The sequence below is a fragment of the Grampus griseus genome, assembly GCF_964374135.1.
Source record: "Grampus griseus genome assembly, chromosome: 5".
Lineage (NCBI taxonomy): Eukaryota > Metazoa > Chordata > Mammalia > Artiodactyla > Delphinidae > Grampus > Grampus griseus.
This window is the reverse complement of record NC_138998.1, coordinates 73,699,488-73,987,845: the sequence shown is the minus strand read 5'-3', so window position 1 is coordinate 73,987,845 and position 288,358 is coordinate 73,699,488. Positions and strand designations below refer to the sequence as shown.

Genomic DNA, 288,358 nt, shown 5'->3' with positions numbered 1-288,358 from the left:
GAGTATGGATGAGGCCACGTTGCGGCTTTAAATGGTTCTGACCAAAGCGGTCTGCGCAAAGACCAGAAGCAGGTAAGGAACTAGCCTGTAGCCATGGAGGAAACGTATTCTCAACACAGGCAACAGCCAGTGCAAAGGCTGTAAGAGATTCTTCTGTGGAAGACCAGCCATTCCCTACCATTGTGAAGGATAGACGTCAGAAGTAGGTCTGACCTGTAGCTGGAAGAAGTTTAGTTAGACCAAAGAATAGCATTTACTTTGTAAATAACCTTTACTCATAAGAACTGAACATGAAAAAAATTGCTTTATTGTCAGTTCAGTTTATTTGACAATTGATTGTGTACTGCCTTGAGATGCATGTAGCATAAATCTTTTATGTACCTTTTCAGAATGTCTTTTAATGTGTCATTATCTCTCCAAGTGTTTTTCATCAGCTCTTCAAGGGAGGAGATGCCAGGTCCACTGGCAGCACCTAGTCTAATCCTCTTCCCTAGAGGCTGGAAAGCCCAGGACACACTTCAATGTCAGCAGGTAGCTTAGCACAGAAATACCACCCAGAGGCAGAGAACTGGACTTCATCTCCAGAAGGCCCTTCTAGCCCCAAATTCCCACTCTAACTTTCCTGTGGTTTTTCTTCTACCACCTTCTTCCAAGTGGTAACTCGGACCATGCTAAAGATACATTTAAATGCTTTTATTTGGCGTTGCCAGTTCCTTCCTGTGGCCTGAAACACATAATTGTGTGTATCAGAGAGAGGGAGCTGGTTGGAAGTGCTGGGCATGCTGATAAGGAAGCCTGTGTTCCCCATCGCCCTGAGGCTCTAGGCCCGGGGATTCGGTGGCTTCTCTGTGCTGTATGGACAAGAATTTCAGAGGAATTGCTTCCTGGGTTCAGAACGGCTACTACCGTTGGGCTGGGGCCCCTCTTTGACATCCTAGAGCTTGACCCCTTCTGCCACTCGGGTCAAAAATGCAGTTGTATGGCTCCAGGCTAAACTCTTTCAAACTTAGATAATACAAATCAGACTCCATTAAGCTGCGTACACCTACCCTGCCCCTGTGCACAGCCATACGTGTTTTATGTCCAGCTCTTTACTGTCTGGACAGGAAGAAAGAAGTGTTTGGGTTTGACGCCTCAGGGACTCCAGAGAGCCAGTCTGAGTCGTTTAACCAGGCAGCGGGCGACAGTGAAAGAGCAGAGTCTTTGGACTCTTGTACCACTGGGTTCAAATCCCAGCTCTGCTTCTCACATTGTCATCTTGGGCGATACTGCCTCAGTATTTCCATCTACATAAACCAGGGCTTATAGTACTTACCTTCTCATAAGCTTGAGGAAAGCCAGATGAAGCAACTGGCACAAAAGCAAATGTTCTAAGAGGAAGAAATCATTAACAAGAAAGAAACCAAGAAAGTAAATGTCCTCGTAGTGATTAAATCCCACATCGGGTGGGGATGGGGATGTGGCCACACTGAAAGGGGTGATTAGGGAATCTTTCTGGCCTGGACGGGGGATTTTTGCAGGCCAGTTACCATGGACGCCTACCTGAATGATTGTAGCTTCTGTATCTCAAACACTTCACTTGATGACAGTGTCTCTGAGGCCCAAAGGTTGCTTATCAGACAGATGTCTTTCTCTTCTTGTTAAGCAAAGAACAGAGCTGACACGAAGGAGGAAAAGCCTCCTGCTGATCCCTTGGCTTCGAAGCTTTCATAACTCAGTTTTGCCCAAGTGACTGTTATTCCTTCTGCCTTGTGTCTGTACAACTATTCAGTTGTAGGTGAGGGAGGAGGAAGCATAAGGAATAGGAAGACAGATGCTGGGTTGTGAGCATTGTTCTTCTGGCTGTTGCTGCCATCTGGGAAAGCCTTCTCAGCCCCGCTGCCCTCAGCTCCTGAGCAGCGGGGGCCTCTCATCCAGAGGGCACCAGCCAGCACCTCCCCCAGGGTGCCCAGCGTGGGTTTGGGTGGTCTTGTCATAGAGACGCCAAAGTAACTTTCCTGTGAACTTCAGTGTGAAGATTTCTTGCTTCACAGTGAAGAGGAACCCTCACTGTTCTTAATCTCCTGCTCAGGTTTGTCCTGAATGAACTGGTACAGACAGAGAAAGACTATGTGAAGGATCTGGGGATTGTGGTAGAGGTGAGTACATGGCTCAGGGCGGGTCTGTGGTCACCCAGCCAGTGGCATATTGGACCCTACCTGGGCCCTGTGGTGTTCTGTTTTGTTTTGTTTATTTTTTAATTTATTTATTTTTATTTACTTTTTGGCTGCATTGGGTCTTCGTTGCTGCGCGCGGGCTTTCTCTAGTTGCGGCGAGCGGGGGCTGCTCTTCGTTGCGGTGCGCGGGCTTCTCATTGCGGTGGCTTCTCTTGTTGTAGAGCACAGGCTCTAGGCGCGCGGGCTTCAGTAGTTGTGGCTTGTGGGCTCGGTAGTTGTGGCTTGTGGGCTCCAGAGCACAGGCTCAGTAGTTGTGGCACACGGGCTTAGTTGCTCCGCGGCATGTGGGATCTTCCTGGACCAGGGATCGAACCCATGTCCCCTGCATTGACAGGAGGATTCTTAACCACCGTGCCACCAGGGAAGTCCTGGCCCCATGGTGATTTAACTTGACAGTATGTATTTTACTCTCCCTGGGTATTTGTAGAGATGAAACTAAAAATGGTAGTAGATCAAATAGAATATGTAGGTAAGTTTTTTTCTTTTCCCCTTGAAATATTATAAGAGATTTAGAGGAGGGTAGGGCCCCAAATGTTGCAGCCTCTTAGTTAGACCTGAATCCATTTCACCTTGTTTTAGGTGACCAAGTTATTGTCTCCAGAGCTTTTCATTGGTATCTAACCAATATATATACTAGTTATAAATAAATAAATATATATATATATATATATATATATATAACCATAAATATAAGAATATACAGACATATTCTTCACAGTTATGAGCCAGCATGGGCACTAAGCAAGTCAAGCAGGTCACTCTTAGTGAAACCTTGGGGCTTCCATGTTTCCCTAGTTTGCTACCAAGAGGACAAAGAAAAAACCACCAATAAGGCGAGATTGGCAGGTCCACAGTTAAAAGTCAACTTGATAGTAAATAGAACAGCTCTCTCCATAGGGGTTTACTTTAGGGGGATTTAGACACTTGGAGGAAAAAGTCTAAGAAACTAAATGGATAATTTAGATGCCCTAGAGCCCTGCTGTTAATCATCTTAAACGACAGGATGTGAAGTCTAAAAAGTGAATGCCTGATATCTGAATCACCTGCTGGTTCCTTACATTGGGTCTGTAAGCCCCCATCCTATGCAGTCTGCTGATTTAGGGGTTCGTATTTACCTGTCCTGAACCTTGGATACACAGACTAACCTGGCAGATAGAAGACTTGAATTCTAACTTGGGGAAAGTTATCCTCTGTTCCAAGGTGGGATGGGGGCAGCTAGAGTTGTAGCAGCCTCCATAAGCAGTCCAGCCTGGAAGTGGAAGGCTTGGGAATCTGCAGACTGAGGTCCAGGGAAGTCAGACATCAGTGGTGTGACTTAGACAAATCCCATAATTCCCCATGCACTGGCTTTCTCATCTTTCGATGGGGATAAGTGCTGGTACAACCTCAGAACCTGATTTTAAAACTGCGATAAGATTATATATGATAGCACTTTACAGAATCGAAAGTATTCACCTATTAAGACTTATTTCTAGGTCAAACACATCTAGTTTTAAGCCTTTAAAGACGTAATTAATTGGATTGGGAGATGGGAGAAGAACAGGCAACTGTTTCTTCTTTGTCCTGCTTTCTTAGGGGGGCTGGAGACAAAGAAAGGGACCCAGAACTTCACAGAAGTTTTGTCTGTCCCTCTGCACAAGGGTGAAGTCCTGGTTGAGTGCGGAGAAACCACAGAAGCCCTTGGCCGCCTCCTCACACGCACTGGGGGCTTCCACGGGGCTGCAGGGTGGGGCTTGGCCCAGAAAGCCTCCTCGTGAAAACGCTTTACTCACCGTTGCCTCCGCCCCGCAGGGCTTCATGAAGAGGATAGAAGAAAAGGGTGTCCCTGAGGACATGCGAGGAAAGGATAAAATCGTGTTTGGAAATATTCACCAGATTTATGATTGGCATAAGGAGTAAGTGCTACGTTGCCCTGAGGCTCAGGGGGTCTTGGAATCCAGGACTCTCCTGTCCTCCCCCTGTGTCTGACCTTAGGGGTGGGGTTTGGGGAGAGTCTTGTGTCATTCATCTCACCACTGAGAAATGATACAGTTCTGAAGAATGTGCCTTCCTTCTCTTCTCTCCATCCTTTTATAGTGTTTTCCTGGGTGAACTGGAAAAATGTATCCAGGAGCAAGACAGACTGGCACAGCTCTTTATTAAATATGTGAGTGTTGCCCTGCGGCCCCTCCGCTCCCCCTCCCACCATGCGCATTTGCATGCATTTTACTGTCCCTTCCCTCCTCTGCTCTCCCTCCTCATCCCTCTCTGAGCTGTTGGGGTCTTTTCTCTCTTTCCTGGCAGTTTGGAAGATGGGCTCTTGCCCACTGTGTTTTTCTCCTCTGTCCTTGATATTTAGCCTCTTTGGTGCGGCCCCAGAACATGGGCCACATCTTTGTCCTTTGTCTCTCCGCCCCTAGACCGGCTTAGCACTCTGAGATGGAGCGCGAGGCACAGCTGCCTGAGCGCCTTTCCCTCTGCCTTTGCAGGAGCGGAAGCTGCACATCTACGTGTGGTACTGCCAGAATAAGCCGCGCTCCGAGTACATTGTCGCCGAGTACGACGCCTACTTTGAGGTAAGCTGCTCGGGCCTGGCTGAACCACAGTGTGGGCAAGACGCTCAGGCCGGGACCACCCCATTCACAAACACCGGCCGTCATCCGTCCGTGCGTGGCCCCCTCACGGCACTGTCCATCCCTCAGGACAGGGAGGGCTGCCTCAACAGAGCCGTTAGCTTCTTGGCTAAGTTCTCGTTAGCTCCTCTCCTCTTCTAGAGCCCCCGTCGGCAGAACGACTCTGTAACGCAGAGCCCGCTGCAGAAGCTCCGGTCCCCCTTCCGTGACCCCGGAGCCCACTGCGCCCACGCTCTTCCTCACCGGGCCCTGGAGGCTGCTTGCTGAGGACCCTCAACAAGGGGCTCACAGCACCTTGTACGTAGCCTCTGTCCCGTTCCCCGAGGCCCGGCAAGCACCTAAAGTGTGTGTGCTGCCGCACCCTGGAGGCGTTTATTGTGCTGGAGGAGAGGCAACACCATCACCTGGAAAGAGCCCTTGCCTGAGTGTTTGCAGATCTGAGTTGAGGGCCCAGCCCGTAGGCTTGTGGTGTCCCAGGGGAAGCCCTTCATTTCTGACTTGGCCGTGGAGTGGGAGAGAGAACAGAACGCCCCTGCCAGCTTGTCCCTGGGACTGGGTGTGACAGAGCTTGATAGGTAAGAAGGTGATGGTGAGATGTGCTTTGTCGTTAATAACAAAATGAGCTATTGTGTAGGCAATTCTACCCGTTGCGTGGTTTGAAGATTCTAAACCTTTATTGGCAAACATGAAGACCTGCCATCCTTGCCTTTGAACCCCTGTCCAGAGCACCCCAATCCTTTGGTTCCTTTTCCCCTGATGTAGCTCCCTTGTGTTCCAGGAGGTGAAACAGGAGATAAATGAAAGGCTGACACTTAGCGACTTCCTTATCAAGCCCATTCAGAGAATCACAAAGTATCAGCTGCTCCTCAAGGTAAGAGGGCTGTGAGCCCCGCCCAGGGCCAGAGCAGGGTCTTCATCAGGCTCTGAGTTAGGGAGCAGGTCAGCTCGAGGTTCTGTCTCCACCACACTAGTTGGGGGCATGTGTGGGTTTTTACCTTTTACCGGCTGGTTATTTGTGTCAGCTTTGCCCCTGCATAAATTGCATGCCTGTTGTTCCTTCCTTAAGGTTGGTGGTTATTTGATTTTCTTTTTTCCAAATCACTTTCTTACGTTGTTGCCATCACTGACTGGCTTGGTACCTTTAAAAACTAAAAAATAATAAGAGCATAAAATCAGAGTAGAACACACAGAGAAAGAAAAGGAAGGGCAAAGCCCTAGGAACCCTAGATGAGTAAAACCTAAAATTTGATCATTTTTTTACTTTTTAAAATCATGTAGTTTGACTTGTCTTACAGAAATATGAAGCAAATGAGAGATTTGACAGTCCTTTGTCCCTTTCCTCCTTGTCATCATTCCCCTTTTGTCCCTATTCACACACTTTCTCTCCCCTTCACCCCTGCCGCCCTTTTCCCATAGCTCTGAATCTTTGAATATTCCGGGGGTTTTCTCTGTGTGATTACATCCACCATGACTCCCAGCTTCATATCTCAGCGACTACAAAGCGTTGCCATCTCTGTGGGGAAGGAAAGTCTCCTGGGTGTCATCTTGGTTTTTACGATGCTACGTTTTTTATAGGGCCTTCTTTTCCTAACTGGTTTCACTCTCCCTGCTTCCCCCACTTGCTAGGACTTCCTGAGATACAGCGAGAAGGCTGGTTTGGAGTGTTCTGATATCGAGGTGAGTTTTCTGCTTGTAATGCTGGTGGCTCTTATGGGACAGTTATTGGATGTCTACCCCTAAAGGGGAAAGATTGGCCCTGGAGGATGGGGAGTCCAGGCTGGCTCCTCTCAGACAGCAAAGAGCCCCTTGCAAACAGCTGCCCGGCAGGAGGTGTAGTGGCGAGTATTAAGGAGCACGTTGAACGTTTTTTGAGAATCCGGTCCAGGGCCAGACCAGAGCTTAGCCCTGCTCGTGTTCTCCTCGTAGCTCCCAGTGACATGTGGTGCGAAAGGGTGGTATTTTAACCCTCTAACATCCTGCAGAGATTGGGTGTTTCATCGTGCAGCTTTATCCATGAATCCAGGTACTGTTTGAGGCTGACATAGAAATTATTCCATTTTCACTCCCTCCCCCGTCCCCGAGGATTACTCCCTAAGTGAAGTCCTTAGAGACAATGTCACCATGGGGATTATTTTAAGCCAGGGAGGTTACAGACCATTCTGGCAGGTTATTTTAGGTTAAAACCTCTAGTATTTCACAAGCGAGGCTAAGCTGTTGCTTCGGCAGCCGGGGAGCAACAAAGAGAAAAAAGAAAATGCAAGAAGGAAAGCAAATGGATAAACGGAAGTGGGAAGGTTCGGAAAAGGATGGGCTGGTAGCATCCTCCCCCTGTGTGCTCACTGATTCACGTGGAGCCCCTGCACGGATGACCAACAGCCCCCAGCTTAGAACAGGAAAGCCCTCCCTCCTCTGAAGTGGACAGCAGGGACCAGTGTCCTTTCCTAGGATCAGGGAGCCCCCAGGAGGCCCCTGGCTTCCAGCATGGAACCGCCGAGCCCCCTTCCCCACTGCTGCTCCCCGCCCTGACTGCTGTTGTTCTTTCCCACAGAAAGCAGTGGAGTTAATGTGCCTTGTTCCAAAACGCTGCAACGACATGATGAATCTGGGGCGCCTGCAGGGCTTTGAGGTGAGCCCTTAAGAAGGCTTCTTGGGCTTCCCTGGTGGCGCAGTGGTTGAGAGTCCGCCTGCCGATGCAGGGGACACGGGTTCATGCCCCGGTCGGGGAAGATCCCACGTGCCGTGGAGCAGCTGGGCCCGTGAGCCATGGCCACTGAGCCTGCGCGTCCAGAGCCTGTGCTCCGCAACGGGAGAGGCCGCAGCAGTGAGAGGCCCGCGTACTGCAAAGAAAAAAAAAAGAAGGCTTAGCCCTCTCCCTTCAGGGCAGCAGGAGCCCAGGCTTCCCTTTGAAGTCCTGTGCGCGTGTTCTCTGCCTCTCTCACTCACCGCGTTTGCCCTTGTGCCCAGGCCCCTCCAGATCACAGGCCTGGAAGATGCACCTGTTTAGGACCTCCAGTGATAGGGCAGCCAGAGGAAGTCGACCAAGCTGCAGTCAGTATTGCAAGGGGCTTGGAAAGACCCCAGATTCTTTATAGCTATGGACGTGCCGATGACCCCTTCCCTTTTCTTGCTTGCTTGAGAAATGCCGGGAATGTGAGGGAGAACAGGACTACGTGATGAGAGTAGAACCAGAGGGAAAATGGAACACTTTTTTTCGGAGAGGGTGGTTCTAGTAAACGGGTCTACACAGTGGCTGGCTTTTTAGCTAAATGAATGTTTAAAGCTCTAAAACATCACAGTGCACATTTCTGTTCTTTGACAAGAAGAATCAAGTCTTGGGAGAAACAGCTAGACGCACCCAGGGTTTGGATTTCAACAAATATGCTAGTGTGCTAGGGCTGCCCTAACAAAGTACCACAGACTGGGTGGCTTGAACAACAGAAATGTTATCATCTCACATTTCCAGAAGTTAGAAGTCCAAGATCAAAGTGTAGGCAAGGGTGGTTCCTTCTGAGTGCTGTGAGGAAAGGGTCTGTCCAGGCCTCCCTCCTTGGCTTATGGATGGCCGTCTTCATGTTCACATGGCATTCTTCCTGTATTTTCACATCGCCTTCCTTCTGTACATATCTCTGTGTTCAAATTTTCCCTTTTTATAAAGACACCGATCATGTTTGATTAAGGCTCACCATAATGACCTCTCTTTAACTTGATTCCCTTTGTAAAGGCTCTGTCTTTTGATAAGGTTGCATTCTGAGGTGCTGAGGGTTAAGACTTCAACATCCAAATTGGAGAGGGGATTCAATTCAACCCATAACAGTGAACCTTAGAAGAGCAAATTGACTTTCCTGGTTTAAACTTAATAAGTGGCTGTTATTAATTTATATCCACACTTCTAACTAAACATAATCTGTTTTAAATATTAATACGATAAAACTGGAACTGATGCAGTTATTGACTGGTGCTTAGTTGTTGAGCCCCTTAGAGAAAGATGTGGATCTTCTAATCCTGTTTCCCAGTAATCCTGCAAGATTTCATTATTCATTTTTTTCCTCTGGCTAAACTAGAATAAAATGGACATAAGGCAGACTGGTATACGAGTAAAGTTAGGAAATGCTATATTCAGGTTTGGGTTAGTGAGTTGGATTCATGATGGTCTTGAGCCAAATTCTTCTGTCCTTTTGGCCCTTGCCACCCATCCTGGTGTCCCTGTCTGATTCCCATTGATTTGTTGTGACCAGGAACGATGTGGAGGGTCCTTTCTGCTGTTCATTTTTTCACAGGTTCTTGTTCTCCACAGTAGGCATGAGGCATTGGAGAAGCAGGATCATGCAGCAGAAATTCACCCCGAGTTCTCATACAGTGTTTCTTTAGCCATGCTAGATGACGCTGTACCTGTTCCCTTGGAATTATGCCAGATCTGAGCCTGTTCTGAACAGAAGTAATTCCTTTTGCTCTTCATCCTTGATGTCCCTGTGTTTTTCTGAGCAGGAGTCTGACTTGGCTTTCTCTTGGTCTCTGGAGGAACTGGCCACTGACAGGAGGAGCAGCATCTGATGTACCTTCTGACCCAAGTCAGACTTCACAGGAACTGTGTTGTGCATGGTCGTGTGTCCACAGAAGGCCACACACAGGAGGGTGGAATTATTTTCTCTTTTAAATCAAGCACCACCATCTCCTTTTTTCATCAAGCCCTAGAGAATATGCTTTGCATTCATTCCTTCAGCTAATTGGGAAGGACCATGAACGTACTTCCATTCCTTCTGAAGTCCGTGGCTTTGGGTCAGGGAGAAGTTAGCCCCTTCCCTTAGATTCTCTCCCTTTTAAATCCTCTAGCTTTCCCTTTGGCATTGACAGGGCTATAACTCATGGGTCAGGCTCTTATGTAATATTAATAGAGCTTTTAGGGCTGGTCACTGGCTTAATATTAACTTTGGACCAGGGTAGACATAAGCCTGTTTGGCTGCTGACCTGGACAGTAAGGAACCACATCCAAGCAGAGGGCAGGCGTTTCTCAGGAACATGAAAGGAAAATGACCTGTGTGTTGGGTAATGTTTGGAACAAGGCGTCACATACAGAAAATAGCCCACATTTGCGCTAAAGGGCAAAAGTTGTCACCTGAAAGTACAGTTCAGAGGAGGCCCTCTGGCCACTATCTCAGATGCCAGTGTCTTCTTGTTGCAGAACAGTAGAAAAAGCAATAGCATCCGTGAAGACTTGTCGGGTTAGGCCATATTCCCTTTGAAGATGTGACAGTGTTTCTGAAAATCTGGTTAGAACTGGCGAACCAGATAGGCTCCACCTCCTACCCTGAGTGTCAAGTGATCTGGCAACTGGAGGCATTGAAATATAGACACCTGTCAATAGTATCTCAACTGTGCCTGCTGATCTGGAGCCGGAGACTAAGACCTCAGAATTTCCCCATCCTGAAATAATAGAAGAGAGGAGCCTGACTCATCTGATTTCTTTTTGTGGTCCGGCCTCCATCACTTCCCTTGGCCCCAGGTTGGTTCTAGGTTCATGGCTAGCACCCCAGGTCCTGGCTGCAAGGGCCGGGCAGGCACACCTCTCAGAGCTCCGAGGACAGAAAGGCCACTTCCAGCTCCAGCATCATCTACTTTCTGTTCTCCTTTTAATAAAAAAACAAGAGGGGCCAGCATCATTCCCAAACATCTTTTTAGCTAATAATTTTACCTTCCTTCTGGTGTTTTCCTGGAGCTGCTTCTTAGTGGTTCCGTAGCCTCCTTTCCCTTCCCTCCAGGGCCCTGTGTGAACGGGAAGGTGGCCACAGTCTGCCCTCGATGTCTGGGTGGGCCCTGATTCAGTCTCTTACTAGAGCCTGAGGCTTTTGCTGTCAGGTCTGTTGTCCATGTCCCCACAGAGGGAGGTTCTGTGACCTAGAGGGTTGTGGTCATCTCCCTGTCTCTCACTTACTTCACCGCAGTCCTTCTTTCCGTCAGGGCACCCTGACCGCTCAGGGCAAGCTGCTGCAGCAGGATACGTTCTACGTGATTGAGCTGGATGCCGGCATGCAGTCGCGGACCAAGGAGAGGCGCGTGTTCCTCTTTGAGCAAATTGTCATCTTCAGTGAACTGCTCAGGAAGGGATCCCTCACCCCAGGCTACATGTTCAAAAGGAGCATCAAGGTGAGGATGCAGGTGGGGATGAGAAGGGGCAAAGAAGAGTCACACTGGGGGAGCCACTTCCCTAAGACAGAGACACTGGCAAGAGTAAGGATCCAGAACGTTGAAGGTCTTTCGGCCTAGTAACCTTCGGGATTGAAGGTTGATTATCTGTGAGAAAAAGTGACAGGCTCGGTGCCAGTCTCTAACATGATCCTGCAGGTTCTCCAAGATCATGTCGTTCACTCAAAGACAGAAACCAAAGTATTTAAGCTGTTAGATTCAGGGCACAATTTTGGAAACATTTCCTGAAATAAAAACTTTGAGGAACTGTAATATGTTGTTGATTTTTTAAAACTGCTTAGTATGGAAAGGATCACCTTGGTTTCTTCCAGATGAATTACTTGGTCCTGGAGGAGAACGTGGACAGTGACCCCTGCAAGTTTGCACTCATGAACAGGGAGACTTCAGAGAGGGTCATCCTGCAAGCCGCCAACGCTGATATCCAGCAGGCCTGGGTGCAGGACATCAACCAAGTCTTAGAAACACAGCGAGACTTCTTAAATGGTGAGTGCCGGGTCTGGCTTCTTGCCGGGCCATTTTCAGGGGACCCCACACCTCTGAACCTCCTGGTGACTTATGAGCCCCGATCACATTTATATGCATTCCAACTTTGTAGTTTTCAGAAACACTTCGTGTAGAATTTTTCTGAACCCGAATGCACAAGTGGGCAGATGGGGCATGATAAAGAAGGCCATCTTTCCAAAAGAAGAAATAATCTCTTGCAACCTTGACATAGAGGATGTGCCTTGTGCCACCATTACCAGCTGGTAGTAATTGGGGCAAAAGTCTGAAATGGGCACATCCTCTTTGTCTCAGGGGCCAACTATCAATGACGTGTATTTTTCCGTTTAGTAGCTAAACGAGGCTGGTAATCTCAGAGGTTCTCCAGTGCTATCTAGAGATAACTGGCAGTTTGGCAGATCAGCTCAAATCCCCTCTCTGCTCCCAACAGAGGTGATTGCTAACTCTAAATTTCAGTAATACCTTGAAACTTCCCAAAACAAACTATCAATTACACAGAGAATGAAGCTCTCTGTGGACCTGAAGGAGTACTGTATGGCCATATGTGCTCCCATGTTTACACATACATGTCCACCCTTGGGTGTGTCACCTTTTCTAGTCTAGAATCTGGTCTCTTTTCAAATGACGCAAATAGGACACTTGCTGGGTGTTATCACGGAACTCAGTGCTGTGGGGATGGACCTTGCGCAAGTCACGATGTTTCTCTGGGCCTCAGTGGGCTCTTTTTGTGAAAGACCTATTCTGCAGCACTGAAGCAGGAAAACATGGCCCACCTCCCAGAGAGAGCATCATTCTCTGCGTAATTGACAGTTTGTTCTGGGAAGTTTCAAGGTATTACTGAAATTTAGAGTTAGCAATCACCTCTGTTGGGAGCAAAGGGGAATTTGAGTTGGTCTGCCAAACCCCAGGGTATCTCCAGATAACACTAGAGAGCCTTGTAAGATTACCAGGTATCAACTGTACTCCATGGTAAGGGATTTAACACAGTTGTGTTTCTTTTAAAACAAGTCAAAAGAGATTATGGAGCAGAATGCCTTGCCTTTTTAAGCTAGAACACGAGACTTCAAAGCAGTTACACACTTACACGGAGAGTATTTGGGGGCCGTGCCCCAGGTCCCCCGACTGTAGAACAGTTTGGTGAAAAAAACTAAACTAAGTGATCTCTAGGGTTCTTTCTCATTCTAAAGAGTCTAAAATTAAACACCAGCCCAGTCCTGAGGGATAGTAATGAAAGCTGTATATAGTTCACAGTTTTTGAGTATACAACATTGAATTAATGCTTCTATGGATAAAATAATTTTAAGCAAAAACATGTGCATGTATAAAATACATTCATTAAATTGACTCTATTGGGAATTTCTGATAGATTCTAAGCTGGAATGAGGTTTTTAAGTTCATCAATTCAGAACAAAAAAAAAATAAGGTAGGACGATAAGTTGAAACCGGAAATGATTGAGTAACAATAATGGCTCCCATATATGGAGTCCTTTCTCTGTGCGAGGCACGATGCAAAGCATTTCACATGTGTTACCACACTTAATCCTCACATCAGTGTGGAAAGCTAAGTAATATCATCCTGTATTTTTCAGGTGAGGAAAAGGAGGCTCAGGGAGGTTAAGAAACCGGTCCAAAGTCACAAAAACAGTAGGTGCTAAAACAAGAACTGGAACCCAGAACTGTATAACTTGTATAACTTAAAATTAGGCTCTAACTCCAAAACTGCAGTATAGTTGCTAGTGGTAGGGCACACATTTGTCTATGAGTTCCCCAGCAAACAAAGCAAAAACACAGGACCAGGTATAAGACACCGTATCCCTCAGCCAGATGCAAACCCTACCTGAAGATGCACAGCTTTCCTGGTCCTAAGACCTAAGTTATGCAGACGGAGGCCCTCGAAGAGCACAGACTTTCTTGCAGCTTAGTTAAGAAGACATACTATTTTCAAGCACTTTAGCGCAGTTATTGCGTGCAATCAACACCCCACTTCCACGAGATGGGTAATGATTCATCGGATCAGTTTGCTACGGCCTGCTTCACAGCTGTCTGCTATCTGCTTCAAACTTGGAGCAGTACTTCTTCGAGCATAGTCAGTTATCCAGACTTGTACACGGTTCCAAGAGACCTTTTGCCTAATTATAGTGGATTATGGAGTTATTAATGAGCTGTATTCTCTATACCTAAATATTTAATGCTCTCCAGGAGAAAGGCTGAGGCCTGGCAGCAGCCTATTCAGCACTTTGACACACTCAGAAGACCAGGATGTGACAATGGACTGGGGCCAGGCTTTTGCTTGTAGACACACATGCAGGCACCTCAGAGCCAACCTTTCCCTCCTGAGACTTCAAATAGAAAGGAAGTGTGGACTATATGTTGAGTCCTATTAAAGTATATACCTATTACTAGGGAAATGTCCTTATAATGGAAAGTTCTCTGGGCCCCAGCTGTTAACCCAATTAAATATTTGTTACAGTGAACACTGACAGAAACAGCATAATCGGGCCTGCCTTGAAGTCACTGTTACAGAATTTGACCTGTATGGCTTTTGCCTGGCTGTACCTCTTTAGTACTAAGACCTTGGAACTTTATCATCTTAAACTCAGGAAAACAAAGCTTACCTCTTTCCTTTCAAAGCAGAGTTCCACTGACCACCACTTCTCCCAGCCTCCAAACCCAAGTTACCCTGGCTCCTTGCCATCTTTTCCCATCTAGGCTGTGTCAACCTCAGCTCCCTCTGGAGCGCTTGCCACACCGCACCCCTTCCGCGTTCCCATGGCTCTGCTCAGGTCCGGCCTCTCCCCTTCACTATCTCACGGCTCTTAATCAGCCTGGCCAGTCCCTTCCCTCACCCGCTGCAAGGTTAACATTCTTCAGGTGTACTCTGGTGCACCTGCACTGAAAACATGAACGTTTCCTGAATTCAGTCACTTTTCATGAACTTCAGAATTAAATCCAGACTCATTCACCTGCTTTCCAGATCTTTCACATCCTGGCACCTCCAACTTCCCTTACCTGTCTCATCTCCTTCCTCCACAGAGACCCATGGCTCTGTGCTCCAGGGAATCTGACTCCATCCTGTTGCCCAGACCCACTTCCCATTTGCTTCCACCCTGCAGAGCCTGCATGTCAGGGCCTGATGGCTGGCAGTTTCTGAAGCTCTTTACTACCACCCTACCCATCCCTGTGTCCACCCGCGCACACACGTACTACAGAGCCCTCTCTCCCTCCTTTTGCACCATTTCGGTTTTGCACTTTCATCATTTAGACAAAACTAAGAATAGTTCTCGGTAGATGATACATTCTTTAAAAACAGGGTAGTATCTTCGTCACGTATCCTCACTCTGCCTCACACAAAGCCTGACCTCTTAAGCCTCCAAAGCTTATGGGATTTCCAAAGCTGAGAGTAATGGTCTGCTTTTCCCTGCAGCCCTACAGTCGCCCATTGAATATCAGCGGAAAGAAAGGAACACAGCTGTGATGAGGTCCCAGCCTGCTAGGGTTCCCCAAGCCAGCCCCAGGCCTTACTCCTCCATCCCCGTGGGCTCCGAGAAGCCCCCAAAGGGCTCCAGCTGTAACCCGCCTCTGCCACCCCTGAAGATATCTACCTCCAATGGCAGTTCGGGGTTTGACTACCACCAGGCTGGGGACAAGTTTGAGGCCAGCAAGGTAAGTGACAGCCCACACCTGCCAGCCGCACCACTCTGAGGGTACAGCCTCTGGGCTTACTTTATAAGTAGCATCTTTTTATGCTGCTCACTTTAGCAGGAAGGGCCCACTAAATACAGCCTAATCTCAATGATTTCTCTTTCTTCCCCTGCAAATTGAGTGAGTTAAACCAGCTCCCTACCTCTCCACTACCCTCCTCCCCCGCCGTCCAGATACTCTGTGTTAAAGGGCTGTCGTCATCTGCAGAAACACCATACAAATATGGTAATGTTGGAGTGGCAATTATGATTTGTAGCAAATAGAGGAGTTGTGGTGTGGATCATCTAAAAGTCGCAGCTCTAGGGTTTGACATCTTGAAGACATTGCCCTTTCTAACGATGAGCTGCTGAAGCGAGCTCACGCCCATTGGCTGAAGCAGCAAGAGGATGTTGCCCATCAGTGTGTGAATGGGGGAAGCTAGCCTTGGATTAGACTATCCGAGATAGTCCACAATTCAAACATCGCCATGAGGAGAGTCATCAGTGTAACTGCAGATCCAGTCTACACGGCTCTTTTGACCCCACCAGGTAGTAGGAATGACAATGAATGGCAAAAGTGCTAGATCCCGAGTCAGGCGATCTGGTTTCTGTTCCAAATTATGCAGCTCAGAACTTTGCGACTTGCCCTAGAACCTCAGCAGTTTACTTAATCTCATCAGGCCTGTTTCCTCTAGAGCTCAATGGGTCTGTGAATGGGAACATCTGCATTTTTTACCTACATGTTCCCACCTTACAGTTTTATTTTTCTTACCCATATTATTAGATGATGTTGATTTTTTTTTTTTTTTTTTTTTTTTTTTTTGCCACGCCACACAACTTGCAGAATCTTAGATCCCTGACCAGGGATTGAACCCAGGCCATGGCAGTGAAACCGCCAAGTCCTAACCACTGGACCGCCAGGGAACTCCTCATTTTTATTTTTTAATTAACTATTAATGTCTAAGTTCAGTTCTGTGTAAGAGTAACTATACTGACCTATTTTATCACATCAGCTGGAAATTATTTTTTCCATCTTAAAAATCCCCTGCCCTTGTGAATAATTTGAAGTCCCATTAACTCACTGAAGAATTTCTGGCTCTCACCATGCTCTGTGAGGCAGCCAGGCATCTGTGGAAGTTACAAGTCTGTCTAGAAGCAGCTTCCCTGGTGCAGAGTCATGTGCAAAGGTCATGGAGGCAGGACCCTTCATATTAATGAATACAGGGGGACTGGAGTTCTCTTCCCACAGGAGTCGGGTCAGGGTAGGTCATGGCCTTGCCTTTGAATTGGGCAAATGTCTCATTGTTACTCCTGTCTCAAGGAGGGTCAGAATGTAGAGTAAGACCAATGCTTTTTCAAAAGGAAGAAAAACATGTATCAAAGAGTCTGTGTTCTTTTCTTTGGGGGATGGTGACCACTGACCTGACCTTTGCCCTGACCTCACTCTGCCCAGGTGCTTACGTATCCCTGTGTCTGTGCCACACGCTTCCTTCCAGCTGGAGGATGCTAGTGAGAAGATGCATGCTAAGGAGGGACTCCCAGGTGGAAGGCGTGTTTATACCTTTACCTAAGGCTGGGCAGTATCTCCACCTTTTCACCCTCACTTATAATATTAATGAGACATTTTCATTATAAATTTTTCATTATAAATAAAATACATTTTCAGAGCCCGTTTATGAATATAATTCCATTTCTCAAGATAATCTTCTGCCTGCCATTTACCCTGCTAGCGGGAGGGCTGACTTTCAACCACACATTAGGATGCAGAGCAAGCCCATGTGAACCAGCCTTGCTGTGTCTGTGTCCCTCTTGCCCTTGTCTCCTGGCAGAGCGACCTGGGAGGCTGCAATGGGGTCTCATCCATGGCCGTGATCAAAGATTACTATGCACTGAAGGAGAACGAAATCTGTGTGAGCCAAGGTGAGGTGGTCCAGGTCCTTGCCATCAACCAGCAGAACATGTGCCTGGTGTACCAGCCCGCCAGCGACCACTCCCCCGCCGCCGAGGGCTGGGTCCCGGGCAACATCCTGGCACCCCTCACCAAAGCCACAGCAGCCGCAGAAAATAGTGACGGGAGCATCAAGTAAGTGCCTCGTTGGCTTCCCCGGGAGAGGAGTATGTGGATTAAAAAAAAATTCAAAACAAAGAACACAAAAATGCAAACACACGGTAGGGAATTACTGCTGCTTATTCTCGACAGTGCCACCAGCACCAAGGTTTGAGCGCTGGAACCACACGCAGCAGGGGGCAACCGGGCTGGAGTGTTCCGATTTTTTTTTTTTTTTTTTTTTTTTGGTGGTGGTGGTAACAGTGATGGTGTTTCTTTCCTTTTCATTTGTAATTTTCTGTTTGTTTGTTTTTTTCTTTTCTCCCCCCTCCTTGTTAAGAAAAGAACCCTACTGAAACCCTAGGGGACAAGAGGCATGCCTCCTGTTGCTCCATTTGACCCACCACAGGATTCACTGGACTGGACTTCTATTTATATTGTATTAAATTACTGATATATATATATATTTTTTTTTTGATTGACACCAAAAAATTACCTTAGCACAAATGCCAGACCTGTATAGGTCAGAGGCCTGCTGCTTCTCCCAGGAGAGAGGGAACTTTTTGGTTGTCTATGGCAATTCCTCTGTACAGATTGTAACTTTTTTTTTTTTTTTGACTTTCCCCCTCCCCTGTCACTTTAATATATGTTCATGGTCATTTGTGAGATATTTCTTTTCCTTATTTTGGTTGCGAAGACCCTTCCAAACACATTCCTGTATAAAGTATTTTGCACTATTTAAAGAAACCCATATGGATGAGGTCAGGCTGTGCAATATAATGGAGAGTCACAATGTTCATCATTGTACCTGTAATGTAACTAATAATTTTAAATGTACTATTTTAAATATGTAAAATAAATTTTCACTGCGAGCATGTTTTAATGAGGTTAAAGACTAGTTGACCCTTTTTCCTCAGTGCACTATTCTGGGACTTCGAAATGTACAAACGATTCTTCTTCTTTTTTCTTTAAGAGTTGGTTGAATGCATTGGCAGTTCTTTCCTACACAAGAAGTGCCTTTGTGGCCAGAGGTCCAACCCTAGCCTTCCCTTCTAAGCAGCCCATGTGTGTTCTCTCTAACCTCTGAGGTGAGGGATGATGCAGATGGGATGCTGTCCAACTGGGCGACCCTGAGGTGCTGACGTAAACCAGAGGCTAGTGTAGAAGGCGGTGGGCTGGCTTGCGGCCTCCACCGCTCTCCACGCCGTGTGGTCACCGGCGGCCGGGTGGAGGAGCTCCCGTGAGATATCTAAGCAGCAGCAGCAACAGAGCTGCGCCTCCTTGGAGCTTTCTCTAGCTCAGCGACAGAGACTGCTGACCCCACCCTGGCCTCTCTAGGTAACCGCAGACCCAGCTGGAAATCAGCGGTGGCCCCTAAATGGCAACAGGCCTGATTCATTTTATCCTAAAGACACTTGGTTTCAGTACCTTTTATGAAGCCTTGGATATAAAGGCCCTCAAAGCATTGAGGTTCTTATTAATCAATGACTTACAGAGCTAGCTAACTCGTAATGAGTTGGATCTAATTATCCAGGCACTCAGCACTTCTCCCTTGCATCTTTTGGTCACTTTTTCATACCTTCCATGGGAGGACTGGTAGGAAGGGTGTCAGGCTGGGCAAAGGAGAACAGGTTCAAATACCAATTGGTCATTCGGTTCCTTGTCAGTGTGGCTCTTGCACAAGGGTTGGTGGGAGTGGAGCAGAGCAATGGACTAAAAGTGGTTGTCACTATTTATCAGTGAAGGACACTCACCGTACCCTCCCCAGGGCTGCTATGACCACAAGGGTCAGAGTTGGTTGTGATGCCTATGGGATAAATGTCACTGAAACCCTGTTTCCACATCAGTCCCCAGGCTTGTGGCCAAGAGATGGAAGCTCCCCAAACCATGATGACGCATTCTTCTGGGAAGAAGAATACGAAATTGAGCGTGTCCTGACACTTGCACTACTCTGAGTCTCCTTCTCAGTGTTACTTGTAGCATTTCTAGTTTCTCACCAATCATACTGAATGACCCAGAGGGTTGTGATAAACATAGGAATGCAGTCCCATGCTCACGTGCACACGCGCTGTGCCGGCCGCCCTAGGAGTCTTTTCAGCAGGGACCTCCCTGACTCAAGAGGTTCTCAGAATAAGCCAGGGACATGGCTTTGGGGGTAAAGATAAGGGGTGAAAGTCTGCAGTTAAGAGTGATATTATCCGAGGTTCATTTCGGTGACCGTTCTCGCTCAGAAACAACAGTTGGAGTGAGAGCTGGTATGCGGGGACTCCCAGGGAGCCTGCCTCTTCAGGAGGCACAAGAGAAGGTCTGGCCAAGAGATTCTTTTCTGCCATCTGAATGAGACGCTTTTCAAAAAAAATTTGAGGACATGACTATTATCGCTCTTTCCTACTCGGAAAGTTGATTGCTAAACCTCCATGCTAGTGATAAATATCTTGAGAACACTTTCCCCAGGTCATCCTGAAATCTGTGACGTTTATGGAGTTTTGTGGAGGAGTTGCTATGCGTTTTGGAGCATCTCCCTTCCTCCTAAATCTCATAGGCCTCTCTCTCTCCCCTCTCTCCCTTAATGATGCTCTTTTCATTGAGCCCTGTCTGCGTAGGCCTAAATTGGATAAGGAGACACTGAAGGGAAGCCAGCGTCACTTACTCCAGACATGACAGAACTTCATCCAAACTCTGTGACCACACCTGAAACGGATGCTGCCTGCCCAGGGTCCCTGATGCTCTTTGAGATTTGGCTTTTGGTGTCTTTGAGTCCTAACATATGTGGAACTCAAGAGCTCTGCTCTGAGCCTCTCTTTCAGGTCTGTGAAGAAATATCTCCCAACCCTCTTGTGAGAAGGAAGAAGTTAAGATAGTGTGAAGGGACATTGCCACCCTCACCTCCCTGAGAGCACGCGTTGGGTCTTCCCCCAACAGGAACACTCTAGGAGCTCTTAGTGGTTGTCAGACAGAGCCTTGTATTCACAAACACTGAGTGATGTGGAGAACATAGACCAAGAAACCCTTCATCCTAAGTCATCCAGATAAATGAGTGGTGCCCACGAGTTTTATAAAGTCAAACGCCCTAGAACCTCCTATCTGTACTACGGTGTTTGGGGGTGGCCACAGCCTAGACACAAAAAATGAGATGAGAACCTCAAAAGCATCCTTTTGGGTCTTTATATCTGATCCTGGGAAAGTACCAATAGCTTATACACTATAGAATGTACTTCCCTTATCTTTCCTATTTTATTGCCCCCTCCCCACAGTCTTCTCCCATCCATCATACCCATACTCAGGAAGGGAATTCCTGAGTCCTATAAGGCCTCATCAGTATATGAAAACTTCCCTCGGTAGAGTTTAATCACTTAGTACCCAGACTTGCCTCAAATGCTACAACCAACCTTGTACATCTATTGGGAGGGGTCACAGTTCATCCTCACTCATTTCCTGTTGGAGGTGAGATCTGCTGCCAGCCACCACAGGAGCTGGTGTGCAGGTTTGGGGCCTCTGAAGCAGGGGCTTGACTGGAGCGCCTCACCTACTGACTCACCCAAGGGTGGCAAGCCCACCCACCGCTTCACTCTGCCCTGACCTGCCATTTTGATTGGTGCATTTTTTGGTACAACAGGAAGTCATGTTCATGGCATACTCTACGCATGAGAAAGCGGGCGGAAGTGGAGAACACGGGTAAAAGTGAAGCCACAGGGCCTCGTAAACCCAAGGATATTCTGGGCAACAAAGTCTCTGTTAAAGTGAGTAAGGTGTTCCGGAGCTGTGTCCGACCTCTCATCTACTCCCACCCTGCAGCATTCTCACGAGGCAACTTGGGTGGATGGGGACCAGAGGGGAAGTAGTTTAGTAGGATTTTGCATGCGAGATCAATTTATTTTTTATTTTTTATTTCTCCTGGCAACTTCGATTCAAATAAGTAAGTATCTCTTTTTTTTTCTTTTATACCTTCCTCCTCATACTGTGCCGAAGTTTTATAGCAAAATTATCTGCAGTATTATTTATTCTCTTAGAAATGCAAGATGCTTGACTCATATTAAAGTACTCAAAGCCACCCATTCAGTGTCCTAGGTTTGAAAATACATTCAGGGTAAAGAGATTAGACATGCTTTCCAAACCTCCAACCCTTTGAAGTCTGAGGTTTGGAACTTAAGGGCTACTGTGTCCTTGGTGAAGTTTCATTTCTTTTCCCCAGAATTCAGATGCCATCACCTTCAGGCCTATGCATGGGCAGAGAAGGGAGGCACATTGATGAAGCCCACGTTATTGCTTTGTAGCAATCCAATTGTTATAGTGAACTCGCTGAGTCTAAGCTTTGACAGACCCCTGTCCGCCATCTTGAAACGATGTGATCTGTTTTCTTTACATTGGGCGCTCAGAAAAGACATGGCTCTGGACAATGGAAATTAAACCGCTGATGTTGAATATTGTCATACTTGGTGATTATCTACCTGAGTCTTCCTGAGCAAAATAAGAACAATGCAAACCCATTCTAATGTCCTTCTTGGGGAAAAGAAATTGTACTCTCTCCCTCACCTTCATCTGGGAAGTCCGGCCCCACAGGAGACAACAGTTTAAATTCGACAGCACTCATGCTTCATTTGGTTGCTTCCATCGTTATTTCCCGTGAGATGAGCGGCTTACACGATCCCAACCTCCTCTCCCTGAAAAGAGCATGCTGCCGCCCTAGGTGATCCGCACCCCACCTTAGCAGCACCTGGTTTTTCTCTGCCCGATTTCCCATGGTCCATGCTTCTTTCAAGTTCTCCCCACCCTCTAGCCAAAGCTGCCTGTGTTCTAACTGTGTTCTCTTTCTTCCCCCTCCCTCATGCTGCCCATCAAGGAGACGAACAGTTCCGAGGAGTCAGAGTGTGATGACCTTGACCCTAATACTAGCATGGAGGTAGAAGCAGCTATTGTTGTCCTCTTTCCTGCAATGATTGTCTTTTTTCGATGTGTTCTGTAACAGTGGCCTTGCTAAAAGTGACCAGCCAGTCCAGGATACATGGGCATCTCTCGGTGTCCCGTCCAACTTACAGAAAACAAAACAAACCTTAATTCAGTTGGATTCTGATAGGTAACTTTTCCTAGGTGCATTTTTTAAAACTTCTGGTTCTCTTGAATGCTTGCTTAGTATTTTCTTCTTTGGCAGATTTGGCTTTGTGTAGAAAATAGCCAACTTCGTAACTGGAAACTTAGAAAACATTTTTTTCATGGAAAATAGCATTATAAAGAGTGGTTGGTTCCCAGCTAAAGATAAGAACTCATTTGTTTTAGTTTCTCCTTCCTCCCTTTCCCCTCTTTTTTTCTTTCCCCTGTATGTTCTTTTTCTTCTGGGACTTACTCCTCCCTGAAGCCTCCAGTAAAATCATGGAGTAGGTATGGTTTGGGGGGAAGACCTGGCCCCTAGCCAATAGCAAATGAGGAGTGACCGCAGCAACTCCAGAACCCCCCCTTCTCCAGCCCCCAGGGCTCCCGGGCAGTGGCTGTTCCTGCCACGGAGGAAAAGAGCCCTGGGGATCACCTCCCTCCTGTAGACCTAGCAGAGGCCTCTCTAGAGACAAGAAGGCTGAAATCTTGCCCAGGGGCCTTTCTCATACTCCAGGGTTACAAAGATGTGGAAGTGAAACCAGTACCTCCACCAACAAGAACCTCCAGTCAACTTCCAGGTCCTCCTAGGCCAGGAACTCTTTGGGGTAATAGAAATAGGACTCTCACATGGCTTGCCAGTGAGTGACAAGCATCATAAATTTACAACACCTAGAGAATTGGAGCAAACTTGGCTTTCCCTGCCATTTTGCCCTTCCGAGTAAACTGAAATGCTTTTCTCCAAATCTGTACCCACATCCCCGACAATTGATAAAAGTTTAGAGATTTCTTCTGCGCACAAAATACAGAATATTTTCTGAAAACCTTTTCCTTTTTATAGCCCTACGCTTTTCACTTAACTAGATGCACCTTTATTATTCTAATTTGACCTAATCCCAAAGAAAGCCACCACCATATTATGACAACCACCACAAAACCCAGGGAAGACCATGTGGCTCCAGGAGGCGTGAGTCAGCGGTGGAAGGCACCTGTTGAGTTGAACCAGGCCAGAGACCATTGGTTGAAAGTGGGAGTTCTGCCAGGATAAAATAGTCCCCATGGTTGTGGGTGTTGCCATGGAGCGAAATCTGGCAGGTGTGGGCCAGTGCAGGGCTCCCCTGCGGGAGGAGGTGGATATGGCGCTCATAGCCTAAATGTATCTTAGAGAATGGGGAAGGCGGGGGAAACTTCTGGCTCTGCTTTCCTTGCATTTCGTAGGATAGGCACCAGCTCCTGGGAAGCCCACATCTGTCGGCCTGCAGATGCCTCATGGCACCTATATCTCCAGACCTCAGTATTGCTGGCATGTAGTGAAAATGTCATCTGCAAATATATGGAGGGAGAGGGAAAGCCAGGTATCTGTGTTCCACAAGGCAATTGGGGATGTTTTTCAGCTCTGGTGGACTAGGGGGAGAAGAATGACTTTCCCACTCTGCTCTTCAAAGGAAGAATTGGGCACAGGGAGATGTGGGACCAGATGAGCAACATACGCTGAGAAGGTTAACTGATGTACTCGGTTGCTCCATGCAACATTTAGATAAGCAAAAGCTCGCATGCGCACGTGTCTTAGCCCTGCTTTGTGAATTGCACACGTTTCTAGGGTTCTTATTGAACGAGGGCTTGCAGCCCTTTGCACGAGCTGTGTGAGATGGGTCCCAGGGAGGTGCTGTTGGTGCGTAAGGAAAGGTGTTAGGATGTCAGTGCTGAACAGAAGACAGCCGAAAACTGTGTCGATGCATGTCTGAAAAGTTTTCAAATATAATAAGTTGAGGCAGAACTGGAACTCTTGAGGGGGCATGTGGTTGGAAGCTGCAGATATTCTGGTTAACCCGAGGTTTCTGTCGTAGGTGTGCCTGCAGCCCTTGTGTGTTCCATGTGGATCCTTGCAGAGCTCAGCAAGCTCTTCTGAACTCTGTTGCCATGTTGAAATTAACTGAGTACATAAGCAGGTGCTGAGGGGAAGCAGGCATCTTGGCACTGCTAGTATTTTCAGACACAGATACCAAATAAGATATAGAAAGTCAGCCTATTCAATATGAACTGAGAATTTGCTCAAGGGGTAAGTAGGTAGCTCTTTATTGCAATGTCCATTGTAGAAGAAAATGGTCGGGGGTGCCTACTGAAAAGAGCTAAACCTTAGAGACCTGGTTTGAGAAATAGGTGGGCTGGCCACCTCATAAAGGACTCTTGCTGCTAAACTGATAGCTTTGGGCATCATCACCAGGCCTAGCTTGGCCCCCAACCTCACTCTTGTCTTTTGAACCTGATGACTGCAATAGGTGTTGTCTCATTGGGAGCATGTCCCTGTGCCCTGCTGAGCTGAACTGCAACTCCTGTGGCCTGTGCTAAGATCCCCTGGCCCTGGTCCCCCAGCTGACACCCCTGCCACATACCCTGTGCGCTGCTCAATGTTAGAGCTCCGAATGCTAAGTCCTGCCCTGCTGACTGCCCACCCTTGACCTGACGCCAGCACGTTGATTCCAAGCCTAGCCATGTGTAGGCTCTTATCTCCTGCCTCTGCATGAAGATCACTTCCAAAGCATTCTGACTCTCAGTTGGTGGGTTGAAGGGTTCCTTTAAGGAGCAGTTTCCTTACACACCAGCTGCTTGCTCCCCTCAGGGCCGGCATATGTCCCAACATACTGTTTTAGGGAGATATATAGGCACATCCTTGAAAGCTAATTAAGAGGAAAATAAAGCACCTTGAACCCTAGGAATCTGATTTACAAAGCTTTCCGAGAATACCCAGTTATATAAAGGGAGGCAATTCTGCTCTAATGTGTACATCCTTTTTCTTCCCCTGTAGAGACATGCTCGTGAATGTTCTCAAGTACAGACCCACCTCCCACTCCCAGCACCACAAGCCACACCACCAGCTACTGCAGGACTGGCTCTGGGTCTCTGCGATCCCCTCGTGGCCACAACCCCCTTCCCTCCTGCTGATCCGTGGGCACACCTCAGAGGGGACCATTGTAAAAATGACATGGATCTGTGCACAGTTCAGCCTTCTTGTTTACCCTGCACTGATTACACTTCGGGGGTGGCAGTGGAGGGGGATATTCTATATGAGAGAAGTGTCTCTGCGTGGAAGAAGAGTCAAATCAGGCTGGAAATGAAACATTAGTCTTTCTTGGGAACGAGTGAATATTAATTCATTTTTTCCAGTAGCGCTTAGACCGCTGATTGCCTTTTATTGACAAGGTGGGCAGGCGTGATGGTGGGCTGGATGCCATATGCCCACCTGCCAGCTTCTCATCCTGCCCTGCCCAGGCTGGAGCCAGGGCTGGAGGCTCAAGGCTCAGAATCCCCCCCCTTAGCTGACACCCAGCTCTGAGAAGCATGGATTTCTTCTGAGCTATACTGGATTTCTCCCAGGACCCAGGCTAGGAAGGTTTCCACATCCGTGCCACGTCTGAAACATGGTCTGTCGATGGCTGTCGGTGCTTGGGTTTTGGCATCTACCCTCCAACCCCAGCACTGCCACTTGTCCGCAGCAGGCACAGGAGTAGGAAGGCCTGACCCAACCTCCCAGTCCTGGGCCTCGGTCTTCAGCCCAGCTTTTATGTCAAGTCCAATTAATTAAATACATCTTAATTGTTTTGTTAATGCCCAATACCACTTTTAGCAGAGATGGTCAATCCATCAGAGTAAGAGGTTGTCATGATTCCAAAAAGACTGCATCTCTGCCCCAGCCATTTGACGCAGGGCCAGCCTCCCCCACGGCACAGGCTGCGTGCGGTCATGATGCCAGCCCCCAGGTATTTAGCTCCGGGTGGAGGTCGGGGTGCTCGCTGTGTAAGAACCGGCTTGGGATCCTGTGGGAGAGAAGGCACTTGGAAAGGTGAAGCTAATTTGGAAGGAAATTTCCAATTAGGGTAAGACTCAGAGACTCTCAGAGTTGATGGAAACTCGGAAAACTTTAGTTAACCCTATCCCCTTCATTTATTTACTCTTTATGGTGATAAAATATACACGACATAAAATTCACCATTTTTACCTTTTTTAAGTGGCATTAAATACTTTCACAGTGTTGTGCAGCCGTCACCATTATTCATTCCAGAGCTGTTTCATCATCCCAAACTGAAACTGTAGCCAGTAAACAATAACTCCCCTTTACTCTCCATCCCTCCAGCCCCTTCCAAGACTTTGAGAAGAGGAAACTGAGGCACAGGAAGTTGTAACTTCCTGTTCAAAAGTGAGCGGGTGCCCTGAAGGCAGTTTCTGGTTTTCCCTGGCCCTCGTTCCCCCACCCAACACCATGCTGCTCCTCTCTTGGAGCCCCTCCCACCTCCCAGTCCAGGTAGGTTTTAATCTAAAACACAGATTCTGGCAGACAAGAAGACGTGCCTTCCAGGGCCAATTTTCCTCTGTGAATTTGTTATTTAACTTTCCAGCTCAACAGAGAGGAATATCTTTTCTGCCCATCCCAGCCCTCCAAGGCTGAAGTAGGACTTAGATGAAAGTCACGCAAAGGCAGTATCACATGGAAAGAACACTGGAACGGGGGCCAGAAAACCTGGACTGCAGTCTGGGCCCTGTCAGCTATGAGACCTCCGGCCGGTCAGCCTTTCTGAGCCTCGGGGTTCTCTGTGGGAGGTCGCACAGCTCCGAGGGACATGAGCCCTTTGAGCCTTGTGCAGATCTAAGGTGTGATATCCAAAGACTTTGCTCTCCTGAACGTCTGACTCTGACAACAGTGAGACCCCAACAGGAGAGAAAGGAGAAGATTCTGTGCTTTGCCCCTGAAACTTGCTTTGCAGGGGGTGTGGCGGGAATGGCCTGGGTACATTTCCTCCCGAGACCCAGCTGGAGTGTCCACTTCCGGTTCTGGGCAGGGCTTGAGTGGCCAGAGCTGAACTTTTCTTTCCCTCCCCAAATCCACAATTCCCCAGGCCCAGCTTCCACGTCTTCAAAGAGCTAGGCTGCTGCTCCCACCTCAGCTGCCTTGGCGCCGTGTCCCAGATTCGGAGCTTCAAAATAACTAACCTAGCCAGACAGATTGAAGGAAACGTTTACACCCCAAGTCGGGTGACTGACCTCCTGGCATCACCAGCGTTTCTACCGGTGCCTGTTTCTGCATTTTATAAAAAGGACTTTTTAACGAAAAGAACTCTTTGGAGAAAAAGTGAAGCGTCACACGCCTCTCGTTTTATTTTTACAAAATATTTTCTTTGTAATAGACCTGAAAGGTTGGGCCCGGAGACTGACGCTGCTTTGCCTAGCTCTGTTCTAACTCCACATGCAGATTGATTTATATTCTGCCACTGGGAGAAGGGCACTAAGCGGACTGGAGCTGGCGTTTCTCCCTCCCGGGAGGTTAATGACAAGATCTTCTACAGCATTAGTCACGTCTGTCATACTTTCTGTTCCTTCCAGCCGCCTGGTGAAGATGCGGTTTTCTTACGCTCCTAGAAGAAGCAGGTTCAGAAAGGTCATGGTCGTACAACCAGGAAAAAGGGCAGGTCTTGACTGTGGTGCTTTGAGATGCCAAACGTGGCAGGTGATAGGAAGTCTGCTCCCCAAGGGAGGCTCAGGTACTTTCCTTAAGGAGGGTCAGGTTCAGGCCCTCCTCTGTTGCATATTTGCTTGTTAGAGGAGAATTTCTTCCTCAACAACTTTTTTAATCCCTTGACAGCTGGGCTAATTATTTGGCCTCACCACACCCCTCTCCCAATGACTCAGGAGTCCAGACATAAAAGCCAAGAAAGAGGTCCAATTTCAAGGGCCGGAAATGTCTGAATTGGTTTCTCAGACCAGCACAGTCACTCAGCACACCCTCACCCTCGTCTGCAGGCCTAGCCCATTTCATTGAGGTCATACACCAAGGAGATTACAAGGTGCCACTGACCCAGGAGAAGTCGCTCTCAGAGCCAGCTATCAGCGGGGCAGAGGTCACCACCTCCGTTGCCCACACCCTGCGCTGTCGAGGTCCACCTACTGGCTCACTCAGCGTGTTTTTCTAATCAACTCAATATAACAAAACCCAGTTGACACAAGGCATCGCAGTGAGTACTATGGAGGGCCAAAGAATTATGTAAGATCTGGTCCCTCCCACTGCTTACTGCCGTCACATGAGGGAGGCAGCTCTGATTAAACGCCTGCATTATACAGCAGACTTCGAAACTTGCTCTGATGGAGGCATGGAGCCATTCATGTACTCGTTCAGTGAATATCTAGACACCCACTCAGGCCCTGGGCTAGTAGCAGTGGCTACTGTTTATCAGCCTTTCCTATATATCTGGCTCCGTGCTGAGTCCTTTCCTCCCAACGGCACCCTGACGTAGGTACTATTATCATTATTTTTGTTTTACAGGTGAGAGAGCACAGAGAGGTTAGTAACTTCCCCAAGGTTATGTATTCACCACCTGTCTCCCAGAATGCCTGTGAGCGTGGTCATTGGCTTCCCACGATGGCAGGGTGTGGGTTGGAGGGACTGATAGGATGGAAACAGTCTTGGAAAAAGGTGAAGGGCCAGAAAAGGGCTTGAGCAAAGGCCCAGAGGTATGAGAGTGCCTGGCACATTTTGAGAAGAGACTACGGTCTGGGTAGCCGGGGTTTAGGTGTGTGGGAAGAGTGGTGGGAGATAAAGCCTGGCAGGTGAGTTGAAACCAGACTCTGAAGGCCTCGGGGGACTTGCTAGGAAGCCTGGACTTAATCCAGTGGCCAGTGAGGAGCAGTGGAAGGTTGTCAGGCAGAGTCAGGGTGATTCATTCTGGACTTCAGGAAGATCGCTGGCCCCTGACTGAGAACAGTGGGGACAGGCAGGCCTGTTGGAGGGCTGTTGCCATCCATCTAATGAAAGGTGGTAAATACCTGATCCTGATGGGCGGGACAGGGGGAGGAATGAGCGCCTGTGAAAGGCAAAGGAGGAGCAGTGGGGGAAGCAGAAATGACAGCGGCTGAGTGCAGCTGGGGACGTCAGAGAAGGAGCATTGGGCATGAGAATTCCCACAAATCAAGCTTCCACTCTCCCGTGGCCTCGGAACACACTGTAACCTGTTGTGGGTCCACAGACTCTGGGAGGGTGTTTCACTCAATAAAAGAAGCTTAGGGGATAGGGGTATGATCAAGGTCAAATCGTTGAGGGAGGAGACTCAGAACATTCATCTATAAAGACTTTGAATATTCAAAGTCAAGATCTTGGCTTCCAAGTTGCAAACATGACTTATAGAAGGGAAGTGATAACACCGCCGCTTCACCATCCCACCCTGCAACCCCAGTCCCGTCCTGACAGACTTCTCTGTGGCTGACAGCCCCGGGAGACCCATGCATGCACAGCAGTAAACCCCCTTTCTGTTCCTTTCCCCTCTACTGTTTTGTGGGACAGGCGATAGATTTTTTTTCATTATTCTATTAAAGTCATATTTTTACCCTTTTTATTTTTGAGAACACAATAAATGTTCTTTAAGCAAAACACCGAGGAGAAATAGGAGAGGGGTTTGGACTAGACGTCCCTGTGAAACAATGTGCTCCACATATGGACATTCATAGCTCTACGCAGCAATTAGTGCTCATACGTTCTTCCCAGGAACACATGGAACTTTTTATGAAATTTGACCACGTACTACGCATAAAGCAAATCCCATCAAAAATCAAGGAATCAGTGTTGTATAGACCAAATTCTCCAACCACATGCAATTAAGTTAGAAATCAGCAAGAAGATAATTTTTTTAAACCTCATACATTTGTAAATTTGAAAACAATGCTATTACAATGGGGTCAAAGAAAAAAATGGTTGAAGAAAACTACTTAGAGCTAAATGATAATGAAAATACTTGGGAGGTACAGAACTAGTTCAAAGAGAGAATTCTATTGCTGTTCAGGATTGTGTTGCATTTATGTATTTTTTTTTACTGCAATTTATTTTATGTCTTCTTAAGAGATGAGCAGAGGTAGGAATATTTTCTAAATTTTTAGAGAAATGTATTCTAAAAAATTAGAAAATCCTGTCTGGTTTGGCCAGATTGGAAACATGAAGGGTTAAACCTCCAAACCAGAGATCATACCTCAATTTTTAGAAAGTGTTTTTCCGGTATCTGTTCATTTTATTGCCAAACCTCATCATCTAAAATCCCTCTCCTTCCTCCTCTGAACACAGATTCATATGAAACAAGCATAAAGAGAATAGAAAGAAGAGGCAGAAGACAGAAATGTTGTTTTAGTCAAGGTAGCTCTGAGTTGAGTTCAGGACATTTGGTTTGAGTTTCGTTTGACCATTTTTATTCCCTCAGCACTCTCGATATGTAGTTTTTGTTTTTGTTTTTTGTTTTTGGTTTTTTTGTGCGGTACGCGGGTCTCTCACTGTTGTGGCCTCTCCCGTTGCGGAGCACAGGCTCCGGACGCGCAGGCTCAGCGGCCATGGCTCACGGGCCCAGCCGCTCCGCGGCATGTGGGATATTCCTGGACCGGGGCACGAACCCGCGTCCCCTGCATCGGTAGACGGACTCTCAACCACTGCACTGCCAGGGAAGCCCTCGATATGTAGTTTTGAACTGTGTTTTGTGACAGCTGATGAGGGATTTAGAAAAAAAACAGGTATTTTTCTTCTGGAGTCAGTTGACACCTGCTTTTCTAGGCAGATGGGATTTCACCCTCACTCTCAGGTCTTGAAGTCAGAATCTTGGATACTGACTGGCAAGAAAAATAGACTCCAGATTTCCTCAGAGCTCAGCGCGTTATTCATTGCTGGTTGATTTCGCCTGTGATTCTCTCCTGTTACCTCACTGCCCTGTCGTTTTGAAGAAAAATCAAGAAAACGGATGGAATTCTCTCCGGAAGGAAGAAATTGGGTTGCTGATGGACCGCGTCATGGTGGTTCTAGGAGGACGCACTACCGCCTGCCGCCCTCTGCTGTTCAAATGAAACCAGGCTTCCCAGCAGTTCTTTCCCACCGGCCTGTACCAGCCTCCTTCTCCTCCTGCGCTTGGGTCTCCCAGAGAGACAGTGTGCATTTTATGTAAATGTCTTCTTCCCTCCACGGCCACTTCCATTTTAGATTCCAGATCTCTCCTTCTGCCCAGCCACCACTTTACGTGGCCCCCAGACTGTTTCTAATGAAGGCAAATGTTAGCATTTAGGAAATAGCTGCATCTTATGATTAACCCTTCGGGTCCCAGACTGACGCCTCAGGTCCCTGCCCACACCACCGGTGATCATAAGACAAGGTGGTCAGGAGACCTAAATTCTAGTCTACTCATTGAGTGGCCGCAGTTAACTTGATTTAACAAATTTTACTTGATCTTTTGCTGTGTGCAAGGTGCTATGTTAAGCAACATAACAAACAGTACGTAAAACAGTACATGAACAGGTTACTATCTTTGAACGGTTCACAAGTCTGGTGGGGCAATTAACATGCAGGGAAGATGTGTGGATAGATGGCAGCGCGTGATCAGAGCCATAGGGAGCAGCCTCTGGAAGAGCAGAGAGGAGAGGAAGGTCACTGTTGGCTAAATCTCAGACCCTGACTGACCAATGAGATTCCAGAACAAGTCAAGTTCCAGACTAATGGAAATCCGAAAACACTCCAAGTTCACAGCAAGGCATTTTCTCAACTCTCCTCCCCCAACTTAGGACCCCACCATTTCACATTTTCATTGCTTTAACAAATATCAACAGAGCACTTATGTGCTAGGTATTACGCTAGGCTCTGAGGCAATGACAATGAAATGAAACGTGGCCCTTGCCTGCATGGGCCTTGTAGTCCATAGGGAGCCGCAGGCAAATACAAGATACAGTGTGAGAAGGTTGGCATGACTCTTCTCCAGTCCATACTCTGATTTGCTTCAAAACAGAAAGAGAAATAAACGAGGGAGGAATCTCCTATGGGCAGAATCCAGAGTCACAGTTAAGAAAACATGGGTATGGACTTTTTCCAGGCTCTTGGTCCTTGCTGGAGGAGTTTGCAGAGGAGGACTGGGTAGAGATGAGATGTACAGCAAGGATGGGGATTAAAGGTCAGCAGGCAGGCCTTTGACATCGATGACAAAGTCTCGCGATGCTTTTCCCCAGACCTTGCCTCTGCACTGAGCACTGAGGTGGGAAGAGCTCTGGGGGCCAGTCCCCTGTCACTGTCTCTGTAAGGCTGCACTTACTTCCCTGTCTCCTCTGGAAATGGGAATAAGTAACAGGTGCTCGGCACCTCTTCCCAGCGCTTTGGAGGGGCAAATGAAGGAGTTTGTGAGTAGTTTATGCCAGCCATGCAAGGTTAAGCAAATCAGTGATGGTATTACCATTGTCAGCAACACCTAGGCCAGCCAAGAGGCAGCGGCATGAAGACGGGTGCCTTCCACAAGCCGCCTCCAGAGAGAAGCTGCAGTTAAGCCGTATCAGCAGCCTTTCTCTCCAAAGTCCGCACTAAGTTCTACACGGAAGCTAGGAAGATTTTCTTTTTAAACGGTGCCTGTGGTTAACAATATGCTTAACACGGTTGGGGTTGTGACAAGAAAGAGGAATAAGGTAAATTCTCTAAGCAGCCGTTTGGGATGTTTATAGAAGTACTGCCACAGTGCAGGTTTACGAAACCCCACTTAACTTTTTATAACGTAGGAAACTGCCATTTGTCTCTTCCATTTGTCATCTTTCTCCTCCCTGTGTCTCCTGGCATGGACTCGATGTCCTGCTCCCTTGTGGATTCCCATCAAGATGGGAAATACCGGCCGTCGAACAAAGCTGGCAGCATTCCCAAATCTTTTTTACCCTGGAGTCCTTATGATTGAGTGGGGGTAGGACGAGAGAGAGGGCAGTGCTCCGTGTTTGCTGGAGGCTGGCTATCGCCATCAGCCAGGCTCCCTCCTGGACACTGTGAGCCATTTAATTCCATCTTGCCCACTAGACCATTGGCCCAGGGAGGGCAGGCCACCACCACCTAACCAAGGGTCAGCTCAGTAAATCTTCATGAAATAGATAGAGCCCTTCAGTCAAACAACTTTCCAGGTGGGCATTATTGTCCCCAGTTTACAGATAAAACCGAGGCCTCAGGTGCTTGGGAATGTTGTTCAAGGCCAGGGAGTGTGTCGGCTTAGGGTCTGGTACTATGTCCTCTGTCTGCTGGAGAGTTTACAGTCCCTCCTGCAACCCACACTCTTAAGACCCTCCTCTCTTAGAGGCCATTGATTTTATTGTTTTGATTTTTTTTAATCATTTTCCAAAACGTTTGCATGCCATTGTGTTTGAAAATAGACTCTATTCAAATAGTATTATACCCAGGAGTAATTATGTTATAGATCTTTTGGCCCTACTTCCAGATTCTGTGTATGAATCAGTCCTAAATTCATTGGAGAACTGAAATGTGGACATAGGTCAAATACTCATTCAACCAACACGTATTAAATGTCCATTACGTGGCAGACCGGGGGCTAGAGGCGTGAGGTACAAAGATGAATAACAAATGGCTCCTGTCTTTGAAGAACTTACGGTCTAATAGCTCTAAGTGAACCATTTTTTCCTTAAAAAAAAAATATTACAAAAGTGAAACATACTGACTGCAGAATATTTGGAAAGCCCAGGTAAGAAGAAAAAGAAAAAAGGAATCACCAATGTGCAGATGTTTTATAAATCCTGAGGTCAGGGCCTATGGCTTAGCATCTCTGTATCCACAAAATCTTACACCAGCCTCAAGAAGCAACGTTTTTTGCATGGGTGGGTGGACGGCCACCCTTCATCTCATCACCCCAAGAAGACCACTATTAACGTTTAGGAAATATTCCTAGTTTCCTTTTCTTTGACTGTGAAATGACTGGCTCGATGTCATTCTCCCACCTCACCTAAGTCAGGTGGACCAGTTTATGGCCTCCTTAGCACCCCCTACAAGTGATGCTGGACTGCCCACCATGTGCACTGGTAGTTTAGTTAATTTTTCAACTAGAGCAACTCTTCACACTTCTCTGCCTACCATGGCCCAGGGCCTCTTCACATAGAGGCGGTTTCTAAGGTGTGGGAGAAGCAGTCGCTTTTACCAAATGCCCCATGCACCCTCCACACCCACCCCCAGAAAAGACTCGGGGGCTGGAAGTTGGTTTATCTGAGATCAGTCCCCTTGGATGGAGGGGAACTTTCAGCAGCTTTCCTCAACAGGCTGCATGTTGATTGACCTGAGGCAGCTTTTAAAACTGCTGGTCCCAACCCCACTTCACACCCATTAAGACAGAATTTCTAAGCATGAGGCCCAGGCACTGGGGGTTTTGTGTGTTTTTAAAGCCACCTGGGTCAAGGATTGAAAACCGTTGATTTAAAAGCAGGCCGGGCAGTAGTGTGAGTGGCCTTTGGAGACTAGTATAGGGCACCGTGATGGTCAGAGTCTTGAGACACTCAGCCCCGGGACTTGGCGTTGCAAGAGTTTTCTGCAGCCTGCTTCGTGAAAAACCTGGGTGGTAGATGCAGGCAATCGGTGTGCAGAGGGGAACTCAGAGGAGGAAATATCTTTTTCCAAAGGGCTCGTGTGGGTGCCTGTGTCAGGTAAAACCACACAGAAGCCAAGCTCACCTATGACTTGGGTAAATTGGGGAGATAAGTGTGACTGCCCCAACAGACGATTTGCAAGACACAGGAGCCTCCTAGCTTCATTATGAAGGAAAGAAGAATTTTGCAAGATGAACTGTTAGAGATAAGCCCCTGCAACGATAGGCCTCTTAGCAGAAGGGAGATGATTAGACTTAGATAATTTATTTAAATAGTCACTGAATACTTGTTATTTGTCAAGCATTGTGTGACATACAATATTTCATTTAATCTTCATGATAACGCTTTGTACTAGGTATTATTTATCACCATGTTACGGTGAAGGAAAGTGATGATAGTAAGTTTTTAAAAACGAAGATAAAATCACATTAAGCAAAAGAGGTAAGCGCCAGCCTCTCCTACTGGGAAGCCCAGGTTTTGTTCCCCCCACCCAGCTTTATGACCCAGACTGTAGGATTACAGGTAATACAAAAGATAGGAGAAAAACCAAGGTGACATCTTCTCAAGAAGGGGTAATGGCCAGTCGACTGGAAGGTCTTCCCTTCTGTAAGATCCATGGTGTCACAAAGCAGACATTGTAGTGTGCAGAGGGCTCCAACACGGCCTTTGCCAACCAGCCACGTGACCAGATAGGTCCCTAGGGCAGCCCAAGTCTCTGTTTCCTCAACCGTGCAGCCAAAAGGGCTGTGCAGTGCTTTGCAAGTTGCCCTGTGGAGGCCTGGGCTACAGGAGCAGTTCAGTGGGGCAGGATGGACAGCTGGGACTTCCCTCTTCCCCCTTCAACCAGACAAGCTCTGCATTTAGCTGCTGGAAGGAAACCACTGGGCTGGTTAATGTCCATGACTCTTCCAGTTTAATAGATGTCAGTCGCTCTGTTTTTGAAAATTCCTGATGCTGGGAAAAATCAGTGCCATCACGATGCTTGAGTGCATATTGAGGTGGGGGAGAATGGCACAGGGCAGGGAGGAAAAGCAGGTGAGGTGACGGAGGATAACAAGGCCAGCTGTGGCCAGCCCAGCTCTATAGTCACAGTAAACCTGCCTGGGGCCCGGGCTGCCCAGAGGGAATGTGAACAGTCAGAGCAGATGGGAAAGTAAACCAGGTGCCCTTGTTGTTACTGCAGTAGTGAAGCAGTCACAAGCCACAGGAGCTGGGCTCCACGCTTCTCGCCCCAAACTGTACTTTCCTTTTACTCACTAGGATAGAAGTCTCCCGTTCTCTTTTAGTAGTTTAGGATTTAAGCAATTTTCTGTTTCTTTGTGTTTTTCAGATCTTAAATCCAAATTTCATCCAAGAAGGTGAGTTAAAAAGTGACAGATTTGAGTACGTGGCGATTGGCTAAATAAATTACGGCAAATCCAGCACTGAGGTAGCACCTTTAAACAATGGTGATATAGTTCTCTACTTACGGACAAGGAAAATGTTTAGGATACACTGTTAGGGTGAAAAAGACCACACCTTGTAATGTGTATAATGGGATCCACTTTTTGTAAGAAAATATGTGTTTATATAAAGTCTAAAATGATATATGCCAGACTGTTCACAGTAACCCCTGTGTGATGTCACCATGGAGCTTTTTCTTCTGTTTTTTAATCTATATTTCCTAATTTAATCTAAAATAAACATTTATTACTTTTTTTTTTATTACTTTAAAAATACTTTTTCACGGGTGACTATACAGAGTTAAGCTGAAGGTTATTTGAATCGTTATACAACATGGGTGGGGAATGAGAGGGTTGTGTTATAAAATAGCTGTTTTATTCTGTCTGTTCTGAACGATGCAAATTTATATCAATGTTGATTTGACCACAGTGGCGCCAGAATTCCTCGTGCCCTTAGTGGATGTGACCTGCTTGCTTGGGGACACAGTGACACTGCAGTGCAAAGTCTGTGGGCGGCCAAAGCCCACCATCACCTGGAAGGGTCCAGACCAGAACATCCTTGACACTGACAACAGCTCAGCTACGTACACGGTCTCCTCCTGGTAAGCTAACGTTCCCCACGTCAGCAACCCCAGCACCTGGGTGCAGTACCCGGAGGCTAAGTTCGGCATGTAGCTCCTGTTCTGGTTACTTGGTCTCAAGAGAAGAGCTGCCCTGGAGCCTATTCTAGCCCAGAAACTTTGTGCCCCTCGGAATCCTGTGAAACAGTGGTATACTCAATTCCTTCATTAACTAAAGAACAATTTTCTTAGAAGAAACAAAAATGACTTACTCCAAAGTGTGCAATAGAAAACAGAAAATCCAGCCACAAGCATGCTTCTCACAAAGACTATTTAACAAATTTGGTTGGCGGCCTCCCAATTATTCTGTTAATATTTACTGCGGCTAATTAAGAACTTTCTTGCACAGTACTGCTTACAGAGGAAAGCCATAGCAAGCCCTAGATGCTTAAGAAACATTTATGGAAGAAACAGCTAGGATCAAGACACTGCATCCTTTAACTTAATGTTTTTGCATGTGAAATGGGGTTCCCAGCAGAGACTCCCTGGCCAGGTCCTGAAGTATCAGTGGACCCAGAGAGCTTAGCTTGAGAGTCAGTGCATGGTGAGGCTCATGGAGATCACCAGGTTTTGTGGCGACCAGTGGGGAGGGAGTAGGGCTGACTGTGACCTCTGCATTTAACCCTTTCAGAGCAGTTCTTCCCCTTGATGTCCTGGACCCCAGGCTGGGACTACTGGGAAAGTTATTTAGTAGAGGAATTTGCCTTTGCTTAAGTCACTTAATTATCTTGAGGGTCCCACATGTAGAATGTGAAATACTTGAACATTTCATTCTCTTTCCATTTTCTTGTACCACTTGTTATTGATTGTGGACTGAAAATGTTTTGGGACCAAGTTGCTAGGTGGCAATGACACTAGTAATATTGGGGACCAGTATTTGCATAGGACTTTATATATTTCAAACCACGTTCTGATTCTTATCCCATTTTACTCCTCTACTAAGCCTCATTTACAACCAACTTGAGAGATGGGCATGGCAAGAATTTTCTTCCTCTGTATGGCATTGGGGAGATGGAGAGGCAAGGTTCTCACCCAAGTGTATAAGAAGGTAACAGAACAGGGACTAGACCTTGGTCCTAAGGACTCAGCTCAGCACCCCTTATACTTTTATAGTCACTTGTCTCATTACTGGAGTCTGAAGAGCATCCTTTTCGTGTCCCTAGTGATTCCGGGGAAATCACCCTCAAAATCTGCAATCTGATGCCCCAAGACAGCGGTATTTATACCTGCGTAGCAGCAAATGACCACGGCACCACGTCAACGTCTGCTACCGTTAAAGTGCAAGGTACAGTCTCTTGGATAGTCAAACCTTTTTTGTGCTTTCTTTTTAATATTCATTTTCTAATTCTGGTAAAATACACATAACATAAAATTTGCCATCTTAACCAATTTCAGGGGTACAGTTCAGTAGTGTCAAGTACATTCACACTGTTGTGTAATCCATCTCTGGAACTCTTTTCATCTTGCAAAGCTGAAACTCTGCACCCGTTAAACAACGACTCCCCATTCCTCCCCACCCCCGGCTCCTGGCAGCCACCATTCTACTTTCTGTCTCTATGAATTTGTGTTAGTCAGACATTTTAACTGGACATTACAAGGGATCCCTGAGACCTGGGAAAGAAGAGGTACATTGTGAAAGTTCCGAAGCAAAGTTCCAGCAAATGGGAACAGAATGAATCTTTGATAAGAGCTGGCCGGGCCCTACCGTACACCTCCTAAAGCCTAGTTCTCTGACCAAGCTTTCTCTCCAGGGTGCAGCATTTAGTCCGAGGAAGAACTTCTGACAGCAAGGTACATCTCCCAGCTCTCTCTCGGGCCTAGGGAAAGGTGTGCCACTCGGTGGAGAAGGTCGTAGGAAACATTTGAGACACAGGTTAGGTGTGTCAGCCTTGGTGTAAAATGCCAAGTTCTGCAGAAATAGCATTTGACCCTAATTTCTGTCTCTGTAGGTGTTCCAGCGGCCCCTAACCGCCCCATTGCCCAGGAGAGAAGCTGCACCTCTGTGATTCTCCGCTGGCTGCCGCCATCCAGCACGGGAAACTGCACTATTTCTGGTTACACTGTGGAGTACAGAGAGGAAGGTGCTCCGTCTCCCCCTGCTCTTCTTTTTCTATCTTCTCTTTCTCTTAAGGAGGGCCTTCAGAGTCATAAAACTATTTGCCTCTAAGCCTTTCATCAGCTATTCCTTCCAACTATTGTCTTCCAACTCAGCACAAAGGCCTCAGTGCCGGGCTACAGCCACCTTTGATCTCAAACACCGAGCAGGGTTTTTTGCCAGAATAATGACTCATGGCAGGTTGCAAAGCACCTTCACGTGCACTTCTCTGCTTAACCAGCCCGATCACTCAGACAGGGACCATCGGGCCTATTTTACAGATGATGAGGCTAAAGCTTAAAGAAAGTTAAGAAACACAAGGCTGGGGTTCATAAGAGGCAGAGCTGGCGCGAGAACCCAGGTCTCTAGTTTGCTAATCTGTGATCTTTTTCCCAGAGAAGTAACTAGGGTGGCAAAAGCAGAGGTCTACCCCACCTCCGCCCGCCAACTTTACCCCCAGACAAACTTTAGAGACCACTATAGATATATATATATATGATGACTTTTCAAATTGTTCAGTTTTTAAATTTGTTACATTTACGTGCTAAGCGTGCATACATTTCCTTAGCAGTTAGAAACCACTATTATCCAGAAGAATTAGTTGAAATGAGAAGCTGCCAGGTAGCTCTAATTGTTAAAACAAAACACCTCTCTGAGCCGTGTGATGAGCCACACACCTGAATTGAAAGCAACTGCTGGCACCTGGAACCAGAATCCTCCGTTTTACTCTCTGTTACTCCTCTTATTTTAACCCTTCTTTCTTCTCTTAAACAGGCCCTCTGCAGTTATAAAGCTGTTTATGTTTGCCTCTTTCTTTAGCTGTTCACTGTGTCTCTCAAAGCAGCACAAAGGTATCGATAGATGCTGAGCTGAGAGACGTATCTCTCCAAGCCTGTATTTCCCTTAGCATTATTCAGGTCATAGTTTGTAAGATGAACTAAGTTCTCTTGGGAAAGTTATTTAATCATTCTGAGCCTTGGTTTCTTTATCTGTAAAGTGAGATTAATCCTCCCAACCTCATAGGATTTCTGAGGATTTAAGTGAGAAGGTTAAAAGAGAGAATTATGGGAAGACTCCTTCCGCAGTATTTTACATGTACCTACTGCTCCATACATGTTCCTTTCTGTTTCAATTTCCAAACGCATATTTTCTCTCACTTTGTTATTAATTCACAATATACTTTTCTGGCCTTGTTAAAAATGTGCCGTGTGTGCTTCTGTAAATTCTGCATGCTCTATGTCTTTTCACTCTCCCATGTGCCCATTTGAAAATGAACAGACTCTACAGGCCAGCTGCTTGTACCGCTCTCATGATGTGTTCAGTCTTTTAGGAAATTGAACCCAAACCTGCCACAGTTAGCCCACAGGCTCTCAAGGCCGGAGGCAGTGACCACAACTGTCCCTTGAATGGAATGTGTCACTTTTCCTTTCTTTGTTCGCTAAAGGTCTTTGAAACAATGTGCCTCTGGCCTTTCCTCTTTCCTTCTCCTCGGAAACTGTGCCCTAGGTTCCCAGGCCTGGCAGCAGTCGGTAGCGTCGACCTTGGACACTTACCTTGTCATTGAGGACCTCAGTCCTGGGAGTCCTTATCAGTTCAGAGTCAGTGCCAGTAACCCCTGGGGGATCAGCCTTCCCAGCGAGCCCTCAGAGTTCGTGCGACTTCCAGAATACGGTGAGTCCCAGCCATGCCCAGTACCCCAGGCGACAGAGACAAGACACCTGGCCGACTGTCACATACTCACTGGCACTGGCTGCCCACTGGCATGTCACTGCCCACTGGCAGTGTCAATAGGCCACGGAGCTAGAGGTGACCTGGATTTGCTTGTCGGCTTCTGCCAAGTGGCATTTCAGAGGCCTCACGAAGGGTGTTTCCGTAAAGTACAGGGCTCAAGTTAGAGCTGCCACCCATGTCTACCCTGGGCCTGCCAGGTTCCTGGGCACCTGTGTGCGTCTCCAGGGACCAAGAGGGGCAGGCAGGGGCCATGAGTCACATAGATGCTACCAACCCTCTTCTGAGATGGGAACACTGAGCCACCTCTTCCCTGGGAGCCCCTGCCGGCCTACGTGTACCTCAGCCCCACCCACCAATTTAAAACGGGGCGAGGAAAGCAACCTGCCTGAAGGATTTGAGGCAAAATGAGTACTCAATAGTTTCTCCACCCCCAACCCTCCCACAATGTCTTGTTTCAACATGGATATGTTTTTACCTGGATGTGTTGAACAACTAAGATATGCATTTAACTAGCTGCACATGAGTATTTTACAAACGTGGTTCTTATTTTGCCCCCCTATTCATTAGCTCATCAAGCCACCTTGGTCCCTGGGACATTTTGTAAGAGGAAATTTGTTAACCTAAAGAAAGCTCCAAATAGCAAGGTTTGGGGCAGGGCAGGGCAGTGGGCTGCGTACATTGGGGCAGGGAGAGGAGGTCACTGTAGTTAAAAGACAGTGAACCTGTGTCTTGGGGTTAAGGGCATCCTGGAGTCTCAAGAGGAGCTGTGGACCCTCTAGGGCCCCGGGCTGCAGCCCCGCCCCCGTGGTTAGCTCCGGAAATGCTCCCCAGGCCTCTCCCCACTGCCAGCCGGGTTCAGCTCTGCTCCCAGGGGCCTGTGACTCACTGGGAAACCTTGGCCCCAGTTCTCTATTTCCTGAGAACTCAATATGGGTTAGCCATGTCCAGGCTCAGCCCGGCTGTGCTCTGGGCAGCCTGAGGTGACCGGGGTCAAAAGAGACGTGCTGCAGGCTTGACTACTCTTCTCCCAGGCCACTGCCTAAATCCCGCCCAGGGATGACCGCTGCTTTTTGTGAGCCTTGCTCCCCAGCAGTCAACACAGATAGATATTTGTGTGCGTGCTTTTTGTGTGTGTGTGTGTGTGTGTGTGTGTGTGTGTGTGTGTGTGTGTGTGTGTGTGTGTGTGTAAATCATTGCCAGGGAATTAATGCATCATACAAGGTAATACCACCGAAGATTTGGGGTTAGGCTAAATCACTCAATACACCAGATAAGCTCATTCATGCTGAGAACAAAGGAGTGAGAAAGCAGTTTTTAGAATGTTTGGAGCACTTTCGTTTCCTTTTCCCCTTGGCCGTATAACTCTTCCCCTTTCCTCTCTGCTGCAACCTCCCTGCAGGCCTGATTCTCACTGGCTTTTCTAGGCCTTTCAAAGTGTTTTTCTTTCTCCCTTTTAATTTTTTCTAGCAGATTTCTATTTGACAACATCTGGAAGTTACATCTCTGATTGTTCGGAGTTTTCCCTTCGTTTATGGAGATGGTACAGGGAGTCTGACTCTGTCATGTCAGTTTCCCCTTGGATAATATTTTTTTAAGATAACATTTCAGAGAATTGTGGCATTTTCCCACTGAGTTAGGTTCCATATTTAGTCATGAGAATTGCTTTGGGGGTGATGCTGGAGCTTTTCTGTTAACCTTTTCGTTATTCTTATATGGCTTTCTCAATATTATAAATGGATTCTTTCTCTTCCAAAGATGCGGCGGCTGATGGTACCACCATTTCTTGGAAGGAAAATTTTGATTCAGCTTATACGGAGCTGAATGAAATTGGAAGGTAATAATCCAGCTTTCTGTTCCTTTATTCATGAACACTTAAAAACATCACATGATAATAACGACTTCTTGTTTTGTGTTTCTTTCACTAAGGGCATTTTCTCTATACTAAGAAAAAACTAGAGTATTTATGTGTATTTTCTATGGTTCTTTTTCTAACTGCTTACATTAAAGTTCTCAGCCTTTCTACTTTTCTAATATAAGAATTTAAGGCTCAGTCATTTCTTCAAAGTACAATTTTAGCTAAATCCTGAGTTCTGGTATGTGGCATTTTCATTATTCAGTTCTAGGTATTTTTCCTTCAACTATGATTCTTTTCTTTGACCCAACTGTAGAACTGTTTTAAAATTCCCAAATGTATGAGATTTTAAAAAATTGTCTTCTTGCTACTGATTTCTAATTTAATTGCTTTGTGGTTGGAGAATTTGGTCTACATGATACTGATTCCTTGATTTTTGTTGGGACTTGCTTTGTGAGTACTATATGGTCAATTTTCATAAGAAGTTCCATGTGTTCTTCAGAAGAATACATAAGCACTAATTGTTGGATACAGGTCTCTCTCTCTCTCTTTTGGTTAGAAAAATGTGTCCTCAAAAATGAAAAAGGATAGAAATGTGACTTTTAACAGAATAGTGAAAAATAATGTATCACCTGTCTCACAAAATCGTTGATGGGAAGGTTTTACATGCCTGTGATGTATTGGTCTCCAGGAGGTCTAGGTGAGAGAATGTGGGTAGATCTTACAAGTCACCCACCCTCCTGTGATGTGTAAATAAAAGAGCACTCGGCCATTAGCGTCCTCTCCATCTCTGATTGACGGCTCTCAATGAACGGTAAAATTTCCTACGTGGTTGTGACAGAGGTTGTGGAGAGAGCAAAAATGTTCGTTATTCCCATTTCTTAGGCAGGAGTAACAATGTAATTCACTGCCTTTTGTTACAGCTCCTTTCATCAAAAACCAGCTTTAGCTCTACTTTCCAATCTTCTTTGTGTAGCCAAACAGAAAAGATAAAGCCAGTGGAAATTGACATGGTGATGATGATGAAGCTTTTTGAGTAATATAGTATTCTGGATACCATGCAGATAGTATACAAAAGTTATTTAAGCTAATCCTTACAACACCATGAGGTAGTGTTTGAGTAGATTTCCAGTAAAGGAAACTCAGGTTCAGGAGGTCAAGTAACTTTCTCAAAATCCCACAACTAGTACGTGTAGAACCAGGATTCAAACCCTGGGCTACCTGCCTTTAAGCCTGTGCTTGTTTTACTAATATATGTTGTTTCTCATCATAGCAATTTTTTTCAAAAATAAGTTCTAGTAGTTGAAATCTAGTTTTCTCCATGATATTAAAGTTTGTGAAGCTACATATGACCCCAATAATAAGCAAATCAAATCCCCATCTGGTTCTAAATGAAATTGGTTGCACCACCTGGATGTACCGGTTAATTCCTCCCCAAGGCCTGTATTTGCTGTTGATAGCCATAGGCTAAGGCATGTTTTACATAGAAGAGATGGACGTTTTGATATTTCTTAAGGGGAAATCAATTTTCTGATCTGTTCCAAGCAATTGATTTTTTTTAAAATTTCATCTCCAATAACCTGAAGCTTTCCCTCTCTCCCAAGTAGTATCGTCTTCATCTTTTTAGAAGATCCTTTAAAATGCTATATATTAACAGAATGGAAATAAAACATATAGATACTTACATGAGATACATAAAAGATATCTGTGCCAGGGCCATGTAAGTGAGTCAGCTTTCTCCATCACACCTAAACCTAAAATTCTAGATCTATATGACTATCTTGTTAAAAATAGCTCTCCAGTAATTAAGTATTACAAAAAACAAAAAAGAAATAGCTTCACTCCTATAGCCCATCCATAGAAGCAAAGAGCACCTGAGCATGGCATACTTAACCAGAAATAAACTATATAGGCACCATTGCAGCTTAAAGACGCCAAAGACTTATCCCTTGGGAATGCTACCTGGTTACCTGTACAGGATCCCAAAAGGTAGCGGTACCAGGCCTCCAGGTAAGGATGGCAGGTTGAACACAGGCATCCGTTTTCATTCCCTCCTGAGACTTCACTGAATCTACAGTAAAGGATTTTTTTTAAGCAGGCACGTAAAGATGAGGACCTTGGAAGAAGAGATAGCAAGTATTAGAAGCAGAAAAGGAGGTGAAAGTGGCAAATGACTGAGAGACCTGAGAAACTCAGTCCAAGTCAGTTATGGGGTCAAGTGAGAGCCAGTGTAAGTTTTGCAGCAGAATTCCCTGAAGGCTCAGGTGCTGGAAGCATCCAGTACCTCTGGAAATATGTGTAATGAAGATGCTAAAATTGGAAGGGTTGTCTGAACCTTGTGTGAGAAGAAATTGTGGCTCCAGACCTCCTCCCCAGCTTCAGGTAGCTGTGTGATTGTCCTTCCCAATCAAGGAAAAGACTGAAGATTTATCCCCTGGAAAGGGTGAAACAGAGTGCCTCTGTTCTCAGGGACACCAGCCCCACTGAGGGCAATGGAACCATACTCCAAACAGGGCCACTGTGAGAATAGATAAATGCTAGATTCTGAGAACCCCTGCTGTCCTACCCACCAGACCTCCAGAGGTAGACAGCCAGGGCCTCACCTTCCAGACAGAAAGTAGGAGGGTCTTTCTCTGGAGAATCTGACCAGCTCAAGAGGAAGGACTTAAAGATACTGACTCTGGAGTTTCCCCTGACAAAACAGTCCATTCAGATCACCCTACAGTGAAGGTCGAGTTGACAGGCTCCACCCACACACGCAGAGCTTCCAAACAGCTTTTTAGTCTCCAGCTTTTAAAATGAGCCAACTTCTGATGCTGGCCAAGATGGAGTAAGCCCATTGTAGCCTTTCTCTCCCACTGGCTACAACCAGAATCCACGGATGAAATACAGATAGCAGCTACCTGAGCATTCTGAGAAGTAAGTAACAGAGATTGGGGAGGGAAGTTAACACCTGAAAAAAGACAAGGACAGTGGCACTGAGTTTTCTGGGTTATTATGTTCTGAGGGGTTTTTTGTGTTTTGTTTTTCTCCTGATCTCTTAGCTTTAACCCAAGGGTGGGCTAAATCAGTGAACTGTGCAGCAGGCACAGAGAGCAAAATCTCCAAGAGAAATCCATCTTTATGGCCAAAAGACAGGAAGAGAGCAGGGAGATTCCTATTTTTTCCCCTTTCTTCTTTCTCTTTTTTTTTTTTTTTTTTTTTTTTGTGCGGTACGCGGGCCTCTCACTGCTGTGGCCTCTCTCATTGCGGAGCACAGGCTCCGGACACGCAGGCTCAGCGGCCATGGCTCACGGGCCCAGCCGCTCCGCGGCATGTGGGATCTTCCCGGACCGGGGCACAAACCCGTGTCCCCTGCATCGGCAGGCGGACTCTCAAACACTGCGCCACCGGGGAAGCCCCTCTCTTACTCTTTTACCCACAAGGGCATTCACGTGGAAGTGTATGAGGATGCCAGAGGCTAAAACTCTTGACAGAATCCCATATTTCTGGCCAGCGGAACTACAGAAAGTGTCCATTTGAGCTAAAGAATGTGGGAGAAATCTCAGTGAGGAGAGAGCTAAATATTTTTATAAGAATCATATGCAAAGGATTAGGAATAATAATGCTTTGAACATTAACAGTTAACATCATCAATCACTAGAAGTTAGAAGGCAATAGAATAATTCCTTCAAATTTTGTTTCAACCTAGAATTATACCCAGAGAAACTAACAATCAAATATAAATGTAGAATAAGCATGTTTTAGATATGCAAATCTCAAACAACTTATTTCCCATGCACTCTTTTTCAGAAAAGATTGAAGAATGCATTTTACCACAAAAAGGAAAAACAGTCATGGTTTACTAGAGGTTTAACTGTGACCAACACTGACATAGTTGCAATAATGGAAACACTGAATATTGATTACAATATAATTCTCTTGGGGGGACAGGGGATGGGAAAAGTGGTTATGTGATGGGGACAAAGGAAGGAAAGAGACCAAAATCTCATCTTCTATAGTGGGATGTCAACAGATAATAACTAAAACTGAAAAGTCAAGAAATAGCCATACAAAATATACTATATTTAGAGTCATAGAAGTAAATACCTAAATAATCAGCAAAATACACTGAAGTGATACATTAAACTACCTCTAGAGGAAGAAAAATGGGGACGGGTGGAGGATGAGGCACTATTGTTTTTAATAAGAAACTTTGTTAAAGCTAATTGACTTTTCAAACCATGGGGATGCATAACTTTGATACACACAAAATATATTTTAAAAATTAAGGTAGCAGTACCTTGACATAACCACTAATTCAGGAGATCTCTCCTCAGCAATCGTTTTCCTGTATCCAAAGTCCTCTGGAAGGAGGTGACCTGTAATAAACAAACAAGAGAGGGCGCTGTTAAAACGCAGAATGGTAGTTTATTAATGGATGATGTAAAACAGAGCTGCCAGTTTGACCAAATACTTGTTCACTAGGCCAAGAATGATGTCTGACATGTAATAGGCGTTTGATTAATATTTGTCTAATACTTGCTTTATTAATTAGGGCTTTCTCTTCTTTGGGGAAAATCTATAGTAAAAAAAAAATTATTATCAGGAAGTTGCTTGGTGAACACAGAGCCAGGTCAAGGAGTCTGTTGGTGTCTGATGCATTCGTTTCTGCTAGAGGAGTGGACTGCCCTTTGGACTGCTCATTCCTCTGCTCTTGGGTTAGGGCACCTCATGAACAGGCTTTGGATGATGCTGCCTTATCACCTCTTTGACCCTCCCTCTCTCTGCTTCCATTGCTGACCAGTTTCTCCATCTATCTCACTCTCTTACTACTTTCCATAGGCCTGCAGGTGAGTCTGGGAACCATTCTGTCTATTTCAGCTACAGTTAATTTTGTTAGATATAAAAATGGCATGGTGGTTATATATTTTCAAATGTCCTTGTCAACTACAGATGCAAACCAAGTATTTATGCAAGAAATAACATGCACTTAAAACACTCCAGATGGGGCTTCCCTGGTGACGCAGTGGTTGAGAGTCCGCCTGCCGATGCAGGGGACACGGGTTCGTGCCCCGGTCCGGGAAGATCCCACGTGCCGCGGAGCGGCTGGGCCCGTGAGCCATGGCTGCTGGGCCTGCGCGTCCGGAGCCTGTGCTCCACAACGGGAGAGGCCACAGCAGTGAGAGGCCCGCGTACCGCAAAAAAAAAAAAAAAAAAAAAAAAAAAACTCCAGAAAAAAAGGGCAGGAGGTGGGAAAAGAATAGATGAAAGGTTGGCAAAGCGTTGATAATTGTTGAAGCTGGCTGCTGGGTACACAGAAGATCTGTTCTACTATTCTCTCTACTTTTGTGTATATTGGAAATTTTCTGTAACAGAAGGATCATAAATATAAAATAAAATGAAAAAATTGCCTCTTTAGAAAATGTTTTGAAATTACCGTAAAGCAGAATTCCTCCTTCTTTAACATTGTCACTGTTATATGTTATAGAAATATATTCTGTTCAGAAAAGAAAACTGAACCTGTGGTTGATGTTCAAAATGACAGAAAAATATAATGACTAAAAATATTGTTTAGTTTTTTGCATCTCAAAGAACCCTAAAATGCTAAGAAAGGAAAGATGGCTTTTCTGAATGATAACATTATCATTAAAAGTACAGAAAAGTCGATTCCTAATAAAATGTTACTGTCTAATCACTTTGGATAAAACTTCTCATATCCTTCAATAAAATGATACCTAGTTGATTGAGGAATCTTGGCAAAACACTTTCTTCCTTTTGTTTTCCAGAGGCCGGTTCTCCATAGTAAAGAAGTGCATTCACAAAGCTACTCGCAAAGATGTCGCTGTGAAATTTGTTAGCAAAAAAATGAAGAAAAAAGAGCAGGCTGCCCACGAGGCTGCCCTACTTCAGCACCTGCAGCATCCCCAATACATCACTCTCCATGACACCTATGAGTCCCCCACTTCCTACATCCTGATTTTGGAACTGTAAGTATAGGCGTCATCTCTCGAAGGTGGTCCCAAGCTATTGGGGTTATTTCTTGCCCACAATTAATGGAAATGGCAGTTACATTTCATACTATGTCTTCTAGTTTACAGAGTGTTTTATGTAACATGCACTCTCCCCTCCACTGTATAAAAACGTTATTCCCATTTTATAGATCAGAAAGTCAAGGATAAGGAAGATCATTAAAAGTAGCTCCTTAGGGCTTCCCTGGTGGCGCAGTGGTAGAAAGTCCACCTGCTGATGCAGGGGACACGGGTTCGTGCCCCGGTCCGGGAAGATCCCACATGCCGTGGAGCGGCTGGGCCCGTGAGCCATGGCCGCTGAGCCTGTGCGTCCGGAGCCTGTGCTCCGCAATGGGAGAGGCCACAATAGTGAGAGGCCCACGTACGGCAAAAAAAAAAAAGTACCTCCTTAAAACTATGAAATGGAGAAGCTGGGACTTGAACCCACATCTCTCTCACTCCAGTTTTCATCTTCTTTCTCTTATGGACTCTTGGGCTGGGCAGGAGTTTAGGAAAAGCTTATGGACAATGGGCTTATTGACAGGGGTGGAGTTGAATTAAAGAGAGGGGTTTGTGCATCTATCTACTGCCATAGCATCCCCAATCTGCCACCCAAGAAATTCCTTTAAGGGCAGAATCTTACCCTCAAAACCTTCCACTCGGGCTTCCCTGGTGGCGCAGTGGTTGAGAGTCCCCCTGCCAATGCAGGGGACGCGGGTTCGTGCCTTGGTCCGGGAGGATCCCACGTGCCGCGGAGCGGCTAGGCCCGTGAGCCATGGCCGCTGAGCCTGCGCGTCCGGAGCCTGTGCTCCACAGCAGGAGAGGCCACGGCAGTGAGAGGCCCGCGTACCAAAAAAAAAAAAAAAAAAAAAAAAAAAAAAAAAAAACTTCCACTCATTCCAGATTTTCTAGGGACTCAGGCAGCCATATACTTGGGGCTACGTACTGGGCCCTGGAATAGACCAATAAGGTCACATCCTTCCCACTTCTTCCCCAGGCTAAGAACAGAGATCGTGCTCTGTGGTTTAGGGAGATCTTACAGAGGCTAAAGAGAACAATCTTTTCAGAAGTATGGAGCCCTTGTAGAAATGTTGTCTGATTGGTGCTGATGAGGCCCTGCGCCTGGAGAGGAGATAGACATTTACACCGAAGACCAGTGCTGTGTCTGGCTCCACATGAACCTACGTTCCGTAGAGAAGCACCTCTGTTTACACCTTTCAACTGTCATTTTAGTCTTGCTCTTGTGTGCTTGTTAGTCTAGGTGTGTGGGGGGGGGGGCGGAGGGAGGGGTTCGAAGCAGTAACTTTCTGTAAATTTATTTATGATGAAAAAAAGAAAGCCAAAATGCAAACATCTTAGGCTACATTTTTTAACTGGTTGAAAAGAAACAAGAGGAGAAAAACCATCACTGTTAGTAATTGTAATCCTTTTGTGATACTTAACTTTCTATAGCTGTGTAGTAGCTGGTAAGTTGTCACTTTGTTTTTCTTTTTTTTCGATTGATAAAAATAAGTTTAATTTATATGCACATTACCACTTATTCTGACCTCATGCTTTACTATTTAGTCCAGTTCTTTTTTTTTTTAATTTTTATTGGAGTATAGTGAAGATTGTCACTTTGGATTTCATAAATACATTTACAAACAGCCTTTCAGAGCCTAACCTGTTTGTTAAGAGCTTCCTAACTCAAAAGGTACATTCTGTTGACAGTGAACTATGTTTGTTTACAAGTGACAACATGTTGTACTTGAGTTCCAATAAAAAGTATTGTCACTTGTGTATCAACCAAGGTGGTACAGCAGACCCAGAACCTTTGCCTCTTCAAACTTGTCAATTACCATTCTGAGGGAAGGTGTTGACTACCAGGCTGCCACAGAGTTATGGAAAGAAGCTGTTCTTGGCATGGAGAACCTGGGCTCTGATTCCAGCTCTGTGATTTGGGGCAGTGTACTTAGTTTCCTGGGCCTCAGGGTCCTTATCTGTGAATTCTGAAGATGTTTCCACTTCTCAGAGATGTTACAGGGATTAACTGAGATGAATATTGCATTTACTATGTGCCACCCGCTGTGTAGACCTGGGCCTGGGTGGCAGGAACAAAGATGAAATGTTATATTTCTTTTTTTTTTTCCCTTTTTTTTGCGGTACGCGAGCTTCTCACTGTTGTGGCCTCTCCCGTTGCGGAGCACAGGCTCCGGACACGCAGGCTCAGCGGCCACGGCTCACGGGCCCAGCCGCTCCGCGGCGTGTGGGATCTTCCCAGACCGGGGCACGAACCTGTGTCTCCTGCATCGGCAGGTGGACTCTCAACCACTGCGCCACCAGGGAAGCCCTAAATGTTATATTTCTTGCCCTTGAGGAGTTAGAAGTCTAATGAGAAAGTCCATAGGTAAATGAATGATTTCAGCATAGCCTAGTAAATGCATATTTTGGAGAGAGTTGTGTGAGAACATAGAGAGGGGCTTGACTGGACTTGAGGTTCAGGGAAGATTTGTGGAGAGGCAGTACCTGAGCTAAACCCTGGTTATGCCATGACTGTGGGTACCCCTTTGGTGGCCATCTAAATTGCTGGTAGAGCTTTTCTCTACCAGGCAACTGAGGTTCTGATTCCCTAGTCTAGGGAGGGACCTGGGCATCTGCATTATCTAAGCGCTCTAAGGATGAACTTGGTGGCTGAGACTTTCTGGTCTCAGAGTAGAGCTACTGTTAACTTCTCCCTAAAACGCTCTAAGAAGTTCAGGGGGCTGCATCTAACAAGCCCAGTCCTACTCCACTCCATGCTCACCACCCCTATCCCACCCTGGCAGGGTCAGAGGAAGGCAAAGGAGGCCTTCATGGGACCTAGCCTTTAATCCGGTCAAGGAAAGTGGGAGAAGAGAACAAGTTTGTGGGAAGGAATAAGCTAGAGAGGAGAATGGAAACTTGGCAGGGGGATGTCAGCTGTGTTCAAAAGCAGTTTCTGACTCTGGCTCAGGCTCCTCTGCCTGGGCCTTTCCTGGGGATGGGCCTCAATGGCCCAATGCATATTAGAGACCAGCTGCCTGACATCTGGTCACTCCCTCCTAAAGAGGGCCCAGAGCACCTGAAAATAGTTGCCATTTATTGCACACTTACTATTGCTACCAATTATGCTTAAATGCCTCATTGTCTCACTTGATCCTTGGACAATCCTCATAATGAAATAGCTATTATTATTGTTGTTGTTGTTACTCTAAAGATGAAGAAACCAAAACACAGATAGTTTAAATGACTTGCTCCAAGCCGCCAACCTGTTAGTGGCAGAACCAGGATTTGAATCCAGGTCTGGCTGGCCCCTTGTACCAGGCTTTCAGATATAGTTTTTAAGGTTGGAAAGTTGCCCAAGAGGGATGGGATTCAAAAGGGGGGTCAAGAATGCCAAGATCAGGGCTTCCCTGGTGGCGCAGTGGTTGAGAGTCCACCTGCCGATGCAGGGGACACGGGTTCGTGCCCCAATCCAGGAAGATCCCACATGCTGCGGAGCGGCTGGGCCCGTGAGCCATGGACGCTGAGCCTGCGCGTCTGGAGCCTGTGCTCCGCAACGGGACAGGCCACAACAGTGAGAGGCCCGCGTACCGCAAAAAAAAAAAAAAAAAAAAAAAAGAATGTCAAGATCAAACTTTGCCTAGTTTCTATTTTTCCCCAACTAAAAATTGACAAGTAAAAGCTATTTGCAAGACATATATGAGGTTCCTTGAAGCCACCAGATTCCAGTTATTCAGACAATTGCAAGATCTCTCTCTCCCTCCTTTCTCTATTTTGCAATCTAATCTCTCTTAAAGGGGTGTCAGACCTTTTTCCTTGTGAGCAGTTTCAAAAGTTAATGAAACATAATGTGTCTTAAGGTTATACAGATTTCTTCCCTGAAACATGCATGTATCTATCTATCTATCTATCTTTTTAATATAAGTTCTGAACATTGTACTAACTTTGGGCTCTAACTAAAATATGCATGTGTTGCAACATTGATCTTCATTTATAATAGGGAGTAGGAGAAATGTTAGCAAACTTACAGATTTTTGTGTGTGTTATTTTTCTGTTTTCTTTATAAACATATTTCCTTTGCCTTTTCCTCCCTATTTTCAGGATGGATGACGGCCGACTCTTAGACTACCTTATGAATCATGATGAGCTGATGGAAGAAAAAGTAGCTTTCTACATACGAGACATCATGGAAGCCCTGCAGTACCTTCACAACTGCAGGGTTGCACATTTGGACATAAAGGTAATAAGAAGTAGCAACCCTAGCAGGGAAATGGTTAAGTCTAACCTGCCATCATTACCCTTGAGGGAGGTAAATTCTCATTTTATTTACTTACACTAGAATCCCTGTGAATATTAAACACGAAATGGGTTGTCACAATTTAAGTGTGTTATTCGTGAATTAGTGAGAACACCCCAGAGTCCCATGACACCTGGGGTTAGAGAAGGGAGGGAGGCTTTAACCACCTTGTCTAACTTTATAGACGGAATCCACTAAATGTCACCATCTTTTTGAAAAAGAAGCCCCTGTTCTCCAAAATAAATAATTTATCCTTTTCTTGATGTAGTGCGGAAGTAAGGGCTAGTTAAGAAGACATGATTTCCAATGTCAAACAACTTCCCTAAAGTACCATTTAACCTCAGGGTTTAGTTCAGTTTGAACATAGGGAATGTCCCATATACTACAGGCTTTATCAAAGAATGGCAGAACCGTGTCTGAATGGATGGAGTCCTACTGGTAGTCAAAACAGAGAGCTGAACTTGCCTTCTCTCATCCCCACCTCCTTGGATCTCCGCAGCCCGAAAACCTGCTCATTGACCTTCGGATTCCAGTGCCTCGCGTGAAGCTCATTGACTTAGAGGATGCTGTCCAGATCTCAGGTCACTTCCACATCCACCACCTGCTTGGGAACCCTGAGTTTGCTGCCCCAGAGGTGATCCAAGGCATCCCTGTGTCCCTGGGCACTGATATCTGGAGCATCGGGGTTTTGACATATGTCATGCTGAGCGGGGTCTCCCCTTTCTTGGATGAGAGCAAGGAGGAGACATGTATCAATGTATGCAGGGTGGATTTCAGCTTCCCCCATGAGTACTTCTGTGGCGTGAGCAATGCTGCCAGAGATTTCATCAATGTGATCCTACAGGAAGACTTTCGGAGGCGGCCCACGGCAGCCACCTGCCTGCAGCACCCATGGCTGCAGCCCCACAATGGCAGCTACTCCAAAATCCCCCTGGACACCTCCCGCCTGGCGTGCTTCATAGAGCGCCGCAAGCACCAGAACGACGTTCGGCCTATTCCCAACGTCAAGAGCTACATTGTCAACAGGGTAAACCAAGGGACGTAGCCGTCTCCCAGCCCTCGAGGTTTCACATGGAAGTGCAGTGTGAACCAAAGCAAGACTGAATGTGTCTGTAAATAATTCTGTTCATGATTTCACTCCACGCGGTTTTCTGGATGGAGAGATGTACCTCTTAAACCTCCTCAGTGGTTTTTCAGGGTCTGAGCAGCAGTCAAATCACCCTAAATCCAGGGACTTTTCAGAAGGTCATCCAGAAGGGATACAGATGCAAATAGTCACGGAAAGTATTCAAAAGAGAGGCAAAGATAAGAAGAATAGCAGCTGTTATGAAATTTTAATTGCGTGTTCCAAAATGAGTGGCTAACTGGGCAAAACTTCGGCTCACTGAAGTGAGTATAAAACGTTTCCGCCTTGGCTGAAATTTTAAGCAAAAAGTTCTATTTAACAGAGATGTCATGTATGTCAACTATACTGGATTAGATTACTTAGATATAGTTTCTTAATAGGATACATGTACACATACAGTAAAATATATCACATTCAGCTTTCAGAGTTTTATAATATAGAGAGATATATGAAATCAATCATAAGTAACTTTGAGTACTCCAGGTAAGACAGTGACTTATTTACTGAAGCATTACATTGTTTTGACTAAGCACAATTAGATGACAGGTTTTTTAGAGCATTTTATAAATCTTGTATAGAACTCTTTTACCAGAACCTGTGCATTAAGAGAAAGCAATGTTACCCTTTCGCAATCTGTGAATGAGAAGATTTTTCTCTCCGTCACAGGTATTTGACTAACCTAGGTTCTGTTTATGAAATGCTATCCCCAGATTCACTGGCAGCTCAGAGTTCATCTGGCAGGAAAGCCTGCCAGGAAATAAGTCCAAATACAGTAAGAGGTGTGGGGCTATTTTTTAATGTCTACACTTGATTTCAAATAGGTAACAAATAAACAGGTTCATACAGAAGTGCAAATAGAAACCTTTCCTACAGTTCCTGTGAACAGCATAACAATGCTTTCTGATGTTTTCTGCCGCTGCAGAATGCAGTCCTCCGAAAGCTGGCCTGCTTTATTTCTAACCCCTTATGGAAGTGAAGGGGTGCTTACCAAAAGGAGGCAGCCATATAGGCCTTTGAAAGGCCTGGTCCCAAGTCCTTTCTGAAGCCATGGACTAAAATCTGATACATCACCCTAGCAGAGCATTGAATTTTAACTGTGATTGCAATATCTATCACCTCTCAGCCACCAATATTTCCCTGGGCTAAAAGGACTAATTGCACTTTGAGGCCAACACTGCTTTCTGGTGTATATTCTCTGTACAAGATTATTATGAACTGCCCTTTTTTCCACTGGTGGGAAAAAAAAATTAAACCTGGGCATTTCATGGCTTTTTCTTCCTTTCTTTTGTTTTTTTTGTTTTTTTTTTTGTTTTTTTAGTTTTGGGGAAAGAGTTTTTGTTTTTGTATTTGTACGTGATCCACCCTTTGTTTCCGAGAATGTGTTTCCAAAATTGCTGTTATGCAAATGATATTTTAAAAATATAACTTAACTGTTTGTCCAAATCAGGTTTAATGGCATCGCTTCTCTCCTGTAGTAGGATTGAGAAAATTAAAATCATGCAGCACAGAAGTGCAAGCAGAAAAGTTTATGAAGGATAAATAGAACTACAAACCAATCTTAATGAAGAGGAATGGTGGAAACTAAGCCTGAACGTTAATATATAAAAACACTTATTCCCACAGTGGAAATGTAGAATTAAAAATACTCATCATTCTTTTCCATTGGTAACAAAGTCAATTTCCTCATCCACCCTCCACCTCATCCCATCCAAGATTATAGATTAATAAATTAGTAGAAAGTACAAGCAATAAGACTAGATAGCACTTATGTATTTTCAGGATTAACCAAATATGTGGAAACTGACTCCGACTGTATTCGTTTCCTAGTTTTCATATGGCCCTGGGTCATCAAGGCTCCCTTCCTCAGAGCTCTCTCTTGACTAACCCTTTATATTCTTCATTCAAACCCATAGGTATATACAAATACTATATGATACAATATTTTGAAATTTAAAACATATTTACTAAAAACTCTTTCAGTAAATATGTCTTCATTATAAGATACAACATAAAAGAAGAAAGCCTGGTCCCTAGGGCACATCATGGGATAGATTACAGGCACTGAGGATTCCAGATATCTGTACAATATGGCTTGGCGAGTTCTGTTCCATCCACTGTGGATGAGGAATAAAGAGCTCCCTGCTGAGTCATTGTGAATTTTTATGACCATGTAGGAGACAAGCTTGAGTTTCTGCTTGAGGAGGACAATGGTGTCCAGACTGCACAGGAGAGCGTTAATGAAGTCGTGTTGTCAGGAGGGCAGTTGACAGAGTATTAGGCAGAGCCAAAGCTTTTATAACAGGTTTTACATCAGAGTTGGGATGGTCCAGATGGGAGGTTGTTTGGAATCTCCCCCAAGTACACATGTTGGGGAAGTGAAGAGACAGGAGAGGAGGGACAGAGAAATGAAAAGTAGTATGACTTTGTTAACTGGACCCAAAGTACAATCATTAGAGTAGAATGGATTTAATAGAGGCCCCAAAAGAAAGGGTGTATATTTTATATAGTCTGATAACTGAAGAAAACTAACAAGGAGTCATCCTATCTGCAAAGCTCCTGGTCCTTCGCAACAGGGATAAGATGATAGCATTCCTGGTTCAAGAATTCTCCATAGCAAGCTGGAAATAACAAGGAATCCCAGAAGATGGGGTTGGGAAATACACTTTAGGTTGCTCTGTGGGCAACTGTGGTGAGGGATGAAGGATTAGGAACCACTTTCTTGTACCTATTTTGACAGAGATATTTATTAATAGGATATATGAACACATACAGTATTTGTGGTAGAGAAGAGGGGAGAGACAAGGAAATAGTCCCCTTCTACTATAATTATGGTAGTTCTTGCAATCAAAACTTAACTAGGAATTAGTAAGAGTGAACTTCCAGTTGAAATGGGAAAAATAAATGTTGGTTAAGGTCACAAGTTTCTTGCTTGGCTTATATTCATTGCATAGGGTTTTGGGGGGGTTTTGTTTTGTAAGGGTGGGATGCAGAAAGAAGGAAACGATCAGGGACAACCCACAATAATTTTTCTAAGGTATAATAATTTACTTCATCTTTTATATTTGTTTCAAATTAAATAGATTTATATCCGCTTACAGCTGAATGTAGGAAAATTTTTAAAAAAAAAATCATAACGTTGGAGGTGTCCTTCAGGTCTCCGACAGCCATAAACACTCTTGGGGGAGTAGAGGAAGCAGAGGAAAAGCTGGCTGCACCGCTTTGTGGTTCACAAGTCTTTATAAATAGTAGTGCCTTTCAGAGGGGAGGTTGGGAGATAAAGAAGTTCATTGTATTTAGATTGACTGATACTGCAGCATTTTTTCTTTATTTTAAAATATCTTCTAAATGAAACCGTCTGAACATAGGGTGAGCCCAGGAATTCTTGAGTTTCAACCTCAGCTATTCCTGATTCGTCCTTTCTTACAGAAAGTCTTTGTTTTTTCTGCCCCAAATGTCCCCATTGTTAAAATGGGAGTTGGGGGGATGGAGGGAGGAATTAATCTCATAAGAATGTTGGGAAAATACCTTAGTTGGGATATCTAGAAAATACTTTGATTTTTTTAAAGTGCTACACACTGCCAGTGCTAAGAATTTTATCGACAGTAACTTTGAACATTCCAGGATTTCAATATTCATGTCTTTAGATACCATTTGAAAACCCATGAGATTAAATTCTATAAATTAATTTTAATTGGAAGTACTAGGTGCTCTTTGTCTGAATGTTATTTGGTCTTAGCCTGTAATTTCAATCATTTAAAAGCTTGTGTACAGAAAAAGGTCAGGAGAGCTGATGAAGTGTTTGTCAATAAACTGTTTTCTCCAGTATGTCTTATGGCAGAAGCAAAGAGTTAGATGCCCTCCAAAGCAACCGTGACACTCTTCTCAAGCTTTACGTTCTAGAAAAATTGACAGAGAAGAGCCCAAACAGGCACTTTCCTCACTGGGAGGGCAGAAGTGAGAATAAAACATTTTCTGATATCACAACTCATTTCTTCAGATTCTCACAGGTATCTATAATGAGGCAAATTAAACGTACAGGTGTAGAAATGAATTGGACTCTTAGTTTTCAGAGGGAAAACCTTGGATTTTTTTTTAAAGATAATTAGGTGTTTCAGGAGTAGCATATTTGCTTTTCCATAGTCTCCATGATTTAGTGCCTGTGAGTTAGTCGTTACTTTTTTTTTTTTTTTTTTTGCGGTACGCGGGCTCTCACTGCTGTGGCCTCTCCCGTTGTGGAGCACAGGCTCCGGATGCGCAGGCTCAGCGGCCATGGCTCACGGGCCCAGCCGCTCCGCAGCATGTGGGATCTTCCCGGACCGGGGCACAAACCCGGGTCCCCTGCATCGGCAGGCGGACTCTCAACCACTGTGCCACCAGGGAAGCCCAGTCATTACTTTTTTCTTGCCCTGTGGAAGAGCATGGAAATTTAGATTTGTGAGAATATGAGGGAGCAAATATGTCATAAACTAGATGGTGGTTATTTCTGTGTATTAACTAAAACCTTGTCCCATGAATTTGATAGAAGAGGAAATATTTCAAACATAAGGTGTCTCTGTAGTAGGGCAAAAGTGCAAACTCACCACTTCCTTGTTCAGTTTTGAGGAATGTGGGCCTTATTTATTTCTCTCCTGTGTAGCATCTCTGTGGAGTCTGGGTTAGGCAAACATAGTATGTGGGCTCTCAGTATATTTATTTACATTACAGTTTTTCTTAACTTTAAAATCTAGGGATCATTTGGAAATGAATGATTAAACCCAGGTTGGAGTTAGGAAGGATAAGGTTTACCAGTTCTCCACTAAGAAAAGGGGAGCTACCACATTAATATCCATTTTCTAAAAACTATAAGGCTCTTAGTTGTTTCATTAATTCTAGAGGATTAAAAATGACGGAAATTTGTCCATAGCATTAGACGTCTTTCATAGAGAATATTGTGCATGTGAGAAATCTATACAAAAATAGTAGAACACAGAAATATCACAGGCCATATTTTCTATGAAAGACATTTCTTCCTCATTTTCAGTACATGTAGAAGTTAGAGGAGAGGAAAAAACAATTACTCCGAGACAAATTTTCATCTTTAAGGGACATTTATGGAAAGACTGAAATTAATACTCATGGGCTATTGTGTTTCCTGTCAGCCTATTTACTGGGAGATTCTAAAATGTCGTCAGATTTACTTTTTATTCAAATGATCAAGATTAACTGTTTATTCAGGTAAATGTTATTTCAGATAGTGAGGATGGCTGAGAAAATGGAGGGTGGTAGAAAGGAGTGCAAATGACAATTCTCAGAGTCCCAATCCTGAGGTTTAATTTAAGCAAGCGAATTTGCTAGCCCAGGAATAGCTAGTATAATAGTTCCATCAATGCCTGATTTCCATCAAGAAATGAAGCCACATCCTGGAGTGTTATGGAGACTGTTACTGTGATGTCAAAGACTGTGGTTATGAATTTGAAGTTAACAAAACATACATCTTCTCTTACTAACTTAAGCCATATCTGTCATCTCTGTTTGATTTTTTTGACCCTGGTGCTTTTTCTTCTGTTTCTGCCAAACTTTGGCCTACTCTGTGGGGAAGGTGGGCAAAACTAGTAGTTAGGACAAATGTGAAGACTGTGAAAAAACTAAACCTGTTCTTCAGAATGAGATCCTAGTCAGAGAACAGTAGTGATCAAAGTGCAAACTGTTGGAAAGTATGGATATATGTACATCTGTACATGTATATAGTGTATAATATGTATGTATATGTTATTGCTCATATGCAGAAATCTATCCGGTTGAAGACAGCCCAGGTGTGTCAATTTTTCTAGTAGAAAACCATCTAGGGCCATTCAAAACCATTAGGGCTGATAGGTAGAGTGACATTCTACTCACTGGGGAATTAGTTGCTGTCTTTTGAAGTCTACAAAGCCAAATGAACAAAGCTTGAAACATAGTGGGATCATCATATAGGTTATTCCTTTTACCTGGAGTCAGAAGGATCTTTATATTTGAATATTTAACAGTTGGTTTGCAAACTTCACTGGCACCTCTTGGTTTTGAGTGACCCCTCCCCACCAAGGCTTTTGAGAGTTTGGGGTGGGCATCTCTGGCCATTCAGATAAAGGGCCTTATCTGTAAGTGGACAGGTTTCCCCATAGGGACCATTATGCATATACATATACATATAAGTACGTACTTCCATCAGGCTTGTAACAATTGATTTAAAATCACTCCACAGTATTGATAAATAGCTCTATATTTTCAAGGTGCAGAAGAATTCCACAGCCTTAATTATTTCGGTGTCTTGCTGGTCTGCCTTAAGTGTATCTTCTGGGTTTTTGGTTGTCTCATTATTTTTAAATTTTTCTGCAGTTGTTCATTTTGTATGCACACAACGTCGTTTTGTAAAGGTAGGTTGTAAATATTTTATTTGTAAGTCAAAATCACTCATGTGTGATGTAAAGTGATGACCTGCTGTCTTGTTATTATTACTACGGTAAATGTTATAAGTTATGGATGAAACTTCAAAATGTACATCTCAAGTTATGCATTCCTATAAATATACTACACTAAAGATATTATTTCTGGTGGTCTTTTGTTTTCTAATTAAAACTTCTGGTAGAAAGGAGTAATTTTTTTGCTCTTCCTCCAAATATATGAAAGCCTTTGACAAGGTGAAAATATTGCGTTATTATTACATAACACGTTTTACCCAGCATTTGGAAAGAAAGCAACAATTTTGTTGCCTGGAGAAGTATTCAAAGGCATGTCTCTATCCAAAAGTGCCAAATAAGCCTCCCTGTGTGTTGTTAACTTCATTCTGATGTTTTATTTGGCAACTTTGTTAGAAAATTGGCAGGCCATTTGGGATGGATCTCACAAGTTTACACAACATATTGTGGGCTCCAGGAATCTGGACTAGACTCTGCAGACATATCAGGCTTTGAAAGAGTCTGTGTGCGCCACCCAAGTGCAAATGAAAGTGATTCATAGTACACTGTCAATTAGCTAGAGTGTGTGAAAACTAATAAAGGAAAATCTCATTTAAAGTGGAGTGAGGAAGCCCTGAAGGAGGAGCTTTCATGCACACACCAGCACATACCACCCTATGCAGCTTATTTTACATCCCTGGGCAGGAAGATGCTTACTTAACTTCCCTAGCATGACGGCGGAAGATGTTCTCCTTGCACACCAACAACGCAGCCAATAAGAAACTGTCACGACCCTGAACTCTTGATTTCCTCCAATGGACTTTCCTTCAGAGCAGCCCCTCCCAACTTCCCCTGTTTCTCTGTAAAGTAACATTCCTCGCCTTTGTTCTCCAGACTTGCCTATGTTTTGCCATAGTTTCCGTGCCTCAAACGCAATTCCTCTGCCATTCCCAAGTAAAACTCATTTTGTTGGTAAACTAACAGGCCATTTTATTCTTAAGGCTGACAAGTATTTGGGATTGAAGTATTTTGATTAGATTATTTTGCACATAAGAAGAAAAATGTTTTAACAGTGGGTTTCTATTTCATCAAGATTTTACTGCATTTATTTGAAATGAGAACTGTCAAAAACATGGACTTCTTCACACTGGCTGGTCATCTTGCCTTCAGAGAAAACAGACAAACATAAAAGAACATAGAAACATAGGAATGACTTGAGAATCAATTTTATGAGTAACAATCGTGAGTCTATGGTTTTAAAGGTAATTATCCTTAAAGTATTGCCTTCTACCCACAATGGGAATTTCCTCTACTTTAAGGAATTTATTTGTGCATAAAAAATACGCTTAGATTTTCAGATTAGCTGGCATGATTATCCTCCTGGATAACCTTGATACCAAGGTATCAATTCATCTTCTTCTGCTCTCTTCCCTCTCTTCTTCATCTGCTATACACGTATTATGTGCCAAACACTTGTGCTACTCTAAATGGTACTAAACCCACGTCCTCCTCCAGACGCAGAGGGCCGACAGAAGAGGTAATGAACAATTACCTGCTAAGAGCTTTATAGTCCCATGCGGAAATTGCTATGACACTGACATTTGCCAAATGCCATGAAGTTAATAAAAGAATTGAGCAAAGGTCCCCGTCTTCCAGAACTTACACTCTATTTGGAGAAAGGGGAGGGGAGGGGACAGTGGTGTTTAATAACGGGCAAATAAAGATATGCTCGCCCAAGAAGGAGAATTAAGAGGACACTGCGCTATAATAAGTAGGCAGGATTCATACAAATTCTCCTGAGAGGCTTGATTTTATGACCCTGGAGCCAATCTAACTATTGGGGCTTCCGAGTCCAGCGATTTCACTCACAGGCAGCGTCGGGGTAAAGTTCGCTACTACTGCCCGGAACCGGACCTGAAACCCTGGGCTCTCGCTACCTGGCACCCGGAGCTGAGCGGAGTGAGCTCGTCCAGCCGCCGGAAAAGGGGCCGGAAGAGGCGGGATTTCTCAGGTGACGTCACCGGGCGCCGCGGGTAAGCGGCTGTTTGGAGTTCGGAGTGAACTGGGAGAGGGGGACGATGGCGGCCGATGATGCAGCTTTGGAGTCATTGGTAACGGGTCTGTACGACGTGCAGGCTTTCAAGTTTGGGAACTTCGTGCTGAAGAGCGGGCTCTCTTCCCCCGTGTACATCGACCTACGGGGCATCGTGTCTCGACCTCGTATTCTGAGTCAGGTACCTGCCCAGGAAAGGAAAGAAGAGGGTTGGGTGGCGGGGATGGGGAGCAGGAGAGGGGGGGGAATGACAGAAGTTGGGCTGTGGGTGACAGCAAAAGAGCCAAGCAGGCGGGTCGACCGTGCTATCGGCCTGGTGGAGTCTGTTTGCGAAGCCCAGAGACCAGGAACTGTTAGGCTTTTGAGGACCTAGAGGGCAGCCTGCACTGTGACTCGCTTGCTTTGACACGTGCTCTGCCAGAGAGTCGGGGAAACCCAGTTTGGGGCCTTTTCTTGCACAGAAGTACTTGAAAGAGTTCCGCGTATTTAACCTCGTGACAATGGGACGGCGGGGGGAGGGGAGGAAAAGGTGTGTTGGGGGAGAATTTAGTAGCTGCTTAAATACTTGGAAGGGCTCTTGCTAGGAAAGGGGGATTCGATTTTGCACTGTGTGGCCAGGAGCAAGAATTAAGGCCAGAGGGTGGACATTTCATGGAGGCAGTTTTTTGGTGAATAAAAGGGAAAAACTTTGTACAGATTAGAGTTTTCTAGCACAAGGCTTCTTAAACTCTGAGTAGATATGAATCACCTGGAATTTTGTTACAATGCATACTCTGACTGAGTAGATCTGAGGCGGGGTGGGAGGTTATGCATTTCTCACAAGCTGCCAGCAAAAGCTGCAGACCACAGTGTAAGTAGAAGGGTCTAAATGTGCTAATAGAGTTTCTACTAGCCGCATATGAATATTGAGCATTATGAATTTTTAAATTTATAGTCACATGCGACTAGTGGCTACCTTATTGGACCGTGCAGATATAGAACCTTTCAGTTATCACAGAAGTTCTATCTAGAAGACTTATGTAAGTTTTCTCCACCACTAAGGGTTTATGTTTGCCCTTTGTGAACCCCAGTCTGATGTTATTATGAAAAGGACTGAAGCACTAGTTGATGTGGGTTAGACTATTCTCACCATCCAGAATCTTGCTATGGTGCATCTCATCAGTGCTGAGAAAGTGAATGACTAGGGATCTTCTTTTGAAAAGTTGGTTTATTTTTGAAGAAGTCATCAGTTAACAGTTGACTAAAAATTATTTTTTTGATACTAGATATTGGGGTGTGTGTGTATGTGTCTGTGCTTTTTGGTAGTTAACTCAGAAGGAGTTCAAAATATTGAGAGAGCTAGATATAACAGAACTCCTTTCATGTCTACTTATTTATGCAAATAGGGTTTCTTATTATTTGCACCCCCAAAAACCAAAAGAACTTACACTGAATTCTGACTTCCTAGTAGTAAGTAATAGTCAACTACAGTAGATACATAAATTAATTGCCAGGATCAGGTACCATTCATCTTACTAAGAAATGCATTTCCAGGGCTTCCCTGGTGGCGCAGTGGTTGAGAGTCCACCTGCCGATGCAGGGGACACGGGTTCGTGCCCCGGTCCGGGAAGATCCCACATGCCGCAGAGCGGCTGGGCCCGTGAGCCATGGCCGCTGAGCCTGCGCGTCCGGAGCCTGTGCTCCGCAACGGGAGAGGCCACAACAAGTGAGAGGCCCGCGTACCGCAAAAAAAAAAAAAGAAACGCATTTCCAAAATAATCTGTTTTTATGCTTCTATCAAAATTTGCAGATTATGTTTTAATTAATTTTATGCTCATAACAATTGTAATGATAACAGAATTTTTAACACTTAGAGAGTTATGGTCACAGGAAATTTTTAAAATTTACAATTTAGGGCTTCCCTGGTGGCGCAGTGGTTGAGAGTCCGCCTGCCGATGCGGGGGACACGGGTTCGTGCCCCGGTCTGGGAAGATCCCACATGCGGCGGAGCGGCTAGGCCCGTGAGCCATGGCCACTGAGCCTGCGCGTCCGGAACCTGTGCTCCGCAACGGGAGAGGCCACAACAGTGAGAGGCCCGCCTACCGCAAAAAAAAATAAAAATAAAAATAAATAAATTTACAATTTAAAATTTCAGTTTATATACATTTTTGTTGTGGAGAAGTATCATAGAATGAGTAGTAGAAGTTTTTCAAACACAGATATATATTGCATTAGAATAAAATTTTGTGGAGACAATGGAATGAAAATATGAGTTCAAAAAAATGTAAAATTTTCCAAGTTCATAATTCAGCATTTTCATTTTTTTTTTTAAGCAGATGTTGAGTATCAAATCAGTATAGCATTTGGATCCCATTGTATTCACTTAAAGGAGTGGTGTAACAGTTCTAGGATAATATGTTAATTTTTTCAGTACTCTAGAAGTTACATTTTTTACAGCTTAAAAGTATTCATAAATTTTTCAAATCTTTAGAAATACAGGAACAAAAAATTCTGAACACCTCTGATCTAGTTCACTAAGTAACTGCTTTTCTTCTTAAAATAAGATGGTGTTGGGTGGGAGTATGCATTCTGGCATTAAAATGTGATGATTTATGTAGAAAAGGATATTATCAACTAGTGCTTCACACAGTAGGCTCTGTATTTATGAGACCTTTATTTTTTTTAAAAGTCACCTTTTTTTTTTAATTAATTTATTTTTGGCTGCGTTGGGTCTTCGTGTTGGGTCTTCATTGCCGCGCACAGGCTTTCTCTAGTTGCGGCGAGGGGGGGCTACTCTTTGTTGCGGTGCATGGGCTTCTCGTGGCAGTGGCTTCTCTTTGTTGCGGAGCACAGCCTCTAGGTGCACGGGCTTCAGTAGTTGTGGCATGTGGGCTCAGTAGTTGTGGCTCATGGGCTCTAGAGTGCAGCATCAGTAGTTGTGGCGCGTGGGCTTAGTTGCTCCACGGACTTGGGATCTTCCTGGACCAGGGCTCGAACCCATGTCCCCTGCATTGGCAGGCAGATTCTTAACCACTGCACCACCTGGGAAGTCCTATGAAAACTTTAAGAAAACACTTTGGTGTATATTCTTCCATTGATTTTTTTATTAAGATATAATTGACATATAAAATTATATGAGTTTCAGGTGTACAACGTAGTGACTCTATTTGTATATATTGTGTAATGATTGCCGCAGCAAGTCTGGTTAACATGTCTGTGTTCATAGTTAAAAATTTTTTTTCTTCTGCTGAGAACTTTTAAGATCTCTCAGTAACCTTCAAATATGCAATACAGTATTATTAACTATAGTCACCATGCTGTGTATTACATCTCTATGCCTTACTTATTTTATAACTGTAAGTTTGTACCTTTTGAATCACTTCACCCATTTTGCCTACCCACTACTCTCTACCTCTAGCAACCACTAATCTGTTCTGTGTATCTATGACTTGTCTTTTTGTTTGTTTTTTTAAGATTCCACATATAAATGTGATCATGAAGTAGTTGTCTTTCTCCATCTCACTTATTTCACTTAACATAATGCCCTTCAAGTCCATCTACGTTGAGCAAATTTCAATGTTTTACAGTTATCGTGGCTGAATAATATTCCTTTGTGTGTGTGTGTGTGTGTGTGTACACCACATTTTCTTTATCCACTTGTTCATTCATGGTTGTTTTGCAAATTAGGTTGTTTCCATATCTTGGCTATTGTAAATAATGCTGTAGTGAACATGGGGGTGCAGAAATCTTTTCAAGATAATGTTTTCATTTTCTTCAGATAAATATCCAGATGTGGAATTGCTGGATCACGTGGGAGTTCTGTTTTTAATTTTAATTTTTCGTGGGAGTTCTGTTTTTAATTTTTAATTAAAATTTTTAAATTTTACTATTTTCCACAGTGGCTGCACTAATTAACATTTTCTCCATCAGTGCACAAGGGTTCCATTTTCTTCATATCCTCACCAACACTTATTATTTCCTTTTTTAAAAATTAATTAGTTTATTCTTGGCTGCATCGTGTCTTAGTTGTGGCATGTGGGATCTTCATTGTGGCATGTGGGATCTTTCATTGCAGCGTGTGGGCTTTTCTCTAGTTGTGGCCTGTGGGTTTTCTCCATAGTTGTTGCTCACGGGCTCCAGAGCACGTGGACTCTGTAGTTTGCAGCACACGGGCTCAGTAGTTGTGGCACATGGGCTTAGTTGCCCCACGGTATGTGGGATCTTAGTTCCCTGATCAGGCATTGAATCTGCATCCCCTGCATTGGAAGGCGGATTCTTTACCACTGGACCACCGGGGAAGTCCTTATACTTATTATTTCTTGCTCTTTTGATAATAGCCACTCTGAAAGGTGTGAAGTGATACCACATTGTGGTTTTGATGTGCATTTCCCTGATGATTAGTGATACTGAGCATCTTTTCATATGCCTGTTGGCCATTTGTATCAATATGTCTTCTTTGGAAAAATGTCTGTTCAGATCTTCTGCCCATTTTTTAATCAGATCTTTTTTTAAATTACTGAGCTGTGTGGGTTCTTTATATATTTTGGATACTAACCCCTTTTTGGACATATAATTTGCAAATATCTTCTGCAATTCAGAAGGTTACCTTTTTTTGTTACTAATGGCTTCCTTTGCTGTGTGGAAGCTCTTTAGTGTGATGTGGTCTCATTAGTTTATTTTTGCTTTTGTTGCCATTGCCTTTGAAGTTAGATCCAAAGAAATATCACTAAGAGTGATGTCAAGGAGCTTACTACCTATGTTTTATTCTAGGAGTTTTATGGTTTCAGGTCTTACATTCAAGTCTAATCCATTTTGAGTTAATTTTTGTGTATGGTGTAATATAGTGGTCCAGTTTCATTCTTTTGCATGTGGCTGTCCAGTTTTACAAACACTATTTTATTGAAGAGACCATCCTTTCCCATTGTATATTCTTGACTCCTTTGTCATAAATTAACTGAACATACGTGCTTGGTTTTATTTTTAGGGTTTATTCTCTTTTCTGTTCCATTGATCTATTTGTTTGTTTTTATGCCAATACCATTCTGTTTATAGTTTGAAGTCAGGGCGTGTGATGCCTCCAGCTTTATTTTTCTTTCTCAAGATTGCTTTGGCTATTTGAGATCTTTCATGGTACCAAAGAAATTTTAGGGTTGTTTGTTCTATTTCTGTGAAAAGTGTCTTTGGAATTTTGATAGCGATTGCATTGAATCTGCAGACTGCTTTGGATAGTATGGACATTTTTACAGTATTAATTCTTCCAATATATGATCATGGAATATCTTCATTTATTTGTGTCATCTCAATTTTGTTCATCAGTGTCTTACAGTTTTTAGTGTACAGGTCTTTGACCTCCTTGGTTAAATTTATTCTTAGGTATTTTGTTCTTTTTGAGGCAATTGTGTATGGCATTGTTTTCTTAATTTCTCTTTCTGATGGTTTGTTGTTAGTGTATAAAAGCACAACAGATTTTTTTTTTTTTTTTTTTTTTTTTTTTTTGCGTTACGCGGGCCTCTCACCGTTGTGGCCTCTCCCGTTGCGGATCATAGGCTACGGACGCGCAGGCTCAGCGGCCATGGCTCACGGGCCCAGCCGCTCTGAGGCATGTGGGATCTTCCCGGACCAGAGCACGAACCCGCGTCCCCGCGTCCCCTGCATCGGCAGGCGGACTCTCAACCACTGCGCCACCAGGGAAGCCCCACAACAGATTTTTGTATATTGATTTTGTACCTTGCAACTTTACTGAATTTGTTTATTACTTCAAACAATTTTTTGGTGAACTCTTTATGGTTTTCTAAATGTTAAATCATGTTGTTGCCCACTTAGTTACTTCTTCCTTTCCAGTATGGATGGCTTTTATTTCTTTTTTCTGCCTAATTGCTCTGGCTAGGACTTCCAATAGTATGTTGAGTAAAAATGGCAAGAATGGGCATCTTTATCATGTTTCTGATCTTAACGAAATAGCTTTCAGATTTTCACCATTGAGTATAATGATTAGCTGTGGGCCTGTCATATATGGCTTTTATTATCTTGAGGTACGTTCCATCTCTACCCTTTGTTCAGTCTCTGTCATAAATGGTTGTTGAATTTTGTCAAATGCTTTTTCTGTACCTATTGAGATGATCATATGATTTTTCTCCTTTGTTTTGTTAATGTGGTGTATCACATTGATTTGTGGATGTTGAACCTTCTTTGTATTGCCTGGGATAAATCCCACTTGATCATAGCTTATTGTCCTTGTAATGTATTGTTGAATTTGGTTTGCTAATATTTTGTTGAAGATTTGTGCCTCTAAATTCATCAGCAATACTGGCCTGTACTTTTTTTGTTGTGTCCTTATCTGGTTTTGCTATCAGTGTAATGGTGGCCTTGTAAAATGAGTTTGGGAACATTCCCTCCTCTAATTTTTTGGAAGAGTTTGAGGAGGATAGGTATTAAATCTTTTTTGAATGTTTGGTAAAATTCAACAATGAAGCCATCTGGTCCTGGACTTGTGTTGTGAGTTGTTTTTTCTTGTTGCTGTTTTTGTTTGTTTATTACTGATTCATTCTCCTTACTAGTAATCGGTTTATGCATATTTTCTATTCATGATTCAGTCTTAGAAGATTGTGTGTTTCTAGGAACTTACCTATTTCTTCCAGGTTATTTAATTTGTTGATATATAGTTGTTCATAGTAACCTCTTATGAACCTTTGTATTTCCTTGGTATCTGGTGTATGTTCTCTTTCATTTCTGATTTTATTTATTTGAGCTCTCTCTTTTTTCTTGGTGACTCTAGCTAAATGTTTATCAATTTTATCTTTTCAAAGACTCAGCTCTTAGTTTCATTATTTTTTTAATTGTCTTTTTAATAGTCTCTTTCATTTTTTTTCCACTCCTATCTTTATTATTTCCTTCTTTCTATTAACTTTGGGCTTCATTTGTTCTTTTTCTGCTTTGTTTGGGTATAAAGTTAGGTCATTTATTTGAGATTTTTCTTATTTCTTGAGGTAGGCCTGTGTCATTATAAACTTCCCTTTTATAACTGCTTTTGTGGCATCCGATAGATTTTGGTATGTTTTGTTTTGATTTTCATTTGTCTTAAGGGTTGTTTTTGAAATTTCTCCTTTGATTTCTTCATTGACCCACAGGTTGTTCAATAGCATGTTGTTTAATCTTCACATATTTGAGATTTTTCTTGTTTTCTTTCTGTATTTCCAGTTTCATGCCATTGTGGTCAGAAAGATACTTGATATGATTTCAATAAATTTCTTGAGACTTGTTTTGTGGTCTAGCATATGATCTATCTTGGAGAATGTTCCATATACACTTGAGAAGAATGTGTATTCTGCTTTTGGATGGAATGTTCTCTGTATTTATTAGGTGCATATGGTCTAGAGTATTCTTGGTTGGAAGTGTTTTCCTTTGAGCACCTTGAATATGTCATGCCACTTCCTTCTGGCATGCAAAGTTTTTGCTGAGAAGTCTGCTGATAGTCTTATGAAGGGAGATTCTGTTGTATATAACAAGTTGTTTTTCTCTTGCCACTTTTAAGATTCTCTCCTTGTCTTCAACTTTTGACATTTTAATTATGTGTCTTGGTTCAGGTTTCTTCTGGTTCATCTTCTTTGGAACACTCTGGACTTCCTGAATCTTCAGGAAATTTTTAGCCATTCTTTCCTTTTTTTAAAAAATTGTGTTCCTTTTTTTTTAATATTAGAGTATAGTTGATTAACAATATTGTATTAGTTTCAGGTGTGCAGCATAGTGATTCAGTTATACATATACATGTATCTATTCTTTTTCAAATTCTTTTCCCATTTAGGTTATTACAGAATATTGAGCATAGTTCCCTGTGCTATACAATAGGACCTTGTTGGTTATCTATTTTAAATATAGTAGTGTGTATATGTCAATTCCAAACTATCAATTATCCCTCCCTGCCCCCACCACCTTTCCCTTTTGTAACCATAAGTTTGTTTTTTAAGTCTAGGAGTCTATTTCTGTTTTGTAAATAAGTTCATTTGTGTCATTTCATTTTAGATTCCACATATAAGGGATATCATATGATATTTGTCTTTCTCTGTCTAACTTACTTCACTTAGTGTGATAATCTCCAGGTCCATCCATGTTGCTGCAAATGGCATTATTTCATTTTTTTAATGGCTGATTAATATTCCATTGTATTTATATACCACATCTTCTTTATCCAGTCATGTGTTGATGGGCATTTAGGTTGCTTCCATGTCTTGGATATTGTGAACAGCACGGCAATGAACATTGGGGTGCATGTATCCTTTTGAACCATGTTTTTTTCCAGATATCTGCCCAGGAGTGGGATTATTGGATCATATAGTAGCTATATTTTTAGTTTTTTAAGGAACGTCCATACTGTTCTGCATAGTGGCAGTACCAGTTTGTGTTCCCACCAACAGTGTAGGAGGGCTCCCTTTTCTGCAAGCCCTGTCCAGCATTTATTGTTTGTAAACCTTTTGATGATGGCCATTCTGACTGGTGTGGGTGGTACCTCTTTGTGGTTTTGATTTGCATTTCTCTAATAATTAGCAATGTTGAGCATCTTTTCATATGCCTCTTGGCCATCTGTATGTCTGTCTTCTTCGGAGAAATGTCTATTTCTGTCCATTTTTTGATTGAGTTGCTTGTTTATTTGATATTGAGCTGCATGAGCTGTTTGTAAATTTTGGAGATTAATTCACTGCCAGTTGCATCATTTGCAAATATTTTCTCCCATTCTGTGGGTTGTCTTTTTGATTTGTTTATGGTTTCCTTTGCTGTGCAAACGTTTTTAAGTTTAATCAGGTCCCATTTGTTTATTTTTTTTCCATTACTCTAGGAAACGGATTGAAAAAGATATTGCTGCAATTTATTTCAAAGAGTTTCCTGCCTATGTACTCCTCTAAGAGTTTTATGTTATCTGGTCTTACATTTAGGTGTTTAACCATTTTGAGTTTATTTTTGTATATGGTGATAAAGAATGTTCTAATATTCTTTTACATAGCTGTCCAGTTTTCCCAGCACCACTTATTGAAGAGGCTGTGTTTTCTCCATTGTATAGTCTTTCCTCCTTTGTCATAGATTAATTGACCATAGGTGTATGGGTTTATTTCTGGGCTTTCTGTCATGTTCCACTGATTTTATATTTCTGTTTTTGTGCCAGTACCATAGTGTTTTGATGACTGTAGCTTTGTAGTATAATCTGAAGTCAGGGAGCCTGATTCCTCCATCTCTGTTTTTCTTTCTTGAGATTCCTTTGGCTATTTGGGGTCTTTTGTGTCTCCATACAAATTAAAAGTTTTTCTGTTCTAGTTCTGTGAAAAATGCCATTGGTAGTTTGATAGGGGTTGCATTGAATCTGTAGATTGCCTTGGGTAGTATATCATTTTGACAATATTGAGTCTTCCAATCCAAGAACACGATATATCTTTCCATCTGTTTGTGTCATCTCTGATTTCTTTCATCAGTGTCTTATAGTTTTCAGAGTTGAGGTCTTTTGTCTCCTCAGGTAGGTTTATTACCAGGTATTTTATTCTTTTTGATGTGCTGGCAAATGGGATTGTTTCCTTAATTTCTCTTTCTGATCTTCTGTTTTTAGTGTATAGAGATGCAAGAGACTTCTGTGTATTAATTTTGTATCCTGCAACTTTACCAAATTTATTGATGAGCTCTAATAGTTTTCTGGTAGCATCTTTAGGATTTTCTATGTATAGCATCATGTCATCTGCAAACAGTGAGTATTTTGTTGCTTCTTTTCCAATTTGGATTCCTTTTATTTCTTTTTCTTCTCTGATTGCCATGGTTAGGACTTCCAGAACTGTTGAATGAAAGTGGCAAGAGTGGACATCCTTGTCTCGTTCCTGATCTTAGATGCTTTCACCTTTTCACCATTGAATATGATGTTAGCTGTAGGTTTGTCATACATGGCCTCTATTATGTTGAGGTATGTTCCCTCTATGCCCACTTTTTGGAGAGTTTTTATCATAAATGGGTATTCAGTTTTATTAAAAACTTTTTCTGCATCTATTGAGATGATCATGTGATTTTTATTCTTCGATTTGTTGATGTGGTATATCATGCTGATTGACTTATGGATACCGAAAAATCTTTTTATCCCTGGGATAAATCCCACTTGATCATGGCGTATGATCCTTTTAATGTATTGTTGGATTTAGTTTGCTAGTATTTTGTTGAGGAGTTTTGCGTATATGTCCTTCAGTGATATTGGCCTGTAATTTTCTTTTTTTGCAGTATCTTTGTCTGATTTTGGTATCAGGGTGATCGTGGCCTCATAGAATGCACTTGGGAGTGTTCGTTCCTCTGCAATTTTTTGGAAGAGTTTCAGAAGGATAGGTGTTCAGTCTTCTTTAAATTTGATAGAATTCTGTGAAGCCATGTCGTCATGGACTTTTGTTCGTTGGGAGGTTTTTCTGTTTATTTATTTTTAAAAATAAATATTTATTTATGTATGGCTGTGTTGGGTCTTTGTTGCTGTGTGTGGGCTTTCTGTAGTTGCGGCGAGTGGGGGGTACTCTTTGTTGCGGTGCGCGGGCTTCTCATTGCAGTGGCTTCTTTTGTTGCAGAGCACGGGCTCTAGGCATGCGGGCTTCAGTAGTTGTGGCACGCGGGCTCAGTAGTTGTAGCTCCTGGGTCTAGAGTGCAGGCTTAGTAGTTGTGGTGCACAGGTTTAGTTGCTCTGCGGTATGTGGGATCTTCCTGGACCAGGGATCGAACCTGTGTCCCCTGCATTGGCAGGTGGATTCTTAACCACTCTGCCAACAGGCAGTCCCTGCTGGGAGTTTTTTAATCACAGTTTCAATTTCAGTACTTGCAATTTGTCTGTTCATATTTTCTATTTCTTCCTGGTTCAGTCTTCAGAGAGTGTACCTTTTTAAGAATTTGTCCATTTCATCTAGGTTGTCCATTTTATTGGCATATGGTTGCTTGTAGTAGTCTCCTGTGGTCGTTTGTATATCTGTCGTATCCGTTGTAATTTCTTCTTTTTCATTTCTAAGTTTATTGATTTGAGCCCTCTCCCTTTTTCTTGATGAGTCTTTCTAAAGCTTTTTCCATTTTTATCTTTTCAAAGAACGGGATTTTAATTTCATTCATCTTTTCTATTATTTTCTTCATCTTTGTTTCATTTATTTCTGCTCTGATCTTTGTGATTTCTTTACTTCTACTAATTTTGGGTTTTGTTTGTTCATCTTTCTGTAGTTGCTTTACGTGCAAAGTTAGGTCGTTTATTTGAGATGTTCTTTGTTTCCTGAGGTAAGATTGTATTACTATAAATTTCCCTCTTAGAACTCTTTTGCTGTGTCCCATAGATTTTGGATTGTCATGCTTTCGTTTTCACTTGTCTCTAGTTATTTTTTGATTTCCTCTTTGATTTTTTCAGTGATCCATTGGTTATATAGTACCATATTGTTTAGCCTCCACTTGTTTGTGTTTTTTACAGTTTTTTTCCTTGTTGATTTCTAAACTCATAGCATTGTGATCAGAAAAGATGCTTGATATGATTTCAGTTTTCTTAAACTTACTGAGGCTTGCTTTGTGGCCCAGCATGTAATGAATCCTGGAGAATGTCCTCTGTGCACTTGGGAAGAATGTGTAGTCTGCTGCTTTTAGATGGAATGTTCTGTAAGTATCAATTAAGACCATCTGGTCTAATGTGTCATTTAAGACATGTGTTTCCTTATTGATTGTCTGTCTGGATGACCTGTTCATTGATGTTAAGTGGGGTGTTAAAAGTCCTTCGCTATTGTGTGACTGTTGATTTCTCCTCTTATGGATGATAGCATTTGCCTCATATATCGAGGTGCTCTTATGTTGGGTGCATATTTATTTACAATTTTTCTATCTTCTTCAACTGATCCCTTGATCGTTATTCAGTGTGCTTTGTGACAGACTTTATTTTATTTATTTATTTATTTATTTTTAACATCTTTACAGTCTTTATTTTAAAGTCTGTTTTGTCTGACATGAGTATTGCTACTTCAGCTTTCTTTTGATTTCTGTTTGCATGGAATACCTTTTTCCATCCCCTCACTTTCAGTCTGTATGTGTCCCTAGTTTTGAAGTGGGTCTCTTGTAGACAGCGTATATATGAGTCTTGTTTTTGTATCTATTCAACCAGACTGTGTCTTTTGATTGTAGCATTTAATCCATTTACATTTAAGGTAATTGTTGATATGTATGTTCTTATTGCCATTTTGTTAATTGTTTTGGATTTTTTTTTGTTTTTTGCGGTACACGGGCCTCTCACTGTTGTGGCCTCTCCTGCTGCGGAGCACAGGCTCCGGACGCGCAGGCTCAGCAGCCATGGCTCATGGGCCGCTCAACAGCCGCTCCGCGGCATGTTGGATCTTCCCAGACCGGGGTACGAACCTGTGTCCCCTGCATCGGCAGGCGGACTCTCAACCACTGTGCCACCAGGGAAGCCCTGGATTTGTTTTTGTAGATCTTTTTTCTTCCCTTTCTCTTTTGTTCTCTTCTCTTGTGATTTGAAGTTTATCTTTACTGTTGTGTTTAGGTTTCTATTTCTTTTTTGTATGTGTATCTATTGTAGATTTTTGGTTTGCCATTACCGTGAGGTTTTGATATAGCAGTCTATATATATACAAGATTGTTTTAAGTTGCTGGTCTCTTAATTTCAAATGCATTTCCAATATCCTGCATTTGTACTCTCCTCCTCTCACAGTTGCTGGTTTTGATGTCATATTTGTGTGTATGTGATTTCCTACCTTTACTGTGTGTTTGCCTTTACTGGTGAGCTTTTCCATTCGTAATTTTCTTATTTCTAGTTGTGGCCTTTTCTGCCTAGAGAAGTTCCTTTAGCGTACGTTGCAAAGGTCTGATTGTACTGACCTTTGTACTGCAAAGGTCTGATTGTACTGAATTCTCTTAGGTTTTGCTTGTCTGTAAAAATTTTTATTTCTCCATTGAATCTGAATGAGAGCCTTGCTGGGTAGAGTATTCTTGGTTGTATGTTATTCCCTTTTATCACTTTAAATATATCATGCCACTCCCTTCTGGTCTGCAGTTTCTGCTGAGAAATCAGCTGATAACCTTGTGGGGATTCCCTTGTATGTTATTTGTTGCTTTTCCCTCATTGCTTTCAGTATTTTTTCTTTGTTTTTAATTTTTATCTGTTTTATTACCATGTGTATCGTCATGTTCTTCTTTGGGTTTATCCTGCCTGGGACTCTCTGTGCATCCTGGACTTGGGTGACTGTTTCCTTTCCCATATTATGGAGGTTTTCAGCTATTATCTCTTCAAATACTTCCTCAGGACCTTTCTCTCTTCTCCTTCTGGTACCCCTGTAATGCAAATGTTGGTGTGTTTAATGTTGTCCCAGAGGTCTTTTAGACTGTCCTCATTTCTTTTAATTCTGTTTTTTTTTTATTTTCCACAGCCATGATTTCCATCATTCTGTTTTCCAGCTCATTTATCTGTTCTTCTGCCTCTGTTATTCTACTATTGATTCCTTGTAGTGTAGTTTTTATTGCAGTTATTGTATTGTTCATCTCTTTGTTTGTTCTTTAGTTCTTCTAGGTCTTTGTTAAGCGTTTTTGTATAGTCTCCGTCTGTGCCTCCATTCTTTTTCTGAAATCTTGGATCATCTTTACTATCATTACTCTGAATTCTTTTTCAAGTAGATTATCTGTCTCCATTTTACTTGGTTGTTCTTCTGGGGTTTTCTCTTGTTCCTTCATGTGGGACATATTCCTCTACCATATCATTTTGCCTAACTTTCTTTGATTGCGGTTTCTGCATGCTGCAGGGTTGTAGTTCTTCTGCTGTCTGCCCCCTGGTGGATGAGGCTGTCTAAAAGGCTTGTGCAGGCTTCCTGGTGGGAGGGACTGGTTCCTGCCCACTGGTGGGTGGAGCTGGGACTTGTCCCTCTGGGGGGCAGGGCCACGTCGGGGTGTGTTTTGCAGGCAGCTGTTTGCTCAGGAAGACTTTAAGCCGCCTGTCTGCTGATGGGTATGGCTGTGTTCCCACCTTGTTGGTTGTTTGGCCTGAAGCATGCCAGCTCTGGAGCCTACCAGCTGTTGAGTGGGGCCAGGTCTTGGTGAGAGAATGGCACCCTCCAGGAGGACTCATGCCAATGCGTACTCCCCAGAACTACCACCGCCAGTGTCTTTGTCCCCACAGTGAGCCACAGCTGCCTCCCCCACCCCACCTCCGTAGGAGACCCTCCAGTACCATCAAGTAGGTCTGGCCCAGCCTCTTATGAGGTTACTGCTTTATTCCCTGGGTCCTGGTCACATGAGACCTTTTGTGTGCCCTCCAAGAGTGGAGTTTCTATTTCTCCCAGTCCTGTGGAATTCTTGTGATCAAACCTTGCTTGCCTTCAAAGCCAGATTCTCTGGGGGCTCCTCCTCCCATTGCCAGACCTCCAGGCTGGGGAGCCTGGTGTGGGGCTCAGAACTTTCACTCATGTGGGAGAATTTCTGTGGTATAATTATTTTCCAGTTTGTGGGTCACCTACCCAGCGGGTATGGGTTTTGATTTTATTGCGATTGCACCCCTCCTACCTTCTCATTGTGGCTTCTTCTTTGTCTTTGGGTATAGAATATCTTTTTTGGTAGGTTCCAGCATTTTTTTTGTCAATGGTTGTTCAGCAGTTAGTTGTGATTTTGGTGTTTTTGTAAGAAGAGGTGAGCTCAAGTCCTCCTCTGCCATCTTGTCTCTGCACCCCAGTCATTATTTCTTCAAATAAGTTTTCTGCCCCTTTTTTTCCTCTCTTCTTCTGGGACTCTTCTAATCTATAATGTGAATGTTATTCTCAATATTTTTCCCTACGTCCCCTACGCTATTTTTGCTTTTTAAAATGCTGGTGTTTTGTTCTGTTTATTGCTGCTCTGTTAGGGTGAGTTCCACTGCCCTGTCTTCCAGATTACTGATCTTTTCTTCTGCTTCATCTTGTCTGCTGTTGAACCCCTCTAGTTTATTTTTCAGATCAGTTATTGTATTCTTCAGCTCTTTGACTTGTCTTTGGTATGTTTTTATATTTTCTGTCTCTTTGTTGAAGTTCTGTGTTCATCCATTCTTTTTCCTATTTTGGTGAGCATCTTTAAGACCATTACTTTGAGTTCTTTATCAGGTAAATTACTTATTTCTGTTGCATTAAGGTTTTTTATTGGGGTTTTATCTTTTGTTTTCGTTTGGAACATATACCTGTTTTCTCATTTTGCTTGACTCTGTGTTTCTATGTGTTAGGTGTTAGAGTTATCTTTTCTAGTCTTGAAGGGGTGGCCCTGTTTGGGAAATGAACCTTACTGTTCAACCTTGCTCTAGTTCTTAGTTGTTTCTCAAACTGTGTCTTTGATTGTTTCACACCTTTGGGGCCCAGAAATGCAATCCCCCCTAGCAACGAAAGCACACACTCAAGTGGTGTCCCCTGTTTGGGCTACATGTGCCCACTGGCTTTGGTGTGCATCCACACCACTGGTGTGGCTGCAGGATCAGTGGAGGATGGGGGAACAGGCTGCAGCAGAAACATGGGGAAGTGGTGTATTCACCCACTGCCTCTGGTGGGGCTGGGGCTGTGGTGCAGGGAGGGGCAGGCAGTAGCAAGTTAGAAAGAGAGTGTAAAAATGGTGCCTGCCAGTGGCTCCATACCTGGAGAAAGCCCCAACAGAGCCCCTCTGGCAGACACTTTAAGATTAGCAAGTGAACTTACTTCACATATGATCTAGGCTCTTTTCAGGCTACAGTTTTTGTGTTGGGTCCCAGGGTGAGTGAGTCTGCACACAAGCCATTTAAGAGCAGATCTCTATTCCCTACATCCATATGGTTTTCCTGGATCCAAGCCCTGTTGGTCTTCAAAGCCAGGTGTTTTGAGTGCTCATCTCTCCGGTGTAGGTCCCAGGGGTTGGGGTGACTGATGTGGAGCATCAGGGAGAAGTTCCATATTTGTGAGATCCCTCCTGGTTATGGGTTGCTGAAGTAGTGATGGAGTTTTTGGCGAGACTGTGTCTCTAACTCTCCTACCCATCTCCATGTGCCCTTTTATCCTTTGTTGTGCAGTAGCTGTTCACCTATCTCTCAGGTTCTTTTCGGAGGGAATTGTTCTTAATGTAGTTGTAGATTTGTTGTGTCCATGAGAGGAGGTGAGTTCAGGATCTTCTAACTCCACCATCTAGAACCACCTTCCCACTTGTTTATTTTTGGTTTTATTTCTTTGCTTTTGGTGTCAAATCTAAAACATCATTGTTAAGACCATTGTCAAGGAACTTACCACCTGTTTTCTCAAGGAGGTTTATGTTTTTAGGTCTTACATTCAAGTCATTAATCCATTTTGAGTTAATTTTTGTGTATGGTGTACGATGTAGTCTAGTGTTCCCAAAACCATTTTGTTGAAGAGACTGTCCTTTTCCCTTTGTGTATTCTTAGCTCCTTTGATGTAAATTAATTGAACATATATGTGTAGGTTTACTTCTGGGCTCTCTATTCTGTTCTGTTGACCTGTGTGTCTGTATTTATGCCAATACCATAGTGTTTTGACTACTATTACTTTGTAATATAGTTTGAAATCAGGGAATATGATACTTCCAGCTTTGTTTTTCTTTCTCAAGATTGTTTTGGCTATCCAGGGTCTTTTGTGGTTCCATACAAATTTTAGGATTGTTTGTTCCATTTCTGTGAAAAGTGCCATTGTAATTTTTTAGAAACTTCATTGAATCTGTATATTGCTTTTAGTATGGACTTTTTTTTTTTTTTTTTTTTTGCGGTACGCAGGCCTCTCACTGTCGTGGCCTCTCCCGTTGCGGAGCACAGGCTCCGGACGCGCAGGCTCAGCGGCCATGGCTCATGGGCCCAGCCGCTCCGCGGCATGTGGGATCTTCCCAGACCGGGGCACGAACCCGTGTCCCCTGCATCGGCAGGTGGACTCTCAACCACTGTGCCACCAGGGAAGCCCTAGTATGGACATTTTAACAGTTTAATTTTTCTGATCCATGAGCATGGAATATTTTTCCATTTACTTATGTTATCTTAAGTTTGTTTGTTTGTTTTTAAAATCAATGTCTTATGTTTTTAGTGTACAGGCCTTTCACTTCCTTGGTTAAAGGTTTTTCACTTCCTTGGTTAAATTTATTTGTAAGTGTTTTATTCTTTTTTTTTTTTTTTTGGCCGTGCTGTGCGGCATGCGGGATCCTAGTTCTCTGACCAGGGATTGAACCCGTGCCCCCTGCAGTGGAAGTGCGGTGTCTTAACCACTGGACTGCCAGGGAAGTCCCTGTTTTATTCTTTTTAATGCAATTGTTTTCTTAATTTCTCTTGTGAAACTTCTTAATTGAAGACTTCTGTTGGGAAAATAAAACTAGCAGGTGATAGGTTTAGACATGACAAGCATAATGAATTACTAAGGAAAACTGTGAAGCCTAGGGGTCATCCTTAGTCTTCAGGGTGAACATCATAGCCTTTCCTAACACATTCCATGTTGCCCTTGGAGCAGCCCTGAGTCTAGCTAAGTAGGTTAATTCTTCTGTTTTTATATTTATATTGGTAAACTGGGATTTGTGGAGAGGATAACTTAACAAAAAGGCATTTATATTTTTCTGATCAGGTTTAAGACTCTCCCTTGCTGGGTTGTTACTGTCTTTATGTTGTTACATGATTTATACACCACTTAAAATAGTAATAATAATAATTGGGTTATGTGTTGTTTTTTTACAGGTTGCAGAAATTTTATTCCAAACTGCCCAAAATGCAGGGATCAATTTTGATACTGTGTGTGGAGTACCTTATACAGCTTTACCATTGGCCACGGTTATCTGTTCAACCAACCAAATTCCAATGCTTATTAGAAGGAAGGAAACAAAGGATTATGGTAAAGTAAAAATAGTGTAAGCTTTAAGTTGACATGTAGGCTGATACTTTTAGAATTTGTTCTTCTAGGCGCTGATGTTCATAGTCACCTTGAATATTCTTCATAGGGCCTTTAAGTTGTTATGGCCTGTGGAATTTGTTAACTGTTGTTATAAATCACCTCCCTTTCCTTTAGAGTCTAGGGGTGAAATGCTTTGTATTAATTAGGCAATGAAAAAAAGTGCTTTTTTTGTGCACCAAATTTATGAAACCCAACATTTTTACCAGCGCTTCCCTCATCAGAAGAATGTTCTAAGAGCACTTACTTTCCCAATGTATTTATATTTAAATTGCATGAATAAAATTAATCTGTTAAAGCAATGTGAGGGAATTCCCTGGCAGTCCAGTGGTTAGGACTCTGCACTTCCACTGCAGGGGGCCCAGGTTCGATCCCTGGTTGGGGAAATAAGATCCCACAGCTGTCCAGGTAGCCAAAAAAAAAGTAAATGCCACATGAAATTCTAAATGAAGATGTTTTTATGGGTTCATGGCAGTAGGTTATCAGGTGGGTGTTTTAAATGTGGGCTGCGTTAAAACTAAATCAATCTAAAAGTATTGGAACTGACTTCATATTTGATGATCTTAAGTACTAATGATTTTTTCGTGTTGTTTTACGTTGGTGTGATACTGTTTTTATTACTTCTTTTTGAAAAGAGTCCTTTTTACAGACATGTTCTAAAAATTTTATGATGAAATCATATGATGTCTGGGATTTGCGTCTAAAAATTATGGGGGGAGGGTGATGTTGGAGTTACAGTTGAAACAAGATTGCCCATGAGTTGCTAAGTGGTGAGGTGCTGTATTTGTGGAGGTTTGTTATACTATTTTGTCTAGTTTTGTTTGAAATTCTCCATTATAAAAAAATTAGACAAATGTTTTTGCCACTTAGTGGCACAGTGTTTATATGAATCACTGCCATAAGACTACTGTTTCTATTTCCTTATTATGTATCTTCAAAAATATTTCTTAGAATAAGATCATTAATTTAAAAATATACCTATAAGTACTCGCAGTCTTATGTTCTCGCCTAAGATGATTCAGTTAAACTTGCCAGTTCTGCAAGGGAAGGAAAGGAGTTGGGGAAAGGGCAAAGACAGTACCTGTGGAAAGTTCAGAATGTAGGCAAAATGCCCACTATATCTATTCTGATTCAAAATAAGATAAATTTGGTAGTGGAAAATGTAAAAATGAATCTCTAAACCGTGAGTCTGTGTAGTCTACAGCCTGAGTATTTACAGTTTGTAGATTATCTGAAAATAGTCTGCAGTAGGGGTTGGAGTGGGGAAGTGTGTTTAGTCACAGTACATTACATAGCTCATAACGCTGTGGTGATTGACCTCAGTGGTTGTCGAATATTTTCCCTCCTGCATTTATGTGCTCAGAAGGCCAGTTGTTTGGCTGATCTTGAATAAAGAAATTGTTAATGGAAAAAGGAATGATTTCATTGATGATATTGGGCTATTCTTTGTTTCATAACTTTCATTGACCTAGGTGATCTTGCCTTAATAAAACCTGTATTTGAAATTTTGATCATAAACACATTAAATGATGTTTTACACCATTAAATAATTTGCTAGTTTTACTAAAAATGTTCTGTATATGTAACTTTGACAATTTTGAAATACATAGGCACTGAACAAAACAGTAATTGTGGCACATTGAAGATTCATTAGGAATTTTAAAAATAAAGTAGTTCCAAAGTAGATTATCAGAAAATATAATTTAGATTATCCCCCTCTTCATAAATACATGCCAAATTTATACTACAAGATACATCTTGAGTTGGCTGAAATATATAACTTTAAAACAGAGTCAACGTAATTTTTTCTTTTCTAGGTACTAAGCGTCTTGTAGAAGGGGCTATTAATCCAGGAGAAACCTGTTTGATCATTGAAGATGTTGTCACCAGTGGATCTAGTGTTTTGGAAACTGTTGAGGCTCTTCAGAAGGAGGGCTTGAAGGTCACTGATGCCATAGTGCTGCTGGACAGAGAGCAAGGAGGAAAGGACAAGTTGCAGGCGCATGGGATTCGTCTCCACTCAGTGTGTACATTGTCCAAAATGCTGGAGATTCTTGAGCAACAGAAAAAAATTGATGCTGAGATGGTCGAGAGAGTGAAGAGATTTATTCAGGAGAATGTTTTTGTCGCAGCTAATCATAATGGTTCTCTCCCTTCTGTAAAGAAAGGACCCAAAGAACTAAGCTTTGGTGCACGTGCAGAGCTGCCCGGGATCCACCCAGTTGCATCAAAGCTTCTCAGGCTTATGCAAAAGAAGGAGACCAATCTGTGCCTGTCTGCTGATATTTCAGAGTCCAGAGAGCTGTTGCAGCTAGCAGATGCTTTAGGACCCAGAATCTGCATGCTCAAGACTCATGTAGATATTTTGAATGATTTTACTCTGGATGTGATGAAGGAGTTAACCATTCTGGCCAAACGCCATGAGTTTCTAATATTTGAAGACCGGAAATTTGCAGATATAGGAAACACAGTAAAAAAGCAGTATGAAGGTAAGTATTATTCAGGAACCAACAAGAATCACAAATCCAGCTTAAACTGGCTGAAGAACAGAAGGAAATGTATTGGCTCACATGACAAAGTCCAGCCGTAGAAAAGCCTGTCAAGCGTGGTTGGCTCTAGGAGCTCAAGTGATGTCTTTTGGCCTTGCTTTCTCTCCAAGTCTCAGCTCTGCTTTCTTCTCTCTTGACTTCTTTCTCAGGTAGGTACACTCCTCAAACCAGTCGCTCAGACCTGGGGTATAAAATACCTTTATTAGCTCACCTGGGTAATATACCCTGCTCCTGGTGATGTGAGGCTATTTTTTTTAAATTTTTATTGCAGTATAGTTGCTTTACAATGTTGTGTTAGTTTCTGTTGTACAGCAAAGTGAATCAGCTATACGTATACATATATCCGCTCTTTTTTGGATTTCCTTCTCATTTAGGTCACCACAGAGCATTGAGTAGAGTTCACTGAGCTAAACAGTAGGTTCTCATTAGTTATCTGTCATAGTATCGATAGTATATATATGTCAATCCCCATCTCCCAGTTCACCCCCCCGACCCCACAACTTGGTGTCCATATGTTTGTTCTCTACGTCTGTCTCTATTTCTGCTTTGGAAATAAGATCATCTATACCATTTTTCTAGATTCCACATATATACGTTAATATACAACATTTGTTTTTCTTTTTCTGACTTACATGACAGTCTCTATCTAGGTCCATCCACGTCTCTACAAATGACCCAATTTCATTCCTTTTTATGGCTGAGTAATATTCCATTTATATATGTACCACATCTTTATCCATTCCTCTGTTGATGGACATTTAGGTTGCTTCCATGTCCTGGCTGTTGTAAATAGTGCTGCAATGAACGTTGGGGTGCATGTGTCTTTTTGAATTATGTTTTTCTCTGGCTATATGCCCAGTAGTTGGATTGTGGGTCACATGGTAGTTCTAGTTTTAGTTTTTTAAGGAACCTCCATACTGTTCTCCATAGTGGCTGTATTAATTTACATTCCTACCAACAGTACAAGAGGGTTCCCTTTCCTCCACACCCTCTCGAGCATTTATTGTTTGTAGATATTTTAATGATGGCCATTCTGACCTGTGTGAGGTGATACCTCATTGTAGTTTTGATTTGCATTTCTCTAATAATTAGTGATGTTGAGCATCTTCTCCTGTGTTTGTTGGCCATTTGTATGTCTTCTTTGGAGAAATGTCTATTAAGGTCTTCTGCCCGTTTTTTGATTGGGTTCTTTGTTTTTTGATATTGAGCTGCATGAGCTGTTTGTATATTTTGGAGATTAATCCTTTGTCAGTTACTTTGTTTGCAAATATTTTCTCCCATTCTGTGGGTTGTCTTTTTGTTTTGTTTATGGTTTCACTTGCTGTGCAAAAACTTTTGAGTTTAATTAGGTCCCATTTGTTTATTTTTGTTCTTATTTTCATTACTTTAGGAGGGAAGTCAAAAAAGATCTTGCTGCGATTTACGTCAGAGAGTGTTCTGCCTGTGTTTTCCTCTTAGAGTTTTATAGTATCTGGCCTTACATTCAGGTCTTTAATCCATTTTGAGTTTATTTTTCTGTATGGTGTTAGGGAGTGTTCTAATTTCATTCTTTAAAATGTAGCTGTCAGGTTTTTCCAGCACCACGTATTGAAGAGGCTGTCATTTCTCCATTGCATATTCTTGCTTCCTTTGTCATAGATTAGGTGACCATAGGTGTGTGTTTATCTCTGGGCTTTCTATCCTGTTCCACTGGTTTATATTTCTGTTTTTATGCCAGTACCATACTGTCTTGATTACTGTAGCTTTGTATTGTAGACTGAAGTCAGGGAGCCTGATTCCTCCAGCTCTGTTTTTCTTTCTCAAGATTGCTTTAGCTATTCAGGGTCTTCTGTGTTTCCATACAAAATGCAAAATTTTCTGTTCTAGTTCTGTGAAAAATGCCATTGGTAATTTGAGAGGGATTGCATCGAATATGTAGATTGCTTTGGGTAGTATAGTCATTTTCACAATATTGATTCTTCCAATCCAAGAACATGGTATATCTCTCCATCTGTTTTTGTTGTCTTTGATTTCTTTCATTAGTATCTTATAGTTTTTTGTACACAGATCTTTTGACTCCTTAGGTTTATTCCTAGGTATTTTATTCTTTTTGTTGCAATGGTAAATGGGATTGTTTCCTTAATTTCTCTTTCTGATCTTTCGTTGTTAGTGTATAGGAATGCCAGAGATTTCTGTGTATTAATTTTGTATCCTGCGACTTTACTAAATTCATTGATTAGCTCTAGTAGTTTTCTGGTGGCATCTTTAGGATTTTCTATGTATAGTATCATGTCATCTGCAAACATCTGCAAACAGTGAGTGTTTTATTTCTTCTTTTCCAATTTGGATTCCTTTTATTTCTTTTCTCTGATTGCCATAGCTAGGACTTCCAAAACTGTTGAATACTGGCAAGAGTGGACATCCTTGTCTTGTTCCTGATCTTAGAGGAAATGCTTTCAGTTTTTCACCATTGAGAATGGTTTGCTGTGGGTTTGTCGTATATGGCCTTTATTATGTTGAGGTAGGTTCCCTCTATGCCCACTTTCTGGAGAGTTTTTATCATAAATGGGTGTTGAATTTTGTTGAAAGCTTTTTCTGCATCAACTGAGGTGATCATGTGGCTTTTATTCTTCAGTTTGTTAATATGGTGTATCCCATTGATTGATTTGCATATATTGAAGAATCCTTGCATCCCTGGGATAAATCCCACTTGATCATGGTGTATGATCCTTTTAATGTGTTGGATTCGGTTTGCTAGTATTTTGTTAAGGATTTTTGCGTCTGTGTTCATCAGTGATATTGGCCTGTGATTTTCTTTTGTTGTGATATCTTTGTCTGTTTTTGGTATCAGGGTGATGGTGGCCTCGTGCAGTGAGTTTGGGAGTGTTCCTCCCTCTGCAGTTTTTTGGAAGAATTTGAGAAGGATCGGTGTTAGCTCTTCTCTAAATGTTTACTAGAATTCGCATGTGAAGCCATCTGGTCCTGAGCTTTTGTTTGTTGGAAGATTTTTATTCACAGTTTCAATTTCATTATTTGTGATTGGTGTGTTCGTATTTTCTATTTCTTCCTGGTTCAGTCTTGGAAGGTTGTACTTTTCTAAGAATTTGTCCATTCCAGGTTGTCCATTTTATTGCCATATAGTGGCTTGTGGTAGTCTCTTATGATCCTTTGTATTTCTGCAGTGTCAGTTATAACTTCTTTTTCATTTCTAATTTTATTGATTTGAGTCTTCTCTATTTCTTGATGAGTCTGGCTAAAGGTTTATCAATTTTGTTTATCTTCTCAAAGTACCAGCTTTTAGTTTTATTGATCTCTGCTATTGTTTTCTTTGTTTCTATTTATTTCTGCTCTGATCTTTATGATTTCTTTCCTTCTACTAACTTTGCGGGTTTTTTGTTCTTCTTTCTCTAGTTGCTTTATGTATAAGGTTAGGTTGTTTATTTGAGATTTTTCTTGTTTCTTGAGGTAGGATTGTATTGCTGTAAACTTCCCTTTTAGAACTGCTTTTGTTGCATCCCATAGGTTTTGGGTCGTCGTGTTTTCTTTGTCATTTGTTTCTAGGTATTTTTTGATTTCTTCATTGATCTCTTGGTTATTTATAGCATATTGCTTAGCCTCCATGTGTTTGTGTTTTACAGTTTGTTTCCTGTAATTGCTTTCTAATCTCATAGTGTTGTGGTTGGAAAGTTGCTTGATACGATTTCAATTTCTTAAATTTACTGAGGCTTGATTTGTGACCCAAGATGTGATCTGTCCTGGAGAATGTTCCTTGTGCACTTGAGAAGAAAGTATATTCCGCTGCTTTCGGATGGAATGTTCTGTAAATATCGATTAAGTGTATCTGGTCTAACGTGTCATTTAAGGCTTTTGTTTCCTTATTAGTTTTCTGTCTGGATGATCTGTCCATTGGTGTAAGTGGGGTGTTAAATTCCCCCACTATTATTGTGTTACAGTTGATTTCCCCTTTCACGGCTGTGAGCATTTGCCTTATGTATTGAGGTGCTCCTGTGTTGGGTACATAAATATTTACGGTTGTTATGTCTTCATCTTCTAGGGTTGATCCCTTGATCATTGTGAGGCTATTTATGTAAACTTCTTGAACCCCAAGGTATAGTTAGGGGTTATTTCCCTAAAGAAAATGGCTGTGCTTATGCCAGAAGAAGGGGACATGGGTTCTAGGCAGGCAAAAATGACAGATGTTGGCCCTGCAGAACACAATGAGTTCTGAATATTCAAAGAATGAAAGTTGCAGATATAGGAGACAAGGAAAAGGTAGTATAAAGTAAGATTTATTTTTAGCAGAAAAAGATCTGTTGATATGCATCCTTTTTAAAAAATTTTGTCAAATAGCTCAAGGTAGAGCATACATTAGTTTTAAAAAGTGCTTAATTCTTTACCAATTCTTTACCCATTCTTCTATGCAACTTTCTGTTATATTGGGTATATCTCTTTTTTCACTTACCCTTACAACGGACATTTTATGTTATTTAACAGTTATAAGCATCTTTTGAGACAACAATTTTTCTTAAAGTAATACATACATATTCTTAAGCTATTTCCTTAGGAGAGATTTGCTGTAATGACTTTCTTCATGTGCTAAAGGTATTGACTGTTGGGACTTCCCTGGTGGTCCAGTGGTTAAGACTCTGCACTCCTAATGCATGGGGCCCAGGTTCAATCCCTGGTCAGGGAACTAGATCCTGCATGCTGCAACTAAGAGCCCGCATGCCGCAAGTAAGACCTGGCACAGCCAAATCAATAAATAAATACTTTAAAAAAAAAGATTGTTGAAAGAGTTATACAAACTTTCTATAAGTTTGCATATAGTTTTTTTTCAAAAATCTACTTGGGTTACTGTTGTCTGCTTTTAAAATGAATACAATTGTCTATTGAAATTTGAAGAGCTAAAGAGACCTAAGGAACAAGTAGATTTGAGAGATGGTAAAGTTTCTGAGAGATCCCTACAGAATGAAAATTTGTCATCTTCAGAGGAATTTCAATTGATATCTTCCACTCAACAAACAACCTGTCTTCACTGGACCCTTTCCAGTTGCATAAATCTTATTGGTAGTCACAAGCATCAGCCTGCAAGGAAAAACAGTCTTATCAGTTTTGCTAGTAAACTAAGTGTAGAACTTATAAGATTTTTTTCTCCTTGTGATTTCTCAACCAGCTAACCAGGTGGACAGATAAATTTTTCACAAGTAGGTCCACTGATAATCACTAAAATTCTTGAAGTGTTTCGCTATTACATTGACATGTTACTAGGAGATTATTTCCATATTGTAGTTGGTTGGTTGGGTAAAAGTTAAGGGATTTTGTTTGGAAATTGACAGATACCATTTTCCCCTTTTCATAGGTGGTGTCTTTAAAATAGCTTCTTGGGCAGATCTAGTAAACGCTCATGTGGTTCCAGGCTCAGGAGTTGTGAAAGGCCTGGGAGAAGTAGGCCTGCCCCTGCACCGGGCATGCTTACTCATTGCAGAAATGAGCTCTGCTGGCTCCTTGGCCACTGGGAGCTATACTGAAGCAGCGGTAAGTGACAGAGGAGAGAGATTGGGGCAACAGAAGGCCGGGGCTGTGACACTAGATGTTACAGGGGAAGAAAATACCTTAATTTGGGGTCTATGGAATTGCTGTCAAAAACAAAAAAATCACCTGCTGTTTGTGTGACAGTATAGTAATACTAGTTGGCTAGAATATCCTGATGGTTAATTGCATTTTATATCTTGTAGTGTACACCAAAGAAATTTGAACTGTACTCTAAGAGAGAAACATTGAAACACAGATATTGGGTCAAATAAACATATGTCTGTATTTACCTGGTCTTTAAGATAGAGGAGTTTTTTCCCTTTCACCATGAATTGAAATTGAATAGCTTTTTCCCAGATACGCAGTTTCTTGGACTCTCCCGAGTCACACACAGATGCACATTCTCATGACAGCAGCCCACATGAAGCAGCTCACCTTTTCAGTCTTTGATATTGATTGGCATTGTATGGGAGAGCTCTTAACTAGAGTCCAGACACATTGTTTCCTTTAGTAGCTCCCCATTATTAAAAATCCTTAGCACCATACATGGTTGGTGGAGCCCAGCTCCAACCCCCTGCATGCCAGAAAAAAATGAGAGATGGATAATCATCTAGTTATAAAGCTCCTCTTTACATTCTCCTCTGGGCAAGGTTCATAGTTGGATAGTCACCTAGAAAGATGGATGGATTATCTTTGCAGATATTTTAAAGACTATTACTTTTTAAAGTAACAGGAATTTTTAATAAAATTTTAATTTTTACATGGGAATTTATGTTTCATATTTCAAAGCCTGTGGAACTGTGAAGAATTCATATGGCCCTAGGGCCAGGTTTTAACAGCACCCCTGAATTGACCATAAATGTCTATGATTTCCCAACTCTCATAGCAGAGGGTCCATGAGTCCAGTGCTAATATTTGGCATTCTGGATCTGGCTCAAGGACAATACATTGATTTTTGGTTGGTGGTAGTACTTAGTGGCAAGAATGGAACAGTCTGGGCCTCAGGGAAGAGCCAAATTAGAAAGTCAGGCAGACCTTCTAGGGAGGCTCTATGAATGTGAGGTAATGGTAGATAAATTGTGGAGACAAGTTATTGGCAAATGTTAAAGAAGAGGGAAAGCTGTAGAGGTAAGATTTCTTTAGCTAGCTCTTAACAACATAGTGGTTTTTTATGTGGTGGCTGTCCTTGAATATCTATGTAGATAGGCAGTAAGTCAGTGTGGTTTTATACCATTATAAATGTATTCTAGAGTACTACTTGTATCCTTTTTGGAAGTAGGTAGGTCCCCAAGCATTATTACAAATAAGTAACGATGCAGCATCTAGATTTTAGATGCACATAATATAAGATTTTTAGTGTTTTCAGTGTTTGGTTATAGGAGAAGGGGACGGAAGGTGTTATTTCAGGGTGGTCTTAATGGAGCAAGTGTGTAGATTGATATCTAAGATTACCCGTTTTAGATGTAATTAGTTTAATATGAAATGAGGAAATGCATCTATAAAATAAAGTTTCTTACATTCTGTGTGGTTAAGTGCTTTCTTGTAATCTTTTATTACATTCCATTTAGGTGAGAATGGCTGAAGAGCATTCTGAATTTGTGGTTGGTTTTATTTCTGGCTCCCGAGTAAGCATGAAACCAGAATTTCTTCACTTGACTCCAGGAGTTCAGTTAGAAGCAGGAGGTAAGTCTATTCATTGGTAATGGTTTTTCCAAAATGCTTCTTTACCCAAGTCAGCAAGGACAAAATAAAACCTAGATATGCAAAATAGCTTGCAGTCTAATTTTAGGATGAAAATCTAGAAAGCTACTTTTTGTTGAAAAATGCCCAGAAACTGATAATTTTAATTGTTCCCAACTGATGTTCCAAATATGCTGCCAAAAAAGGTGTTCTGTGCTCAAGGAGGAATGCTCTAGGTTAAACAAAATCAGACATTTGTTTAGGACTTTGCAGAGCCTTTGATGTGCTAATGTTTATTGTGGTTCTTCAGTGTGGAGATACCTGGTTCTGTCATGTCATCCAAACTTACCTGAACACGTTAACACTTTTAGCAGTCTGAGAAATGCAGTTGCAGTGGCTAAAAGAAAAAGAGCAAACTTTCTCAATGATAGTCTCTAGTCAGTGAAGGAGTAATCTAGGTTATTAAATGTCCTTTTGGGGGTTCAAAGTTGTTTTGTTTTTTTACTTTTAAAAAAGTAATATAGTAATTGAAATATAGTTGATTTACAATGTGTTCATTTCTGCTGTGCAGAAAAGTGATTAAGTTATACGTATATATACATTTTTTAAGTATTCTTTTCCATTATGGTTTATCACAGAATACTAAATATAGTTCCCTGTGATATACAGTAGGCCCTTGTTGTTTATCCACTCTATATATAATAGCTTGCATCTGCTAACCCCAAACTCCCACTCCATCCCTTTCCCACCCCACCTCCCACTTGGCAACCACAAGTCTGTTCTCTGTGTCAGTGAGTCTGTTTCTGTTTCGTGGATATGTTCATTTGTGTCATATTTTAGATTCCACGTATAAGTGGTATCACAGGGTATTTGTCGTTCTCTTTCTGACTTACTACACGTAGTATGATAATGCCTAGGCCTATCCATGGTGCTGCAGATGGCATTTTGTTCTTTCTTATAGCTGAGTAGTATTCGTGTGTGTGTGTGTGTGTGTGTGTGTGTGTGTGTGTGTATGACTTCTTTATCCATTCATCTGTTGATGGCCATTAAGGTTGTTTCCATGTCTTGGCTATTGTGAACAGTGCCTCTATGAACACAGGGGTGCATGTATCTTTTTGAATTATAGCTTTGTCCAGATAGGAGTGGGATTGCTGGATCATATGGCAACTCTATTTTTAGTTTTCTGAGGAACCTCCTTACTGTTCTCCATAATGGCTGCCCCAATGTACATTCCCACCAACAGTGTAGTTAGGTTCCCTTTTGTCCACACCCTCTCCAGCATTGTTATTTATAGACTTCTTAATGATGGCTATTCTGACATGTGTGAGGTGGTACCTCATTGTAGGTTTGATTTGCATTTCTCTAATAATTAGTGATATTGAACGTCTTTTTATGTGCCTGTTGGCCATATGTATGTCTTCTTTGGAGAAAGGTCTATTTAGGTCTCCTGACCATTTTTTTAAAATTAATTAATTTATTTATTTATGGCTGTGTTGGGTCTTCGTTTCTGCGTGAGGGCCTTCTCCAGCCGTGGCAAGTGGGGGCCACTCTTCATCGCGGTGTGCAGGCCTCTCACTATCGCAGCCTCTCATTGCGGAGCACAGGTTCCAGAAGTGCAGGCTCAGTAATTGTGGCTCACTGGCCCAGTTGCTCCGTGGCATGTGGGATCTTCCCAGACCAGGGCTCAAACCTGTGTCCCCTGCATTGGCAGGCAGATTCTCAACCACTGCCCCACCAGGGAAGCCCCCTCCTGCCCATTTTTTGATTGGGTTGGTTTTTTTTATTGTTGTTGAGTTGCATGAGCTGTTTGTATATTTTCTGAAATCAAGCCCTTATCAGTCACATTGTTTGCAAATATTTTCTCCCATTCTGTAGTTTGTCTTTTCGTTTTGTTTATGGTCTCCTTTGCTGTGCAAAAGCTTGTAAGTTTGATTAGGTCCCATTTGTTTATTTTTGCTTTTATTCTATTGCCTTGGGACTGACCTAAGAAAACATTAGTATGGTTTATGTCAGAGAATGTTTTGCCTATGTTCTTTTCTAGGAGTTTTATGGTGTCATGTCATATATTTAAGTCTTTAAGCCATATTGAGTTTATTTTTGTGCATGGTGTGAGGGTATGTTCTAACTTCATTGATTTACATATGGCTGTCCAGCATTCTCAACACCACTTGCTGCAGAGATTGTCTTTTCTCCATTGTATATTCTCGTCTTCTTTGTCAAGATTGACCATAGGTATGTAGGTTTATTTCTGGGCTCTCTATTTCTGTTCCATTGATACATGTCTGTTTTCATGGCAGTTCCACACTGTTTTGATTACTGTAGCTTTGTAGTATTGTCCGAAGTCTGGGAGGTTTATGCCTCCTGCTTTGTTCTTTTTTCTCAGGATTGCTTTGGCAATTCTGGGTCTTTTTTGGTTCCATATAAGTTTTAGGATTACTTGTTCTAGTTCTGTGAAAAATGTCATGGGTAATTTGATAGGGATCACATTAAATCTGTAGATTGCTTTGGGTAGTATGTCCATTTTAATGATATTCTTCTAATCCAAGAGCCTGGGATATCTTTCCATTTCTTTAAATCATCTTCAATTTCCTTTATTAATTTTTATAGTTCTCAGCATATAAATCTTTCACCTCCTTGGTCAGCTTTATTCCTAAGGTTTTTTTTTTTGTATGATTTTAAAAGGTATTGTTTTTTTACATTCCCTTTCTGATATTGTGTTGTTAGTGTAAAGAAATGCAACCCATTTCTGTATGTTAATCTTGTATCCTGCTACCTTGCTGAATTTATCAGTTCTTTAGGGTTTTCTATATATAGTCTCATGTCATCTGCATAGAATGACAGTTTTACGTCTTCCCTTACAATTTGGATACCTTTTGTTTCTTTTTCTTGTCTGAATTCCAATACTATGTTGAATAGAAGTCATGACAGTAGGCAACCTTGTTCCAGATTTTAGCAGGAAGGATTTCAGCTTTTCACTGTTGAGTATTATATTGGCTGTGGGTTTGTCATAAATAGCTTTTATTATGTTATGTTACCCACCTTGGTAAGAGTTTTTATCATGAATAGATGTTGAATTTTATCAAATGCTTTTTCTGTGTCTATTTAGATGATCATGTGATTTTTGTCTTTTCTTTGTTAGTGTGATGTGTCACATTAATTGATTTGCATTTGTTGAACCATACTTGTGATCCTGGGGTGAATCCAACTTGGTTGTGGTGCATGATCTTTTTTATGTGTTGTTGGATTTGGGTGGCTAATATTTTGCTAATATTTTATTTGGTTTTGCTAGTGGTTTTTTGCATCTGTATTCATCAAAGATATTGGCCTGTAATTTTTTTTTTGGTGGTATATTTGTCTCATTTTGGTATCAGGGTGATGGTGGCTTCATAGAATGTCTTTGAGAGTGTTCCCTCCTTTTCAATCTTTTGGAAGATTTTGAGAAGGATTGGTATAAGTTCTTCTTTATGTGTTTGATAGAATTTGCCTGTGAAGCCACCTGGTCCTGAACTTTTGTTTGTAAGGAGTTTTTTGTTTTTGTTTTTTTTATAGATTCTATTTCACTTCTAGTGATTGGTCTGTTCAGATTATTTATTTCTTCTTGATTCAGTTTTGGTGGGCTGTATGTTTCTAGAAAAACTTGTCCATTTCTTCTAGGTTGGCAAATTTGTTGGCATGTACTTGTTCATAATATTCTCTTACAGTGTTTTGTATTTCTGCAGTATTGTTTATTTCTCCTTTTTTCTTATTTTGTTTATTTAGGTTCTCTCTCTTTTCTTCTTGATGAGCCTGGCCAAAGGTTTGTCAATTTTGTTTACACTGTCAAAGAACAAGCTCTTAGTTTTATTGATTTTATCTAGTTTTTTTAATCTTTATTTTACATTTTTTTGTCTCTGATGTTTATTATTTCCTTCCTTTTGCTGACTTTAGATTGTTTGTTCTTTTTCTAATTCTTTTAGGTGGTAGATTAGGTTGCTTGAGATTTTTCTAGTTTTTTGAGAAAGGCTTGTATCGCTATGAAGTTCCCTCTAACAACTGCTTTTGTGGCATCCCACAGATAATGTACGGTTGTGTTTTCATTGTCATCTGTCTCAAGATATTTTTTAAATTTCCTCTTTGATTTCATCATTGACCCATTGGTTTTTTAGTAGCATGTTGTTTAGACTCCATGTAATTGTTTTCTTTTTCTATGGTTGATTTCTAGTTTCATGCTGTTGTGGTCAGGAAAGATGCCTGAAATAATTTCTATCCTCTTAAATTTGTTGAGGCTTGCTTTGTGCTCTAGTATGTGGTCAATCCTAGAGAATGTTCCATGTGCACTTGAAAAGAATGTGTATTCTGGGTTTTTTGGATGTAAGGTTCTAAGAATATCAATTAAGTCTAACTGTTCTGTTGTATCATTTAGGATCTCTGATGCCTTATTGATTTTCTGTCTAGGAAGATATGTCCATTGATGTGAGTGGGGTGTTAAGGTCTCCTACTATTATGGTATTCCAGTCAGTTTCTCCCTTTATGTATGTTAATATTTGTTTTATGTATTTAGGCACTCCTATATTAGGTACATATATGTTGACGAGAGTAATATCCTCTTCTTGTATTGATCCTTTTATCATTATATAGTGTCCTTCTTTATCTTTTTTTATGGCCTTTGTTTTAAAGTCTGTTTTGTCTGATACAAGTATTGCGACCCCTGCTTATCATTTCCGTTTGCATGAAATCTTTTTCCACCCCTTCACTGTCAATCTGTGTGTCCTTTGCCCTAAAGTGGGTCTCTTATAGGCAGCATATTGTAGGCTTTTGTTTTTTTATCCAGTCTGCCACTCTGTGTCTTTTGAATGGGGCATTTAGTCCATTGATGTTTAAGGTAATTCTTGATAGATGTGTATTTATTGCCATTTTAAATCTTTTTTTCCAGTTAATTCTGTATTTCCTCTTCTTCCCCTTTTCTTTTTGTTTTTCCTTTTGTGGTTTGATTTCCTTTTATTTTATGCTTGTGTTCTCTTCTTTTTGGTTTTTGTGAATCTATTGTGTTTTTGACTTGTGGTTACCCTGCTTTTCAAGTATGTTAACCCCTTTATATAGCTACGTGCTTTAGACTGGTAGTCATATAGGCTCAAATACATTCTAAAAAAAGACGAATCTACATTTTCTTAACTCTCCTCCTCAACATTTTATGATTTTGATGTCCTCTTTTACATCTTCATGTTTATCCTTTTGCTGTTCACTGTGGTCATCATCACTTTCACACACAAAAAATTTATTTTTTTCCTTTTTAATCTATATAGTGGCTTATGTAAGTGATTTTACTTTTTGGTTGTAATTTTCTCTTTGATATAGCTTCTTGTTTTTCTATTTAGAGAAGAAGACCTTTCAATATTTCTTTTATGATAGGGTTAGTATTGCTGTATTTTTAGTTTTTGCTTGTCTAAGAAATTCTCTCTCTCCTTCTGTTCTAAATGATTGAGTGAATATATTTTGCCACTCCCTTCTGGCCTGCAACGTTTCTGTAGAGAAATCAGCTGATAGCCTTATGGGGGTTTCCTTGTAATGAATTGTTTTTCTCTTGCTGCCTTTAGAATCCTCTCTTTAACTTTTGCCATTTTAATTATAATATGTCTTGGTGTAGGTCTGTTTGTTTGGGTTCATCTTGTGTGCTTCCTGTACCTGGATGTGTTTCCTTCTTTAGGTTTGGGAAGTTTTCAGACATAATTTCTTCAAATACATTTTTGATCCCTTTTCCTGCCAGTGAGGAGGCTCCCTGGGGTACAGGAGTCTTTCCTCCTTCACAGCTCCCTCCCGGGGGTACAGGTCCTGTCCAGATTCCTTTCTATTTTTTTTTTTCTTTTGTCCTACCTGGTTATGTGGAGATTCTTTTTGTCCTTTCAGAAGTCTGAGGTCTTCTGCCAGCATTCAGTAGGATTCTGTGAGAACTGTTCCACATATAGATGTATTTTTTGATGTATTTGTGAGAGGAGGTGAGCTTCTCGTTCTTCTTCTCTGCCATCTTGATTGCTCTGCTTTGGTTTTTTTTTTTTTTTTGTAAATTTATTTATTTTTGGCTGTGTTCGGTCTTCGTTTCTGTGTGAGGGCTTTCTCCAGTTGCGGCAAGCGGGGGCTGTTCTTCATCGTGGTGCACGGGCCCACTATCATGGCCTCTCGTTGCGGAGCACAGGCTCCAGACGCACAGGCTCAGTAGTTGTGGCTCACGGGCCCAGTCGCTCTGCGGCATGTGGGATCCTCCCAGACCAGGGCTCGAACCCGTGTCCCCTGCATCAGCAGGCAGACTCTCAACCACTACGCCACCAGGTAAAGCCCTCTGTTTTGGTTTTGAATGGGGAAAAAATGGTGACCTGGAAACATTTTTTCTGAATTGGTTATTGTACAATAAATCTTGCTTAAGATTTCTTAAGCAAGAAAGCATATCACAGGAATGGGAGTTTATTCTATCCCTCTTTCCACCTCTTGCCTTAAGTTTGGAACTGTGAACATCTGGGTCACAGAATGTTTTGTGTATGTTTGGAACTGTGAACATCTGGGTCTCAGCAAAACAACTCTGCTTCATAGAGTATGGAGAATGTGCTGCTGTGGTACGTTTCCATGTCTAGAGTTACCTTTTTACAACTCCATAGTGTATCCTAGTTACACTTGGGCTGGAATATGTTTAATCATTCCCCTGTTGCATTTGGACTTTTTACAAACTAAACATCCTTGTATATATTTTTGCATGTATAGAGTTTTGGAATACTCTCCCACTAGGCTACAAACTCCTTGAGGATGAGAGCTTTTTCTGAAGAATGCATATCCTCTAGCACAGTACCCCTGTGCACCATAAAGGTTCTGTAAATACTTACACAGATGTTGAAGAGATGGATAATGTGCTGTATAGGAGCAGATGTAAGAGTTGGTGTTTCTGTGAGTGGAATGATAACACTGAGAACATAATGACCGAGACTATAGATTTGGTAAACCTTGTTTTTCTTAAAACCCTGAAATACTAGAACTGTTGGATACCTGTCAACCTTGAAGAAGCTAGTTATTTTATATAAATAATATAACCACACTTATAAAGAAAGATACTACCTTTTTGGGGTTTTGATTTTTAAACAAAAAACATTATAGAAGGTTAACCAAAGAAAAGTAGATGTTCCCCTGGGGTTAGGGAGGACTGGGGGTCTCTGTTCCATTTCTCAAGTTTCACATTACAGGTTTTATATACTACAGAGTAGGCCTCAGCAGAATGACTTGCCTATCTAAGGCTTTATGATAGTTGCCTTAGTATTCTACAATTTTTAAACTCTACATTTGTGCTAAACATTATCTGAATCAGGTAGATTTGTATTCCTAGCCCTTCCAGTATCTTTGGACAAGTCACTTCCCTTCCTTAGGTCTCGTTTTCTTGATCTGTAAAATGTGGGTAGTAACACTGTTGAACCTCACAGGGTTGCTGAGAGGCTTAATGAGATAATGTATGTAAAGCAGCTTAGCACAATGTCTTGGGACAGAGTAAGTACTCTTTGCTTGGCAACTGTTTGTTAATGTTCATTGGAAGCCTCCACAATCTTTGACTAGATAAGTACAGTTAGAATCTAGGCTTTTAGGGATTTTTAAAGCATCTTGGATTTGAAAGATAATAATAAGCCATTTATAGGAGGCTTCTGGAACAGCAGAATTTAAAAAGAAGAAGGAAAAAGTGGGGTTCTGGTTCAAGATGGCAAGATCCTGAACTGGCCTCCTCCCACAGACAAACTGAGTCTATAGCTGTGTGTGGAACAATTTCCTTGGAAAGGCTGGCTGAGCACGGACTACACATCAGGCAAACGAGAAGAAAACCACATTGAAGTGGGTAGGAGAGGCTGGGATGCAACCTCACTGCTAACCCCACCCCTGGTATGAAGACCCAGAATCAGGGTGGAACTCAAAACCCAGAGCTTCTCCCTGAGGAGTGAAGGGTTTGAACTATACATCGGGCATCATAACTTTTAAGACCTGTACCTGAAAGATGAGCCCCCCCAAAACATCTAGCTTTGAAAATCAATGGGGCTTATGTCCACAAGACCCACAAGACAGTAGTGATCTGAGTGAAATGGCTCTTAAAAGGCTTGCAAGCTCAGACTCACCTGCCCCAGGGCCCAGCTCAGAGGGAGCCTGTGCTCAGACTTTAATATTAGCAAATGAGCCTTTTTTTACTTAACGAGTTGGCCTGAGGGGTAGGCATATACTGTAACACACATCTCCAAGAGCTTGCTGGAACACCCTCCAGGGACAGAGACTGGGGGGCACGATCTTCACACGCTCCCTCTGCTTTGGCTGGCAGCAGCATCTCTCTTTTTAACTTCTTCCCACAGGTGCCATCTTTACACTCCCCCTCAGCTTTGCTGCAGCCATTGGGCACATCTTCGCACTTTCCCTTTCCTCATCTCCTGGAAGGGAGCTTTTACACGGGGCTGGTGCCCAGGGAACACCCCTTGATTGCTTGGCCCTAAAGGCCAGGGGGAGCTTATGTTGCTGTGTCCAGTGGGACTAACAAGTGAAGAGACAGTTTCTGGCAGGCTACATACCCCAGGGCACTGCACAGACAGCACACTGCAACACACCCCATCTTTCTGTGAAAGAGGCCTGTTTGCTTGTCCAGGAGCTTTGGCCTGAGGCTTCTCTTTTGGCAACCACCTGGGGCCTACAGAGATGTTTTCAGGGAACATAAGCTGATTGATAGACAGACACCATCTTTGCACTCTCCTTCTGCCTCACTACAGCTGTTATCTATCTCCCAGAAAAGAATTTAGGTACTCATCTGCGGGCAGCAGAACTTATGCTTGCAGTCCCACAGGACTGTATGTATTTGCATACTTCAAAAGCTGTTGCCAGGGTTGGAGGCAAGATGGTGGAGTAGAAAGACTTGAGCTTACCTCCTCTCACAAAAACACCAAAACCACAACTAACTGCTGAACAACCCTCCTCTCACAAAAACACCAAAACCACAACTAACTGCTGAACAACCCCTGGCAAAAAAAGACTTGAACCTACCAAAAAAGATGTTCTACACCCAAAGATAAAGAAGCCAAAACAAGACAGCAGGAGGGGCACTTTTACCATATAATCAAATCCCTTACCTGCCGGGTGGGTGACCCACGAACTGGAAAATAATTATATCACAGAGGTTCTCCCACAGGAGTGAGAGTTCTGAGCCCCACATCAGGCTCCCCAGCCTGGGGGGTCTAGCATCAGGAGAAGGAGCCCCCAGAGCATTTGGCTTTGAAGGCCAGTGGGGCTTGCGTGCAGCAGCTCCACAGGACTGGGGGAAACAGAGACTCCACTCTTGGAGGGCACACACAGGGTTTCACATGCACTTGGACCCAGAGGAAAGCAGTGACCCCATAGAAGCCTGGGCCAGACCTACCTGCAGATCTTGGAGGGTCTCCTGGGGAGGTGAGGGTTGGCTGTGGCTCCCTGTAGGGCAGGTACACTGGTGGCAGAGGCCCCAGGAGATACTCATCAGCAGGAGCTTTCCCTGAGGTCACCATTTTGGTGAAGCCTGGCCTGGGACACCTCAGGCCAGACAACAAACAGGGTGGAGACATAGTTCCACCCAAAGCCCTGACCCCACAGCTGCCTGTAAATATAGCCCTTGAGATGGCCCTGCCCACCAGAGACAAGACCCAGCTCCATCCACCAGAGAGCAGGCACCAGTCCCTCCCATGAGGAAACCTGCACTAGCCCCTGGACCAACCTCACCCACCATGGGGAAGACACCAGAAGCAAAAACTACAATCCTGCAGCATGAGGAATGGAGACCACAAACAGAAAATTAGGCAAATGAGATGGCAGAGATGAAGGAACAAGATAAAACCCCAGAAGAACAACTAAGTGAAGCGGAGATTGGCAATCTACCTGAAAAAGAAGTCAAAGTAATGATAGTAAAGATGATCCAAGATCTTGGAGAAAGAATGGAGGCACAGACTGATATAAGAAATGTTTAAGAAAGAGCTAAGGGACTTCCCTGGTGGTCCAGTGGTTAAGATTCCATGCTTCCACTGCAGGGAGCATGGGTTTGATCCCTGGTTGGGAAACTAAGATCCTCACATGCTGCACAGTGCAGCTAAAAAAACTCCTAGAAGCTTCAGAGAACAAACAGATGAACAATACAATAGCTGAAATGAAGAATACACTAGAAGGAATCAATAGCAGAATAAATAGGGCAGTAGGACAAATAAGCGAGCTGGAAAACAGACTGATGGAAATCATTATTGCAGAACTGAATAAAGAAAGAAAAATGATAGCACTATTTACAATAGCCAAGACATGGAAGCAACCTAAATGTCCATCAACAGAGGAGTGGATAAAGAAGATGTGGTACATATATACAATGGAATATTACTCAGCCATAAAAAGGAATGAAATTGGGTCATTTGTCTCTACAAATGTGAATGGACCTAGAGTGTCATACAGAGTGAAGTAAATCAGAAAGAGAAAAACAAATATCAACACGTATATGTGGAATCTAGAAAAATGGTATCCATGACCTCGTTTACAAAGCAGAAATAGAGACACAGACGCAGAGAACAAATGTATGGATACCAAGGAGGAAAGCAGTGGGGTGTGAGGAATTGGGATCAACACATATACACTATTGATACTATGTATAAAATAGACAACTAAAGGGAATGTACTGTATAGCACAGGGAACTCAACTCAATGCACTGTGGTGTCCTAAATGGGAAGGAAATCCAAAAGGGAGGTGATATATGCGTATGTATGGCTGATCCATTTTGCTGTGCAGTAGAAGCTAACAGAACAGTGTAAAGCAACTATACTCCAATAAAAATTAATAAAAAACAAAAAAAGAAAAATGAAATGGGGACAGAGACCTCTGGGACAACATTAAATGCACCAACATTCACATTATAGGGGTCCCAGAAGGAGAAGAGAGAGAGAAAGGGCCTTAGAAAATATTTTAAGAGATAATGGCCAAAAACTTTCCTAACATGGGAAAGGAGACACTCACACAAGTCCAGGAAGCAGAGTCCCATATAGGATAAACCCAAGGAGGAACACACTGAGACACACATTAATCAAATCAACAAAGATTAAAGACAAAGAGATAATATTAAAAACAACAAATAACATACAAGGGAATCCCCACAAGGTTATCAGCTGATTTTTCAGCAGAAATTCTGCAGGCCAGAAGGGAGTGGCATGATATATTTAAAGTGATAAAAGAGAAAAACCTGCAGCCAAGAATACTCTACCCAGCAAGGCTCTTGTTCAGATTTGACAGAGAAATCAAAAGCTTTACAGACAAGCAAAAGCTAAGAGTGTTCAGCACCATCAAAACAGCTTTACAACAATGCTAAAGGAACTTCTCTAGATGGAAAAGAAAAGGCCACAACTAGAAATAAGAAAAATTACGAATGGGAAAGCTCACCAGTAAAGGTAAACATAAAGGTAGGAAATCATCCACACACAAATTTGATATCAAAATCAGCAATTGTGAGAGGAGGAGAGTACAAGTGCAGGACACTGGAAATGCATTTGAAATTAAGAGACCAACAACTTAAAACAATCTTGCATATGTATAGACGGCTATATAAAAACCTCATGGTAATGGCAAACCAAAAATCTACAATAGTAAACACACAAAACCGAAAAGGAATCCAAACACAACACTAAAGATAGTCATCAAATCACAAGAGAACAAAAGAGGAAGGGAAGAAAAAGACTTATAAAAACAAATCCAGAACAATTAACAAAATGGCAATATGAACATACATATCAGTAATTACCTTAAATGTAAATGGATTAAATGCTCCAACCAAAAGACAGACTGGTTGAATGCATACAAAAACAAGACTTGTATATACGCTGTCTACAAGAGACCCACTTTATTTTTTTATTTTTGTGTGCATGTGTGTGTATTGATAATTTATTCTTTTTTATTGCCAAGTGGTATTCCATGGTATGTATGTACCATCATTTGTTTAGAACATCTTACTTGTTTTCAGTTTTTTGCTATTACATGTAAAGTTGTTATGAATAACTGTGCACAGGTTTTTGTGGGGAATAAATTTTCATTTCTGTGTCATAGATGCCCAGGAGTATACTGAGTTGTATGGCAAATGTATATTTGGTTTTTAAAGAAACAGCTAGGGCTTCCCTGGTGGTGCAGTGGTTGAGAGTCCACCTACTGATGAGGGGACATGGGTTCGCGCCCCAGTCCGGGAAGATCCCACATGCCGCGGAGCAGCTAGGCCCGTGAGCCATGGCCGCTGAGCCTGCACATCCGGACCCTGTGCTCTGCAACAGGAGAGGCCACAACAGTGAGAGGCCTGCGTACCACAAAAAAAAAAAAAAGAAAGAAAGAAAAAAGCTAAATTATTTTATAAAGTGCCTGTATCATTTTATATTCCCACCAGCAATGTATGAGTGATTCAGTTTTTCCACAATCTCACCAACACCTGGTATTTTTTTTTTTAACATCTTTATTCAACATCTGGTATTGTTGCTATATTTTTCATTTTAGTTGTTCTAGTAGGTAGGTAGTGATATTTCTTCATGGTCTGCATTTTCCTAATGGTTAGTGATGCCAAACATCTTTTCATGTGCTTATTTGCCATTCGTATATTTACTTTGGTGAGTTGTATGCTCAAATGTTTTTTAATTGAGTTTTTTTTTTTTTTTTTTTTACTGGGGTATAGTTGTTTTACAGTGTTGTGTTAGTTTCTACTCTACAGCAAAGTGAAGTAGAGTTCCCTGTGCTATACAGCAGGTTCTCATTAGTTATCTATTTTATACATATTAGTGTATACATTGAAGAGACCCACTTTAAATATAGGGACACATACAGACTGAAAGTGAGGGGATGGAAGAAGGTATTCCATGCAAATAGAAATCAAAAGAAGACTGGAGTAGCAATACTCATATTAGACAAAATAGACTTTAAAGACTGTTATAAGAGACAAAGAAGGACACTACATAATGATCAAGGGATCAATCCAAGAAGATAGAACAATTGTAAATAAATATGCACCCAACATAAAGGCACCTCAATATATAAGGTTTCATCCATAAAAGAAATTGACAGTAACACAGTAATAGTGGGAGACTTTAACACCCCACCTACATCAATGGACAGATCCTCCAGACAGAAAATCAATAAGGAAACACAGGCTTTAAATGACATATTAGACCAGATGGATTTAATTGATATTTATAGAACATTCCATCTGAAAGCAGCAGAATACACATTCTTCTCAAGTTCACAAGGAACATTCTCCAGGATAGATCACATCCTGGACCACAAAGCAAGCCTCAGTAAGTTTAAGAAAAGTGAAATCATATCAAGCATCTTCTCTGACCACAATGTTATGAGATTAGAAATCAACTACAAGGAAAAAAAAACTAAAAAACACAAGACACGTGGAGGTTAAACATTATGTTACTGAACAACCAATGGATCACTGAAGAAATCAAAAGAGGAAATCAAACAATAGCTAGAGACAAATGAAAATGAAAACACAACGATCCAAAACCTATGGGGTGCAGCAAAAGCAGTTCAAAGAGGGAAGTTTACAGCAATACAATCTTACCTCAGGAAACAGAAATCTCAAACAACCTAACTTGATACCTAAAGCAACTAGAGAAAGAAGAACAAACAAAACCCAAAGTTAGTAGAAGGAAAGAAATCATAAAGATCAGAGCAGAAATAAATGAAATAGAGATGAAGAAAGCAATAGAAAAGATCAATGAAACTAAAAGATGGTTCTTTGAAAAGATAAACAAAATTGATAAACCTTTAGCCAGACTCATCAGGGAATAAAAGGGAGGTCTCAGATCAATAAAATTAGACATGAAAAAGGAGAAGTTACAAAGGACACCACAGAAATACGAAGGATCATAAGAGACTACTACAGGGAACTCTATGGCAATAAAAGGGACAACCTAGAAGAAATGGACAAATTCTTAGAAAAGTACAAGCACCCAAGAGTGAACTAGGAAGAAATAGAAAATATGAACATACCAATCACAGGTACTGAAATTGAAACTGAGTAAAAAACTTCCACCAAACAAAAGTCCATGATCAGATGGCTTCACAGCAGAATTCTATCAAATTTAGAGAAGAGTTATCACCTGCCCTTCTTCAACTCTTCCAAAACATTACAGAGGAAGGAACACTCCCAAGCTCATTCTATGAGGCCACCATCACCCTGATACCAAAATCAGACAAAGATACCACACAAAAAAGAAAATTATTATAAGCCAATATCGCTGATGAACATAGATGCAAACATCCTCAACAAAATACTAGCAAACCGAATCCAACAATACATTAAAAGGATCGTACACCACGATCAAGTGGGGTTTATCCCATTGGATGCAAGGATTTTTCAGTATCCACAAATCAATCAGTGTGATACACCACATCAACAAATTGAAGAATAAAAACCATATCATCTCAATAGATGCAGAAAAAAACTTTTGACAAAATTCAACACCCATTTATGATGAAGACTCTCTGGAACCTGGGCATAGAGGGAATCTACCTCAACATAATACAGGCCATATATGACAAACCCACAGTGATGAAAAGCTGAAAGCATTTCCTCTAAGATCAGGAACAAGACAAGGGTTTCTGCTCTCACCACTGTTATTCAACATAGTTTTGGAAGTCCTAGCCATGGCAATCAGAGAATGAATCTAGGAGCTGACTGAGACCCTCCCCTTTGGGACACTGATAGGTCTTGGCATACCCTCGAGTACTCAGAGCTATTACAAATATAATAGGCTGCTTTGACGATCAAAAGATTTGAGAAACAACCAGGAGCTAGGGTAGGGCTGAATGACAGGTTTCATCTCATACATGAGGCTACTCCTTTAAGACCAGCTGAGATAGTTGTTTCATCTAATGCATAGAAACCAACCCAGAGTCAAGCAAAATGAAGAAACAGAGGCATATGTTCCAAACGAAAGAACAAGATAAAAGCCTGAGGAAAAGACCTTAATGAAATGGAGATAAATAATTTACCCAATAAAGAGCTCAAAGTAATGGTCATAAAGATGCTCCCGAACTCAACTTCGACAGAGATGGAAAATATATGTATTAAATAGTCACAGAGCTGAGGAATACAATAACATAACTGAAAAATACACTAGAGGGCTTCAGACTAGATGAAGCAAAGAAAGGAACTTGAAGAGAAGGCAGTGGAACTTACCCAATCAGGACAGCAAAACCAAAAAAGAATGAAAAAAGTGAAGGTAGCTTAATGGACTTATTGGACACATCTAGTAGACTGACATTCTCATTATAGGAGTCCCAAAAAAAGGGAGAGAAAGGAATATAAAACTTGATGAAATAATGGGTGAAAACTTCCCTACCCTAGGGAAGGAAACAGACATCCAGATGCAGAAAGCCCAGAGTGTTCCAAATGAGATGAACCCAAAGAGACCCTCATCAAGACACATTATAATTAAAACACCAAAAGCTAAATACAAGGAGAGAATCTTAAAAGCAGCAAAAGAAAAACAACTTGTTATGTACAAGGGAACCTCCATGAGACTATCAGCAGATTTTTCAGCAGAAACTTTCCAGGCCAGAAAGTAGTGGCATGATAATATACAGTGCTGAAGGGGAAAAAAAAACTTGCAACAAAGAACTCTACCCAGCAGAGTTATTCAGAATTGAAGGAGAGAATTTTCCAGATTAGCAAATCTAAAGGAGTTAATCATCATTAAACCAGCCTTACAAGAAATGTTAAAGGACTTCTTTAAGCTGAAAAGAAACTGTGCTAATTAGTAACAAGAAAACATAGGAAACAATAAACTTCACTGAAAAAGGTAGTGGATCAACCACTTAAAAGGTTAAGAGACAAAAGTAGTAAAAATAATTATAACTATAATAATTAGTTAAAGGACATACAAGATAAAAAGATGTAAAATGTGACATCAAAAATATAAAACCTTGTGGAGGGAGTTAATATGTAGAGCTTTAGAATGCAATCAAACTTAAGTTGTTATCAACTTAGACTGTTATGGATACAAGTTGTCATATGTAAGCCACATGGTAACCACAAAGCACAATCCTGTAGTAGACACACAGAAGATGAAGAGAAAGGAATCTAAGCATACCATTAAAGAAAGTTATCATAGCACAATGGAAGAAAACAGAAGGAGGAAGAGAGACTCAATAGATGCAGGAAAAGCATTTGACAAAATTCAACATCCATTTATGATAAAGACTCTTAACAAAGTGGCTTTAGAGAGAACTTACCTCAGCCTAATCAGGACCACAGCTAACATCATACGGAAAAAGCTGAAAGCTTTTCCTCTGAGATCAGAAACAAAACAACAATGCCCACTTTTGCCACTTTAATTCAGGTTAGTAGTTGGAGAGCCTAGCCAGAGCAGTTAGTCAGAAAAAGAAACAAAAAACATCCAGATTGGAAAGGAAGTAGCAAAACTGTCACTATTTGTAGATGACATCATATATAGGAAACCCTGCAGACTCAAAAAAACTGTTAGAACTAATACACAAATTCAGTTAAGTTACAGGACACAAAGTCAAAAATCTGTTGCATTTTTATGCACCAGCAAACAATCAGAAAGAGAAATTAAGAAAAAATCCCATTTACAATTGCAACAAAAAGAACAAAATACCTACAAATAAATTTAACCAAGGAGCTGAAAAACATGTACACTAAAAACTATAAGACAAAGACATTTATGAACAAAATTGAAGATAAAGATAAATGGAAAGATATTTCATGCTCATATACTGGAAGAATTAATACTGTAATGATGTCCAAATTACCCAAAGCAATCTACAGATTCAGTGCAATCCCTATTAACATTCCAATGGCACTTTTCACAGAAATAGAACAAAAAATCCTAAAATTTCTTTGGAATCACAAAAGACGCCAAATAGCCAAAGCAGTCTGGAGAAAGAACAACAAAACTGGAGGCATCACACTCCCTGATTTCAAATTATATTACAAAACTATAGTAGTCAAAACAGTATGGTATTTGCATAAAAACAGACACATAGATCAATGGAACAGAATACAGAGCTCCAAAATTAACCCACACATACATGGTCAGTTACTTTTTGACAAAAGAGCCAAGAATATACAATGGGGATAGGACAGTCTCTTCAATAAAATGGTGTTGGGAAAACTGGTTAGCCACATGCAAAAGAATGAAACTGGACCACTATCTTACACCATACACAAAAATTAATCCAAAATAGATTAAAGATGTGAATGTAAGATCTGAAACCATAAAATTACTAGAATAAAACATAGGTGGTAATCTGCTTGACATAGGTCTGGGCAATGATTTTTTAAAATCTGATTCCAAAACAACGAAAGCAAAAATAAACAAGTGGGACTTCATCAAACTAAAAAGCTTCCACACAGCAAAGGAAATCAACAAAATATAAAGGCAACTTACTGAATGAAAGAAGATATTTGCAAATCATGTCTGATAAGGGGTTAGTATACAAATATAAAGAACTCATATAGCTCAATAACAATGACAACAAAAAATCACATTAAAAAATTGGCAAAGGATCTGAATAGACATTTTTCCAAAGAATATGTGCAAATGGCCAACAAGCACATGAAAAGATACTCAACATTGCTAATCATCAGGGAAATGCAAAACAAAACCACAATGAGATACCACCTCACAGCTGTTAGAATGGCTATTATCAAAGCTTTTCCTGTATGATCAAACAAAACAAGGATCCCCACTATCAAAAGACAAGAAATAGCAAGTGTTGGCGAGGATGTGGAGAAAAGGGAACCCTTGTGCACTGTTGGTGAGAATGTAAATTGCTGCAGCTCCTATGGAAAATAGTATAAAGTTTCCTCAAAAAATTAAAAATAGAACTGCCATGTGATCCAGTAATTTCACTTCTGGGTATTTATCCAAAGAAAACAACACTAAGTTGAAGATACATCTGCACCCCCATGTTCGTTGCAGCATTATTTACAATAGCCAAGATATGGAAACGACCTAAGTGCCCACTGATGGATGAGTGGATAGAGAAGATGTTGTGTGTATATACAATGGAATATTACTCAGCTATTTAAAAAAAAATGAAACCTTATCCTTTGTGACAGTATGGATGGATGCCCTTGAGGGTATTACGCTAAGTGAAATAAGTCAGAGAAAGACAAATGCTATATGATCGCACATATGTGTAACCTAAAATCAACAGATTGGATGTTCCCAGAATTGTGGGGTAGGGGTGGATGGAATGGGTAAAGGGAGTCACAGGGTACCAACTTCCAGTTATAGAGTAAGTCCACGAGGATGTAATGTACAGTATGCCAACTTTGTTAATAAAACTATATAGCATATTTGAAAATTGCTGAAAGAGTAGATCTTAAAAGTTCTCATCACAAGAAAAAAAAGTTTTGTGACTGTAAGGTGACAGATGTTAACTAGACTTATTGTGATGATCAGTTTATAATGTATCCAAATCATGATGTACACCTGAAACTAATGTTACATGTCAATTACACCTCAATAAAAATTTTTTAAAAAAAAGAACAAAAAAGCCAGAATTAAGAATTAGGGTTTGGGGGCTTCCCTGGTGGTGCAGTGGTTGAGAGTCCGCCTGCTGATGCAGGGGACACGGGTTCGTGCCCCGGTCCGGGAAGATCGCACATGCCGCGGAGCGGCTGGGCCCGTGAGCCAAGGCTGCTGAGCCTGCACGTCCAGAGCCTGTGCTCTGCAACGGGAGAGGCCACAACAGTGAGAGGCCCGTGTACCGCAAAAAAAAAAAAAAACAGAATTAGGTTTTGTACGTAATCTAAGCACTTGGCGGGGCTGAGGGGAAAGGCTGGCTCACACATGTGGTCAGGTTAGATGCCTTGCGAGGACTTTTCCAACAGCATGTCACAGTGCTTCTACGATGTATATTACAATTGTCTTCAATTGTGAGGCAATTTTTATTGTATTTTATTTGCTACTGAACCTTTTTTGGCAACATAGGAAATTTATTCCTTTGTTTTTTGATGCTGTTAAAGTATAAATGCTCTAGAATTAGACATTGAAAAGGAATTGGTTAGTATCTGTCCCCACTGTGGAGGTCTCTGGCCAATCCAAGGAGTCCCTTCACCTGCTTTTATTCACTTGCTCTGTAGAAGGGGTGTGGTGAACAAGAGCATATTTTTATTTAAAGCGGGTTAGATACTTTTCAGGAAAGTCATGACAGGTTTTCTGATTTCCGTTATTAATTAAACAAACTTTTGTGGTTTTGTAGGTGATAATCTCGGCCAGCAGTACAACAGCCCACAAGAAGTGATTGGCAAACGAGGTTCTGATATCATCATTGTGGGCCGGGGCATAACAACATCAGCTAATCGTCTGGACGCAGCCGAGATGTACAGAAAAGCTGCTTGGGAAGCTTATTTGAGTAGACTTGCTGTTTGAGTGTCTTGGATACATTTTTGTGAAGGCCTTGAAGATACATGGTCTCCTGAGATGCCACTGGCTTGAAGTAATAAACAGCCTTTAATACTGCTTGGATTCTTCCACAGGTCCTGTGTGGAATGACTTCTGGAGTTACCACGGCACACAGGAAATATTCAGTGACTATAATCACTGCACTGTCACTATAATCAGTTCATTTTCAAGCTTTTATTGAGACTGATGTTGGTTGGGCAATCACAGCCCTGTCCTGTTAGAATCCGCCACATTTGAGGAAGTCCCCCATCTCTAGATCAGACTTTTTGATTCTTTGAATTGCCATGAGACAGAAATTTTAGGTCATGAAGAGGCTAAAACCAGTACAGCATTTCTTGTGTCCTTTATTCAGCGTCTAATGTGGTACCCTAATAATATTTAAATATTAGCTGTTCTCCTCCTCTTCTGCTTAAAAGTAATAGTCCAGGTGTCCACATGGTGCTGGCTCCCAGCACTGCCGTTGCTCACTCACCGGAGGGGGCGCGGTGGGAAACAGGAGATGACTGTAGTTGAGCCCCTGAAGCCAGTATCAGGCTTTCATTTCAACATGGAGAGGGCTTCTGACTCAGTTCTTCCCCAGGGCAGCAGTTTAAACCTGTGCTGAACCCCAGGCACTGATTCCTTTTGCCTTATTTCTATTAGAAATGGGCCAGCTTCTCCTTCATTTATTTAAAAAGACAGCAGCATCAAGAGGTCTAAGGTTTCATTTGGAGGTTTGCTTGAGGATCCTACATGATTGTCCCAAATGCCATTGACAGAGAGGGATGTCAGCCTTCACATTTAGAAATGAAGAGAAAGGAGCCCAGCAACAGAGCTGAAGTTTTTGGGTCTCCACTGTGGTGGGGCTGGACACTTCACACGTGTGGCAGTTAGGCAGCCTCTCACTCTGGTCCCCAGTGCACTTTCTCCTAGAAATTCTCAGTTTCTGGACGATCCCTGGGCTCCGATACTGATACAGATTTTCTCCATTTTTATATTTCTTTGGTCTGTTCAGGAAGCATCTTAGAGGGAGGGGAGTGCAGGGTGTGGGCTCAGGTGATCCTTTTGAAATGGCCCGGCTGCACATTCAAGGCCCTGGGGTTCTAGAGCAGGGCCAGGTGGCAGTTGCATTTGAAGGCTCTCAGTTCTGATTCCACCAGCACACTCCTGATCTGTCGTTCTCATCTCGATCATGCCTACAAGCAGTGGCAGGTGTCAGAGGAGACTTGCCATTTCCTCAGGATGACAGCTGTTCCCATCTCTGACTGCCCCACTCTTCAGCTTTCGTGAGCCAGATAGAAGCCTGTTAGGTCAAGTCAGGTGCTTATCTTGGAGTCTACACTTAACAGCTTCTGCTCTGACGTCCAGTTGAGCTTCGCATCCCAGTGCTGCAGCTCCAGAGAAGTTCCCTCTGGGAAAGGCAAATTATCACGGAATAAGGCTGGAAGGAAATGGAAGAAGTGTGGCCTCGGGGCTACTCTGGAGGAGCTGAAAGTTAGGAAGAGGTGGAAAATTTTCTAATAAGAACTTACGGGAATTTCTTGGATATGTTAAAAGTCTTGGTGACCTCAAGGCCGAGAAACCTTTGCAGTAATGTGCTGAGGTCTCAAATGCCCACTTAATGGACTCACATTCAGCATGCGTCAGAATCACCTGGAGTCTCGTTAAATCAGACGTTGGCCCAGCTCCAGCGTCGACTCTGGGTAGTTCTAGGATAGGACATGAAAGTTTGCATTTCTGACAAGTTCTCAGGCAATGCTAATGCTGCTGGTACAGGGACCACACTTAGAGCATCACTACCCTGGTTAGTCACATTTTTCTTCTGCAATGAAATGGTCTTGGGGTCTCTTTCTCCTGCTGAGAACAGGAGAAAAGTCCTGCCATAAGCAGTTGTGTTACTGAAGCTCACTCAGGGCCCCTTCTGGGTGACTTGAAGGGAAATCAGAGGAGCATCAAAGAATCACCTGGGCCCCACCGTCAGAGATTTTGTTTCAGCAGATTTGAGGCGAGGCCTGGAAATCTGCGTTTCAACAGGTTCAGCTTATTTTGATGTTTCTTGAGACTAAGCCCAGTGCAGACAGTCTGCAGTCATAAAACTTTGGAGCACAAATTGATTGAGACAAGACAAAGAAGAACTTGGCTGTCTAGGACCTATGACGGGACTATTCGGCATAGAAGCATTTTAGAGGCATTTAATAGTTTAGCCCTTTCTGAGTCAAGAAATATTTACAGAGCATGAGCTCTGAGCTTACAACACCGGCCCTAGTGAAGAAAATGGGAACAGTCTTCGCAGGGTGCCCAGAACAACATCTGTAAGACTAATGGGACTGGAGAATATCAATGCTGGCCTCTTCCAGTACTGTGGGTGTTTAGTAGAGCATAAGACAGTCAATTTGTAGTGCCGCAGGAACCTAAGAAACCTGGTCCGCTCTCCTTACTTTAAAGCGACAGACGTATAGACCCTGAAAAGTGAAGGGATCAGCTCATGACCAGCTTGTGAGCAACACAGGCCTGGGGCTTCCGACCCAACTCATCCTCACTCACAGTGATGCGGACTGTCTACGGTCTCTGGAAGAGGGCACGGAGGGTGAGGGCGGCCGCCTGAGGACACGCAACACTCAGCCAGCTCTCCTAGCACAGTGCTGCTGGGCCCACGTAGGCAAGGCCCAGAAGCACCGCCACAGGCTTTGCCAGGAGCTCCAAAGAAGAGAGCAGATACGGGGTATTATCTCCTTTGAGGTGGGTGGACACAAGGAGCAAGAGTGGGGAGGCTCAGGCCTAAGGCACGTGCACACTGTGTGTGTGTGTGTGCGCGTGCGTGCGCGTGTGTACACATCAGAGGGCCAACTGGATGTTTCTGCCGCGAGAGGAGCTGAGGTTTCTGACAGCCCATCTTGGTCAGTGCAGTGCTGGCCCATAGATGCAGTCTGTGGCCTCCTACCAACCATGGGTTTGCTGCTACGTGCCAGGGTGGGCAAAAGAAAGAAAATACTTGAGGAAATCCAGCAGCCAGGAGAGGAAAGCAAAGAAAACCACCTGTAACAGGTGTTAGCTCCAAGAGAGCAGGGATTTCACCTTGTGTTCAGTGCAGTATCTCTGCACCTGGAACGGGCCCAGCAAATGTTTCTGAATGAATGCAAGCATAGGTGCCTTCTATGGGGAACTGCCACCAGAAGCAGACCCGCTTCAGAATAACAAAAACAAGATGACAGTTTGTGTGTGTTGGGGGGAGGGGGGACTAAAATGAAAATTTTCATTTTGAATGTGAAAATGTGATGGAAATATTTCAAGATGGTATGATTATATTGAGAACTACATCTGTGGGCAGGAAGATCAAGTGGAAGAAATACCAAAATTCAAAACAAAGGGACAAAGAAATGGAAATAACGAGGGAGCAGATGAGAGGCTTACAGAACGGATTCCTGAATATAAAGAGGAAAAGACGATGGGAGGACAGGAAATATTTACAGAAATAACTGAGGAAATTTTCCCCAGTTTGAAAAAATACTTGAGTCTGCAGAAGCAAAGGGCCCAGTGAGTTCTAGGCAGGTGTTGTGGACAAAGGCATACACCTGGGCACATGCTGTCAAAATTACTGAACTTGAAAGATGGGAAATTTTACAAACATCTAGAGGAATAAAATACTTGGAAAGTGAAAGGAATCCAACTAGTAGCAGATTGTCATCTGTAACACTGGAAGCTTGGAGACAGGTAGTGACATCCACAGGCCCTGAGAAAGGCCTGTCACAGCCAGGAATCCTGAGCCCAGCTATGTGATCCCGTCGGGCTGTAGCAGCCTGGTTGTGAGTGTTCATGGTGCGCCTCAGTGCTCTGACTCATATCGACACCAGTGAGTGACAGGCACTGATCATGTGCCTCTGAAAAGGCTCCTCGAGGGAGGCCAGGAGTGCAGGCAGAGCGGGGCTATCTGGCCAATAAAAATGGGATCTGTCAGTCGCTGAAGCAGTGACTCTATCCCAGAATCTTAGGAAACTGATTTTGGAAGCTCCTTAGAGATCATCTAATCTGATCACCCCATTTCACAGATGAAATTGAGTCCCATTGGGAAATGATTCACGCAAGGTTACAGAAGAGCCAATGACAGGCAGAGTAAGGACTAGAATCCCTGTCGTTACCCTCCAATTTGGTATTTTTGTTATTACACTTTTTATCCCGTTTCTGTAAGGTAGATACATTCAACTTTGTCCCCCTTTCTATCAACACGCAGATACATACTGTACATATAATATTCTCTCACCATTTAATCAAATATTTATTGAACACAGGGAGTGAACATACATCGTCCCAGTCATTACAGAACTTAGTTTCCAAACTAAACTTTCACAAGGACTTCCGTACCATCCTAAGAGACAGCAGCCAGTCTTTCCTTCCCCATCAGTCACAACTTCATTGCTACCAGGATTCAATAGAAAGTACCAAAACAAGTGGCAATTCTGTGAACGTCCCCATCCTTCCTTCCTCCCTGAATCCATACACTTTGCCTTACGACTCAGCAGTTCCTCCCATTTGAGGTGGAGAGTATTTCCACAACCACTGATGTTGGACTCAGCTGTGTAGGTTTCTCTGGCCAATGGAATGCGGGGGGAGGGGTCAGGGTCCCAGTTCCGAGTCTAGACTTGTGTTTCTGCCACCACGAGAAAAGCATGCCCTGATTAGCCCACACGTCCCAGGAGAGTAAGAGCGGAGCAGAGCCCACACCAGCCTTCCGCAGCCTGATGCCCGGGGGCCCCACCTGGCCCGCGAGCCTGTGAGCATGGCAATCAGTGCTCATCACTGGACGCCATGGGATCGGGGTGGGGGCTTGTGCAGCAGTAGCTAACTAATAGTTACAGTGCGCCCCACGTCTAGCCCTGGTCACCGGGAGGACAATAGCTTGACTCCACCAAGACTCTGCCTTCCCCGCCTTCACCTGCGGCTGCTTTCAGAGATCTCTCCAAAAGACACAGCCCCTTGGCTCCTGTGGGAACACTGTGGTTCTGTAGTGAGCCCACCGTCAGCCAGTAGGTAACCATGGATTCTGCAGTTTGCTTCCTCCACCCCTTAGCAGATGGACGTGATACGTGTCATCAGCACCCCGGCTGACTGGCCATGGGCTAAGAGTACCAGTGGGGCAGGGATACCAAAACATGTTTTTTGGAGGAATCTGGTATTTTTTTTAAAAGGGGGGGATGGGAATCAGGACTCCTTAGGGTTCTTTATTTTATAGTTAATGCTGTCTTTATTAAATGCTGTTTTTTGTTTTTTGCAGTATGCGGGCCTCTCACTGTTGTGGCCTCTCCCGTTGCGGAGCACAGGCTCCGGACGCGCAGGCTCAGCGGCCATGGCTCACGGGCCCAGCCGCTCCACGGCATGTGGGATCTTCCCGGACCAGGGCACGAACCCGTGTCCCCTGCATCGGCAGGTGGACTCTCAACCACTGCGCCACCAGGGAAGCCCTAAATGCTGTTTTATTTTGCATTCTAGGACACAGGATGCTATATCTTTTTTTAGATCCTAGGACCTTTAAAGTTTGTAATCTGGCTTTGAATGAATTATCAAGTGATTTTGTTTTTTTTTCCTCTGCAATCTGTTTTCTCCATAGCCCTTCCAAGCCCACACTTGGCCTTTGTGCCTCAGGAGAGGGATGCCACAATGGAAATACAAAGAGAAACAAAACAATTAGAATATTTTTTAACTTTTCAAGTTCAAGGTCTTGGCATTAAGGACTGGTTTGGAAGAATGTTTGCCTCTCTCCTTCCCACCAAGGGAACAGGGGAGGAGTGTTCCTCTGGCCTGGGGAGAGGAACAGAAGGTGGAGGGGTGGACACAGTCAGATCCTGGGGTGGGCTGTGATATGGAATCCCCACCCCAGGCAGGGAGGGTGGGAGGGAGGAAAAAAGAGGCACAGACAGCAGAGGAGCTCCGGGCCTCGCTTTTCTAGGAGGGGCCCGGGAGAGCAGTGATGCCAGAAGACCCACCCCAGCACGGAGCGTGGCAGTGGACTTGGAGGCCACGTGTGGCTGAGGCAGAGCCTGAAGCAGCCTGAGCTTCTGTGGCTCCATATAACATGAGGGAGAAGCCGCATTTCCCTGAAAAGGGCATGGGAGTTAGCTGAGAAACACATCTGGTGGGCCTGAAGGCTCCCCCGCCACCGTGTAGGGACATTTCAGCAGGAAGTGGTCCTGATGAGGACAGTGACGTCTGAGCAGGTGCCGTGTGCACAGGCAGCTCTGTGGGCCTGCCTCCAATGTCATGCTGCTGCACTTAGCCTGCAGCGTGGGGCACAGGGGACCCTGAAACGACTGTGATTAACAAGACACTGTCCCTCTTTACCTAGTAACTGTTTTCTGTCATCACTTGAATAGAGATGGTGATGTTAAAAAAAAATAATAGTGAATTGGTACAGCCACTATGGAGAACAGTATGGAGGTTCCTTAAAAAACTACAAATAGAACTACCATATGACCCAGCAATCCCACTACTGGGCATATACCCTGAGAAAACCATAATTCAAAAAGAGTCACGTACCAAAATGTTCATTGCAGCTCTATTTACAATAGCCCGGAGATGGAAACAACCTAAGTGTCCATCATCGGATGAATGGATAAAGAAGATGTGGCACATATATACAATGGAATATTACTCAGCCATAAAAAGAAACGAAATTGAGCTATTTGTAATGAGGTGGAGAGACTTTGAGTCTGTCATACAGAGTAAAGTAAGTCAGAAAGAGAAAGACAAATACCGTATGCTAACACATATATATGGAATTTAAGAAAAAAAAAATGTCATGAAGCACCTAGGGGTAAGACAGGAATAAAGACACAGACCTACTAGAGAACGGACTTGAGGACATGGGGAGGGGGAAGGGTGAGCTGTGACAAAGCGAGAGAGAGGCATGGACATATATACACTACCAAACGTAAGGTAGATAGCTAGTGGGAAGCAGCCGCATAGCACAGGGAGATCAGCTCGGTGCTTTGTGACCGCCTGGAGGGGTGGGATAGGGAGGGTGGGAGGGAGGGAGACGCAAGAGGGAAGAGATATGGGAACATATGTATATGTATAATTGATTCATTTTGTTATAAAGCAGAAACTAACACACCATTGTAAAGCAATTATACACCAGTAAAGATGTAAAAATAATAATAATAATGTTTTTTGCACACCTGAATGATGGCCTGAAGAGTCTTATTCGCCTCATAGAATTTGCTCAGGGGAAAACGCCCTCACCAGTCTCCGATCTCCTTCCCCCGCTTATGCTCTTCTCTTCCGCCCTCACCCCTGCCACCTTGCTGCCCTCAGACTTCCCCAAACCCCCGTGGTCTACTCTTGGGCTGTAGCATCCCCTCTTCCTCCCTCCTGTTGCCTTCTTCGCCTTTTAAACTCCAGGTCCATGCGATAGGGGACGTCTCCCAACTCAGGTCAAGCCTACAGTCCCTGAGGCTTGAGCAGGAATGAGCCCTCAGGGACAGCTCGACAGGCAGAGAGCAAGGCGGCCCTGGCCTCCCCGTCTCTCCTGGGGCCTCTGCCCAGCTCTCCCCTCCCACCCACGTGGGACCCTCCCATGGGTGCAACCCACAACCCTCAGTTGTGGTGGGTTCTGTTCAGTGTAGGTTTTAAAATATTGTTTTATGGTCACAGGCCACGATGTGAATGCCAACCATCACATACAACCACTCATACAAATATTCCGTTCCCGCAGGGCTGGCAGGACCAGCAGGGAAATGAACCACAAACCAGTGCCCGCACCAACCCATGGTCACCTCATGGAAGAGTCTTTAAAGTGTTGAACTTTTATGCCAGGAATCATGAAATGTGTGTCAGTTGTCATCTTCCGTCGTTTTTCCCCCTCAGTTTTTAAATAGAAAAGTTCCTTGAACTGTACCTGGATTTGCGGTCACCACGCATATACCAGAGACTGCTCATAAGGTGAGGACAAGAGAAAAAGATGCAAGGAAGGAGGAGGGAAAGAGACGTTTTATAATCTCTCCATCTGCATTCAGATGACTCTCTAGTCATACCGCAGAGTTCTGAGATAAGAAACAACAGTCTTGCTTTTCCCAGAGGGTGCAACACAGAGGAAAGAGCGTGGAACTAGAGTAGGGATCCCTGAGCTGGGGTCTCACTTGCCAACCTTCTCTCCAAGGGGGGAACTGATCTCAATTTCCTCCTTATAAGATGGGGAAATACCTTCCCTGAATACCATGTGGGCCTACCGTGAGGGTCAAACGGAGAGAGGCTGCTTTTGTCTCAGGCGTTTGATAGTCTGTGCAGGTAGGACCAATGAAACTGTAATTGGCGAGCCTTCCAGGGGGTTTCTGAAGTCAAACTAAGATGGTAAATGGTAACCAGCTGCCCTAATAGGCCCAGGCCTTGCAAGATGTTCCCTGTTTACACACGTATTAGCATTATTCTGACAAGGGGTCTGTAGCGTTCACTAGAACGCTGAGAGTGTCACCGACACAAAGTGGTTAAGAACTCCTATCCTAGAAGGTCACCACCTCGGCGCGTGACCCTATGGTTACTTACAGTTTAGAGCTGGCCTTTTTGCAAGAATTTGAGGCCACTTAAAATGAAGACACTATGCAGCAGAACATTCGTCAGAAGGATCAGAAAGCGTGTGTGGAGGAGGAGGTAGGGCGAGGATGAGGGTCAGCGGCGGTGGCGGGATTCAGTGGAGAGGATGGGGATCCCAGTAAGAACTGGAGGTAGGTTCCATTTCCTGGCGTTTAGTTCCCAGCCTCCTGACAATCAAGACACCCAAACAGGCCAGATTATACAAGTCCCATGCTACGACAAAAGGAGGCATCGGACGTCCCAGCACTGAACTCCGGAGAAACCAGCTGGATACGAAGACCGTCTATCTCACTGTGATACATCCCAACCCATCCTGGAGGCGGCTGTCGGCCGGGGCCGGCCGGGCAGTGACCATCCCTCGCAAAGCTGCAAGACCGGCAGAAGGAGCCATGCGGGCTGAGAAGAACGAGCTCTCCCTTCCCAGCACCACCACCTGCTCAAACGTCTCTCTCATTCTCCTGCCTCCACTTGCATCCTCTCCCGAGGGTCAGAACGGCACCCCGTCCTGCCTGAGAAGTCTGCAACCCCTCAGCTGGCTGAGGACAGAAGCTGGGGGGAGGGAGAGACCTAGCCAAGCCTCGTCAGCCCCCCACCAGGACGAGAGGGACGGGCGCCACATTCGCAGGCACGCTGACAGCCACAGATGGACAAGCTCCCAAGCGGGTCCCACACGTCTGCAAGGGATGCCTCAGAGGCTCTTACCTCCTCCTGAGTTTCCTCCGTGCTGCTGCCCTCCTCCTCTGCTCCACTGCCCAGTCCCAGCCAGGCGCAAAAGGGCTGCAGAAGCCGAGTCCACCAGGCTACCCTGCTCAGAAGCAACAGGAGCCCCGCACGCCTGCCGAGAGCCCTCCAGTGAGGGAGGAGCTTTTCAGTTAAGAGATGTCACGTGAACAGAGAAAAGGCCCTTCTCTCCTCCCCTCTGATCTTCCCATCTGTTTGCTGTTACCTGAAATTCATCCCAAGAGTTTCATGATAATCAACTCCAGCTTTGATCCTAATTAAGCAAATTAAAAAAACACGTCTTCTGAGAAGAGGCCGCTGTTAGTTACTTTAGTTTGTCTAATTACTAGTCAACCAAGTGGAATGAGAATCCCCAGTTCTCTTTAAAAGAGTGACAGCATAGGGGTTCCCTGGTGACGCAGTGGTTGAGAGTCCGCATGCTGATGCAGGGGACACGGGTTCGTGCCCCGGTCCGGGAAGATCCCATGTGCCGTGGAGCGGCTGGGCCCGTGAGCCGTGGCCGCTGAGCCTGCGTGTCTGGAGCCTGTGCTCCGCAATGGGAGAGGCCACAACAGTGAGAGGCCCACGTACCGGAAAAAAAAAAAAAAGTGACAGCATAATCCTGATTTGGTTAAAATTACACACATATGCACAGAAAAAAAAGACCAAGACGTAGTCCCCAAAAAGGGCAAGAGTCGTTACCTCTGTGTTTTTATTTCTTTATGACCTCTTTATTTTCCATCTTTTCCATGTACTTTTGCATTAGAAAAGTAAACTGTTAAAATCAATAAAAATAAGTACCATTTGGAAATCTGTATTAAATCAACATAGATTGATTTTAAAGGTAAATAGTCCCTCCCCACTCTTCCTTTCCAACAAACAAGCGCATTACTGATCATCTTTCCAAACAGATACGAGTAAAGAATTTTCCAGAGACCACCAGGTGCTCCTTGTAGGGGTCCCTGCGGCCACACAACGAGGAGGTCACTCCCACCTGTGTGCTTCCACAGCCCAGCAACGAAAGAAAATGCCTATCAGCCCTCGGTTTGAGAGAGCTTTGCAACCCACCTGCTCTGTTACCTGTGTTAACGGGGTGGCGGGGGGGGGGGGGCGGTGAGGGCATGGCCAAATCACCAGAGGAAAGAAGTAAGGGAACCACACCCTGGGTCAGAATCTCAGGAGTCAGGTCTCCGAACAGCTGTTCCCAGAGCTTCCAGCAGGGGGCAGCAGGGCACTGTCAGCGACAGCTCCATCAACAGCCATCTGGTGTCACCGAGGAAACAGCCCTAACTTCCACATCCGGGGGAAGCCTGGAGCAACTCATCCTTTCTGTCTGTAGCTCAAGAACGCTGTGCCCTTACAGAGCTGCCTGATGGAAAATGAGACTTTGAGCAAGTAAATGATGTATCACCAGGAAAGCCGCAATCAAACAAAAGAGAAACCCAAAGTTTCTTCCGAAATCATATTTTTCTCAGTTTAGAAAAGTCTCAAAACCGCCATGTGTCTATTTTGTATATTTACCTACATTTGGCTTTATTCCAAAAAGGATTTAAGGCAGCTTCACCAAGTCACAAGGTCTCTGTTTCATCCTAATTACACAGGACAAAGGAAACACAGAATCTGTTCATATTTGCCGCAGGTAATAAATAGTCTGTTTACTGACAGGCATTTGTCTTAGTGCTTGCCAAAATGAAGCAAAGGGAAGTTGGTCCAAGCTGCGAACAGATGAATCTGGGATGAAAGCCCAATAGCCTTGAAGTGATGCCAGCAGCAGCAAAGTGATTAGTGAAAGAGACTTTACAGAAAGGAGCAGGTAGCAGGAGGCCAGCGCTGCACCTGAGCCCTGGCTCTTTGTACCAGCTTGTCATCAGTTAGCCTTGTGACACGTGGGAAAGCCACTGCCCCTCTCTAGCAATCTGTTTCCTCTTCTACAAACGAGGGATTCCTATTCCCAGATAACTTTTGACTCAGATACGAGAACAGAGGGGACTTAAGGGCCCTGCGGGGAAGGACAGCTGAAATGGGTTTTGTGCTTTGGGGCACAGGACTTCGGCTGGGGAGGGCACTGGAAGGAAACTGTTGTCAATAAACATGTGCAAGAAGGGACTGTGTGTGGAAGCCACAGCTTGACCCTTCTTCATCTGCACAATCTATTTCCAGCCTTAGCACCTGGGAACAGGGCAGGGAGGCCAGAGGGGTGGTCTTCACGGTTTCTAGCCTCAACTTTTTCTTTAAGTAAAAGCTCAGAGGCTCCAGAGACACCTGCTTACCTAGGGCCACCCCTGCTAACGCCCTGGGTACCGCACAGAGCCCCGTGTGATGAGCCCTGGTCCGGAGCATTGGACTGGCTTGTGTGGCGTCCCCTGAGTGAGTACTCAGCCATTTCAATCCCCACTGGGGCACCATCCCCTTCAGAAAGGAACGTGCAAGTCGTAAAGAGTGTCAGGCAAAGACAAAATCTTTTGGTTTTAATCTTTACTTTCAATCCCAAAAAAATCTCTTTCCTTTTTGTTACAAAAGTACTAAACACACACAGACAGGGGAAGAAAGTTGACATCTGCAAACTACGTGCCTTCAACAGGCGTCTCAGTAATCCCATCACCAACAGCCATGTGCAAGGCAGAGACACCAGGGAGGTCATTCTCAGGAGTCGGAACTATACCAGAGACGCACGGTCACTTTAGTTCATTTAAAGATGATCAACGGGGGCGAAGCCAGACTGTGTGGGTTCTACTCACTCTGACACTCCCGAGAGCCTTCTCATCCGGCCAGCCTGGAGGCCCAGCCCTCCCGGAAGGGAGACACAGCCTGCATCTCAGCAGTTCATTGGGACAAGCTGGAGGTGCTGAGGGAAGCCTAGAGCGCTGTCGCCGGGCTTGGAGGGGTGGCCAGGGGGTACGGCCGGGCACCTTCCTGTGCGGGCTCCTCGCCCAGGCTCACCGGAAGGTCTCTGCGCTTGGCCGTGCAGGGAACCGTGCTCAAGCCGAGCAGCTGTCCAAAGCGTGTCCGTCTCCGGCGTGACCGCTTGCCCCTCCAGCCCTCTGAGGGGAAGGAGCCATCAGTCCACTGTGCCATTGTAGGATTTGTTGAACTTGTTGAAGGTGAAATCCACGGTGTGCGTGGAGATGGGCTTTCTGTACAGAGGGTTTGAAGCCTAGAGAACACGGGAGGTAAGAGGACGTGTGTTAGTTCATTCGTTCATTCGCACACACACAGGGTTGGAGGCCCTTCTAGGGTCAGTCACCCAGGAAGGCAGTGGGCCCCGCCCGCGGGTGAAAGCAACGGCCTTTTGCTTCAAGACTGGCTCCTCTAAGCCGGCCTGGGACGGTCCCGCCCCTCCCTGAGCTTCTCTCTCCATCTCTGAAACGAGCGGCCGTGTCTGTTAGATGTTCTCTGAAGTCCCTTGCAGGTTTAACACACTCACTGGGGATTCAGGGGGTGCTCCCACTTGCTCAGTCCTTCAGGAACGTGCAGTCTGCTTGGGGAGATAAGACACACATGGACACTGCGATAGACTGTGAGCACGTGGGACCCTCTCCTGGACCGCTGGACACGGCCTCCCTGCTCAGGCTGTGGCGAGCGCCTCCGCCGGTGAGCCTCCCGACCGGGGCCTGCTGCGGGGCTCCGTGCAGGGCGTCCAGAACTGGGCACACGCTGCCTCTCAGGTTTCGCCTCTTCGTGTTTTTTGTTTTGTTCTTTTTAATTTTTTGGCTGCACTGCGCAGCGTGTGGGATCTTAGTTCCCCGACCAGGGATCGAACCCAAGCCCCCTGCAGTGGAAGCGCAGAGTCTTAACCGCTGCACCACCGGGAAAGTCCTCGCTTCTTTGTTCTGAAACCCAAAGACGTTAGTGGGCCTCTGCTTGCCCTCAGCTGGACTGCTAAGCTTGACATTTTTTCTCCTTCCAACTTCCCCTGGCTTACCATTTCGTAGCGGGCCCTGGATCGCTCACTCTGGAACTTCGCAAACTCTCTCCGGTCGTGGATGGTGACAAGCAGCTTCCAGATGGCCAGGAGCGCAAGCCCAATCAGGATGATGCTGCCGACCACGGCCAGGAGGATGGTCATGGCATTGGGGGCAGTTCCACACTCTGGAGGGGACCAGGGCACGATGAGTAAAGCTACCGCCATCACCGTGCCCCCACCCCCCGCCCTTAGGCCCGTCAGCTCTCCCCAGAGGCCTTCCCTGGATTCTCTGAGATCCCCACACTGCTTCTGAGAGACCTGGGTGGCAGGCAGGTTTCTCCAATGCACATAAAGTGGAAGATTCAAAGAGAACTGGTCACTGTTCCAAGGCCACACAGTAAGTCAATGGCAAAGTCTAGGAGAACCTTGGTGGCGGCTCCACTTTCTCCCACACGCTGTGTGTACGGCTGCATCTCCCCAACGCGAAGCACCCACGCCCCAGCCCGGCCCCACCTCCCGTGCAGGACGCTGGACCAGGTCTCAGCTTTCACGTAAATAGTTTCAGGAGTAGACTGGGCGGCAGGAGGTTTCATGAAGCCGCTTCCACAGGGCTGGGCTGGGGGCCAGCCAACACTTGTAAGCCCTTAGTGTGGAGCCTTTGGAGCAAATGTGCTTATTTTCAAAGAACCGCAAAGACAGCGCTTGGAAACAGAGCCTCATTCTTACAGGCGTGCATCCTGGGCTAGGACCACAATCCTTCCCTCTGCCTCTGGCCTAGGGAAGGCACATTATGTGGTCTAGCCCCATTTGGAAAAACAGTTTGCAATGTTTTGAAAGGAACAGAGCAGATCTTTTTCTGCACCACCCATCTCTGCCCCGGCCACCTCCACCAGAGAAGAATGAAAGGGGTCATACTAGAAACCCTCATTACCCCAAGGAAAAGGGCCATTGGTCCCCGGGCCCAGAGCGTGGGGAAGAATTGCCCCTGTTAGATGAGAGCGTGCCGTCCTCAGGGGCCCAGGGAGCGAGGCATGGCACCTGCAGGAATGTCAACCCAGCGCTCCATCTGCCCTTCTAGGACTCCACTCCGGGAAGCGGCAGCCTGGCTAGGGCTGTGTGTACCCAGATGCTTCCTGACGCCCAGCCTTGATGGTCCAGACCTGCCCTGCATGCTCGCACCACCATTAGCCATGTAGGCTAAGTGTGTTCTGAGCTTACTGTCACGCCCGTGTCCCCTCCTTCAAGATGAGACACTCCCCCAGGGCAGGGCACTATCCTCCTATAACTCCCATTCCCCCAAGTCATGCCCCCCCCCAAGCTCCGGCCCCGTGATGGGTCCCCAAGATATACAACCATCTTTCTTCTAAACTCTAGCAGTCAGGTAGAGGCGACCTGAGATCTTGATCTTTATATGGGACTGTATCCCTCCTCTCTCTGGAGTTTGGAAAGGATGGTGAGGAGAGAACGGGTAATGCATCAGAAACCGAGCCCCCAGGGGGAGCAGACGGAAGTGGCCCTCACCCACCTGGCTCCCTGAGGACTGTCAAGTTGGACTTCCCACTGGGGAGCTCTGCGTACGTGAACATCATCACACAATCCTTGGCAGTTTTGTAGAAACAAAGCACAGCCTCCTGGTCATCTTTCACTGGAAGAAAACCAAGCAGAAATGTCCTGAGTGTGTCTCTGAGTGATGCAGAGCGGCTAAGGGACGGGTGAGGAGCCGGGACCCCGCAAAGGAGAAAAGGGGGCGCAGAGAGGCTTAAAGGGAAGGCTGGACCTTAAAAATGAATTTCTCACATCAAGAACGCAGGCCCAGCGCTAAGTTAGGCTGCGCCGGGGACACGAATTCCCTTCCATGCGAGGCAGGCCTCCGCAGGCTCACTGGGGTGAAAGGAGAGGGGGCACTACTGCTGGGGCGGGACTGGGCAACGGAATTGGGTAAAGAAAAGGGCCATCCTGCTGTCCGCGGAGGCCTGAGAGTTCAGGCTTGAGTCTACCTGGCTGAGAGCCGGCTGCAGAGGCCAGGAGGCAGCGGCGCTTGCCTGAGAGGAGAAACCAAAAAGACCCACGCGGCAAGGAGGGTGGGTGGATGAGAGACTGCACCTCCCACCCACGGTGCGCACCGCTGGCCTCGCTCCCCGTAGTGAGAAGCCCCCTTCCTCAAGCTGCCTCAGCACCTGCCATCCCCACGCGGCTGTTACCTGAGGGGAAGGTATCGCCAACCCCACTCCCCCCAGCTCCGCCCCCCCAGGCACTGTCTGCATTCCCAGCCTCCCCTGGGACAGGATTAGACTGATTTCCAGGGTGGAAAGGAAGCGGGAAGGGTGTGAAGCAAGAGAGAGGCGGGTGGTAAGGGAATGACCCACTGGTCCTGAGTGACAACTGTGGGCAATTTTGTGACACGAAATGCTTTCTAGCTCTGCCCGTTGTAACCCTGTTGCTCCACCTAGAACCAGACAATTCTGAGCGGTTATCAGACACGGAGGCCTGGGCTTTTGCTCTCGGCCCCCAGTCCTAAGCCTGGTCTGGGTGAGTGTGAGCGAGCATGGGTATGAGAAAGCCTGGGGGAAGGAAGGAAAAGGATAACTGGTGAACGCGACAGAAACCTTCTCTGTGAAGCAACTGGTTCATGACAAAGGGGCAGAAGGAGAGGCAGCTGTGTGTGAACAGCTGCATTTGCTCCAGAGCGAGTAAGTAGTCAGTGGGCCGGGGGGGGGGCATCGCCATCTTTCTGTGGGTGCCCAGTCAGGGGGCAACGGCCCCAGGTCTGCAGGCAGAACTTGCTGTGAGCCAGACCTCAAGTCACAAGACAGAAGCAGGGCAGGAAAACGGGCATGAGAGGCCGGATTCGGGGAGGCAGGGGCAGGGGCTCCCTGCTGTGGTACAGCCCTGGCACACAGTAGGTGCTCAATGAATATGTGTTGGCGGAATACATGACTCGGCAGCCTCAGGAGCCATGATTCGGCCAGAGCATCACTCAAGATCAGGGAGGCAGGAAAAAGGAGTGGGGAGACCTGTAGGAATGAGGAAGAGCCAGGGTAGCACTCCACCCTGAGTTCATTCGCACAGAATGTGAGCTCTGCCTCGTCTAACGCGGGCAGAGCACCGCGAGAACTGCGCTGGGCTGAGGCCAAACAGAGACTGGCTAGCTGGTCACCAAACATGGTTTCCCAGCTTCCTGGGCACAGCTGCACGACACTTCCCGCCATCCTTGCAGTAAACGTGGCTGGATGACTGAGCTCTGGGTGGGGGGGATGTTGTGTGCACCACTTCCAGGCCCCACCCATGTAAACCTCCCCCATGATCTTTCCCCATTTGCAGATTCAATGGAGAGAATTCTGAGGACCCGGGGGAGGGTGGAAACACAATCTAGAGGGTGCCTGGGCTCCTGAAGGAGCACAGAGAGGCCTTGTCAACCAAGAACATCTTCACTGGACTTCGAGTGAGTGACAAACTGACTTTTATTTTGTTAAGTCATTGAGGTTTGGGGTTTGTTTGTTGTAGCAGCTAACAGTACTTATTCTAACTAATATACCAACTTCTCAGGAAGCCTGGGAGAAGATGTAGGAAGGGACTAGGCTTCAGGGATGGGACAGAAACTTAAGAACAGGAAGGTCTTACACCCTGGAGAGCCCAGAACCTATGACCTAACACAGGTACTCCAAGTCCTCTTGGGGAGCCAGCCAGGACTAGCCAAAGGACACTGAGGTTGCTTCCTAAGTCAAGGTTAAAACTACCCTCCTGTCTGCCAGGCAGCCCTGAAGATCGTCCCCACGAGGGAGAAAGTCTCTACACGTCTGCCAAGATCCAGAAGGGGCCGGCTGCCCGGGGCCGCTCCCCACACTCACCGATGGTGTCCACCCGTGTGATCACCTCATCCTTGCACAGGTTCTGGCAGGTCTGGTTGTCAGCTGAGCTCCCTGAGTGAAGCAGCAAGCACTCAACACAGTCTCTTTGGAAAAGAGGCAAGAAATGTGGGTGTTAGATGCTGGGTAGTAACTCCACACATGTAACTGAGTGCATGTCCCAAGGGTGCAGGGTCCCAGCCCTCCCACAAGCCCCTGAAGGCTTTAACTTCGCCCATGTTCAGATGTTTGGCCTCAAGGAACATTTCTTCTCTGTCCTTCTTGCTGCTATCATGCAGGGAAGCCCAAGGGTTCTTGGAGGAACACATGTGGGTTTAGAAGCATGTCTGGCACACATGTCAAGTTGCAGGTTGGAAACCTTTCCAATTCTGACCCCAGGAGGCAAATCCACCTGCACTCCGGTGCACCCAGTGCCTCACTGAGGAGCCTGCCCCAAACAAGAAGTTTCTGAAGATAAAGAAGTGTTCCTGGCCTCGAAGAGGGGTCCTCACCCTCCCATGGCCCCAATTCCCAGGATCCCCACCAGGAGACCATCACCCAGGCAGGGCTCTCAGCACATTAAACTCTCTGGGTGGGCTTTCAAGACAAAACACCACTGCCTGGGCCCAACCACACCCATGGAATCCGAACCTCTGGGGCTGGACCTGGGCTCTTGGGGATTCTGAGTAAAGGTGAGGGCTGAGAACCACCGTCCTGGAGACTCTCAGGCCCTTGCCCCCTTCCTGCTCCCACACAGAGCCCACCTGGCAGGGGAGCTAAGCTCTAAGGGTCCGTAAAGCTTGTTGTGGAGGGGAGAGAGGGTCTCTGACCTCTATGGGGGACTGGGGGATGGGGGAGCATAGATGAGATGCTGAGAACTCAACTCCAGGGAGAAGTGGGTTGGAACAAAACAGCCAGCTGATGGGGAACGTGCAGGAACTTTCTGAAGTGATGGTGCTCGGTGGCCGGCAAGGATGGTGAGAGACCCCAAAGGAGAGGTTTCCCAGGAAATGGGGTGAGGACTCCAGAGCCAAGTGTGCTGGGGGGGGGGCCACTGCCTCCCTGCCGCTGTGCCCTGGCACCCGAGGGCAGGGGAGCCTCAGCCACATGGGGGGACAGCAGCCCAACCTACCCCACAGGCCTGTGGGGACCAAAGGGGCTGCGTGTCTGGAAATCTCCCTGGCAAAAATATGGAGGGTTGTACCATCACAATGCATTGCCTTTATTAGTATCATTTAAAAGTTCCGTGGGATGGAGAGACCAGTCACTACGTTTCCAGGGCAGAAACTGTGGCCTGAAGGGAGCTGGGAGCGTTTCATTAAGTCGCCCTATTTTACAGGTGAGGGAAGTGAGGAATCAGTGACAGCATGTTCCAGCACCCAGGCACCTGCCTCTCTGTCAAGTTTCTCCCTGAGTCCTTACTCCACTGTCTGAACATCGAGGAGGAATGGGCGAGTGAGTAGACTGTGGAGGGAAAGCAGGGAAGACTTTCTTACCAGGGTCCTAATATGCTTAAGAATCCACCTATCCTCGGATTGGCCACAGAATCCCACTCTCCTGGTAATGACTTCATGGAAACATTCTGAAGTTAAACAAGTAGGTAATGTTTGCACCTCTCCGGAGGCCAGAGCCCCAGCGGGCAGGCAACTGAGACCTGGCTGGGCGCCAGGAAGGCGTGGCTCCAGCGCCAGTCATTCTTGCTGACGCCACTGCCCCTCCTCCACCCGTGGATTAACACACTGCAAAGCAAGGCGGCTGCTTCCGGTCTCCGCTAGGATTCACTGAGCCCTCCATCTGCATGCCCTGTTGTCATGAAACCACAGGGCCGCTGCCAGGGAACATTCCCTAATCATCCACGTGGACAGATGAGTTTAACCTGTGTGCTCCGCATACTGGATTGAATCTTGTGATCTACTGTAGTCACGTATTAAAATGTCTGGCCTTGAAACAAACAAGTTGCTGAGACAGACTTTGCTCAGCGAGACTGTTAATTGCAATCGGCTGAAACTGAATAGGAACTCACCCAAGGTGAAGAGCGTGTTTGGTTAGTTCTAGAAAGTGGAGATTGACTGCTCTGAAACCCCAGAAAAAAAAGGACATAGGCATTCAAAACCTGTTGGCTCTCAGCAAAGCAGCAAGTAGAAAAACAGCCTGAAGTAAGGCACTATCAAAGGTACTTTGTTTAAAAAAAAAAAAAAGTGACAACTAGGCTGTGAAAGAGACTGTGTCAGTGTGGCCCGGAGACAAGGAAGGATGAGTGAGGTTCCCCTACGGCATCTCTTTGCTCTCCTTGCTCCTTTGATATTGCTTAATGGATAACACATCACCAAGTCTACGTCTTCTTGGCAATGAATGCTTTAAACATTTAAAGCGAAGGTGGTCTTCCCAAGAGGTCTTTTAACTGACCTAAGCCAACCCGATATTGCCCTGCTGCTCCGGAAGAAGGAAAGAAACAGGCTTGATCTGCCTTTATTGGTTCCATGTGTATTGTCCTAGCTTGGCACCAACCCCCATCAACCTCATATGCCCAAAGGTCTGGGAGCCCATACTCAAAAGGGTTCTGCTGGTGGGAGAGCTGGGGGTAGGGCACCTCCCTCAGGCATTCAATGTTGATAATGGCCATGATTCCAGGCTCAGATAGCCACAGCTATTTGGGCTCCAGATCCAGGATCCTAACCTCCTCCTTCCCCTGGGATGTTTCTATTTGGATTTCTGTTGTTTCCCTGCTCTCAGCAAGTCTAAGGTAGATCTGTGTTTCTTCTCGCTTACTCTGCCTGGCTTCCCTCTAATTACGCAGAATAAAATCTGGCCCTGTCTATCTTGTCTCTCCATCTGCGGCCAGCTTTCAATTACCCACGCCTGGATTATTTGTGGCAAACATCCAGCCAGGGGTTCTGCCACCCAGAACGTTTCTGAGAGCAGACTGACCGGCAGCCACGCTGCTCAGGGAGCATGAACTCGTCTCATTAGGAGCCCGAGCCAGGGGTTTGGAAGGGAAATCTGCCAAAAAAAAACTGCACAGTTGCGTTTCCCAGCCAAAGAGAAACAACGTCCGTATTATTATTTGTTCCTGATTATCTGTGCCCTCCCTCCTGGCCCCTTAGGACACGGACGCTGATGGCGCAGCTGTTTCTCTAGCAAAATTCAAGAGAAACCGTCACTCTTGCTTTCCCGCTGGCATAACTCCCTGATTTAATTCCGTCTCATTCGCACTCTGGCAGAGTGTGAAGGGCAGAGCCGTGGGGAGGTCAACAGGGGAATGTAACCCCGTGGCTGGGTCAGTGGAGGCCTGGAACCCGCGCCTGGACAATCTGCGTTCAGCAGCAGCGCAGAGACCCACTCCATCATCTGTACAAATGGAGCGGAAAATGCCAGAGCCACTGTAGCTTGTTCCTGGCTTGCCTTATCTAGGTCGGGTGCCCTCCTGTCCAGTTTACCTTCTGATGATGTTTTGTTTAAAGCAGCATTTCCCATATGGGGGGGGGGGGCTGTGAAACATTGTTTGGGAGATGTTAATGGGGCAGAAGGCCAAATTCATTTGGAAGAAAGATGCATGCTGAATGTCCTTTTAAAATACTCAGTGACACACTAAAGGCTCAAGAAGGTGCTATTTTGGTACTAAAATCAGTTTAATTTCATTTAACTCAGTAATCCTATAACTTCTAAACTTGTTTAGGAACAGAGTAACAGTTTTTGTTGCTGTTGTTATGTTTTGATTTCGTTTTTTTTTTTTTTTACAAAATCCCCATGCAACCAGTGTTTCAAAGACCCTATTCCAGTTAATGTTAGTAAGAGTTTCGATCCCCAGCAAGTCTGTGTGGGGAAGATGCAGGAGATGGGGGGTGAGAGGCTGGCCAGCCCTGAGGGCTGACTGGCCGGATGACAGGCCTGGTCTGGGGGAGACGTTGGGGTTGGGTGGGGCGGGGGGGGTGTGGAGGGCTGTGTAGGGGCGGCGCTTTACCTCTTGGTGCTGCAAGCATCCAGGCAGGTTGGGCACTTCTCACACGTCTCCCCAAAGGCCCCTGGCTCCGTGCACTGGCACTGCCCACAGACACAGTGCCCGCGGTCACTGCAGATCTGGCCATCCCTGGCCTGGCACGTACTGATGTCTGTCGAGCAGTTACAGTTGTCCCCGATGTAACCTGCGTGGCATTTGCATTCTCCGCAGTGACAGTCGCCATGGCCTAAAGTACACACACGGCACATCAGCACCTGCCTGCTTACACGGACACACAACCAACCGCCCAGCGCCTGCCGTGTGCCGCACACTGGGGATCCAACAGAATGAGACGCCGACTGTGCCCTCGCAGGCCGTCTGGGCAGACAAAGACGGCCTGGTGCTGACACGGGGTGACAGCAGGGCGCCCGGGCAGTGCGTATGGCCTGGCTGGGCTGAGTGCTGTTCCAAGTCGGTCCAGAACTTGGCCGAGTCGTGCCACAGGCCCAGGACACCAGAGAGCTTCTTCCTGTCTCCCGTGTTACGTGATTAATGGCCCCAGAACCTGTGAATGTGACCTCGTATGGCAAAGGAGACTCTGCAGTGTGATTAAGTGAAGGATTTTAAGATGGGGGAGATTCTCCCGGATCATCCAGGGGGGCCCTAGGTGCCACCACAAGGGTCCATATGGGGCACGGGGAGATCTGACTACAGAAGGAGGTGGCAACGGACAGGAGAAGCAAGATGCTGCGCTGCCACCTTTGAAGATGGAGGAGGAGACCTCGAGGAGGCCGGAATGCAAGGAACGCAGCCCTGCAAGACGGAAAAGGCGAGGGAAGGGTCCTCGCCCAGACCCTCAGGGCGAGGAGTGCGGGCGGCCCTGCTGCCACCTCGACTTCAGCCAGAGGAAGCGATTTCAGACTCTAACCTCCAGAAAAGAGAACACATCTGAGTTGTTTTCAGTCGCTAAATCTGTGGTACCCTAACACAGCCACGAAGGAAACCAACAGAGTTGTTGCCCCTCAGTCTCAGTGAGACGCTGATTCTTGCTCTGGCCTTGGAGCCGCGGGCCAGAGCCGGATGACTCACGAGCAGGTACGGGGACGGCAGCGGCTAACACCGAACTCGCTACGCGCGTGTCAGGCTTTACAGCACGAACTCGATGAATTCTTCCAACCATCCCACGCGCACAAGTGATGAAACTGACACACGGAAGGGGGAAGCAGCTCGCTGACGGCCAGACAGCTAGCGGCTGCAGAGCCGGGACCCAAACCGGGGAGTGGGGCTCCAGGGCCTACGGTCTGAACTCCAGGATCCGTGGCCTCTCAGGAGAAGAGGACAGAGCAGGCCCTAATCAAGATGAGAACCAGCTGAGGGGCTCCCGCTCCCCGCTTGCAGGAGAAACTCTTTCCACAGCCTGCAAGGGAGGAGGAGCTGGGCATCCCCTCCCGGTTCTGCAGGGATCAAGGGCAGGGGAGCTGCTGGGCTCAGAGGACTGAGTAAGTGTGCGCACCAGGCACGCGCGTGTGCATGCTGGACAGCGAAAAGCACGGACAGCGCCAGCCTCCAAGGGGGCCAGGAGCCTGACAGTTAGTGGAGTCTCTATTTTTTGCTAACAGAGGCAGAAAGCAGTGCTACAGATAGCACTTAATTTTTAAAAATCTTCCTTATACTATCACTGCAGCATATTGTCCTTTCTCATGCCATTTTGCTAAGGCTAATATTAATAGCACCAAGAATTTGTATTTGCTGAGAACCCACTGACATACTAGCAGGAGACCAGGCAGGCAGGGGATGGCATCAGACAGGGGCGCCTTGCATTTTATTCCCGCTCCTGAGTCAGTTATCCTTGTAGTTGGACCTCAGCACCTTCTAAGACCACCAATGAGTGCGACCCACAATTCACGTCAGGACCTAACTCCAGAGAGCCTCTTCACCCCACTTCCTTCCTGTCTCCCTCCCCAACCTGTCTGCTTGTTGAGCCTAGAATCTGCAGGAGGCAGGGAGGCCATCTGGAGCCGCCAGACCTCCCCTCCCTCCCGTGCATGCGGGGCAGCCTCTCTGCAGCCCAGGGGATACAGAGCCCCAGCAGATACTTTGCTGGGCGAGAGCACCCTCCCACTTCACAGCCAGCACCGAGGCACATGGCAGCCCTCTGGGAGAGGTGAGGAAAGCCAGACCCCAGCCAGGAGGAGGCTGTGGAGTACAATTTAACTGCCTGGAAGCTGGTGTGTGATGTGCGGGCCACAGGAGAGAGCTGCACCCCTGCTCATGGGTTACACGGTCGGGGGGGGGGGTAGGGGCATGGGAGGGAAAGGGCAGCAGAGAGCACAACTCACCCGAGGGAGGGAGGCCTGCACACCCTTCCTCTGCACCAATCCCCGAACAGCCCTGGCAAGCAGGAAACCACCCCCCACGGGAAGTCTTCCCAAATGAAATGGATCCAATCTGCACAACTCCCTAACTCTCGGCCTCAGGACCACATTGGTCAAGAGGCTGTTTTAAATTAAAATGGTTCACTGTCAGGGTGATTTTCCCCCCAGCATTTTATTATGACAATTCCAAACCTGCAGCCAAGTTGGAAGGACTGTAAGAGAACATCCATCCACTCATCACCCCCGTTCCACCATCAGTACGCAGCCGGCTGCTTCATCACACATCTGTCCATCCCTCCATCCATCCATCCATCCCTATTTTTTTAAATGCATTTCAAAGTGAGTTGCAGTTATCAGTGCACTTGAGGAGTGGTTTGTAATACAGCTCTGGTCTCTCCAGTGGCTTGTACATCATGCCATCCCGTCAAGCAAAAATAGAGGAAGTAAGAGGCACGGCTGGTGCCGTATTTACAAACAGCAAAGACACTACTCAGGCCAGAGAGACTGCTTTGTTTGACACGGTGAGTGTTGTTTCCCTTCCTTCTCTGTTTTTGGCAGCAATACAAAATGAACCAAATAAAAACCTAGCACAACATTCCAAAGTGTCGAAGGTTTGGTGAGGAGGTAGTATATTATTTCGTTTGGGGTGAAGTATGGGTGTGTGTATGTGTTGAAGGGAGAACTTGCTCCCCATGGTGACTGGGCATCTAATGTGAAAAGATCTGCTGCTCACTGAGAAGATGGCAAAGGTGCCAGCTGCTCTGTACTTCCCACCATGACGGTTAACTGGCAAGTAAACCCAGCTGCCTTGGGTACATCTGACATTACAAAGACCTGAGAGCTCCAAAACCCAGCCCACAGTCAAAGCAGTTGAGGGTACCCCTAGATCTGGGGTGCAATTACAGAGTTAGGAGTCAAGGGCAGGAGAGAGTGGGAGCTGGCAACTCACCCAAGGTCACCACGGCTCCATGGAGAGGGACGGGACTCACTGCCAGAGACCTAAGCCGTTCCTGAAAGCCTCCTACAGCATGTGAGAGGCATGGACGTGGCGAGAAAGAAATGCTGTGCAAAGAACCTGTGAGTGAGAGCACGAAGCGCCCCGGCCCACAGGAGGAGGGTGGGCAAGCAGGTGGGAGCCGCTGAGGGCCGGGGGACCTCGGAAAGTCCTTATCCACGTGGCGTTTTGGCCTCAAACATTTGCCAAGTCCAACGCAAGGTCCCAGCAAGTCAAACTAGGAGAGAAGCCACGCTCGGTGAAACGGCTGAAGCCACTGGAGTGCTGTCCTCGGGGACTCCCGTGATGGCCCCAGTTTGTCTGTCAGGTGGTTCACCGCCTCTCAAAGACAATGGAAAGCAGCTATGGCAGAGAGGTGATGCATGCCTCGTCCTCCTTCACTCCCACGCAGACCGTGCCGTCTAAGCAGGGGATTCTCTGCCAGGGAGCCCGGGCTTGGCCTCAGAATCCTCCTCAACACTGTCCTCTAAGGAGGTTCTACCGACTGGTGGGAGCCGGCACACAAGGTACAACCGCTTGCCATGTCGGTTTAAAGTTTCCAAGTCTCCCTGAGGAAGCGTGACCCATATAGAGTGTCATAAACTTCGTAAATCTGGTCACAATTTATCCTAATCCAAAGGTCTCGGACCCTGCACTCGGGCCTCAACCTGCCTTTCCCTCAACCTGCACGTACAGAGATTTCCACATCCTCTGGTCAGCCCTTGGCCTCTCCTAATGCCCTAGTAGGAACATGTTATTAAAATGACAAGGGTCATTCGGTCCCGGCCCCAGGCTCAATAACCCATCAATCACCAGGAGAACTGGAGGGGGAATGGGAACATGATCCTGGCTAACAGCACCCAGAGGGCGGAAGCAAGGACTCTGCAGCAAAACAAAGCTCGTTTATAACGCTTCCCCGGCACCCTGGCAAAGGGTGCTGAACTTCATGACGCCTGTCTAATACCGCGCGGACACAGAAATATTTTCATTACACAGAGACAGGGATACTGAAGGGCATGTGAAAGCACTTTGTAAGCTGTGAATTGCTACATGTGCAAGCTATTATTAGTACCTTTGTTCGAATGACTGATAGCTAAATGGACAGGAAGTTGTCAATGTGTCTATTTATACAGAATTTCAGCTCTACAGAATTCAGCAGCTTTCCATCAGCAAAACGGTGCTTGTGTGGGCCATGGGCCAAGACGCAGCCCCCCCCACCCCACCCCCAGCCGATCAAGTAGAATACTGGCTATTCAGAGGCAGGGACGCCCCTGAAGCAGCCGGGGAAGGAGCTGCCAGAGAGGAGGGAGGGGGCACGTGAGGAAGCCCCAGCGCCAGTGCTCTGTAGAGGTCAAGAAGGGCAAATCCTACAGGGCGGTGGGGCGGCGAGGGCAGGATCCAGTGGCAGAGAGGTGAGGAGGTGGCCACAGCGAGCGCGGCAACTCCCACAAGGAATCGGGCTGTGCAGGGAAAGGAAGAGATGGCGGGGAAAGGGGCTGGGGATTTTGAAGAGGGGATATTCGAGCATCCTTCTGATCAAAGAGAAAGATACAGAAGAGAGAACATTTTGGTGGAAGTGGAGGGATCGAGGGAAGAACAAACCCCAAAGAGATCATAGCAGAAAGAGGTTAGTGGGGTGGGGGGGCGAGAGAGAGAGAAAAAGAGAATGAGAGAGCGAGTAGCTGGGGGGTGAGGACTGTGGCCGGAGGAGCTCAGGCTAACCCCAGTCAGCTGCGTGAAAGGCTGGCGGCTGTGCTGGAACCACGTTCAAGTGTCACCTTGGGCAAGTCCCTAAACCTGACGATCATTTCCTCATCTGTCAATGAGGGCAATGCCTTCCTCGTGGGAGTGTCATCAGAAATACTGGTGTTAATGCAAATCAGGCCCCTACCCACGGCAGCCAGCACAGGACCGGACCGCCCCTGCGCCCCTGCAGCTCAGCAAGGAGCTCGGAGGCCGTCGCACTGGACCGCGGTCACAGGGCCGTGCAGGCGTGACCTGGAGAGAGGGCTGAGAAGTCAGGGATCATGCAGTGGGAGGGCACAACCTCTAAACGGGGGAAAGATCAAGGGGGTAGAAGGCAAGGATCTGCAGGAGCGAGGGGCGGGCTGACAGGGGTGGGAGGCGGCCAGCGCCCCTCGTCCTCAGGAAAAGGAGGTGTGGGCGTTCTTTCATGAGGTGGAGGATGAAGGGGAGCCTGTTTACCATGGAACATGGGTGGTGGCTAACAGCAGGGATACAACGAAACATTTGGAAAATGAGGCAGTAGAGTGTGGTGGTTAACATGTGGCTTCTGAAATCACGAGAGCCCGGGGTTGGCCTCCTGAATCTATTTACCAGCAGTAAATGATGTTTAACCCCGCTGCATCTCGGCTCCTTCACTTTAAAATGGGGCCTTATTAAAGGTGTCCCCACTCGTAGGGTTGTTGTATGAGTTCAATCACATAACCTGTATAAAGCGCTTAGTGTTTGGCATATAATAAGTGCTCAGTTAATGCTAGCTAGCTTCATCATTGTCGCTGTTATAATGGGAGTGTGTGGGGAGTGGAAGCTTGGAGTAGATAATGGGAGAGGGAATCATTTCTGCGAGCTTGAATCAAAGACTTCCAGAATTAGGGAGTTCCCTGGCAGTCCAGGTGTTAGGACTCAGCACCTGCACTGCTGGGGCCTGGGTTCAGTCCCTGGTCAGGGAACTAAGATGCTGCAAGCGGAGCAGCTCAGCCGAATTAAAAAAAACAAAAAACAAGCCTTCCAGGGTTAAAAGCTCCCATAAGGTTACGTAATCCACGCCCAGCCCAAAGCGAGAACACCCAGGGCCTGGTGAAGCTGCTCCTTGGCCCCAGAGCCTTGCACGGAGGCCGACACCCAGCAGCACCGGAGGCCCTGCCGGGGGGCACTCCAGCCCTCAGCAGGAACGGGACAGCTAGATGTCTGAGGCACGGCCCATGTGGCCCTCGGCCCCAAGCTGGACTCCGGCCTGCAAAGGCCCAAGGCAGCCCTAGGGTGACCTCAGAGGACCTGCGTGAGGGCCCTGGGGCTGGAGGAAGGAAGGAGCCCGCCTGGGGTGAGGCAGAAACAAGAAGTGGGTGTCTTCTCCCCATCCTGGCCCTGTCAGGAGCAAGGGTCATGACCACAGAGACGTCAGACCCTCAGGGTACAAATGTCTCTCCACAGCTGGTCCAAAAATAGTTTCCATCCAGCTCAGGAATGCACTGCACTTCCCTTGCTGATCAGCTTCCGCCCCCTCCCTTCGGCCTCCAGGAGGCCTTTCAGGCTGGCAGAGGGCTGAGGAGGGCAGGGCTGCGCTCAGCTCCCCAGCCCCCCAGACAGGAACGGCACCTCCCTTGCTCCTGTCTCTCCCTCTCCCTATCCCACTATCTGCATCCCTCTCTCACACAAGTAGGTACTCTCAGTTTCTGCCTCCCCCAAGCTCTCCCACGGGCACCCCTCCTCCCACAGCCCCAGCATCCTCCTCCCGCAGCCCCAGCACCCCTCCTCCCACAGCTCCAGCATCCTCCTCCTGCAGCCCCAGCACCCCTCCTCCCACAGCCCCAGCATCCTCCTCCCACAGCCCCAGCATCCTCCTCCTCCCACAACCCCAGCATCCTCCTCCTCCCACAGCCCCAGCATCCCTCCTCCCACAGCCCCAGCATCCCTCCTCCCACAGCCCTCTGTCTGCCCATCGTCTTCCCCTCCTCTCTCCCCTCTTCTCAGGACAGGCAGCGGGTAAACAGGAAGTGGTTAAGAGAAAAAAGAAAAGGAATCGCTGTGGGCTGGAAAACCTCTGCTCATTTGGGTGAGTTCCCTGCCTCGGAAGCCAGGTCTTGTCTGCGACGTGGACACCTCTGGGTGACAGCCTGGCCCCGCTCCTGGAACTCTCTAACAGCCGTCTTAAAAAGGGCAGGAAGACCAACCAGAGCTTTCCGTGCCTCCAGCCGCCGGTGTCTGTGTCAGGGGTCCCAAGACGCTGCTGAGCCAGAGGAGGCCCACGGCCCCGCCCTCCTTAGCATCAGGTTGGGGTTGGGAGCTCCTCCCCGAGAGCCTGTGAACGTAGACGTCCTGGGCACTCACACAAGCTCCATGGGGAACCACAGCCAAGGGCGGGCTGACCTGTGGCCAAACGCACACACAACGCTTCCAGAGCGCCCGGCCTCTGTGTTGGGGCTTTGGACTGGGAAGGGGAAATCCCTCCTAAGAGGCGTTCTTTCTGGTACCTGGCTGACGAGCAAGTGAGGGTTACATCACGGGCCGGGTGTTCTCAGTGTCCCCGGGTCTGGTCCCCGTGGGAACGCGCCCCTCCCACTGTCTCAGTGTTCCCTTCCATGCACTGGCTTTGGTGCCAGAAAAAGGAGAGAACAGAGATTCTGGAAATGCACAGGACTTCTACCCAGTTCCCTCATGAGGGATCTTAGCCTGACTCTGGGCACCTCAGCAAAAACTAAATAAACCTCCAGGGTCGAGAGAGAAGTCACTCTCGAAAGGTTGTGTCCTTCTCACCACAGGCTTCCCGAGCCTGTAAACACAGCCTGTTCTTGCCAAGGATGAGTTACTGACGAGAGAACTTGCCAACTAAGGGCTGCTCCTCTCAAAGACAGCACAGCTCTCCTCGCTCATCACCAACCCCGGAAGGCAGCTCTCACAGAGTCTCCTCAGACCAACTCGGTCTCACCCTCGTCACTGCTTGGAAGCCCTCGGCTGGGGACGCGTCTTCTGGACGGGAGCTACCGTGCAGCCTCACCTAGCTACTTGCTGGCTCTGGACGGCAGTCCGCTTTCTTCATCAATAAAAGAGGGACGGTGGTTTGTCTCCCTAATGGGATTGGGGGAATTCGTTGTAAATGTGCAATAAAGAAATGTATGGTTTCAAGAAATTTCTAATTTCACTGAGAAATCAAGTCATTAAAATCTCTTAATAGAGAAACTTGATGGAGCACTTACAACAGGACAGGCATTGTTCTAAGCACTTTACTTGGATTTTCTCATTAGTAGTCCCAATCGCCCTACATGGTGGTACGATTATTACCCTCGTTTTTGCAAATATGGAAAATGAGGCACAGAGCAGCCAAGTAATTTATCCAAAGTCACACAGCAGGCAGGTGTCAGGGCTGAGATTTGAACCACATTTGTTTGTCTCTGGAGCCCATATTCCTAACCACTATGTGTACTGCCTCTCCAGTATAATCTAGGCATGACTAAGTGATAAAAATTAACACAACACGTAGGATAAATGTTCAAGGTGACCCAGGGTGTTTTATAGTTTAAAAATATGCAACAGATCCATCCCCAAGGCTAGCTCTTTTAATCACTGATCATTAAATCACTCTTGGCCTCCATTTTCCTATCTGTAAAGTAAGGGCGGTAACTACGTGAGCTCTACCATTCCTCCACCGCTGACATTTGCTGTTCTCGGTCAGAGCAGGAGAAATCTGGAGAGCCTGGTACAGACTCCGGCTTAAGCTACAGGTTATGGAATAGTAGAGGAGAGAAGGCATTTTGGGTGCAAAAAACAGGATGCATTCAATTGTGAGGATGAATACATAGAGTGCACAGCTTGGAAGGGAAGTATTTGAAAAGGAGAGTTTGACGAGAATGGGTACCCGGGGGGTAGATATGGGCCTGTTTGTATGCGTGTGTGTTTGTAAGTGTGTACGTATATAAAAAGACAGAAGGAAGGGAGGGAAGGAAGGAAGGGAAAAAGGGAGGGAGGATGACTGTGGAGGAAAGAAGACCTTAGGGCTAGATTGAGGAGTTTGAATTTATCCTGGAGTCCCAAACGTCCTGACAATAAACTCCCATCACTAGAGGGAAACTGAGAGCCTCAGCTGGACGCTGCAGCGTTCTCCTGGTTGAGTACTCCTGCTATGGTCTGCCCCTTCCCCAAGTTAGTGTCCACATGGCCTCCTCCATCATTTTCCTAAAATGTAAATGATGTGATGACACTCTTTTGCTTAAAATCCTTCAACAGCTCCTCACCGCCAAAAGCACAGCTTCCACATGTAAACTTTGTGCCCAACATACAAACCTGTTACGAGGCCTACCTCTCACATCTCTTCACTTGCCCCTGCGCCCCCGGGCACCCCAGGTTCTGGTCATTTCAAACCACTCCAAGCCTCTCAAACATGCTGAACTTTAGCATAGTTTTGTTTTGAAACAATTACTTTGGCTGCAGCATGGGGAGCAGATGAACTTGGATGGTGGTAGCACAGATGGGGAGAAGACGAATTTCAAAGAAATATGAGGTGAGTGGACAAGACTTACAATAGGACAGGCATTGTTCTAAGCACTTTACTTGGATTTTCTCATTAGTAGTCCCAATCGCCCTACATGGTGGTACGATTATTACCCTCGTTTTTGCAAATATGGAAAATGAGGCACAGAGCAGCCAAGTAATTTATCCAAAGTCACACAGCAGGCAGGTGTCAGAGCTGGGATTTGAACTACATTTGTTTGGAGCCCATACTCCTAACCACTATGCGTACTGCCTCTCCAGTATAATCCAGGCATGACTCAGTGATAAAAATTAAAACAACACGTAGGATAAATGTTCAAGGTGACCTAGGGTGTATTATAGTTTAAAAATGTGCAACAGATCCATCCCCAAGGCTGGCAGATGGAACGTAGGAGTTGAGGAGAAGGTAGGAAAAAGGATAATTCCTGGGTTTCTGGCTCGTACAGCTGGATGAAAGGTGGAGACAAGGAAAATCAGGAGAGGACGACAGCTGAGAGGAAGATCATGAAATCAGTCTGAGACATCCTGAGACCGAGGTTCATTCAAGACATCCAAGTGGAGCTAAAGGGAGCCTGAGAGCAACACAAGGGTAACTGATGGTGTGGGCACAATGAGAGTCCTGAGAGAGGCTCTGCGGGAGAAGACGTCTAAGCTGTGCCTTGGACAATCTCAGCATTGAATGGACTGCCAGAGGAGAAGGATCCCACAGAAGAGCCTACGGTTTTGACTGACAGTGGGGAGAGAGCTCTTCCAGGTGGGCGTGGCCAACAACATCAGCTGTCACTCAACAGTCAAGTAAGATGAGAGCCGAACAAGCCTAAGATGCAGCAGGACACAGCTATTCAGGACCTGGAAGACCTGTTTTGGTGGAAACATGGGCCTGAATCCAAATTGGACTGTGATGAAGGCTGCCTGGGAGGTGATACACGAAGTCAGTGGGTGTAGACAAATGTTTTGAGGAATATGGCTGTGAATATGAAGGAAAGGGGAGCTTGCAGGGGGGCGGCGGGGAGGGTAAGGGTTTCTCTTTTTCTGTTCTTTTTTTTTTTTTTTTTTTTTTAAGACTGGAGAGTCCTGGCATGTTCTAAACCTGACCAGAAGACTTGGTTAACAGGGAGAGTATAGATATACAATCACTTATCACACGGATATATTTGTTTATGCATTTGCCTCATCTCATTGGCTTGCAAACCCATACAAAATCAAAGACGGTGTTTTATTTTTGTTTGCCTAACGCCTAGCGTGGTGTCGGGCACACGGTAGATGCTAAGAACGTGTTGACTGGTGGAGGCTGTGAATGACATCAGGACAAGCCTGAAGTCCTGGGGAAGATACCCGATGCTGGAAATTAGAAAAGGAATGAAGTATTATTGATGCTTATAAACTTAAACGTGATTCTTGAGATATTTCAAATTCTTAACAAATGCCCAAGGAACCCAGAGACCTGAGGATGACACGAGAAATCAAGACTAGGAATTCTCTTTCCTGTGGCAACCATGGTCATGGTTGAACAGAAGTCACAGGCTTTGCACCCGATCATGTTCTTGCATATTGTTCAGATTTCTCCAGCAAAACGCTCTTCAGAGATGTGAACAATGATGCATCCTCAGTCTCAGGGCTCGTTGCTCCCCGTCCTTGGCTCAGTGTCAATGAACCAGGCCTGACAAGCTCAACTGAAGGTGCTTCCCGATAGGTGATGTCCTGAGAAGCCCCTTACCCTTTGCCTTCATCTGCTGAACTGCATGTTGCATTCTGTATCTGATCAGCAAAATATGACCACTACTAAGCACATGAGGTGATGCTGCTTTAAGCTAAGCTTCCCCAAACCTCAAGAATACTTTGAGATGATAGCTCTGGCTAGAAAGCCAAGACTCCACTGTCAAAGGCAACAGAGCTCTGTCAAAGGATATCTTTGCCTTTCTGGTCTTAGCACCTGGTTTCTCAATGCCCAGCTGCCACGTCCCTCTAATCACTACTGCATTCCACACGAGGGCACCCAGGGAAGGACTTGGTGTCTGGCCCAACTCTATCCATCACAGGGAGATTAAGGCAACGGAGGGAAGACGGAAAATCCTGAGTTCCTTAATGAACTCACCTCTCCAGTTTCAAAGGAGTGTGATGAACCATAGTCCTCATAGGACCCTAAAAATGCTGGCAGGCCCTTCTGGGGAAAGGCCAACAGCATCTGGGGAGACATGAACTCACTCCCCTTTCCCCTGGTCACTGCAACAGGATGAGAGGGTTACTATTTTCAACCTGGAAAACTCTCGGGTTGTTTACCAGTTGCCATATTCCACCCTCGGTTGGCCACTGTTCAGAGCCTGCAGCAGCACTCTCAATGGACACAGCTGGTCTGGAATGTCACATGAGTGGGCCACGCTGAAGCCTGGCTGCCAGGAGCCCAGCCAAGCCAGGAGATGGCAGGAAGCAGCCGCCCAGAGAAGAGCATCCCCTGAGGGTTAGGGTAGGTGAGCTTTTCCTAGGCCAAGGTTTCGGGCCAACCACCAGCGGGGAGCACGGCCAACATGCCAGTCTTCTCAGCCACAGCCTCCACCACACACGGCTGATCAGTAACAGTCACCTCAGTCTCCTGGTAGAGGAGCAACCACCAAATGAGATCATGCATGCCAAGAGCCAAGAGTGTTTTATACATTAGAAGAGGCTAACGAAGGCTCATTTAAGGAAAGTGGGTCCAGCCTAATCAATCCCAACAGCCAGACACCCACTGACTACTGAGAGGAACACTCTGTGCCTTTCATCAAATAATAGTCATGAAGGGACGGGTACTTCGGCTGGTCTCTTGCTCTGCGTGTGTCCTTCGGCCTGGTCTGCTATGTCTGATCTATCCTTATGTAACCCAGAGAAACTCACTTAGCAAAACAGAGACTAAAAGTTTCCTAAAATTTTTGACCAGAATAAAAGAGCACTTATGAGGTAAGACTTGGAAAATGCGGGCTAAATGCTTCAGTGGTGGCAGGAAGGGCTGAGCTGGTATTAAAGAGGTTTGGGAAGGGTCTCGAGCTAATCCAAATGTGTAAAATTCGGTAGTGACGAGGTAACTATTTACCTACAAGGTTCTCCTCGTCTGAATCTATAATCAAGAATCTCAAGGTGCTTTAAGTCCAGGTTCTGGGCCTCAGTTTCCCACAATGTAAACAGTCAGTGCAGGTAACAGACAGTTGACCCACTGTGTGTGACTGGTGGTGGTAGAAAAGGCAGAAGATGCAAATGATCCCACTATTTTGTGCTTGCTCGTGAAGAGCACAAAATACTAACAAATTAGCCTCAGTGTGTTTCCAAGGAAAAACATCTCAATATACTAAAAGAGTGTGTTAAAATAGATTCTATTTATTATGATTATTATCATTATTATTACAATGTTTGCCTAAAGGCCAATGATGTGATGTCAAATAATATACCAACCTGGGAAGTATATTCCTGTAGCTTAAGGACGGTGGGCCATCTGATGAAGACTTTTGGGGGTGATGGTTGTGGGCTGAGGGCAACAGGCAGGGCTCAGGAAGGTGTCCAGGAGAGAGTGAAACCGAGCAGGACCCTGTGTGGTCTTCCAGGGACAGACCTTCCCCCTGCCCTGCGTCCTCCAACTCTTTGTTTGTAGAAAAGCTTTAACCTCCCAAGGCTTCCCAAGTTCCAAAGAGCAAATTTAATCAGAGAAGTGAAAAAATGCAGAAACAAAGGAAAGCGGTCAAGCAAGACAAAATAATAGTTTAGCCATAAAACAAAGTCAAGGACCCTTAGCTCCTCCTCAAGGGCTATAGATGACATCCTGAGCCATATCCTTGAGTTGTTTTGCAGAAACTAAACCCCTCCCCAGGTAGAGGAAGTTGACTGCATGCTGAGCACCAGCACATAGTCCCCACACCATAGACCCCAGACCAGTTGGAGGCAGAAAACTGATAACTGAGATTTCCCAAAATATCACCCTGTTACCTCACCACAAGCCAATGAGAAGAATGCCCATAAGCTGATTAGGCACTCTGCAACCCTCACCCCTAACGCTGCCTTTAGAAACTCTTCCCTGAAAGCCCTTAGGGAGTTAGGGTCTTTTGAGCATGAGACGCCCATTCTCCTTGCTCGGCACCTGCAATAAACACTGTGCTTTCCTTCACCACAACGCAGTGTCAGTAGATTGGCTGTGATGCATGTCACCCCAGTTCCTTTCATTAACAAGAAGATGCAAAACTTCTGGCAGACTGAACTCACTCAGAGCAACTTCCAGACACCAGCGAGCGTTTGGATCTGGGTGGAGTCCTTAGGTCAGCGTTCTGACAGTCAGGAACACTTACCCCAAAGGAAAACAGGGCTCCATCCAATCCCACCCCACCCCACCCAAAGCACTGAGCAGCAGAGTCCTATAACCAGTTATGTCACAGTTTCCAAAATCAAGACCAAACTCTAAGTGACAGCTCAACACCCAAGAAATAGAAACAGAGGAGCCGTATGAATAACCATTTCAGTCACCAGAGGTCTCCCATCATTTTCAATTTAACTAAGAATGGAAAATTTTCTAACGTGTTATTCTACAGTATCAAAAAGTGAATGCCACCCAATTCTATACATGACTAACATCTCATTTTCGGCATTTCTCATGGTTTTCCTAGGATTTTCCTTTTTTTTTTTTTTAAAGTTTCATTATTTCCTTCACAAGCCAAACTCCATGACCTTGGATCAGGCCTGAAGTTCAAAGGCATGAGCAGAGTCCTCATCTCAAGCTCCCCTGTCTGCACACTTCCCTTTCTAAACAGACAGAAAAGGGCGGTGAGGTGAAAGCCAATGCTCAGATTACTCCATTTTTCACAGTCACTGGTAAATTGTTGCTTAAGATGTTTCTGGAATCAGGATCTGAGCAGTGAGCAAGGGCAGTAAGGAAACTCCATTCCCAGAGCTGAGCGCAGCGCATGCAACAAGGCAGGTTCTCAAAATGGCTTGCCAACACGCTTCTTATCTTTCAAGATCTCACACAAGTCTGGATGGTGGAAGTAAGTGGTTCATATGCTCATTCCTCAATCAAAGAAAGTTTCTGAGGAGTGGAAAATTCTAGGGACAGCAAACATTTAGAAATTAATTCAATACTGTGAGCAACTCCAACTCTGTACCCCTGGTACCCAGTACAAAACCTGGCACATGAGGAATGCTCAGTGAGCTCTTGAATGAGATGAATGCAGCACTCTACCTAAAATAAAATGACCTCAGTGACAGACCAGTATCTGCAGCTGCACCAAGGTCAGACACTTACTACACTACAGTTTTTCCAAAGAGCTTTCTCCAACCTCAGGCTGCAAGAGGCTGGATGACTCCAGAGCGGAGCAGCCCAGCTCACCTGGTTCATGCAGCCAGTCTGAAAGGTGCATTGTTTTGTTATGTGACTAAGCCCTAAATTTCAGTACCTTGTTGCCTTTCAAATGAACTTGAGCAATATCTGGATGCAGATGGAATTCTTAGAGAATTCCTGACCACTAGATAGATGCCTATTGAGAACTTCTGAAACCAGCCTCTTCTGATGCCATGAATGTCTCTGATGCTTATCTTTGTGGAAGAAAATCTTCCTCCAGGAAGGGAGGGAGGAGGAGGACAGCTCAAAACACTTACTCCACACCCTGAGTGGGGAGGCAGAGTGCAAGGAGCTTTACAGTTACTGTCCTATTTGATGCTTACAACAACCCTCTGGGGTATTTGACAGATAAGAGAATTTGTCAGAGAGGGTAAGTGAAGAGTCCAAGGTCAGAGGTGGAAAGGGGGAATGCCAGGTTTAGGATCCAGATTTGAACATGCGCTGGTCCTCGAAGGTCCTGGTAAGTGGTCTTTTGTGGAAGTATCTTTACGAATTACGGGTGTACCATTCCTTACAATCATAGTTACTGAAGAATACTGTATCAAATTCTGTTCTCATAGCCACCGTATTCTGAGTACTCCAAAATGGAAGATGGCTCTCTTGGTCTCTGCTGTCATGTGCATAACTAGGATTTCTATATTACCAGATAAAGCACACTGCTATGAGGATATGCTTTAGAGGGAGAGGAGACCTTTCTCTATAATGCATCTTTGTATTTGCAAATAGCATCCGGGTAAACCATCAAGAAACTGACTAGAGACTAATATACATGAAAAGATGTGAAGAATTTTCTAGGCCATCCCACCTGAGGCACACAGTGGTAGCAATGCCACCAAGAGGCCCCCTTCTTCTTAGGAAATTAAATATGTCAAATCTTGGTTCATTCAAAAGGTACTTTTTGAGGCCTTTGTCATGGAGCCACATTCCAGAAGGTCCTATAAGTCATTTATGAAATATGCAAATTGCAATGCAGTGACAGAAGGTAGAGCTGTGACCATAGTCCCAGAGATGGCCACCAGGATACTTATTGTGAGTGTGAAAATTACATTTCTGAAGAAAACATTATGAATAGGGTGAGAGGTATTTTTATAAACATATCTGGATAACTGTTGCCATGGAGGTGTTTCACCTGGCAAGAATCAGCAAGTCCAAAGCTAGGGCTTAATGTCAGAGGCACTTTTACCAGGAGAGGCTTAACATAACCTTGAGATACTTTCTGGAAAACATCAGCCCAGACCAGCAACCTGTGTTTGGATGCTGGCTCTGGCCACTAGGAATGATGCCACTAGTGTCACTCTCCACATTTTTTTTTTACATCTGAGAGAAAACTCTGCAGTGGCCCCTTGACCTCTAATTGCCTGCCACATGTTAAAGGATTCATATAAATTTATATGGACAAACTGGCCAAAAAACCTATTAGATGAAGTAAAATATATGAGACCTTACTTACATATACTTTTGGGATCTCACAGTCACAAGACCAAAAGCATTCTGTTCAAAATTCTATATTCTATTTGATGTAAATTTTCTCAATATATGAAACCCAAGAAGTAGACTATTAGCAAATTATTCCATGTACGCCAGTGCATGCATTTTAAGTACAGAGACTGCTGGAAGCATCAGGGTTGCGACTGATTTCAACAGTTTACCATAACGGAGTAACGCAAATCCCAGGAAATGCACTGTTTGGGTACAGAAACCAGCAAAGAACAACAAAGTTTGAGCAGTAACCTTTAATTACATTGAAAACAATTGAACAGACCATGTCCTTCTTCACATGTTCTATCAGCAGAGGGATTCTGAAGGGTCTACACTTTATGAGACTCAAAAGAACAGAAGCCCTCACAATGGCCCCATAGCTCCCTTTGTACACACAGGAATAGTCTACGGACAGAACCACTCTCTAAGTTATGTTGCCTCTAGAAACCAGACGGAGAAACTGCAGCCCTGGCTGCACACACATTCCCATGACAGTGTGTCACAAAAGTAATAACCAAGTTGTTCAACTGCTTCCAGACCTTAGTCAGATTTGCTTCACTACTAACTTTTACGATGTATAACATATCACAAGCCTGTAATCTCTAGCCCGTCCCCTCTGTCCTGTCTCTTGGTTGGAGGTAAGGACTGGAGCCTCTTACAGACGGAAAGACCAGAGAGAATTGGAGGAGTTTCTCTCCAGGATGTCCCCACTGGTCCTGGCCTGGCTCTGCCTCAGCCCCCGTCTGAAGATGGACCAGAACCACGCAGCTACCGTGGGCCCAGCTGCAGGGGGAAGGGCTGAGAAACACTGAGAGAACGCTGAAGTCAGCTGCTTGTGAGTCTCCGAGTCAGCATCTTCAAGACCAGAGTCGTTGTTGAGAAATAAGACTTCTCCCCCACAAAAACCCTGAATGTAACTGCGATCCAAGAGCTCAAAACCAGCGGGCCAAATTCCGGAGAGGGAGCCCAAAGCTGACCACGGAAACAAGGAACTGGGGGCGGATCCCTCACCCACCCGCTGCTGCCTCCTGAACAAGCTGGAGTGTTTGAGACAAGGAACGAGGAGCTGGGTGCTACATCGACGGGTCAGGAGGATCGGTCCTGCCCGGAGCTGGGCGTCCTTCCTAGATGATCACACACCACCATGACCTTATTCCAGAAACTACTGTCTCCAGGAAGACCTGGATAGCTTCAACTAGTTGTTGCTTTCACAGTGAAGGGGTGGAGGAGGCTAACTGGGGAAAGGCAGCCAAGTGTTCTAATTATTGATGTGTTCAAGTAACTCAACTTCAGGCACTTCTTAGGATGTAATATTATATGAAAAAAAGCTACAAAATTGTACACATACACACACTTAGAAAAAACTTAGAAGGAAAACCTCTTAAAGTATGAATGATGGAATGGTGAACAATTTCTTTCTTTGAGAACATTCTAGACCTAAGAATAATCCTACAGCTAGTTGGAGTTGCTCTCTTTGACTGAGAACACACTTTAGGAAGGGATGCATGTGAACCAGTGAGGGTAAAAAAGTTCTTTGTCTGGTTCACCAGATGGTTCAGATTAATCCTGGTCACCAAGAAGGAGACAGACAGCTCAGACTGACCACACATCCATCAACTCCCCCTGTATTTTTCAAGCTTTCCAACTTCAGGGGAACGAAAGACATCTCAGTTCAGCAATTCCGAGGAGTTAGTGACTCAAAGCACCACACATGTGGGAGCCCCAAGGGCTTTTTAATTTTATTTATTTTTTTATATAGCATTTCTTATTAGTTATCTATTTTATACACATTAATGTATATATGTCAATCTCCCAATTCATCACAGCACCACCACCACCCCTGCCGCTTTCCCCCCTTGGTGTCCATATGTTTGTTCTCTACATCTGTGTCTCTATTTCTGCCAAGGGCATCTTGAACCTCCTGTTTCCACACCTGGGGACACAAGAGAGTCTCTCAACACGACAGGGCTGGATGGAGCGAAGGGAGGAGCGAGCACCCAGCATCTGGCAGGAGCCTGAAATGCAAGCCTAGCTCAGGAGGACTGTGGGTATTCACTCAGCTACAGAATACTCCAGTTTCCAGAATGACCGGTTTTCCTTACTAAGGCCTCTCGCACCTCATGTACCACCCGGCCCACACCTCCAGGCTCTGTGCTGTATTATTTTCGGAGGCACATGACATCTGAGGGAAGGAGGGGAGGCAGCCCCCATGTGCTGGGCCCTGTTTCCTGCCAACCACCGTGCTGGGTCCTTTATCCACGTCTTCTCTTTCAATTCTCAAAGTGATGCAGAAACAAGGGAGGGCTGGGGTGTTTTTAGAGACAGGAAAACCCAAAGTCCAAGACAACCCAGGCAGTCGGGAGGATAAACCATGGGGATGAGATCTGCACAGATCGCCCGACCTAGCAGCCCTGGCTCCCAGGCAACACACACACAAGCAGCCTTCTGGACGAAGACACATCAGAGGATTATTTCTGGTACCTGAGGGGTAAGGAGGGAGCTCCGTGATAATACTTGCTAATATGTTAAAAAAAAAAAAAAAATTCACGGCTGAAAGCCAATTACAGACACAGCCAGGCTTCTTGGAGCATTTATGGTGGCTGCTAAAGGGAATAGGCAGTCCATCCATCCCGCCGTGCCGGAAGTCCTCAGCAAAGCCCCGACTCACGGGGAAGGCGGCCCCGCCTGCACACTGGACAGCAGCTGTGGCTCCCAGGGGTGTGTGGCACTGACTCTTAAAGGAGCCAGTGGTCAGCAAGGCAATGTGCCTTAGACACATTCTTTTACTGCTCACAACAGCTCTGTGCCCAAAGTGACACAAGCAGCATGTGGTGGTGGTGGTGGTGGTGGATTTAGGCTCGGACCTGCCTGATCCTAAGCACTTTTCCTGTGAATCCAGACAGAACCATCCCGTGGAACCACCCAATCTATCAGAAAGAGTGGACCCTGTGGCCTGATCAGCACATCAAATCCTGACTCTTGCCAGCTAGCTGACTCTTCTATGACATTATACGTCCTACATTTTCTGGAGCAATTCCGAGTTTGAGCATGCTGGTTCCGTTGCACCCATGGGTGTGCTCATACTTGTCTTATGATGCATTCTGCCCCCGGAGGCCTCACGGGCCTACGCTCATCTGTGCAACCCTCTGCACTTGTTTCTCCCATGGAGGGATGGTTACCCCTCCCGCAGTGACAGATCATTTATATGTTCTGATTTGCTTCCCATGTTTGTGCTTTATGTTCCCTGTCACACTCTTAAGTTCCTTTTAAATCGACACTTTACCACTGGAAGACCGTTCACAAAGAAGGAATCCTGGAAACAGAATACACAGCAGTAGAAGAAACTACAATCCTGCCTAAAATTGTTCTGCTTACTCGACTGCAGGTGGCATGGTGTTGGACAGAATGACCCTTTAGAAACATGATTTTACAGTATCTTGTCAGAGCGCAACTCCCAGAATGGGAGCTGCCAAACTGTAATTTGACTGGAACCCATGTAAAGTCCTATGCTTAGATTCAAAAACTTAAGCGCCCCAACGTGACACAACAGAAACTTGGCTTGGCTATAGTTCATTCAAACTATTAAAAATCTTCAACTTTTGGTAAAGTTAAAACCAAGTTCAACGGTACAATGTGATTGTTTAACAGAAAAGAAAAAGTGGGTGTTGTTAGGATGTGTTAATGGAAGTGGAACGTTCAGGTCACAGGAAGCAAATGTTTCGCTGAACTCGGGGCTGAGCCCTCGTTACCCAGATGACAAATAACACGCCTGATTCTGAAAGGCACACTTAACAAAATGATAGAGCCTCAGAGAAGGAAGAGACCTGGTGTCTAGCCTGGATAAGAAAAGAGAACAGAGAAACATAAAGAAGTTCTCAGACGTTTGACAGTTTGTCATGCGGAAGTGGGAGCCTAAAATGTGAACCGCTGAGCAGAAGTGACTGAGAAACAATCTTCTGTTTGATATAAAAGGAAACTTTCAAATCATGTCTATGCGAGGCAGAACGATGGCCCTCAAAGATGTGCACGGCCTAATCCCTGGAATTTGTACCAGCGTTACTTTACATGGTAAGAGGGACCCTGCAGATGTGATTAAGTCAAGGATCCTAAGATGGGGAGACTCGTTGGATTATCCCGTGGGTCCAACGTAAATCACAGGGCTCCTCATAAGGAAGAGGCAGGAGCATCAGAGCAAAGCAGAGGTCAGAGTCAGAGACATAGCTCAGGATGCTACACGGCTGGCTTCGAAAACAGAGGACGGTGCTATAAGCCAAGGGATGCAAATGGCGTCTAGAAGCTGGAAAGGGCCAGGGAACAGATTCTCCCTTAGAGCTTCTAGAAGGAATGTAGCCCTGCTGACACCTGGATTTTAGCCAATCCATTTCAGACTTCTGACATCCAGAACTAGAATAGAATACATTTGTGTTGTTTTAAGCCACTAAGTCTGTGGTAATTTCTTAGAGCAGCCATAGGAGATGAATGGGATGTCTAACAAGGGAATAACCTCTTCTGGCCCCAGGGAGCTCCCCGTCCCCAGGGGCAATCAAGAAGAGGCTGATCACCTGTGTCAGGAATGCTGTGTGGTTAAGTCCTGGATGACCCACAGCCGACCCCTCCAACTCTGAGAGTCCACATCACGTAGCAGTGCCACCTCCTGCTTTTGCATTCGACACACTGGTTCCACCCCCAAGGTTTGCCCTCATCTCCTCCCAGGAGGACTGTGGCAGGAAGTATAAAGCATGCTTTGGGGATGTCCAAACGGCACCCAGGCCTGTGCCTGGCTCAGAGCAAAAGTGCTTGCGGGGTGCCTACCTGAGCAGAGGACTCCTTTGTTCCTGGCACAGGAGAAGTTGTCGCACTCGCAGAAGGGCCCGTAGATCTTCCCAAACTCGCTCTCGAAGCAGGCGCACTGGTTGCAGCTGCACTGCCCGCGTCCGCTGCACAGGGGCTTGCCCTCCGCTTCTCGGCACAAGTTCTGGTACCCGCTCTGGCTCTCCCCTTCCTGGCACTCACACCTGGTGCCCAGGTAGCTGGGGTTGCACTCACACAGGCCGCAGACGTAAGTCCCGTTGCCACTGCATCTGGCGCTGTCCGGCTCCAGTCCTGCGCTGCAGCTGCACCTGCAGTCGTAGGTGACCCCCACCTCCAGGCTGTCCCGGAATCCCACGGGCCGCAGGGTGAACGTGGGCTGCGTGTGTTTGCCCGGGCAGCTCCGGGCCTCCACTGACACCTCAAAGGATGCCTGCGCAGGAGAAAGAGAGGGGATGTGGTGGTCATGGTGCATCTGGGCCTCCCGCTGTCTGCACCAGCCTCCTGATCAGCCAGGGGCCTGGCCTGAGCACAGTTCCTCCAAGGTCCTCAGTGAAGAACTGGGGCCAAATCCAGTCCCTCCCCACACTCACGGAGGGCCACTCCAACGGCCCGAGGAGGAAGAGGCCCCGGAGACAGCAAGCCCCTTCGCTTGACCCAGGAAGGGCGTATTCAGGCGTGCCAACATTTGACAGGCATCATGCTTGATTCTTCAACGTTCATCATCTTTTTTACCTCCCAGAGGAAAAGGGCTTCCACAGGAAGGTAGAAAGATTCACTCAAGGTTACAAGGTTCTCTTTCTCCCCTTTTCACTTCTATCCTATGCTCTTCCCGTCTCCATTTTGAAAGTCAACAAAATATTCAACAATATACCAGGCACCTCCCTCTATGCCAGGTTAGACGTGGCTCCCTGAACTCATGGGGCGCTGTGGTCGAGATGCCCTGGCAACTGCCTGCCCTTCTGCAGAGGTGTTTCCTCCCCTGCTGGAGAAGGGAGAGATGACTCTTGTGTCCCTTCCAGCATATCTATCTCCACACAGACACACCTGAGCCTCCCTCTGCCCCAGTTTCTCTCTGCGTGATCCTCACAGCTGTGTCTTTCACAATCAGTCCACGGTCCAGAGGTTGTAAAGAAGCATCATTGCCACACACATGGACAGACTTTTTCTTATTGAACAAAGCATGTAAAGGAGTGTTGCTAACTCCCGAGCTGCTTATGGGTTGCCATGGAAACAGGCAGCAAGGTGGACCTCGCTGGCAGATGGCAATGGAGGAAAGATGCCTGTTAGCAGCCCACATGGCTGGGATGTGAGGAAAGCAAGGACGCTGCTCGCTGTGATTCTCCCAGGGAGTACAGCGTGATTCCACCTTCCCCTCCCCGCCACCATGTGGTGAGAGTCATCCAGCAGGGCCCTCCAAGCAGGGCGCTGTGGAAATCTGCAGACAGGTAGCTGGCACGCCCTGACCAAACACCATCCTGAAGTCCTTCTCCCCCGAACTGACAGAGGCCTGGTCTCACTCCAGAAACTGACCCACCGCCTCTGGCCCAGACGTCTTTTTCAAAAGGCTCCTCAGAACATTCTGAAACTCAGAACAAGTTAGGAACTACTTTTAGCTACTGGTATTGTTAACTCTATTATTTGGGTTGGAATAGAACTTTTTAAAAAAGCCATCAATAACCTGCTTTACTGGGTACTCTTTAGGTAATAAAGTGTATTTCTGGAGAACACTCAAAATATCTTTTTCTAAACGTTCTACAGAGGGCTTCCCTGGTGGCGCAGTGGTTGAGAGTCCGCCTGCTGATGCAGGGGACATGGGTTCGTGCCCCGGTCCGGGAAGATCCCACATGCCGCGGAGCGGCTAGGTCCGTGAGCCATGGCCGCTGAGCCTGAGCGTCCAGTGCCTGTGTTCCGCAACGGGAGAGGCCACAACAGTGAGAGGCCTGCTTACCGCAAAAAAATGAAATAAAAATAAACGTTCTACAGATCCTTGTCACTTTGGGATCTTTACTAATTCTAAAAGGCCTCCCCTCTGTGACATCTAGGGACACCCCCCCGCAGGGTGGGAGCCGGAGCGCGTGAGGCTGAGCAGGAGACCCCGCTTCCTAGGTCCTGGAGAGTCTGCTTGGCAACAAGACACCAGGAGTCGGCATTAGTGAAGCAGTATCACAGCAGACACCATCAGACAGGTGCGCTGAGGACAATGACCAGGAGCCAGGGTCAGAGGACGCAGGGCGAAGCAAGCCAGCTGCAGACAGTGGGACGGGCCCACGCCCCACCTCCACGTCGGGGGTGGGAGGCGGCAAAGGGAGAGACTGGCAAAAGCACGTTCACAACCCGGTTCCAACGCCCTCAGGTACAGCTGGGCTCTCGAGGTAAGGAAGAAAGGTGCGGACCCACCCAGGGCGCTGCAAGCTGCCTAACGGTTACCAGGTGTCGAACACTACATGCACTAGGCCCCGTGCTGGGCATTTCCATGCGCATCTCATTTACATGCCCTAGGAGGAGGCGTCCTCATTTACCAGAAGGAAAACGGGGCTGGTGGGCTCCGGGAGCTTAGTGCTGGTCACACAGCTGGGGAGGGGTGGGGCTGGGCCTGTGCTCTCCTTGGCATGTCACCTCCTAGAAATAGGGAATGAGGCAGATGTCCAGTGTCCAGACCTGGGTAGAGAGAGAGAGGCCCGGCTCACAGAGGGACCACTAGACGGGAACCCACCCAGTAGTGACCAGAAGCTCCTGGTCAACTTTCAACCTTCCTGCCTTGGGCTGGGGATAACCTGAGCCCGCAGATGGAAGGACAGGGAGGCTGCACCTGACCGAGGTGCCACGGGGCATCAAGAATGTGGAGAGAGATGAACATCCCTCCCGCTGAGGCTCGGAGAGACGCCTACTACCTCCCAGGGGAATAACTTTGCTGGACTTGTTAAATGGAAAGCCCGGCCCCCCCACAAAGGCCACTGCGGGTCAGAAGTGGAAAAAATTACAAAGGAACAGCCTGGACCAAGAACCAAAGGCATTTAATTATTGCAAGACTGTGGGGAGTGTCCATCTGTGAGCATAACCTTCCCCCAGGAAAACTTGCCTGCACCAAGGGATCAAGTAACAAGAGAGGGAATTAAATCTCCTGGGCCTCGCAGATGTCTGTGTTTGCTGGAGAGGGAGTGGAAAGGTTGGGGATGCCCCTGAATCAGTGCCGGCAGCTGATCACCCAGGATTCAGAACGATTCACACACTGTCTGCCCAGTCTAAGGCCTGGCTTCTGAGCAGGTCCCCGTGGCCTTCTTCAGCCAAAGCTCTGGTCTAACTGAGGTCCAAGCTGTCGGGCCCCATGCAGCCTAGCGTGCAGCCGGCCACCTGATAACCAGAGAACAGGTCCATTTCAGCCACTACGTCTCAGGTCCTGCTGGGCACAGGAATGCTATAAAAAGCACTTCGGCAACAGCAAGTCAATCTGTTCTGCTACTCCTCCCTTCAGAGTCCACTTCCCTGAGGGCTCAGGAAAGAATCCAGAGAGTCTGTCAGGCAGCTGGAATGAGGCTTCTCTTCCCTGATTACTGTGGACTCTTGAAAGGGAAGGCTCCCCAGTTCCAGGAGACTTTCCGTTTTCCCACTCGGAGATTCCAGAGGAAGGTCGTGGACACAGCAGTCCTCCCTCCCGCCCAGTCTTATTATTTGAACCTCATTGGGATGCTCCTGGTTCCCGCACAGGGCTGCCGGCCTGACCACCCTTTCAAAGGGGCTACCCAGCCCCCACCCAAACCCACGCTCTGCAAATGCCAAGTCCACTAGGAGCTCGCTGAGACAAAGCGTTGGGCATGGGCAAGGGGTGGAGAGCCCCAGGGGAGGGGCCGGAGAGCGGGACGCTGTGGGAAGCCCCCAACGGGGCTCACTGGGTCCTTTGTACCGGGCGTTAGTGCCAGTCGCACAGCCAGCCACTTGCATACTGATTTGTCAAAGCCAGTTCATGAGAAAACTGACTCCCAGTGGCCAGGCCCACTCAGTCAGCCCTGGTTGATGCTGGGAGGAAAATTAGGGGAAAAAAACAGAAATCACTGGATTTGGGACTGCAAGATTTCATGTAAGGAGTATTTCTCTGAGGACACCCTTTGTCCCTCACCCCCTACCACCTCCCCTTGCTTCTTGCCTGGACAGATAGATCTCTTAACCCAGAGGTCACAGGACAGTCACAGAACCATGGCCTCTGATTGGAAGTGACCATGGAGACGGTGCCCGCCCACCTCCTCCACCTCTGCAGGAAGCTCTGGTTACACGGAGGCGAGACCTGCCCGGATGCCCCTTGAACCCAGCTGTCCCAAGGCTCCCCCTCCCCCATGGGCCATGTCCTTATCCACAGGCCAGACCCCGAGATGCACCGGATGGCAGTTACACCCTGTCTGCTTTCCCTAACCCCTCTCCTCCAGTGAGCCCCCGGGCCCTTCTGCTGTGCTATTTACTCCTGCCTACCCTCCTCGCCATTTCTGACTTACCCAGAGCCCTCCCAGCTCATGGCACTAAAGAACGGAAATCATGCCTGCCAAATAATGCCAGACACCTTAGCTTGGCACGTGTCCTACCAGTTGGCCCAATCCCGCCTCTGCAGCCCCAGCTCCTCTCTTCTCAGTTCCCAACCCACTCCCCGCCTCAGCTGCTTCACACCTGCAACGGGGCAATCAATGCTCGTTCACACCTTCTCGGACTCACCACTAATGGGGCCTCCCCACTCTTTTTCTATGTCTGGAAAACTCGGAGCCTCAGCTCAAGCAGCACCCCCTCTGCGATGCGGGGCCCTTCCTCCTTGGGGCTCCCGCAGCACCAGGCCCGGCTTTCATTACTGCCCCCAACCCTATGGGGTTGACTCCTGCACCTACATTTCCTGCACCAGATTTGTCCCCGGGACAAATGTCAAGGGGGAAGTGCCCACATGCTCAGGAGCAAACCTAAGTCCAACTGTCAGCTCTTTGGAGAAAGTTCAGCCTGAGATGAGGGACAGAAGTACATCTCTCCTTCAGCAATAAGGGGGTTGAGGGGAAGCCCCCCAGTTCTCCCTCCAGGCCAGCTCCGTGGGCACGTGCCCGTGCAGTCACACAGAGCCCCATGCTCAGAAGGGCCCGCGCTTAGTTTAATGCTCTGCTGTTGTCATCCTGAAATTCTTTATTTTTTAACAAGGACCCCACATTTCCATTTTGCCCTGGATTCTGCCCCCCACTGCCTCCAGGGCCTCAAAGAGCTCACCTCCGGTGGCCTACAAGAAGCACTGGGTCCGGCTATGACAGGCAAGTGGCCACTGCTCTGTGTCAGTGTGTTTCCACCCACACAGCCCTGGCGGCAGAGCCGGGGGCCATGTGACTGTGGCCTCTTGGGCAGAGAGAGGAAACAAGGAGCCAGCATGGCAGGCCTGCCTTTGGGCCGCTGTCTCAACAGGACCATGGCCCCGGGGACCCCAAGGGAGGCTCTCCCCGGCCCACCCATGTGGAACTGCTGTGGAGGGCGTGGGAGAAGCACCCTTCTTCCTTCCGTTTCAAATGCTCTAGAAGTCATCCAAATACGTCTGAGATTTTCCACTTTTGTGAAAAATGCCACTTAAAATCCTTTCCTGTCTTCTGGACAATGTTCCTATTTTTCCGAAGTATCCTATCCTAGCAAAAAACAAAACCTGTACACTAGAGTGTCCGCACAAAAGTGGTGACGATCCCACCTTTAGCTCCTCTGAAACTTTTACTTTCAAAATGCACGAGGTATAAGGAAAAAAACACGCACTGTGGCATCAGTGGTTGCAGCTCTGACTCCTGGCGCTTGTGTTCACCAGCAGCCAGGGCCCCCCACCTCGGAGACTCAGTCTTTCTCACATAAAATGGGGAAGTAATGTCGCCCTGACAGAGGCTGCAAGCAGCAGAGGAAGCCAGCAGCCAAGCCCTAGCAGAGCATGGAGAGTAAAATAAATTCCCACGAAATGGTAACTCTGTCATTCCCTCCACAGTCAGAGGGCAATGACCAGGGAGAGGACTTGGTCTGGAGAGAGCTGTGAGTCCACTGCCGTCTGTGGGTGATCCCACATCTCGGGACGCCCAGCAGCACTGAGCCCCAGGGGGTGTACACAGAATGCGGTGAGGTGTTCCCTGCTGGAGGCCCCGGCCCTTGCTACGGTGCTCTGCCCTGAGGCGAGCCGTCTGAACGGGGATGATGGAACAGGACCATAGGCATGGGCAGCAAGAGGCCAGGGGGAGGGGGCATGGGTGCTGGCATCAGAGCCAGAAAGTCCTGGCCTTGAACTTGAACTTTGCCACTTACTGGCTGCTACTTACTGGCTACTTACTTGGGCACTTAATTGAATTCTTCGTGCCTCAGTTTTTCTCATCTATCAACATGAATAACTATCTTCCTTACAAGGGACCCAGTGAGGAACATGGAGCTAACCCTTTGTCCAGTTACTTTCCAGTCCTTTCCAATACTAACTGCATTGCCCCCTTGGGTCCATTAGGGACCCAATATTCTTATAATAATTTCCCCTTTTTTCTTATGGCAGCATAAACTGGCTTCAGTTTCTTGCATTCAAAAAGAATTCCAACTTTATGCTATTATTAGCAACAAACACCAGTTCCTTTGATCTTCCTGGTGTCTATATACCTCCATCATGATAGTTCCTTTACACTTGCCCTCTGAAAAAAAAAAAAAAAAAAAACTGAACAAAGAACTCCAGACGCAGTCTGACCCACACAAAAAAGAGTGAAACCATTTTCTCTGGGGTTCCATTAATGCAGCCTCAGTTGGCATTTTTTTTTTAAAGCAACGCTGCTTATTCACACTGAGCCTTTGGGAATTAGAATCTACCAGATCCTTTTCTTAAAAGCTACTATCAAACCAAGTTCCCTCTATCCTATTAATATTCTGAACTTAATGTAAGATATTAATCCTGATGATTTCAACCCAGCTCAATTTTTTAAAATGTTCTTAAATCTTGGTTTTCCTGCTTTATAAGCTAACCTGTTTTCTCCAGCTCTGTGACCTCCCCAACTTTGATAAGTAGTTCTCCCTCGAGTTAATCTCAAGCCGGGAGTAGACAGGAGACAGCTGGAACCTCCATCAAGTCTTCCTCCAGATGACGTTATCAACACTCTTAGAAAGCAGGTTTACTCAGCTACGCATCTGCCTACCTGTGCTATCACCGACCCACGTTACCTGTCTTTGCATAAGGATGTCATTAGAAATTGTCAAGAGACTTCCTGAAACCCAGGCGCCCGGTGTGTGTGCCGTACATCCTCCTCCTCGCCTCTGTTCCACTGAACCTATTTGTCCAAGTAAAAGGTTCCTTGTTTGGGTGTTTCTCACACATCATTCTTTAGCTTTCCTGACACACTGCACCAAACATCCCATCCACAGATCCACAGGGTCCACTTACGTGGAGTTTTTCTGGTTAGTTCTGCCTCCTTCCATTTTTCACAGCTGTCTCTTTAAAGCCGCTGACTATAAGGCTTTTGTGTTTTTTAAAAACATCATCTGGACTGATTAATCATTGCAATTGATCAAAACAACATAAATATATCACAAAATTTGACAAGTATTAACAATGAAATTTTATTGGATGTGCCACTTTAATGAGATGGGGCTTCCCCACCCAAGCAGTTCATGTACGTTGAAAATATTACTCATTGCTAAATAAGGCAGGGGATGGCATCAATTCTACTCCTATTTTTTATTTGTATAGATTAAAGCACTCTCTCCAAAATTCATTCAGGTCGATAGGAAAATGGGAATAGGAGTTTTGTTACAGCAACGTCACCTTATTCTATGAGTACCTTCTTAGCAAAACGCCATAAATAATCATTTTAAATTTTTAATGATTCATCGTTTGAAAACTTGATTAGGCCAATCTTTCAATTTTTTTTTTTTTTAAAGCAAAAAGAAACTTGGAAAAAAACCTGCGTTAGAAAAAGATCTGTTACCTAGTCATTAGAGTCCTTCACTTTCTCAACCTTGATACTGCATTCTGAATGGTCCCTTTGCTGGGGTGAGGTACCACTGTTAAGATTTAGAATGGGTGAGATGTACGCCTGTGGGTTGTAACATGGGCGAAGGGCAGCTGGGAAGGGGAAGGAGGGAGAGAATCAATTACAGAACGTGAGGCAGCTCCAGAAGACCACGCTGCAGTGTAAGCAGTCATGCGGCCACACCTCTGTCTTTTGGAGCCCTTTCCCTAGAATCCGGGGTATGTCTGCTTATCTCCACCTTGGCCATCATTAGTGCTTATGAAAGCCCAGGAGATACGGTCATGTATTTTTAAGGTCCCTATAATTTTTCTGGTTCCAACCAGATTCTTTAGTTACAGAAGAGAACTTTCCCTCAGTCCTCTATTTGCCTTTCTATTTTCTGAGCAATGAAAAATGTGTCAATAAAGCAAGGAATGGATCTCACAGTCTGCTTCGGGCAGCAGGACTCTCTAGAAGTGAGGATGGCTCTCCATCACCACTCTGCCTGCCTCTAAGCCAGTATTTCATCTTTGTTCTCATCATCCATGTATCTTCCTCCTTCCCTCACGTCCTTGGCTTGGTACACAGATACACCTCTTTATACACAATGTTGCTTCTCCACCATTTAGTTATATCCACTTAAACCCAGACAAGGCACCCATGCCCTCCATTGCAACAGAGTTATCCATTCCATCTCATCAAATCAGAAGAGGTGGATGGCTTTCTTCATACTTTACATAAAGGAAAAGTGAAAGTCGGATTACCCAAGGCACAGAGCAAGCTGTAGAAGACTAGAAACGAAGGCAGGGTCTTTTAGCTTTCCACCTACACTCTCCCACTGATTTCATCCCTGTCAAACAAAGATAATGATGGTTTAAGACACCAAAGGCACAATGTCAACTTGAGGAAGCCTTAAGTGACAACGCACTGAAGGCTGTGTGCTGCCTGGAGCTTTTTACTAAGTCCACCTGCATCTTGAAGGCACAGCACAGGGCAGGCTTAAGAAAGTCCTCCAGTATGCAGAGCTGGAAGACAGAATACAAACTCCTAAAGGCCTCTAATAAGTCACGAAAGTTATCAGAAGCCAAAGAATGATGACCAACATTAACAAGTATAAACAAACGGAAGGTGAGAACTTACTGTGTCCCCGATCTTCAGGCCTTCACACTTCCTCTGACCAGGGTAAGATACACCGTCCTGGCAGGTAGCAGTGAAAAAGAGATTGATATCCTCCGGCTGATCCCAGACGGACAGCTCCACTTTAGACCGGATGCTCTGAACAGAGAGAGAAGATGAAGCCAGAACCAATTAGTAAAGGCTGCGGCCAAGATGTTCTCCACACTGGTTCTCTGATGCCCACATGGCTTCCTTTAACTCCGGGATCTCAAGCCAAGGCCAGATCCAGTGGGCTAGGTTCGCTGCCCCTCCCTCATCCCTTTCATCCTCTCCACACCCACACACTATCTTACTAGCCCCGGTGTGAGGTCTCCCTCTGTGAGCTCAGAGAAGTTGCTAATGGCCCACCTGCCATATGATAATCTAATCTGCTTCCAGGGCTCATGCTCTGTTCCTGCTCGTCTCTGCAGAATCACCCCATCCCCACCCTCAGCTTCGGACAGTGCCTCAAATCTTGCCGTACGCGCCCCAGACGCTGGGCCTTTGCACGTGCCTGGGATGATGTTCCTTCGCTCAGCTGCTCTTCTCTCTCCGCCCCCCGCCCTCCGTCAGCTCCCTATCTTCCTTCCCCATCAGCTCAGCAGGCACCTCAGATGAGGTCCAAATTCATGAGCTCTGAACTACATTCTGAGAGAATAAGACCTTATACGTGGATTATGTTCTCAAGACAACGGATGAAGCAAAAATCAAGCCAGAATTACCCGACAGATTAGAAAAAATAAAAGACTAAAAATATCAAGTGTTGGAAATGAGTTGGAGCATCTGGGTGCCTCATACCCTGCTGGTGGGAGCGTGAACTGGTACAAGCCTTGAGAAAAACATTAGGCAGTACCTACTAATGCTTAGGTCAACCTTAGACAAGCAATTTACACTAGGATTATATCCAACAGAGATGTGTACTGACCAGAAAACACGTACGAATGTTCACAGCAATGCTGTCTGTAATAGCTAGAAACTGGAACTACCCAAATGCCTATCAACAGAACAGACTTTTTTTTTTTAATTATGGTGTGTTCATGTAGAATATCACACAGTACAAGAATGAATGAAATGACTACATGTCATGACACTGATGAATCTCATATCACACAGCCCAGAAGAAGCCAGACGCCGAAGGCATACATAGTCTATGATTCTATTTATATGAAACTCAAAGACGGGCACAACTAACGGTTACCCCCAGGGGACAGTAACAGAAAAGGACACAGGGGTTCTGGATGCTCGTAATATTCTGCTTTTTGGCCTGGGTGGTTCTATACTCGGGTGTATTTATTTTATTTATTTATTTTTGCGGTAGGCGGGCCTCTCACTGCTGTGGCCTCTCCCGTTGCGGAGCACAGGCTCCGGATGTGCAGGCTCAGCGGCCACGGCTCACGGGCCCAGCCGCTCCACAGCACGTGGGATCCTCCCGGACCGGGGCACGAACCCGCGTCCCCTGCATCGGCAGGCAGACTCTCAACCACTGAGCCACCAGGGAAGCCCTACTCGGGTGTATTTAATTTGTAAAAAGTCTGTACAACCTTCTGTAGGTCTCCAAGTTTAAAAAATTGACACTGAGAATCTCTAAGGAGGATGTACTTTAGAGACAGAGGCCAAATGAAATAACTGGCTTGTAGTTAGGGCACATCTTACAAAAAGAATTTTTTATACACTAAATACACTCAGAATAGCAGGGTGCACATACTCCGAGAGACACATGGACACCCCCTCCACATCAACTGACAGCCTTTCAGACTCCCACCTCCTTCTCAAGCGCACTCCAGGGAACAGGGCGTTGGATGGAATGGCAGGCAGAAGTGCTTCCTGCTCTCATGGGGTTTCTTTTCTTTCTTTTTCTCTTTTCTGCTGAGCATGTAGTGTCAAACTTGAATTAGGTAAATATGCAGTTTCCCCAACACATTAACAGCTTGTTGAAAACACTCTCTGCAAGAAATAGTCTCTCCCTTTGCAACAAATTGTCTAAGTGCTTCTACAACTCTAAAAATACTCTCTCTTAAATCCACTTCCTCTTGTTAGTGCCAGCCTCCACTGGCAGAGGGCTTGAGAGCGCCACTCAGCACACACAGCTCTCCTGCTGTTCACAAATCTGTTCTCCCCACTGAGCTGTGAATTTCAAGGACCATATCATATTTCTCTCTAAGACTGAACACGAGCTTTTGCTGAATGAATGGATGGATGGATGGATGGATGGATGGATGGATGGATGGATGGATGGATGGATAGATGGATGGATGGATGGATGTTTTGACAGCAGCTATGGTAGACAGCTCAGGCTTATTGGAAGAAACTTAATTTTTGAAAGACAAGGTAAATTAAAAATTATATATATTAAATGCAAATAAATGTGAAGATGAGGCGAAACAGTTTATCATTAAAGGGCTAGGTAGATCGGAGCTATTTAAAAATTACTTGGGATCAGTCTGATGAAATATGAGGGCCCCGTGGCTCACAAACAAGACTTTGGGAGAAAGCATCAGCCATTCCCATCAAGACGTGCTGAAGCCACTACCCGGAAGCATTAATGGGGAACTTGGAGGAGGGAGAGAGCGCACTGGGGAACGGGACTCCTATTCAATGAACCAGTAACTGTAACAGATGCAAACAGAATTCTATATTCTCCTCTGGCCGTGAGACCCCCAAGTTTTGTGTCCAGATCTGAAGTTTGTATTATTCCTGATCCCCATGTTGTCTCGGGTAGGAACTGTGGAGATTATTCAGTTCAAACCTCCCATTTTATGGAAGTGGGAACAGAGGCCAAAGAAAGGGCCTTATCCAGGGCCACTGAGCTGCCGGGGCAGGCAGGCAGGACCAGAACCGGGCCTTCTGGGTCTCCCGGCAGTGCTCTCTGTAGTCACCAGACCGGGCCCTTCTTTACTCGAAAACTGGCTCTGATCTTGGAGAGTGCAGATGGTCAGGTTGTATCCTGGTTGAGTCAGTCTCCCCTCAAAGATTATGAGCTCCTGGAGGGCAGGACTGTGTTCTGTTCACTGTTTTATTCCCACCGTGTGGCATGATGCCTGCCACACGTTAGTCAGTATTTATTTGTTGAACAAATGAATGAAATGGATGGAGTACAGGATATATAGCAGAGGATCAAAGCCACAGCCAGTGCAGTTTTGATGCATGAAAACTTTTGTGTCATAAGATAATTATCTGAAATTCAATTAATTCCTACCAAATTTGCCTCTGAACATGATTCCTTACTCCTCACCCTAGGACAAGAAGACAATGTCAAGAAGTTTAAAGGCTATGAAATACTCAGGCTAGGTCCCATCTGCAACTGCATTAAGTCAGGCCAGCTGTGGAGTGGGTGGGAGCAGACTTCATGGCAACAACAAAAAGAGAAACATGTGCTCAGAGAGGACTCTGATGTCACCCTCCACATGCAGCTCTAGTGGTTTCCAGCTCATTCTTTTCTTTCCCACTCTGAAAAGGGACCCCCCCGCCATGATTTCTCTCTGAGTGCCACCCCCCTTTGTCAAGGTGACATAATGCTGGTGGTGTGTGTGTGTATGTGTGTGTGTGTGTTTGCACGCACCCAGGGCCCTACCTCTGAGCTCTAGAAGGGAACCTCTCACCAGCACCCACTGTACAGCAAAGCTCCACGCTGGTGATCTCTCACAATAAAGAAGTTGGCACAGCAAGAAAAAACGTAGAAATCGAAGCCCAGAGGTGAACGTTTCACACAGTGAAAGCCAAGAACAACAGACTCGATTCTACGAGACGTTACATTAAATGTGCCCTTCCCGTTGTGCTCCCTCCCCAGCCTAGAGTCACACCATGGCCATTTCCACTGTTACCTGTGCTCTGCTGCAATCCTCTCAGGATGTCCCCACGGACCGTGTACCAACTATAAGCGAGGTAGAAGTCAACCCCAAAGCACAGAGGTGGCAAGGTGATGCAGAGAAACACAAATGGTCCCATAAGAGCTGTGCTTGGACTGTGGCCGGGGAGAGGAACAGGTGAAAGGACAACCAGAGCCCCTGCACGGGCCAAAGCGCACGTGTGTATGCACACGCGCGCACACACACACACAGGCTGTGCAGGCCAAAGCGCACATGCACACGTATGTACACACACACAAACACACTGGCCTGTGCAGGCCAAAGTGCACGTGCACACGTACACACACACATGCAGGCCCATGCAGGCCAAAGTGCATGTGTGCACATATGTCCACACACACAGACAGGCCTGTGCAGGCCAAAGTGCATGTGCACACACGTGTGCACTCACTCACACACACACACACACACCTGTGTAGGCCAAAGTGCACGTGCGTACGTACACACACACACACCCAGAGGCCAAAGTGCACAAGCGCGCATACACACACACACACTCACACAGGCCCGTGCAGGCCAAAGTGCACATACACACACACACACTCAGGCCCGTGCAGGCCAAAGTGCACGTGCGCACATACACATATACACACACACATACCACCCGTGCGGGTTCAAATCCAGAAGTATGGGCAGCTGAGGCCCAGCCCGGGCCTTCCCGTTTTGCCAGAAAGGACGGCAGCCGGCAGACGGGGTGCTAATCAACGTCAAGCACCAACACACCCGCAACGCGGCTTCCACCAACCAGACTGTGCTCTGAATACCTTGCTGTTTCTATATTTAATCTATTTCTTTAAATTTCCACTGAAGGAAAGGGCAGAAGTAGGGAGTTACCAAGGGTCCCGACTTTTTAGGGTGATGTACACATTCACTGTCTTGATGTAGTGATGGTTTCACAGGTGTGTACAAGTGTCAAAACTTATCAAAATATACACTTTAAATCTGTAAACTGTATTGTTGGTTAATTATCTCTCAATAAATCTGTTTTCATTTTCCAATGAATCTGCATAGTCGTTGTGGATAGTATTCCAGAAACGCCCATTTTAAAGGTTGAATTTCACACGTTCACTCATAAGTCACATGTCTTGTTTCCTAACGTGTTCTCTTCCAGACACACCAGTTTAACTCAGAGTCCAGCTACGGTACTAGATTCCCAAAGGTCCTCAGGGGGCTCATCCCAGGTTCCAAACGCAGCTCCTGCCTGGAATAGACCCCCTTCTCTACTCTTCTGGTTCCCAAATCCTCAGCCGCAGAAAGGGCTCCCTGCTCCTCTCCTGACCTCAACCCAGGCCCCTGGATTTCCATTAAGAAAACGAATTTATCTACCATGAATCCTGCTCAGGGCCAATGCAACGTGCCTCAGAGGGAGAGCAGCACTGAGCACTTATGAGATCCCTCCCAGGGAACCACCACCACTGTCTCGTGCACCCTGGTCTTCAGGGGACCCACACACGGGTGTGGACGTGCAACCCACTTGGCCGCACAGAACGCTGACTGAGCAGAGCGCCTTTTCCATTTCTGGTGCACACCACCCCGCCAGTTCCACAGAACTGGGTGTCATGATGCCCTCCTATATTAAAGTCTCGAGGAGCAGGGCCCTGGGCCTTTGGCAGGAAACGCTGCCGGGGGAGCCCCAGAGCTCTGTCAGCCACCCAGGGCGTCAGAACTCAGGAGCTGACCTAGGATGGAAATGCTGGGGGGTGGCTCCTCCCCAGAAACCCAGGAGAAATCCGCAGCCCACGCCAAAGCCCAGGATGTGATTGCCCTTCAGCCATTTCTTTCCCAAACGCCCTGGCTTGGCAGGAAGCAAGCACTGGTCACTGCACTGTTGACAGCGGTTCCAGCAGCGGCCCCCTGCTAACCCAGGGGTCTCCAAGCCCCGGGACCCCAGCAGGACAGAGAGAGCAGTCCAGGGTAGGCCTCCGGCTCTCGCACTGACTCCTCTGTTCCCTGTCCAGAGCTTGAGGCCCAAGGCATCATGGTGAAGAGTGGCCCTCGGGACGGGGGTGACATTGGGTAGGCCCAGCCCGCCGCCGACACACACTCTTCTCAGACTCTCAGCATGTTACGCTTCCACTCGCTGTGGGAATCTGAAAACTGCTAAGTGTAGTTAACCTGGAAATCTGGTCTCACTGGGTTCTAAGGTGGCCACTGGATACGATGAGGATTAAAGGTCAGAGATCAGAAAAGAGGACGTTAGTACGTGGGGAATAAGTTAGGAAAGGAGAAGGAAGTCTAGTTTCTCGCAACAGGAAGTTCCCGGAGTGAGGCGGGATCACAGCCTGTGTGAGAGGCAGAGGATCCTTAGCTGCACAGAAAGTGGAGGTGCGGCGGAGGACGGAAAACCAGCCACAAATCCTCACTGCTGCCCACTCACCGCCTTCAGGACACTGAGGCTCCAGGAGACCAGGTGAGGGCTGGGAACCCCCAAGCTCTGGGTCCCCCACGGCGAGGGCATTACCTACAGCTCCTGGTCTAGCCGAGCAGTAACGCAAAATAAGGCTGGGGCTTCCCTGGTGGTGCAGTGGTTGAGAGCCCGCCTGCCGATGCAGGGGACACGGGTTCGTGCCCCAGTCCGGGAAGATCCCACATGCCGCGGAGCGGCTGGGTCCGTGAGCCATGGCCACTGAGCCTGCGTGTCCGGAGCCTGTGCTCCGCAACGGGAGAGGCCACAACAGTGAGAGGCCCGCGTACCGCAAAAAAAAACAAAAACAAAATAAGGCTGCATCAGTAGGGTCACAAATTCAACTGGAAAGGCAGAGCTCCAAATACACATATGAAAATCAGTCATGGGAAAGTAAGATGGTTTTTCTAACACACATGTGATTCCAGAGTGGTTAATCACATTCCCAGGTTAGCCCACATGTCTATTCTACGTAAGTTCAGGACTAACATTATTCCTTAAGCTACATTTCCTCTATGTAGAACTTTGTTTTAACAGGAAGATGCACTCTGAATTCCAATTTGGGAATTACCAGGCCTCATGAGGGGCTGGGTGGGCACTGGAGGCCTTGCAAGGAGGGGACAGCTGAAGGCACATACTTCCCAGCACAAGAAATCATGCTTGTCGTTTTCCCGAGAAAAGGTAGGTCTGAGCCAAATACCTCCTGGGTGTTAGAAATTGAGAAGAAGGAGGGTAGGAAGGAGAAAGGTTTGGGAATCATGGGTGACTGGCTTGGGACGTGGCACTGACTGCTAAACTACATCCTTAAGTGCTGTACTTAGTAGAGCAGAGCCGAGTTAACAGGACGGGTTACAAAAGCACAGGATTTAACAGGCCCACTCAGGTTTCCTCTGAGAGGACCTGATTACAATCAGACCCTAGGCTGCAGGTCTATGTGGAGCTCCAGAAGCCTGGGGGATTTCAGTCCTGCCCACTGGGAGGCGAAGTCAGTGTGTGTGCTTCTCACTTCTCGCCACGGGGAACACAGAGGCCTGAGTCCACCTGAGTCCACACCAGCTCCCTCAGGGGGAGAGGGTGGGGGAAGAAACCAGTGACTTACGTTGTATGCATTGATAATCAGTTGAATTATATTTTTGGAGTTTCCGTGTAATATCTCCACCGTTGTTCCAGGTATCAGGGCTGTAAAATTCTTGGGGGGGGGGGGGAAAGAAAACAGATGAGCCCATTTTGCCCTTCCACACTGTCAAAGAGTGAACGCTGCCCTACTGAGCTAGAACCGTCAGGGCCCCCAGCACTGATTCTGCCACTCTCTCACACCGTAAACTAGAGAAGATGCCACAAGCAGAGGTAAGAAGAAGGCACAAGGGAATGGAGTTGTTGCAGTCGGCTGTGCAATCTCGATTCTTGAAGGTCTGGGTGGAAAGGGCCTGGCAAGACCTGTTCCTGAAGCATAATGTCATGCTTCTTCTCGGAGACCCCTCCTCTCTGGCATGTAATGGACAACTCTCTGGAATTCCATCCTCTAAGGTCAATACATTATGGATGTGCTCGCCCTCTCCCCGCCAGACTACACGGGCATCCCCAGGTTCAGTTCAAGGATGCCCTCGACCTGGCCAGCAGAAGTGAAAGGGGAAGCTTTTCTAAGGGTCTCAAATACAGCCTCTCTCTTCCTAGGAGGGAAATGAACGTGCATGGTGCCTTCCCAAGGAGGTCTGGTATCTCCGGGAGAAGTCTTTGGCAAAGCAGGCAGCCTTGAAGTGGCTGCCTTTCCTCTTTCACTTGTACGAAGGCCTGAGTATGTCACTTACTAAAGTGACAGAAATTGCTAGAAACACCCGCCACCCTCAGCCTGCCTTGGGCTGGATATGCCTCCCGAGCGAGAGGTCCTTGGTTCTGAGCAAGGCTGGCTTAAGCCAAGGTGGGTCTCTTCCCTCCTGGAGCATCCGGTAGCATTCTCAGGACAGTCTGTGCAACTGACCTCTAAAAATGGTATTTGTGAATGGATATGTTCTATCCTGCTATCTTCACTAAGCAACCTCCTTCCCTTGTTTTCATCTTCTAAAATTGATTCAGACTAAAAGAAGATAAAGAACTCAAGAAGGTGTAAGTGGCATTTTATCAATGATTATCTCAGGCAGAAGCAACAGAAACACACCATCAGACAAGGGTTCTTTGGGGGATACTTAAGAGCAGTAAAGAGAGGGGACAGGGGTTGGCTGTTCTGGAGGCGGGGATTAATTTCTCATAACCTCTCAATTCAAAAGATGTCAGAGGTGAGCTGGGCTTCACACTTGGCTCACACGAACACTCCCTGAGCAGTCTGGAGGAGAGTTCTAGGGAAAGGCAACTTGCCTGTGATCGTGGGAAAGAGCACATTCAGGAGGGAAACGTATAATGGTGGCCCATGGGATGACCTGGGAAGAGTCTCTCTTAGACAGGGCAGGCTCACACACATACTGCTCTGTTCACTCAAGACACGTATTGTTTTCTTCAGAAATTCCTGTCCCAAACTAACCCACTGGTCCCCCGTACTCTGCAGGAAGGCATAAAATACTCTATAGACTGTGGGACTGGTGATGCAGCCTGCCTAGATGCCTAGTTTTCTTTCTGTACATTTTCATTTTATATCTTCCTTCCCTATTCCCTGGGTGCTTCCGTTTCATCATCTGAAAAACTATGTCCAAAGTTTTTCTCATTACCAGATTAGAAACCATATGTTTAACTTCCTTGGTATGTACTGCTCTATGAACGCTTAAGAGCTTCCTTAATACTATTATTTTCCAGTAGATCAGATCAGGGCTATATTCCACCCTCCTCTGGATCTCTGCCCACACAGAACAGGGCTGTTAACACCCCTCACCCGGCCTCCACACTTCACCTGACCCCACATTCCAATCTCCCATTCATCTCAGGGTCAGCAGGGCCCCCAGATTCAGGCCATCAGCCTCCCTCACTCCCTCCAGGTGTACCTTGTAGAGCATATAATGGTTCTTCGTCACTGCAAAGATGAGGTTGATGTTGTTTTCTGCCAATTTCTCTCCAAGCAAGGCAAGGGATGGATAGTCCTAGGGCCAAGGCAAAAGGCAAGGTTGTAACACTTCTCCCAGGCTGACACACGAGCACGTGGCTCCAACGTGTGCTCAGTAACTCATCACTTGCCACGATAAGCACCTTCCCCTGGCAGCGCCTTAATAACCACGCCCCATCGGCAGCTCCTTACTGAGAAACTGTGGGGGAGATTCTCCAGGAAAGGACCCTCTGGCACCTACGAAACTAGACTCACTCCTCCTACCCCTCCAACCCAGAATAGAGAAGTGATGAGTGGAGGTTTCCCACACTTGGTCCGTGTTTCCATCCCTTCAGCAGGAATGGGGCAGAGGGGGGAAGTCCCCAAAAGGAGAGCCACCACGTCCGACCACCTACCGTCAACACCTGTTATCTTCCCTCTCTTCCCTAAGACTGATCTTCCTGATCTCCTTGCCCAATTTTTCCTTTTCCTGTGCCCAGTATTGGGCCTGCCAATGTCCCCTACAGGCTCTGCTCAGTCCTCTCATGGCTCAGAACGGGCAGAAGAGGCTGCTGACATTTGGACTAAAAGTTGGGCTATGGCGGGGGAGGGGTGCAGAGCAAGAAGGGAGGGAGGACACCTCGAGGCAGCTCAGCAACGTCCGGAAGGACTTTTAAGGGCTGATGATGGACGCTGGGGTCCTCATCGGTGAGTTCTACAGTTATCAGGTTGTACAGTTATGAGTTCTTTTTCCAGACTCCATTACTCTTGACCACCTCTTAAAACTGGAGAAAACGGACTAGTCCAGCAAGAATTAGAAAGAATTTCTCTCCAGCCAAACACCAGAATGGGTTTGCGAAGGAAGAGGGTGTAGATTTTGCGAGGAAAAAACTGAACAGCAAGTGTGGAAAAATCTTAATTGTTGGCTCTGGTTGATAGTTAGGTCGAGTCCACTTCACTGGCCTAGCATATGTTTGAAATTCTGCCTAAGTTCTGTTTAATCGCATGGTCCCAGTGACAGGCTCCTGGGAATGGAAGGTCCTTGGGGCTTCTCCTCCCGTGTAGGACACCTGCCGCCCCACCCCTGACACTGATGGAACTCAGGGCATCAGGAAACCCATTTCTAGAAGTCAGGAAGTCTCGTCTTCGCTGGTCTTGCCCCATAACTTCTATCCCAGTTTTTGGCTCTGCTGGAACACAGTCCTCTCCCTCGTGCAAAATCACCTCTCCCCTTTGAGATCCATCCTGTCTCGCCAGGTCACCTCTTCCCTCGACTAAACACTCCCCATGTGGGGGCACAAAAGCAGAAAGCTACAGAAATCCCTGAGAAATGGTCTAAGTTAATGACGAGGAGAAGTTCTAGAAGCCCAGTTGGAGAAGACGGAGTAGAGACCCAGTCCCAAGAATGGGGTGGAGAGTCGGTGAGTAGAGGTCCAGAGGAAGGTGGCAAAGGCCGGCGAGGTCTCGGACCATAGGCGGGGTGGCGGGAGCGGTGCTGGGGTCCCCTGTCCTCACCATCTGGTTGGAGGCAGTGTACTCGTTGGCCTCATTCAGGTGGCACTGGCCATCGTGAGGCTGCACCAGGCCCCCCAGCTTTCCGTCCAGCGCGATGTGGGGCACGTCGTCCGTTGTGAACACCAGCAGGTGCAGCGCGTCCTTTCGCCAGCCGATCTTCTCCTGAGGGACAGATGGGTGTTAGGCCTTCCTGGCTGCCACCCAGGACTGCCCTGGGGCATCCTGCCCCTCCCTGCTCGACTCTGTACCTGACAGCCACTCCCCTTGGACGCCTCCCCTTTTAGCCTCCCCTATAGTTCCTTCCACAGAGCAGCCTTTAGTAGCCCCCCAACCTCCCTTCAACACACTCGGCTGGCTGCCCTTGTCTAAGATGACTGGTAAGTGATCACTTCAGTCCCCCAAGTAGACACGAATCACTCACAACAGAGTGTTCTAATGACCGACAGACAGATCTGTCTTTGGAGGATTTGAGAAAACCGGCCATCTTTCTGGTAGAAGTAAACCACTCCAATCACGAACTGAACTAGTCTGGTAGTTAAGGTCAATCAGACTCGCTCTTTTCTCCCTTTACTGCTTCACTGTATGGAATGTATCCACTCTTCAGACAGAGGCACGGCTCAATACGAGCTACCTTGCAAGGGAAGGACTCTATTTTTTCATATTTAGACACTGTGGCCCCGATACTACACAAAAACACTCCCAGTCATTACTAGTAGGAGCAGCTAGACCCTGATACAGGGCAACAAAAACTGGGATAGGGTTGCCTTCATACCAGTAGTGAAAGAGCATCCCAAAATACGTGGGTAGCAGGATGAATACAGGAAGGGTTTAAACACCGCTGGGTTATCTACACATGTACACTTGACACTGAAATAGGAGACTGGATTCACAGACTTTACAAGTTAAAAGCTATCACCTTATGGCAGATAAGGGATTGAGGGTATCATCCTCTCTTTCTTATCGCCACAATGATGGATAAAACAGCCTTCAAGAGGTATGATATTTTCTCATTTGCTCCGAAAGCAGCGTGGAAATAAGTCACAAAGAGTCAGCGTAACACAAGGAAGAAAAGGCAGTTTGAAAAGAAGCCAGGGAGGACTGAAAGCCAGGAGGCCAGCTGTGAGCAAAGAATTCACCTTTGGGGAATCAGTTTCCCAGACTCTCAACGTTCATCCAACAGACAATTACTGACTTCCTACCACATGCAGTCCCCATGGAAGGCACTGGGTCTAAGAAACAGCCTGTTCCAGACCTCAAAAAGCTTGCAGTCAAGTGGAAACACAGCCTTAACGTATCACAATAAGCATGCTTTTTAACATCTTTATTGGAGTATAATTGCTCTACAATGGTGTGTTAGTTTCTGCTTTATAACAAAGGGAATCAGTTATACATATACATATGTCCCCACATCTCTTCCCTCTTGCGTCTCCCTCCCTCCCACCCTCCCTATCCCACCCCTCTAGGTGGTCACAAACCACCGAGCTGATCTCCCTGTGCTATGCGGCTGCTTCTGAGAAAACCATAATTCAAAAAGAGTCATGTACCAAAATGTTCATTGCAGCTCTGTTTACAATAGTCAGGACATGGAAGCAACCTAAGGGTCCATCGACAGATGAATGGATAAAGAAGATGTGGCACATATATACAATGGAATATTACTTAGCCATAAATACACTTTTAACGGAAACCCGGGGAGGAGGAGAGAAGGCTTCCCAGGGCAGAGGAAATGTCAGCTGAGCTGAAGGTGAAGAGGACCCTTCAAGGAAACTGGAAGAAGAAATGACAGAGGAGGCAGAAGTTGGGGTGGGGAGTGGGTTGCTCTAGGTGCTGGTAAAGGCACAATGACCAGGCCGGGCACGTTTTCAGAACCCAGAGGAAGCAACCTAGAAGGTCCCTAACACAGATGCATTCTAAGCTGTGACAAAACTAATCTACGGTATTAGAAGTGGAGATAAGTGTATTCTCTTGGAGGCAGGACTGGGTGTCTTGAGAGGGGGTGTTAATAACTGGAATATATGGAAAGACAATGAAAACTCATCAAACAATTTTGAAAAACAACAACGAAGCTGGGGGATTCATTATCTAAGGCCAAGACTTATTATAAAGCTACAATAATTGAGACTGTGTGGTACTGACAAAAGGATAGACACATAGACCAGTGGAACAGGATAGAAACCAGAAATAGACCCACACATACGGTCAATTCGATAGAAGGTATTGGAATAATTAGACATCCATATGAAAAAAAATGAACCTCAACCCACAGCTCTCACTGTATACAAAAATGAACTCAAAGTGGATCACAGACCTAAAACTATAAAACGTCTGAAGGAAACAAAGAAGAAAAGCTTTGTGACCTTGGTAGAGGCAAAGATTTCTTAGATGATTCACAGGATAAAATTTTGATGAATTAGACTCTGTCAAATTAAAAACATCTGCTCTGGACTTCCCTGGTGGCGCAGTGGTTGAGAATCTGCCTGCCAATGCAGGGGACATGGGTTCGAGCCCGGTCTGGGAGGATCCCACGTGCCGTGGAGCAGCTGGGCCCGTGAGCCACAACTACTGAGCCTGTACGTCTGGAGCCTGTGCTCCGCAACAAGAGAGGCCGTGATAGTGAGAGGCCAGTGCACTGCGATGAAGAGCGGCCCCCGCTTGCCACAACTAGAGAAAGCCCTCGCACAGAAACGAAGACCCAACACAGCCATAAATAAATAAAGTGGAAGCCTGTCTACAACAAACATTAAAATACAAGAAATACAAGCTTTCTTTAAAAAATAAAATAAAAAAATAAAAACATCTGCTCTTTGAAAGATACCACTGAGAAAACGAAATGACAAGACACAGATCGGGAGAAAATGTTTGCAAAAAATAAAAATCTGACAAAGGACTTGTATCCAGAATGTATAAAGAACTCTCATAGGCCAATAACAACACAAACAACTGAATTTTAAAAGCTAGAGACTTGAATAGACATTTTACCAAAGAAGAGATATGGATGGAAATAAGCACATGAAAGGATCGTAAACAACATTAGTCATTAAGAAAGTGCACAGGGCTTCCCTGCTGGCGCAGTGGTTAAGAATCCACCTGCCAATGCAGGAGACACGGGTTCAAGCCCTGGTTCGGGAAGATCCCACATGCCACGGAGCAACTAAGCCTGTGCGCCAGAGCTACTGAGCCTGTGCTCTAGAGCCCACGGGCCACAACTACTGAGCCCACGCGCCACATCCACTGAAGCCCCCGCGCTCCAGAGCCCACGCTCCGCAACAAGAGAAGCCACTGCAATGAGAAGCCCGCGCACGGCAACGAAGAGTAGCCCCTGCTCACCGCAACGAGAGAAAGCCCGCGCACAGCAATGAAGACCCAACGCAGCCAAAAATAATTAATTAATTAAAAAGAAAAGAAAAGGTGCACATTAAATTCACAATGAGATGCCATTAGATAGCTATGCCAATGGCAAAAAAAAAAAAAAAAACAAAAAACAGCCCTGAAAATACCAAGTGCTGGAAAGAATGTGGAACAATCAGAACACTCATAAATTGCTAGTGAGAATACAAAATGTTTTGGCAACTCTGGAAACCAGTTTGGCATATTCTTATAAAGTTAAATATACAATGACCATCAACTCAGCAATCCCACTCTTTGGTATTTATCCACGAGAAATGAAAGCTTATGCTCACATAAAAACTACTATGCAAATATTTATATAACAGCAATTCGTGATCACCAAAATTTAGAAACAACCCAAATGTCCATCAGGTGGTGAATACACAAACGGTAGTACATCTCTACAATGGAATACTATTCAGCAAGAAAGAGGAACAGACTGCTGATACACACGACTCGGATGAATCTCCAAAGCACTAGGTTAAGTGAAAAAAGCCTAACTCAAAAGGCAACTTACTGCCTAACTCCATTCAGAAGATATTCACAGAAAGACAAAAATAGAGGGACAGAAAACAGATTGGTGGTTGCCAAAGGCTGACTGCAAAGGGAGAAGTCAATAACAGACGGGTATTGGGCAACTTTCTGAGGTGACAGAAATTACCTCTATCTTTTTTTTTCATTTCTTTTCTTCATCTATATGTTAATTGTTGGGGTGGCTCTAAGTTGTTATACCTAAAAAGGGTGAATTTTACTCTATGTAAATCATCCCTCAATACACCTCACTTTAAAAAACGCTTAAAGAAGTATATACATCTTTTGACTCGATGATTCTACCGCAGGAGACTCTATCTGCAAGAAGTATTCTGAAGTACGCACGGCAGTATTTTTACTCATAGTGACAAAACAGGAAAGAGGTGACTACCCTACCAGAATACGGGAACGGTTAAGTAAACCGAGATCTCTCCTTTCCTCCATTAGAAATTATGTTCATAAAAAGTATGAAATTATATGTAAACATGTATAATATAAAGTGAAAAACAAAGAATACAGTACTGTAATTACAGTGTGATTACAAACTATGGAAGAAACAGGCATCACTCTCCACTAAAAAGAGAACAGAGGCTGAAACAAAATATACCATAATGATGTTGGGATTGAGATTAGAGGCAGTATCTTTTTTTTTTCCCCAAACTATCTTTAATAAGTGCTACTTTTAAAAGACTAGGCTTTGAATGCTGGCTCTGTCATTTAACTTTTTCAGCCTCCTTTTCTTCCACGCCAGCTTCTCAAGGGGCATGCAGGAACCTAAGGAGGGTGACAGCAAGCAGATAGAATAACGTGGAACTTGGAAACTTGAAAGTGGGCATGGGAGCTTTTTGTCACTACCAACTACCTGTGTAGCTTTGACCACAATTATTTAACATCTCAAAGTTTTTTCTTGTTAGTAAGACAGGAATAATAATACTTAACATTTATTGTTCACCTCCACTATTCCATCACATCTTCACTGCAACCCTTATGAAGGAGGTAATACATTGTCATCTTGCAGATGAGGACACCGGTGTTCAGAGACATTAAGTCACTAGCCCAAGGTCACTGAACCAGTAAGGACCAGAGAAGTCAGATTCAGAGGACCTGCCTCTTATCCGCAAAGCTAACTACCCAATCACATAGGGAGAGCCGAGGGTGTGTAATCATTGAGATATTTCATCAAAGTACTTGGCAAGGTCTCAACTAACGACTGCTGATCCAGGATAAATGTTTGTTGAATTGGAATATTGCATCTGAAACAGAAATAGCTCCACAAATGAAGAGTAGCATGGCTTAATAATATTAATTCTGTCTTCTCTGAAGTGAACTCTTGTTATGTAAGTGATGTTAACAAACTTGGCCCAGAGGTTGGGCTGCACAGAATGAGATGCTTATTCATTCACTCAGCCTTTTGGGCTTGGAGATTTTACAAGCACTGACTCCACAGAGAATTTACAATAGAAATAATTTTCCTACTGTCTGCTTGGACTATTTTGAAGTCTTAAGTTCTGTATCCACGTTTGGGGCAGAGATCAGTAGTGGGAAAGTGGATTTTTTTTTTTTTTTAAAGGAGTAACTACAGAATGGAGTGTGGCATGGGGGCCAGCATACGAGAGCTTTGGCACAGACGAGGCTGAGTTCAAGGGTTTGCTTTTTGAGACCCTAAGTCAGTCACTTCATCTCTCTCAGCCTCAGTTTCTTCCTCTGTAAAATGAAGATAATCCTACTTCGCAGGGTTGATCCTAGGTTAACAAGTATTTAGTACATAAGACACACTAAAAAAGGGGTCTATAGTCACTACTCTCAGACTAGTAATAACTTTTACATTCCTTCTCGTCTCCTTTTGCTTCTTGACGTGTGAGGCTCCACGGTCACTACAGGGACCATGAAGGCTTGCACACCGAAAAGTTTAAAAGCCTTGTATTAATTAAAACCACAGTGAGATTCTACCACACACCTAATAGAATGGCTAAAAATTAAAAAGACTTGGCCACATCAAACACTGGGGGAGATGTGAAGGAAACGGAACTGGCGGACACTGCCCCTACGGTTCTAAAATGATACATGTACTTTGCAAAACAGTTTAGCAATTTCTTAAAAAGTTAAACACCTACCATATGACCCAGCCCTCCCACTCTTAGGGACTGACCCATGAGAAATAAAAGCCTACGACCACACAAAGGCTTGAACACATTCGTAGCAGCTCCATTTATAAGAGGCAAAAACTACCAAATATCCAAAACAACCCAGATACCCATCTACAGGTGGATGAATAAACTGTGGTGTATCCACACAAGGCAATACTACTCAGTAACAAAAGAAGCGATCACTCCTTAGCACAGATGACACTCAACAGCACACATGAATCTCAGAACAGTTGTTCTGAGTGAAATAAGCCAGGCCAAAAAGAGTATACACTGGATTTCTGAAGTTTTAACAAACGCAAACTCGTGTAGTGACAGAAAGCAAAGTAGAGGCTGCCTGGGGAAAGGGGGCAGGAGACGCAGGAGGGAGAAATGACAAAGGAGCACAAATACTCTTTTTGCGGGGGAGAAGGATATATGTTCGTCATCTTGATTACGGTGAATATATATCTCACGGGTATGTATAAATGTCAATATTTGTCAAATTGTACACGTTCAATATGTGTAGTTTATTATACATCGATCATACCTCAGTAAAGTTTTTTTCAATAAAGGCTTGGTGTGCTCAGAAAGTCATTCAAATATAGTAAATTAGATGACCAGACTGAATGTCAATACTGTGCTGGGAATACCAGTTATGCATATTCCTTTGTTCGGTGGCAGTGCCCACAAGGCAGCTGGGAGTGTGGGCTCGGATGAACGGCAGACCTCAGTTCATGCCCACATCTTCCCTCAGCTTGTCTTTATGACACTGGGCATGTTAATCAATCTTTCCCAGTCCCAGCTTCTCAGCGATAAGATAGAGATAATAGGGCTTCCCTGGGGGTGCAGTGGTTGAGGGTCCACCTGCCGATGCAGGGGACACGGGTTCGTGCCCCGGTCCGGGAGGATCCCACGTCCCGCGGAGTGGCTGGGCCCGTGAGCCATGGCCACTGAGCCTGCGCGTCCGGAGCCTGTGCTCCGCAACGGGAGAGGCCACAGCAGTGAGAGGCCCGCGTACTGCAAAAAAAAAAAAAAAAAAAAAAAAAGATAGAGGGCAGAATAGGGTTGTTGAGAGGATTAATAGGGTTGTTGAGAGGATTAAACAAAATGATACACAAAGAGCACATCCCGCTCAGTACCTGCAGGCAGTAAACAGTCAAGAACCGACAGTGATTGTCCTCAGTATTTCCATGGAGCCAAAAATCTGTGACTTAAATCCAGAAACACATGATCTTATTTTTGGATTGTACGGTTATGGGTGATGTTTATTTCCTTTCTGCTCTCTGCATTTTCTAAATTTTTAGATTGAATGTATTCTCTTTTTATACAAAACTATTTTAAGAGGAAAAAAAGACAGACTGATTTGTTTAGCTAAACTTTTCTCCAAGTCTCTGGGTAAAAACAAGATTTTTAAAAGCCAATCTCCTAAACATGACAGAGGTCAGCCCTCAGATGAAAATGTCACGAGTGGGCGGGACGGAAAGGCGCTGGACTCCGAAGCCAGAAATCCAGCATCTGGCCAAGCCTGCAGTGCACCAGCCTCCTCTTCAGTCAAATCTGCGTCAAATCCACCACAAGGTCTGTTCCAGCTGTCCAACTCCCAGTTCCCACGTGCTCAGGTGAGCCGCGGACACAGGTCACAGGACTCGCCTCGTCTGTTCCAGGCGCTCAGTGTCTGGTTCTGCAGCCCTAGTATGCCTCTCCGTCATAAATAAACAGGCATCCGCATCCCCCTGGCCTCTCCTCTGGTCTTAATGCTCTCAGGGAAGAAATGCTCTCCTTCCCCAAGGAAACACAGCCCCCAAATCCCACCCTCTCTGGAGCACCGTTCCATCCGTCAATTTCCTCTGCGTCCTTTCCTTGTGCCTGAAGATATGCTCACGACCCACTTCTAATAAACACTCTGTTTTTGACCCAACATCTCTCATCACCTGCTAGTCGTAGAGGCAGACTGGCTGCCTCTATTTCCTCTCCCCAGCTCCATATAACCCGACTTCTCCACACGCCCCTACCGTCTCTCTCACCGGCGGCTCCCAGTCACCCGCCTCCTGCCCCCACACGCACAGTGGTTCTCTGCCCCAGCTGCATGGAAGGTCCTCAAGGGAGCTTCAACTATGCTAACGCCCGGCGGTTCGGATGTGACCTGCAGCCCAGCCATGGGGTCTTCTAAAGCTCCTGGGTGAGCCTACTGTGGCGCCAAGGTTGAGAACCTCGAAGCTCACGCTGAGGTCCTGCCGCCAGCCCCACAGCCATCCTCTGGCCTTGCCCTCCAGCCTCTCTGCTGCCGACCAGGGCCTCCTTCAAGCCCTCCTGCCCTTGGCTTCCTGGACACCGCACCGTCCGATGTCCCCGTCCCCTACGGCTGCTAGCAGATTCCACCTCCTCTCCCGGCACTGGATGAGGTCAAAGGTAACACTGTCCCCGAGGAGATTTACCCGAGTTCCATGCATCTGCTTGGACAGCTCGCAATTAATTACCTCTCCCACTTGACCGCCTTCCTAAGCTTTAGTCCCAGGTCTGGACCAAAAGCCAGACACGTCTGCCGTCACCCAAAACTCAACTTCTCCAAAGCTGATGCACCATCTTCCCCTCCAGGCTTCCCCATTGCTGGCAAAGGGACCATCAAATGTTTTATCTAGAAAACTCAGAATTATCTTTTTCATCCTACTTCCCTGGTCCCACCGCAACACCCGTCCAGTCTCGAACTGTCCATTCTGTCTTAGAGTCCACTCCCGTGGCCTGTGTTGAGACAGAGCCTTTGGGCAATGCTACGTGTTTTACCCTCCTTTTCCTAAGCCCACTCTGGGTGAGCAGGCGAGGCCCAAGGCTCACCCCTCTCCCAGCCACCAGCCTGCCTCCTGCCACCCGAGGGTGATGTGTTCTGTGACCTACGTTTACTCCAGCTGTTCCAGGCGAATCACACACGTGCACAGGAGACCACGCTATGTGAAAAGCAGCCATCCACAGACTCTGGACACACGTGTCAGAAGTAATGAGTGGTGGGAGGAGCTGCCGCCAAGCCCAGAACCTCTGACTCCGTCCACTCCCAGGAGGCAAACCCTCTGGTTTTGTACGGGCCACCAATCCAATCTGTGCTGGGGCCAGAGATGACTTTCTCCAGTTGGAAGCTCAGTGGAGAACTTACCAAACTCTGCTCTGTCCTCAGAAAGCAGCAGAGATCTGGAGCTGAGAGGAGACAGGAAGGGATGTAGAGGCCAGAATAACAAAGAGCACTGCACCTGGCACATACTTGGCACTCGGTGAGGAATGAGTAGTAAGTGGATACGTGAACAAGATCAGGGTTGGGTAACAAGAAAACCTCCCTCACAATGTCCAGAAGTCTTCAATCACATCACTCCCAATTCCACCAACTATTTAATATGCTTTGCAATCCAACAGACATCTTCTTTTAATCATATAAATACGGGAAGCAGTAAGGGGCTAACTTAAGTGAAAATATTTCATCAGATCACCTGCCATGCACTGAGATCTGAGAAAAGTAATGGGAATTGCAGAAAGGGTGGCAGCAGGGCCATGGAGATCATCCAACACGAACTGCAGAAGGGTGGATGAGGGGAGAGGGGCCAGGTCAGTCAGTGGGATGGTTATTGGAGGCCCTGGGCAGCCAGGCCTGGAAGTCAGCCTGGGGAACCTGGGATCCTGAAATGGCAAAGAGAGAACAGTAGTCCATGAAAAGGGGAAGCAGAATGGAAGTGGAAGGCCAGACCTTACAACCTCTGAGAAAATAAATACAGACTGGCTCCTCCCAAGAGTGAAGACAGACTTGCTGGCTTGTTCCCCTCCAACACGTGGCCCCAGAGACAGTGAAATAATGGCTAAGGAGTAAGGATGTCATTTCTCTGTTTGAGGACATGAAGCTCTGGCCTGTGCGGCAATTTGGTTTCTGGGGTTGGAACGAGTCACACGCAAGGGGCTACACGGTCTGACAAAGAGGAAGGTCACTCAAAGGCCTCCGTCCTCCCCCGCCCACCTCCAGACGGTCCCTGGGTGCCCTTGAGCTGCCCCACCGCACCTGGATGGTTACCCACTTGGCAAGGTGGCTCCGTGGGGAAGCCATCGGGAGTGGAAAGCTTTTCTGGGCGCCAGCTCCAGGCACGCTGAGCTTGGCACACAGAATGGGTGTGCACGGCAGAGTTCACGGTCACGCAGCTTAAGAGGGTGCAGTGAGGACCAGACAGGCTAGAAGGAGCCACTGTAGAACAAAAGCACCCGTGGGTTACTGGGCAGAAAAGCTGCCTCAGAGGAAATAAGTAGCCCCTGAAGTTTGGAAAGAACCTCCGAGGTTGGCTCATCCACGCTCCACCCGCGCAGGGCTCTTTCATCCGGCACCTCCCCCGCATGGGCCTGGGGTCCCCACTCGGACTCACCGCCGCATCTGGCAGCCTGCTCCACAGCTGAGCAGAGGTCTTCCCTAGAAATTTCTCCCTTGCCTTGAACTCAAACCTGCTTCCCTGTGGCTACCCCAGCTCATCCCCTGGAACAGCCCTCTTCTGTAGTGACGTCTGAGGTCAGGTAACACGCTTCTTCCTGTGGTGTCTCTCGCCTTGGTCAACCTTTAACCGCTCCTCAGAGGTGTGGTTTCCAGCCCCGGCACCATCCACTCACCCCTCCCTGCTCTCTAGCGATCAGCGTCTGCCTTAAACACAGTCCCAGAGGCAGACGCAGGTCCCTGGATGCGGTCTGGCTGCAGAGGAAGGCAGGGCTGGGGCTGCGGCCTGCAGGCCCTGCAGCACACGGCCCGTGTTTGGCAGCCGAATCTTCCGACAGGCTCACAGAAGCCTGTGGGTTCCAATACCCATGTCCCAGTGACTTGCTTATACACAGGGACCACGGCAGAGCATGACAAGTGTGAGAGAGAGGCTCACGGATGCCCTGTGGGAGGGTGCACGGGAGGGCCTGGAACACCGATTCCTGGGAATCTGAGAAGAGCTGACGCCCCACCCAGCGGCCTTAGAGGACAGGGGCGGTGGGGCCCACCCGAATACAGCCTCAGCTTGCTTGCTCTGAGACAAGGCCCACAGTACTCTCTCTGGTAAACAGTGTTCAGTACAGGGGAGGCCTAGATCAGGATGCCGTTTCAGCGAGGACAGAAACACTAGCTTTAAATGATGGGCTTCTCTGTTCTCGATGTCAATCTAAGTTAAGTAAAATTGATGGCCACCCAGACAGCTGGGTCCTCCAGCTGGGTGTCAACATAGCTCATGGGCCTCAGTTGTCACTGAAGAGTCACCAGCGACATGCTCCCTCGCTGCGAAAAGGAAGCACCATCTGAAAAAGTGTCTCCACAGCGCTATCTGGGAGAGCTGAACAGAACCCACGGTTCCGAGCCACCGTGAATTATAAATGAAAAGGGGGGTATCAGTGTTCCCGTGTCACAGGTGGGGAAGCCAAGGGCGAAGACAAGCAGGCTGGGCTACCCTGGTGGCGCAGTGGTTGAGGGTCCGCCTGCCGATGCAGGGGACACGGGTTCGTGCCCCGGTACGGGAAGATCCCACATGCCGCGGAGCGGCTGGGCCCGTGAGCCATGGCCGCTGAGCCTGCGCGTCCGGAGCCTGTGCTCCGCAACAGGAGAGGCCACGACAGTGAGAGGCCCGCAAACCGCAAAAAAAAAAAAAAAAAAGACAAGCAGGCTCACCCAAAGGGCTAGGCTCCAGCAGCGCACTGACCGTGGGACAGTACCCGTGGTCTCCCTAGAAAACCCGGAGGCTGCCAGAGCCATGTTATAACTGTTTCTGATAAACAGGAAACTCTTAGTTCCAGAGAACAGCAGTACGTGCAGCTGTCTTTCCCGGGACAGAGTCAGTCCTGGCTCTACCACTGGCAAACCGGGTCACGTGGGAAATCGAAATGGTTCCTTAGAGGAGGACTTTGCCTTCTTTGGAAGCACACCCCTCCCACTTCTCCACTCTTGTGTGGCCACAAGAGACGGCAGGTTATCTAAGGTCAAGGCTGAGAACTCCCAGCTTTGGAGCCGGGAAGGTGGGTACAGTTCCATCTCTGGCTGTGTCATTTCCAGCTGTAAGACCTTCAAGAAGTTACTCAACCTTTCTAGGGCTGTTTCCTTATCAAAAGCAGACAGTACAAGCACCTTCAAAGGATTAAGTAAAACAAGCCCCCCTGAGGTGCCTGGCATAGAGCCTGGCTCTCACAAAGCATGCAGCCAGTGGTAATCAGTAGCGTCATCGCACCAGAGCCTCAGGGCAAACGACGGGCAGGCAAAGAGACCAAGGTGGCCCTTGAAGGGGAAGAACACTGTGATTCAACCACTGGGTCCTACCAGGGCCAGATGTTCTATAGTGTCCGTGCACTCCGCCGGTACCTTAGGTTGTCGTATAGGCATCTGTTGTCCAACTGCAGTGATGCTCCCGGGGACAGGAGCTGTGGCTCAGTCATCTGTGCAAGCCTCACAGCAGCTCGTGGGGCATCCTGCAGACTGTAAGTGCCCAACAAATTTCCAGAAGTCAAAACTAAAACACTCTGTACACTGACCTTTCAGGCAAGCACACAGAGAGAACAGGTCTGGGGAAAGAAATGAGGAAGGAAAGGGGGCTGACCTGACCAGCCAAGGGGCAGACCCTACAGCAGATCTGAGCTTGGGGACTAAGGAGTCTTGATTCCTACAATGCACTTAAGGAAAAATAAGGCTGAATTCTTTCTGTAATTCGCTTCCCCAATCATGTGGACATTCAAGCCTATTTCTGTCACTTTGTAACAGTAAACACGTTCTCACCAGTAGTTTGTTTCTCCCGTTTCCGTCCATGCTTTGCAATGAGAAATCTTTTTTAAAAATCTGTCTGTGGTTCAACTTAAGAAGGGCAAAAATGTCAATATTCCTTTCCTTAGGGAAAAGAAATCTCGGCCCATGACTCAGGATTTAGACATTCATCTAGAGCCCAAGCCCTAACAACATGCAGTAGAACGTGTCTGACAGAGACTCTATGCAAGTCCCATCTGAACTAAAGAAAAACGTTTGTAAATAGGAGGCTGAACCATATGAGTTTTCTATTTTTGTAGGAGAAACTATCAATGGTCAAATATTAAATTTCATTGATAGTCACATGTCCATAATTCCACATGGTTCCATTTAATGTTTACAAATGAGTTGTTCTATTTCCTTTCTAGTGGATCTGAAAGCTCAAATCGAATCCGTGAGGAGGGGGACTTTTTCTCATCTTTTTCTAATTTTCTTCACCATACCTGCCACTGAGCACTTACTGGGCACACAATAAACATTCCTGAGCTGGAAAGCAGAAGCAGCAGCTGTGAGCGGGGCAGTGAAGCCTACAGCACAGCTCACGGGCAGAAGGCAGAACAAGGACACGTCCCTCCAGGGACTAAAACAGTCGAGTCATTCAAAAGTACACAATAAACCACAACCATGTGCAAAACAGAAAGCCAGGGAGGACCTTTACCACCTCCGACAAAAGCACGGCCCGGGCACGGGCGGAGCACCTGCATGCCCGCCCACAGCCCCACAGCCTCACGTGGGCTACAGGGAAATCCAATACTCTCACGGGCTTCACAAAGACACCGAGCCAGAGGAAGAGCAAGCAGGGTGGGTTGCATTAAGCCCCAGAAACCGTGGTGCAACTTGCTGGCACAAACGGCTCACACATGCCGAGACAGAGAACCCAGACTGCGTGAACACAGGACTTACGGGGGCATCCCCTCGGGGGGCATGAAGGCGTTAGGGGCCGCTGCCTTCCTTGAGGAAAGAAAGGCAGTTTTCTACGTTGCTCAATTCATGCGTGGAAAAATGACAAGTCTCAGGTCTAAAAGAAATCAGGCAACAAGTCGGAAGAAGCCGAATCAACTCCGGGGGAGGCTGCGCTGAGCGGAAACCTCTCCCAGCTGAGCCTGCCTCCAGGAATGGGGAATTCTCCACCCTCTCCTGGTATCTGCAGCAGCCCCTGCCTGGCCTGGAGCTCAAGCCTGAACCAGGAGAGACAAAAAGCAAAATCCAGGGCTCTGGGCAAAGGGGCACAATGCTGTGACGAGTCCTTTGCACTGACCAGCACAGCTGGAGGGCATCCTGGACCTCCTCCCCTCCAGCCCCACCTCCCTGCAGCCTCCAGGTGAGCACTCAGGCCGCCACAGAGCCGGTTAGTAGCAGAAGAGGCATAGCTTGAATCGGGACAACAGGACTCTGAGTCCTCTCTGCTCTGCACGGCACTGTCGCTACTTCCCAAAGCACCTGGCACAATGTAATAGACAGGGCTTGGGCTTTAGAATCGACTGGATCTGGTTCGAATCCTGGCTCCACCCCTTTCCAACAGTAAGTAGAGTGAACCCTGTGACACTCAGTTTCCTCACCTGTAAACGGGGGACAAGTACCACCAATACACTGAAGGACTGTTGTGAGAATCAGAGAGAGTGTATACAAAAGAGCTGGAGCACGGATGACAGTAGAGCAAGGGCAGCCATCATTTTGTCTCCAGAGGCCCACAGAGTCTATATTTCTGCAGAAAGTCTTGTTGGAGGAAGCCGTTCCTCCAGCCCCTCTGGGGATGTGGTCGCCATTTTAGATTAGGATGCTCTCGCCAGCCAAGGAATAATGGACCCAAGCCACGCCAAGACTTTTCACTCAGCAATGCAAATTTACTTCGTTTGCTTTAAGACTTACTTATCCACCTATTTCTGAGGACACACAATGCTTTAAAAACTTAATAAATAACGCAACATTAGATAATCAAGAATAAAACAGAAAGGATAAGAAGGATAAATGTTAGGGGGCTAGAAGATGAGGCCAGAATGGAAACAGGCTGGGTTGCAGGGATCTTATTTTTCTGTCTGACGGGAGAAAGCAGCCCATAGAATCCGTGTGGCCAGGACGTACCCAGCCAGGCTTAACTTTACAGGGAACTTCTTTAACCTGAGAGCCATGGAGAACAGCAAAGCCATGACTGACAACTCAGAGCTCCTGGACCACCCCGCCCTCTGTCTTCCCAGGGCACCAGCTCTCCCTATTTTGGGAGAACAGGAAAGCAGCCATGGTTCCAGTCTGAACCATTCATCACACTTGCACCTATACATTTTCAGAATAAACAACTTAGAGTCAACTTCTAGAAAAGCCCCAGGAGAGCAATAAAAGCGGTAATGGGAGAAACTATTATTCAGACCAAGAAAAAGTATAAACAAGTTTAATAATAGGTTTCGAGGTAAAGATAAGAAATTATGGGTCACGGCATTCCCTCATCCCAACCCAGGCCGGTACAGCATTGGGAAAAATGCCTGCACTGGTGACAGAGGGGTTCCTACTCTTCAATGGCCTCTCCTAACAATGTGACCTGCTGGGGGGAAAGATGGCAACTGAAAACTTCCACTCGTGGAAGCAGTTCTACTTCCTAAATCGAATCCTAAGTAGAAACAGACTGTTTCCTTCTTTTTGCAAAGAGCAGCTTTCCAGGAAACGTAAAGTTGGCCTTGGGGGTGGGATTTAAGACCAGTCATGTGAGCATTCCATACCCCTAAGTCCCTGAAGTTGGTAACTAACAGTCCACCCAGGGAAACCAGAGTGAGACTGAAATCAGAACAAAGAGCCTCCTGTGGGCTATGAAGCAGGCCTGTTATCAGCTCCGTCTCCAGGGCATGGGGTCAAAGGAAGCGGAGCGTGCACTGCTGCCGGGGCTGCCCAGCCAGCTCCAGCCTGCAAGAGACGCCTCTCCAACTGCAGAGATTACAGGCCTGCTGGCTCTGTCACGTTCAGTTTTCAGGATTAAGAGGAAGGGACTTTAATCTGGGCAAATCAGGAGAAGGCAGAAAAGTCAGTCAACGAAGTAAGGCATGCTTAGGGCTTTTAAAAAAAACTTTAAAAACCTAATTATCACTGAAACAAATGGCATCTGGGATTTACTTCAAATAATGGGGAATAAAATGGTTAGGAAGGCAAATGAAACAAGATTGGCTACCAATTGGTAACTGTCCCAGAAGGACCATGGGTACATGGGATTTTATTTCACTATTCTCTCTACTTTTATATGTTTGAAATGATCCGTTACAAATTTTAAAAATCATACCTTATTTATTGTGAAAATTTAAGTAAATATAAAATAACACAAAGAAGAAAATAAAAACCACACCTAATCCTATCACCAGAGACAACTGCTGTTAACACTTGGTCTATTTATTTCCAATCTTTTCCATATTTTTCTTTCTTTTGTTTGCAAACCAAGGTCATACGTCTATGCTGTTTTATCACGTGCTTTCCTTTCCTCTCTTAATTTATCTTAAGTATTATTCAAGTGCTCAAATATTCTTTTAGGGTGTGATTGTTATAGCCTTTCATCAATAGACAGGCCATAATCTATTTCCAATATTTAGCAACTATAAATAAGGCTGTAGTTAACCAGGAAGATGACGTTATAAATAGGTGATTTCAAGTGAGAAAGAAATTGCTTGATAGGTACCCAAACACACACTGACAGCACAAAGGAAAAGAAATGGTGAGAATAAAAGCTGGGATCTCATCGACTGCATAATTCCAAGCAATTAGTAACTTTCCAGGGACGCCCCATGACAAAGGCCAAGGTGGGGAATAAGAGAAAAATGCCAAAAGATATAAAACTGAAACACACACTAAAGTGCCTCTCAGGCCAACGATAATTCGTCACCAGGTGCGGGCACTGAGTTGAAGAAATCTGCTTTGAAGCACTCGAGTCTTGAAATACTGAGTTTTCAAAGGGAAGGATGTTTTCATGGGTCTGGGATGGCACAGGAAGGTTCTGTGGGCTAAAGAGCGAATCAAACGGCTTCTCGTGGACCACCGCGCCTCAAGCATTCCATCATGCCATTCGGATTCATCTAATTAAACAGAATTAATACAACTGGACAGTGCGTAGGCTTGTCACTGGATTCTTCCCTTCAAGCCTTAAAGACAATTTCCTCCCCCGGAAAGAAAACCCACAATATTCCCACGATGGGGAGATAAGAGGGATCTCGTGTTTTCCCTGCACTATTTGTTCCTGCCAAGAGTGGATTTGGCAGGAAGTCCCTGAATATAACACCCCATACAATCAATAATCTGAATGCCAGTCAAAAACATAATTTTTCTTTCTGAAGGAAATCCATAAACTGTCTATTCTGTGATGCACTTGAAAGATTCAGAGCTGAACACATTCTAGCTGTGTCCCATCTGGCTTTCTTGGGCTGCTACGAAGCATCAGGGGCCTCTGAATCAAACCGTTCTGCTCTAGCCAGCGGCTGGGCAGGGGCCGCTCCGCAGCCGTCCTGGGTAGGGGGTCACTGTGAGACCGTCCTCTCCGGGGTGGCCCCAAGGACACAGGGACGGGCAGAAAGGCAGTGGGACCAAGAAGAGGACTGAGGAAGCTGTGCTTTCTTCATATCTTTCTTTCCCCTTATCCCTCCTGTCTACCATTTCAGTTTTTTATTTCGGAAAGGACAACCGTGACTCTCTTTTCATTTTGTCGAGGACCAAGAGGAGGAGAAGTGAATCTGTGACACACTAAACACAGGCTCTCTGAGGTCAGACATGCGGCCTCTCCAAACTGAGTTCTAACCTCCTTACCCAGCCCTCCCCCAGACATGAGCATCCCAACCACCGCCCTGTTGCTGAGCCCACCTCAAGAAAGCATTACCAATTATGCATAGTATATGGTGACCACTATGGAAAAAAATGTTAAAGTATGTGCTAGAATAGCAAATTCAAGAGTGATACTTATTTTTATCTTTTGTTATTGTTATTGGGCTGTCTTGATATAGAAAATTATGTTAAGAATAAGTTATTACCAACATCCCATTTACATATTTTGCTGAGATTGGAATGTCTCAAAGCATGAGTTCATTTCTGACCTAAGTCTGTGTCCTCCCCTCTGGATTCACATATCACAGAGAAACACGAGAAAAACAAACAAACAGAAAGAAAACCAAAGATGACAAGCGCTTCTCTTTTTAGCTGGATTCCCCAACAGAGCACTCTTTAATGTTTACCAAAATTGGGCCATAAAATTCTACAAGGTTCTATGCATATGGCTTGACCTTTTCTTCCCCCTGCTCCCTGTCCCCAAAAGCAGCAAAAAAGCCAAATATAGAAAAACAGAACATCTGTCTGCTGGCAAAGACAACATCCCATTGTACACAGCCACACCCTGACACAGACACACACCAGTCCTAAGCCATCCCTGCACGCCAGCTGGTTTGACTTCCATAGATTTTCCCAAGGGCCCACCGAGCTCACCCTCTGATGCAAGAGTGGACAGGAGGCCACAGGCTGCGATGGCTCAGTATCTGCAGGCAGTGCCAACGCACATCACCCACACCCACACCTCTCCGCTGACCTCCCACGCAGGGGCAGAGCCAGAAGGGAAGGTTACCTTGCAGACAGCCGCCTGGAGCACTGCGTCAAAGCCGCCCTCGGGGGCATCGCGGTTCCGGGACACCCTCTGCTTCCGAACTTCCTCGTTGAAGCTGTCCACTCTGTCTGTGAGAGGCAGCAGGTGGCGGAACCCAAAGGAGGGGACACAGTTTGGGAATAGCTTGTAACTGGAGAGAAAGAGGAGAAGAGTCACTTTTCCTTCCTTGTCCCCAAATCTTAAACAACCAAGTAATTCTGTGCATTTACTGAGGGCCTTGAACGCACCAACGAATACTCACTCAGCACCTACCACACACCCCCGGGACAGACACAGTGGGGGAGCACAGAGAAATAACCTAGTCCCTACTCTCCAAACACAAGCTCTAAACTGCGGGCGAGACAGCACATACCAGGCTGTAGGCGAATGAAATGGACAAATGGGTCGTAGGAAGTAGCGGTTAACAGTGGGCTACCGCAGTCAGAGGAAGGTGTCACGGAGGCGCCCTGACGCGGGCCTTGGAAGATGCAAGCGCCTGGTGGGACGGGCACCGCAGCCTGGGCGGCACCGAGGGGAAGGAAGGCTCTTACAGGCTGAGGAAGGCGGGCTCTGTCGAGTGAGGGCAGCGTGAGCAGAGTGACTCTACGAAACCAGCTTCTTACATCGACTCTGCTGCTGCCACGTGATAAAGGATCACATAAGCCCTTCGTGTCCACCCACTCAGAGACCACCAGGACGTGCTGGCAACCGAGCAAACACTAAATGCAACAGGAATGAAAACGTTCTGTTTCTTCGTTCATTTATAAATACTGGAATGATAAAGCATCAGCTCTCCTAGACGCAAAGAGAAATCACTTAGAAGCAAACCATCTTCGAATGGAAAATGCTACCTGGAAATCTGGAAAGAGGGAAGTATTGCACCTCAATAGGAGGTTAATGCCATGTCTTTCTCCTGAATATTGGGTGTTCTCATCTTCAGTTTGCAGTGGAGATGGCCCCATTCCTGGAGGAAGTTACAGCCCAATCACATCTGCAGGAGTTTCACTTGGCTATATAACCAATGAAATAGGAAGAGGGGCCTTACATTGTTTCCAGAAAGGTTCACTGGGTAAAAGGGGAGAGGGAAGTGCAAATGCAAGGGCCCTGTGGCAGAAGGGAGCACAGAGAGCCCAAGGGCAGAGGGAGGCCAGTTAGACTGCAATGCAGGGAACAAGGGCAAAGATGAGCTATGAGGAGGCTGGGGAGGCAAGCTGGACCAGACTGTGCAGGTCTGTGGCCATGTTAAGGAAGCCTCTCTTTCAGAACTAAGACGGAAAGCAAACACCAACAGAGAGGCATGAAGGGAAGGCTTCGTTACCTACCCAATTCAAGCCGTGTGCGTGGGAAGGGAAACCGGCTTAGCAACTCCTAGCAGCTCCTGCCTCACTGCCATCAAGAAGGGCGGCTGGGGCAGGTCTGAGAGGCTCCCCTCCTCCCCGAGAGAGGCAACCTTGGGCTTTCTAAGAGGCTCTCTCATCCCCGCTAAGGGCCTACGGTACCTGCTCCAACAGTCACTCGCAGCAAGTCACCCTCTGCAGGGTCAACCCCACTGCCATGATGGCCACGGTGCCTCCGGACAGGGAGAGCTGCGAGCAGCTGTCCCCACTTGCCGTCCCCACTTGCCGTCCCTTTGTTTCACTCCCTCCTCCTTCCCCAAAAATCTTCACCCGCCCCTTGTGTTTGCACAGGTCAGGCTCTTCTGTAACCCATGCCACCCAAACTTTCTATTCTCATCTCAGTTCCCCATAAAGACAAAGGTCATGGAAATTGCATTCCCAGCTGGAAGCAGGAAGTGAGCTGAGGTCCCATCATAGTCATCTGACAAATAGATGGGCCCAGGAGGAAGGAAATGTACACAAACTCTCACTCCCCTCCCTCGCCCTCTGAGCAACTTCACCCTTCTGTGCTGTGCTGGGCCATGGCTGCGGACTTCAGGTGTTTACTGTCTCGGTTGACGGGGTCGGTTGAGGAAGGGAGAAGAGGAACAAAACTATGACTGCTGCTCAATGAGGAAACCAGAAAAGCTGTGAAAAGCTCAGCTAAATTAGTTCAGCGTTTTTTACCTCTTCCCTTCCTGCAAAGGGGAATAAGTAGATATATTTTTACTGTGGAGAATTACTATTAATAATCAGGAACTAGAACATGTGTTTGCCAGAGAGAAGACTTCATTGCAGAGAATTTATTATAACCAAACCAGAATCACCTCTTAGTGAGAGGAAAACAGCTTTGTCACACAGGCTCTGTTGAATGTCTCCATAGTCTCTGGAAAACAATGTCAGACTGTGTCTAATTTAACCCCTGGAAGAGCTGTCTGAGCGACCTGAAGATCTGGGTGTTTGAGGGTCTCGTGCCAGGAAGCCCTCCCACCCCCAACTGTGTCTGTGCTATAGGACCCCAGTTTAGGGCCTACTAAATCTTTACTGGATTAAGAATTATGAACCAGGAAGATGAATAAAATATATATGCTTAAAGAGCCTGGGGGAGCATGTGTGTACAAAAAGTGAATCCTATTTGCAGATGCTAGATGTAGGCAAATCCAAAAAACAATCTAATGCTTCAGGACAATACTGTGGACCATGGAGCTGACAGGGCAAGACCTCTCCTCTTCCTCTAAACAAAGAGAACTGCTGGGTAAAAATCTAATCTTCAAAAATGTTAATATGTAGCCAAGACTGGAAGCTTAGCGGGGAAATCCCAGGTGCCAGGAACGGAGAGAAAAGCATTGCACAAATGAACGGACTTAAACTAGGTGGGAAGTGAGCAAGGATCTCCTGGCAAAGGGATCCCCCACCCCCCCACCCTAGCGTGTTGGGGCCTGACAGGTCTGGGGCTTGGGGCCAGGTTCTAACAGGGACAGATGATGGACCTCAGGCCAGCGCAGGGCAGAGCACTGGAACAGGGCTCTCTGCATAAAGATGAGTGTTACAAAGAGCTGCCCTGTCACTAAAATCAAACCCAGAAAAATTCCAGCCACTGGCCTGGGAGAGAAGCAAGGAAGATGCACTCTGGGCTCATGGTGAGATGAATCACCCATAAAGATTGTAACTCCAGGCCTAAACAAGTCAGAATTCATTACTTTTACAAGGAAGGAACCTCCTGCTGAGAAATAAACAGAACTAGTCCCACAGTGAAACCCAGAGGATCCTAGCATCAGGGAACAGAAAACCACCCAGTAGGGAAGTCAGTACCCCTGGGGCACGTAATCCCCTAATGGAAAACAACCTCTGATGAAGAGGAACTAATGAAAAAGTTATAGACCCCATGAGAAATAAACTACCATGAAGGAGTATCAGCAAATTCAACCAACTGCAGGATCTGCAGTTCAAGAAACAGGTAACACAATTAGCTAAAGGACATTAAAACAAAGATATTTAAAACATTCAAGGAGAAGGAAAAAATACCAAAGACTAGAATGGGATATTATTAGGAAGAAAACAAAATCAGAAGGCTATGAAAAAATAGTATGAAAAACAGAAGTCTAAAAGAAAGAACCAAATAAAAAATAGTCACTCAAATTCAAAAATGCAACTTCAGTGTATGGCTTAAAAACACTGAAGAACAGGGTACTGCCACAAACACCAAAATACAGATCAAAGGAACAGGATAGAAAGCCCAGAAATAAACCCATGCACCTATGGTCAATTAATCTATGACAAAGGAGGCAAGACTATATAATGGAGGAAAGATAGTCTCTTCAATAAATGGTGCTGGGAAAACTGGACAGCTGTATGTAAAAAAATGAAATTAGAACATTCTTGGGACTTCCCTGGTGGCGCAGTGGTTAAGAATCCACCTGCCAATGCAGGGGACACAGTTTCGAGCCCTGGTCCGGGAAGATCCCACATGCCGCACAGCAACAAAGCCTGTGCGCCACAACTACTGAGCCTGCGCTCTAGAGCCCGCGAGCCACAACTACTGAGCCCGCGCACCACAACTACTGAAGCCTGCATGCCTAGAGCCCGTGCTCCGCAACAAGAGAAGCCACCACAATGAGAAGCCTGTGCACTGCAACGAAGAGTAGCCCCTGCTCGCCACAACTAGAGAAAGCCCGCACGCAGCAACAAAGACCCTACACAGCCAAATATCAATAAATAAATAGACTTCTTTTTTAAAAACATTCTTTAATACCATACACAAAAATAAACTCAAAATGGATTAAAGACCTAAATGTAAGACCAGATACTATAAAACTCTTAGAGGAAAACATAGGCACAACACTCTGACACAAATTGCAGCAATATCTTTCTCAAGCCATCTCCTAGAGTAAGGGAAATAAAAATAAACAAATGGGACCTAATTAAACTCAAAAGCTTTTGCACAGCAAAGGAAACCATAAACAAGACGAAAAGACAACCTGCAGAATGGGAGAAAATATTTGCAAACGGTGCGACTGACAAAGGATCAGTCTCCAAAATTTACTAACAGCTCATGTGGCTCAATATCAAAAAAAAACAACCCAATCAAAAAATGGACAGAAGACCTAAACAAACATTTCTCCAAAGAAGACATACAGATGGCCAAGAGGCACATGAAAAGATGCTCAACATAACTAATTATTCGAGAAATGCAAATCAAAACTACAATGAGCTATCACCTCGCACCCGTCAGAATGGCCATCATCAAGAAGTCTACAAATAATAAATGCCGGAGAGGGTGTGGAGAAAACGGAACCCTCCTACGCTGTTGGTGGGAATGTAAATTGGTAGAGCCATTATGGAGAGCAGTAAGGAGATTCCTTAAAAAACTAAAAACAGAGCTACCATATGATCCAGCAATCCCACTCCTGGGAATATATCTGGAGAAAAACATGATTCGACAGGATGCACGCACCCCAATGTTCATTGCAGCGCTGTTTACAATAGCCAAGACGTGGAAGCAACCTAAAGGTCCATCAACAGATGAAAAGATGTGGGAATTCCCTGGCAATCAGTGGTTAGGACTCTGCACTTCCACTTCAGGGTGCACGGGTTCAATCCCTGGTTAGGGAACTAAGATCCCACAAGCTGCGTGGTGTGGCCAAAAAAAAAAAAAAAAGATGTGGTACATATATATATATACAATGGAATGTTACTCAGCCATTAAAAAGAATGAAATAATGCCACTGCAGCAACATGGATGGACCTGGATATTATCATCCTAAGTGAAATAGGTCAGACAAAGACAAATATCATATGATGTCGCTTATGTGTGGAATCTAGAAAAAAAATGATACAAATGAACTTATTTACAAAACAGAAACAGACTCACAGACTTAAGAGAACTGAGCTTATGGTTACCAGGGGAGAAGGGTGGGGGGGGGTGGGGATAGATTGGGAGTTTGGGATTGACATGTACACACTGCTATATTTAAAATAGATAACCAGCAAGGACCTACTGTATAACACAGGGAACTCGGCTAAATATTCTGTAAAAACCTAAATGGGAGAAGAATTTGAAAAAGAGTAAGTACATGTATATGTATAATGGAATCACTTTGCTGTACACCTAAAACTAACACAACATTGTTAATTGACTATACTCCAATATAAAATAAATTTTTTTTAAAAAAATTGAAGAACAAAATGATAAACTGGAAGAAATTTTCTATTATGAAGCTAAGGGAAAGAAAGAGGTAGAAGTTATGGGAGAATAATTTAGAAACATGAAGTTTAGAATGAGAGGCTCCAACACTCACCTAGCAGCGTTAGAAAGAAAACGGAGAGAATCGGAGACAGGAGTCAGAGATGATGTCTGAAATTTTTCAAGAATAAAGCTATGTTCTCAGATTAAACAAGCAGAGCAAGTTCTGAACAATGCAAATAAAAGTACTAAATCCAACCCAGCCACATAGGAATGCATATCATTATAGGACATGAAAAGCACAGGGAAATATTAAAAGCCACCAGAGAGAAGGAAAACCATTAGATAGAAGACTTTTCATCAGCCACAGGACATGCCAGAAGACAATGAAATAATACCTTCAAGGGGGTGAAGGAGTACCATGACCTCTTGGAAGAAATACAAAGGGTAAGAAAAAATGTAAATGATGAAGGATGAAATGTATTATCTCACTTGCAAAGATTTTTACAGATGTATTTCTATTTTTTGTGTGTGTGGTGAGAACCCTTAAGATGTACTCTCTGAACGACTTTCAAGTATACAATTGTATATTTCAAGTGCAGTACTGTTGCCTATCACCACCATGCTGTACATTAGAGCTCCAGAATGTATTCATCTTATAACTGTACGTTTGTACCCTTTGACCAACATTTCCCCCTTCCCCGGCCAATCACCACTCTACTGTCTGTTTCTATGAGCTTGGCCTTTTTAGATGCCACATATAAATGAGACATGGCATGTATATCAGCAACAGCCTAATACCTCTAACAAAAGAAAAAGTGTTCAGAACCAGAAATAACAGGCCGGATTAATCCATCAAATCCTGTACCAGTGAATATCATGTGACGCTTCCCAGGAACACTATTTCTATTACTCAGAATACAATTAAACAGTTCTTTAATCTGATGATTAAATTACTTTTTTTTTCTCTCCTTATGGCAGCCCTGGTACTACTTACTTCAGCTCTGGCATTTCTGGTTCATTCTAAGATGGGAGGGGATAAGTCTAGGATTTTGATCCTTTGGCCGAAACATCCGGAGCAGGAGGCGGGACAAACCTCAAGAAAGCCCCACGAAGGGCTTCCCTGGTGGTGCAGTGGTTGAGAGTCCACCTGCCGATGCAGGGGACACGGGTTCGTGCCCCAGTCCGGGAAGATCCCACATGCCGCGGAGCGGCTGGGCCCGTGAGCCATGGCCGCTGAGCCTGCACGTCCGGAGCCTGTACTCCGCAACGGGAGAGGCCACAACAATGAGAGGCCCACGTACCGAAAAAAAAAAAAAAAAAAAAAAAAAACTGGTTCTCTTCTGAGATGTCCTGCGCAGGTAGTTAAATCACTCCTCCTGACTCCCCATCTCCCCAAAACTTCCCGGGGCTACTGCTGCTGCTTCCACACCACCACAGGAGAAAAAACTTAACAGAAGGTACCATTGAGAGAGAACGCTGTGATTTTTCTCTCCACATGAGCTGAAGGAAAAGAACAGACAAGGATCACAGACGGCAACTACGGAGCCAAGCATGGAACTCAAACTGAGACAGGAAGACAACAGGACAGCCATTTTGGAAAAGGACCAAGGGAACGACCTTGAGAAAGCGGGCTTGACAGGCCAGAAAAACAGCACCTAAAAGCTTGGGCTTCTGAGACAACCACCAGAGACTCACAGGAGTAAAAGATTAGCTCTATCTCTGTTCCACTGACATCTGTACATGGTTTCCAAAGGACAAAAGCGGAACTATAAATCCGCCACCTAGCAGAATTGCCGAACTCCCAGTTCCCTGAAAGATATAGATAAAAGCTTGACACGCATTCCTAAGGTGTTTTAGCAGGAAGCAGGCCCCCAGATGAAAACTGCCGACTGCGGGCATATAGACCCCAGACTGCTTGAAGCCTGGAGGTTGATGACGCTCCAAACTTCACCTCCATGCCAACCAATCCAAGAACTGAGCACAAGCTGCTCAGGCACCCTGTGGCCTCCTCCCTCACACTGCCTTTAAAACCCCTTCCCAGAAAGTCCTCGGGGAATTGACACTCTTTTCCACCTTCTCCCTCGTGCACAAGCTATCCTTTCAATAAAAAGCTTCGTTTGCCTAAGAGTCTTGTGGGAGCAATATTCGTTTCTATGGTATTGCTGTCCAAGAATCTGGAGAGGGCCCGATAACAGAACCAAGGAAGCAGCCCAGCTGGGAGACGAGAGGGAGTGGTAGGGACTGTGGCAGCCAAACAACATGTGGGACAAGGCTGGCTTTACTAGACCTCCTAGTTTTTTGAGAAAACCTAAAATCCTGGCTATTCTTTGTTAAATCTTTTATTTTTAACTGTTGGTAACTAATTCACAGTGCCATTAAAACTTAGGAAAGGGCTTCCCTGGTGGCGCAGTGGTTGAGAGTCCGCCTGCCAATGCAGGGGACACAGGTTCGTGCCCCGGTCCGGGAAGATGCCACATGCCGCAGAGCGGCTGGGCCCGTGAGCCATGGCCGCTGAGCCTGCGCACCTGGAGCCTGTGCTCCGCAACGGGAGAGGCCACAGCAGTGAGAGGCCCGTGTACCGCAAAAAAACAAAAAACTTAGGAACGCAAATAAAGCACATGTACAGGCTGAATCAGGAACAGAAACAGCCTGATTACATCCCCCCGCTTGCTCTGTTCTCCAGGAACCGTGGGGAATCTCCGAGGATACCCAGGCAACCACACAGAGTCCACCGCCGGGACGCGGGAGGTACATCTCAGCCTGCTCACTGAGCCATGCGGTGACTCCCCTTTCATGCTGCCCAGCTTAGGGAAGAGAGATCTGTATAACTCAGACCTGATGATTCCTTCCAAACTCCCATTCTTTCACCGGATTTCCTGTCTCCCAAGCAGCCTGTCAGTGTGCCTTGTATTCACTGTCAAAACTTCTACCGTCTGCAGTTGGTTCTGCCTTCTAGGGCTTGGAGAAGTAGCTCTGAATAAGGAGAGTGTAATAACCTTGAATATTCAATGCTGAGGGCCCCAGGCCAGTCCTTCATCCTCTGCCAGCCTCCCATCTAGCATCTGACAGTTCGCCGATGGTCCCCAGAAGAATCAAAGTAGAGACACACCCTGTCTCTCAGGAGACAGGACCCAACCAGAGGGCGGAGGTGAAAAGTAGCAGACAGAATCACTATTCCGGATGAACTGAAAAAATTGGGGGTTAAGATGCTGTTGCTCCTGGGGAGTAGCAGAACTCCAACAAAAAGACATGTGGCACTGGGATGCAGCTGAAAAGGGCCTTGGGGACAGGACCAAAGTGACAATAATGCCAGCAGCTACCTGTGGCCAGGAGGAATCTAAACCCAGGAAGTGAGGACACCTAGTGTCTCTCTGTGGCTAAGGAACTTAGAATCTCGTTTGTATCTAAAATGTTTTCTTATCTTATTGTTTTTTCCACTGTTGTGTCATTGCAATCCCAGGAAAGATCTAAGTTAGCTTCTAGGAGTGTGTACAGAAGGGTCAGGAAGGATTCAGAACATACAATACCAGCATAAATACCACCTCACCCCCACCCCCCAGTCCAACCCAGAGCTGGGAACTTCTGAGGCTGCCAAAGGGGAGACAAGAAGTCAGACAGGCTCAGGGGCTTCCGAGCAGCCCTGTTCCCCTCAGGGGCAGCCAAGGAGACAAAGAATCGAAAATGACATCACAAGATGCCCGAATCCCTGAGTCACCACTTGAAGAAGAGCTGCCACAGAAAGCAGCTCCCATCAGATTTTTACAAGCAAGAAATAAATCTTCATTGTGTTGAGCCACTGAGATCTGGGGTTTGCTTGTTACTGCAGCACAGCCTAACATTACCCTTAGGCAAGCGCCTAGAAGGGTGGGTGGTTTTGGAATGGGTATTATTACTCAAACTCAAGGAAAGCATCTGGGTGGCAGTGTGATTTAGATGGGGAAAAAATAAGCATCATATTGATGGAAACAGACTCTGGAAGTAGTTCATCCTGATTCATATTCCAAGTCTACCCCTTACTGTTTGTGTAATCCTTCTAAGTCTCGGTTTCCTCATCTTTAAAATACAGCTCACCAGGACCTCCCTGGTGGCTCAGTGGTTAACAATCCGCCTGCCAGTGCAGGGGACACAGGTTCGATCCCTGGCCTGGGAAGATCCCACGTGCTGAGGAGCAATTAAGCCCGTGTGCCACAACTACTGAGCCTGTGCTCTACAGCCCGCGAGCCACAACTACTGAGCCTGCGTGCCTAGAGCCTGTGCTCTGCAACAAGAGAAGCCACTGCAATGAGAAGCCCGTGCACCTCAACGCAGACCCGACTCACTACAACCAGAGATCCTGCGTGCAGCAACGAAGATCCAACACAGCCAAAAATAAATTAATTTAAAAATAATAATAATAAATAAATAAAATACAGCTAACTTCTATAGACCTCAAAAGATTGCTACGAGATTTAAATGGGATGATCCATATAAGGTATGAAGTGCAGTGAATGCCTGACACTTAGTAAGAACGTAAGTCTTAGCTATTCCTCATCTAGCGATGCTTTGGGGCCTCACATGCCAAAGCCTAATCAAAGCTGAACATGGAAATGAGTCAAGAAAAAGTTGAAGGTTATCACTCGTTGTCACACTGCATAATCTTGCCATTTAAAAGAACACTTGAGGGGGCTTCCCTCGTGGCGCAGTGGTTGAGAATCTGCCTGCTAATGCAGGGGACACGGGTTCGAGCCCTGGTCTGGGAGGATCCCACATGCCGTGGAGCAACTAGGCCCGTGAGCCACAACTACTGAGCCTGCGCGTCTGGAGCCTGTGCTACACAACAAGAGAGGCCGCGATAGTGAGAGGTCCGCGCACAGCGATGAAGAGTGGCCCCCACTTGCCACAACTAGAGAAAGCCCTCGCACAGAAATGAAGACCCAACACAGCAAAAATAAATTAATTAATTAATAAACTCCTACCCCCACATCTTCTTTTTAAAAAAAAAAACATTTGAAAGCCCAGTAAGGAAACAAACCACCTTCACAAAGGTTGTATTGGGGAGTTGGAGGAAGTGATCCTCCACCTCCAATACACAAATGCACTAGGGCAGGGACCTATTCACCATCCCCTTTCCTCTTCCACTGCACACAGCTAACCTAGTTCCCAGCCTCCCCGCTAGAACCCAGCTCTGTAGAGCAGAATGTAGGAGCAAAGGCCACTCTATCCTGGTCCATAGGATCTTCCTATGAGCAATCCTCCAGGCATGATGACCTTACAAGCCACATGTGAACCAATGGAGCCTGGGACCCCGAGTCACTGCTTAGAGGACAGGTGTCCACTGATCAGGAGACCCATTTGCACTAAGGTTAGCAGAAAATAAACTTCCTTCAAGTTTGAGTCATTACATACTTTTGGATTTGCTCACTGCAGTAGTTAGAAACTCTTGTTGTCTAATAATTTCTCGAAAATTTTCTTTTAAAAAAATTTTTAATTTTTAAAATTTATTTATTTTTGGCTGCATTGGGTTTTTGTTGCTGTGCGCGGGCTTTCTCTAGTTGCCGCGAATGCGGGGCAACTCTTCGTTGTGGTGCGCAGGCTTCTCATTGCAGTGGCTTCTCTTGTTGCAGAGCATGGGCTCTAGGCATGCGGGCTTCAGTAGTTGTGGCACACAGGCTCTAGAGTACAGGTTCAGTAGTTGTGGCACAAGGGCTCAGTAGTTGTAGCTTGCAGGCTCTAGAGCGCAGGCTCAGTAGTTGTGGCACACGGGCTTAGTTGCTCCGTGGCATGTGGGATCTTCTCAGACCAGGGCTCAAACCCATGTCCGCTGCATTGGCTGGCGGACTCTTAACCACTGCGCCACCAGGGAAGCCCTGTTGAATATTTTCTAATTCAAGTACTTATGTTGGAAAAAAAAAAAAAAAAATCACACCTATAAAGGGCAGGGTTTTCATTTTGTTTTGTCAAGGTAAGTTATAGTTATGTATATAAACAATAGGAACCGACTTTGATTCATTTATTCCAAACATCTCAGTCACTCCAAACAAGGAGATAGTTTAAGTTGTTCTGCCTGCTCCCTCCCTGATCACCGGGGTCTATCACTTCCTGAGAACACTCTCTAAAATCTATTAATGTAGAAAACAGTGCTGTGTCTGGCAGGCAGGAAAACAAATGAGCTATCATCATTGTATCTTTATGCAACCTTGTAACAATTTATTTCTTCGCAGGCAGAGGGAGGACAGAGCTGGATTATCCTTCATCAAATTTAACACCTTAGCCAGGTTCCCTCCCAGCACCCAGATATGACCTCCCTAGGCCTTTCTTTAGGCTCAGTTCCCGCTGATCCATTCCCCCATCCTTGAATACCCAAGAGAAGGGCAGCTGGTCACTCACCCAATGCACGGGTTGGTCTGGTACCTCGGTGCCGTGTAGGAGAAAGGAGAGATGTTCTTGTCTACAAAGGACCCAAACCCCAAGCGGAAGTTGCTGGTGAGCTTCCTCATCTCCTCGGCAAGCTTGGTGCCCAGGCTCCGTATGTTGTCCAAGTCATCCTTCATGGACAGAGAGAGGTCCATCAGGTAGTACAAGTCCACTGGATAATCCTCCACCTGTCGAACCTGCAGCTGGAAGGTAGTCTTGTCACCTGTGCCAACCGAGAGACCGTGCGTGTTAGAGGTCATTCAATTCGCTGGGGCTGAAGGGATGGGTTTTGCTTTCAAAGCTGGCCCACCTCTGACTTTACTTTAGTGACTGTGTGCCTCTCAGAAGACATCTCTTCCACTCTGGAAACAGAGTGACCGAAGGGAATATGGGCGCTGAGGATGCAGCTCTAGGTTCTCCTTTCACACACAGGCCTCAGCATTTTTTAAGGAAACTCTTTAAGAACCAATCTCCTTAGTAGTGTTCTGTTTTCTCAGCAAAAAGGATGCTTAGGTAATTGGTGGACGGTGCACCAGACAATTCCACAGACACAAATTGGGCGAAAGTAGCCCACCAAGCACATACCAACTTCAGAGAAAGGACTGGCCAAGACGGGAACGTGGCCAGGAGACCGTAAAGGTGATGTGAAACAGGACACAGGAAAGAAATTAACAAAAGAAGGGTACAGACATTAGTAAGAACTGAGGTGGGGAAGAGAGATGTGCAAGGCAAGGGAGACTGGGAAAACAAAGACGGTTACTTAAAATACCCCCAGAGGGCAAAAATGTTTATGCTTATGCCGGGCCACCTATTTCTATCTCCCTAGCTATTTATCAAACAGCATATCTGATATCACAAACACAAATCATTATTATCATAAATTATATGTATAAATATAGGAAGACGTGTTCCAAACTTTAGCACCATCGACAAGAAAAAGAAGAAACAGAAAGGAAACACTACTAGATTTGCCTACAGCTACAAGAAAGAGAAAATAACTTTTGGTTCTATAATAAGCAGTCAACAGCCAAAGGGAAAAGAAATTGATTCAGAGGAAAAGAACAATGAAAAAAAAAGGCAGTTTCTGGCAGGCGTGGCCTCTGCAAGCTAGCCCCACATGGTATGCAGAAAGGCCCAAACCAAGTCAGCGCAGTAACTGGAGGACGCGTGCCAGGACAATGATCCTTCGTCATTCATGATCTCTAAAAACACACTGTTCAGAAACAACTTCAAGTCGTGAATTTTACCAGGTGATCCTATCTGCCCTCAGGCTCGTTAGCCTCACAGGCACCAAGAGATGTCCTTGAACTCTTCGGACAGAACTGTCTACACACACTTGAAACCTGGACGTCCTTTGTGTGTTCAAAGGTGCAATGGCGAAGGTGGCCTCGCTCCCGCACGAGGGTCCACACCTCATCTGCCCGCGGTCACGTCTCAGAGGCGTCCATCTTTCACCTCAAGATGACAACCAGCGAGCCGAAGCCTTCTTGAACTTGCAGGATAGGGAACCCAGGGCTCTGTGCTCCCCGCACCTCCTCCCACCCCAGACGAGGCATACTTAGTTCATTAACAAGATCTCAGTCCAAGTTCCAGCTCTGCCCCTCAACTAGCGGGGCAACCCGAGCCTCCATTTCCTTAACTGTAAACTGGCAATAACAACAGCACGACAGCATGAAGGCTGTGAAGCACTCATGTGGGAAGGAGGGTTCTGTAAGCAGTGAAGGCCTGCCCAGACGAAGTATGATTATTATAATTACCATGGTAGCCTGAGTGTCAGAGCCAAGCCTGCTTCCCCCGACTTGTCCTTACATGTGCTGCTCTAGCCTGATGATGGATGTAGTTTGGGTTGCCTGTTGGTACGAGCCTATTTTTAAAAGCCACTGGAGCCTGACTCAAACAGAGGAATGTTCGAGATTTCTTCCAGAATGAATTCCGGACTGCTACAATAGCTGTCTCTGGTTCCCATGTCCCGGCACAGGGCCCCTCCCATCCCGGGATGCCACATCGTAGTGGGGGAGGGGCGGGAGGGCCTGCGATCCTGTCCCCTCTGTCCAATCCCATGGCCTCTTTACGAGGTCTCCTGTATTTTGTTACTTGTGCCCTTCCCCCAAGTTTCCAGGTATACCTTCTTTAATCCAGAATCCACTTCCACCTTTTGCGGGATTACGAGCAATTACAGATGAACACTTTAGGACCAGGAAACAGGGAACTAGCTTGGATTCAGGGAGGCTGGAAGGCACCCATGGGAGGGAAGTGGACATTAGCCTCAGAAAGCAAGAGCTGGGCTGGAATCCGGACCTTGTCACCAAGAGCTCAAGGCCTCAGGCTCCTTTCAACTTGCTGCTCAGTTTCTGGATCAGTAAAATGGGGAGGATGCTAATTATTGTGGGTATTGAGGAGACAGCATATATAAACACCATACAAATGCTTGTACACAAGAGAAACTTCGGCCTCAGTTCCCCTGAAAGTCAATTATTAAAGCAATTTCCTGTGGAGCTAAAAAGAGAGACAGAACATTCTGCCAAAAACTTGAGTGTGAATGGCTAACGGCCTTGGGTATTATATTTAACTCCAAATTTTCCAGACATGAAGGCAAAGAGGGAAACGAGATGTGGTACATAGGTCTCTTTGTATACTAAGGGGTTATCTATTCTGAAGTAAGAAATCTCTTGTCATTAAATTCTAAGAGAAATTGATCACTATAACACACACACACCTCCCCATAGGGAGGCTGCAAATGGTTAAATATATATATATATATATTTCTCTCCCAGTTTTCCAAGAAGGGAGGGGTATAAGAAAAGGGGTAATATCATTAATGTTTGGAATGAGGGTTTATGGCTACCTTATCTATGCTGGATTTTAAATGCTACAAACTCCTCAGTGGGCCTTGGCAATAACTGAATGTTCTGTCAGTGTAATAGGGAAGAACCTTATTATTCTACTACAAGTTAATCACTAAAGGGATGTTGCCTATAAGATTAAATTATACGTACTGACCCATCTCTGGGAACCCTGCCTCCCAGGTAATGAGCATTAAGCTAAAATACCTTTGTTTAGCTCACAGGAAACATCCTGACCAGGCCTACCTGTGATTAGCCGCAAGAAGGAAGAAATTAACACATCCCCTTCCAAGTCTGGCAGGAACCAGGCCCTTACCCACCTCCCCTGTTAGTATTAAAGAAGCCAGAATTCTAACTCAGGGAAGATGGTTCTTTAAGCTGCTAGTCTACCATCTCCTCGGTCTGCTGGCTTTCCAGATACAGTTGCTATTCCTTGCCCCAGCAACTCGCCTCTCAATTTACTGGCCTGTTATGCCGTGAGCAGTACGAGCTTGGACTCAGTTACATCAGCAGATTTTGGAGGGACTGACATTTCTGGACCAGTTCTCAGCAAGGGTGCTAAGCACGGGAATTAAGCTACAGTGCCGCAACTCCCCCACCGAGGGAGCCCCCGTGGTTAGCTGACTGAAGGTGAAACTGCTGCTGCACGCCAGGGGCGCCCTATGCTGGGAGAGGGTCTGGGGCATGTTCTCCATCTTTGGGTACACTTCTGGAACCATGCACACTCAACAATACCTCCAGCCACCCAGTTCTGCACCACCCGAGACTTTTTTTTTTTATCATAACGACAACATTTCCTTTTTTTCGTTTTTTTAAATTTATTTTTGGCTGTGTTGGGTCTTCATTCCTGCGTGCAGGCTTTGTCTAGTTGTGGTGAGCAGGGGCTACTCTTCATTGCAGTGCATGGGCTTCTCATTGCAGTGGCTTCTCTTGTTGCGGAGCAGGGGCTCTAGGCGTGTGGGCTTCAGTAGTTGCAGCACACGGGCTCAGTAGTTGTGGCTTGCGGGCTCTAGAGCACAGGCTCAGTAGTTGTGGAGCATGGGCTCAGTTGGTCCGCGGCATGTGGGATCTTCCCGGAGCAGGGATCAAACCCGTGTCCCCTGCATTGGCAGGCGGCTTCTCAACCACTGTGCCACCAGGGAAGACCCCACCCGAGACTTTAAACCAGTCGCCACCTCTCGTGAGTCCAGGAGAGTGAGAGCCGGGCTCACCTTCACTGTGGACACTTGATCTGTGACAGTCTCTGGTGACACCACCCAGCCCACGTATCCCCCTCCTCCCTCTCCATATAAGACCCCCTTACAGGGACTTCCCTCGTGGCGCGGTGGTTAAGAATCTGCACAGGGGACACGGGTTTTAGCCCTGGTCCAGGAAGATCCCACATGCTGCGGAGCAACTAAGCCCATGAGCCACAACTACTGAGCCTGCACTCTAGAGCCCATGCGCCACGACTACTGAGCCCATGAGCCACAACTACTGAGCCCACGAGCCACAACTACTGAGCCCACGAGCCACAACTACTGAAGTCCGTGCGCCTAGAGCCCGTGCTCCACAACAAAGAGAAGCCACCACAATGAGAAGCCCACACACCGCAATGAAGAGTAGCCCCTGCTTGCTGCAACTAGAGAAAGCCCGCGTGCAGCAACGAAGACCCAACACAGCCAAAAATAAATAAACAAATTTATTTAAAAAAAAAAAAAGATCCCCTTACAGGCTCATCTCCTCCTGTGGCTGCAGCCCTCCTGTCTGGAACCATCCCCCATAACCCCCGCCTCAGGACAAGCAGCAGGATCAGAGAAATAGGATAAAGCAAACCCCAAAGAAAACCTGATCAGGGACTTCCCCGGTGGGCCAGTAGTAAAGAAACCGCCTCACAATGCAGGGGACGGGAGTTCAATTCCTGGTTGAGGGAACTAAGATCCCACATGCTGCGGGGCAACAAGCCCATGCGCCACAACTACTGAGCTCGCGGGCCTCAATTAGAGAGCCCGTGTGCCACAAACTACAGAGCCCAAGCGCTCTGGAGTCCACGTGCCACAACTAGAGAGAAGCCCACACACAACGAAGAGCCTGCGCACTGCAACGAAAGATCCTGCATGCCTCAAAGAAGATCCCACATGCTGCAGCTAAGACCCGACATAGCCAAATAAATAAATATTTAAAAAAAAGAAGAAGAGAAAAGCTGATCACCTCACATCTGTGAGGAGGAAGCTTCTCCTGCAAGCAGCCCCTCCCACGTCCTGCTGGTTTTTCCTGCTTCCAACACACCCAGCCCCAGCTGTATTTCACAAAGAATTCCTGCCACTGCTGGGTTCCTAAGTGTAGATTCTCCCACCATAATCAATAGCAACCAGCATTCCCTCTGAAATGTATTTTTAAAGGTTTCTTCTGTCTTCCCTTCAATAAAAAGTGAAAAGTGAGCTTTTCCTTAGGAACATAAACCAGATGACAAACATTACCAGAAAATGAAAGTAGAGAATTCTAGCAACAACTTTTGGGTTTTTTAAGATTGATTTTTGTTCAAATATTAAGACAAAGTAGTGTCTCAACAAATAAATACTCCTGCTATCCCCAATATAAGTAGTTTTTTGATTCCCTAGAATTATACTTCTGTGCTAGAAATTGAAAGAAACATTAAAATCAGCTGTTAAAAATGGACTACAGGGCTTCCCTAGTGGCGCAGTGGTTGAGAGTCCGCCTGCCGATGCAGGGGAGACGGGTTCGTGCCCCGGTCCGGGAAGATCCCACATGCCGCGGAGCGGCTGGGCCCGTGAGCCATGGCCGCTGAGCCTGCGCGTCCGGAGCCTGTGCTCCGCAACGGGAGAGGCCACAACAGTGAGAGGCCCACGTACCGCAAAAAAAAAAAAAGGACTACAGCTGAGCAGGGAATTAGGGGCCTAGTGCACAACTTATAAGACTTATCATCCAGCTCTCTGTTCACTACAGCAGAAGGCAATTAGTACCCGGAATTAAATCCAGACCCAGAAGCAAAGAACTACCTCACTGGCCGCCCTGCTGTACCAAACACCACTCCCCACCTCAGAATTCTGACACTTGACAGATGGAACCATCAGGAGAGTTACTGGCCTTCACAGTGTCTGACCCCAAGCAATTAGGGCTTGGCACTTCTAGTTTCCTTGAAATAATCTTATCTTAGTTCAGGCTGCTATAACAAGTACCATGGACTAAGTGGCTTACAAACAACAGAAATTTATTTCTCACAGTTATAAAGGCTGTAAGTCCAAGATCAGGCCAGCGTGGTCAGGTTCTGGCGAGAGCCCTCTTCTGGGTTTCACACTACAGACTTCTTGCCGAAGGGGGGAAGCACCCTCCAGGGTCTTGAGGGTTTTTGGGTTTTGTTTTGATAGCACTAATCCCATTCATGAGGGCTCCACCCCATGACCTCTCAAAGGCCCCCCCCTTCATTTCCTAATACCATCACATTGGGAGTCAGCTAGAATTTCAACATATTCAGTCTATAGCAAAGCACTATCCATCCATCATCAAGTCTTTTTAAGTGTGCATTGTCAGTCTGGGTAGTAGAAGCAATACCTAAGTCAGGTACTTGCCATCTCCAACCAGAACGTAGGAGAGGGGAGAAAAGCAGCATAGATGAGGGCTGGCAGGAAGCCCATATCAAAAGCAACCAATCACCTGCAGTTTAGTCAACAGTATGATACCCAGGTCAATTTCCTGGCTTTGATTACAAACTCTGGTTATCATTGGGAAAAGCTGAGAAGGGTACACAAGAACTCTCTGTAATTTTTGCAACTTCTTGCAACTCTAAAATTACTTCAAAATAAAACATTAAAAAAAATGTTTAACCTACCAATCAGAGGTCACTTTTTAACAGGCTAAGGGACTGAGGCAAATAAAGGCTTAAGTAAACCTTTTCTAACTGCTCCACCTCTAGCTTTTTACCATTTCAATATGCTTTAAAGTTTACGTCCTTTCGTAAGGATTTTATACCCTTTGTTAAGGTTTTTTTAAGATTGTTATCCTGACATACAGTTTCCAGGACTGGAAACAAAATGGAAAACATGATCTTGTGTTTATACAAAATCTTGCTTAAAGTTTGGCAGTTCCTGAAAAAGTTAAACATAGAATTACCATATGATCCAGCAATTCCACTCCTAGCTATATAATCAAGATTATTGAAAACATATGTCCACACAAAAACGTGTACATAAGTGTTCACTGCAGCATTAGTCATAATTGTCCCAAAGTGGAAACAGCCCAAATACCCATCCACTAAAACGTGGTGTATCTATAAATATACAATGGAACATTATTTGGCCATAAAAAGGAATGAAGTCCTGATACATGCTACAACATCAATGAATCTTAAAAACATTTTGCTTAAGTGAAAGAAGCCAGACATAAGAGACAACATATTATATGATTTAAATGAAATGTCCAGAGTTAGCAAAACCTCAGAGATAGAAAACAGATTAGTGGATGTCAGGGGCCGAAAATGGCGTGGAGGCAGAGGATAGGAGTGACTATTAACGGGTACAGGGTTTCTTTTCGAGGTGATGAAAATGTTCTGGAATTAGATAGTGGTGATGTTGTAACCACCTTGCAAGTACACTACAAACCACTGAATTGTATACGTCAAAATGGTGAATTTTACAGTATGTGAATTACAGCTCAACTTAGAAAAAAACAAAGCAAAACAAAAAATTCTGCTTAAAGTAGAGGAAAACTTTTCTTTCTTTTTTTTCCAGGCTTATCCCAGAACACTTAACTTTGCCTTGGTGAAGTACCTCACATATTGTACTGAAGCTTGTCCTTGACTAGTCTGGCATGAGGCTAGTAAAGTGCTACACTTCATTCAACAAATACCTATTATGAGGTATTGGGGAGCAGGGCAAAGGAGGAGACAGGAAAGCGTTCCTAAAAATACACAATGGAAAAACCAATCGTTACGTACCTGAATGCCTTCCTGAGTCACGGGGGTGTTGCCCTGAAGTAAGTACCCGCTTGGTAAACTGAAAATGTTGTTAATGGCAACAGACCATTCTCCCCTTTCCCCAAATAAATATCTGCGGTTTGACTGTCCTTCTCTTTATAATTACTGAAATTTTCAAAATGTGAAGAGGCATCATTGGCTTCAAGCGTTTCTATATTTGAGAAACATGTTCACAAGGTTCTAGACCTCTAGGAATTCAGCTTATCATCTGATCTCCTCCTAAGTCTTCATCTCTACAGACTGAAACGCCCTCAGAGCTTGGGTACGTCTTCACAAGGCAGCCAGCCCCTCCTTCACCTTGACGGCCACAGCAAAGGGCTCTCCATCACCGTACCTTCCGCAGGACCAGAGCTGCACACAGCACTCGCATCACGATTTTGTATAAACACAGGATCATGTTTCCCATTTATTTCCAATACTGGAAACTGAATCATAATGCTTAGCGAGAGATTTGACTATACCAAATAAGACTGATTTCTTTCTTTAATCGAGTATACGTTAAGCTTCATGCATAAATAAGCATTGTGCATAAACTTCATGAGAACTTTGAGAACTCTGCCCAAGGAGGGTGCCCTCAATCAAGTCACTTCTTTGGGGGCTGTTTTAAAAGCCAGTTGATAAGTCAAAGCAAACAGTCTCTCTGCCTCAGAGCCACACCTGAATTCTGATTTTGAAAACTGGAATTGAAACTGTGACATCTCTGATTCTGTGTTGACCTCCAACTCTTCCCTAAATTAAATCTACCCTAAAGAATAAGGATTTGCCACCATGAAGAATGTTTCTTGGAGAGAGCACCACAGGCTCAGAGTAATTCTAGATGAGCAGTTGCAAAAGTAAAAACCTCCCTCGCTGATGACCCTCAAACTCTAACTCTTCTGGACGTGTTAATTTTGGTCCTTGTTTCCAAAAATTAAGTGAAAACAGTATACAATAATAAATACATTGTTAGTATATGAGAAATATGAACACATATACAAAGACAGAAGATCTAGTAAGAATGAAAAATAGTGTTAAAGTGAAGGACTTTAAGAATTTTCTTGAAGTGACTGTTACGCCGTTAGGTTAAAAAGGAAAACACACCCTTGATGTTAGTTGTAACCATTCTTATCATACACTGTGTTCTGATATATTAATAGTCTACAACAACGCCTATGTCCCCTTCTAGGTCAGAGCCCTTGACCCTGAGCCTGACTCCACGTAGGGAGAGGCAGTCATCTTCCCCCCGGAGGATACCATCGGACATTGGCTCACAGAAAGCTTCCTCTTCTCTACCCACTCACACAGCTTTGTAAGGGCTCCCTTCTCTCTCTCAACTTGAAATCTCACTAAACAAAAGGCGAAGTGTCCCTTCCAGTGAGATGACTTGTGAAAACAGTTACTTCAGCTAATCCCAGCACTAATCCCTGGGCCATCCAGCAGTTTATGCTGCTCTACGCCACTTACACCCTTTTTCCGTTTCTTATTTCCAAGACAATTCAATAAGCAAAATACAACAGTTCTCAAACACACAGTGACTCAGAGTTCTTTCTAATGACAACAAGAAGAACAGGCAACACTAAGAGCTTAAGACGTGCAGGGCTGTGCTAGACCCATTTCTGAGACATGAGAATCTCTACCCATATCTAGACGTGGCTGACTCCAAAATCTGCATCTTGGCCATTACTCTTTGAAAACAATAATTAAAAGCTCTTCAAGTGCATTTATACAAAAAGTCTCATTTAAGCCTCTGAACAGGGCTGTGAGGAATGAAGGTGACAGAGACCCTGAGACGCTAAGGAGTAGAGCAGGTTGCCCAGGACCCCTCAGCTAGGCACAGAGCCAGAACCAGAACCTAGGACGGCCAACTAGATCCCTCATCTTCCCACTGACCCAGCCGCCCTGTCTAAACAAACCACCTGGAAATAGTTATTGCCAGTGGTTTCCTAGACAATGAGAAAGAAGAAAAGGCTAAAAATCAACGGGATTTGGGAAAAAAGCTGCCTTCTCTCAACAATGTGATACTTTCTCATTTGGCCACATTCACATCCTCCCTTGACATCGCAAGGGACCACATTCACATCCTCCCTTGACATCGCAAGGGACCTCACAAAAGTGGTGAGCTAGAAACAACCATGAGCTGTGCGACCACAAAGACTCGATATTGAGTCAGGTTCGCTGCTCTGACCGGGAGCCCTTGAGCACACAGCTCCTCAGGTGTAAAGTTACATCAGCTACCTTCGGGTAGGTCAAGTAACAGGCACAGAGTAGGTGTGCAAAAACTGTCAGTTCCCTTATACCACAATCAACTCCAGGGCTGGCAGAGGCTCCAGGGTCACAAAAAAAAAAAAATCTCTACTCTGCAAGTTCGTCCCTTCAGAATGTCACTGATTCAAATGGAATTTGCTGACAGGAAAAAATACTTTCTCCTGGCAGTAGTACGTTCCCTGAGAAACTTGCATTAACTAGGGAGTAAACATACCAGCATCCTCCCACGAAAAACAAGAACATTATTCACAGTAGTCAAAAGGTGGAAACAATCCAAGAGCCCGTCGATGGGTGAATGGATAAACAAAATGTGTCTATACGTACAATGGAGGATTACTCAGCTTGAAAAGGAAGGAAATACTGGCACGTGCTACGTCATGGATGAGACGGACAAATATATATGAGTCCACTTCTATGAGGTACCTGGAGTAATCAGATTCACAGAGACAGAAAGCGGAAGGGCGGTTGCCGGGGGCTGGTGGGGGAGGGAGTGAGGGGTTAGTGTCTAATTGGTACAGAGTTTCAGTTTGGGATAAGAAAACAGTTCTGGAAATGGAGAGTGGTGATGGCTAGACAACACGGTGAGTATACTTAACGCCACTGAACTACACACTTAGAAATGGTTAAAATGGTAAATGGTACGTTACATATATTTTACAATTTTTTAAAATAGCAAAGATACTCTGATCATCCCCAAAGGCCCTGGACTCTGCTTCCTGGGGTCTGGGCCACACCTCACCACTGCCCCCTCCCTGGCCCGGCTCATCTTTCCACCATCTTGAACAGGTCCACCCCAAGGGCACTCACCGGGCCGCAGGTTCACCGTGACCTCCTGCGGCGTCATCTGGATGACGTCTGACCCCGCGGGGCTGGAGCCCTTGCTGCTGAGAGGCAGGCTCCGAAGGACCTGGGTGCTGCTGACCGGACTCTCAAACTCGCCGCCACAGCCGTTCCTGACCAGGTTTGCCTTGAAGTCGCACCGGGAGGTGACCGACCGCAGGCTGCCGAAGTCCTGGAGGTGTGGAAACAGGGGAGGAGGGCAGGAGGCGGTCAGAGCAGCTCCAGGACACCTCAGGCTGTAGTCTCATCACCACCCTGCGACCTGAGACCCTCTACATTCCATTTCCTAAAAGCGGACAAAACAAAAACTCCGCCAAGTGCCTCACCAAGCATCATGAGGATTAAGTGAGGTGTCGGATGTGAAAGCATTTTGCAAGGTGTAAACACGCACAGTAAAAATGTTTGGTCTCGTTATTTTAATGGTCAAAAACGCTCCTTTAAAAAAATGTGCCTGTCTACACGATAAGCAGGAGAAAATAACTGATATGGTCAAAAGTTGCATCACTAAAAATTTTTGAAAGATACCATATAAGTGGCCAAGTAGTCATCACTCAGACAATCAAGAGTTAACTTCTGAGCTGTTCCCTCATCTAGCATATGCAGGCACAAGCATTCTGGAGAGCGATGCGGTACCTTTTGAGCCCTTGGTCCCCTCCTAGGAATTTATCACCAGAAAATTATCAAAAGGAAAGCAAAACTCTATAAGATATATACTGCATGTTCCTCAGAAGAGCACAATCATAAACTTGAGCCAAAATCCCTAAACCAGAAGGAAAACATGGTTTATCACCTCAATAGATGGTACAGCCATCACAAATAGTTATGAAGACTAAGCAGAAATTTCAAAACATTAAGGAAAAAAAATCAGAAAATAGAGTGGTATCTGCATCAGGATGCCAAAGAAAAATTAAAAATTAAGATAGTTGAGGTGCTAGGGGAGAGGGAATAAAATGATATTTTTCTTTTTCTCTTTACTGTTGTTTAAACAATAAAGCCACATTGATAAGAAAAATCTTTCTTTTCTTCAGTTGGATTTAGGAGAAGGCTGTGCACCAGGATGACCCACCCTAGTCTGGGGCACTAGGAGTTTGGGCCATTTACTTTAAAATGAAATTATATACTTTGTTAGAAAGTAGGATACCTGTAAGCAGTGATTGTTTTCCTGTAAGGAGGTTTTCAATGGCAAAGCAAACCCATTCACTGCTGGATGTAGAGAAGAAGATCCTCTCTTCCAGCTGGTTGCACTGGAGCAATGGCTGGAGGAGTTAGATGCTCCCTCTTCCTCCCGCCACTGTAAACACTTTGCCAAAGCGCCTCAGATGAGTCAAGAGTCCGCTGACCGCAGAGGGACTCGCCTACCCCCTTCATCATGGTCTAGGATGCCCCAAGACCAGTCAGTGCCCACTGGGGCCTTTGCAAGGTTCAAGACCAAGAAGTCAAGAAGACTCTGCAGTATTTTTAAGTAAAACCAGATGTGTTGTTCTGGGCCTCTGTGATTTTGGTTTTTCGTTTGCTTATACCTGAATTTTTTTTTTTTAATTTTGTCTATTGAACTCTTGACATGACGGGAGATCTTGCATGTCAACAACCTCGGGACTGCACCGTAAATATAAATGGCTCCACAGACACTTGTGGAACAGGGTGAGAACAATGATTATTGTAGAAATTACAAGATTCCAAAGCTGAGGTTTCTAAACTGGGTTCCGAACAGTCTAGCTTGGCTCTGAGGAAGCAGTAAAAACCTCCCAGGAATAGCAGAAAGGAGAGGTAACTTCCTGAGGGCCTTACAGGTATGAGACTGCTGTCTTGAGCTGTGTGAAGCACAGGGTGAATTAGCTGTCCAGAGCTGAAAGGGCTTAGGGGTTCGCCTGCTCAGAGCGTACGTGGCTAGAGAATTTCTCAACTTCTTGCCAGCATGCTGGCCTTGCTGCCAGCTCCCCCCAATTCCACGGAGCTGGCTGTCCTCCACCCAGTTCCGATTGTCAAAGTGCACCTGTCTCCACCAGACCAGTGCACATCCCCTCCCCCACCCCACCAGGCTGAGGAAAGCATCTTCAGTCTCCCGGGGGCGATGGAAACCCCTAACGGCCCTCCCCTTGGTCTGAAGCAGCCTGCATTCCAGAATAGACTAGGTCACAGAGCCAATCTGTTTCACCCTAAGCAGGAGGCAGCTACATAATTCCTCACCACAGCCTCAGCCATTCACGTCATCAAAATCATTCCCTAGGGCTTCCCTGGTGGCGCAGTGGTTGAGAGTCCACCTGCCGATGCAGGGGACACGGGTTCGTGCCCCAGTCCAGGAAGATCCCACATGCCGTGGAGCGGCTGGGCCCGTGAGCCATGGCCGCTGAGCCTGCGCATCTGGAGCCTGTGCTCCGCAACGGGAGAGGCCACAACAGTGAGAGGCCCGCGTAACACACACACACACACACACACACAAATCATTCCCTAATGCCTGGACACCTTCACCAGCAATGAACTTCGTCCAAGCTTCCCAGTCAATATGCTCAAAGGCCGTTTTTGATAGGCAGTACCAGTCCCTGAGGCAGGACTTGTACAGGGCCACCTGCTGCTCAGGGAAGATGTACCTGCTGGGCTCCTCAGGAGACTTGAAGTCCAGGACGTGCTTCCCAAACCTGAAGAACTGAGAGGCAGCCACAGAGTGCCAATTACAACCTTGTTTGTGTAGCTGGCTTTCCTGATTGTGCTCTGGGGCTTCTTTATTCTCTAGGATGTTAGGAGCAAAGCCCTCTTCATGCCCCTCATTGGTAACAGCTTTCCCTTCATTCTCCTTAGTAACATTCTTCAAGGTGGTAGCAACCCTCCACTCCAATGCACGTGGCTTCCGTGAAGTTTGCTGCACCAGCAGGAAAGACCGTGAACTCCTGTCACCCAGCTGCCAGCACGAGAACCACCACGGAGAACATTCAAACTGCCAGTTGCAGGATGACTTCAGAAGTGCCTACCACTCAGCAATGTGACAGTACGGGGGGCCCACTTCTCAGCAGCTCCAGCGGCACAGGCAGCAAGGGACCGCCTACTATGGCACTCATACCAAACTCAGACTTGGCCTCAGGGCCATCCATTTCTATCAGGTTTGCCAACCTTCTCCTGTTTCACAGAGTTCAGTTGCTTGCTACCTGGGGAAGCCCCAGTGGTTTCACTGATGTGCTTGAGAACCTTTGAGACGCCTTTATTTACTGAGTCCTGTCACTGTCCCAGGTCTTTAGGGCCTCAAAGACACTGGCTGAGGCACCTCTGGGCATGGAAGTCTGGAGAACCTTCTGAGAGTAAGGCAGCTACCTCGATATCAATCAAGGATGCCCACAACAGTTGAAGGTCTCTCCGGCATGCAGTCTGAAAATAGCCATGACTGACTTCTAGCATAGGCTCTTGCTGCCCAAGAAAGGGACGGAGAACACTGCAGACCCCGCAGGGAGTGGTAACCCCACCAGCCCAAGGGCTTTCCCTCTATTCCCCTCCTCTAGTTCCTCTCCAGATATTTTAATTTTGAATAAGGATGGATGCATATTTAAAGAAAGGAACCAAAACCACAAAGACCAGGGGCATATATTGTGACAGTTATGACCTTCCAGGTTCACACATGGTATAAATAAAGACAAGGCCTCGATACCACCATGTCCAAGCTTCGAATTCAGTGAATGCCGAGGCCCCAAATTATAAACCCTTGGAGGAAAGGAAGGCTCGTGATTAAGAAAATCCTCCTCTCATGAGCGACACCCTGAAGTCTGATGTGCTAAGAGCCTTCAGATCCCAGAGACCTGACACCTGACCCTCTGCCAGGTGTCAGAACACAGCAAGTTCCAGGGGGAAGGGACCTCGGATGCATCATCTGGTGCCAGCCCCTCACTTCTACAGAGGAGGAATCAGAAGCCCACACGCCTAAGTCCACGCGTATGTTCTCCTGAGAAGTGTAAGTGCCTCCGGCCTCAGCTTTCTGAAAGCAAGCTCAGTGTTCTTCTCAGCCAAGGTCACGGCTGAATTCCAGAGCGGGAAACTGACTCTGGGCCCCCAAACTCCATCCCTCTGAATTTAGTATTTCCCTGCTGCCTCAGGTGCTGAGCTCTTCCTGCCACCGATCAAACTTGGAGGGTAAATAGCCACTTGATGCAGAAAAACAGGTACGAGTCTTCATCTCAACACGGAAAAATGGAAACTACTTTCAGGATGGGCTCTCACGGGGCACCTCAAATGCTCACAGGTGCTTACGGCTCCGTGCCAGAAGAGGTTTCAGTTCGTGAAGGAAGCATCTGTCCGTGGTCTCCAGAAACACCGTCACGAACCCTCCAAAGGGCTCACGAGGGAAGGGTAACTACACGACAGGCAAGTTACCAAGAGAAGCAACAGAATGCACACGGGAACTTGAAATACCTTGCAGGGCTTTTAGTCACTAAGCGGTCATAATACAAGAAAGAAAAGGGAGGCGTTCCAAATGTAGATGGCTTTTACTTTTGTTCCGACACTGGCGCTCGCTCGGAGTTGTTACCACCTGGCCCTCTCTGCTCCCTCCATCGCCTGTTACAGGGAGGATATAATGAGGTCTACTGTTCACTGTACACTGAACTCCCCTACGTTTTGTTAATCAAAAACGTCCCTCCTGCACCCACGGCCACCGTGGCCAGGGCACTCGGTTTGTCCGCCTGTGCCACTCTGGTCATCGCATCCTCTGGGCGCCTCGCTGCCTGCTGCGGAAACAAACAGCAGGGTGGAGGAGTTGAGAAACTGCAGGCCTGGGGGAAGAGGAACCCAAGCAGGAAAGGGGGCAGACTGCCGGATCCTGGGATGAGGGGGAAGAAGTCGCAAACTGGTGAACAGGCAGAGAGCCGGGCAGAGGCACGGAGCCAGCTGCTTTCTGGGCTTCGGCCCTGGCTCGATGGAGCCCTTGTGGATTAGGGGGCGGGGGAGGGAAGCAGAAGGTTAAGGGATGACAGACTGAACTCTGTGCACCATCAACACACCCCCACGTGGCCTGCCTGCCTGGGGGAGGGGGAAATCCCTGTCAGCTTCCGCTCGGCTCCCTTAATGCACTGGACAAATGTTCACGAAGCACCTGCAAGAGGCCGAGATGCTTCTTTCAGGACCGCAGAGAGATGCTCTCCACAGATCTGTATTTTATCGTGAGCTGGGGCGGACGCTTATGTTTTTCATTCCTTCCCAGCTCAAAGGAGACTACAGGTCATGCGCCCTCCCTCTCCTTTCCCCACCACGGTAATCTCCCAGGAGGCCCAGGCGGCCGGTCTTGCTTCCCAGCCTCTACTCTGTCTCCTTCCTCACATTCCCACCTCCAGTCCTACTGACCCCTTCATTCCTTCTCTCCACGTCCACCTCCAAGGCAAAGACCCTTCCCCGCGGCCCAGGTTCTCCATCTCCTCCCACGTCTGCCCCTACATCCACCATCCAAGCGCCCCAGGCCTCCCTGTTCTTGTTCCGCGGGATTCCACGGGGTGGCCACGCCTGCCCGGTCCTTCTCCCTCTGGTTTCACAGCAGCCTGGACCGCTCACAGCAACATGGCCTCAGGCTGGCTCACGTTCACACCTCAAGAGCCTCCCTCACCCCCAACCCTGAGTGCCATCGCCCTGTCTGCCTCTGCCTCCACCGGGGCTCCCACAACCCTTCTTTCCGTGCAGGGCTGGGGGGACCACACGCCAGTCCTTCAGCCCTGCCCACTTCTCCCCAAACCTTGTCCTCTGTCCAGCACGCTGGCCTCCCTGCCCCTGGCACAGGCTGCTGGTCCACAAAGCCCCTTCCCCCTTCCTCCCCAGCACACAGCTAGGTTAAGTCTCCCAGCTCCTACTGCACTTAGGCTGAGGGATGTAACTGGTTTCAGGTGAGAAAATGTGAGTGGAAATAACATGGGCTGTCCCAAGGCCTTGCCGTAAAAGCATTCACACGCATTCCTCCCCGCACACGGCTCTTCAGAGCTAGCTGGGTTGTGAGACTTACTCTCTTGGAGCAGAGACAAATGTCTACTTTTAAAAAATGAAGGACAAAATAGATAATAAGCTGCCAGAGTTTGCTGTATGTTTTACACCGTGCAGTACAAACAGCACAGGGAGTGCTCAAGCTGGCCGAGAACAGCCCAGGGCTGTGATGAAGGACAGGAGACAGGGGCTGAGCTGTGTGGTAAAGACCAGCAGCATACCCTCCACTTCCTCGTCTAGGGTAAGGGAGAGTCTGGCAACTCTGGTCTTGAAGCCAGAGGGTAAGGTCTAAAGCAAAGGTGCCAGGACTTCCCTGGTGGCACAGTGGTTAAGAATCCACCTGCCAAAGCAAGGGACACAGTTCGAGCCCTGATCCGGGAAGATTCCACGTGCCGCGGAGCAACTCAGCCCGTGCGCCATTACTGAGCCCATGTGCCGCAATGACTGAAGCCCGTGCACTCTAGGGCCCGTGTGCCGCAACTACTGAGCCCGCGTGCTGCAACTACTGAAGCCCACACACCTAGAGCCCGTGCTCCGCAACAAGAGAAGCCACCGCAATGAGAAGCCCGCGCACAGCAACGAACAGTAGCCCCCGCTCACCGCAACTAGAGACAAGCCTGCACGCAGCAACGAAGACCCAACACACCCAAAAATAAATAAAATTTTTTTAAATATCCCCAAACACATTAAAAAATAAATAAAGCAGCGGTCCCCAGACTTTTTGGCACCAGGGACCGGTTTCGTGGAAGATAATTTTTCCATGGGGGGGGCGGGATGGCTCAGGCGGTAATGCGAGCGCTGGGGAGCGGCTGATGAAGCTTCGCTCGCTCGCTGGCCCGCCGCTCACCTCCTGCTGTGAGGCCAGGTTCCTAACAGGCCACAGACCAGTACCGGTCCGTGGCCCAGAGCTTGGGGACCCCTTGTCTAAAGCCACCAGGGAAAATTAAGCCACAGTTAGAAAATGAAGACAGGAGAGCCAGGTTAACGGGGCCATACAGCAGACCCAGGCAGACAGAACCAGCATGAAGTGTGGAGACGGCGGGGGGGGGGGGGGGGGGGCGGCGGTGAGGGCACTGGCTGACTCAAACGCCACACCTGTGGGAGAATACAGGGACGAGAGGGGGGACTGGGGAGAGGAGATGGAATTAGGCTCCAAGCAGTGTTAAATGCAGAGCAAGACGTCCCCACCTCCACCTCAAATAAATAAGGAAGCCATTGTGGGATCTGGCGCGGCGGGCTCCTGACAGAATGTGTTCGGGGTTAATCTGCGGCGGTATGCAGCCACGGGGTGGCTAGCAGCGGATCAGCATCCACGGGAACACACTAGTTAGGGACCTGGCCCTCCACTCGGCACCAGCCCTCCAGCGCACACAGGTCGTGTGTTCTTGGCAGAAACCTCACTTCTGTGCTGATGTCCCAGGATTCACTGTTAAGGCACTCGGCCACACTTATCCTGTCTTGCTAAGAGGCAGGGGTTGATCAAAACTATTCCTGAATGCCCCAAACCCAGCTCTCTGAAACACACTCAGGCCATGCGGAAAGTTCACCTCCCAAGAGGATGGGAAGCCGCGTTCCCAGGCAGGCAGCACAGGAGGTTCTTCAGCCAAGATTGAGGCTATAAGCACAGAGCGAACCCAGGTGTGGGGCCAGGACAATGATATGCTCCGCGAGATAACATCAGTCACTACCAGGATTGGGACGTCAGACTTGGGAAGTACTAGCACAGGAACGGAAGAGACCTAAAGTAGACAATGCAGCCCGGCTTCCTAATCGCACTGCCCACGTTCCACTAGAAGATATCCGTAGATGACAAGGTTCAGGAGGCTTGGTTACTTGGCGGTCCCAGCCACAAGCCCTCTCATGAACTGATCTCATTTTGTACTCCCAAAATGCTGGAGGGTGAGAACTGTCATCTTCATTTTACATACCAAGAAAGTGACAATAGGGCTTCCCTGGTGGCACAGTGGTTGAGAGTCCGCCTGCCGATGCAGGGGACACGGGTTCGTGCCCTGGTCCGGGAGGATCCCACATGCCGCGGAGCGGCTGGGCCCGTGAGCCATGGCCGCTGAGCCTGCGCGTCTGGAGCCTGTGCTCCGCAACGGGAGAGGCCACAGCAGTGAGAGGCCCGCGTACCGCAAAAAAAAAAAAAAAAAAAAATTTAAGAAAAAAAAAGAAAGTGACAATAAATCATGGTAAAACTGAGATTTAAACTTTCGTTTTCTAACTCCATGTCTTTTTAGCAGGCTTCTTTTATCAAATACGAATTCCTGCCAGATTCTTGGCCAGATCTGAAGATGAATAAGACAAAGATTCTCAAGGAGATGATGATTTAATTGGAAGCAGGCATGAAAACAAATGCACAGAATAAGAGGCTATAAGTGCGACAGAAGGAGGACGGACTACAGGGGAGACAAAGAGGTGGTCATGGCCTGTACGTGCAGACACGTAATAAACAGCCACTCAGTGAAATCCTTCCATCAATCTTACTGAGCAACTACTATGTGCCAGGCACCAGTCAGGCTGTGGGGGATCCAGCAGTGAGGAAACCAGATAAAACCACTGCCATAACATTCTGGTGGAGGGAGCTTACATTTTAATTTCAGATGGATGGATGGATGGACAGATGGATGGTTGGACAGATGGACGGATAGATGGTTGGGTGGACAGATGGATGGATAGATGGTTGGGTGGACAGATGGATGGATAGATGGTTGGGTGGACAGACAGATGTGTCTGGGGGAAAACCATGGAAGTTTTCATGGAGTAGATGAGTCTTGAACTAACTTTTTCTTTTTTTTTAATTTTTGGCTGTGTTGGGTCTTCATTGCTGTGCGCGGGTTTTCTCTAGTTGCAGTGAGCAGGGGCTACTCTTCATTGAGTGAGAAGCACAGGCTTCTCAGTGCAGTGGCTTCCCTTGTTGTGGAGCACGGGCTCTAGGCACGTGGGCTTCAGTCGTTGTGGTGCACAGGTTCAGTAGTTGTGGCGCACAGGTTCAGTAGTTGTGGCACACGGGCTCAGCTGCTCCATGGCACGTGGGATCTTCCTGGACCAGGGCTTGAACCCGTGTCCGCTGCATTGGCAGGCAGATTCTTAACCACTGCGCCACCAGGGAAGCCCTTGAACTAACTCTTGAAAACTGAAGACAAGGTGTTGGTCAGGGAAAGGAGGGGAAAGCCGGGAAGGCCCTGCAGGAGAAGCAGCAGCACAGGGAAAACCATGAGGGTGTTCATCAGTCAGGACTCTCTGGGGACCTTCAAGTCATTCCCTGGGGCTAAAGTCTTGGGGGCAAGCAAGGGATGAAGGTGGGGAGGCAGGCAGGGGCTACAGAACTTGGATTTGTCATGCAGGTCATAAGGAACCAGTGAAAGGTTTTAAAGAAAGTTGATAACAAAGGCAGTACAATTAAGCACAAATACGAGGGGTTCATATGTTGGGAAGAGTCCTCTCTCAAAGTAGCTTGTTTAGTAATCTTACTCTCTACTAGAAAAAATTCTAGAAGAGTCACATGGAAGAGGCAGCGTAGCCTAGAAGAGAGAGCCTGGGCTCGGAAGTCCAGAAAGCCAGACTGAAACCCTAGCTTTGGAAAATGGTGTGGCCTTGAAACAGTCACTTCCCCGCTCTGAGACTGAGATTTTCATCAGTAAAACGGGTGTATTGCCACCCACCCGACAGAGCTGTCGTGCGGATTAGACATACGATATACGAAGTGTGTGGCATCTAGTAGGGGGTCCCCACACGATTGTTTTTAGCCATCAGAGGCTAAAGGAGTCCCTAGACTTCTGGAGTTGCATCATGGCGATGAGGTCTGGCCTCCCAGGAGCCATCCTTGCTCCTCTTGACAGGCACGCACACTGAACTGCAGAGGCTGAGGCAGCCCAAATGGCAAATCTTGGGTTCTTTTAAGAATAACTTTAACGGTGTACTAGTGCAGAGAGGGTTTGTGCTCCATGGTTCTAACAAGTTTAGAAAAGTGACCCAGAAATTTCCCCCAAGACAGGAGGGTTAGAAATTGAATATTTCCTGATGAGCCCACCAAGCACTGGTATTTGTATTGCTTTACGATAGCAATATGCCTATCACCACCCCAAACTTACATCCCTTCCTATAGGGTTTGAAGAAACATCAGCCATTGTTTTCAAATAAAATCATTTCACAGAGGCCAGTTCATATTATTCATCCTCAGATAAGCCACTCCACAATGACTGGCGTCCACCAACAGGCCACCCACCCAGGCATGTTTTAAATTGTTATGCAACAGACTCACTTCACAAGCTCAGGTCTTTTACCAAATTGCAGAAAACTATACAAGAGTCATAACTGGTTCCCCCACAAAACAGAAGGAAGACCTTGCTTCCCCCAAACAGGATTAAAACATTCAACACTACCTAGAGACCCAACTTATAAAAAGGTAGCTTTTCTTTTCGTCATCGCCTTGGGAGAAAGAGGAAGAGGCAATTCGCAGAATCTGCACACTTTCTGCACAGTCAACTTGTGTGCTGTGGTGCAGCCCACGCCCTCCCCCACCCCTCCCCCACCCCCTCACAGCACTCCTCCCCTCCCCCTCCCACATACCTCTTTGGAGCACCAGGCACATTTTGGGTGGATTAGCAGACATTCTTCACAAGAGGTGGCACTTCCACTAGTGCATATGTTGAGACCTTCAAAGAAAGATAAAGATGCACCAATTAGTTTCTGGCCGTAATCTCTATTAATGAGGCTTTTGAATGGGGCGGGAGGAGGAGTCACTTCCTTTTTTTTTTTTACCAGGGGACCTCCGTGAGGCCAAGGAGTGCAAGGCCCCCGTGCTAACTGCAGGTGAAGGCTCACTGGCCAAAGCTAAAGACTGACGGTTTTTGAAGCACCCACCACGTGCACACTTGTGTTTGCAACTCCCATTCCTTCTGCTGCACCCACTTAGTTCCCACCGCCTTCTCCAGTAACACAGCAGGTCCTGCCTCATTGAGGGGGAACAAGGCCCCTTTACACTTAGTCGAGCCAAAATGACAAAAATAGTACAAAAAGGAAAGAAAAAAAAAACCGATCGATCTTCAGGCATAAGAAAATCCTAAATCAGGTACTGTCACACCAAATCCACAGTGTACCAAAAGAAGCCAGCACAGCCCTTAAAGAAGAATACATCCCAGGGTTTCCCTGGTGGCGCAGTGGTTGAGAGTCCGCCTGCCGATGCAGGGGACGCAGGTTCGTGCCCTGGTCCGGGAGGATCCCACATGCCGCGGAGAGGCTTGGCCCGTGAGCCATGGCCGCTGAGCCTGCGCGTCCGGAGCCTGTGCTCCGCAACGGGAGAGGCCACAACAGTGAGGGGCCCACGTACCGCAAAAAAAAAAAAAAGAATACATCCCAGGAATACAATGTCAGCTTAAGATATGGGAAATCCATTAATTCAATATATCTACTAGTAGGTCAAGTAAGAAAAAAACATACCACCTCAGGAGGTAATAAAAAGGCATTTGATCAAATTCAAAATCCATCCCTGATTTTTAAATAAAATCAGAAACTAAGATTACAAGGAAACTTCTTTATTGCTATAAAAGTCACTTATTTCAAGCCCAGGCCAGTACCTCCTCCACCCCCGTCCCTGTGCCGTTCATATGGGGAGGGGCCTCCCGAGGCAGGCTCCACTGTGGTACTGAGGTTAAAGCCCTTGTCCCCTCTCCTCGCCCACCTCCCTACCTCACTCTACCCCCGCCTCCAGCTCCCACCCCCAACAGCAAAGACATCCTTGGTGAAACTTAGCATCCAGTTCTTTTTCTTCCTTTCTGAAACATCCCCGACAGATTTCTTTTGACCAAGAGCAGAACTGGTTGGTTTTTCTCTGAACAGAAATAACTTTATTTGGTCCTCACAGCACTAACAGACCCACTGGTCTCTTCTGGTTACTGCCTAGGGGCACAGCAGATAAATAGAAAAAAGAAAAACCCAGGGCCACCAGCCCCAGGAAGAAGGGCTCAGACCATAAAGGGGAAAAAAAAAAGTCAACGAGATTAACAAGAGAGAGTGGAGGAGAAAACACCGGGAGGCGGAGACTATTCCCTAGCTCCACAAAACAACATAACAATATTGGTTGTAAGACATCTTAACACTGTAACATTTCCCTAATTTGCTCATTTTAACTCTCTGCTTCTTCTTTGTCACTAGCAGTGAAAATCCTCAGAAAGTGGGTGACGCAGGAAGCTGCACTGTGTCACCCCACACTAGAGGGAACAAATACCATTTGGGATAAGAATGGCAGCTGGGATGGAACCTGAGGTGCTAGGAGAAAAGGCAGGGCAGCTTTGGGAGCCCACAGAGGGTGAGAATGATGGTTTTCCCCAGCCAGAGACCCCAACCTGAACCCTCCCCACCAGCCATCGCCCTGTTGGGGCCCCTGCCTCATACCCCTGGAGCTGGGGGACCACAATCTCACAGCCAGGCCTACAGCAGGACCTCCTGGGTGCAGTACTGGACTCAGAACACATTTTCCAGAAGAAACAAGCTGGGACCAACCACCGTGCACGCCTCATTTCAGGAGGTAGAGTCCTTTCCAGGTCCCAAACACTCACCAAGAAGGTCTCAGAATCCAGCCCACGGGGAAGTTGGGCTTGCCTGCCTCCTGTCCGCCTTGACAACCTCCTTTCTCATTTTAAAATGAATCCACTCACTTGGAGACGTTCAGATAGGCACTTTTTAAAACACCTTTTAAATAATGCCATTTGCAGCAACATGGATGGTCCTAGAGATTGTCATACTGAGTAAAGTCAGTCAGACAGAGAAAGACATCATATGATATCGCTTATATGTGGAATCTAAAAAAAGGCTACAAATGAACTTATCTACAAAACAGAAATAGAGTTACAGATGTAGAAAATAAACTTATAGTTACCGAGGGATAAGGGGGGAGGGGAGGGATAATAAATAAATAAATAAAATAAAACAAAATAAACTAAAAAAGCCTTTTAAAAAAGAGAATGATGGCAGGAAAAGTTTCAAAATGCCAGTTCAATGTTTTGGTCTAATCTCCTTACCTGAATCACTTTGCTGTACAGCAGAAATAAACACAACATTGTAAATCAACTATACTTCAATTAAAAAAAAAATATTCCCCAGAATACTTAGCTTGAAGTATTGACATTAAATAAATAGATGTGGATAACCGAAAAAAAAAAAAAATCTCCTTACCTGTCAGAAACCACTACCTGAAGGGGTGAAAAAAATCAAAACTAGAATGAAAGTGACTTTTCTTCTGCTCTCCTCAACCTTATCAAATACACACTCAGGCCCTTGTGGCATGTCATTTGCTTTGATGTATAAAATCATTTCTATAAAAATAATGGAATTGCAGAACGCTGGAGCTAGAAATGCTTTAGCATGAGCTCATCAAGTCACCTCATTTTACAGTTGAAAACATGAGAAAACAAGAGTGACTTGAAAGAAGGAGCCCAGTCTACAAGTAAGAGGTCAGAAGGGGGCACTGGGGCTTCCCTGGTGGCGCAGTGGTTGAAAGTCCGCCTGCCAATGCAGGGGACACGGGTTCGTGCCCCGGTCCGGGAAGATCCCACATGCTGCGGAGCGGCCCGTCCAGAGCCTGTGCTCTGCAGTGGGAGAGGCCACAACAGTGAGAGGCCTGCATACCACAAAACCAACCAAACAACAAAAAAAAAAAACAGAAGGGGCACTGGTCGGCAAGTGCCCACGTAGGGTACCTGCCTGGGGATCCCTGCACCACCCCAGACGCAGGCCATGTGACCAGTGAGCTCCAGGGTCCTCTGGAGGAGAGAAGTCCAACAGGCCCTCAGTCAGAAAGGAATTTGAGATTGGATGTCTCATTTATGTCTCTGCCCTAATCAACATAAATTCACAAACACCACTTTCTAAATAGCAGGGCCTCATCACTGAGCTCTGGGACCTTGGGTCAGGGGTCTCAGGTTCACAGCATTAAGGGCTCCTCCGTTCTGATCCATATCAGACTGGGCTCTGGTCTTCTGCTTTGTCAGCCTGAAAGACCTTGGACGTAATCCTGAAGAGGCTCCAGGGATGTGACAGGCATCTGGTATGAAAACATACTGAACAACTATAAAATATCTGTCATCCTTAATTGTTTCTGTTACTCTTGCATATTCACATGCAATATAGTAGTTTCCCTGCACTCAAAATGATTCCTCTAAAATCACATTGCTATAATTTGTAGTAACTGTAAATAGAAAGTAACCTTTTACAATCGTATAAAAATTAAAAATTTATTTTAAATATAAAAATAAAATTAGGTTGCTGTTGGGACAAATTAAAATTCAAGAAACCCTGTTCTAAGCATGTCCCAAACGCCAAGCACTGGACTAGGGGATGCTAGAGATACAGAGATGAATGACCCAGGCCTTGCTCCCCAGGAGCTCACAGTCTGCCAGGGACCAGGTAGCAGCCAGGAACTCGGGGAACCAGAAGCATAGACTGTGTGCTGATATGAGCCACGGTGCCAGCCTTACTCCCTCTGGCATCTCTCCTCTTTCCACCTATTAATATTTCAGTAAGCTTAGATTTGGCTGGATGAGTCACTTGGCACCAATAGCATTTTGAAAGGAAGGAAGCAATGAAAAAAACGTTAAAACAGCTGCAGTTCACAAATGTCAGAGTGTTGTGTCTAGGTCATGGTAATAGATGCTAGCAGCCCAGACAGTGGCCACAACTTTTCTTGGTTACTGTTTGCACAGTGACCATTCCAGCTCAATGTCAACTGCCTGCAGCCCTTAATGTCTCTGAAGCCAGGGGTTTACTGCAAACCATCATCTGAAAACACTGTCTCCTTCCCAAACTCATTGACTCATCCTTGCCTGTCATCAGTCATATCCAGGCAGCCGCCATGTCCGGCCGATTCTTCCTTCAAGATGCGTGAAATGTTTCTCCTAATCCATCCCTTCCTGCCTGCACCCTCCTCCAGCTAGGTGAGAGAAACACAATCCCGAATTACATTTTACTCATTGTTTTCAAGACAACAGAAAATAAAAACATTTCTTGTTTGGGGGGGTGGGGGGGAAGTGGTAAGGCACTGGAGTGCCTCTTCCCATGCCCTGAACCACAATCCCCACGTGTGACAAAGTCTTTCCAGTGCTGATTCTAGCAATTAAAGAGTCATCAGTCTAAAGATGTTACCATGAAGTGTAAATACGCCCTAGGAAGGATCTGTCTTGTTTATATCTTTACTGCCTTTCTGAACAGCAGACATCTGCAAAAACACGCAACAACGTCGGCTTTACAGATATGACTTGTTTTTTTTAAAACACCAATTCAAATACTAGAATACTACGTGGCTTTAAAAAAGAATGTGCATGCTCCCTACTCCCTGCACACTGATATGAAGCTCACTCGGATACACTTATCGCTAAGCTAACAGAAAAGGCAAGGTACAGAACAGTGTGTTTAGTGCTGCCTTTCAATAAAACTGGGGGAGGGAGGTTTGTAACAAATGTACAGAAAACACTGTGGATCCATAAGAAACTGACAGGGATGGTCTGAGCAGGGAAGGGGGCGGGGGCAATGCCCCAGACTAACGGGCAACAAGCATGGAAAAGAGGTCTCTCACCCTACACTTGTTATGCTTTTAAAAAGTATGTGAATATATTACCTATTCCAAAATTTATTTTTAAAAAGACAACTGGGGACTTCCCTGGTGGCACAGTGGTTAAGAATCTGCCTTCCAATGCAGGGGATGTGGATTCGATCCCTGGTCAGGGAGCTAGATCCCACATGCCGCAACTAAGGAGCCCCGGATTTTCGTTAATTATAACATATTGATGTGGTTCATTCATTGTAACAAATATGCCATATGAATGCGAGATGTAAATATAACAGGCAAAACCGGAAGTGGGGCATACGGGAGCTCTCTATACGACCTTCTCGATTTCTCTGTAACTAAAATTGTTTTACATGTTTAGGAAGTTGAGGGTTTTAAGGTCATTGAAACCATGGTAGGAGTGGCCGGGCGGGGAGGACTCAACTGAGGACCAATCATTGTGTCCGTATCAGGGACCTAAAGGTAAGTGAGACGCGGCAATTCACCACGTAGCCGATGAGGCAGCCCCCAGTCTCTCTACCAGACAGAATATGCTATGAGAGCAAGGGAAGGGGAGGCCAACTCTGCTCCATCTGAGGGATGCAGTCAAGGCTTCACAGAGGACGGGACATTTGGGCTGGAGTCATGGGCTGAGGAAAAGGCTTTCCTGGCACGAAAGATCCAAGTACTTGTTCTGTCACTTATTGGCTACAAGTCATTTAACCTTTCCTGGCCTCGGCATCTTCCTGCAAACAATTCCAGGGGTGGACTAAACGGCCTCTATCATAGATTCCAGCTCAAAAAATCTTGACACACTCAAATGAGTTCTCTCCCTCACAACAATGAACGTTTCCTCCTAATAAGTTACATGCATAGTCCCTGACCTCAAAGCTAGTTGTAGGAGGAGGCAAGGAGGTGAGGACGGGACACTCCGCCTCCAACACTCACACACAGTACCAAGACTCGTATTCATCCATTCATTCAACAAGTATGAGTCAGGCACTGTTCTAGGCACAGAGGATACAGTGTCAAATAGAACGGACACAGCTCCCTGCCCTCACGGAGCTTACGTCCTGGTGAGGGGCACAATGCTCAGAAGAGAAGATGGACGAGAATCCAGATAAGGAAGTACATTAGATGGTGCTAAGTGCTAGGGAGAAAAATCAAGGAAGGCAAGGAGACAGGAAGAATGTGGGGCAGGAGGCTGCAGCTCTGGCTGAGCTGGAGACACTGAGAAAAGGCTGGGGGGTGTGGGGGGGTGTGGAGGCGGCCCGCCGTGCAGAGATCTGCAGGGAGAGCATTCCAGGCAGAGGGAAGGCCTGCAGCTGAGCTCGAAGACAACGAGGCCCTCGGTGCTGGACTGAAGTGCATGAGGGGAAGTGGTGAGAGGCACGGGGGGCAGGGGGCGTTCATGGAGAGCCTGGCAGGGCACTGGCAAGACTTCCGGAAGCCACTGGAGGGTTTGAAGCAGAGCGACACGATCTGACTTGAGTTTTAACAGGATCACTCTGAGCGAGAGTTGAGAATAACTCTACAAGAGACAAGCAACCATCTCTGAAAAACTCTGGGGGGCAGTGGGGTAGGGAACTAGCCTGGAGGTGGGGAGGGGCACTCTACAGCCCTGCTTCAAGCATCCGCCACAGGGGAGGTGTCAAGGCCTGTCTGGGAGCAAACTTTTCACCATGTGGCCCAGTAATCGAACCCTGCCTTCAATAGAAGCAGCAGCCTCACCAACAAATGGGCACCTATAAGTAAAGTGTTCCTTTACATTTAGAAAGGCCATTACTCCCATTCCAACTAGAAAGAAAGAAAACACACCACAGCCCTCCGCCCCGACCAACTGAAAATACCTGTGAAGCGACCCCACCCCATTAACACAGCTGCACACCGCCACGTGAAAGGGGCACCATCGTTTAAGTACTGTGTAATCGTCCCACACGATGTTAAAACTTCTCAGAATGTCTCCATGAGCTCGCTGGAGGAGAAAAAGTAGTTACCAGGGTAGGCAGGCACGAAGGGCCTTCTGCCAACTACTTAGATATTTTAATTCTCCGTTGCCTCAGTAGCTAAATAAGCATGGAGAACAAGCAGGAGAGGAATACTAATTAGAGCTAATTAGGCCCTGCCCTCTTCTGCCTCAATCCCCTTTATTGAAAGTCCCCCTAATTCAAGGATGATGGCGCTAAAGTGTAAATACCTAGGGTAAACAGCAGCCGACACACCAAACCCCCTGTTTGCATTTCTGAACCTTTGCCTGGTTACCTGAGGAGGGCTGCAAACCCAAGGCCAAATTCCAACAGCCCCAGCATAGACCACGGAATCATGGGGGGAGGGAGTGCTGCCAAGAGGAGTGCAGTAAATAGGATAAAGGGCTCTCCTAGGATTTCCAGCATTCTAACGTGCAGGACATTCACCAGAAGAACATTTGATTTTTTTCCTTTTAATAAACAATGATAGCAAACATGACTCCAGGTCCGCAGCCCGATCAATGCCACACTCCTCCCTCCTTCTTAGCAAAGATCAAGGGCCTCACCCCAGAGAACCCCTTCCCTGGTTATGTGGGAAGGCCATATCTTCGGGTCCTGTCTGGAGGCCCTTGGCAAGGGGATAATAAGGAGAGCAGATAACCCTGGGATGGGGGCTGTCAGCCTGCCAGGGACTTGTTTGAAGTGAGCCCCCTCAAATTAGAAGTCTATTTCCTGCTGGATTAAACACACAGATGAAAGATGTATACAAACTTTGAAAAACAGAAATCACAACGCAAATGGAAAATAATGTATTGAAAGAATTATTTGCAACTGGAAGTATTTAAGGTTTTACTAGAATCAAAATGTCAAACTGTAAGGAAACTAAGAAGTCATCTCCTTCAGCAGTTCCCAAACTTCTGGATTTCACAGATTATTAGGATCATTATGATTTAAAAAGAAAACAAAAAGAGAAGGTAAAATGTATATAGGATTGCCAGATTTTTTTCTTTTGCTCAAAATGAAAACCACTCTCTATTATCATTACAAATTATTAAAGTTTTCCCACCAAAAATAAAAAAGACATACTTTCAAATTAAAGGACAGTCCTTGGGAAGCAGGGGGCTGTTGGCAATGATATACTCCTGTGTGTGACACAAGATACATCCTTCTCTTTGCCTTTCCCTGGGGACCCATGAAAACATCAGCAATGGGCACTGGTTGCCAGATGGGTGTTTGGAAACCGGTGATCTACCCCAAGCTCTGGAGTGAAAAAAGAAACCTGCTACAGTAATAAGTTTGAATTAGGCCCTGAAGAAAGTTTTTGTTTGCCTAGACCTCTCCTCTCTCTCAGACAGAAACCTCCACTGCCTTCATGTAAATGAGACACGGCAGGGGACAGTCCTTCCCTCCCTCTCAGCCAGACATTTGCTTCACGAGAGCAATCAAGAATCTCGGGCTTGAAAGTGAATCGAGCACCCCAACACAATTATCTCCTACGGGAAAGGAGAAAGTTTGGAGCTTCTTGCGTTTGGGGGAGGGGGGATGGGATGGCGGTAGCTCATCTGCCTGGCAGCCCCAGCGCCCAACAGAGCATCCCTCCGCTGTGGCCTCCCAACTGCCACATTCAGCCCCCTCCCAACTCCGAAAACTTAAAGCAGGTAACTGAGGGCTCCTCACGCAGCCGCCGACCCCGGGCAGTATCGCGCAAGTGCAACTGCACACCCCCTGCCCTCCGTTCCAGAATCAATCCTCCAGAATTAAGGGAGTGTGCTGCACGGGGTGTTTGTAAACTCCGGGATAAAGCCAGGCAGAAGGAATCAGATTGGGATGTTCCAGCTGGGGCTTGGTTCCCAGGTGGGGCTGTGGTTTGGGACGCGGGTCTCCCCTCGGGTATGCGAGGGCTTGGGGGAGGAAAGAGGGGGTTACATCTTTAAAGGAAAGCGGCTGGCCTAGGCGCGGTGAAACTCTAGGATTCGCTACGAGGGCCTGAACACCCGCGTTTCCAGGAGACTAGCCCTCGGGAGTAGTAGCCCTGGCCCCCACGCTTTGGCTCCAGCGAAGACTCCGGGTCACGCGCCTCCAGCTGCCCTTCGTCTCCCCGGGACCAGGGTACCGGTGGCATCACTCGGCGCCTCCCAGCAGCCCGCCGCCCCCGGCCGGCCACAAGGGCCGCTTTGTGCCGGGAGTGCAGAGCCCAAATCCCGACGCGGGGCTGGCGGCGGCCCTCCCCGCGCAATGGGCGCGGGCGCTCGCGGGCTAGGTCAGCAGACGGGCAGGGCTGTTTACTCAGGAAGGCTCCTCCTCGCCCGGGAGGGGACTGGAGGCCGACGACCGCCCTGCGGGGCTGCGGCGGGCCGCGCGCGGGGTGGCGCACGCAGTTCGGAAGTCCCCCACCGGGCCGTCCCCAGCGGCTCGCCACCTGGGAGTGCCCCGAGGATGCCTCCCACCTTCAGACAACGGCCCGGGGCCCTGCCCCTCCGAGACGCCAAGGGCGGCTCCGTGCGCCACAAAGTTTCTTTGCACCGCCAGCGGCACGGCTTACCTGGGAGCCGGGGCACGAGCGTGCAGAGCCCGAGGAGGCAGGCGTACAGGGGCGCGGGGGCCCGCGGCATGGTGGGGCGCCCGGCTCAGCTGCGGCGCGGGCGGCGGACTCCGCGGGGACGTGCGGCCGGGGCGCGGGGGCGGGGGGCCGGGGGCCGCGGCCTGGCGGGAGGCGGGGGCGGATGCGCTGGCCCGCGCCCCGCCGCCACCATCCCTCCCGCAGCGCTTGCCGCCGAGTCCCGGGGCCGCCGCTGCGCCGGCTCCCCGGCCGGGTCGCCCGGGGTGTCGCCGCTCGGGACGGTCCCGGCGGGCGGCTCTGTGCAGGGAGGACTCCGGCTCCTGCACGCACCACGGGCTGAGGCTCCCCCGCGCGCCGGTACACTGCGCCCGTCGCCTCCACCCCTTCCCTTTTCTTCCTCCCTCCGGCCCGCGGGGCTCCACTTTCCTCCTCTCCTTACTCCTCCCCTTCTCTCCCTGTCCCGGCCCCCGCCTGGCTGCCACAAGGTCAGCTTACGGCGAGGCGGGGCGGACCGAGCTCCGCCCCTCCCGGGGACCGGCCAGCAAGGGAGGCCGAGGGCATCCAGGTGGAAGTTGCTTCCGGCGCACCTGGCGGCCCGGGCAGGGGTCGAAATCCTGGGGTAGCGTCTGGCCCGGCTTCCCTAGCAGCTACGGGAAGGGGGAGGGGCACGCTCCACGGGCGAGCCGAGATTATACTTGGGGTTGCTGGATTTAAGGAGAGAGAGCGGGTCCGGGGCGGGGAGCGGGGAATCGTGCCGTGGCAGTCTAGTCCTCTCGAAGCCGTGCTCGCCGGAGGGACGGAGGCACCGGCGAGTGTTACCGCGAGGCGACGTGCTCTGTGGGGAAGTGAGGGCACGTGGGGCGTGGAGACACACTCAAAACGCACTTTTCCCTCCCTCATTAAAGTTTTGCCCTTTACGCGGATTCGAGACTGGCCAATATGTCACTATTCTGCGTTTTTCTTATGTCGATACGCTGGCGGTTTCCGTGAAGCCGAACAAATAAACTGAAGAACAGATGCTCAGGTTTTCACCTTATCCTTTACACCTGAGCTGGTTCTAAAATTGACTGTAAGGGGCGGGGGTGGGGAGCTTCCTCTAACAGCACGTGCAAAGGACCAGGTGGGCTTGGGCTGGGCCACGATGAGTGGGTTAAGACTGGAATGGTTTATAGGCAGCAGCAGAAGAGGCAGCCTTCATGTACCAATAGAAGGAAATAATAGTAGGATGCCTAACACGTACAGTACAGAAAGCACACAGCTAGTCAGGCACTGAAATGTAAATACTTACCTTGTTAATTCACGAAATCCTCCCCACAACCCTACTGTTATCCAGATGAGAAAACTGAGGCACAAAGGGGTTAACTTGCCAGGAGAAGTGACAGCTGGATGCATTATCCAAAAGTTCAGAATGCTTCGACTAAAAACAGAAGCAGTAAGCAGTAAAGAGCAAAGTGATCTGAACTTTGCACATCAGGAACCAGTTGGCAAGACGGCTCTGAGTGGGCAATTAGTTCTAACTGCCCAGATTAGGGAGCTGGAGTTTAACTGTGCACTCCCACCCCACACTCTACCAGGGTGGTGCCCTACTGCCAGAGAAAATGAACTTATCCTTGTGGCATCGTGTGCATAGAGGCCAAGCTCCAAATTCCACTTGAAGGACAGTGTTTTATGCTTAAACTCCATGGAAGTGTCATCGTACTCTAAATATTCCCCATGTTCATTCTTATGTAAGAGTTATGCTTGTCCCCAAACATTTTCCAGTAAACTTTGTGCTGCAGGGGCTGCCCCAGGTTTATCTTGGGTCTTTCTGCCTCAGCAGAATGGCCTTGGGGCTACTTTTATCCAAGCTTGAGAGGCAATGATTATAACTAATGGGCAGCCGGTGAAAGAGTTTGAACTGGGAGGTGTCAGTGCCAAGTGGTGATTTTAAGATTTTTCTGGTAGGGATGTGATGGATGGATTAGATGCAAGGAAAGTTAAGTTGCAGAAACTGGGTAAATATTGCATTGATAAGGACAAACAAATCTTGCATTTATCAAGCATCCTCTAAGTTTAGGCCCTGTGTTGTCTGATCTGTGCATCACCTTCCCCAGCCCAACATGGCGCTTTACTGTTCAGACCCAACACACACCCCTGTTTACCTGGACTGCACCTGGAAAGTGCTGCAACCCAATCTGCCCTCCTCCTGTCCCACCTGGCGGTTTCCAACCTGCCCAGACCTGCCATAAACAGCAGAATCCCAAGTGATGACAACATTCTTCCACATTCCATTATCTTGGAACTAGGCTGGAGATGATAGACGGCTCTTCTAATTCCTCCCAAGCTTTTGTTTTCTGGTTTGTGGCTTTTTCTTGTCCCATCATCCTTCATTCTTTGTACTAAGCTGGAGAGTGGAAGTGTCTTTTAAATGCTTTGACTTCCTCTGACTGGCAAAGTCAGCGTGCACTGATGGCCTCCATCGGTGCTTCCCACAGCCACTGAAACAGTTCCCTTTGTGGCTGCCTCCACAGCATCCCATTTCTGATCATTGCTGAGCTTCTGGGCCCCAAGGAGGCTGATGGTTGCATTGAGTTTGCGTCTCAAGGTTTGAACACAGATAACCCAGAGGAAGTTTATGTTTCTTATTAGTTTTAAAATAAGATTAATTCCTCAAAAAGTTAAATATAGAATTACCATATGATGCACAAACTCCATCTCGCAACTCCCAAAAGAATTGAAAGCAGGCCTCAAACAGATGGTTATACACCCACATTCATAGTGGCATTATTCACAGTCACCAAAAGGTGGAAATAGCTCGAATATCCATCAACAGACGAATGGATAAATAAAATGCAGTATGTACCTACAATGGGATATTATCCAGTCTTAAAAAGGAATTAAATACTGACACATGTTACAACACATACGAACCCTGAAAACATTATGCAAGTGAAATAAGCAAGACACAAAAGGACAAATATTGTATGATTCTATGTATAAGCAAATTCATAGAGTCAGAAAGGATAAAAGAGGTTACCAGGGGCCGGACAGAGGGGCAAACAGGAAGTTATTAGTTAATGGGTACAGAGTTTCAGTTTGGGATAATGGAAAAGTTCTGAAAATGGATCATGGTGATGTTTGCACAACACTGTGAGAATACTTAATGCCACTGACCTGTACACTTAAAAATTATTAAAATGGTAACTTTTGTGTTATGTGTATTTTACCATAATTTAAAAAAAACTTGAAATCGGATTAGTTAAAATTTTCTATTTCATAAGTCAGATTTACATGCTAATTCACTCCCACGATGAGTCGTCATATTGTGCAATTCAATCTCTAATCCAGGTCAAGAATATTTTACTGATATAGAGTTGCAATGTAATATGCAGGGAAAAAAAAGTTGGAGGGGGAAAAGACAACAACCCTACAGTATTCACCTTAGTTTAGGTAATATTCTTAATTTACTCTGCTTTTAATAGTCATGCCTGGGGTTTGTCACAGTGCCAGAAATGAATGACCCTGATGACGGAATATTATAAAGTTCTTTTGCAGCAATTGATAGGGCTATGAAACATGTATACAATTTTCTTTAATGTTAATTTTCACTTTTTTTTTTTTTTTTGGCCACACTGCACGGCTTGTGGGATCTCAGTCTTTGACTGGGATTGAACCTGGGCCACGGCAGTGAAAGCCTGGAATCCTAACCACCGGGCCACCAGGGAACTCCCTAACTTTTTATTTTAAAAATATAAAATTATATTCTTTTTTATAGGAAAATGTTCTTTATAGGTTTTTCTCCCCCTATGTGACACGGTGTTGGTTAGGAAAAAATACTCCCCATGACAGCCCTCAGAGTTTGCAGCCCATACGGGACGGCCAAGGACAGACCTAAAGGCACCATCCACATAATGGATGAACACAGGAGATGGGCAGATGACAGGCCATGGTGAGCACAGCAGGTTCCATTTTGGTGAAAATAGCCTATTATGTTAACTGGCATATAGTAGATCTCTCAGCAATTTTTGTTTGTTTATTTTGGGGTTAAGCATGGACATCGTGGTCATGCCACAGCTGAGACAGGTGGAATTTCATATTGAGAGACGGAATACAAAACAAGTCTCGATGGAAATTTTCAACAATGAGGAAAGGTGTTTCTCTTTGTTGTTGTTGCTTTTAATGTACAAACGTAAGTCATAGAAATGTACCATTTCTCTGAAGCTAAGAAGCACATACAAACATTTTAACCTTATTTATGGAGCAGCTAGCACACCCTCGATAAATAAGTCATGTGCTTTCAACCTCTCTATTCATAGAATTATCAATTTTGAAAACGCTCATGAATTATATCTTTCTGTAACCAATTTTCAAAGGTTAGTTTTGAAAATATTTTTAAGATTATATATTCTGGATGGAATATATGTTTTCCAGCTTTCATGAACTGAAATATTTTAAAACAGTGTCCATTAATAAAATTACAGTAAAAGTTGTGATATTTTTCAATGAATTTTGGCATATGTTTTCCTTTTTTTTTTTCCTTTTTAGAAAACTTTTCTTTAAAATTGTCTGTAGAGCTTAGACCCAGAGGAGACTGCTAGAGTCTTCCTCTAAATGCCCCTTTTCCACTCTGGCAAAGCCATTACAATTTGTTTCTCTTTTCCTAGAAGTTATCTTACACCACCTAAAGGGCACAGATGCTTTTCCAGTTATTTAACTAAAAAGTACAATGAATGAAGACAAGTACACAGACACACTCACACACACATACCCCTTTTTAATCATATCTAGAGACTTCTAGCATAAATACCAGGAAACGAGTGAGTAGGGAATGGGGAAGGAGCACAGAACAGGTATGGTCCATGCAGATGTGGCCTGGGAAGAAATGCCACAGAATGAGGGGAGCGTGATGGGATAGAGGGAAGTGAACACCATAGACGCTGGCAAGGATGGAGATATCTGAAGAGCAGAAGGAAGCGGCGGGAACTTGGGAATGCTCTTGGAGGCTGAGCTAGCATTCTGCCCTCGGCCACTTGAGCACCACTTTTTTTTTTTTTAATAAATTTATTTATTTATTTTTGGCTGTGTTGGGTCTTCGTTTCTGTGCGAGGGCTTTCTCCAGTTGCGGCGAGCGGGGGCCACTCTTCATCGCGGTGCGCGGGCCTCTCCCTGTTGCGGCCTCTCCCGTTGCGGAACACAGGCTCCAGACGCGCAGACTCAGTAGTTGTGGTGCACGGGCCTAGCCGCTCCGCGGCATGTGGGATCTTCCCGGACTGGGGCTCGAACCCATGTCCCCTGCATTGGCAGGCGGATTCTTAACCACTGCGCCACCAGGGAAGCCCCCACTTTTTTTCAATCCTCCTTTTCACCTACAATCCCCTCCGTGTCACCCCTCACTTTCATCTTGCCTTTCTCTTCTGTCTTGTCTTAGCTCTTATCAGTGGTCCTTCAGACAACGCTGGAGCTAGGAATTCAACAGCTTTTCAAAAGGTAGGACAAGCTTCTGACCCTTACCCCTTTCTGGGGGCCAGGTTTGGGGGTGTGATGGGGGGGTGGAAGCTGAGCAGCTTGCTGAAGGACCAGGTCTGCAGAAGTCAAGGGCCAACAGGCCTGCAAAAAGCCTCCAGCCCGGGACCCAACTTCAGCCTGTGTACAGGAGCTACCGCACCTTTTGTAGACTATAGCTCTTCATATTTAATTGCTGGTGGAGGAAAACTATAAATCTGGACTCAGAAGAATTCAGTTCCGGTCCTCAGTGCTATCAACTAGCTAAGCAGCCATGCAATTACCTGCCCCTCTCTGGACCTCAGTTCGCTCAGCTGGAAAGCAAAGGATCTGGTCCATGCCGGAGCTGGCTCTATAATTACTGCTTGTGAACTCAAATGCGTTTGGCACTTGGCAGCAGGCTCTGGTTTACATAACCTGTTCTACCAACTAAAAATTGTCCTTCAGAAAACTACTGCCCTTTAATAGGATACAGGACTGGGTTGAACACATTCACTACGTGGGAAGATTGTGAGGGCCTGTCTTGGGAGTAGACTCTGAAAATGACCATTTCACCTCTTTAAGGGATGTCCCAAGGAGCCCCCATCACCTCCCTGGCTAATGTACTCTGATTATTTAATCATCAATCACAGCGAGTTCTTCATTCCATGTAACCTAAGTTCCTTCTTTGGTAGTTTCCACTTCCCCAGCCTCACTGGAGATAGGCCACTATCTGCTCCAACATTTCAGAGACGATACAATAAAACATGATGCCTGCAATACCCACCAGAGGTTCCTCCGAGGGTCAACTCAATATTCAGACTCACAAGCCTTCTAGAGGCCACATTTGGCTTTAAAAGTCAAGACAATGTAGGGAGGAACCACAGCTGGCCAGCCTGGCAGCATTGAGAGTTCATCTCATGGGAGTTCTGCTCTCAGTCTAGCATAGCAGTCAGCTCAGGTGCAGGAGCTAAGAGCCTCGTTGCTCAGGTGTAGGCCCCTCCCCAGCTTAGAAGCCATCATATTTTGTAATATAACTCTAGGAGTATAGTTTCCGGGTTCCTCACAAAGACAAGCACAGTTCAAAAAGTCCCCACACTCAGAGAGAATGGAGTCCAGCCAAGTATTTATAGTTCAGTCAGGTATTTACAGTACAAATCAATGCTGTAAAACATACCTCATTCTCCCCATTTGGACGCTGGGGCTTAGAGAAGGGATAAGTGACAGAGCCAAGATCTCCGGACTCCAAGGTCCACAGTTCTTTCTGTTCTATCACAGCTGCCTCATTTTGAATGGAACTCTGATCTTCACTATGACTATGACATAGTCTTAATTCGAGTGTACTTAAAAGAAGTATATCTTAATATTTTCAAAAGTGCAATGTTTTCTCATAATTGGTCTTATTTGTGATCATTTCAGAAAATATTTACCTGCAGGTTAAATTAGCAAATACATCTGAAAATACCTGGCACACAGTAGGCATTTAATAACTATTTATTGAATCTGGCTTGTACTTCCTAAATTGGGTCCCCACCTGATTTCTTAGGGTGACAGCTTTGACCCACTCTTCTTCTGAGTCATGTTATGTTATATAGGGTGGCCATCCAGGGGCACAGTGGACCTTTCATTACATGGAGCCCCATGCTTTATAGCTACCCTTGTAACATTCATCCCCAAACCACAATTAACAGCAAACGCAGGGCCTTTTACCCTTAGGTCAGTAGGCTGAAGTGTAGTTAGCTGTGGAGATCTGTGACTCCCCAGACTAGGGCACCCCAATCATGTTTTCCAAGTGTAGCTGAAAGACAAAGCCAAGCCAGACCCAAAGCAGGATACCTGCAAACTATAACTTGAGATAGCTGGGCTCCCTTCTTCCAAGGAGACCAGGGAGGGCATTGCAACTGTCTCCACACAAGCAGGCAGCACCTGAGTGAATGCCTTATTAGGTATAGCTGTTCAGCCTTCTCTTCAGAAAAAGAAGGTAGGGCACATGGTTGGTATAACTGAAGGATCAGCACACCAGGAATCAGATGATTATGCAACACACAAGGCCCTTCAGAGCCTGGCCCCAACACGCATCCTCACAAACACATTCTCACCTTTGCACGTCGTGTTTCTTCTCCATAGATGGTCATGGTTCCTGCTCTTTCCAGCTAGTAAACTTGACTCCTCTTTCCATACCCAGCTCAAGCCTTCCAGAACTGATTTTCATTGAATGTCTTCCTCCATGTTCTCAAAGGGCTTGGTCCTTCCTCTATCAGATGAGTTGAATTTGAAATTACTTGCTTATGGCACAACTGACTCTCTGACTTAATTGAGAATTAAGAGAGTAGACGCTTAAGTATCTGTGGGATAAACAACAAAGTCCTACTGTATAGCATAGGGAACTATTAATATATTCAATATCCTGTAACAAACCATAATGGAAAAGAATATGAAAAAGAATATATATGTATATGTATAACTGAATCGGTTTGCTGTACAGCAGACACTAACCCAACATTGTAAATCAACTATACTTCAATAAAATAAATTTAAAACAAAGTATTTGTGGAATGCCTCATTTTTTTAACAAATATTTATTGAGTGTATACTCTGTGCTAGGTACTGCTCTAGGTTAGGGATGGGATTGTGATATTTATGCAGAATCTTGAAGGGTGACATCATGTTGTAAGGGAGAGGGAGGGAGAGGACCAGAGACGGGATAGCTGTTCACAAAGCACCCATTTCCTGGTCTTCCTGGACATGGAGCTCTCCTATATTCCTCTGTCTCCCTGGTTGTGTTGGGTGTAGTTATGTGGCTAAGTTCTAAACCAATGTGATGTGGGAAAAAATGAGAGGCATTAACACCAGACCTGACCCATAAAGATCTCTCTTGCCTGATCCTCCACGCTTTTTCCCTTTCTAGTAGATTGATACAGATGAGTACAGTGTGACCTTGAGAAACATGTTCAAAATGAGGAAGCCGTAGCAGGAAGGAGCCTGGATCGCCACGTAGAGGAGAGCAGAGGGCTCCTGAGGAGCACCCAGGAGCAAGGACAGACGTCTCTGGACTATAATGCAGTCCGCTGTCCAAATGTCTATTTGTGTTGACCCTTCTGGGGTGTGTGTCTTGTTTTAAGTTTGAGACTTAGAATAATAACAATAGAAAATTTTAAAAGATTAGTTTAAAATGATAGACATTCTATTATGGAATAAGAATTACGTACAACTTAGAGGGTATTGTATAAGTTAATTCCTCTCGAGAAAATGGTAAAGCTGGTTGGTTAGGGCTGGCTAAGAGAGGCTTTCTGTTATGGACTAAGCTTAAAAACAAAATACCTCAAAAGTGACATTACAAATAGACATTTGGACAATCGACCCTATTATAATCTGGAGACTTCTCTTGTTTTGCCCTAATTCTATTCTTTGCTTCCATAGTCCAGGATATTCCTTGCTCGAGGATGTTACTTCACTGAAATAGGGCCTTCATTCTTTCTTGTTTTGTTGAGGACCTTCTACATACCAGAGAAATAAGACAGAGGGTTTTTCTCCAGAAGCTCAGGAGCAGAGAAGGACTGGCTGATAAAGGTGGCACTAAGCAGGGGTGGGGGTTGGAGGTGTTCAGTGTCAACCCAGCGGGACCTTGGACCCTGTCAGGAGGTTATTGTTTCCAGCATAAGGAAAGAAGCCTCAAGGATTCCTCTGTCACCACATATGGGCAGGATACCACAGCCGGGCAGAGAGAGAATAGAGAGACTTTTCATTAGAGAGAAACTGGAGGCCCCGCACCCAAACAGAGAGGGAAGCCACAGCCACAGCTGGGGCCATCGGTAATGCACAGCAGGCATTTTGCAGATGATTTTAGATGAATTACTTTAATGGAGAGAATATGTTCTGAAATCTGAACAATGACGTAAGGACAGAATTTTTCATTTTGGGTAATAAAGGCCCATTAACCTATACACTCCAGGAAGATCTGGCACCAGGCCTAGTAAACATAGGACACTCTCAGTTTCAAATATATGTCTCATCGTCTCTACGAACCATCGAAATATCCTACATACGTTAATATTCTAGCATTAAATGACAGAGGGCTGTGCTAATTACTACCCATAAAACTTTGGGCAAGTTTCTTGCCTCCATTTCCCCAACTATTGAACAAGGGTAATAATAGTATTACTTTACAATTATTGTGAGAATGAAAGGAAGAATTGTGCCTGGCCTATATTAAATACTCCATAATATATTAACTATTATTATTGTTGTTTTTTCAAACTGGCTGTCATCTGGAAGCAGGAGAGGATTCTTTTATTAGACCACATGTTCTGATTGTGGGCTCAGAAAATGTTACTGAGACTGCAGGAATAATGAAGCCTTTGTGGTTTGCTCCAAGCTTTGTCTTTGAATAAAAGTGCGCACATGTCACAACCTGGAGGTTGAAGAAAAGCTCCCCATACTGTGCCCCAGGGCTCTTCCCAACCTCATTCTCTAAAACATCCAGCCAGACCTTGATCACCTCATAAACGCTGATGATCTTAGAAATCTCCCACTGGTGGCATTTTTTTTAAACTTAAAATGATGAATTTTTCAATGCAAATTGATTTATCTTCTTTTTTATTTTGGAAAGCCATTAAATAAAACATTGATTATCTGAATAATTGTACCAAATTTTATGCATCATTAAGATGACATTAACATTACTTCAATTCTTAAGTTATTCTAGGGCCACTGGAAAGAAACAATGTATGATTCTAATGATCCAGTAAAAATTATGCAAATGTGCAACAAGAGTGAACTGATAACATTCATGTTTCCCTGGCACAAGAGCAAGGAATGAAGAGACCGAGAAAAAGTCAAGGTGGAATTATTTAGAATTGTTGCATTAAAAGTGAATGATTTCCAACAAGGCTTTTAAAACAACTGTCCCACTGGAAGTCGGGTTTTTGCAAGCCATAGGAGACAGCACCACCTACTGGCTGCAGAATTTGCCCAGCGGCTAGGAAGAAGGAAGAGGGTGGTGGGTAGTTCAGGGGTAAAATTGCCCCAAAGATTTAAATTTCAAGCTGTTTTGGTGTTGATGCCACCTGGACGATTGACCTCTTCCTCCATAAGGAAGCTCAGAGACCACTGAAGCTTCTTATGCATAATAGACTCCTGGTTTCTAGAATCTCTGGGGAAGGAATGGGAAATGATGTGATCTGGGGCTTGACCTCAAGGAGCCAAGCCGCTGGTTGAGAGTAGTGATTCTCAAACTCCCCCGCGCATTCGAATCACTTGAGGAGCTTAACCCAGCCGGATGCTCTAGACCAACGAAGCGCTCTGGGATGGGACCCAGGCATCAGTGATTTTTAAATCTTCTCAAGTGACTCCAGTGTACAGCCGAGACCTTCTGCTGTCGGGGCAATGGTCCATCCCCAGCTGGTTTTACCCAGCGTTGACCTCAGAGAGCCTTCAGGCTGAAGCAGAGATCAGCAGAATGACATGTATGTGCTCCTGTGCTGTCTGAGGGCAGTGATTAGAGGATGCCTCCCTCAAGGTCAGAGAGGCTCCCGCAGGAGTGTCCATACTCCACTTTAAAAAAAAAAAACAGCTCAATTGAGGTATATATACAATAAACTGTACATATGTAAAGTTTGTAATTTAAGTTTTGCTATAACCGTGGTAACCTTCACCACCATCAAGATAATGAACACACACTTCAAGATTGAGCTGGAAGAGTCCTGCTTTATACTGTTTCATAACTATTTAATATTCTATGCCAGGCATTGTGCTGGGTGAGAAGGAAACACAGACTTACCATGCAGGACCTCTTTACCAGGGAAATGAGTTCCAGGACCCAGCTGACACGAGAGAGGCGATACTTCTGCTTGAGAGGGCTGTGTGGAGAAGGGGAGGATTTGAAAGTCAGAAGAGATGGTGTTTTAGCTGATCTAGACAGTTGGAGGTGTTTATTAGGCAGTTGAAGGAAAGGGGCATTTCAAGTGCAGGGCACAGCACAGGCAAAAAAATGGAGGTAGTATAAAATAGATAACTAATAAGAACCTGCTGTATAAAAAAAATAAAATAAATTCCAAAAAAATGGCTGTAGGAGGAGGTGGCATGTTTAGGGAACAGCAGGTATGCAAGTGTTAGAGCACTGCGGGGGTAGTGGGAGTGGGGACGGGGGAGGAGAGGCAACTCTGGAGCACTTGAGCCACAAAGAGTCTGGCTTGAATCTCTGAGCTTGATTCTCTCAGTGGAGAACCCCTGAAAGCCTTAAGCAAGGGAATATCATGATCAGATTCACATCTTAGAAAGTTCATTCTGACAGGCCTGTGAGGTTGCAGGGCAGTCAGTTAGAAAACCTTTGCAAAGGTCCCAGTGAGCGGAAACAAATGAATTACATGTTCTATTATGTAAGATCAAAAGCAACTTTGGAGACAAAAGCCATTTTCATAAATATTACACATATACATATTTGGAGCATTATTTTTATTCAAACAATAGCAATGAAATTCACCCAAGAATGGATGTACTCTGGTCCATGAAGCCCAGAGTTCTGTATGGCCCAGGACCTTTGAGCAGTGATGGAAACTGACATGGTGTAGTGCAGAGGGCCACGAGAGAGGTGGGACTCTTTAGAAAAGAGGTTCAGGGACTTCCCTGGAGGCGCAGTGGATAAGACACTGCGCTCCCAGTGCAGGGGGCCCGGGTTCGATCCCTGGTCAGGGAACTAGATCCCACAGGCATGCTGCAACTAAAACTTTGCATGCCACAACTAAGGAGCCAGTGAGCCGCAACTAAGGAGCCCACCTGCTGCAACTAAGACCCGGTGCAACCAAATAAATAAATAAATAAAAAATTTTTTAAAAAAAAAGAAAGAAAAGAGGTTCAAATAGCCTACTTTTAGCACTAAATCCAGAATCATCTTCAAATGTAAAGGAGGTAACATGCAGGTCAGAACTAGAGACTGTGATGTCAAGTTACAGTGGTCAGCCAATTTTAAGTTATGTCTTCATTAATTCTGTTAACCTATTGATTGCTGACTAATATTTTTACTGTGGGCATTAATAGGTCATACGAGTTTCTTTTATTATGTTCACCAGCTAGCCTTGAGAACACAAGAGTAATCACAAGCTGTATCAGTGAGGATGCTTCCACCTGCAAAAACAGAAGCAACTACTCAAACTGTCCTAACAGTAAAGTCCAGAGCCTTCAGGGATGTTCTGATCAGAGCACCAGCTCCATTCTTCCATGGTTCTCTCAGCTTTGCCCTCCTCTATGTGTCAGCTCAGCAAAACTGAAGCAGTTCGAGGCCTCACCTCCTCAACCCCGCTCTCCAGAACGACGAGTTTCTCCTCCTCCAAGCCTCCTACCAACATCTGAGATTTATTCTAATCATATCCACTTGTGCCATGTGCTTGCTAAGTCAATCACTGGCAAGCCGGCATGGGATTCCACTGATTGGCTTGGGCCAACCAAGGCCTACATTTGGAGCTAGGGGTCGGATCAATCCCACCCAAAATGCTTGGTTGCTTCAAAATGGAAGAGTTGTGGGATACGCCTGAGGAAGCAGCCAAAAATGTCTATTCCATGAAAAAAAAAATTACCTTGGGTAATCCAGCAGCCCCTAATGAGCAGATGTTAATCAATTCGGTTTACCATGTGTCATGTTTGCTATTGAAAGTGAAACTTAACTGCTATGTGCATCACCCAAAGTCCCAAACACAAGGGAGGACCATCTATTAAAGACACTTTATTTGTTACTGCTTATAGTTAACAGTCAAGAACAAATAATAACAACAAATAAAAATAACTTGCAAAGAGACCAGACATTAGACATAAACAAGGATACTACTAACATTAAAGAAAGCCTGTGCTCGAGGTGGCTGTCCCCATTCTTAGCTGTGTGTGTGTGTTCGTGACCACGGCTAAGGCTCTGTCCCCAGGGAAGGCTGAGGCTTTGGTGGAATACCTCTGGAGTCTGTATCACGAGGCTGAACGTTTGGATCCAGAGCCCAAGCTCCCTCTCTCACCATGAGCCAGTCAGAATGTCTACAATTTCAAAGTGACTTCAAGCTCTTGCTCTGGGGGCTCTGTCTTCACATCCTCTCCTAGGTTCTAAATCTTGGGTAGGGCACGAATTAGAGGAAATGCCCATTTGCTCATTGAGGAGGGGAATCTGAGGATGAAGGTGGGCCCTGGGTACCTTCTCCCTTACTCAGCCTCCAGCCCAGCTTCCTTCTACCTCTGTTCCTCCTTCTCCTGGTCACATTTTTCCCCACTGACTCCCCTACCCACCGGCATTTCAAACCCTCTAGAACGTACCCCTGCAGAGGACATTTCTAGTTCAGGCCTTCTAGTTGACATTAAGAAGGCCCTGGATTGCCAGTAACTGCTCCCAAAAAGCTAAGAGACCTGTCTCTTTTTATCTGTCCTCTTGATTTGAACACAGGTCACAAGTTCCTGGCAGTTCAAGGGTAATGAAATCCCTACATTTGAGGAAAAGAAGGAGCTTCCCTGTTTTAACTTGCCAGAGAATGAACCTCAGCATCTTCAAGGATGGTACGTCCTCCCATCTCCTGGGACCTCCACAGCTGATGTGTACGAGTCTCCCAGAATACGTCACTTATCTACAGGGTATCAACTCAAAGCAACACTCTTCTAGACTCTTTCAGGAGTGAAAAATCCTGGGGAGCTTCCCTCTAGATAGATAGAATGATTACTGTTGCACAGCCAGGAAAAAAAAAAACCTAACTATTGTACTGATCGGAGCAAATCAACTATCTTAAGTATAGATGCTTACTAATAGCATCTATGTGCATTTAATTTCATAGGTACTTAGTTAGCAAACAAGCTGTATTCATTGCAAACAGTCACAACTTCCATTCAGAGAGGCTGGATGGAAGAGAAATACCAAAGGCCAGACCTTCATGGCTGCTCCCTTCTCCATCAGTCTTTGAAACACTCAAAATAAAAGCTCATACGTTGGGTTGAGGGGCCATGGATGGTTCCAAATTTTTACCGTTCTAGACAAAACGAGAGAGAGAGAAAGAGAGGGGGAAAAAACTCTTAGAAAAGAAGTATTCCAACAGAAACATATGAGAAAATTTAGATTCATAAATGATTAACATTATTGTAATTAATACAATTTGAATACTATTATTCAAATTAGAACCCATCGTGCTGTGTTCTTTATGCATTTTGGCTTATTTGATATTTACCCTCTGAGGTAGGCTTCATTTTAACCATTTCACAGATGAGAAAACAAACCCAGAGAAGTCAAATAACTTGTCTGAGATCACACAGCTCGTAGCAGGAAGGGCCAGGCTGTGAACCCAGGTCTGTCTGATTCTAAATCCCATGCCTGCTCAGCCACTAAAGGGCTTTCTTCAGAGGTTATACTTGAAGTAAGGGCTCCACTGTGGGGAAAGGGAGGTTTGAAATCAGTTCCATGGTTAAGGTTCACCTCAGGTAGGACCAAAGAGAGGTCCATCTCGGCTCTTGCTGGCTAGACCCTGTGTCCGACCCCACACGGCGCATTTTGTGCAAGTCATCCCTTCGTGCACGCATGGAACACTTAGATTCCATGACTGAAGGAAAGCTGATACGTAAAATCAACCGTGGGATTTCAAACTAAAAATAAGTCAGATTTTCCCAGAATATTCAAAGTGCGTTAAGATCCTCAAAGGATGACCCGCTCACCTGGGCCGCCTGCAGAAGCAACGCTCACACACGGGGAGTGGGGATACTGTGCTCCCCTTCCCCGGCCCCTCTACCACCCTCCCGGGTCCCCCCTCTCTTTCAGCCTCTTTATTTTTCTTCTGTCCTGGGGATACCTCACCCCTCCTTCTTTCCCTTTCTCCCCACTCTTCCTCTTTTAAACAAGTCATTTCTCTCCTTTCCTCTCTTCTTCCCCCTCTCTCTTCTCTGGCCACTTTTCCTCTCCCTTCTGTCTTGTCACTCCTCCCCAAGGGAGTCCTCTCTGACAGGCTTTCTCCTTTCAGTATTTCATTTGGTCACACTGAGCAATGCCAGCTACGATTCTCCAAAACAAATCTAACAAGGACAAGCTACTTGCCTTGAAAGTCCTCCCAAGGGAAAGAAAATATTATCGGCCTCACTTGCCTTGTCGCTTTAGAAATTGATCGGGTGGCCTTGTGGTCTGGGGTGGGGCGGGGAGGAAAGGAGAGATCTGCCTTCATGTGGGCTGGCTGGAAAGGATCCATGTAAACAGAACCATGTTTACATCCAACAGTCCTCCCCAGGCCTGCCCTAGGTCCTAGGCCCTTCAGCAGTCTGGGAATTGTCATCACAACCACTGGAGTTGTATCCCAAGAAACATATCATTTAAGGAGACCTTAAGGGCATGTGAATTAAGATTCCTTTTTTAGAGCTGAGGAAATAGATGAACAGATAAATTAAGTGGTGTGTCTAGTCACATAGATGGTCAGTGTTAGGGACCAAGTGGTGGTTACTTTCAATAGCTTTCGATTAAAAAAAAAGTCTACTGGGCAGCCAGGGCTGCTGATGATACAACAGCCAGGTCCCAAGTCGGCCCTAGGGCATTTCACTCTGCAAAGGCAAACAGAAAGCATGCAAAGACTCACCTAATAGTGTGCGCGGGGTATACCGCCCCGGACTACGTAGGGATTCTGTGGCTCACTCTCTCTGGGCAGGTTCACATCGATCTTAGGGAAGATCCTCCCGTCTGCTCCTAGATTGCTAAAGCCGGTATTCCGCAGTTGCAGATTTTGAAAATTGTCCTCAATCAAGTTCTGTTCTTCCACATTCCTCCTTTTGTTCTTTGAACTGTAATCAGTAACAAGAATTAGGGTCTGACAATGGCAGCAAGTTCCTTGAAGCAAAAGTTAATATTTTTTCTTCAAAATGTTTTGAATTTTTGAAATAATTTCAAATTTATATGTAAGTTACCAAAAACAAGAAAAATTACACAGAGCTCCCATACATCTATCACCCAGATTCCCCGACTGTCAACATTTCTGAACCATTTAAGAATAAGCTGCAGACCTGATGTCCATTACTGGTAATACGTCATTACTTCATTCAGTGTAGATTCCCTAAGTCTCCTCATAAGCTCCATGTAACCATCAAAACCAGAACGTTAACCCTGATCCAACGTTACCATCTAATTCCTCCAGTCCCATTTACATTTTGCTAATAATGTTAGTATTTTTCAGTGTGCTTTTGAATTATTTATGGAAATGGTAATAAAGTCAAAGAAAACGATGATTTGTGGTACAATTTTTCATTCAGGCAAAGTCAATGTCTACAGAAGCACCTCCGTGAACAAAATGAGTTCAAGGCATAAAGGTCTTAAGGAGAAATAGGAGTTTCCCACGTTGTTCTGTGGGCCCTCAAGGACCTCAAGTGTAGGCATTCAAAGCCAAGTGGATGGACCTGCAGGTGAGGGAGGCACCTGTCCCCCAATTAACTCTGATCATGACCCTTCTCTCCTTCTGGCCTGCAGCAACAGTCCTGCCCTGTTAGAATATGGGTAGTGGGGCCAGAGGCATCCATCATGGCCACAGGGCAGTCCTGGGGTGACTCTCAGACACTGGAACATCAGAAAGGAAGACCCACTCACCTGGTGACCCTGATGGTCAGCCCAGCCCGCCACGGAGTTCCTGCCCTGTGACAGCACTCCCATCTAAGGTAACTGACAAAAGGCTTCCTTCCCTTTGGAATGGGCAAGAAAGTATAATTCTTGGAGAGCTCCCAAGAGTCATCCATCTGTGGCTGAGCAAAGAGCAAACGGGGCTCTGCAGCAGGAAGGGGAACCGAGAACCGAGGCTCTCAAGGGGCACAAGCTCTATCACAGTCCCTGAGGACCCTGGAGACTGGGGCAGTGAGCCGGTCCACTGTGGAGGAAGCAGCCTTGCTCCAGAGTCAAATGTCCTGTCCCCCACACCCCCACCCCTGGAAAAGGGAAAGTCGTGTTCTCAGTTCCCAGCTTGGCATCCTTATAATCAAGTCTCTGGGGAAGAGTTAATATCATAATGGAGTAAAAGAAGAAAAAAAAAGAAACAAAATATTTTAGTAATGTAAACTCTATCCTCTCGCATTACAGTGCAAAAAAACCTATTTTGCCAAAATATAAGATATTAGCTAAAGGTAATTTTCAAAAAGTAGCTTTTTTTAAAAAATCAGAGTAGCTCCTCACTTGGCACATTTAGAATGGAATAGATGATAGTATTCCGTCTCTATTAATGGAAGGAACTTTATCTAAATGTTTGTAGAATAAATGAATGGACCCTACTTAAGTTTTTAAGAAGGGCATTTAAGGCACAAGCTGAGAAAAGGCCATGCAGAGGTAATGTTTCTACTTAACACCCAGGGGACTCAGTTAAGGTGGACGTTAGGCTATTTGCAGCGAGGTCCTGGGCAAGGGAGTGACTTAATGAAAATCATATTTGACAACATCAATGGAGTTAAATACTGCTAACAAAAGAGTGTTTTGTTTTGTTTTGTTTTTGAGCAGATAAAGGTTTATTGCAGGGCCAAGCACATGGGTGGCTTGTGCTCAAAAAAAAACCCCTGGGGCTTCCCTGTTGGCGCAGGGGTTGGGGTTCCGCCTGCCGATGCAGGGGACACGGGTTCGTGCCCTGGTCCGGGAAGATCCCACATGCCGCGGAGCGGCTGGGCCCGTGAGCCATGGCCGCTGAGCCTGCGCATCCGGAGCCTGTGCTCCGCAACGGGAGAGGCCACAACAGTGAGAGGCCCACATACCACAAAAAAAACCAAAAAAACAAAACCAAAAAAAAACCCCTGAACTCCCAAAAGAGTTTTTAATGACATCAGAAAACGGTTGCTATGTCACTTTATAGTATTAAGCAAAAACAAACCTCCACAAAAAAAATTTTAAAGCACAAAAGATACTAAATTACATATATAACATCATTTTAAAAAGTAGCAAAAAACCTGGAAGGATGTAGGCCAAAATGTTGGTTGCTTCAGGGTGGTGGGTTGTGTGGGTGACTTTTTAGTCTGCTCCTTTCCACATTTTCTATTTTCTTCAGTGATCATGGGTAGCTTATAGAATCAGAAGAAAATTCAGGTAAGACAAAAAGGGCAATGGTATTAGAGAGGCCTCGCCTTACTTTTCTTCTCTTGCCCGGGAAAGGCTGGGCGTGTTTGGAAACCAGAGTGTAATGCAGGTGGCACTGTGTCCCAGGAAAGGGACACTTCATCCCATACCTCGCTGAGAAGATGAATGCGATCACCAAGCCGAGAATGAGGATGCCAGCAATGGTGCCCACGATCGTGAGGATCAGCTGAAATGCTGAAAGGGAAAGGAGAAGAGTAGGAACGGCTTCCCCCAAGCAGACTCCCACTGTCTACTGCACAGGTACGTGTGTTCCCAGTGGTTCCTGGCCAAGAGGACAATTGGGCTCTGCTTTCTGACCCTCTTCCAGGACCAGGATGGGTGGGGGGCTCACCTCCTTTAGCCCTCTCTCTGCCCACCCCCAACCGTGTCTTCAGAACCCAATCAAAAGAGGCAACCTTGCCAGATAAAAGAAGTCCATAAGCACAGAGGAGGCCATGGTGGCAGGACCTTCCTGGGCTTTGTCGGGGGGTGAGATCTCATCGGAGGTCCACACTACCTCCTTACCTCTGCTGGTTTGCCTGCCTGCCTGCCAGAACGGACTTTGCTGATAAACTAGGGGAACTGGGTTGGAGTTAAAGTTGTCACTAACAGAGGAGCTTGATGGAATTGATGAGGGAAGAGACTGGAGGTTCATTACCACCCATTCTCCTCTGGGTCTGCTTGTTTGGTGCTCTTGAAATACAGCGGTGGGGTGGCAGGTAAGTGTAATTTTAACATACACAGCAGATTTCAAACACATAGTATGAAAAAAATGTAAACTATCTCATTAATCATCCTTGTACTGATTGCCCATTGAAATATTATTTTCTATATATTGAGTGAAATAAAATGTTACTAGAATCAACTTCACCTATTCCTCTTTACTTCTTAAAATTTACTCAGAGCTTTTAAAATCTGAAATTAAATCTGAAGCTCGTGTTACGTTTCTATTGGACGTTGCTGCTCTAGATCCCTTTGATCCTTTCTGCTACGTGACTGCCATATATGCCACCTCTAACCAGGATGCCAGGGACCATTAAGTCTGGAAAAAACCTCAAAGGTCATCTGATCCGCACTTGTCATTTCATAGGTGTAGACACTGAAAGCCCAGAAGAAAGAAATGACTTAGCAAACCCAGCCTCACAACAAAATACAGTAGAAATTAAAAGCATTTCTTATCACTAACTTTGTGGCTGGCTGGGAGGCTAACAGGAATATTCCCTTCATCTTGGATCATTGATCTTTTAGTTCATTATATAAAATGTAAAATATGAAATCACTTAAAGTATACAGTTAGTATTGTCCCAATCTGGTGGGGGTAGGGCCTGGGAGGGAACCAGGCAACTGAATTTATGACAACACATCCCAAATTAGTAAATAGCTCTGAGACAAAAAGATGATTTGAGTATTTGAATATCTGGTTTCTAGTTCTGCTCTACTGTGAACATAAACAGTTTTGGAATATACTGGTCTTTATCGTTTTTAGTAGCAGACAATGCATATTTAATCTAATGTAGGAAATGAATATAATGTTGGGATAAACTTCTTTGGCCTGGGACAAGTGCAGAGACACCAGCCCACCTCTTGGGCTGAGTTCTATTATTTCCCATAACAGAGAGGCTCTGCCCACAACCTAAGGGTGAGCATGGAGTGGCCTGACCCAGAAGACAAACTCCAGGTAGATTTTTCTCTCTCTTTATGAAACAAGCCAGAGACTTTGGGGGACTGAACAGAATTTTGAATGCGGTCAATGTCTGTTTCTTAGAAGCTTATTAACAAAGCAAGACTCTTCTACTCACGGTCTTCACAATCAACTCCGCTGTAGCCAAACGCACACCTAAAATACAAGGAGTAGGAGACCATGGTAAGGAGCCTTGTGGGAGCAGGTCAGAGTTCCCACCCCACCTCCACGTCTTCCTTGCACCTTTCTTTCATTCTCTCCTCCCCGTTCCGTCTCCTCTTTCTCTTTTCTTCCTTACGCTCCCATTCTTCCAGGTGAGTGTCTTTCACGGCACTCTGGAAGGTCGAGGGGGTACACAAGCCCGTGTGGTTCCGTTTGCTACCAACTGAACGCTCCATCTTCTGAGCGCCAGGAGGATTCAGCAGTTTGGGTGAAGCCGAGTCCCAGAGGCATGGAGCTTAGTGGGGCCCCCTCGGGCTGCGAGACCACCTGGCTCGGCCATTTATTTGCTGCCCTGTGAGTGGGGACGTGCCATTTATATTCTCCGAGCTTCAGTTTCCTCACCTGAGAATGGGGAATAAATACATTCCTGACTGTTGCTGTATGAGAAGCATTACCTGCTGTGGTTCCCAGCATACGGAGAATGTTCAAAAACTGATGATGATGATGGGGGTGGTGATGGTGATGCTCTGTACCTACCAACTTATGCCAGCAAACCAACTTCCAGACCCTAAACTCATACATATGTGACAAGCTCTATCCTTTTTGCCTAGTTTCAGCTACGACAAGATGAAGAAGGAGGGATTTCTCTTACGGTTGACAGATCCCACGATCATCTTCCTTGTAGTCTGGCAGGCACACGCAGGTAGCGTTCCTGCTGTCCTCCACTAGGCATTGCTTATTGTTCTGTGTGTTGCAGTCATCAGGACACTTTGGACCCAAAGCTTCAAAAGAGAGTGATTTCTGGGTAATTTTCAGAAACAACCCCTTCAACACCAAAGTGACACATCACAGAATACAATTTTTTCACGTTGCTTTTTCTGGGTAAAACGCGGTGCTCAGTGACTCTGCACTTGACGTGCGCCCTGTGAAGCGGCATGTGGGCCTCCTCACCAGCTCTTAGCCAAGGCCCTATCCAGGCCCACAGGACTAAAGCCAAAATTCACATCCCTCAGACTCTGAAATGCACATGGAAACTCGAGCAGGAAAGTGTGTACTTTGCAAATGCAAAAGGAGAGAGTGGAGGAGGCACGAAGAACATTTAGAAGCAGGTGGAACACTTACCAACACACAGGGGGATCTGTGGGTTCGGTCTCTGCAGCCCCGGTTTGCACTGACATAGTAAACCACTGGTGCAGTCATCTAGCCCATTCTCTTTCTCACAACCGTAATAATCACACCGATCTTGCTCTAAGAGGCACAAATAATTCAAAGACATATTTAGCAAGACAATATGGATAAGGTAACCTGTGAAAGCACCCCATTCCATTGTCGTTATTGTTGCCTTTTAACACATTTTGGGATTCAACCAATGAAAATCTGAGATTCTGAAATTCAACTCCCCAGGGGATCTCTTCTATAACTATTTCCTTATATTATTCAATTAAAATTAATTCAATCCAGTGCAAGGCAATGATGTTCCAAGTCTCTTTTGCATCTACCTCTTTGCTAGGTTCCACAAGGGACACAATAGCTGCATAAGTTTTGGACCCCATCTTTGGAGAGTTACCTGTTTATACCCTTAGAGAATCGCATCCAGCAACTTGTAATACAGGCTTTAAGTACAGTGGGAATTCAGGGGCTCAGGTAGCTAAAGGTAACATCGTGGAGGAGGTGGAAATCGGGCTAAGTCTTGAAAGATAGGGAAGACTTGAACAGTCAAAGGAGAGGCAAGGTCTAAGTGGAGTAAACAAGGCATGAAAAGAAGTAAAGTATTCTTGTCCAGGAGTGATGGAGTTGTACGTGGGCAGGGGAGAGGCAGTGTGGTGAGGAGGAACAAAAGTGAGAACTCTTGGCTCTACCGTTGATTGGCCGTGGGCTTTTTGTTCAAATGTTTAATGCGTGGTGGGTCCAAGTTCCCTCCATCTATGAAATGGGCTAATGATTCTTGTTTCACATGATTGTTGTGAGAACTGAATGAACTAATGTAAATGCAATTGTCCACTATAAGATACTCAGCAAGTAATCGTTCTTTTGTTCACTCATGGGTATAGCAGGGTTTCAATGTCAGGTTACGGACACTGACTTTTATCCTACAAGCCTGAGAATCCATTGATAGATTCTGAACAGAAGCATGGCATAAGAAAGCCATCTTTTAAGAATGTTAGTCTAGAAGCAGATTGGAAGACATTAGGGACAAAAAGATGAATCTGAGAATAGATTAGGGGGAGAGAATAGGAGCAGGTATAACAGATATGTGGTTACTCTCTTCTAAACATCCCAAACCTGTAACTAACCTTCCTTCATTACCTGCCATTTGAAAATGCCTCTAAATAAAAACCAGAGAAAGAGATTCTACAACTTTTGACACAGAAAAGAGAATCTGTCTTTGCAGCAGAAGAAAGAGAGCAGGAAAAAGTGTTTTTCTCTAAAAGTTCTGAGCTCTCCCTTCCATGTGCTGGGCGGCTCATGCTCCTGTGGCCGTCTCTAGCTGGTATCATTTGGTAATCTGTTAATGTACCTAAGAGCACATGCCTGGTCTCAGAGTGGAGAGATGCTGAGAAGAGTTGTCCAAAAAAAGAGCAATTCTCAGCCCTGAGACCAGATGGTTTCAAGTCTTCCAGGGCTCAGAACCAAGGCAGTTACTAAGTAGAACCAAATGAGAGAATTGCAAGGGTCCCCAACTTTATTTTGAAGAATGCACTGGTTATTTTCATCTGACAACCACTTGGAGTGGTCAGTCCCCATGCTGATGGGGATCCTCAACTTCCTCACACTTGCTAGAAGTCTCATTCAGCCCAAAGCAGAGCATATGATAAGGTTTTTGTCTTGCCTTGATGACAGTTTCATCTTCTGGAGGTAGAGGTTCTGACGGCATGAATTGCTACTGTGGACCAAATTCTGACCCTGAGGAGAAATTTATTCACAGGTAGAAGTGATGACTCCCTTGGAAGACAAGGACCAGGTGACAGCCAGAAAGAGAAGTATGACTGAGAGAGTAAATATTGAAATGTTCAAAAAGGATAAGGTGCAGTTCCATGGCATGAGACTCTGGAAGATGAAAACAGTTCAGGAAAGTAAGAAGCTCTGAAAATGTAATTCTAACTGTGCAGCTGCAAATGATCCCAACAAGCTGTAAAAAAAAAAAAAAGGGAGAGGGCCAGGTAATATAAGAAACTGGCATGGTTTGCAAAGGACGCTCTCAGATGAGAGACAAAATATAAAAAGAAGATCCCATAACCAAAGATGGAATATTAAAAGTGTGACAGAGACAGTCTAGAGTCCCAAATGAGCTCAGGCTTGCCACAAACAAAACCCAAAACAACAACAGCAACAAAAATCCAACAACAAAGAGCAAAGGGTTAAAAATAAAAAATGGGCAAATGAATGAAAGGGTGTATATGTTTTCCATGTTACAGGCGCTCATGGAAAGGCCAGGCCTGGTTGGTGTAATGTTGATGAATGACATGAGAAAAACAGAATGGCTTCAGAACAATTTTTCTCCAGTCTTGCCAGGAAATAATACTTGGATGGAAAAGAGTTGAATGGACATTGCTAAAGGGACCCATGGAGCGGGTACAGTGCAGGGGAACCCCCATCTTTTCTAATAGAATTTTAAGTGTTTTATTCCAGAGCATTTACATTCCAGGTCCTGAGAGAACAGTGATCATCTGTGAAATCTCGAAAAAGAGAGAAGGTGCTAGAAAACTATAAATGAACAGAATTTGATTATATTTTCAAAAAGAGAAATAAGTTTTGCAAACTAGGGCATGGAGGTTACAATAAGCAAAAAGCAAAAATTTAAGAGACTAAAGAAGGAGTCGCAGAAGGATCAAAATGAAAGATGAGGAAGGCAGAATGGGATCAGGAGAATGGTGAGTGGAGGTTCAGAGAGAAGAGGACTTCAGGAATGGGAGGATACTAGTATCAAATGTTACAGAAAAGTCAGATAAGTTGTGTCTCAACAGAGGCCTTTGGGTTTGGCAACCAGGACTGAGAACCAGTTGCACAGAGCTGCCCCCAGGGCTGGCCTTGGACACCTCTGAGATGAGGAACTCCTGATGACTGCTGTGGTGATTGAAGTAATAGTGCCAGTTTATTCCTGCCTTCCTGTGTCCATGCCCCTTCGTAGGGCCTGCCCCACTGTGCTTTGTCATGTGAATTGCTTTGGCCGTCAGGACAGTTGTAAATATAACATTAGCAGAGAGTGAGAAGCACCTGTGTACTGAAATGTGCCCTCTTGCTGCTCTTGAAACCCTTTTGGACTAACCTGCTGGAGGAAGGGAGATCATGTGGAGCAGAGACAAACTGTCCAGCTGAGCCATCTTAGATCAGTCAGCCCTCAGCTGATCTACCCGGCAGCTAATGGCCGATGCTTAAGTGAGCCAAGCAGAGATCAGCCGAGCCCCGCCTAGACGAGCAGAACTGCCCAGGTAAGCCCAGCCCAAATTCTGACCCACAGAATTATAGCGTTATAATAAATAAATGGTTGTTGTTCAGGCCACTAAGATTTGGGGTGTTTGTAACACAGTAAAAATGAATTGTTAACAGCTGTCCTGTGGGGGGGTTGTGTCGGCCTAAAGGGGAAACAGTATAGATAAAACTTTCTATAGCATTCGGAAAGCTAAAACTTGGTATACAGCCCTCTTGTTTCTCCTTTCTTCATCTTTCCTGGTCCAGAGGCTATTTGTCCAAGACTGCCTTCCAAGAAGAGGAACAAACTAGTCAGTCTGATGACTTGGGGGATGGTGATAAAGGAGCAGAAGCCAAATGACAGGGGAAACGGAGGGAGGAAGAAAGGACAGATTCAAAGGAAACTGGGAGATGTCCGTGGATTCAATTATTCAGTGCTTCTGGCCCCCTTCAAACATATAATAGAAAAATTTGTGAAAAGTAGATAGTTCTTCAGGTAATCATCGTATAAAATTATTTCATACTTACTGATGTATCCTGTAAACTCAGTTGCACTGTGTTCTATTGCTCTTTCAATGGCAAGTGATACGTTTTCTTCAGTTTGTTTTGTAGTTTCCATAAAAATGTTTACTACTGCTATGGCAACAGTATGCATTGCAGATCTTGCTGAAGGAGATGTGCTAAAAATGAAATGAATCCATCACTTGATGAATTGAACTGAAGCGTCAACAAATTGGTCTTCACAGCAGAAGCAAGAAGAAATATAATTCTGCAGCCTGTGGAAGGAAAACCACATTCACAGAAAGACAGACAAAATGAAAAGGCAGAGGACATTGTACCAGATGAAAGAACAAGACAAAACCCCAGAAAAACAACTAAATGAAGTGGAGATAGGCAACCTTCCAGAAAAAGAATTCAGAATAATGATAGTGAAGATGATCCAGTACCTAGGAAAAAGAATGGAGGCAAAGATCAAGAAGATGCAAGAAATGTTTAACAAAGACCTAGAAGAATTAAGAACAAAAACTTAGAAGAATTAAAGAACAAACAAACAGAGATGAACAATACAATAACTGAACTGAAAAATACACTAGAAGGAATCAATAGCAGAATAACTGAGGCAGAAGAACAGATAAGTGACCTGGAAGACAGAATGGTAGAATTCACTGCCACAGAACAGAATAAAGAAAAAAGAATGAAAAGAAATGAAGACAGCCTAAGAGACCTCTGGGACATTAAACACAACAACATTTGCATTATAGGGGTTCAAGAAGGAGAAGAGAGAGAGAAAGGACCACAGAAAATATTTGAAGAGATTATAGTCAAAAACTTCCCTAACATGGGAAAGGAAATAGCCAGGTCCAGGAAGTGAAGAGACTCCCATACAGGATAAACACAAGGAGAAACATGCTGAGACACATAGTAATCAAACTGACAAAAATTAAAGACAAAGAAAAATTATTGAAAGCAGCAAGGGAAAAATGACAAATAACATACAAGGGAACTCCCATATAAGGTTAACAGCTGATTTCTCAGCAGAAACTCTACAAGCCAGAAGGGAGTGGCATGATATATTTAAAGTGATGAAAGGGAAGAACCTACAACCAAGATTACTCTACCTGGCAAGGATCTCATTCAGATTCAATGGAGAAATCAAAAGCTTTACAGACAAGCAAAACCTAAGAGAACTCAGCACCACCAAACCAGCTCTACAACAAATGCTAAAGGAACTTCTCTAACTGGGAAACACAAGAGAAGAAAAGGACCTACAAAAACAAACCCAAAACCATTAATAAAATGGTAATAGAAACATACATAATTACCTTAAACATGAATGGATTAAATGCTTCAACCAAAAGACACAGGCCTGCTGGATGGATACAAAAACAAGACCCATATATATGCTGTCTACAAGAGACCCACTTCAGACCTACGGACACGTACAGACTGAAAGTGAGGAGATGGAAAAAGATATCCCATGCAAATGGAAATCAAAAGAAAGCTGGAGTAGCAATGTTCATATCAGATAAAATAGACTTTAAAATAAAGAACGTTACAAGAGACAAGGAAGGACACTACATAATGATCAAGGGATCAGTCCAAGAAGATATAACAATTATAAATATATATGCACCCAACATAGGAGCACCTCAATACATAAGGCAACTGCTAACAGCTCTAAAAGAGGGAATTGACAGCAACACAATCATAGTGGGGGACTTTAACACCTTACTTACACCAATGGACAGATCATCCAGAGAGAAAATTAATAAGGAAACATAAGCTTTAAATGACACTATAGACCAGATAGATTTAATTGATATTTATAGGACATTCCATCCAAAAAGAGCAGATTACACTTTCTTCTCAAGTGCACACGTAACATTCTCCAGGACTGATCACATCTTGGGTCACAAATCAAGCTTTGGTAAACTTAAGAAAACTGAAATCATATGAAGCATCTTTTCTGACCACAATGCTATGAGATTAGAAATCAATTACAGGGGGAAAAAATGTAAAAAACACAAACACATGGAGGCTAAACAATATGTTACTAAATAACCGAGAGATCACTGAAGAAATCAAAGAGGAAATTTAAAAATACCTAAAGACAAACTACAATGAAAACACGACAATCCAAAACCTATGGGATGCAGCAAAAGCAGTTCTAAGAGGGAAGTTTATAGCAATACAAGCCTACCTCAAGAAACATCTCAAATAAACAACCAAAGGTGTAACCTTACACCTTACACCTAAAGGAACTAGAGAAAGAAGAACAAACAACACCCAAAGTTAGTAGAAGGAAAGAAATCATAAAGATTAGAGCAGAAATAAATGAAATAGAAACAAAGAAAACAATAGCAAAGATCAATAAAACTAAAAGCTGGTTCTTTGAGAAGATAAACAAAATTGATAAACCTTTAGTCAGACTCATCAAGAAAAAGAGGGAGCTTCCCTGGTGGCACAGTGGTTGAGAGTCCACCTGCCGATGCAGGGGACATGGGTTCGTGCCCCGGTCCGGGAAGATCCCACATGCCACGGAGCAGCTAGGCCCATGAGCCATGGCCGCTGACCTGCGCGTCCGGAGCCTGTGCTCCACAATGGGAGAGGCCACAACAGTGAGAGTCCCATGTACGGCAAAAAAGAAAAAAAAAAAAAAGAAAAAGAAAAAGAGGGAAAGGACTCAAATCAGTAAAATTAGAAAGGAAAAAGGAGAAGTTAGAACAGACACCGCAGAAATACAAAGCATCCTAAGAGACTACTACAAGCAACTCTATGCCAGTAAAATGGACAACCTGGAAGAAATGGACAAATTCTTAGAGAAGTATAACCTCCCAGGACTGAACCAGGCAGAAACAGAAAATATGAACAGACCAATCACAAGTAATGAAATTGAAACTGTGATTAAAAATCTTCCAACAGCACCGCGATGAAGAGTGGCCCCCACTTGCCACAACTAGAGAAAGTCCTCGCACAGAAATGAAGAGCCAACACAGTCAAAAATAAATAAGTAAATAAATAAAAAGCCAAGCATTTGAAGCCCTTTAAAAAATAAATAAAAATAAAAAAATAAAAAAATAAATCTTCCAACAGGGCTTCCCTGGTGGCGCAGTGGTTGAGAGTCCGCCTGCCGATGCAGGGGACGCGTGTTTGTGCCGCGGTCCATGAGGATCCTACATGCTGCGGAGCGGCTGGGCCCATGAGCCATGGCCACTGAGCCTGCGCGTCCGGAGCCTGTGCTCCACAATGGGAGGGGCCACAGCCATGAGAGGCCCGCGTACTGAAAAAAAAAAAAAAAAAAAAATCTTCCAACAAACAAAAGTCCAGGACCAGATGGCTTCACAGGTGAATTCTCTCGAACATTTAGAGAAGAGCTAACACCCATCCTTCTCAAACTCTTCCAAAAAATTGCAGAGGAAGGACCACTCCCAAACTCATTCTATGAGGCCACCATCACCCTGATACCAAAACCAGACAAAGATCCTACAAAAAAAGAAAATGACAGACCAATATCACTGATGAATATAGATGCAAAAATCCTCAACAAAATACTAGCAAACAGAATCCAACAGCACATTAAAAGGATCATACACCATGATCAAGTTGGATTTATCCCAGGGATGCAAGATTCTTCAATATATGCAAATCACTCAATGTGATACACCATATTAACAAATTGAAGAATAAAAACCATATGATCATCTCAATAGATGCAGAAAAAGCTTTTCACAAAATTCAACACCCATTTATGATAAACACTCTCCAGAAAGTGGGCATAGAGGGAACCTACCTCAACATAATAAAGGCCATATACGACAAACCCACAGGAAACATCATTCTCAATGGTGAAAAACTGAAAACATTTCCTCTAAGATCAGGAAAAAGACAATGATGTCCACTCTCACCGTTATTATTCAGCATAGCTTTGGAAGTCCTAGCCTCAGCAATCAGAGAAGAAAAAGAAATAAAAGGAATACAAATTGGAAAAGAAGAAGTAAAACTCTCACTGTTTGCAGATGACATGATACTATACATAGAGAATCCTAAATATGCCACCAGAAAACTACTAGAGCTAATCAATGAATTTGGTAAAGTCGCAGGATACAAAATTAATGCACAGAAATCTCTTGCATTCCTATACACTAATGATGAAAAATTTGAAACAGAAATTAAGGAAACACTCCCATTTACCATTGCAACAAAAATAATAAAATGCCTAGGAATAAACCTACCTAGAGAGACAAAAGACCTGTAGACAGAAAACTGTAAACACTGATGAAAGAAATTAAAGATGATACCAACAGAAGGAGAGATATACCAAGTTCTTGGATTGGAAGAATCAATATTGTGAAAATGACTATACTACCCAAAGCAATCTACAAGTTCAATGCAATCCCTATCAAATTACCAATGGCATTTTTTACAGAACTAGGACAAAAAATCTTAAATTTTGTAGGGAGACACAAAATACCCCAAACAGCCAAATCAGTCTTGAAGGAAAAAAACAGAGCTGGAGGAATCAGACTTCCTGACTTCAGACTATACTACAAAGCTACAGTAATCAAGACAACATGGTACTGGCACAAAAACAGAAACATAGATCAATGGAACAAGATAGAAAGCCCAGAGATAAACCCACGCACCTATGGTCAATTAATCTATGACAAAGGAGGCAAGAATATACAATGGAGAAAAGACAGTCTCTTCAATAAGTGGTGCTGGGAAAACTGGAGAGCTACATGTAAAAGAATGAAATTAGAACACTCCATGACACCATACACAAAAATAAACTCAAAATGGATTCGAGACCTAAATGTAAGCCCAGACACTATAAAACTCTTAGAGGAAAACATAGGAAGAACACTCTTTGACATACATCACGGCAAGACTTTGTTTGATCTATCTCCTAAGGTAATGGAAATAAAATAAAAAATAAACAGGGGCTTCCCTGGTGGCGCAGTGGTTGAGAGTCCGCCTACCGATGCAGGGGACATGGGTTCATGCCCCGGTCCAGGAAGATCCCACATGCCGCGGAGAGGCTGGGCCCGTGAGCCATGGCTACTGAGCCTGCGCATCCGGAGCCTGTGCTCCGCAACGGGAGAGGCTGCAACAGTGAGAGGCCCGCGTACCGCAAAAACAAAAAACAAACAAACAAAAAAATAAACAAATGGGACCTAATGAAACTTAAAAGTTTTTGCAAGCAAAGGAAACTACAAACAAGATGAAAAGACAATCCTCAGAATAGGAGAAAATATTAGCAAATGAATCAACAGACAAAGGATTAATCTCCAAAATATATAAACAGCTCATGCAGCATAATATTAAAAACACAAACAACCCAATCAAAAAATGGGCAGAAGACCTAAATAGACATTTCTCCAAAGAAGACATACAGATCGCCAAGAAGCACATGAAAAGATGCTCAACATCACTAATTATTAGAGAAATGCAAATCAAAACTACAATGAGGTATCCCCTCACACAAGTTAGAATGGGCATCATCAGAAAAGCTACAAACAACAAATGCTGGAGAGGGTGTGGAGAAAAGGGAACCCTCTTGCACTGTTGGTGGGAATGTAATTGATATAGCCACTATGGAGAACAGTATAGAGGTTTCTTAAAAAACTAAAAATAAAATTACCATATGACCCAGCAATCCCACTACTGGGCATATACCCTGAGAAAACCATAATTCAAAAAGACACATGCACCTCAATGTTCATTGCAGCACTATTTACAATAGTCAGGTCATGGAAGCAACCTAAATGCCCATCGACAGACAAATGGATAAAGAAGTTGTGGTACATATGTACAATGGAATATTACTCAGTCATAAAAAGGAATGAAAGTGGGTCATTTGTAGAGAAGTGGATGGATCTAGAGACTGTCATACAGAGTGAAGTAAGTCAGAAAGAGAAAAACAAGTATCCTATATTAACGCACATATGTGGAACCTAGAAAAAATGGTACAGATGAACCAGTTTGCAGGGCAGAAATAGAGATACAGATGTAGAGAACAAACGTATGGACACCAAGGGGGGAAACTGGAGGGGGTGGTGGTGTTGGGATGAATTGGGAGATTTTGATTGATATATATACACTACTATGTATAAAATAGATAACTAATAAGAACCTGCTGTATAAAAAATAAATAAAATTCCAAAAAGAAAAAAAAAATGGTCTTCAGACCTCCCAGACTCTCAGATCTCTCAGCACTAGTCCCTACCCATTGTTTTGTTTTTTGGGTTTTTTTGCGGTACACGGGCCTCTCACTGTTGTGGCCTCTCCCATTGCGGAGCACAGGCTCCGGACGCGCAGGCCCAGCGGCCATGGCTCACGGGCCCAGCCGCTCCGCCGCACGTGGGATCCTCCCGGACTGGGGCACGAACCCGTGTCCCCTGCATCGGCAGGCGGACTCTCAACCACTGCGCCACCAGGGAAGCCCCCCACCCATTGTTTTATATCCACCGTTGAGGTTCACATAAGGAGGCATGGGGTTGCCATAAGATGGCCATTTATAGGCCTAGAGATCTCTATTCGGCATGCATTCGGAGGAAATCTAGGGCTATAGCAAGGTCTTGTTGGAAGATACTAGAAAAATTGTGGACAATCATTTTTAGGATTAAGGAGCCTGGAGTGAACCAGAAGTAGAATAAGTGATATCTGAAACAGTAAGCTGTCACTTTCTGCAGAAAGTCAAGAGTAGGTCTCTTGATGAGCTGTAAAATCTCAGATTTGTGCTTTGAGAGACACAGAGGGGTGTGTGTTCCTCCCTGTGCACAGAGAGAACAGTAATCAACCATACAGAGTCTGGATCATTCCAAGAAAGGGCCCAGGAAGCCAGAAGTCAGCTTCAAAGTGTGTGTGTGTGTGTGTGTGTGTGTGTGTGTGATTGGACCTGGGCACACCTGACCCAGAGGAGAACTGATCCCAAGGAGGGATGGGGCGGTGAGAAGCATCAGAATATAATACCAAATCACATCACCAGATACTAAGTGCTTGCTACGAGCAAGACATCATAAGAATCTCTCTAATCAGCGCTGCAACTTGGGGCCCTGAGATCAGCTGTACCAAGTTCTAATTCTTTCATTGTCCAAAAAAGAATCAAGTGATACAACCACTGAGAGAGAAAAAAAAGGACTTTAAAAAACTTCTTCCTGCCATTCGCCCAGCGGTGGGTGGTTGCCACAGCTGGTTTAGGTCCCCGACCACTGGGCCCCCTTGTCAGGAGGAGGCAGCCTCCGGGCTGGGGAGAAGGCACTGCCACCTCGGGCGGCCAACGCGGTCCCCTGGGACAGTGCACTTCCTGGCCTCGGTTCCCCGCTGAGTTCGGTTTCCGGGGTTCAGGCCCGACTCCCCTTCCTGGTCTCTCTTCTCTCGCTGGGCCGGTTTATCAGGAGAAGATTGTTTTCCAGGGCTAGAAACTGGACTTCTGATGACGTTTGACCCAGCGGCAGTAATAGCAAGCAACGTGATTTCAAAGCTGGACTCAGCTTTTGTTTCTTCCCTCTTGTAATCACAAAACCCATTTCGGACCAGGAATTCCAATCATGTCTGTGATGGTGGTGAGAAAGAAGGTGACACGGAAATGGGAGAAACTCCTAGGCAGGAACACCTTCTGTTGTGATGGCCGCGTGATGATGGCCCGGCAAAAGGGCATCTTCTATTTGACCCTCTTCCTCATCCTGGGGATGTGTACACTCTTCTTCGCCTTCGAATGCCGCTACCTGGCTGTCCAGCTGTCTCCTGCCGTCCCTGTGTTTGCTGCCATGCTCTTCCTTTTCTCCATGGCTACACTGTTGAGGACCAGCTTCAGTGATCCTGGAGTGATTCCTCGGGCCCTCCCAGATGAAGCAGTTTCATAGAAATAGAGATAGAAGGAAAGGGACTTCCCTGGTAGCACAGTGGTTAAGAATCTGCCTGCCAATGCAGGGGACACGGGTTCGAGCCCTGGTCCGGGAAGATCCCACATGCTGTGGAGCAACTAACCCCGTGCGCCACAACTACTGAGCCTGCGCTCTAGAGCCCGTGAGCCACAACTACTGAAGCCCACACGACTAGAGCCCATGCTCTGCAGCAAGAGAAGCCACTGCAGTGAGAAGCTCACGCACCGCAACAAAGAGTAGCCCCTGCTCGCCGCAACTAGAGAAAGCCCATGTGCAGCAACGAAGACCCAATGCAGCCAAAAATAAATAAATAAAAATTTATTTAAAAAAAAAAGAGTAGAAGGAAATATACCAAAATGCATAAATATCCCTGAGTTGAGAGACCGTCGGTGATTTTTTTGTCTTCTATTCATATTTTGTTTTTTCCAAATTTTTTACAGTAAGCATATATTACTCTTATTTTTAAATAATTGTTTTTCTGATTCTAAATATTACCAGTCTTTTTTCATGCATATATTTTATTTTTGCAAGGTAAAATCCTTTATGCATGCTTCTTTTTAGCGTACATTTTCATTTTTCAGTATGTTGTGAATATTTTCCTGTCATCATTTAAAATGTGTACATCATTTGAAATGGCTGCATAATATTCCATCCCATGCATGTATCATAATGTACTTAATCAACCTCCTATTATGATACTGAGGTTATTTTCAGTCTTTCACTATTAAAAGGGACGTCTGTGACCAAAAAACTCCAAAAAACAAAAAAAAAACAACAACAAAAACTTCTTCCCTCTCTGATTTGTGGCTGTGTGTTTTTAAGACTCAGGATATATATTTTCCTGTCCAATTGTTTTCCTATACTCCTTTCTGACTTTTGAAGAAATAGAGAAGCTTGAAAACATAGCCAGCCTACTTAGAAAATGTTCACAGCCATGTGGGTTCTGCAGAACAATCCAGAATATCCAAAACATGAACCAAATTCTGTTTTTAGGAATGATCACCTCAAAAGGGAGTCCAAAAGCAAAATGGGCTTCAGAGTTCTAATTTAACATTTCCTATCATGATTGGTTCATGATGGGATTTGGAGGTGACAGTGGAAGGTATAGGGCAGTGAGAAAGGGGTACTTGATACAAGCTTTCTTTATCTGTTGAAAGATGACCAGAGATCTATGGTATAATTTTGCAGCGGGGCTAGGAAAGAAATGCCATCCATAATGCATTCATTTAAAGAACCTGCTAGCATACTCTCCAATTCAGGAGACAAGACATGACACTTACAGAACAGTTCAAGGAAATGATGGAGCGGTCGTGTTCTTAAGTGACAAAAAGCTGTAGTATAAATGACTAGAGCACTAGCCTCTGAGTTAAGAGCCCAGAGATCTAGACCCAGGATAGCCACCATCTTTTGTGGTCCAAGACCAGTCCCAGCTTCCCTCAGCCTGAGTGTCCTCCTCTGTCCAAAGAGAGATTTGAGTGTTAGAGAAATTCTGAGGATCCTTCCAATTCCAACATTTGGACAGTAAATAAAGAGCTTGGGGATTCAGAGGAGAGAGCACTGGTATGGAGCCTAAGAAATGCCTTCTGAGGTGAGACTGAGGTCTATTTGCCTGCCATGGCCCCCTTGCTGGGGGAGTCGCTCCTGTCAGGACACTGAGCTCACAGGTAAGGGGTTGCCTCCAAAACTCCCCTTCCAGTAACTCCTTAAGAACGGAAGGAGTGCCACAGTTTCCCCAAGTGACTCTGTGGGACCAGCTCTCCATCATACTTGCAGGGTCCCATATTCTGGAAGGGAAACAGAAGGGGAACTAACTTGTTGAAACTGACTATGTGCCAGGCACTTTGCACAGGGAATCTTTCCAAAGGTATCTCATTTACTCCTCCCAGGGTTCTGGGGAGGTTGATCAGATTATCCCAGTTATAGAGATGAGGCAACAAAAGTTCAGAGAGGTTAAAATGCCTACCCAGTCACACAGCAATAATGTGCCAAGGCAGGGATCCAAGCATAGATTTACACCTCATTGTTCCTGTTTTTATCCAGTCATCCTGATGCATGAGCTCCCTGTTGTCCCCTAAATCAAACCTAATGTCCTTCAACAATGCATAGACCTTCAGGAGTCTGCTGTACCTCCAGCTTCCAGCCTGTGTGTTGGGGCCCAGCCTCTCTGCCTGCTGCTTGCACCGTGCCTCCCATTAAGCTGCCTGCCAGCCTTCTGGCTACCCATCACATGTGCACCTTGCTCACCGCCAAGATCAAAACTCACCACTTTTAGGAGGTCTTCTCTGAATTCACATATCTAAATATATATAGTATGTTTTTCCACAAAGGACTTGACAAAGTTTATAAAGATAGATGCAATAGTAAAACCATAAAATATAAATACATTAAAGCTGCTTTTTCTGCATGGTTCTGTTCACCTTAGAGCAGTGGTCCCCAGCGTTTTTGGCACCAGGGACCGGTTTCATGGAAGACAATTTTTCCACCAATAGGGGCGGGGATGGTTCAGACAGTAATTCGAGCGATGGGGAGCCGTGGGGAGCCATGGGGAGCCGTGGGGAGCGGCAGATGAAGATTTGCTCTCTTGTTGCTCACCTCCTGCTGTGCCGCCCTCTGGGGTTGAGGACCCCTGCCTTAGAGCATTCTTTCCTCAGCCTGTAGCACTCATGTATCGATACGCTTCAGAGGAGGCCAAGATGGAATCACTAACTTCTTGAGAATCCTCCGCCCCTTTGGGTTCCCAAAGAGCATGCAACCCTGCTCACTGCACGTTGCTATGCTCACTGCATTCTCGTTCTTACTGTAGAAAGAGCTCACGACAGGCCCTGCAGTAGCCAGGTGCATGACTGGGGTCTTCCTGTCTGCCTCATTCCCCCCTATGAGGGAAGAGATGGCCGTGAGCCATTCATTCTCCTCCTGACCCCCTGGAATGCACATTCCAGGGATTGACCAGGTGTGATTTGTAGCCAAAGCATCAAACCAAACAAAGAGAGGTGATGCCCTGGGCTATGTGGGCAAGTTGCTGAGTAGCCAATCACAGGCAGCATCTTGCTATCCCCAGGTTACACCCTGCCCACCCAGGCCAGGGTCAATGTGACGTCAGAGGCAGGGCCCTCTGTGGTACTCAGACTAATCATCTCTTCTTGACCTGTGACTAGCCATCCTAGGGCCTCAGTGCCACATGGGGTATGCAAGAGAACACAGAAGTTAGGCAAACACAACCTGCTTCCAAAGTACCCCATCAGTCCACAGCAAACTTACCTTAATTTACCAATTACAGTCTGCCTGTAATCAGAACTGTCAAATGCCTTTTCAAACTGTGGAGAAAAAGAACAGAATTAAGAACAACTACAAAGAGAGGGGGAAAGTGATATTACATCTAGGTTTTAACATAAATCCATTTCTAAACTCATTTATGTAACTATAACACAACAAATTATTTGTTCTTTCCATGCGCTCTACTGAAAGGTATTTCAGTAATTTTTGCTGTAACATAGGAAGATTCTGATATAATTCAGAGCCACCCAGGAAAAAGATGGAAACCTGAAGCACCCAGCCAAATCAATACTCTTAAAAATAACGTGACTGACTTGTTTTGTCTTTTCAAAGTTACTGTTAGACTTACATATATGCATGCTTTATACACTCATCAGTTTACCTAAGGAAGACTTAAATGCCTACCTTACCAAGGCATCATGCCTGAGACATAGAGATTACCAAGATGGGCAGACCCAGCTTCTGATCAAATAAGAGGTTACACCATGAAGTTGAGAGAGGTAAGTGACAGAGAGAGTAGAATCTACCGTGGAGGTTCAAAGAAACTCTCATCTAGTCGCAGAGAACCAGAGAGGGCTTCATAGAAGAGATGGGCTGTAAAGCATTTCAGTAGGTAGTGCGGGGCCAGGAAGTGGAAGAAGGAGCAGCCCACACCAATGCTCAGAAGCAGTGTGCCTCAGAAGGCAGCAGGCTGAGGTGCCAAACTTCTCCGCTTAGCTTTTGCAAAATTTAACTGCTTTGAACCTCACTTTCTCATTGGAAAATTTGAGATAGCAGTAATTCCCACCACATAGGGCTATCATGCGTAGAAAGTGAGATAGAATATATGATACATGGCTTTGTGAGCTGGAAGGGGCTCCAGCACAGGTAGATCTTCTTAGGCCTGAGTTGCGTTCCAAGAGCAGAGACAATTCTAGATACTTGTTAAGAAGTGGCCAGAGATTAAGCTGGGACCTCTGGCAGGGGTGAGGTGGAGGTAGGATGGGGGTCTCAATTAGAACATAAGTTCTTTGATGCCAAGAATGGGGTTCGTTTTCTCTTTCTTATGACACCCCCCTACCGCCTGCCACCTGCCCATCCCCATGCCTATTCCATAGCACTCAGCGCAGGGCAATCCCTAGGAAACACTCAACAAACACCAGTTGACCGATGATTGAATGACTTAACTGTGAAAGACATGACCTTGGACACGTCTTCCTCTCTTTGGACCCCATCTCCATATTTATTACATGAATGTTGAACTGGGTTGGTGCAAATTTTTTTATTATATAATCCAAGAATTTTATTATTTTTCTCCCATGGGGACCCCACATTTAAAAAAATCATGGCAACCAATGTCATTTAAAAAGATGTTAAATCATTTCTCTTTTATTCTAGTCAAATTCAAATACATTTGATGCTCTAGTTAGTCTGGGCAACCTTGTATCCAGAATATGTCCATATTCCTTCTAATTCTTTTACATATCAGGAAGAGCTGGTATTTCTGTAAACCATCAGGGCCCTGGGAATCTACTTAGGAACAGGTTCACTGGATGACCTCCAAGGTTCTATCCAGCTCCCCTACTGACCACTTTTTGCACTTTTAATTTTCTTAATCCCAAAAAATGAGATTGCAAAATTAGCATCGGCATAGGAAAAAGGTCTTCCATTTTTTTTCTTCTATCAGGTCACCCTTTGAGGATTTGCAGACATACACCTCTCAGTCTGAAGGGCTGCAGGACTGGGCAGGAGGGCAGGAACCATGCTAACAGGCCTGCCCAGACCTCATTGCACAACAGAGCCAGCAGGGAAGAAGAAGCAGCCCTGAGGTCAGGCAGGTCTGGGTTCAAATCCCCCGTCCTCACTCATCAGCTGGGTGTCCTTCCGTCAGTTACTTAGCCTTCCTGATCCTTGACTGTTATTCTGTACTTTCTGGTCCATTTTCATGGCCACTGTGCTTCCTGGGCCCCCATTAAGACATTAGTTTTTTAAAGTGTTTCTCCAAGAGAACCCTCTTGCACTGTTGGTGGGAACGTGAATTGGTACAGCCACTTTGGAGAACAATATGCAGGTTCCTTAAAAAACTAAAAATAGAACTACCCATACGACCCAGCAATCCCACTACTGGCCATATACCCTGAGAAACCATAATTCAAAAAGAGTCATGTACCACAATGTTCATTGCAGCTCTATTTACAATAGCCAGGACATGGAAGCAATCTAAGTGTCCATCGACAGATGAATGAATAAAGAAGATGTGGCACATATATACAATGGAATATTACTCAGCCATGAAAAGAAACGAAATTGAGTTATCTGTAGTGAGGTGGATGGACCTAGAGACTGTCATACAGAGTGAAGTAAGTCAGAAAGAGAAAAACAAATACCGTCTGCTAACACATATATATGGAATCTAAAAAGAAAAAATTGTTCTGACGAGCCTAGGGGCAGGACAGGAATAAAGACGCAGACGTAGAGAATGGACTTGAGGACATGGGAAGGGGGAAGGGGGAAGGGTAAGCTGGGACGAATTGAGAGAGTGGCATGGACTTATATATACTACCAAAATTAAAATAGATAGCTAGTGGGAAGCAGCTGCATAGCACTAGAGCAGTGGGATAGGGAGGGTGGGAGGGAGGGAGATGCAAGAGGGAGGAGATATGGGGATATATGTATATGTATAGCTGGTTCACTTTGTTATAAAGCAGAAACTAACACACCACGGTAAAGCAATTATACTCCAATAAAGATGTTAAAAAAAATTAAAAATAAAGTGTTTCTCCACCTAGAGTTCTAAGACATATTTCCAAGCTAACATTTGTCCCTTCAAAACTAAATTTTGAGAAACACTGGCTGGACACCCTCTCTAAGACCTTCCAGGTCTGACATCTGTGGTTCCAGAATAGAGATCTCCATCTCTTTCATGTCGACACACTCACAAGAATCAAAATGAAATGAAGTTGTTGCTCATTTCGACATTTTTGACAATGGGAAAAAGAAGTAACATATAATTCAGATGGAGTTCCTCTTCCAGACATTAAAAAAGCCAGAAGAGTATGCAAATTTGATTGTAAAAAGGAAAAAAAAATCATCTTTAATTTTTTTTCTCTTCAATTCTATGGAAGGAATTTATTTTAAAACAGCATTACATTTCTCTGTCCACTTAAAAATATTTAAGAATATTTATGTATGAATGAGTACGGCATGGCTGGAGGTGGCTTCTAAAAGCCCTCTGCTGTGCCAGATGTTACCCCTCCAGGTGCAGGATGACGGTGAGTACCCAGGGGCCCAGAGGAGCCTGGGCAACCAGGAAGCAGTGGCCCCCAGGAGTTTGGAACAGCTACTGTTTACAAACCAATAAGCATGCATTTCACTGCTTGATCCACCGGTACAGCTGTACCAGCATGTACCACCCGAATACCAGTCTACACTCTACAAGTCAGTGTTAGAATAAAGAATATTTAGAGAGGAAGGATGTTTGGAAAATACTTACAAATCTAGTAATGTTAAAGTATAATTCCTGATAAGCCACAGAATTTCTATCTTCTAAGTCAGATGTAGGTGATATATTGGCCATAATCGTACCAGGGAATATCTTTCCTGAAATTCAAGCAGAATCTCTCTGTGATATTTAATGTAAAGAATGCTACATAATATTCTATGAAATACATCTTTCCTTCATTGATGCAGTCATTTTTTGTTTTCAGTGCTTTTAATTATTTAAGAGGGAAAAAAACAGTTGCAAAGAACATCTTCGTGCACAAACCTTTCTACATATGGAGTCATTTACTTAGAGTGGATCCCCAGAAATGAGAGTATTAGTGCTAAAAACAGGAACAGTCTTTTGGCTTTGGGGATATCTCTAATTTCTGTGGCCAACACAATGCATTCATTTCTTGTACAGTTGGTCTGTTCTGGCAAGGAGGGATATTTCTCATTCACAAAACAGACAAAAACATGGAACTCAGGAAACAGCCTTGGACTTTCATAGCGCCCAGCTGATATAACCAAAAAAGTATAGGGTCGATTTGCTCTTAAAGTTCATTTCCAGAGCTGAGAGGCTCTCAAGTCTCCAAAAATAGGGTTTGCTGTTATAGAACAAGCAAATCCTATGACAGAGAACTAACCAAGGTCAGAGACCAGGTTCCTGGTTCGTCTGACTCTGTGGTTTTAGGAAATCACCTTATTCTGCATCAGTGTCCCCATGTAATAGCACCACTTTGTATTTATGCAGCCTGTGTACTTTTCCAGGGACTCCGACATCTATCATTCTCATTTTGACCCCGTGACACCGTTCCCTTGAACAGTTGAAGTGAAGGGACCCATCTACTCCCGTACCTCTAGGACTAGCTCACAAATCTGAATTGGTCTATTTCCTTTCCCACTAGGTTCCATTGAGATAAAGACAGGAAGCATTTTTCTACTTGGCTGGTCTTTGTTGCCTCCAAATTTTCCTCTAACTTTAGTATTCTGGAAGCTCTTTTTGCCATTATTTTAAGTTTTCTACTCCACTTAGGTCTGAGGTGCAGCTCTCCATGATCCATCCTTTGTAACTCACCTTTCTCGCATGTATGAGAGTTATAGTAATACCCTTCTGAACACAGGCAAAACCGGCTATCATGCAGATTAACACATGAAGAATCACCCTTACAGGGATCCTCTTGGCAAGGGCTTCTGGAACCTGAGATACAGTAGAAAGAGATTAAAAATCCATAGGATAACAACAAATAACACCAAGAAACATACTTTTAAATCTCCTGGGCTCTTTCTATTCCTTGGCTGTGTTACTCCAGGGCACACCCTTAGAACAGCTGAAACAAATACATATTTTCTTATGTTTCTAGGAAGTTTGTTGCTAAAATTCTAGAGCCAAGCGCTTGTCAACAGTAAAGGTCAGAGGTTGGTGGGTAAGAGTCTGCTCAGACAGAGACAGCAGTCTTCTAACTCCAAGGAGTAAAGAAATCCTTTGGACCTCAAGGATCCTCCAGAACCTTGATGTCTGGTTCTCTAACACTAGGTAGAACTCTCCAAAACCATTTTAGAGAAAGCATCGTATTTTTTTTTGAAGATATGAATAATTGACTTACAGGGAAGACCAGGCCAAAAGCTCCCCAAAGAAACTAGATATTGTATTCTGGTTAGCATACATGGTATACAGACCCATGAGGAAAGGCAAGGGAGAGTAAGGGAACAGTGTGGACTAACTCAGTGATGATTCTAAGAGGAAGTGATGAACGGTCATTCTACTCTCTGGCTTTCTGAGTGGATGACCTGGGGTCTGGGTCCTAGGGGTCTAGGATAGGAGGGAGATTTAGTTTTTACTGCATATACTTTTGCCCCATTTAAGCTTCTTTTTCCATAACTGTGGGCCTAATTGACTTTTATAAAAAATAAATAAAACAGTACTGGTGAGGAGCTCTGATACTGGTTGGGAGTATAAAATGGTGCGGCCACTTTAGAAGACAGGCAGGCAGCTTCTTACAGAACCAAACATACTCGTAACCATATGACCCCACAAGTGCATGCTTTAGTATTTACTCAGTGTAAATGCTGAGTATTCACTTATTATTTATCAACTTATACCCACTCAAAACCCTGCCAACGAATACTTATAGCCGTTTTCTTCATGACTGCCAAAACCCGGAAGCAACCAAGATGTCCTTCAGTAGGTGAGTGGATAAACAAACTGCTACAGCCCGACAATGGAATATTATTCAGTGTTCAGGCCTTGAAAATTGACATGGAGGAATCTTAAATGCATATTACTAAATAAAAGAAGCTAATCTGAAAACGCCACATACTGTGATTCCAACTACGTGACGTTCTGAAAAAGGCTAAACTATGGCGACAGTAAAAAGATCAGGGGTTGCCAGGGGTTAGCAGGGAGGAAGGGATGAATGGGCAGAGTACAGTAGATTGTTAGGAAGGTGAAATTAGTCTTTATGATACCATAATGATGGAGACATGTCATTATACGTTTATCCAAACCTACAGAATATACAACACCAACAGTAAACCCTCATGTAAACTGGACTTGGGGTGATTATCATGGGTCAATATAGATTCATCAGTTGTCACAAATGTACTCTCTGGTGAGGAAAGTTGATAATAAGGGAGGCTATGCAGCTGTGGGGGTAGGGAAACATGCGAACTCTACCTTCCTTTTGCTTTTGCTGTGAATCTAAGACTGCTCTAAAAGCAAAGTCTATTGAAAAAAAGTTTTATAAGAGTGAAAAAAGCAGGCTACCTGGGACACAGGAGGCGTAGTGCAGTACCTCATAGACAACAGTAAGGGTCGCCTCTCTGAGAAGGTGTAAACCACTATTCTAAGTAAAGTAAATGGCTTTTTAAAAGGCCTCAGCCACATTGCAAGGATGATTTGGCAAATCCTGGGGAAGAAACTGAGCGCAGCTCCATTCTGGATATACTGCTCACGTAACTCCTGGTGTGCTTTCTCCCTGGCAATAGAGGACAGACTTGTTCGTTTGTCTGTGTGCCAGGAATAAAATCACAGGATGTTACAGTGGGAAAAGGATTCTGGTGGCTATTTAGTTCAATCACATCTTATTAACAGTGCGTATGCTGAAGCCAAGAGAGAAGTGATTTGGCCCATGCCGCGTAGTTAGTGTAGGGCCAGAACACAAGAAGACTGCCTTACTCTGAGAGAGTGTCTGGGGAAGCAGAAACAGCTTTAAAAAGCTCCCTTTCGGGCTTCCCTGGTGGCGCAGTGGTTGAGAGTCTGCCTGCCGATGCAGGGGACACGGGTTCGTGCCCCGGTCTGGGAAGATCCCATGTGCTGTGGAGCAGCTGGGCCCGTGAGCCATGGCCGCTGAGCCTGCGTGTCTGGAGCCTGTGCTCCGCAACGGGAGAGGCCATGGCAGTGAGAGGCCCATGTACCGCAAAAAAAAAGAAAAAAAGAGAAAAAAGCTCCCTTTCCTGACTGCAGGAGAACTGATTGTGTAGCTGTGTCCCTGTTGACCTAGCCTTCAGAGCGGCCCCTGAAAACATGAAAGAAGATTGGGAGCCAGGTTTTGATACAGGCTCTGGTTCCATTTGCTTACTCATCCATTTCTTAGATCTATTACAGAACACTGGGGAAGACAAAAGAAGTAAGTATAGGGAAACATCAACTTGCTCTTTGACCCTGGGTAAGTTGCTGTCCTCACTGGGCCTCAGTTTCCCTAACTGAGAATAACAGGGTTTATCTAGACCCTTTAAGCCTAGGTTTGAGGATTCTTTAAGACCAGGGGTTGGCAAACTATGACTTGTGAGCCAATGCTGGCCAGTCCTCTGTTTTTGTAAATAAAGTTTTATTGATACACAATCAGGCACATTCATTTGTATATTGTCCATGGCTGCTTTGATGCTAAAATGGCAGAGTGGAGTAGTTGTAAGAGAGACCTTATCATGGCCCACAAAACCTGAAACATTTATTAGTTTGCCTTCACTGATAAAGTTTACTGACCCCTGCTCTAAACTTTGGGAAATGAGGCAAGTGCTTTCTGTTTCAATAACTTGGGCTTGAGGTCAATCATCATCTCTTAGATAGCAGCCCCAAATATCTGTCCTTTGGACCACGGCTCTGGTCATGTCCAGGACTGTTTGAGTACTGCTGTTGTTTGGCCTTTTAATCTCTCAGGCTCAAATTCCATGAATTAGCTCAAATTCTAAATTGTGATCAGCTACCTTTGTAATGTCATAATTTTTCCATAACATTTGATGAGGAATCAGGATAGAAGTGACTCTTTCCTTCAGTAGACCAGGGATCTAGACCAGTGGGGCTGGAGAGTCAGTGCTTATTTGCACCTGACCTCAGAGAAGCTGAAACTATTTGCAAAAATCTACTAGGGAGAGGGAAGCTGGAAAAGTAGCTTTTTAAAGTCCAAGTTCATAAAAATATTCCACATCTGGCAAACAACTTGAGGAAAGGAGAATGGAACAGGTAATCTTTTAGCATGTCTGCCATTACTATTAGCCTGTGCAACCCAGACTTTTTAATTCCAGGGGTTCATATCCAAGGACACCTTGGGTCTCTTTATATGCACTTCCCTACTCTGGTAGAACAAACTTACCTACCATCCTCCAAAATACTGTGACTCCTCAGTGAGAAGCTTGGAGGGAATTGATCTTACCTGGGGTATTTGTGGAGGGAGTAGCTGTACTCGTTTTGGTGGTAGGAGTCGTAGGGTCTGTGGTAGAAGTAGGAGCGCCCGCGGGGCCGGTAGGAGTCGCAGGGTCTGCGGTAGGAGTAGGAGCGCCCGCGGGGCCGGTAGGAGTCGCAGGGTCTGCGGTAGGAGTAGGAGCGCCCGCGGGGCCGGTAGGAGTCGCAGGGTCTGCGGTAGGAGTAGGAGCGCCCGCGGGGCCGGTAGGAGTCGCAGGGTCTGCGGTAGGAGTAGGAGCGCCCGCGGGGCCGGTAGGAGTCGCAGGGTCTGCGGTAGGAGTAGGAGCGCCCGCGGGGCCGGTAGGAGTCGCAGGGTCTGCGGTAGGAGTAGGAGCGCCCGCGGGGCCGGTAGGAGTCGCAGCGTCTGCGGTAGGAGTAGGAGCGCCCGCGGGGCCGGTAGGAGTCGCAGGGTCTGCGGTAGGAGTAGGAGCGCCCGCGGGGCCGGTAGGAGTCGCAGGGTCTGCGGTAGGAGTAGGAGCGCCCGCGGGGCCGGTAGGAGTCGCAGGGTCTGCGGTAGGAGTAGGAGCGCCCGCGGGGCCGGTAGGAGTCGCAGGGTCTGCGGTAGGAGTAGGAGCGCCCGCGGGGCCGGTAGGAGTCGCAGGGTCTGCGGTAGGAGTAGGAGCGCCCGCGGGGCCGGTAGGAGTCGCAGGGTCTGCGGTAGGAGTAGGAGCGCCCGCGGGGCCGGTAGGAGTCGCAGGGTCTGCGGTAGGAGTAGGAGCGCCCGCGGGGCCGGTAGGAGTCGCAGGGTCTGCGGTAGGAGTAGGAGCGCCCGCGGGGCCGGTAGGAGTCGCAGGGTCTGCGGTAGGAGTAGGAGCGCCCGCGGGGCCGGTAGGAGTCGCAGGGTCTGCGGTAGGAGTAGGAGCGCCCGCGGGGCCGGTAGGAGTCGCAGCGTCTGCGGTAGGAGTAGGAGCGCCCGCGGGGCCGGTAGGAGTCGCAGGGTCTGCGGTAGGAGTAGGAGCGCCCGCGGGGCCGGTAGGAGTCGCAGGGTCTGCGGTAGGAGTAGGAGCGCCCGCGGGGCCGGTAGGAGTCGCAGGGTCTGCGGTAGGAGTAGGAGCGCCCGCGGGGCCGGTAGGAGTCGCAGGGTCTGCGGTAGGAGTAGGAGCGCCCGCGGGGCCGGTAGGAGTCGCAGGGTCTGCGGTAGGAGTAGGAGCGCCCGCGGGGCCGGTAGGAGTCGCAGGGTCTGCGGTAGGAGTAGGAGCGCCCGCGGGGCCGGTAGGAGTCGCAGGGTCTGCGGTAGGAGTAGGAGCGCCCGCGGGGCCGGTAGGAGTCGCAGGGTCTGCGGTAGGAGTAGGAGCGCCCGCGGGGCCGGTAGGAGTCGCAGGGTCTGCGGTAGGAGTAGGAGCGCCCGCGGGGCCGGTAGGAGTCGCAGGGTCTGCGGTAGGAGTAGGAGCGCCCGCGGGGCCGGTAGGAGTCGCAGGGTCTGCGGTAGGAGTAGGAGCGCCCGCGGGGCCGGTAGGAGTCGCAGGGTCTGCGGTAGGAGTAGGAGCGCCCGCGGGGCCGGTAGGAGTCGCAGGGTCTGCGGTAGGAGTAGGAGCACCCGCGGGGCCGGTAGGAGTCGCAGAGTCTGCGGTAGGAGTAGGAGCGCTCGTGGTGCTGGTAGGAGTTACAGCAACACCTGTGGCACAGGCACAACTTTCTGATGTTAGTAAAAATAAAACTGGCGACTTTCAATTAAATCATGCCAAGGTTTTGATACACTTGTCTTAAGATATTAATGAAACACTTCAAAACACTGATACAAAGTGTCCAGATTCTCAGATATTGTGTGAGTTTTGTTTCGTTGTATTTAGTTTTTCAGTGAATGTCCGGCTCATTGCAGTCCTCAAACATGTGGTTATCTTTGTTGTATTGGCATAATCGGTGACTTGTACATTCAGCGATAGCATTTGAGCAAGTTTTATCAGCAAGCAATATTTTCAGTTAATAAATAAGGTTTCAAAAATCACATAAGAGTGGATTTAAACTTGCTGAATGTGAACATTGAACCTCAAGTCACTGTAGCTTTAGTAATTGCTTATTGTATTAGAGGCAGCTGAGTTTGAAGCAGTTTGGTTCTCGGCTGAAGGAACAAAGATATTAAGTTTCAGAAGACATAACATTGAATATATAACGACAGTTGCTATTATTTAATACTAATTAGTACCCAATCCGTTTTTTTTCTGAAAAATAAATGTAGTGGATTACATTAAAAATGAAAACACATGACTACTTCTTAAAAAAAAAACCCACAATAAATACAGTTAAAAATTAAACAGACAAAACTGGAAAAATATTACTGGGGAGTTCCCTGGGTGGCCTAGTGGTTAGGATTCCAGGCTTTCACTGCTGTGGCCCGGGTTCCATCCCTAGTCAGGGAATTGAGATCCCGCAAGCCGCGAGAAACGGCAAAAAAAAAAAAAAAAAGTTACTGAAAAATATGATGTTCAACTGGTAGAAAAATATGAAGAGTTAATATTATTTATTGTATTATTATTAATTATAATATAGTAATATAATTTATAATATGAAATATTAATTATATATTAATATCAACATGTCATATTATTACAAGATGTAATATCATTTATGCCTGTAGTTGCAGAACTGTCAATCTGCGTTTAATATTCCTCAGAGCAGTTCTCAGGGAGGGCAATTGAAAATGCCACCAGGTGGAGCTGTTTACCACCTGGACATGCCTCCTTTTGTCTTTTTACAATTTACAGCAATTGTCCCAGTTTTCCATTAGTTAGCTGAGGGATGTTAGGGAAGGGGTTGTGTTTAAAGAATGATGAAATAAAAATACCTCATTAAGGTATTTAATGTATTAAACTTCTTCAAAATGTTTTCTAGTGATGTTTACCCATTCGTAATTCTAGAGACATGAACTTTTTAAAGAATAAGATGAATACAGGTGGTTTTTGCCCTAAGGGCTATGCTGATCATCAAAGCTGCCTTTTTTTGAATCTTAGGAACCCCTGGACACATGGGGTAGTGTACTCTTAGTGATCCTATAATCACTTTTCTAGAACGCTTAATTGTCTCTAAGAGCTCTGACAATGACAATCGGTTAAAAAAATTATTAAAAGGAAAAGTTTTAGTGAGGAAGCTATTTGTAAACCTTTGGATATAGAAAACTGCCGAAGATGTTGCCTAATTCCCGCTTGGGTCTGGAAGCCCCTGGATGACAGAATCTGGCTCTTCACCTTGAAGAGGGCTGGGCTTAACCGGTCATTCATAGGCAAATGCTCTCCCAGGAGCAAAAAAATAGTTCATCAGCTGGCCATCTCGACAGCTGCTACCCTGTTCCTCCTACTACTCTCACTTATCAAGGGCTTACCCTGTGTCCAACAGGCCTATGGAATGGTTATGAGCACCCACATTTGACAGGAATGCCCACCAATACTCAGAGGGATTAAGGGATTTGCCCAGAGGTAAGCCTTGACCCCCATGAGTAAGGAGCAGAAAAGAACTCTTGATGCCACATTCAGGGATTAAACCAGGTCCCTGCTCTGCATTAGGACCCAAATGACATCTGAAGGTTAAGGAGAAGGGGATTCTAGGGCACTGAGCCCTTGGAACTACCAAGTTGTTCTTGTCTGGCCTCAGGAGTCTCAGGGACAAATCTCTGGCTTGCTGAACCCCAAATCTTAGTCCAGAAGCTTCTTTTACCACTGTTCTATCTGCCTTCATCACAGACTGAAATGCCTTGTGTCTTTGAGCCCAGTTGGAGAGGAAACTTCATCCACAAAATAGGCCACCTAATGGGGCCGTGGGAATTAAGCTTAAGCCTGCTGATTCTATCCCAGAGACAACAAACATGATTAAAAGAATTAAAAAATTTTAAATGTTCCTTACCTGAGATTAGAAAAAGGAGGGCAAGAAGACTGAGGTGAGTGAAGGCTTTCATTTTATCTGTTCTTGCTAGGTAATCCAGGGAGAAAATGGTTTCCCTCCAGCTATCTTTCTTTTTAACTCTCTCTCAGGTTCAGAGTCCAGTAATTAACTGACGTCAAACCAGACAAAGGCAACTACTAGTTAGGGTTTGGTCATATAGCGTAGGTCCCTTCCGAGCTTTTGAGATAGCAGAGGCGAACCAGGAGTTATGGATTATTTTTGTCTCATAGTCCAAAATAACTCAGGACAGTCCAAACATCCTTGGGAGACTGGGGAGCAGAGGGGGGTGTTAGTTAATCTCTTTATGTTCCAAACATCCCCAAGCTACCACCTTTTAGGAGGTCACCGTTCCTTTAAACACTCAGTAATATAGTCTGTGCTCTTCTCACTCCGCTGGAGTGCAGGAAATCCACAGTTTCCTCCAGCTATAGTTCTGAGAATCCCTGAGGAGTCCTCATGTGTTTCTCCAGACTGTTTGTTGCTGAGCTTTTATCACCTTTCACTGTGGACCACCGCTCTGGGCCTCTCTGACGGTCACTTCTAGCAACTTTGTATTCATGTCTCCAAGCTTCCCTGGTTCCCCACATATCACTGTACCTGGACATGACCCCCCATTAATGTCCTCAGAGGCAGTGAATATCAAATTGTAACCTTTACTCTAACTTTACTGAGAGTTTGTGTGTGACAGATCAAGGAGGGGAAAATACAGTGCGGAAAGAGAATACCTTAAAACAGATGACTTGATCTCTTGACTCGTGGTGGTTCATGGGCCAGGTCCCCCCTCGCAGGTCCTCTACTCACCTCTTATTCCTCAGCCCCTGACCTCTCACCATGTTTCCGGAACCAGCTTTATCACTTGGATGAAGGTCTTTTTAATCCAGTCCTCCCTCTTTAAAATCCAGGACCCCCACCCCACTGCATTTGGCCCCAGGCAGAGGAATGAAGCCAATAACACCTGGTGAATATTAGCCAGAGTTTTCACTCTAACCTTAGTGAAAACAAAAATTTTTAGATTACACAGCAGGCGAGTTCCCTGTTGTCCCAAAAATCTTCATTCAGGAATAGGATTTGGGATTTACTCTTCACAGCTGAGAGGCTCATTTAAATATTTTTCCCCAAGCAAAGACAACTCTTGGGCCCATATGTGGTACATTATTCTCAGCTTGAATGATCCCTGGCAGCAAGAGTTAAACAAAGGCCTTTTAAAACTCACTTTTTTTAGGTAGGTATAATTTACTTCAATAGATCAATCCATTTGTAAAGTGTAAAACTCAATGAGCTTTGATAGATGTATATTCATGTCAAACCACCATTACAATCAAGATACAGAACATTGATCACACCCAAAAGTCTCCTCTTGCCCTTTTGCAGTCTATTCTGTCCTCCACCCCCAACCCCAGGCAACTGCCACCCTGCTTTCTGTCACTAGAGATTAGTTTGCTTTTTCTAGAATTGTATATAAACGGAGTCGTACGGTATGTGTTATTTTATGTCCAGCTTCTCTCCCTCAGCACGATGTTTTGTGAAATTCATCCGTATTACTGTGTGTCAGTTCTTCCTCCTTCCCTGTTTCCTTTCTTTATTTTTCCCTTCTTTGACAACTTATATTGAGGTACAATTTATGTAAACTCACACATTTAAAGCTTTGACACGTACACACACCCATGAAACCATCACCATAATCAAGATATCAAATGTTCTCATAATTCCCCAAAGTTTTCTTGTGTTCATCCTTCCCCACACCTCCAGTCAAAGGTAACCACGGATTGCTTTCTGTCACTACAGATTGATTTGTATTTTCTAGAATTTTATACAAATGGAGTCATGCAGATGTACTGCATTTGGGAGGGGGTTAGTTTTTGGTCTGGCTTCTTTGACTCAGGACAATTATTTTGGGATTCATTCATGTTGTTGTATATATTAATAGTTTGTTTTTCCTATTTCTGAAGAGTATTCCATTGTATAGATATGGTGAACATACTCCGGTTTACCTATTCATCTGTTGATGGACATTTGGGTTGTTTCCAGTTTTTGACTATTACAAAGGTCCTGTGAATATTCACGCACAAGTTGTTGTGTGGTCATACGCTTTCATTTCTCTTGGGTGAATACTTAGGTGTGGAATGGTTGTATCATACGACAGGTATATGTTTAACTTTTAACAAACTCTCAAATTGTTTTCCAAAGCTGTTGCACTTTACATTCCCATCAGCAACATATGAGTCCCACTTGCTACCCATCCTTGCCAACACTTGCTTACTCTCAGTCTTTATAATATTAACCATTCTAAAGGGTATGTAGTGGTATCTCACTTTGGTTTTAATTTGCGTCTCCTGACGACAAATGATATGGAGCATCTTTTTTTTTTTTTTTTTTTTTGTGGTATGCGGGCTTCTCACTGTTGTGGCCTCTCCCGTTGCGGAGCACAGGCTCCGGACGCGCAGGCTCAGCGGCCATGGCTCACGGGCCCAGCCGCTCCGCGGCATGTGGGATCCTCCCGGACCGGGGCACGAACCCGCGTCCCCTGCATCGGCAGGCGGACTCTCAACCACTGCGCCACCAGGGAAGCCCCATATCTCTTCTTTTTAAAAATATTTGTTTCAAATCATTTGTTCATTTTTAGTGGAGTTGTCTCCTTATTTTTGAGTTGTCAAGTGTTCTTTATATACGTATTGCAAATATGTTCTCCCTTTCTGCCATTTTTACATGGCATTTCAACCTAGTGCATTCACTTTGTAAAAGGCTAACCAGGAATTTAGGAAAATTGAGAAAGTGGCCTGAGGTCACATAATTAGCTGCAGGGTCTCAAATCCTGTCTCCTAAACCAGGAAGAGCCCACTGCTCTACCTTTTTCTGGTTTCAAGATATCAAGAGAGTAGTAGCCACAGAGCACTACTGCCAGTGTCTGCTAATGCCACTCTATTACAACAGTGTCGATATCTACTGTGGTTTTCTACTCCACTTCTCTGCTGAGGACACAAGGAAGTATGACCAGGAAGGGACGGAGGTCTTCTAGGCACCTGCCTTCCTGACTGTCCCCTGGCCTTACCTGGCAAAACGTGAGCAACAAGAAGGTCAGGTAGTCCTGAACGTATGAACCCACAGTCATCCTTTCTTAGGCCTCTTTGAACCCAGGCCGCACCAGACTACAACACCCCAGGACTATAGAGACAAGTACATAGAGCTTCTCAGTTGTGGAAATGCTTCTTCCTCGTGGCTGATGGGAATCCTTCCCTGTGGAGCAGCTCAGTGAGCGCCACGCTCCTGGCCTCTCAGTGCCTTTACTGACTCTGCCCTCGGTGAGGTGTGCTGACTTATTTCAGAAGAATAAACTGGGAATACTCATCTCCAATCCTGCCTTACCCTTCTGGGGGAGAACCTGGGTATTCAGGACTGTTGTAGCTGGGAGGTAAGGATTCAGTATTAGAAAGCCCTAAACCACATTCTCCGAAACAAGCTCCTGTTGAAAGTGATATTTTGTCTCCATCTGCCATATTCTTTGTCTCAATTCTCACATGATTCAAAATGTGGGCAAGGAAAAGGGGTGATATTTATTAGCACCACACCAGCTATATTCTAGACACCTGTAAGTCGAAAACACAGACTCCATTTTCCCATAGAAACAACGGTCTGTTTAGGTGACTTAGTCGCAGAATCATCTAAAAAGAGCTAAGTTTACCCACAATTACCTGGTCACCAGAGAACTACACTTCAGCAGGGACCTTATCAATGATCTATTGGCTATGGAGAGGGACAGGACGGGCCCATTAATTTAAATTATATCCGACTATTCAGACATAGGGTAAGCAGAAGAGAGCTGTGTCAAAGCCATTTAGGATTGCAACATGGTGGTATCATCATAAGGCCCGAAGGCTTTGGAGAATCATTAGAAACCTAAAATCTATATCGAGATTAAACAACTAGACCGGCAGAATTTTTTGTCTACAGAATCAAATGTTGAAAGAAATGTCAACTGCCTTCAACTGCTTCTCACTAATTCTAGTCCCTTGATACACAGTCTTCTCAGATTGACTAATACTGATTACCAATATCATGCTTGGATAATAAATGAAACTGATCAGTTATTTTCCTCTCTAATTCAGTAAACCATTCCCAGAGAAATGGCTTGTGGGAAAGCAATATTCCCAACTCAAGTGTTTAACTGGTGACAGCTTGACAAAACCATTTCCAATCCTGGCATTCATATCTACTGAAATTAACTTTTCACTTAATGGATACTTTACAGGAATGAAGTTCAGGTGGCTGTTCAATTGATATCAGATGTTTGAGGCACTTCTGTACATCTGTCAGGCACATCTAAGAAGCAGTGAACAAGATGGTGGTGGTCTCTATTCTCCTGGACCTTACAGGAGCCAAGGGGTGGGCAGAAAACAAAATAATTTCAGAGAGTGATACATGCTATGAAGAAAATAAAACATAACGGCATGGTGACTGGTGGGGTAGAAGGTACTCCTTTATATAGGATGGTAAGCAGAATCTTCTCATGGGAGCTGATGTCTGAACTCAGACCTGATATTAAGAAAGAGGTTGCCATTCAAACATCGGAGAAGAACATTGAAGGCAGAGGGGACAATGAGTACAACTTTGGTGTTTGAGGAGCACTGTCATTTTGGAGGAGATTGGAAGGAGGTAATGTCAGAGAGGCACACTGTGGCCCGATCCTGCAGGGAGTGCGTATCTTATTCTAAGTGCAAAACCAGGAAGCCTTGGGGACATTTAAGCAGGAGAATGACAGGAGGGTTCTTCTTGGTGGCCTCGTCTAAAAGAGACACTTGACTATCCAAGCCCAGTTCATTTCCTCCATGGCCTCAATATGTATGAAATGACTTTGTCTCTTTGTTGTTTTGGTTGTCTATTGCCCATGAGAGCCGTCTCATGCCACATCTCCCATGAGATCTTCCCTGCCACGTTCACTCCTCCATCCCCAGCACCCAGAACACCTGGCATATAGCAGGTGCTCAGGAAATGTTTATGGATTAAAGGAAAGAATGGACGAATGTCATCCAGTTTGTTGAAGGTTCAGGGAGCAGGGAATGCAAGTAAATAAGATATCGTTCTGGGTCTTCAGACTCACCACGCATTTGGATAATTTCTTTTCCAGAAGTTGATGGTCATAATCAAATTATCCACAGAGAGAAAATAAAGTTAGTAAAGAAGTATGGGATAAAGTGGATAACTAATAAGAACCTGCTGTATAAAAAAATAAATAAAATAAAATTCAAAAAAAAAAAAGAAGTATGGGGAAAATACTAAACTTTTCACTTGTTTTAAAGACATGCTACTAACTAGAACAAAAATGAAATGACATTTTACATCTGTTAAAAGTGTTCACATTGATAATGTTCAGTTCTGGTGAGGGTGCAGATAATTTAACATGCTTGCAAATGCTACACCCCCCCCTCCGCCTCCAAAAGGCAATTCAGCAACAAGTATTAAGAGCCATAAAAATGTTCTTACCTTTTGACTGAGAAATTCACTTAGGACTGTATCCTAAGGAAATGTTTTCAGTTCAAGGGAAAAGTATATGTACAAATACATTTGCTGCACTATTATGTATATTATAAAAAGTTTAAAACAACTTTTAATATTCAAGAACAGAGGAATAAATGTGGTGACTATCCTTGAAACACATGACAGCATTGCACAAGGGAAGCTTAGATACAGCAATAAGGAAGAGTGCTTCTTCTACTGTGACAGTGTGTGAAAAACGTAGGGTTCTCTCTCCTACACTGACTGTTGGTGGGAATGTAAATTGGTGCAGCCACTATGGAGAACAGTATGGAGGTTCCTTAAAACACCAGAAATAGAGTTGCCATATGATCCAACAAATCCCACTCCTGGGCATATGTCTGGAGAAAACTCTAATTCGAAAATATACATGCATCCCAATGTTCATAGCAGCACTATTTACAATAGCCAAGACATGGAAGCAACCTAAATGTCCATCAACAGACAAATGGATAAAGAAGAAGTGGTACATATCTACAGCGGAATATAACTCAGACATAAAAATGAATGAAATAATGCCATTTGCAGCAACTTGGATGGACCTAGAGATTATAATCCTAAGTGAAGTAAGTCAGACAGAGAAAGACAAATACCAGATGATATCATTTACATGTGGAATCTAAAATGTGATACATATGACCTGATTTACAAAACAGAAACAGACTCACAGACATAGAGAACAAACTTATGGTTACCAAAGGGGAAAGGGGGAGGAGAAGGGATAAATTAGGAGCTTGGGATTAGCAGATACAAACTACTATATATAAAATAGATAAACAGCAATGTCCTACTGTATAGCACAGGGAACTATAGTCAATATCCTGTGATAAAACGTAATGGAAAAGAATATATATGTATAACTGAATCACTTTGCTGTATACCAGAAATTAACACAACATTGTAAATCAACTACACTTCATATACTTTAATTAAAAAAATTTTTTTAAAGGCAAGGTTTTCATTATATATCTAATTATGTGAAAAATATACCTCTATAAAGATAGGCCCTAGAGAGAAACATGGACCAATTAACATGATTGACTTGTTGGGAGGCAGTATCATGGTCGAGCTCTCTTCCTGAGATTTTCTCTTCTCACACACAGGTGATGTCAAGGGCTCAGAGGAAGGTTCCAATGCCGACACATGGGCATTCCATCCCTGGAGCTGCGTTTCAAACACCTTAGCCTTCGAAAGGGCGAGGCATTGGCTTTTGGAGGTGTGGCTTATAAAACTTGACAATCACTTATCTACTCACTTCACTGAGTTTAGTCAGTTCTCAAAAAAATTTATTTTCTCATCATGGAGAGAGTCAACTTTTGTGGACTCCTTAATTCCATTTGAATATCGGTCTTTAGAAAATTCAACTCTGGGAGAAGTCATATGGAGGGGCATTCCCAAGGAAGTAGTGTGGCTTCTCACCTACTTCCTCCTCTGCTCGCCGATTTTGGGGAGGTTTTATGAAGGCCAGAAAGCTCTCTCCTGGCCACACACTGCAATTCAGCTTTCCTCCCAGAGGAAGTGAGTGTTTCTAGAAATTACAGCACTGCTCTCAGGGATG

The 288,358-nt window shown here is 45.7% G+C and overlaps 4 protein-coding genes across 11 annotated transcripts in view; 2 read left to right on the top strand and 2 right to left on the bottom strand.

Annotated features, from left to right (window-relative positions):
- Window positions 1-53,810, top strand: part of KALRN (kalirin RhoGEF kinase) — a gene marked incomplete at both ends in the record, with an annotated part of 639,791 nt that extends 585,981 nt beyond the window's left edge. For 4 of the 6 annotated variants that reach the window (XM_082654652.1, XM_082654658.1, XM_082654657.1 and 1 more), the window contains 22 exons: window positions 2,072-2,138; window positions 4,008-4,111; window positions 4,293-4,362; window positions 4,685-4,771; window positions 5,607-5,699; window positions 6,455-6,505; window positions 7,377-7,454; window positions 10,784-10,969; window positions 11,341-11,512; window positions 14,955-15,193; window positions 17,040-17,293; window positions 20,874-20,997; window positions 22,098-22,157; window positions 36,069-36,096; window positions 36,611-36,782; window positions 37,964-38,085; window positions 38,750-38,881; window positions 40,402-40,566; window positions 42,382-42,460; window positions 48,247-48,447; window positions 52,570-52,708; window positions 53,265-53,810. In XM_082654652.1, the coding sequence (XP_082510778.1) occupies window positions 2,072-2,138; window positions 4,008-4,111; window positions 4,293-4,362; window positions 4,685-4,771; window positions 5,607-5,699; window positions 6,455-6,505; window positions 7,377-7,454; window positions 10,784-10,969; window positions 11,341-11,512; window positions 14,955-15,193; window positions 17,040-17,293; window positions 20,874-20,997; window positions 22,098-22,157; window positions 36,069-36,096; window positions 36,611-36,782; window positions 37,964-38,085; window positions 38,750-38,881; window positions 40,402-40,566; window positions 42,382-42,460; window positions 48,247-48,447; window positions 52,570-52,708; window positions 53,265-53,810 (3,169 nt within the window). Of the gene's footprint in view, window positions 1-2,071; window positions 2,139-4,007; window positions 4,112-4,292; window positions 4,363-4,684; window positions 4,772-5,606; window positions 5,700-6,454; window positions 6,506-7,376; window positions 7,455-10,783; window positions 10,970-11,340; window positions 11,513-14,954; window positions 15,194-17,039; window positions 18,139-20,873; window positions 20,998-22,097; window positions 22,158-36,068; window positions 36,097-36,610; window positions 36,783-37,963; window positions 38,086-38,749; window positions 38,882-40,401; window positions 40,567-42,381; window positions 42,461-48,246; window positions 48,448-52,569; window positions 52,709-53,264 lie in introns of those variants that run through there. The other 2 variants (XM_082654659.1, XM_082654660.1) reach the window with 1 other exon arrangement.
- Window positions 53,811-62,338: 8,528 nt separating this feature from the next.
- Window positions 62,339-109,738, top strand: UMPS (uridine monophosphate synthetase). Its single transcript, XM_082655422.1, has 6 exons — window positions 62,339-62,538; window positions 80,014-80,167; window positions 82,042-82,713; window positions 88,112-88,287; window positions 89,853-89,967; window positions 109,223-109,738. Exons 1-6 carry the CDS (start codon window positions 62,383-62,385, stop codon window positions 109,390-109,392), a joined length of 1,443 nt encoding a protein of 480 aa, XP_082511548.1. The 5' UTR covers window positions 62,339-62,382; the 3' UTR covers window positions 109,393-109,738.
- Window positions 109,739-121,175: 11,437 nt separating this feature from the next.
- On the bottom strand, window positions 121,176-232,929 carry ITGB5 (integrin subunit beta 5). Of its 3 annotated transcripts, none has more exons than XM_082654816.1 (15): window positions 232,799-232,929; window positions 223,321-223,406; window positions 212,773-212,977; window positions 201,880-202,129; window positions 189,934-190,102; window positions 171,540-171,701; window positions 169,987-170,082; window positions 168,117-168,206; window positions 160,733-160,867; window positions 151,632-152,061; window positions 130,415-130,637; window positions 126,457-126,560; window positions 124,134-124,253; window positions 122,627-122,793; window positions 121,176-121,858 (listed from the first exon to the last, which is right to left on the bottom strand). In XM_082654816.1, exons 1-15 carry the CDS (start codon window positions 232,866-232,868, stop codon window positions 121,763-121,765), a joined length of 2,403 nt encoding a protein of 800 aa, XP_082510942.1. In that variant the 5' UTR covers window positions 232,869-232,929; the 3' UTR covers window positions 121,176-121,762. The 3 variants fall into 3 exon arrangements, 2 of the variants coding, with proteins under 2 accessions (XP_082510942.1, XP_082510943.1); XM_082654817.1 differs by having other exon boundaries at window positions 122,656-122,793; XR_014296773.1 differs by lacking the exons at window positions 121,176-121,858; window positions 122,627-122,793 and having other exon boundaries at window positions 124,234-124,253; window positions 126,457-126,558.
- A 14,255-nt stretch (window positions 232,930-247,184) lies between these two features.
- MUC13 (mucin 13, cell surface associated) lies at window positions 247,185-272,829 on the bottom strand. The gene is made up of 9 exons (XM_082655312.1): window positions 272,731-272,829; window positions 269,244-269,299; window positions 258,127-258,278; window positions 254,311-254,436; window positions 253,841-253,970; window positions 253,145-253,182; window positions 251,456-251,540; window positions 248,848-249,049; window positions 247,185-247,266 (listed from the first exon to the last, which is right to left on the bottom strand). The coding sequence occupies exons 1-8, from the start codon at window positions 272,812-272,814 to the stop codon at window positions 248,848-248,850; spliced, it is 873 nt and encodes a 290-aa protein (XP_082511438.1). The 5' UTR covers window positions 272,815-272,829; the 3' UTR covers window positions 247,185-247,266.
- Window positions 272,830-288,358: the final 15,529 nt, after the last annotated feature.

What these genes read in the sequence shown, in the direction of transcription:
- UMPS (XM_082655422.1), top strand. Translation starts at nt 62,383, where the DNA reads ATGGCGGCCGATGATGCAGCTTTGGAGTCATTGGTAACGGGTCTGTAC. An exon ending in GAAGGAAACAAAGGATTATG is followed by an intron (nt 80,168 to 82,041) that starts GTAAAGTAAAAA and finishes TTTCTTTTCTAG; the next exon opens with GTACTAAGCGTCTTGTAGAA. An exon ending in AGTTCAGTTAGAAGCAGGAG is followed by an intron (nt 89,968 to 109,222) that starts GTAAGTCTATTC and finishes GTGGTTTTGTAG; the next exon opens with GTGATAATCTCGGCCAGCAG.
- ITGB5 (XM_082654817.1), bottom strand. Translation starts at nt 232,868, where the DNA reads ATGCCGCGGGCCCCCGCGCCCCTGTACGCCTGCCTCCTCGGGCTCTGC. An exon ending in CAGACCAACCCGTGCATTGG is followed by an intron (nt 190,103 to 201,879) that starts GTGAGTGACCAG and finishes CTTTCTCTCCAG; the next exon opens with TTACAAGCTATTCCCAAACT. An exon ending in ACACTGCCTCCAACCAGATG is followed by an intron (nt 170,083 to 171,539) that starts GTGAGGACAGGG and finishes CCTTGGCCCTAG; the next exon opens with GACTATCCATCCCTTGCCTT.
- MUC13 (XM_082655312.1), bottom strand. Translation starts at nt 272,814, where the DNA reads ATGGCCAATATATCACCTACATCTGACTTAGAAGATAGAAATTCTGTG. An exon ending in ACTGTAATTGGTAAATTAAG is followed by an intron (nt 258,279 to 269,243) that starts GTAAGTTTGCTG and finishes TTTCATTTTTAG; the next exon opens with CACATCTCCTTCAGCAAGAT. An exon ending in GATCGTGGGATCTGTCAACC is followed by an intron (nt 253,183 to 253,840) that starts GTAAGAGAAATC and finishes CTTGTATTTTAG; the next exon opens with GTGTGCGTTTGGCTACAGCG.